The 288,358-nt window shown below is 37.4% G+C and overlaps 1 non-coding gene across 1 annotated transcript; it reads right to left on the bottom strand.

Annotated features, from left to right (window-relative positions):
• Positions 1 to 258,744: 258,744 nt before the first annotated feature.
• Positions 258,745 to 258,909, bottom strand: LOC132648192 (U1 spliceosomal RNA). The gene has a single exon (XR_009586567.1). It is a non-coding gene; the product is annotated as a U1 spliceosomal RNA (small nuclear RNA).
• Between the last annotated feature and the right edge of the window lie 29,449 nt (positions 258,910 to 288,358).

Here is a 288,358-nt window from a genome sequence, read left to right as displayed (position 1 = left end):
CACCTGCAAGCACATGCTCAATCACATGCTACCCCACATTTGCCCTTTTGCACCTGTGAACTTTCCTCCTACAGGTATAGCTGTATCACCAAGGCACACAGTGAAACCACTGGACCTCCCCCATTTTCCTGAAGAATTCTCCAGACACCAGAGAAAGACCAGTCTGACCTGCAGAATCCAGGAACAAAGAGTGAACACTACGGATAACCAAATGGCCAGGGGTCGGTGAAAGAAAACAACCAACGTAAATCAAGATATCATGGCTTCAACGCCAACCCAGAAAATTAATGGGTACTCCAACTCATCAGAAACACAAGAAAATTATTTTAAAGCTATGATTATCCAGTTATGTGAGGCACATAAAGAGGAAACCAACAAATCTCTCAGAGAAATAGCCATACAGATTCAAACAGTTAAAGAGGAAATAAAAAAAATCTCTCAAAGATTTGGCCTCCAAATGGAAACAAAGAAAAATGAAGTGAATGAAGCTTTTAAAGAAACACAGGCAAATATAGCCAAACAAATGGAGGCACAAGTAGTGGCATTAAGAGAGGAAACAAAAAATTAGAGACCATCTTTGAGACACAGGAATCCACATTCAAACAGATGAAGGAAATGTTGCAAGGCATGAAAACAGAATTAGAATCAATAAAGAAAACACAAACTGAGAAACCCCTGGAACTGGAACTGGAACTGAAATGCTCAGGAACCTCAAAGGTAAGCATCACTAATAGAATACAAGAGATGGAAGAGAGAATCTCGGGTGCTGAAGATACACTCGCAGAAATTGATACTCAAATTACACTTTCTCTCAAAGAAAAAGAAAAATTGGAAAAATCCCAAACACAAAACACCCAAGAAATCAAAGACGCCATGAAAAGGCAAAAATTTAAAAATAATAGGAATTGATGAAGAAGAGGAGTGCAGGTTCCAAGGTCCAGAAAATATTTTCAAGAAAATCATAGAAGAAAAATTTACCAACCTAAAGAAAGAGATGTCCACAACATACAAGAGGCCTACAGAACACCAAATAGACTAGACCAGAAAACAAACTCCTCATGCCACATCATAGTCAAAACAGTTAATCTAAAGAACAAAGAAAAGATACTAAAAGCAGCAAGGGAAAAAGGCCAAGTAACATAAAAAGGCAAACCTATCAGAATCACACTGGACTTCTCATCAGAAACTATGAAAGCCAGAAGGGCCTGGGGAGATGTCACGCAGGATCAATGGGACCTAGACTGCTATACCAACCTAGACTACTATACCCTGCAAAGCTTTCAATCAACATAGATGGAGAAAACAAAATATTCCACGACAAAACTAAATTTAAGCAATATTTGAACAGCAAACCAGCCCTACAGAAGGTACTAGAAGGAAAATTCCAATCCAACAAGAACAAAACTACACCCAAGAATACATAAGTTATAGATAATATCTCAACAAAAATTAAAAAAAAAAACAAGCAATGAATCACAGTAACACCACCAACTCCACAATAATAGGAAATAACATTCAATGGTCATTATTATCTATCAACATCAATGGAATCAACTCTCCAATAAAAAGACACAGACTAACAGAATGGGTACAGAAGCAGGATCCAACATTCTGCTGCATCCAAGAAACCCACCTCTGCAACAAAGATAAACACTACCTCAGAGTAAGAGGCTGAAAAACAGTTTTTCAAGTAAATGGACGCAAAACACAAGCAGGAGTGGCTATCCTAATATTTAATAAAATAGACTTTCAACTAAAACTAATCAAAAAGGACTTAGAGGGGCACTACATTCTCATCAAAGGAAAAATACATGAAGAAGACACCACAATTCTGAACATCTGCACCCCAAATATAAGAGTACCTACATGCGTAAATGAAACATTATTAAAGCTTAAAACACACATCGACCCCAACACCTTAATAGTGGGAAACTTCGACACGTCACTATCACCAAAGGACAGATCATCTAGTCAGAAGCCAAATAGGAAAATAAAGGCACTTTACAGAGACACTAATTCAAATGGACCTAATAGATGTCTACAGAACTTTTCACCCAAACTCAAAAGAGTATACATTCTTTTCAGCACCTCATGGAACCTTCTCCAAAATAAACCATATAGTTGGTCACAAAGCAAGGCTCAACAGATACAAGAAGATTGAAATAATCCTCTGTATTCTATCTGACCACCATGGACTAAAGCTGGACTTCAACAACAATGGAAATAGCAAAAAGCCTACACATACATGGAAACTGAACAAATTGCTGCTCAATGACAGCTGGGATAAGGAAGAAATAAAGAAAGAAATTAAAGACTTCCTAGAATTCAATGAAAATGAAGGTACAACATACCCTAATCTATGGGACACAATGAAAGCATTACTTAGAGGAAAACTCATAGCACTAAGTGTCTTTAAGAAGAAATTTGTAAAATCTCATACAAACAACTTAATGGCATAACTGAAAGCCCTAGAAAAAAAAAAGAAACAGACACACCCAAGAGGAGCAGAAGGCGGGAAATAATCAAACTAAGAGCTGAAATCAACGAATTAGAAACAAATAAAACAATTCAAAGAATCAATGAAGCAAAGAGCTGGTTCTTTGAGAAAATTAACAAGATAGACAAACCCTTAACCAAACTAATTAAAAGGCAGAGAGAAACTATCCAAATCAGCAAAATCAGAAATGAAAAGTGGGACATAACTACAGACACAGAGCAAATCCAAACAATCATTAGGTCGTACTACAAAAGCCTATATGCCACAAAGTTCAAAAATCTAAAAGACATGGACAATTTTCTTGATAGATTCCATCTACCAAAATTAAGTCAAGACCAGGTAGAAGGATTGAACAGCCCTATATCACCCAAGGAAATAGAAGCAGTCATCAATGGTCTCCCTTCCAAAAAAAGCCCAGGGCCAGATGGTTTCAGTTCAGAATTCTACCAGACCTTCAAAGAAGTGCTAACTCCAGTTCTCTCCAAATTATTCCACAAAATAGAAACAGAAGGAAGATTACCAAACTCATTCTATGAGAAGACAGTCACCTTATACCTAAATCACAAAAATATCCAACAAGAAAGAAATTCAGACCTATCTTTCTTATGAACATTGATGCAAAAATACTCAATAAGACACTTGCAAACCAAATCCAAGAACACATCAAAGATTTCATCCACCATGACCAAGTAGGCTTCATCCCAGGCATGCAAGGGTGGTTCAATATATGGAAATCCATCAATGTAATCCACCATATAAACAAACTGAAGGAGAAAAACCACATGGTCATCTCCATAGATCCCGAAAAAGCATTTGACAAAATCCAACACCCATTCATGTTTAAAGTCTTGGAGATATCAGGGATACAAGGAACATACCTAAACATAGTAAAGGCAATATACAGCAAGCCTATAGCCAACATCAAACTCAATGGAGAGAAAATGAAATCAATCCCACTGATATCATGGACAAGGCAAGGCTGCACATTGTCTCCATACTCTTCAACATAGTATTTGAAGTCCTAGCTAGAGCAATAAGAGAAGTACGGGAGATCAAGGCAATACAAATCAGAAAGGATGATAGTATACATGAGTGACCCCAAAATCTCAACTCGAGAACTCTTTCAGCTGATAAACACATTCAGCAAAATGGCTGGATGCAAAATTAACTCAAAAAAAAAATCAGAAGCCCTCCTGTATACCCAAGACAAAAGGGCTGAAAAATAAATCAAAGAAAGAACACCCTTCACAATAGCCACTAATAACATAAAGCACCTTGGGGTGACTCTAATCAAGCAGGTGAAAGACCTGTTTGAAAAAAAACTTCAAGTCTCTAAAGAAAGAAATCAAAGAGACATCAGAAGATGGAAAGATCTCCCGTGCTCATGGATCGGTAGGATTAACATAATGAAAATGGCCATTCTACCAAAATCAATCTACAGATTCAATGCAAGTCCCATCAAAATACTAACTCAATTCTTTAAAGACCTTGAAAAAAAATTCTCAGCTTCATGTGGAGAAACAAAAAACCCAGAATTTCCTAAACAAACCTGTACAACAACAGATCCTCTGGAGGTATCTCCATCCCTGATCTCAAGTTGTACTACAAAGCAATAATAATAAAAACTCCTTGGTACTGGCATAGAAACAGACAGGAGGATGAATGGAACCGAATAGAAGACCCAGAAATATACCCATGAACACCTATGAACACTTGATTTTTGACAAAGATGCCAAAACTGTTCAATGGAAAAAAGACAGCATCTTCAACAAATGGTGCTGGTCTAACTGGATGTCTACATGCAGAAAAATGAAACTAGATCCATATTTATCACCCTGCACAAAACTAAAGTTCAAGTGGATCAAAGACCTCATTTAAAACCAGATACTCTAAATTGATTAGAAGAAAAAGTTGGGAAGACCCTAGAACTCATTGGCACAGGAGACAACTTCCTGAACAGAAAAACACCAGCAGCACTGGCCCTAAGAATAACAATCAATAAATGGGACCTCATGAAACTGAAAAGCTTCTATAAAGCAAAAGACACTGTCTTTAGAACAAAAATACAGCCTACAGATTGGGAAAGGATCTTCACCAACCCAACATCTGACAGAAGGCTGATATCTGGAATATATAAAGAACTAAATAAGTTAAAATGTAATAATCCAAGTAACCCAATTATTAAATGGGGTATGGAGCTAAACAGAGAATTCTCTGTAGAAGAATATAGAATGACAGAGAAACACATAAGGAGATGTTCAACATCCCTAGCCATCAGAGATATGCAAATCAAAATGACCCTGAGATTTCACCTTACATCCATCAGAATGTCGAAGATCAAAAACTCAAGAGATAACTTATGCTGGAGAGGCTGTGGAGAAAGGGGAACCCTCCTCAATTGCTGGTGGGAATGTCAACTGGTACAACCACTATGGAAATCAATCTGGCACTTTCTCAGACCATTAGGAATAGTGCTATCTCAAGATCCAGCTATACCACTCCTAGGCATATATCCAAAAGATGTTCAAGTACACAACAAGGACATTTGCTCAACCATGTTTGTAGCAGTCTTATTCGTAATAGCCAGAAACAACCCAGATGTCCATCAACAGAGGAATGAACACAGAAATTGTGGTTCTTTTACACAATGGAATACTACTCAGCAATTAAAAACAAAGGAAATCATGAATTTTGCAGGCAAATGGTGGGATCTAGAAAAAAATCATCCTGAGTGAGGTATCCTAAAAGCAGAAAGACACACATGGTATATACTCACTTATATAGACCTATAAGACAGGATAAACATGCTAAAATATGTTCACCTAAGGAAGATAAACAAGAAAGAGTTTCAGGGGTAAGATGATCAATCCTCATCTAGAAAGACAAAGGGGATGGACATTGGAATTAGGATAAAACAAGTAACAGGACAGTAGCCTACCACAGAAGGCACCTGAAAGACTCTACCTAGCAGTGTATCAAAGCAGATGCTGAGACCCATAACCAAGCCTTCGGCATAGTATAGGGAATCATATGAAAGAAGGAGGAATTAGTATATGCTAGAGGGGACAGGGAGCCCCACAAGGTCCAAATATATCTGAGCACAGGGATCTTCTATGAGACTGTTTATCCAACCAAGGACCATGCATGGATATAACCTACAACCCCTGCTCAGACACAGCCCATGGTAGCTCAGTAACCAAGTGGTTTTTCCTAGTAAAGGGGACAGAAATTGTTTCTGACATGAACTCATGAGCTTCCCCTCCCCCCTGAGGGAGGAGCAGCCTCGCTAGGCCACAGATAAGGACATTGCAACCATCCTGAAGATACCTGATAAGCTAGGGTCAGATGGAAGGAGAGGTGGACACCCCTTCTCAATGGACTCAGAAGGGGGCAGGGAGAAGATAAGAAGGGAGGGGAGGATTGGGTGGGAAAGAGGAAGTGGGCTACAGCTGGGATACAAATGAATGTATAAAATTATTTAAAAATAAAAATATTAATATATATATAAAAGACCTCTAGCCCCAGGATGGCACCTCCGACAGAGGCTGAGTCTTTCCCCATCAATCACTAATTATGAAAATATGCTGCAGACTTGCTTGAAGCTGTTTTTATACAGTTTTTGTTGTTGTTTTAATAGAAGGTCCTTCCTCTCAGATGACTTTAGCTTGAATCAAATTGACATAAAACTGTTCAGCATATACTTTTCCCTTATATTGTGAATCTTTGGCAACATACAATGTATGTTCTCCCAGTGTTCATAATGACATTTTTCAACATTTTAAGAACAATTTCTGTGGTCTAAATCTTTGTTAAATGAATGTCTCAAGCTTTGGAAACATAATTCCAAATCAACTTTTTCTAACCTTTAAAAAAATAAGTTAAAGTTAGTGTTTACTAAAATCTCCTTAAATCAAAACATTCTGTGACTGAGAGTTCCTAATTGTTTCAAGAAAAGTCTTTTAAAATCATTTATTTTGTTTTTAATTACATAGATCATCTAACTACATACATGCATGTATTTTCCAAACGTATTACAGTATCAGGCTTTAATATTGCAATGCTGTTATTTCATATTCACAGACATCTTTCAGAAAATAACAACTAAGCTACTTCCTTTACTTTCTGACATTAATCAAGCACATAATGCTTCATAATTGCAGATCCATCCCTGTGAAAATATTCACTTCTAAAACATGTGCAGCAATCAGTGTGATACTTCTCCACAATCTGTTATAGTATTCAAAATTTTTAGTGTCTAAGCTCTCAGAGGTAACAATGAGGAAAATTAAGTGATGAGTATTCAAAAACCACATTAACAAGTTTAAAAATGGTAGACTCTATTAATCTTCAAGAATAATTTTGCTCAGTGTATTTCTTGTGTCCACCGAGGGGAAAAGGAACTTGAAATTGACATGGATGTGAGAGGCTTCCTCCAGCAGCAGAAGGGAACCAGTACAGTGACCCAGTCAGACATTATGCAGACAGAGTTGGAATTAGTGGTTTCCATCTAGCTTCTCCCCCTTCCTTGGAGCTCAGGGACCCTGCAGGATTGGGGAGGAAAGATTGTGGAAGTGAGAAGGGATAGAGTAGAGCATGGCCGGCCCACTGAATCACATGGGCTCACAGAGAATGAAGCAGCAATCCCAGGATCTCAAGGGTTTGCAATAGGTTCTCTGCATATGTGTTATGACTGTTAGCTTGGTGGTTTTGCAGAACTCTCAACAGAGGGAGCAAGCAGGTGTGTCTCTGCGCTTTAGCCTGCTTTGGGGACTCTTTCTCTTCTAATGGCTTGCCTTGTCCACCCTTGATATAAGGGCTTTTGTCTTCTCTTATTGTATCTTGTTTTGTCCTGTCTGGTTGTGGTATTTTGGGGGCCTGCTAAAACTGAAGAGAAAACCAAATGGGAGTGGATCGGGGGATGGGGCTTGTGGGCATGGGTATATGAGAGAAGTAAGGGAGGGCAGCTGTGGTGACATGTAGATTTTCATTTAAAATAATTTGAAAGAAAAAGTACAGAATATTATACCCAAACCAAAACAACAAAATCTGGGTTTCATCAACAGGAGCTATAAAGAAGAAAAGCAGATATAGCCTGTATACTAAGTGGGATTTTATAGAGTTAGAATCCCCTAATATTTGAGGAAAACAAAAGTTTGTGCCACAAGAAGCGTTTTGCCTCAAAAGTTCTTCCATGAAAGAAATTCACAGAAGGACAGCTGAAGAACAAACAAATGCTTTGTGTTAAAATTGTGTTTTACAAATATGTGTCTTAATGAATGATGACTAAATTCTTATTAAAATACACATTTATCACTCTCCAATAGGGTGTGTCTTTGGTTCAGCCAGACATTGGTTGGGCATTCCCTGAATCTCTGATCTATCTGTTCCATCTTTATCCCTGTACATCTCATAATCAGGGTAAATTTGGGGTGGAGGTAAATTTTTGTGGGTGGGTTGGTGTTCCCCTCGCTCTACTACGTGACTAGTCTAGTTAGAGTGTGTCCTCTTTAGTCTCTATGGCCTCTGCTACTAGGAGTCTCTGCTTGAATCCCCCTCATATCCTCCCAAGAGCCTACCTTGACTTAGGTCTCCAGCTTGTCGCAGAAATTGTCCTCATCCTAACTTTTTCTTCTCTTTATCGGCCTTCTGTCCTCATGCCCTTGCTCTCCTCAGGTCTGATCTCCAACCTCTTAACTCTCTGTGCTCCCTCTCCTACCTTGGTTCCTCCCTTCAGCCATTACCTCTGTCTATTCTATCTCCCCTTCCTAGTAATATTTGTGTGTCCTCACTTGGATCCTCCTTATTACTTTCCTTCTTTTGGTCTGTGTCTTGTAGTATGCTTATCTTGTACTATGTGGCTAAAATCCTCTTATAAGTGAATACATACCACATGTGCTTTTCTGGATCTGGGTTAACTTACTCAGGATGGTATTTTCTTGAAGAGTACCAAAGCCTGATATTATGAACTGTACTCTGCTAAGCTTGCAGACAGGAGCCTGTTAGAGTTGTCCTCAGAGAATATCTACAAGCAGCACTTCAAAACAGATGCTGAGACTCAGAGCCAAACATTGGTCTATGCATAGGGAGTCTTGTGGAAAAGTGGGAAGAAAGAGAGTAGGACCCAAAAGTGACAGGAGTTTCACAAGAAAAACAACAGAACCAACTAACCAGGGCCCTGATGACCCTGAGACAGAAGCATCAAGCAAGGACCATGCATGAACTGGAGCAGATGGGTAGCTTAGACTTTAAGTGTGTTCTCTAATAAGGAAGGTGGGGGACTGTATGGGACAGGGACTCACTTGCCAGGTTTTAGACCACTGTCCCCTGGCAGGACTGCCTTGACAAGCAAAGGAGAAGAGTATAAATTTAGTCCTGATGCAACTTGATTACCTAGGGTGGATGGGAAAGGGAGCTCCCTCTTCTGAGGAAGGGAGGGGGAAAGGAGAAGAGGGTGGGACTGGGAAGGGATGATGGAAGGGGCTACAAGGATATAAAGTTGAATGAAATAAATAAATGAGAAAAACGGAAACAAAACCACACATTTTTCAGTGTTCACTTTTAAAATTATGCTTAAGTATGCAATTTATAGTGCAAGCTTTATGTTAATAAATAGAAAACCATGCTTGAGCTCCCACTGAGAATACTGCCATAGATGGCGAGATACTCAGGAGATGTAGTCACCACCATTCACACATAGGTTTTCGATATAGCATAAAGATAAATAGCCACGAAGGTTATGGGAAAGGATTGCTTGAGTGTTGGGTTTAAAGAAATGTTCAGACTTTATGTTGGTGATTTATTGTTTTAATAACACTTGATGATTTGTCAAACCCTCTTGAACGGTCTTTGTCTTTTTTCTTAGGGTGTAGCTGACTGCAGCCTTGAAATTCTATGCCTCGAAAAGGCACAAAATGCCCCTGATAGCTGTGTTTCAGGGAAATTATTTTATTCCCTGTGTCCTGCATATGCATTCGCATAACTAAAGAGTAACATCACTCTTGGTTATTAGCTAAAAGTTCTCAGAACACCAATAAGAGGCAGGCTAAATTAAGCCTCCCAAGAAACGTAAATATGACGCCTTTGACATTTCCTGCCTCAGAGAAGAGCTGGGCTGGTGGCGAATTTAGCCTTCTTATTTAACCCAAGTTCTAATTAAAATTTTTGCATGATTCTTGTGTATTATATATAATTATAATCTCTGTTTCTACAGGATAAAAGAAAACATATTTAAATGTTTTGAATGTTTTGCTTTTTGCTTCACTCTTTACATTTCTCATTTTGCTCTAATAAAATCTGAAAGAAGGAACACAGCTGAGTAAAGGCAACAACGAGGAAAGTTTAAATGCTGCTCTGCCATCCTGTGCACCCTGGTGCTGTAATTATACCTCCTACATTTATAATAACTGCAAACAGAAATACACTGAAACTACTCCATATGATGAGAAGCTCTTATCCAAAATGCTTGTGATCAAATGTGATTCAGATTTCAGAAATAATCTTTCAGATTTGAATGTTTGCATACGAGTAATGAGTTATTTTAAAATGTGACCAAAGTCTAAATTAAAAATTCACTTATGTTGAATACATACATCGTATACGTACACTGAAAATAATTTTATATAGTTTGATTTCCATTATATCTACATTTTGACATGTAAATAGGTATAAAATTCTCTGTGTGTAGACTATTTTTTTTTTTGTAGCACTTGGGATTCCCTAGTTTCAGGTTTAAATGCATAACTTGATTCTACACATTCCATAATTGTGCTACAAGAATAAGCAAATTATGTATCTTTGTTTATTTAGAAGTACATATTTTAAAAATCACAATATAATTATTCACCATTTCACAAGTTGGTAAATTTTTGTTAAGGAATTGGAGTCCTTAATAATTCAGTTTGCTTTTGAAAAAATCTTATTCTAAGAAGTGTTAATTTTTGTACATTTTCATGATAGAAATATATACAAATAAAACAATTATTAAATTATCCAAGGAGGACCCTGGGTAAGGTGATCAGTCCTCACTCAGAAAGGCAAATGGGATGGACAGTGGAAGAAGGAGAAAACAGGGAACAGGACAGGAGCCTAGCACAGAGGGCCTCTGAAAGACTCTACCCAGCAGTGTATCAAAGCGGATGCTGAGGCTCATAGCCAAACTTTGGGCAGAGTGCAGGGAATCTTCTGAAGAGAGGGAGAGATAGAAAGGACTGGAGGGGACAGGAGCTCCACAAGGAGAGCAATAAAACCAAAAAATCTGGGCCATATGAGAATTTGACCTTTAGATTTGGATTATATCTCATAAAGAGTGTGTTTCCGAAGCTATTTAATTCTCTGTTTCTCTTTCTTTCTGTATCTCTGTCTCTATCTCTCTGTCATGCATATGTGTGCATGCACATGAGAAAGCCCACTCATGCATGTGTGGAAGAGGTACAGTGTGCTCCTTTATCACGTTTCTTATCTGCTTGGGACGAGGAGGTCTCTCATTGAAGCTGGGACTTACTGTATTCTGGTGAGCCTGGTTTGCACATCAGCCCCAGTGATTCTTCTGTCCGCTGCTGTTGCTCACATCTAGAATTTGGTTACAGGTGTGCATAGCTACCCCTGGCATTTTACATGGGCTACGGGTGTCTGATGTCGGGTCCTCCCCTTAAATGGTTAAACTATTCCACAGACGTCAGAATTTGAATGGACTTATTTGATCTTATATAGTTAATAATCAGGAGAATTAGGAACTTGCTTCTCCAATAGTTGTGTAAATTTCATTGTTCCTGCTCTTTCTATTGTTACCTTTTGGTTGTATTCTGAGACAGTGTTTCCATAATTTGCATAAGCTGGCCTAGTACTTAGGATCCATCTGCCCTAATCTCCTTAGTGAGGAACTGTAGTCATGCCTACCTCCACTCCATTCTCGTGCCAAAAGACTCCTGGAAAATATGCTGCATCTACTTCATGATCTGTTACACTTGAAAAAACTGTTTAAACATATGTTTCGATTTTCAGTTTTTGAAAATACTTTATTCCAGTTACAAAAAAAGGAAAGAAAAACTTTTATGATGACCCCAGTTCTGTCACCATCTCTATTAGTTACATGCATATTCCGCGCAGTGAAAGAGCTTTCTGGTCCAAAAGACACCCAAGGAGTGTCTTTTGGAAACATTCTCCCCTCCTTGTATTCCTTTTATAAATTACTTCCACTCTCTTGCTGCATGCCTTCCTAGTGAAAGCTGAGCCAGCAGCCAAATTCAAGCCTGGAAGTATGGAGAACAAATTCTTTAGATTTCTTACCTGCTGATGATAATCAAGCACATTGAGTTGAAGACACTTGTATAAACCATTCCAGAAAAGGCTGGAGCAGGATTTAGCACAGGTTAAATGAAACATATGACATATGGCCATTTCAGTCTGTTTCATTACATTTTGTGAGTCAGTAGTGATCAGGATCTATAGCTTGAGAACCCCACTGTGAAAGCAGAAAATAAACATATACAACTATGCCAATTTCACTTGGTGGACTGAGATTAAGTCACTTGTGCATCTCTGAAACTAACCTTCCTCACCAGAGAAATGATATGATTATGTAAGGAGAGACGGTCAACTTTTTTTAATAGAAAAGACGGTAAAAGAAGGACAGGTTGTTCTGCAGAGGGACTAGTAGTATCAGGTGATAATTTATGAGAGCACTAGAAAAGTTAGAAGACAGCTACCAAATTGACCATCAGTTATGAATAGATATACTTACCATTTACTGGAGCTAATATTCCTTAGGACATACTACTTTGCACATTGAAGTTGAATTGAGTACAGTCAGTACACTGGATTATTCTGATATATTGCTTTAGTTTTATAATATAGCTTAACTGAAAGTCAGTTTTATATTTACATAATCCCTAAATAAGGTCATCCTATGGTAAAACATGCATTTATTATTTATTTTTATTCTCTGAAATTTTCACACATGTAAAATATATGTTGGCCATATCAACCACTAGTACTTCATTTTGATCCTTGTGAGTCCCTGTAACACCCCCCCCTCCGCAATGTGTCTTTATGGATTCTATAAACTCTACAAAAAATATTTAACCTGTGTGTCCAATTACTGCTATTTATATGTATACCAGTGTCATCAACTGGAGCATGGGCAAACTACCAGAGGCCAATCCCCCCAAAAAAGTTACTCTTCTTCCCTCAGCAGCCATTAACTCTTAGCTATGCATGGCTTCTCCACACTCTTTGTTGGAGTTCTTAACTAGATTTATTTTGTGCAGTTCTTGTACAGGTAATCAAAGCTGCTGTGAGTTCATGTGTACAGGAGCTATGCCATGTCCATAGCCCAGCATCTCACAGCATTCCTCCTCATCTTCTGACCCTCAAATTCTCTCTGCCCCTCTTCCTTGATAATCACTGAGGTGGGGGAAGGGGTGCTGAATTACCATATGATCCAACTATGTCGTTCTTGGTCATATACCCAAAAGGTTTATATATTAATATAGAAGTACAAGGACTTCTTTGTTTATTGAACATCCATGTTAATTTACAATTGCTAAAAAATGGAATAACCTAGATGTCCATCAACTAATGAATGGATAATGAAAACTTGGTATATGTGAAATATGGAATATTATTCACCTACTAAGAGAGCATAAATCATAAAAATATGACAAGTATATGTATGGAACTGGAAAAATTCATGCTGAGTGAGGTCATCAGGGCATAAAAAGACAAATGCCACTTGTGATTTCTCATATGTGCATATGATGCTCAATTATTTTGTTTGTGTTTATCCTGAAGTATATGTAAAAGCCAGAGAAGTAAAAATAGGTCTGTGTCAAAAGAAAAATATCTAGGGAAGGTAGACAGTAGAGTGTTGGTGAAACCAGAGATGGGTAACACTACGGGAAGAGAGATTCAAGGGGGCAGAGAAATAAAGATGGAATAAAAGAGGACAGAGTCAGATTACTAAGACTTGTATTAAGAAGCAAAATGGGAATCTAAAATCTTGAAACTCAAGGAAAAGACATAATAAAAAGAATAATGAACAGGTTAATGCTGAAAGAATGGTGGAGGGGGAGATACTGGAGGCTAAGGTCTGAGGTGGAGTTGTGATCAGGGTTTGGGGAAAAGCAGAGGCAGTGGTTCGATTAACCCAAACTGAAGATGTTTGAGGAACCCTTATGAAATACCACTAGTTTTCTTCCTTTCTTTCTGTGCTTCTTTGGTGGGGGTCTGCAGAGTAGTGCCATGTGTACCTTGTGCACTGCAACCTTCTGACACCTTTAAAATTTCTTACAGCTGACAGAGACTGTCCCAATCCAGGCTATTCTTTTTTATTTATTTTTAATTAATTAATTAATTAATTTATTTATTTATTGCAATTTATTCACTTTGTATCTCAACTATAGAACCCTCCCTTATCCCCTCCCAATTCCTCTCTCCCTCCCTGTTCTCCTCCCATGCCCATCCCCCAGTCCACTGACAGGTGTGGTCCTCCTCTCCTTCCACCTGACCCTAACCTGTCAGCTGTCATCAGGATAGGTTGCCATGTCTTCCTTTGTGGCCTGGTAAGTCTGCTCCCCACTCAGCGGGAGGTAATCAAATTAGCAACACAATTCTTTACGGACCTTGAAAGAACAATTTTCAACTTCATACGGAATAACAAGAAACCCAGTATAGCTAAAACAATCCTCTACAATAAAAGGTCTTCTGGAGGTATCTCCATCCCTGGTCTCAAGCTATACTATAGAGCAACAGTAATAAAAACTTCAATGTACTGGAATAAAAACAGAATGGTGCATCAGTGGAATCTAATAGAAGATCCAGAAACAAACTAACACACCTACAGACACCTGATTTTTTGACAAAGAAGCCAATGCGGTACAATGGAAAAAAGATAGTACTTTCAACAAATGGTGCTGGTCCAACTGGATGTCTACATGTAGAAAAATGCAAGTAGAGCCATACTAATCACACTGCACAAAACTCAAGTCTGAGTGCATCAAAGACCTCAACATAAAACCAGACATACTAAACCTGTGAGAAGAAAATGTGGGGAAGAGCCTAGAACTCATTGGCACAGGAGACAGCTTCCTGAAAACAACACCAACAGCACAGGCTCTAAGATCAACGATCAATAAATGGGACCTCATGAAACTGAAAAGCTTCTGTAAAGCAAAGGACACCACCATCAGAACAAAATGACAGCCTACAGACTGGGAAAGGATCTTCACCAACCCTTTATATGACAGAGGGCTAATTTCCAGAAACGCCGCTAGTTTTTAAGCCAATTAAACAGAATTTGAACCAATTTATCTCACACGAGTAGACATTGCTTCTCTCAAACGACATTAGTTTTATTAAATGAATATCTCAGTATCAAACAGAAGTTAACTTCTTATGAGTTACTGCTCCAGAAGGTCCCAGAAGAACTCAAAACAATTTAGGTTATTGCCATTGATTTTATAGCCCACCATAACTTGATAGTAAAAACCTATTACTGAAGACTCCACGAACTTTGGTTGAAGGACATAGAGAAATGAATCTTGAAATAACCAAGATGTTGTGTCCTTGCTGGCTAGCTTTCACAGTGCTCCGTGGAGCTTTGCATTTGTCTGGAGGAGAAATTTCATTAGTGAACTAATGCAGCACTGGCTCCTGTAAGCTACAACACTAACTTCCAGGCAAGATGTTATGCCGTAGCGGCTAGAACACTTATGGGAACAACTAATTGTTCTCCTGATTGAATTAGAGGTCTGCTCCAAAGGAGGGTATTCATGCCTGCTCCTGTAAACATGACGAAAATCTTGTCAAGAAGAGTCATATGCCCAAGAAAGAACCTAATGATGATGTTTTCCTAAATGCTTATGCTTTGTCCATATTCACATCTATCACAGCTTTGTGATGCTCTCACCATTTGTCAGATAGCTTTGTTCCTTCTGTTCCTCCTCTTCCTCCTCCTCTTCCTAATTTTTTTTCTCTAATGGGTGATTGCTAATGCAGAGACTCATAACTGTTCAACATACTTGGAACAAATGACTGTGAGTGATCTAGTATTAATAAAACTCTTGCAGGCATTAAACATCCCCTTACCCCCAACACACACAAGGAATTTTAGGCAGATATTAAAGCGCAGCTTATAAAAATGCTCACAGGAATCAGCCAAGGGCCATGCATGGAGAGGACCTTGACTCCCTGCTCAGATATAGCACATAGACAGCTAAGTTTTCATGTGGGTGCCCTATTAAGGGGAGCAGGGTTAATCACTGGCATGAACTCAGTTTCCTGTTCTTTGATCACCTCCCCCTGTCGAGGTGGCCTTACTAGGCCACAGAGATAGAGATCCAGACAGTCCTGATGTGACCTGATAGACTAGGGTCAGATAGAAGGGAAGGAGGACCTCCCCTATGTCCAGGGGAAGGGCATAGGGGAAGAAGAAGGAGAGAGGGTGAGATAGTGAGGAGATGAGGGAGGGAGCCACAGTCAGGATACAAAGTAAATTAAATTTAATAAATAATAATAATATTAAGAAGAATAAGAAAAAAATTATACACAGAAAACAAAATTAACTGAAAATAAACAAACAAATTAATTAATAAAATAATGCCCAGAGAATGACTTGATGAAGACAACTGCTTGTTATGTTCCTTTATTACACAAAACAGTCTCACATGACTTTGTTGGTAGTAGGAGAATTCAAACATTTTTGTTTTCATTTTCTCTAGGTTATTTCAGGATAGAAAGTTACTTAGATTTCTGTCTCAAAAGAATAATGGTCACTTTCTTATAAGAACTTACAAACAACATGGATTGAAGAAATGTTTATAAAATTTCACTTATACTCAGAAATTGTTATCAACCAAAAAAGAATATATATTTATACAATACTTTAAAATATTGAATTTAATAATGTCAGTTGCACTCTTTCAGTATATAGCCATTCTAAGGAAGAAAATGACTATTCTTCAGTAGATTCTATTTCGTAATGATAGCTAATATAGAAATTTCCTAAGTTTTAGCCTGAAGACTGTAATATTACTTCCATCATCTACTATTTTTCAGTAAACAATATTTAGAGATCCTTAAGGCACTTTCAAGAATGATTTTTGAAACATGTTACATGGTTATATCAATAAATCTAAATCGGTAAATTCAGTAAATTTGTTATAAAAACTGATTCACCGATTCACCCCTGATAAAATAATTAAACTAATAAAAGTATTCAACTCTTCATGAGACAGGTGATGAGGAAGCTAGGAAGACTGCTTGGTTGGCAAGCACTTTCTCTAAAACAGTACTTATGAGAGTTTCCATAATCCAGTGAAATCTAGGCAGGACTAGTAGCTGATGTAATCCCAGGACATGGGAAGCAGAGGGAGGGGATTTTTACCTAGGCAAACAAAATAACTAGAACTAGATATCTCCAGCCAGAACTGGAGATATCCTGTTTCAGTGAAATCTTGCATCAATGAAGGTATGAGGAGTGATCAACTAGATTTTCATTTGCACTGGTTATCAATTGGAAATGGCTTTTGGTTAGATATGGGAACAGGTTTCCTTTTCTTCCAGCCCTAGGAACCCATATGGTACAAACATGTGCAGATGTTGTGCTCCTGTCTCCATCTCTGTGAGTTAACAATGCTGATCTTATTGACTTAGAGGGTCTTGATTCCTTCATGGTCTCCATCCCTTCTGGTTTTTAGTCTTTCTGCCTCATCTCCACATGGTCCACTGAGCCCTGAGGAGCGGGATTTGATGAAGACATCTCCTTTAGGACAGGGTGCTCCAAGGTCTCTCTGTGTTGTTCCCAACTGCTGCAGGAAGAAGCTTTTCTGATGATGGCTGAGCAGGGCACTGATAAATGAGTAGAGCAGAATGTCATTAGGTGTCATTCTATTGCTATATTTTTTTGGAGAATTTGGGTAATGTTGAAGTACACCTTTTGGAGGCCCATAGGGCATGGCACTTGAATTGTCCAGGACTCCTTCAACTCCTGGATTGGTCTTGATCCACTGCACACAATATTGATATATGAGGGACGCCTAGCACACCAGTGAAGCTTCAAAATAGATATGAGGCAAGGGCAGTGACTGCTTCCCCCTTCTTTATGGAAGTCTAAGGTGACATTGCCCCACACATCTCCCACACTTCCTTATAGTCATATGAACCTGGTGATTGTTCCTGGTGGTTGAGGCTAGTAAGGGATGTTGTGATTGGCCTTTCAATCATTTAAAGGCTGTTACAGCAGATAATCAAGTTAGGTCTACATCTTCGGGTGTGGTCTCCAAAGTCTGATTCCTGGGATTCTGCGTGGGCTCTGTTGCAACTCACTCCCTTTTCCCTTGGCTCCTGATCCCCACAGGAGAAGAGTAGTATTCAGTTTTCTCCTAGGCTCCAGAAAATCTAGTCTTGGATGCTTTGCATCCAAGCAGTGTCAGGAGTGGCTTCCATCTCCTGCGGTGGTCCTGAAGTCAAATCAGATATTGGTTGGTTATTTCAATAAACTTTGAGTGAGCATTGCACTAGCATATCTCTCAGTCAGGATGCTATTGTAAATCAAAGGGCTTTTCTATGCCGAAGATGCTTAAAGGTATGAGTGAAGGCTCTATATACGCACCAGCCTGACTTCTCTGTGTTTATTGAGTTCAGGAATTAGATAGTCTATCAATTTTTGAAGAGCAACCTATAGTTCTGGTACCAGCCTGGGTTGCTTGGGGATTTCCATGGGACCCCTGTGGCCAACAACTCAATTAAATGTAACCTAGTTACAGTACTGGAGCTTCATATGGTGGCCAGAGATACCTAGTTGTGGCTCAGTCTTCTCCTTATTTGACAATTTTATTTTTATTACATTCATATATATATATATATATATATGAATTACATATATATACATATATATATATGGAGGTATACACTGTATCCAGTTTCCATATAACTCTTCTAATTGTCCTTATTTATCTACCTGTTCCCTTCACTGTCCCCATCTTGCTTCCTCCTCTTCGTTTGATACTTCTGAACCATATTCTTCCATAAATATCTAATTCACTTTCCAGGGACTATCTAAATGTTTTACCTAGACCCTTACTCTGTACCTAGCCTCTGTGGTTCTGCAGATTTTATCTTATAATTTACTTAAAATCTAATATCAAAATATAAGTGAATACATTCACTATTTTTCTTTCCAGGTATGAGTAAATATACCATACTTTCTTTACCAAACAAACTTTTCTCTTTGCAAGTTAGATAGAAAGACCTGGAGGGGCAGGAACTCCACAAGGAGAACAACAAAGCCAAAAAACCTGGGCCTGGGAAGATCTGCAGATACCTATACTCCAAATAAGGACCATGCATGGAAAGGACCTAGATCCTCCTGTTCAAAGGAAGCCCATAGGCTACTCAGTTTCCAAGTGGGTTCCCTAGTAAGTGGTACAAGGGCTGTCCCTGACGTGAACCCAGTCGCCGGCTTTTTGATCACCTCCTACAGGGGGATGCAGCCTTGCCAGGCCACAGAGGAAGATGACACAGCTAGCCTTGATGAGACCTGACAGACTAGGGTCAGTTAGAAGGGGAGGAGGTCCTCCCCTATCAGGGAACTAGGGAAAGAGGAGAAGAGCGAGGGTGGGTGGGACTGGGAGGAGACCAGGGTGGGAGCTGCAGTAGGGCTACAAAGTGAATAAATTGTAATAAATAAATAAATAAAATTTAAAAAGTAACTTGTATATGTCTCAGTGCTACACTAATTCTGATAAGAACATGTTCATGTCTTTTAATTAATCATAGTTATATTGTTTTTGTGATTTGTGATAGTTAATATTGTTAACCTAATTGGATACAGAATGACACGAAACAATATTCCTGACCATGTCTGTGATTTGGGGAATGGAGGTGGAAAGTCCCATTCTAATTGTTGCCACAGCCTTCCATGGGCCAAGGTTGCGGACTAAAGAAAGAGGAGAAAATGCTGAGCATCAGCATTCATCTTTCTGTGCTTCCTGACTCACTGGATGTGATCAGTTATTTCAGGCACCTGCTAGCATTACTTCCCCAACATGATATGCTCTCAAACTATAATGGAAGATAAGGCCTTCCTTCTTCTACTGGCCTTTGCCAGATGTTTAGTCATAGCATCAGTACAGTAAGATAAAATACACCTAGCAATTTGTGCTCTTTAATTTTGATATTATAATTCCAAAAATTGCACTTTTTTTTATCCAGTAACTATTGGGGTTTTTCTAAATTGTCATTGCCATAGAAACCACACTGCATCTAAAAATTACCCATTCACTAATCTGAATTTAGGAAAATCAAAGACTAAAGTTTGTGTTATTATTCTTTTTGCTTTTTGTTTTGTTTTTGTTTGTTGTTTGTTGGTTGGTTGGTTGTTAATTCAAGGCAGGGTCTCTGTGTAGCCTTGTCTATTCTGGAATGCACTTCCTAGACTAGGCTGGCCTTATGCTCACAGATATCCAACTGCTTCTACCTCTGGAATGCCGGAATTAAAGGTGTGCCCCACAACACCTGGCTATAAAATTTGAGTTATTTTCAGTGATTGAAAGAATGAATTTACTGATCTGGAATTTTTCCACTTATTTCTACTGTACATTATCAGATTCCTACAGTTGTACCCTATGGGAACTCCATAGACCATAGACCATAGATTTTCTCCACAACCCTTACCAATGCTAATGTCCTATGTTTCCTCTCATGATAGCAAAATGTTTTCTAACATTATGTGATGACTGTTGTGTCACAGTCATCTCTTTTATCATTGGATATACCCTTTAAAAACACAAGAGAGCAAGAGAACCAAAATATCTGGACACAGGGGTATTTTCTGAGACTGATACTCCAACCAAGGACCATCCATGGATATAATCTAGAACCCCTGCTCAGATGTAGCTCATGGCAGCTCAATATCCAAAGGGATTCCCTAGTAAGGGGAACAGGGACTGTCTCTAACATGAACTCAGTGGCTGGCTCTTTGACCAACCCCTTGAGGGGGAAGCAGCTTTACCAGGCTACAGAGGAAGATGATGCAGCCAGGCCTGATGAGACCTGATAAGCTAGGATCAGGTGGAAGGGGAGGAGGACCTCACTATCAGTGGACATGGAGAGGGGCATGGGAGGAGATGAGGGAGGGTGGAATTGGGAGGGAATGAGGGAAGGGGCTATAAGTGGGATACAAAGTGAATAAACTGTAATTAATATAAAAAATAAAATAAAACACAAAGCAATATACCTTACTATATTATATTTTTTAAGAAGTTATTACCAGGCCACAGATGATTACAGTGCAGCCACTCCTGATGAGATCTGATAGACTAGGATCAGAAGGAAGGAGAGGAAGATCTCCCAGATCAGTGGACTTGGGGAGGGGCATGCGTGGAGAAGGGGGAGGGAAGGTGGGATTGGAAGGGGAGGAGGAAGGGAGGTACAGGGGGTATACAAAGTGAATAAAGTGTAATTAATAAAAATTAAAAAAGATGTTATTAAAGACTGAAAGTCATGTGCTCACTCATATCTCAAAAACACAAAAAAAAACTTCAGAATTACAAAATAATACAAACTTGTTTTTAAATACAGGATTTATGATTATATTAACTTACATAACCTTATTCATCAGGAGCATAACTCTAAACAAAGACCTTTCTAGTCTCTGTAAGTCAGGTGTAGTGTCTCATCTTAAGGAGTCAAAGTTTAAATTAATTTAGAAATATAATGCTATCTCTCAAATGTTTCCCTTTCTATGCCACCTAATTCAAATACACAAAAGCAGAATTTGAGGCAACATTAAAAAAAGTGATAAGGGATTAACAATTGAGATTGTGTCAAATGAGACACATCAGTTCAAAATATACTTTATATCTTGCATTATATATTGATCATGCTCTGTGTGAATGATAACATTCCCTACCATTGCTATTTATTCTAGTTGTTCAGCTACCATATCCTCAGTGCCTCAAAGAATGACTATATTTATATCTCATTGTATTTTCCACATCTGAAATTAGTTATCACTTAAAAATTTTTCTGTAACTAAAAGGCAAGATAAATTTCAGTAGCCTAATTTTTTTATTCCATTGGAAATAATGTGGATGTAATCTTTGTGTTGATGAAATAATTGGTAGTTACGTAATTAAAATATTCAAGCTTTTAAAGACAGTCACTGTCAGCTGTTCTGTTTTATTACCCTTTCATCTTTATCTTGGAAGTCATTTTTATTACTTTATCCCAGTGGCTAGTGACTCAAAACAAAGCAAAGCAAAACAAAACAAAACAAAAAACCGGAATTGCTATTGCCTGCATCTCTGGGGAAGGGGCTTAATCAAATTCATCTTGAGATTTCTAAAGATGTTCAAACAATGATTTCCTGAGTTCTAATAATTAATCATCAATCCTCACAGAATGATCTGGTTGACAGAACAGAGTTAGAATGTTCATGCAACTTACTTTGCCTTAGCTGGTACCAGAATTTCACATATATCCCATGTGATACAATACTCACTTGTGTTACATGAAATACTTCAGAAGAGTTGTGTCATAAAAATAGATATGGTGGAAGAAATTCCAGATAAAATATCCTTAACATTGTCAAAGAAAAATAAAAAGGAAATATGCTTTTAGAAAATTAGAGGCTAACCAGGTGTGGTGGTACATGTCTTTAGTCCCGGCACTCATGAGGTAGAGGCAGTCTGAACTCTTAAGTTCCAGGCCAGCCTGATCTACAAAGCTATCCAGGGCAGCCAGAGCTATACAGAGAAACCTTGTCTCAAAAACAACAACAAAACAAAACAAACATACAAACAAACAAAAAACCAAAACCAACCAAAAAAAAAAAAAAAAAAAAGGAGCCAAACAGAGCCAAAAAACTGGGCCAGTGGGCCTGCAGAGACTTAGACTCCAAACAAGGTCCATGCATGGAGAGGTATTAGACCCCCTGCTTAGAGGAAACCCATAGGCTGCTCAGTTTCCAAGTGGGTTCCCTCTTAAGGGGTTCAGGGACTGTCTCTGACATGAACTCAGTGACATACTCTTTGATCACCTGCCCCTGAGGGTGCAGTCTTTCCAGGCCACAGAGGAAGATGATGCAGCCAGTCCTGATGAGACTTGATAGGCTACAGTCAGATAGAAGGGGAGGAAGTCCCCTTATAGGGGACTATAAGGGACTAGGGAAGGGGCATAGAGGAAAAGAGGGAGGGTGGGTGGGACTAAGAGGAGAAGAGGGAGGAGACTGCAAATTGGGAGGGGATACAAAGTGAATAAATTTTAATAAATAAATAAATAAATTTAAAATAAAAATAACAAAAAAAAAAAAACAAAAGGATGTGTGTTGGGGAGGCACTGGAGACATAGCTTAGAGGTTATGAGCAGTGGCTGGTCTTCCAGAGATCCTGAGTTCAGTTCCCAGCAGCCACATGGTGGTTCACAACCATCTATAATGAGATCTGGTTCCCTTTTCTGGCATACAGGTATGTGCAGATAGAACACTGTATATAAAGTAAATAAATAAATCTTTAAAAAAAGAAAATTAGAGGAAAGAGGAACTTAACCCTGCTTAGTATTAATTTTTTCATGTCTGATGAACACAGTTGTACATCTTCATTATTTGAGAATATTTATGAACATCATTGATGATAGACAAAATAATATACTTCTTTATAAATGTTAGGAATAACTTGTTTTGTTTTAAATAGAGAAGTTTGTTTCAAGGATTATAGTTTGTGTCTATGTAATATTCTTTATAAAGTCAAATTCAAAAGTTAAGGGATCATGTAAATTCAGATGCTACTACAGGTAAATATCAATCCAAGGAACTTATAGACTTTTCAAGGTGGAGTATAGTTGAGTCATCAAAACATGAGCCTGTACAGTGCTAGCTGAATTTTAGTGTATACGCAGCTTGTTCTAAATAGCAAGTATATAATTTGCTGTTTGAAGCCATATTCTTCATTTTGTTAGTTTCGATTTCATGAAAATTAAAAATATTTATGGACTAATTTTATTGTAAATCATTCTAACTTTCAAGAAAATACAAGGAGTAATGGAAATGTGCTGGGAGGTAATGATGAAACATAGGATTTTGCATCCAGGATATTTCTTTGATATTAATGATAACCTGCTGGAGAATGGCGTATTTTATCACAGCTGTGACAACTTCAAACTTTTTCTACTGAGAAAGAACAATATTAAACAGTTTGCTGGGAGGAAGGTGTGTGGTGAGCTTCTAATATCTTAGTTGAAATGTGTTGAAGTAGTAAATCAATTACAGAAAATTCACTATTTCAATTGAATTTTATGTCATTCCACTTGTTTCCTGTAGAAATCAAACACAGAGTTCAGGTTGATTTTAAAATAACAAACACAAAACAAAACAAAACAAAACAAAACAACAGAAGTATTCCACAGTTTTACTGGAAACTGACAAGTCAGTTTGCAAGCCATTACCCAGTTTCCCGGATTGTTTTTCTTCTTTGGACTCTTCTGTCCAGCTCTATTTCGTCCTTCACTTATGCCACCACAAGGCAGAAATAGGAAATATGGAATGGGTAAAAATCTTGTAGTAGGCAATTTCTCCTTGACAACAGTTGTGGCAACTGAATTTATAATGAAGCTGTGTGAAGACCATATACCCATGGTCACCCCAGGGGTACAGGTGGTATTCATTCCTTTGTGGTATGCATTTGCATGTTCATGTGTGTCTACTATGAGATAGAGAAAAGTTAGTTTCATTCACTATTTTTATTGATGACTGGAAAACTTGCAGAATTTCATATTGAAGTCATGGTTTATGGTGTTTTATGCAAGTGTAGTCCAAACTACATATCTTTGCTTTATCAAGTTTTCTTAAGTATTGGATTGGTATTCTGGTCTTGTGACTCACAAATATCTACCCAATAAAGTTTAAAACCCTCACATGACTTTTAATCCTCTTCATATTCCTCTGCCACCTACCTTCTCCATTCTCATTTTAAGTAATCCCTTCCTAATACATTAGGATGTCAGACAGCAGGAGCTTTATCTTCTGACAACTCTAGCTATGTATTGGTGCTTTTACCCCGGGTAATTGATCCACAATGCACCAGGCTTTGATTGCTTTTCCCTTGACTCACTGCTCATCTCAAAACTACCTGTCATTGGGATCAATGTACACTCTGTTATTGGGAACTAGACTGGAGACTAAGTTCTATAAACATAAAGATTTGAAGGATTTCTAGAAGTCAGTTTCATGAAGAAATAAGTGAACTAGTATTAGGAAAAAAATTGACATAACAGCGATGGCTTCCTATGACCTGTGGAAAATATTGAAACTCGTGTGATCTTGAAGGGATTATTGGAATTGGGCAAGGGTATAACCACATAAACCATTGTATGAAAATGTATGGAGGGTTAACATGTTTACCTGCTGTGACAGTTTATAACAGGTGCACATATCCCAAAGGAGAGACGTGGCTTTGTCAAACTCTTGTGGTGTTTAAGCGAAACAAAGTCGTTTCTTGGAAATATAACTGGGTAGGGTAATGCTAACATACTATTCACTGGAACTGACATAGCTGTTAAAGATTTGATTAGCTCTTGAAAGTACAGTGTACATACTGGTCCTTTCTTTGTGTCATAATGTACATACTGATATACATTTGTGACACAATGTACATACTGATACTTTGTGATATTTTTAAGAATAGACTTTTGTCTTCCTTAGCCAACAGGGTCCTCCTTCACCATGTATGGTGCTGTTTGGTCTTGGAAAAGGCATAACATGTGTGTTGGAAATTGGCAGTTTTAGTAGTGATTAGTTTACAAAAATGAACTTATATTTTTTTAAAGAGAAAATATTTTTACCATATTATGTATTTCTGGCCTGCACCAAACTTATTGTATCTGACTGAAATATAACTTTACACTTGACGTAACTTTAGTAAAGTTGAGATACTTTAAAAAGTTATAATTTAACAATAATGTTAAAAAGATTTGCTTTGTTATATACTTTACTAAAATTTTATTAAGAGGATAAAACAAATGATTTTATTGAATTTGAAAAACACTGAGTAATGTTATTTAGTGGGATTTGTGACTTTTCCCTTCCTACAAATGAGTTTGAAAACAGTTGCAGTTTAATGTTGAATATTCAAAGAGCACTGCTGTTTCTGTATCATAGATAATACACCTATATTTAGTAATCAGATGAATGATCTGATTTGGCAAATATACAAATTGTTGTAGAAAATTAACGTACTGGTGAGAATTTTAGTCAAATGATAAATCAACTTTAAATTTAGAGTAACACTTAAAAATATGTAAAAAAGATTAGTTCAGCTAAATTAATTATTTTGTTATACAAACAGTTTAAAATCATTGAGTGCTCTTTGCCTCTATTTGTATTCTTTGAAATTATATTTTTATTATAACATTTCCCCCTACTCTGTCCCTCCCAAAACCTCCCAAATATCTCTCTCCACTACAAATTCATAGCCTCTTTTTTTTTCACCAATTGCTATAGCATGCATTTATATACATGTATGTGTGTCTGTCTGTGTATGTATGTTCAGTCAGTAGAGAATTACTTGTATGCATATTTTCAGGTCTGACTGTCAGGCACTAGATAACTAATTGGTATGTTCTTTCCTGAAGAAGGCTCTTTCTCCACTCCAAAAGCTTCCCTCACTTCTTTCTATATATAGTTCTTTGAGAAGACCTGAGGCCTCTTGGGTTTTTCCCTGACACAGCTCAATTTTACTTTTGTTTGATATAATTTAAAGAAAAAACTTTGTATTTAGTTCAATAAATCGCAGGGTCACAAGTTTCACCTCTGCTTCCTCTCTTCATATAAGCCACTGAAAAGAAAGAGTTTGTGTGGGGTCGCGGAGGTGTATACAAAAACCAGTGTTGCATCAAGGTTTGTTGAAATGAAAAGGCATGTCCATAGTTTCCTCTTAATGCAATATTAGAGACACTTTACTTTGTAACAGAAAATATGGATTTGCATGAAGAGATTTATCAAAAAATAGAAGTTCTAACCTTTCTCAAACTGTTTTTTTTTCAGAAACGCTTCTTTTATAGCCTTGTTTTTCTGTGGAGAAAAATGACTTGGTTTCAAATATTCTCTAAGATTTTGTTGGTCATTAAAACGTTCACCTCTTAACTAGACATTCATGGATTTGCTACCAATGTCTCAGTTATTTTCAATGAAAGCTCACTTATATGTCTTTACTTTTCCTTTTCTTTTCCTTTAATATACGCAAACTCAAGAAGAAAAGCTTATCTGTGATAGACAAAAGGTATTGATTTGGTTTCCCAAAGAACAGAGGATAATGAAAAATAAAAAGGAGTGACACAATGGAATATTACTCAGTAATAAAAAATAAGGAAATCATGAAATTTGCAGGTAAATGGTGGGATCTGGAAAAGATCATCCTGAGTGAGCCATCCCAGAAGCAGAAAGACGCACACGGTATATACTCACTCATATAGCCACATAATATCCTATAATCTGTACACCTAAAGAAACTAATCAAGAGGGAGGACTCTGGCTAAAAAAAGGAGTGAATAAAGAATGAATGACACTGCAGTAGTGATCTGTTTTCAAAGAATCTAGAAGTTAGATCCACTCCTGAATGACACCATGTCATATCATGTCTAGTGCTTCACCAGAGAGACAGTTTTTCTTTTTCCCAAAATTTATCATTTATATATTTCAAAAATCCCACTCACATGTGAGCTTCATTGCTGAAACTGTCTTTGAGTCCTTGAAGATTGTGGGGTCATTGAATTTGCTCATTGGACAAATCATAAGTGCGTTTAAAATTGTTAGGTTTCTGACATATGAGGGAAAGATTTTAGGCAAAATGCTGCTTCTGCAAAAGTAGCTAGTTAATTTACTTTTGTAGCTCAGTGAGAAGTCAGCTAAATTTAATCCTACTATCATTTCTCTTTACTAACAATCTTAACTTGTTTCAAGTTTCATCATCGTTTCAATAATGCAAGTAAACCGTAAGCTTAAGTTTTTTAAAAGTTTCCCAAAGAAGGTCTTCTGCAAAGACTACTTGGCTATTTACCTTATATTTCAATAGTGCATGATTTTTCCACAAATTTCATTAGCACATCATTGATTGCTCATTTTTCAGCTCTCAAAACAATTTAACATAGCCTCTTTCATGCAGAGGATAACATATTCATATTATTTGATTTTTGATGAAACCAAATGACCCTTTAAATTTGCAATAGAGTTCTTTAATTTTGTATGAGTTTCTTTACTGCTGTTCATTTAATTTTGTGTTTCCATTAACCATCTGCAAGCATTTGACTCTATGACAATTATTCAGCTGTGCTGCATCATGACTGACATATTTTATAAATGCAAAAAAAAAAAAAGGGGAGAGAAAGAAAATGGAGGAGGGTTAGAGATCAGGAGGAAAAGGAGGAGAAAGCAATCGAACACAAATGTCATGGTTTAGAATCGCGTATTTGACATTCAGCCGGAACATCTGAATGGTGATTATTGGTCTGACTGTAAATCTAGCCTAATTGCATTTTGTCTTCATTTTTGATAAGCACTTCAGGATGATGATGATTACTTTCACTAAATGCATTCGTTCCATGAATGTTTTCCCACACTGATGGCCAGGGGGCTGTACAGATAAAACAACTGCAGACAAAATGGCTCAATTCTGCTACAACTAAATCAGTATTGATTTTCTCTCTTTTCTTTTCTTTTTTTTTTTTTTTAAATTCAAATAAGAGAGCAGCCCACTGCATGTGTTCTTCTTTTTTTTTTTTTCCTTTCTACCTACCACATGGTGGGTTTGGTCAGTATATATTAGAATGGGTTTTAATTAGCTGACATAACTGAAAGGGCATTCTGGGCAATTAGCACTTATTAGCTGTGTCACTTTTCTGACAAATAAAGAACATTGCATCTTGCCCATTTTCTAAAAGGCCTGAATTGAAAAGAACCCTACTGCTAGATTTAATTTTTCTTTGTGCCACAAAAACCATTTGCCATGTTGACTTAAGTGTAATTTTTGCCTCTTTATTCTTATGCTTTTCTTCCTTCCTATTATCGTATACCCGGTGAGCTTTCTCAATGATGGCACGGGGACAGGCTGTTAGCGTCCTTTCATAAACCTCTGTATTTCATAGTAGGGCAATTAAGCTAAACATTTAGATTTCCTCTACAAATTTAAATGCACAAGTGGAAGCAAATGGCTTTGCAATTGAAGGCCATTATGTGGCTTCATCATGGCTGTTCAGTTTTTCAGACTCAGTGAATACCTTGACAAAGAAATTCTAGAAAAAAAAATGTAGTTCTGGAGCTTTTCTGTGAAAAAATAAATCTCCATAATGTAACACTAAGACACAAAGTAAATACACTGAAGAGATACTTCAATATCCATTCAACTGATTTAGATATTTAATCTAAGTTCTTGAAATATTTATGAGAGAAAAATTGAAGCCACGCTTGACAGCGGAGCAAGGTAGAGAGAGGCTGTCCCAGCTCCCGGGACACAGGCCACCCCTGAACAAGGCAGTGCTAACCCGGGGCTACGCTCCTGCAGATGGGACACAATAGACGAGAGCGTCCACATGGCTACTGAGAAAGGAAGTGTACCAAAGAAAGAGTAAGGATAACTCGTATGAAACGCTTCTTTAGAGCCTGCAACAGAGAGGAGGGTCACAAGAAGTAAAGGCGTTTTCATAGAATGAAATATTAAAAACAACAGCAAAGCCTTTCTCCATGACAGCTAGCCTTTCTTCAACCGGTGCTCCTTTTCCTCCCAACTCGGTATCTTTCCTTAGCTGGATGATTTTCCTTCCCCTATTTGCAGAGGCTGAGGCTCTCCTCAAAGACCAGGTGACTTTGCTACAGTATGTACTCCATGGCAAACTGTAGTTTTACAATAACATTTCTGTCCATTTGGATCATTTAGGGTGAATGAATAATGTAAACTGGTATGACCAAAGTAACTATCAAGTGCTTGTTTGCTTTGTTTTGTTTTGTTGACTTTTGTTGGTTGCAACACAAGCATAGACCTCCACTGGACTTGAACGAGTAGGTTTTTTTGGTGTCCATATATTGTTCCATTGTGCAGCCGTGGAGCAAAATCAACATAATGAGGCAAGGGGAAAGAAAGCAGTAGCCGGCACCATCACTTAGGGCTGTGCTTCCATGAGTCAATAAACTCCCTTGTTGCTTAAGCCAGTTTACATTGATTTTTCTGTTGAGAAAACAGTTAAATATAGAGGCTCATTCTGTTTGAGTAAGATTATGGAATAGCATGAAAAGAAAACAGATACAAGTAAGAAACTGCTCAACCTTTAGTTTAGAGAAAACAGAGTTTGCAGCTCCGTTGCCACTTGGATATGTGTCCACTTGTAACTGTTTCATCACAGATGAATATTTTGATAGCTTTAGGATTTAACCTTGCATTATATATTATATAGTGTCTTCACATCACTTTTAATTTCAAACACACCATGATTGGGATAAAAAGATTGTCAGTACCACAGAAGAATAAAAGTAATAAGTTGGCATTCAGGTTTCTTTGCAATATCTTCAAAATGTAAGCATACAAATGGAAAACATGATTCCATTTTTATCCATACTGTCTTTTATTTATAAAATTTTGCAGAAGAATAGGATGTGGGAGACATTAAGTACGACATTATTTCTTAAAATGTCAAGAAGTGGAAATCGATTTATGTAGGTACTACTAAGAAGTGAAACCACACACTTATGGACACCTGATCTTTCACAAAGATGCAAAAACCATACAACGGAAAAAAAGATAGCATCCTCAACAAAAGGTAATGGTCTAACTGGATGTCTACATGTAGAAAAATGCAAATAGATCCATACTTATCACCCTGCACAAAACTAAAGTCCAAGTGGATCAAAGACCTCAACATAAAACCAGACACATTAAATTGGTTAGAAGAAAAAGGGGGGAACCCTTAGAACTCATTGGTACAGGAGACAGCTTCCTGAACAGAACACCAACAGCACAGGCTCTAAGATCAACAATCAATAAATGGGTCCTCATGAAACTGAAAAGTTTCTGTAAAGCAAAGGACACTGTCAGCAAAACAAAACGAATGCCTACATATTGGGAAAGAATCTTCACCAATCCTTTATCTGACAGACGGCTAATATCCAGTATATATAAAGAACTAAAAAAGCTGAAAAGCAACAAACCAAGTAATCCAATTAAAAAATGGGGAACAGAGCTAAACAGTGAACTTTCTGTAGAGGAATATCCAATGGCAGAGAAACACTTAAAGAAATGCTCAACCTCATTAGCCATCAGGGAAATGCAAATCAAAACAACCCTGAGATATCACCTTACACCCATCAGAATGGCCAAGACGAAAAACTCAAGTGACAACACATGGTGGAGAGGTTGTGGAGAAAGGGGAACCCTCCTCCACTTCTGGTGGGAATGTAAACTTGTACAACCACTCTGGAAAGCAATCTGGCGCTTTCTCAGACAACTAAGAATAGCGCTTCCCCAAGATCCAGCCATACAACTCCTAGGCATATATCCAAAAGAGGCTCAAGTACACAACAAAGATATTTGCTCAACCATGTTTGTAGCAGCTTTATTTGTAATAGCCAGAAGCTGGAAATAACCCAGATGCCCCTCAACTGAAGAATGGATGCAGAAATTGTGGTACATCAATACAATGGAATATTACTCAGCAATGAAAAATAAGGAAATCCTGAAATTTGCAGGTAAATGGTAGGACCTGGAAAGGATCATCCTGAGTGAGTTGTCCCAGAAGCAAAATGACACATATGGTATATACTCACTCATATAAACATACAACATAGGATAAAACCACTAAAATCAGTACATCTAAACAAACTAAGCAAAAGAGAGGACCCTTAACTAAAATGTTCAATCCCCATCAGGAAAGGCAGAGAGGATGGACATCAGAAGAAGAAAACAGGAAACAAATTAGGAACCTGCCACAGAGGGCCTCTGAAAGGCTCTGCCCTGCAGACTATCAAAGCAGACGCTGAGACTTATGGCCAACTGTTGGGCAGAGTGCATGGAATCTTATGTAACAAGTGGGAAATAGTAAGATTTGGAGAGGACAGGAACCCCACAAGGAGAGCAACAGAACCAGAAAATTTGAACACAGGGGTCTTCCGAGAGACTCATACTCCAACCAAGGACCATGCATAGAGATAACCTAGAACCTCTGCACAGATGTAGCCCAGGGCAGTTTAGTGTCCAAGTGGATTACATAGTAATGGGAAGAGGGACTGCCTCTGACATAATCTGATTGGCCGGCTCTTTGATCACCTCCTCCTGAGAGGAGAGCAGCCCTACCAGGCCACAGAAGATGACAATGCAGCCACTCCTGATGTGATCTGATAGACTAAGATCAGAAGGAAGGAGAGGAGTACCTTCCTTATCAGTGGATTTTGGAGGGGCATGCGTGAAGAAGGGGGAGGGAGGGTGGGACTGGGAGGGGTGGAGGGAGGGGTTTATGGAGGATACAAAGTGAATAAAGTGTAATTAATAAAATAAAATTAAGACCACCTACAGATTGGGAAAGAATCTTCACCAACCCTTTATCTGACAGAGGACTCATATCCAGTATATATAAAGAACTAAAGAAGCTGAAAAGCAGCAAACCAAGTAATCCACTTAAAAAATGGGGAACAGAGCTAAAGAGAATTCTCTGGAGAGGAATACCGAATGGCAGAGAAGCACTTAAAGAAATGCTCAACCTCACTAGTCATTAGGGAAATGCAAATCAAAACAACCCTGAGATTTCACCTTACACCCATGAGAATGGCCAAGATCAAAAACTCAAGTGACAACACATGCTGGAGAGGTTGTGGAGAAAGGGGAACCCTTCTCCACTGCTGATGGGAATGTAAATTGGTACAACCACTCTGGAAATCAATCTGGCGCTTTCTCAGACAACTAGAAATAGCACTTCCTCAAGATCCAGCCATACCACTACTGGGCATATATCCAAAAGAGGCTCAAGTACACAAAAAGGACATTTGCTCAACCATGTTTGTAGCAGCTTTATTTGTAATAGCCAGAAGCTGGAAACAACCCAGATGCCCCTCAACTGAAGAATGGATGCAGAAATTGTGGTACATCTACACAATGGAATATTACTCAGCAATGAAAAATAAGGAAATCATGAAATTCGCAGGTAAATGGTGGGATCTGGAAAAGATCATCCTGAGTGAGTTGTCCCAGAAGCAAAAAGACACACATGGTATATACTCACTCATATAGACATACAACATAGGACAAACCCACTAAAAGCTGTGCATCTAAAGAAACTAAGCAAGAGAGAGGACCCTAACTAAAATGTCCAATCCCCATCCAGAAAGGCAAAGAGGATGGACATCAGAAGAAGAAAACAGGAAACAACCTAGGAACCTACCACAGAGGGCCTCTGAAAGCCTCTGCCCTTCAGACTATCAAAGCAGATGCTGAGCCTGATGGGCAACTGTTGGGCAGAGTGAATGGAATTTTAGGTAAGAACTGGGAAATAGTAAGAGCTGGAGAGGACAGGGTCTCCACAAGGAGAGCAACAGAACAAGAAAATTTGAACACAGGGAACTTCCCAGAGACTCATACTCCAACCAAGGACTATTCATGGAGATAACCCAGAACCCCTGCACAGATGTAGCCCAGGGCAGTTCAGAGTCCAATTGGGTTACATAGTAATCTGAAGAGGGACTGCCTCTGACATAATCTGACTGGCCTGCTCTTTGATCACCTCCCCCTGGGGGGGAGCAGCCTTACCAGGCCATAGTAGAGGACAATGCAGCCACTTTTGATGTGAACTGACAGACTAAGATCAGAAAGGAGAGGAGAACCTCCCCTATTAGTGGACTTGGGGAGTGGCATGCAAGCAGAGGGAGGAGGGAGGGTGGGACTGGGAGGGGAGGAGGGAGGGGCTTAGGGGGGATGCAGAATGAATAAAGTGTAATTGATGAAAATAAAATAAAATAAAATAAAATTTAAAAAAAGAATTGGGACACAATTATCATGGAGAGGTGTTTGAATAGAGAACAAAAGTGGCTTCATGTCAACAGAAATGAATTTTTTTCCTGCCCATCTTTTGCAGTGACTTCAAGGCATTGCTGGCCTTTAATCTTTCCACTTGAAGTTCTACCATCTGTCTATCTATCTATCTATCTATCTATCTATCTATCTATCTATCTATCTATCTATCTTTCATATTAATGTGCTTTGATATGCAAATCAAAGCACAACATGTCCACCACAAACTAAGTAAAACAGTTTCACTTATTTGAAAAGACACCAGAAAAAAAAAATCCACACATTTTTCTAGACACAGAGTGAGTGGTACCTATGGAGAACAGTTATTCCTTGAAGTGTAAGGATTACCCATAGTGTTAAAGAAATGTTTTGAAAGTGTTAAAAAAAAAGATCAAATCAACATTGTGTATTTTTGGTCAGGAACAATGTGACCTTACCAAGAAATGTGTGTATTCAGGAGTTAATTATTTCTAAATTATGTTGAAATTGTGAGACAATAAAAAAAAAACCTATATACCCAAAGAACACATTGGCAAATATTTTTTATATAGACAATAACAGTCTGGACAAACAATTATGAAAAATTGACCAAACTGATTTTAAAATAATATGTGATAAATGTCAAAGACAGTAATATATTTTTTTTATTTCTAAACTTATATATCATTTAAAGGCATACATTTTTTTCTAAAAAAGGAGAGTTTATTATCTCTATTCTTTTAAAAGCATTTATATTTGAATAGTATAAACCAACTATTAAAATGTCTTCTTTGGATTTTTAAATTTTTTTATTTATATTAATTACAGTTTATTCACTTTGTATCCCAGCTGTAGCCCCATCTCCCATCCCCTCCCAATGCACCCTCCCTCCCTCTTATTCTCCTATGCTCCTCACCCAGTCCAATGATAGGGGAGGTCCTTCTCCCCTTCCATCTGACCCTAGTCTAGCAGGTCTGGCTTCTTTGTCTTCCTCTGTGGACTGGTAAGCCTGCTCCCCCCTCAGGTAGAGTTGATCAAAGAGCCAGCCCAAGAGTTCATGCCAGAGACAGTCCCTGTTAAACAAGGACCATGCATGGAGATAACTTAGAACTCCTGCACAGAAGTAGCCCATGGCAGCTCAGTGTCCAAGAGGGTTCCCCAATAAAAGGCATACATTTTAAAGTTCATTGAAGTGATCATTTCACACTTCAATTATACAGTTATGTATTACTCCAACTTTTTAAAGTATTTCATTAATGTAGCTGCAAATTTATTTGCTGTATGTGCTATAAGTAATTTACATTTTCTTTGAATGTCAGTTTAAGTTTCTACAATTAAACATATCTTAATAAAACATCATTAGGTTGCACTTGTTTGAGACTAAATGGTGGGAACAGATTTATTCAAAGCATATATGTATCTAAATGAAGAGAATTCTACACCATTGGTGGAAATATATAGGGCTCTTTTGTGTGAAGTATATTTCTACAATAACTGATTTGATTATCACTCAGAATAAGTGAGTTCTGCCATGATGTGAATGAAGAAATGTAATAGAATGACAATTATAATAAAATATATTTTACCTAGGATGTTCTATTTTTAGGGTCTGCAGGTTTTCTTAAGACTGTAGTCTATAATCATTATCTAGGCATACATAAACTTTTTCACAATCTGAGGAAGGTACATAAAATTTTTATCCTGTCTCTAAAATTGTTGTGAATTAGGTATCTAGGCAAGAATTGGTAGAGCCATCCACTCTGAGTCTTAATTGATTCAAGCTAAAAAGCAGCCATACTGCATATTACCCTGGATGAGCCTAGGGTCCTCTTCAAAACTCTGCTAAGAAATTTTGTTGACAGAATTTTATTTCTTGTAAGATGTTTGTCCCATTTTCACTGTAGCTGTTACCTGCAGGCTAGACTAACTTCTTAGTCCTCAGCATTTCACTGATTTTTCTCTTTTCCACTTTCACATGTCATCCCAACCAATAAGAGGTTGTATCTGAACACCATTAGAACTTCACACTTTTTCAAGGGTTTCTTTGGTTCAAGTCCTCCTATCCTCTTAAACTAGTAACAATCATTAATTACATAAGCAAGGCTACTTCTTATATAAAACATTACAATCATTATTTCTCGTTTTTTCTTTTAAAGGAATAAATAAAATATCAGTTTACATGTGAGAATTTTTAAAATTTCTTCCCATTTATGGGTAAAGTTTTGAACATATTTAATGTAACATATTTAATGTACATATTTAATGTAACACCTATGTGTTGCAAATCTTTTCAAGCATTACTGGATTCAAGGCTGAATACCTGCCAAATGAAGCTATAGAAACACTGCTCTGTAGATTCAAATGCACTTTTAGGCTGCCAGTTACTATTTCCATATTGACAGAACATTCAACAGGAACAGTTTATGGGCAGAGGGATGAATATTATTATGAGATCAGGGTACACAGTCCATCATGGAAAGAAATCCATGATGGAGGATTGTCGCAGTTGACAGGCTTGTCGCTCTGTCAACTAGACAGAAAGGTGATGTTTGGGGGGGGTGCATTGGCTAGCAATCCAAAGAATTCAAGCAGGAATTCAGTGACTTCCCCCAGTGTGATTCTATCCTTAATGATCTAGAATTTCCAATGGTGCATGCCTGCAATCCCATCTGTAATCCTTGTCATCTGAAGTCAGGCAGACCTCCGTGAGTTCAAGGACAGCCTGGTCTACAAAGGGAGTCTGGGACAGCAAAGGCTATACAGGGAAACTCCATTTGAGAAACATTAACAACAACAACAACAAAACAAAAAGACAACTAGAACTTCCCCTCAAAGCATGGAGATGAGCTGGAGACCAAGGGTTCAAACACACGAGTGTGTATAACATGTTCTAGATTTAAACTTCCATAGCTACAGAGTTCACTTAGGGGGAGGTGACCTGAACTTTTTCCTGGGTTCAATACCCTAAAAATAAACTTTAGGTAGTAGAATTTAAAATGCAATTTTTGGGGTGGGTTAGAAAACTTCTTTCAGTGATTTTAAAATGAAATTACCACAAGACTCTTTGAAAGATAATTGTAAACTTCACCTGATATTACTTTTCAGGTTAGAAAAATATACAAAAATACTCCTTGATTTTAATAGAGATGTAATAGATAAACTTACTGTAATTTTTGATCTTTAATGGAATATTATTTAAGCTGTGCCTGGAATAAGAAATGTTAATTTTTCCTTTTTTTTTTTTTTTGCGAAAGCATTACTTTTCAAGATTAATTTAAAGAATTACTTTCTTTTTTTAAAAAAGTTATTTTTTATATTAATTACAGCTTTTTCACTTTGTATCCCAGCTGTAGCCCCCTACCTCATTCCCTCCCACTCCTGCTCTCCCTCCCTCATTTCCTCCCATGCCTCTTTCCAAGTCCACCGATAGGGGAGGTCTTCTTCCCCTTCCATCTGACCCTAGCTTATCAGGTCTCATGAGGACTGGTTGCATTGTCTTCCTCTGTGGCTTGGTAAGGCTGTTCCCCCATCAGGGGGAGGTAATCAAAGAGCCAGCCACTGAGTTCATGTCAGAGACTGTCTCTGTTCCCCTTACTAGGGATTCCACTTGGAGACTGAGCTGCCATGAGCTACATCTGTGCAGAGGTTCTAGGTTATCTCCATGCATTGAACTTGGTTGGAATATCAATTTCAGAAAAGACCCCTGTGTCTAGGTATTTTGGTTCTGTTGCTCTCCTTGTGGAGCTCCTGTCCCCTCCAGGTCTTACTATTTCCCCCTTCTTTCAAAATAGGATTCCCTGCACTCTGCCCAAAGTTTGGTTATAATTCTTCACTGTGAAAATATCAAACACATTGGGAGAGTTATTTTATACATTGGATAAAATATTTTATGCTAAAAAATCATGAAATATCTACAAAAGAATTTAATCATCTAAATTATATAATGGGTGGGAATTAAGTGCACAAATATTAGAGACACTATGGGTTCAATATTTCCCTTACTTTATTCTACATGTGATTCTGAGTAACTAACCCAACTTGACAAGTGAACTGTTGTAGAAGTGTTTGCTCAAGTCATTGTTTCCAGTAGAGTCTTTGGGTTGCCATGAGATCCTTACTATCAACGTTGTTGACCATCGTCACTATTAGCATATTTCTTATTACAACCAAATAACAATGTTTATGAGAAGTCTACTTCCTTGTTTTTGTATGACTTTTTTTTGTTGGTTTTATGAGACAGTTTCTCTGTGTAGCCTTGACTCTCCTAGAACTCATTCTATAGACCAGGCTGGCCTTGAACTCAGAGATTCACATTCTTCTCTCTGCTTCCTGAGTGCTGAGAATAAAGGCATTTGCCAGCACTGTCCTGCTTATTTGATTTATTTTTTTATTTTTTTATTAATTACAGTTTATTCACTTTGTATCCCCCCATAAGCCTCTCCCTCCTCCCCTCTCAGCCCCACTCTTCCTCCCCCTTCTTCTTGCTTGCCCCTCCCAAGTCTACTGATAGGAGAGGTCCTCCTCTTCTTCCTTCTGATCTTAGTCTATCAGATCCCATCTTGAATGGCTGCATTGTCGTCTTCTGTGGCCTGGTAGGGCTGCTCTCCCCTCAGGGGGAGGTGATCAAAGAACAGGCCTATCAGATTATGTCAGAGGCAGTCCCTCTTCCCATTACTATGGAACCCACTTGGATACTACGCTGTCATGGACTACATCTGTGCAGGGGTTCTAGGTTATCTCCATGCATATTCCTTGGTTGGAATATGAGTTCCTGGGGAGACCCCTGTGTTCAAATTTTCTGGTTCTGTTGCTCTCCTTGTGGGTTCCTGTCCTCTCCAGATCTTACTATTTCCCACTTCTTACTTAAGATTCCATGCATTTTGCCCATCAGTTGGCCTTAAGTCTCAGTGTCTGCTTTGATAGTCTGTAGGGCAGAGCCTTTCAGAGGCCCTCTGTGGTAGGTTCCTAGGTTGTTTCCTGCTTATTTGATTTTTATACTCAAATTTTTATCAAAATCTTGGAGGGAATTTTCACAAACTAAAAAATAAATGTAGAATAAAAAAGTTACATATTTTCTTAGAAGTTTTAATATATACTACAGATATTTCTTATTTATTGAAATTAGTGTAGGTTCATCATATACAAAGATTGATATTTGTTCCAGATGAAAGATAAACACTATTCTTTCATATTAAATTAATATCACAAGCAAAATTTTTCAGAGAATCATCTAAGGTTATAAAATGCAAGATTCTTTGACAAACAAACAATGTTGAATTAATTACACCAATGTCCTGCCCTTGGAATGCTGAGACCAATGTTTATACTTCAGAACAATACAGTATGTTCAAAACACATGAGACAAATACAAAAAAAAAACATATATTACAACAAAACTTGGTGCGTTTTTACCTTAATAAAAGAAGTTTTGTGTGAATATTCATCATACATCTTGTGTATATATGGTATGTGGTTTCAGTGTTTTACACCAGTAACTTGGGATAACATACTGAATAGTCAGATATGTTAAGTGTTTATGAATACATATGTGCATTTAAAATTCATACAATTACTTGTTATTTACTGGGTTGACCTCAAATGTTTTTTTTATATAATATTTTTTTTCATAGAATGCACCACTTTTGCTAGAAGCTTAATTGTGTGTTGGGAAAAACAACACTTAACATCTGTCACTCAAAATTATTGTCATTAGAACCTATTCTAACAGAAAATATACATGTATAAAATGAGCAGTGTTCTTTATTTATTTTAATTTTTCTGCAACAGGACCTAGATAAGTATTCCAGGATAAACTTAAATTCACCTTGTAGCCAAACTTATGATCCTCTTGCCATGACTGAGCATTGATGTTTTGGGGATGTATCATCAGGTTTGATAGCAGTGTCTTGCTGTATTACCTTTTCAGTAATTAATAAATAGTTTCATGGAATTTTCCATGCAGCGCTCATACACACATTTACTGATTACACTTTTTCTTTACAATTGATTGCAGCATATTTTCTCATAATAATTTCCCATGTTTTACCAATTCTAAGTATATATATTAAAATACAAATCTGATTCTAGTACATAAAACAAAATTTCCAGAACAACAAAATATTTAAAGTATTGTAATAAAGTGTTCAAGTTATCATGGACGTTGATGACTGAAACATGGAGACATTTGCAGTCAAACCTTTGGTAACAAATAAATGCAATGAGAGTCTCTCTGATTTTCATATTTGTCATTTCTTTTTTAATTGTAACAGCTAGTGCCTATATCCTCTGTGTCCTCCCCTTTACATTTTATTTTAACTGTATACCTTGTAATTATTTTCACATATTTGTTTTAACACTGCATGTTGGGATCTCTCCATGTTATTTCATATCTAAAATATTTTCATAGGACAAAAATTTTGGGAGAAGCACAGTAGCCATACTTCAATCTCTTCAACTCTCTTCATTACATATAAAATTTCTGGGAATAAAATGAAAGATATAGAGAGGAGGACTTACCAGTGTGGAGGGTTCCTGGATTTCAAGGAAAGATTTTTTTTTTTCTAGATTTTAGGTTGTTTAATTTGTCCCTCCCTTACAGTGTCTTAGAGGAGTTGTCAATCTGGAAATGTTAACTGACTTAAGGGGAAACAAAATCTTCAAAGTCTTCCTGTGTGTTGCTCTCCCTTGACTGCAAATGGGAATGGGAGACTTTCTCAGAAAAATAGTGTCTCAGACAGTTATTGCTCTAAACTGAAGAACACCATGGGATGGAAAAAATGAAAACACGAACAAATGAAGGGAATCTAACTAAATTGGTTCCCAAAACCCTGTAAACACAGGGGCATTTTCTGAGACTGATACTCCAACCAAGGACCATGCATGGAGATAACCTACAACCCCTGTATATATGTAGCCCATGGCAGATCAATGTCCAAGTGGGTTCCTAGTAAGGGGAACAGTGACTGTTTCTGACATGAACTCAATGACTGGCTCTTTGATCTCCTACCCCTGAGGTGGGAGCAGCCTTGCCAGGCCACAGAGGAAGACAACACAACCAGTTCTGATGAGACCTGATGGGCTAGGGACAGAGGGAAGGGGAGGAGGACCTCCCCTATCAGTGGACTTGGAAAGAGGCATAGGAGGAAATGAGGGAGGGAGGGTGAGGTTGGGAAGGGTTGAGGTAGGGAGCTACAGCTGGAATAAAAAAGTGAATAAACTGTAATTAATTAAAAAATTAAAATTAAAATAAAAAAGTTTAGAGAAAATACTATAAAATAATGATTAGATAAAATTATCTAAATAGAAATCAATTGATAAATGTGGCAACTCTGCAACATTAAGAAGAAATAACTAAAAACAGGATGTGTATGTGAGCAAAAAGATTTTTTTTCACTTCTGTTTATCAAACTTACATTTCATAGTCAAGTACTAGTTACAAGGTTCTTACAAGAAATAGCATAGTGTAATTGTATCCAAACCCAGAAGAAATACATTATTATGCTTTACGCACAGTATCAGAGACTGGATTAATATTAAGAAAATACATTTATTTTGGCTCGAAATTTTGGAGTTTGAAGTTCAAGCAGCCACATCTGGTTGATGGCTGTCTTGAGGGCAGATTTTCCTGAACTGTTACAGATGTCACATTAAGACATCTGGAAAACTTATTTGTATGTGGTACCTCCCTCTCTCTTTTTCTCTATCTGTCTTCTCATATAAAGCCATCAGGATTAAATTGTCATCGCTCTATCCTGATGATTTTACTTATCTCTAGTCACCTCACAATGGCTTCATACTGTTATTATAAAGTAACATTGGTGGATCATGTTTTACATGTATATTATGCATACAATAAAATATATGTATATAGTTAAACAAAAATATTAAAATTCTATACAAAGGGACTCTGAAAATTGAATATGTAAATAAAATTGGATTTTAAGCTTATCTGAATAGGCAGTTTGTAGACAAGAAATACGAACTAAAGGAACAAAATTAACCAAAATATTTGTAAATTTAAGGCTCATGTGTTAATGATTACATCAATTTAAATGACTTAAACAAAGTTTTAAAAAAGTGTCTAAAATGCTACAGTAATCTACTCCAAGCAACAAAGTAATTGCAAAACACTTAAAGGATTATATCACTAAAGGGAAATTACTGCCTTTAGCAGAAATGTATTTTCTCTTGTGTTTTAGATTTAGTTGTAGAAACACTCTACACTTGTTAATGGTGGAACAAAAGCTAAAAGAATATTATTGTTTATAACTCATAAAAACCAATTAAATTATAATTCCAGCATTCATAAATAAAATTTATTAAAATGTAATAATTCACTGATACATTATGAATAGTGGGGTTTGAACTACATTTGCAGAGTTGGATATTCATGAGAAAAACAAAACATTTTTCTCTGTCCTACAGAGTGTTTGCTGATCACGGTTACAGATGTTTTCAGGCCAATGTTCACTTACTCGTAAACTGTCTTCACATTTGCTATGCCATGGAAACAGGATTCCTGTGTTTCATGATGCAATCAAGTCTAATTATGTCATTTATACTTGTTTAATTTTATATTAAGCATGTCTTCATATTGAAATCTTTAGGAGATTCTGCCCATCACTCTACCTGGCTCAACTGATGACATGAAACGTCTATCTCTATTCAAATAGTGTTTAAAATTGTTTTTCTAAGGAAGATCATCCTGAGTGAGGTATCCAAAAGCAAAAAGACACGCATGGGATATACTCACTTATAAGTGGATATTAACCATATAATATAGGATAAACATACTAATATATACAGACCTAAAGCTGTTAAACAATAAGGAGAACTCTAGGAAAGATGCTTAATTCTCATTCAAAAGGGAAAACAGGATAGACACTGGAAATGGTAGAAGAGAGGGAACAGGACTGAAACCTACTACAGATGTCCTCTAAAAGACTCCAACCAGCAGGGGAACTAAGCAGATACAAGGCTCACAGCCAAACTGTGAATGGAGCTCAGGGAATCTTATGGAAGAAAGGGATTATAAAAGGACCTGGAGGTGGGGGAAGGACAGGAGGAACACCAGAGACCAACAAAGCCAAAAAAGCAGGGCCACCCCTGCTCTGATGTAGCCCATAGACAGCTCAGGCTTCATGCAGGTTCGCTAGTAAGAGGAGAAGAGACAGTCTCTGACATGAACTCGATTGCCTGCTCCTTGATCATTTTTTCCTTATGGGGTGACCTAGCCAGCCCATAGAGGAAGAGGATCCAGACAGTCTTCATGAGACCTGATCGGTTATGGTCATACAGTAGGAGAAGAGGACTTCCCTATCAATGAACTAGGGAAGAAAGATAGGGGAGAAAGAGGAAGAGAGGGTGGAAGAGTAGGAGATGAAAGAGTGGTCTACAACTGGGATACAAAATGAATAAGTTGTAAATAATAATAATAACAAAAGATTTAACAAAAAAAATATTATACCAATCCTGGGCATATACCCAAAAGATGCCCCACCATTCAACAAAGACATTTGCTCAACTATGTTCATAGCAGCTTTGTTTGTAATAGCCAGTATCTGGAAACAACCTAGTTGTCTCTCAACAGAGGAAAAGATACAGAAATTGTGGCACATTTACAAAATGGAATACTACTCACCTCTTCAAAACAAGGAGGTCATGAAATTTGCAAGCAAGTAGATGGAGCTAGAAGAGATCATCCTGAATGAGGTAACCCAAAAACAGAAAGACAGGCACCGTATACACTCACTCATAAGTGGTTATTAGCCATATAATATAGGATGGCCATACTATCATAGAGGGTTCTCTGCAAGCCTCCACCCAACAGAGGATCGAAGCAGATGCTGAGATTCACAGCCAAACTTTGGGCAGAGGGCAGGCAGAAGTCGGGGGAGGGGGAATAAAAGAGCATGGAGGGGATAGGAGCCCCACAAGGAGACCAACAAGCGTAAAAAATCTGAGGTTGTGGGGTCCTACAAAGACTGATGCATCAACCAAGGACCATGCATGGAGAGGAACGAGATTATCTCAGATGTAACCAATTGACAGTTTGGTCTCTGTGAGCGTGAGCATGTCAGAGGAAGGGGAGCAGAGGCTGCCTCTGTCATGAACTCGGTTGCCTGCTCTTTTATCACTTGCCCCTGGTGATGAGGCCTTACCAGGCCACAGAGGAAGAGGATCCAAGGCAGTCCTGAGGAGACTTGATAAGCTATGGGCAGATAGCAGGGGAGGAGAAGTCCCCCTTTCAGTGGATTAGGGGAACTGGAGAGAAAAGGGATGGGGAGTGGGACTGGGATGAGTGGATGGAGGGGTCTATAATCAGGATATACAATGAATAAACTGTAAAAAAAATTATAATTAAAATAAAAAAGAAACTGAAAAAATTAAATAATTCCTGAAAAATAAAAAGATTATTTTTCTAAATTCAAGCACAAAAGTAAAACCATTACACAAGCTATGAGGGAAAAAAAAGGAGATTTTCTACATCAGAAAATTATATCACATAAATGTAGAAGAAAACTGTGGGCATGCTCACGCTTTCAATGGTCTCAAAGGGATAATCTCATGACTTGCACAAGTTGTGAGAAAATTTAAATCTTTAGACTACACAGCCCACCTTTGGGAGCAAAGATCAATATTTTTAGTTTTAGACTTACTCATCTATTTTTAAATAAGATATTTTACTGGCAAACAACAGAGTCAGTTATTTTCTTAATGAAAGTACCGAAGATAAAGGAGAAACTATAAAACCCTTCCTAACATCCACAGAGGGATGAAAATATTCAGCAAATCCCTATAATCTTTGCAGAAAGAGCCCTGTCATTGCATTTGGTTCTAGTGTCCTTAACCTGCCAATTTTGTCAACTAGCTAGAAGAATAGACCATTTATATTTATCCTTTATTTTTCATAAAACATGGCAGCCAGTACATAATGGATGCTAAATGAATAAGTTTATCCATGAAGTGCAAGATAAAAATGATGGATACATGTCTATCAAATGATATCTTATTATGGATCTCACTTAAAAACTCTTTATCTGAGTTACATGAAGAAAATAATGTAGTCAACTGACCAGAGGCTCATGAATATGACTCAACATCTTTTCATCTTCTGAGTGGAGAACAGTGATTGTGTTTTAGAGTAAAGAAGATTCTTACTCTTTGTTTGGGATAAACCTCCTAAAACATTTTCATACCCTTTTCTTAAGTTTCCCTGTTATCACAAAAAGTAGGTTACTGTATATGTTACTGTGTTTCTGTCAATAAGAAAAGGGAAAAATCAGTTTTATAATTATTTATTGTTAAGAAAAAGTTTTGCTGACATTGGATACCATAAAAAATTTATATGTCAAACAACTATGCTTAGAATGTGTTTTTTCAAAGAAAATCTATTGTTTTATGTTCATAATTTATATAGAAAAAGTCATATAAGCAGCATGAAAAAATGATACAAGTTACAAAAGTAAAAATACAACAACAAGAAATTTTTCTTTGGCTATATCTAACAAAGAAAATTAAAATTATTTAATCAGCAGAATTTAGACTATATAGTTTCTAAGCTCTTTCTGCTTTATATTAATTTAATGTATATAATTTGAAATTGAAAATTAAACAATATTTTTTGTATTTTTAATTACACACACACCTGTGTGTGTTTGTGTAAGAGTGTGTGTGCCTGGGTGTGTGTGTTTGTGTTTGTGTTTGTGTGCATGTGTGTACAGGTGCTAATGGAAACCAGGGACATAGGATACCTGGAGCTAGAGTCACAGGAAATGGTTAGAGATCTGGTTGTTTTCTGGGAACCAAACTTGAGTCCTTTTCAAGAGCAGTAGGTGTTCTTAACCACTGAGCCATATCCCACACCCTGACTTTTTATAATTTAATTTAAAACTGTGCTTCATAATCTCTGCACTTCCTTTTATCTCATCCCACTCCTCTGTTTTACTAACTCCCTTTCAAATTCATGACCTCTTTTTTATTATTGTTCTACAAGTACACACACCACATACCACACACACACAACACACACACAAACACACCTTACTCTGTTTAGTGTTGTCCATATGTATGTATATTTAGGCCTGATAATTGAAGTGTGCAGCTCATTAGAGAACTGGATAAAGTGATTCGCCTTCTCTTAGAAACCATTAATGACTTGTAACTTTAAATCTTGGGGTGGAATCTTGTGAAAATGTCCTCATCCAAGTTGGAAGTCAACTGGTGTGCTCGTTATGCAGGTGATGTTTGGTAACCATATTGTTGCAAATTTTTTGGGAGCATCTTCCCTCTCATCTCAGAAGACATTATTTAACCACTTTGTGACCTGGCCATTCAATTCTTACAATCTTCACATCAACCCTGCAGTAATCTTTCCTGAGTTTTACATGTAGGTCTTACGCTGTAAATATAACAAAAGGATATGGACAATCTACTGTTGGTTGTTCTCTGTATTTCAAATATTTTCTAATCTCTATGAAATCTATCTGCTGGAGAATAAATCTGTGACTAGAGGTTGGAGCTACACTGATATAGGTGCTTACTTACATGAACACAGGTGAATCAATAGCAACCACACACCAGGGTCACCCTGGGCTTATGTTTGCCCTATGTGTTTCACCTGAGGTGACCGTATATGTAATATAACAATAGAAATGCTGTCCTGATGATATGTTGAAATCTTTGTAAACACAATAGAACTGTTGAAAGCTTATGTAACGAAATGTTATTAGGCCCAGTCTTGTGAAGGTCCCATTATTGTCATTTGCAGAGGCATGGATAAGGGTGTGATTCTATCTTAACCTCCATAATCCACAATCACTATTCATAGTTTCCTGACCTCTTACCTCACCACTCTTGGACAGCTTGTTATAGATAAATAATTCTGCACCTTTTAAGGTTTCCTACAGACCTATCTGCAAATAACTTCCTTTAAAGTCAGAGCCCTTCACAGTCATCTTCAGTTGTCGTATTCAACTTGTAGCCCAGCGGTACTTACGTCCCACTATGTCAGTATGTTTTCCTTCCTTCCTTCCTCCCTTCATTCTTTCCTTCTTTTCTTCCCTCCTTGTTTCCTTCTTTCCTTCCTTCCTTCCTTCCTTCCTTCCTTCCTTCCTTCCTTCCTTCCTTCTTTCTTTCTTTCTTTTGTCTTTCCTTCATTTCCTTCTTTACTTTTTGTTGTTGTTGTTTGTTTGCTTGTTTACTTGCTTGGGGGACACAGTTTTGGTATATAAACCTGGATGTGCTGAAACTCAATGCATAGACCAGGCTGGCCTCAAACTCAGCAGAAATATGCCTGCCTCTCTCTTGCTAGTGCAGAGATTAAGGGCACATGTCATAAAGCCCAGCCTAAGCATGTTTTCTTCCTGCCATTAATGCCCCTATTGGACTACTCAGGATTTAAAGATTTTCCTGCGGTTATTAAACCCATGTAGTTTACATCCGCATCCCACTCAAAGAGCTGTAGCTTAGAACAAACCTTGCTGCATTTGACGCTGAGTATTCTGTACAGTTCCATTGTTTGCGTTTCCTTCTCTGCATGCTATTTTGGTTACGACAGCATGTTGGTCTAAATCACTGAGATCTTTGATCAATTCTTTTGCTTTAGTCTCTCAGCCTTCACTATCTGATTCTTCCCAAGAACTCCACATTTTTAAATCTGAGAAAAGGTTCTGCCACATATATATATGTATGATATATATCACATATATACAATTTGTAATATATATATATTCTGTATATATAATATATAATCTGTAGCATATATAATCTGTAATACCTTTCCTTTTTGTTTTTCTGAGCCATAAGAAATCACAAACCAATTGTGTTATCTCGTCTTTTTGGATTCCCCACTCTATATCAAATTATCTTTGATCTTATTGATCACTTACGAGCACCAAATATTTCAAAACATTTATTGAGGAAACATGAGAAAAGCTACCAATATGACATAGAGAAAATGCCTATAGGCCCAAAACAAGTCATTCTATTCAAGCCCTAGCAGTTGAACTTGGATAAGGCTGCATAAAATGGCACAGACAAGTCAGAGTCAGCTGCATCAATGACAAATCCCATCTCTTAAATCATTGATGCATAAGCAAATGCACCATCAGAGGAGGCCTATCTGCAACAACTGTTTGCTTCCTGTATGATCATGAGCTGATAAGAAACCTCCTAAACTGCTTGTGAAAGAATTTGGAAGACAGTATGAGACATGAGTCTTTTTACTTTTTTCCATGAAAAAAAATAATAATAATTTCACTCTTGTGAAAATCTTGTGGGAGATATCAAAGTTATTCTTCGTAATGTTAATGATCATGTCCAGTAGATGACCAGAAGAAACAGTAATTATTACCCATATTTATTGACTCAATCATGGTGCTTTCTAAGGATAAAAATAATTTACTAACTTAAATCATAGCTCTAACAAGTGATTTAAACGACTGTCTATATGCCTAAAATTGCCTCGGTTTGTGATGGGTAAATTATTCCTCATCCTTCTACTAAATCAGAAATTAAGGATAGAAAATATAATAACTCAGGTGATTGATACCAAGGTTGCCAGTTTAAAGTGTTAATATTCATAAACTATTACTTGCCCATTACCTAAAGTACATGCTATACATCATATAATTATGTTTGTCATACAGTAAAATCAATATAAGAGTCACCTCATTATAAAAGAAAATAAAAGCATCTGAATGCATAAATCCAAATTTAGCTTATCATACATACATAAGGATGTTACAAAAATAATATTTGCAACATTAGTGTATATTCTAGGTATTTTGATTCATAAGTCAACAGATTACTTTTAATGAAATTAAAATCCAATTGAACTCATGTCAAAAAATATGCACTCATAAACATAAATGTAAATGGATATGAAATGTTATGGATAAGTCTTTGCATTCCTTTACCAGGTATATGAACAATAGCAACTTCAAAATTTGACATTAAAATATTCAGTAGATAGTCAATGTATATTATGATAATTTTTATTTAATATGAAAAACACCACAGTTAACAATGTATTTGGAATAGTTACATATTTCTGGATAATTTAATTAAATTGCTATAATCTCTAATCTAGTCTGTGTACACATATTGAACTCATGTACAGATTCTGATTTAATTCATCATGAAATATTTTTTTATTTTCATTTTAGTAGCCAGCACCACTAGAACGAAAGACTGATATACTTTCTCTCAAAAAAATTGTATGTCTTCAATGTAAAACATCAAACAAACAAAAAAAATCAACAACAATAACAATAAAACTTCTAATCATTCAGGCAACGTGTGTGAAAATTTCCTGCCTCTTAATTGCAAAGTTCTCCTTTTTATCTGATCTTTATTTATTTATTTATTATGATTTGTATTATTCAATTTGTATCCCAGCTGTAGCTCCCTCCTTCAAACCCTCTCCATCCTGCCCTCCCTCCTTCTCCTCCTCCAAAGCCCCTTCCAGAGTTCCCTGAAAAGAGAGGTCCTCTCCTTCCATCTGACCCCAGTCATCAGGTCTCAACAGGACTGGTTGCACTGTTTTCCTCTGTGGCTTAGTAAGGTTGCCTCCCAACCCTCCACTACAGGGGGAGGGTAATGGAAGAGCCAACCACTGAGTTCATTTCAGAGACAACCTCTGTTCCCCTTAATAGGAAACCAACGTAGAGACTGAGGTTCCATGGGCCACATTTGTGCAGGGGTTCTAGGGTTCTAGATTATCTCTGTGAATGGTCCATGGTTGGAGTATCAGTCTGAGAAAAGACCCCTGGGTCTGAGATACCAGAAGATTAAAAATCAGTGGCTATTATTTTAAAGTTTAAAGAAAAGGCCTTATCTAAGGCCAGCTGGGTGGAGACAAGTCCAGTAATGCCCTGAAGGGAGGAACTCCCCTTTTTGCATTATTTCCCCACCCACTAAAGATACAGTTGCTAGGAAACCAGCCCATCCCCCTAGGGAGGGACACCAGGTCATTAATCTTTGAAGACCTTTCTTTTTTTATTATTATTATTTTTATCAGTTATATTTTATTAACTCTGTACCCCAGTCGTGTCCCGATCCCTCATTCCCTCTCAGTCCCTCCCTCCCTCCCTCATCTCCACCGTGCCCCTTTCCAAGTCCACTGATAGGGGGGACCTCCTCCCCATTCATCTGATCCTGTTTTATCAGGTATCTTCAGGACTGGCTGCAAAGCCCTCCTCTGTGGCCTAACAGGACTGCTCCTCCCTTCGGGGGTGGGGAGACTAAAGAGCCAGTCATTGAGTTCCTCTTAGAAATAGTCCTTGTTCCCCTCACTTTGGGAAACCAATTGGTTGCTGAGCTACCACAGGCTACATCTGAGTGGAGGTTCTAGGTTATATCCATACATGGTCCTTGGTTGAATGTCAGTCTCAGAAAAGACCCTGTGCCCAGATATATTTGGTCCTTGTGGAGCTCCTATCCTTTCCCCATCAGACTAACTCCCCTTCTTTCTTATGATTCCCTGTACTCTGCCAAAGGTTTGGTCATGAGTCTTTGCTTTGAAAACACTGCTAGTAAGAGTCTTTCAGATGCGCTCAGTAGACTCCTGTCATACATTCTAATTCAAAATGCAGCGTTTCGACCAATAGATACTTGCCAGGCAGGAATCACCCTTGCTTTGGGCATGCTTGGAGAGACAAGAATCTTTAAGTCACCCAACTAACCTGAGCACCCGACTCTTGGTTCTCAACGTTGGCGGTGGGGGGTGTGAGCCCAAGCTGCAGCTTGTAGTGATTTGTAATAAAAAGATCCTCATAAGTTTTGCAACAGACTCTGCTCCTGGTGGTGGTCTTTTGGGGTATCACGATTTGGGCACAACGGGTCCAGATTTTCTGGTTCTGTTCCTCTCCTTGAGGAGCTCCAGTCCCTTCCAGGTACAAAGCTAAACAGAGAATTCTCAATAGAAGAATATTGAATGGCAGAGAAACAGTTAAAGAAACGTTCAACTTCCTTAGCAGGGAAATACAAATCAAAAGGACCCTAAAATTTCACCTGAAACCCATCAGAATGGCTAACATCAAAAACTCCAGTGACAACATATGCTAGAGGAGGTGAAAATGGGGAACCCTCCTTCATTGCTGGTGGGAATATAAACTTGTACAAACACTTTGGAAATCAATCTAGAGCTTTCTCAGACAATTAGGAATAGAGCTACCTCAAGACCCAGCTATACCACTCCTAGGCATATATCCAAAATAGGCTCAATTATACAACGAAGACATTTGCTCAACCATGTTTGTAGCAGCTTTGTTTGTAACCACCAGAATCTGGAAACACCCCAGATATCCCTCAAGGGAGGAATGGATGCAGAAATTGTGGCACATTTATACAAGGGAATACTACTCAGCAATTAAAAACAAGGAAATTTGCATGAAATTTGCAGGCAAATGGCGGGATCTAAAAAAGATCATCCTGAGTGAGGTATCCTAGAAGTAGAAAGACACACATGGTATATGCTCACTTATAAGTGGATATTAGACTTATAATATAGGATAAACATACTAAAATCTGCACACCTAAAGAAGCTAAGCAAGAAAGAGGACTCTGGGTAATGTGCTCAATCCTCATTCAGAAAGGCAAATGCTATAGATATCAGAAAATGGAGATAACCGGGAACAGGACAAAAGCCTACCACAGAGGGCCTCTGAAAGACTCTACACAGCAGGGTATTAAAGCAGATGCTGAGATTAGGCAGAATGCAGAGAATCTTATGAAAGAAGGGGGGAGTTGTTCTCCTTTTTATTTTGAGAACTCTCTAAATAACTCTGTTTTTCTCCCACAAAAATAGACTACAATGGCATTTGTAGGGATGGAAAAATATATGATTACCATTACTTATCTCTCTTCCTTTTCTTTTTTACCTTCTATCTAGGTGTACAGTTATTGAACAGGTTTTAGCTCAGGGTGGGTAATTACTGTTCTTCAAAGTTATAGTGACCTTATAAAACACTGCCTTCTTGATCTTGCTTGTCTTCATTTCAATGAGCTGACTTAAAAAGATATTTGTAGTATAAAAGCAATTATTTATGCTTCAGTTTTATGAAAAAAGTAGATAAAATTGTGGATTTGTGTGAAAGTAAATTTAAGGTAACTTAAGACATAGAATGCTGACACTCTTGATATAAGAATTCATGGTTACAAACTTTATTTTAAAAAAGTATTCTCAGCACTTGATAACCCATTTATTTTCAGGAGATAGGTTTATGCAATTTGAGGGAGGGGGACAGAAAGAATCATTAGATTTAAGACTTCAATTCAGCCTTCGAAATCCTGCTGACAGACAGTAGGCTATTAGAGCCAGTTCTCTATAATCACAGTTCTGAGTCAGATGAAAAATTTTGAATATGAAATGACAGCAGAAAATGACATTGATTTCACTGACTTTAAGAACCACTCTCCTATTGTCTATGTAAAACCTTTGGCTGGTAGTTATTGAATAACAATGTTTACTTGCGATTTTACACAGAAAAGACTGCATTTCATAGCAAAATAAGGATCCATCAATTTGAAAGAATTATTAACGTTCAAATAGCACATCCTAGGAATGGATCACCAAGCTAGAAAGCTATTTTCTGCATTTCATTTGAATAAAGGACTTTATTTTACAGTAAGTAGCAAAAAAAAAAAATCTTTTCTTGGCAAATATAAGAATCCTTAAGGATCCTTCCTATAATCTGAATATATTAAAATAAACATTCTGGCAGTTAAGTTGCTTATCTGAGAGGGATGGAAAAGATGTCAAACTATTCTATGAATTACTATCAAATTTGATCTTGTCATACCTATTTTTGATACCAACTGGCTGCCATTTTCAAATGACTTTTTTATGGTATGCTTTGAAAGCAGTCTCTAGTAGATAAGAACACATTTTTTTTAGTATTTTTAGAACAGAACAGAAAAAAAAAAACAGGGTTTAATCTGGATGAAGCTGAGAAAACTCAGACATCAAGGCAAATAGATCACTAATTGGCATTAACATTAACACATTTAGATTCATGGAATCATTTTCTTAGGAATTTTGGTGGCATTAGCCAGTAGACTCAGACTCAGCCTTTCTCTTTTTTAACATATATATAACACCATATTATAATATATATATATGTATATTATATTCTGATTATGGTTTTCCCTACCCAAACTCCTCCATGATCCTCCTCATCTTTTTTCTCATTCAAGTTTACATACTTTCTTTCTTACCTTAGAAAAAAGCAAACAAGCATCTAAAGAATAATACTAAAACAATAAAAAACCCAAATAAACAATCAGAAATAAGACAAAACAAGGAAACAAACAGAAGAAAAAAGCCACACAAAAAGCACATCTATAAACACAAATGGAAGTAGAGACATACATGTTTATACATACAATCCCAGAAGCAGAAACATACATGTTTATACATTCAATCCCACAAGCAGAGACATACATGTTTATAATTCATCCCCATAAAAACACAAAACCAGAAGCTATCATATGTATGCAAAGTACCTGTAAGGTTAAAAAAGAAAAGTTTAAAAAAAGGCCCCCAACAAAACACTAGGAGACCATGGGCATGGGGCCATTGTGGGACACTGAGACACAACTGGAAGTAACTGATTTTTTTTTTTTTTTTTTTTTTTTGCAAGTGCTTATCCATTGCAGATAGCACCTGTGTCAGGGATGGATCTTGTGGCCACTTTTCTCAGCCCTGGGAACCCATTTGTCACATATTAGTGCAGAGCCTCTCCATTCTGCCACTGTCTGAGCTCATGTGTGTGCTGGTTCATATGTGTGTGTTTCAAGGACCTTGTTTTCATGGTGTCCTCCATCCCCTCTTGTTCTTATAGTCCTTCCAGTTCCTTTTCTGGAGGGGTTCCTGACCCCTAAAGGAAGGGTTTGTATGGAGACATTCCATTTAGGACCTAGTGTTTCAAGACCTTTCACCCTCCTCTTGTTGTCCAGCTGTGGCTGTCTATATTTGACCCCATCTACTGAGGGAGAAAACTCGGACAATGAGCGAGCAAGACAGTGATTTACAGGTCTAGCAGAATGTTGTTAAGAGTCTTTATGGCTACATTCCTTTAGCAGAACAGTAGTATTTGGGGTTTCCCTAGATCTCTGGCCTATCATGTTTCTGGCCTATCTTGGGTTCTTAGCCACCTAAGCAGGGTCAGGTATGGGTTCCGCATGATGGAGTATAGCTTAAATCCAATAAGATGTTGGTTGGTTACTCCAACAAACTTTGTGGCACTATTGTGTTAATATGTCTTACAAGTTGGACATCATTTTAGCTCAGATTGTATTGGGTTCATGTTTACCTTTGTTGTTTGGTTGTGTGCAGAGAATGTTGAGGCTCAGTCTTTGCCTGGACATGTCTCCATGTCCAGCATCTTTTGTAATTTTAAGTATCAAAGAACACTTACACAAAAACATTATATACACACCCTTGGTCCCTGCAAACATCTATACATACTCAACCGGTACGTTAAAGTGAGGGAACTTGTTCAAAACTGTCTTGTTAGACAACCCATGTATATAATTCCCCAGATTCACTGATTAAAGAACCCTGCCCTCAAAACATTAAATAATTCAACAAGCATTTCTTAATAAATTAAATTTATATTAATAAAGGTTAGAAATTTCATAATACAGTTGGTAGTGGTTTTGTAAAGAGAAAAATTATTCATAATAACACAATTCTTAAAATAATATTCAATTTGCTGAAGCACATATTAAAATACAAACTGAACATTTATTTTGGCAAATATTATTAAAGTCTCTAATGATTTTAATGTTTTATAGTTTTATTACAATTTAATTATTACCACTAAGAGATTTTATAATTTTCACTTACAAACATTGGTTTCCAATATTTGTCATTTTAATAAATCTATGTAAATTTTGCCCTTAAATTGTCTGACTAACCAAAGGAATTCTACCAAGCATTTAGATAATTCACAAATATTAATTAATTAACTGTAAATGCAGAAAATTCTAATTTTTATTGCAAGTGTAGAGTGAAATGATCTTTGGCTTACAACTTAAACTCAAGGACTAATGCAGTTAATGACATGTTCCGAAGTGGAATCACAATTTTCTAGAACAAATTACATCAAACACTTCAATTCAAACATAATAAATATTCAAAACATGTTCATAAATTTAAACACACAAATGAATACAAAGAGCTTATGCATTTGATTAATTCCATCACTATATTTAATTATAAACCATTCTGAATCACAAAGGAGATAATTATACAACCAGAAAATGATGAGAAACCTCTAGCCAGTTTTTCTTTGATTAAGCTAGATATTAGCCAAAGATCTGAACTGAAATAATGCAAAATGGGGCACCGACTACTTGATGCTCCACCAAAATCTTTAAAATGGAGACCATACATTTTTAAACAAAAAGTATCTCCTAGCTAATATGTGTGTATGAGTTTATTTTGACATACTTGGTAGATGTAACTTTATTCTAAATCCTTCTCTGTCCTTAGTCAAAGTATTTAAAGCCTATTTAGTTACTGTTTAATGATTGGTACAAATTAACCGATTCTAAATATTTTTCTTATTCTTGATGTTGATGTGTCGCTTAGTTTATTTTCTGTTTCTGTTGTAGAGACCATGACATAAAACAAATTGATATAGAATGGGTTAATTTGACATATATGTTTAAATCATAGTACATCCCTGAAGGGATCCAGAGCAGGAACTCGTGTAAGGCAAAGACATGGAGGCAGGCACTCAGGCAGAGACTGGATAGGATCACTGTATGGGCTTGCTCTGCATGCTCACATTTGGTTAATTTTCTTCTATCTCCCAGGAACACCAGCCAAGGTGTACCTGTGTACCACACAGGTTAGGCTGGACATTCCCACATCAACCATCAATCAAGATGCCCCTAAAGACTTAGACAGCAGAACTGATGAAAGTATTTTAGCAATTTCTTCTGAATTTCCTCTTTTCAGATGAATCTGGTTTATATCAAATTGACAGAAGACTAAGCAGCACAATGGGATGAAATGTGTAACTGTTTAAGTGGACTATGTTGTATTTTAGAGAGCTCATTACTTTATTTTGTCCCAGATATTAGTGTTAATACTGCCTTAGGCTATTTTCTTGGTTCTGTGGCCAGAAAAGTAATAGATGCATTTAAAAATCTAAGTTACCATATGTTTCACATTGTATAAATTCGAGGAGAAAACATATACATTCAACGTTTTTGGAATATGATAAAAGCTATGGAGTGAAGTAGAGGAAAAGGATAAAAGTACTAGAATGTCAGGTGAGAATGAGGAAATAATTCCAAAAAATAACTGAGGGTGGCCAAAGAGGTTATATATGTTGAGATTTGAGTCAGAGTAAAATTGGCTGAGGCCAAAGAGGTCATATATATTGGGCTATGAGTCAGATTAAAATGAAATGTCCTTCACACAATGGAGATATACACATACTAACACACAAAAAGGCAAATACCTTGGATAGTAAATGAAGTTCAAAAATGTTTAAGTAATTCAACCAATACAATGATAATGATGGCATTTGAAGGAATCATTGATTAATAAGATGACTAGACTATTCTTCTAATTAGACATCATTAGTATATTTATTTTTTAATTAATTAATTTTTTATTAATTACAGTTTATTCACTTTGTATCCAAGCTGTAGCCTCCTCCCTGGTACCTTCCCAATCTCACACTCCCTCATCTCCTCCCAGGCCCCTCTCCATGTCCACTGATAGGGGAGGTCCTCTTCTCCTTTCATCTCACTCTAGCCTATCAGGTCTCATTAGAACTGGCTACATTGTCTTCCTCTGTGGCCTGGTAAGGCTGCTCCTCACTCAGGGGGAGGTGATCAAAGAGCCATCCACTGAGTTCATGTCAGAGACAATCCCTGTTCTCATTATTATGGAACCCACTTGGACACTGGGCTGCCATAGGCTACATCTGTGCAGGGGTTCTAGGTTATCTCCATGCATGATCCTTTGTTGGAGAATCAGTCTCAGAAAAGATCCCTGTGCCCAGATTTTTTGTTTCTGTTGCTCTCTTTGCGGAACTCCAGTCTCCTCCATGTCTTTCTTTCTCCCCCTATTTTCATAAGATTCCATACACTCTGCCCAAAGTTTGTCTATGAGTCTCAGCATCTGCTTCAACACCCTGCTGGGTAGAGTCTTTTTGAGGCCCTCTATGGTATGCTTTTGTCCTGTTCCCTATTTTCTTCCTCTTCTGATGTCTGTCCCATTTGCCTTTCTGAGTGAGGATTGATCATCTTACACAGGATCCTCCTTCATGCTTAGCTTCTTTAGGTGTACAGATTTTAGTGTGTTTATTCGCTATCATATGTCTAATATCCACTGGAAACAATGCAGATGATCTTCAGTAGAGGAATGGATATAGAAATTGTGGTACATTTACACAATGGAATACTACTCAGCAATTAAAAACAAAAAAAAAATCATGAAATTTGCAGGCAAGTGGTTGGAAATAGGAAAGATCATCCTGAATGAGGTATCCCAGGAGCAGAAAGACACATAGTATATACTCATACTCATAAGTGGATGTTAGACATATGGTATATTTAAAACAATATGGTTTTGTGCAAAGAAATCTCAGTAGAATTAAGAAAATGTTTTCCTTTAAACATCAGCAACCTGAGACATAAACACTCAAGGAACTTATTTAAATAATATATGAAGAAAACACATAAATTTATATATTATAAAGTGTTAGATTTTATAGTGCCTTCATAGAAGAAAAATGAGCAAAACCAATATGTGAGATACACATGGACGTAAATCCTAAGAAAATTTTTAAGAAGAGTGGAAAACGTTAAATTAAAAAGAAATGATATTGGAATAAAATATTTAGATATTTTTAAATCAAATACAGTAGAATATTTTAAAGTATTTTAAATCACTGTATAAATGTGTATGTTTGACTGTAGTTATGTGAAGGTGTCAATTCAAGTACATAGAGTTTAAAAATGGGACATTGGATCTTTTCAAATTTGAATTAAAACATGGGTCCTAGAGAGCAAATTTTATTATCCTTCAAGAGTAGTGCACATTCTTAACTGTTATGCCCTTTAATATATAATATAAAAAAAATAGAAAAAGTAGGCTAGACTTGCTAAAGATGGGCTTTACCAAATCTCAAAACACAAAATGATTAGAGAACTACCGAACAATTTTGTGGATAAAATTTTAGGAGTCAAATGAAATATATTGATTCCTAAGTGAATCAACACATTCAAATATCTAACCCTAATACATAAATAATAAAATCAGGAAATTGAGTATTTAATCAAGAAAATGTTTATAGAGGCTGAAATGAGGGATCAATAGATAACATGATTGTCATGAAAAGAATTGAGGCCCTTATTTTGGTCCCCTAGCACCTGTCTAAAAATATTGCTATCTTGATGTCCTCCTGTATGTGATCTCAGTGCTGGGGATGCTCATCACAAGGGCATTTGAGCCAGCTACTTTTAAAAAATGAATTCCAGAGTAAGTAAGAGAGCTTGTCCAGAAAAGCGAATTTGAGAGTATTATAAAAACATCATTGGTCTACCCATCCATATACTCATGTACATGTAGATGCACACACACACACACACACACACACACACACATACACACATCACACACATGCACACACATACACAGGCATGCACATAAAAACATAAAAATTACTTTAAAATTTTAATAAAAGAAAACCTTGAGAGAGGATCCAAGATGGCAGCACCTAACACACACTATGTCTAATCAGCAGAGCAGGAGTGACCACACAGAGACTAACACACTGAACTCTGGGCCCCAAAATACCAGGTACTGTGTTCTCCAGGAGACAAGAAACCCTATAGTGAGGGAAATAGTGGAGTCTGACCTCAGGTCACCCAGCTAACCCTCTGAAAAATTCCTGAGCTCTAGAGCCTCCAGCTTAGCCACATGCCTGTGTGTTGTCCTCACCTGCCAGTGAATAACTTCTGTGTAGTGGGGCACAGAGCTCCAACTTCAGACCTACAGACACCTGGGAGCCAAGGGAACAGCCCATAACACAAGTGAAACTCAAGAAAATGACCTTAAATCTACGCTTATGAAGATAACTGAGAAAACAAGTAAAATCCATAAAGAAATACAGAGAGACAAAGTCAAACAGATTGTGGTCATTAGAGAGGAAATAGTTAAATCACTGAAAGAAAGGAAAGAAACAGAAGAAAGTTCAAAAAACATGTTAAAAATTGAATGAAAGGCAGGAAAATAAAAACAAATAGGTAAAGAAAATCAATAAAATGGTTCAAGATCTGAAGATGGAAATGGAAACATTAAAGAAAATACAAATTGAAGAAATCCTGAAGAGGGAGAATTTAGGGAAGAAAAGTGGAACTCCAGAGGTTTGCATCTCCAACAGAATTCAAGAGATAAAAGAAAGAGTCTCAGGTATAGAAGTTAAAATGAAAGAAATTGATACATCCTTCAAAGAAAAGTTAAATCTAAAAACATCCTCACACAAAACATTCAAGAAATCAAGGAAGCCATGAAAAGATGAAATCTAAGAGTAATAGAAGAGGAAATCAAAGATTCCTGTCTCCAATGTCCAGAAAATATAGTCAACAAAATTGTAGAAGAAAATGTCCCCAATTTAAAAAAAAAAAAGATTCCTATAATCATACAAGAGGCCTACAGAAAACCTAATATATAGAACAGAAAAGAAAATCCCTTTGCCATATAATAATCAAAACACTAAATGTATAGAACAAAGAAAAATTACTAAAAGCTTCAGGGGAAAAAGGCCAAGTAGCATATTATGGTAAACTCATCAGAATCACACCAGAATTCTCAAAAGAGACTACGAAAGCCAGAAGGGAATGGATAGAAGTCATGCAAACTCTAATTAATGCTAGGAACTATCTGTATGACTTGAAGATTATAACTTCATTTCCTTTAGATATATACTAAAAATTTAGCTGGTTGAATCCCATGATAACTCAATGGACTGTATAAGATATTGTACAATGTGCATGAATGGCAAATGAACATATTGTACACTCTAAATAGCTGAACTTTTAAATAATTTAACTATTTATTAGAGACTACTTACTAAAAGTAAACTTTGCAAAGAGTAACTGCTAACCTAAAGAAACAACTGGTCTACCTCAAAGGTCATTTGACAGTACAAAAAGCACTAAGCTTAATGATCACACTTGACTGTACACTCTGCCAAATTTGAGTACATGACTCACATTCATTTAAAATATATATAAATTATCTCAGCTATTTGTATCTAATTCTTTTGGCTAGCCTTCAAATACTGATTTAGGAAGAGGAATTTCTGGAAAACTCTACCTAAATGATATGCTTCTTAAGTAATACCTTTCTCAATTCTTTTTATTTCCCACTTCTATAGACACTGAACATAACTAGATTTCCCCTACGTGCATTCTTGTGTGACTCGTGATTTTAGGTCCTGGCATTAGCTTCCAATTTTAGACCTCTGGCCTACAGTAGCTGATCTCATTCACTTTTTCAAATGTCAAAGTCTGCTGCTTTTGAGGGAATTAAACCAGAAATGTAGGAATTGTTCTCTGAGATCTTCATGGATTCACTGGCTTTTAATTGCTTCATATACTCTTTCTTCTGTTATTTATTCGCTCACTTATTCATTAATTTTAAAAAGAATATTATAGATATTTTCTGTTGTTTTTCTATTTAATATTTCTATTTATTATTATTATTATTATTATTATTATTATTTGCAATTTATTCACATTATATCTCAGTTGTAGTCCCCCTCCCTCATCTCTTCTCAGTCCTAACTTTCCTCTCTCTTTCTCCGCTATCCTTCTTCCCTTTTCCAGTGATATGGGAAGTTCTCCTCCCCTATTGTCTAACCCTAGTCTATCAGGTCTCATCAGGACTGTCTGGATCTTCTTTCTCTGTGGCCTAGTAAGGCCACCTTGCCAAGGGAGGTGATGAAAGAGCAGGCAACCAAATTTATGCCAGTGATTGACCTTGTTCCTCTTACTAGGGAACCCCCTGGAGACTGAGCTGTGCATGGGTTACATTTGAACAGAGGGTCTAGGTACTCTCCATTCATGGTCCTTGGTTGATTCATCAGTCTCTGCAGGGCCCCTGGGACCAGATATTTTGGCTCTGTGGGTCTCCGTTTGGATCTCTTGTACCCTCCAGGTCTTGCTATCTCCCCCTTCTTTCTTAATTCCCTGCACTCTGCCCAAAGTTTGGCTATAACTCTCAGCATATGCTTCAATACCCTGCTGTGATGAGTCCTTCAGATGTCCTCTGTGGAAGGTTCCTGTCCTGTTCCCTTTCTCCTACTTCCTATGTCTATCTTGTTTACCCTTCTAAATGAGGATTAAGCATCATCCCTAGGGTCTTCCTTTTCGTTTAGTTTCTTTAGTACTGTAAATTTTAGTTATGTTTGTCCTATGTTATGTGGCTAATAAGTGAGTATATCACATGTGTATCTGCTTCTGGGTTACCTCACTCAGGATGAATCCCTCCTGAAGACAAAAGACAAACAAGCTGAGAAAGAAATCAGGGAAACAATACCCTTCACAATAGCCATAATAAACATAAAGTACCTTGGTGTGACTCTAACCACGCAAGCAAAAGACATGTATGAAAAAAAAAGTTCAAATCTCTGAAGAAAGAAATTGAAGAAGAAATCATAAGACAGAAAGATCTTCATGCTTGTAGATCTGTAAGATTAACATAATAAAAATAAGCATTCTAATAAAAAGAAATCTACAAATTCAATGCAATTCCCATCAAATTACCAACACAATTCTTTACAGACCTTGAAAGAACAATTCCCAATTTCATATAGATAAAAAGATTCAGAATAACTAAAACAACCTTGTACTATAAAAGATCTTCTGGAGATCTTTCCATTTCTGACCTTAAGCTGTACTATAGAGCAACAGTAACAAAAACTGCATGTTACTGCCATAGAAACAGAATGGTGGATCAAAGGAAATAAATAGAAGACCCTGAAATAAACCCACACACCTACAGATACTTGATTTTTTTACAAAGAAGCCAAAATCTTACAATGGAAAAAAATAGCATCTTCTACAAATTGTGCTGGTCTAACTGGATGTCTACATGTAGAAAAATATGAATAGGTCCATATTTATCATCCTGCACAAAAGAAAAGTCCAAGTGGACCAAAGACCTCAACATAAAATCAGACACACCAAATCTGTTAGAAGAAGTGTGGAAGAGCCTTGAACTCATTGGAACAGGAAACAACTTACTGAACAGAACACCAACAGCACAGGTTCTAAGATCAACAATGATTAAATAGGACCTCCTGCAACTGAAAACTTCTGTGAAGCAAAGGACACTGTCAACAAAATAAAACTACAGCCTACAGACTGGGAAAAGATCTTCACCAATTATATATCTGACAGAGAGCTAATATCCAGAATATACAAAGAATTCAAGAAGTTAAACAGCAACAAACCAAGTAATCCAATTAAAAAACTGGGGTACAGATCTAAACAGAGAATTCTCAATAGAGGAATTACAAATGGCAGAAAAAGATGTAAAGAAATGCTCAACATCTTCAGTCATTAGGGAAATGCAAATCAAAATGACCCTTACATTCCACCTCACACCCATCAGAATGGCTAAAATAAAAAACAAAACAAAAACTCAAGGGATAATGCATTCTGAGAGGTAGTGGAAAAAGGGGAACCCTCTTTTATTGCTGGTTAGAATGTAAACTTGTACAACCACTTTGGAAATCAATCTGGGACTTTCTCAGAAAGTTAGGCATAGTGCTACCTCAAGATCCAGCTATATCACTGCTGGGCATATATCTGAAAAATGCTCAAGTACACAACAAGGACATGTTCAACCATGTTCGTAGGAGCTTTATTTCACCTTATTCAGAATCTGAAAACAATCTAGGTGTTCCTCAACTGAGGAATGCATACAATAATTGTGGTACATTTACAGAATGAACTACTACTCAGCAATTAAAAACAAAAAAAATCATGAAATTTACAGGCAAATGGGTAGAAAACAGGTGTCTTAAAGAGAGTGCATCCAAGGAGTTCTTTGTCCAAAAACATTCATCTGAGAAGAGTTTTCATTGGTTCACTGTATAGTGTCTTAGACAATTCAATCACACTACAGTAGTTTGCACTCAGTTTTCAATCAGAAATAGAACTTGCCAGCAACACTCATATAGTGTTGGATTTGCAGCCGTGCAGAGGGCAAGAATTAGAGTCAACAAGGCTTTCTTCAGAATTCTAGAAAACCACCGAGGCCAGGCAATGTGTAACGGTATGGTAGACCCTGTATTAACTTCCTGAGTGAGTTATTTGTGAAGCTGTGGTAATGAAGCCGATGTAGCAACAGAGACCGTAGAACACTGGAAATGGCAGGGATCTGGGTCATTCACATACGGAAAGTTGTAGTCACAGAAGTCTGCTTTAAGACAAATGTCACATGAGTTACTGACATTAGGCTGCCGGCATAATGTCACTTGAGCATTTTGAAAAGAAGATGTTGTCATCAAACCACACAGAGGTTGTATATGAAGCTCAAAATTTTTGTTATTTGCCTGACTGCATTTTAGTTTTGCTTTGATCCAGTCTTCATTTATATTAGCATATTCAAGGGATGGACACTCTCCTTCCTAAGCTGCTTCATCCCACCTGAAGATTTAATGTTTTGTTTAAGAATAAATGTATCTTGGTTTTGCTATGTCCAATTAATGGAAGCTATTTCTTCCTTGTCAAAATATAAAATAAAATCTCAGTTCCATCTCTAGACTTGGGTGGAAATACAACATCCTTGTTTCTCCAAACATTACATACTATTGCCCTTTTTAAAAGCATTCATACTACCTAGACCGTTATTTATGTGGCCAGGAGACCACCTCTTCTGAAAGCAGATTCTCCTAAAGACATGTTAAGGAGATGGCAGTAATAATAAATTACTGGAATGATATCAAGTATTTGTCCTCCCCGAAGCCCTTATGTCTGTATATATAGTTACCCATATATATTTGCTACTAAGCCAAGCCACATTTTTTGAGTTTGAACTTAAAAAAAAAGTATAACTTTTCCTTTTCTCAATTTTATTATCTCCCTTGGATATATACAGAAGTCGTCAGCATGCTTGCTTTGACATTGTAGGCTTTCTCAATGTTTCCTCCAAAGACCAGTCTTCATAGGCCACTGTTATTAGCTATGAATCAAAAGAGATGACTTCCTTCCTCTTCTTCATCTTCCTCCTCACAGCAGCAGCCAAGATTTTTAGTTTTTCTTCTTTGTTATTTTACTCTTACACTCTAATAAAATGGATCCCAAGCTTCCAAGTTTATTTTGAAATTCATTTTATCAATAAGACGTTAAGAACTCACAAACTATTATCCTTGTTCTCCAGTAAGGCATTTGACAATCAAAAATGACCTATTATTAAAGAATTTCCTTGGAGGATGAAACAGGTGTGCAACCATATTCTCTGAGCCATATAATCTGTACCAGCAGTTTCTGTTTGGCTAAGATTCATTTGGGCAGTTCAATCTCCATGTTTCACCTTTCTCTCTTGTCCTGGGACTAAAAACCACTTCTTTTTCACTCTTGAGTTCATGGGGAAAGAAGAGCCTGTTTTTATCGACTTCTCCATGCTTACTTTACTTGGGATAAATAATGGCCAGATATAGAGTGTATATATATAATGTCTCTGTGTCCTGGATTTCTTTCTTCGTGTGTCTGTGGCCAATTGCTACATGACAGTGTTAACGGTATTTGGTTTAACTCTACTTTTCTTCCCTCACTCCAGAATTCCTACTTTCCTTCACCACATCGTATTCTTGCCTAAGTTCTATCACGTGTCAGTCAATCTGTGTTCTAGTGGTCCTGCAACAATTTAACTCCATACATTTTGATATCTGTGCAAGGCCTGAAAGTTACCGAGTAGACACTTACAACACCTCCACACCTTGTAAATATGACTGTAAATTGTCATATAAATTCATGCCCATTTTCTAAATGATTTTAGGGTCTCACTTCTTAAAGAGGAATATCAGCTGACCAAATAGACATTAGCAGCTAACAAGCCATTGAAAGACGGCCTCTTCCTTTGGAATTAGCTTTGCCTTTCTTTAACATTTAAAGTGTCATATAAAAACAGGACTTTGTTGTGATCCAATAAGGAAGACATTCAAATTGTAAAATTTTGAGAGCATGGGTCACAGCTTTTGATCATAGGACCATTGGGCAGAGTTCTTTGGTTAATGTCTATGCATCCTCCATTCCATATCTTACATGAGCCCTCTCCTTACTAAACCCAGTTATTAAAACCAGTGTTACTAGCTGCTAATTGATGTAGTAGCAAAACATGGTCCAAAGAATAAGTTATGAGTTCTATCTTTTGCCTGGGTGGAAAAATAATATTCTAACTACCCCAAACATTACATGTTATTGACCTTTTCTTAAGAGTTAATTCAACAAAGTCAATCACTTGTCTAGGAGACCACCAGATTCACAAAAAGAATCTGGGAAAGCAGATTCAGCAGAAGAAATGAGAGGGGTGACTACCTTTTTAAAAAGATAATGTATTTATATTTCTCAGAAGCCATAGAATTGATTCAGTTACTTGTGGATCTTAATTTTGAAGTCTTTTCATGTTCCCTTTTTCCTTTTCCTCCGATCTACTTGTTCTTTGGATGCTAAATACAATTTTGTGCATGCCTGTTCTGAAACTTTGTACATTCTTACTCTTTCTCTTAATAGTCTTTGCCCAACGTTTATCTGATTTCATATCTCTTTTGTGAAATCTGCCTGTGGTCTTGGCAACTCAAAAGACATGTCTATTTTCCTTTCTCTTTTTAATCTCTCACCTTGAAGCAACTGTGACAATGTACATCTTGCTTCTCTCATGTTATTTTTCTCTCAAACTCTAAATATGGAGTCCTAGAACTTCCTTTAACTCTATTTGTAAATTATTTTACCAACAAGAATAAGAATGTACAAAAAAACCACTCAATACCCAGGTACTTCTATGACTCCAATCTTCTATTTGGAATAGAAATATTTACTCTATTCTGTTGTATATTGAAAGTGTGTAACTTGTTTGATTTTAAAGGAACTCATTGATAGCAGTTTGTTTTGAGTCTCAGAAGAGACTGGACTTTTAAATTATGTTGTAACTATAAGACTATAGGAATATTTGAAATTAAACTAAATGTATTATGTATATGAAGTGCCCATGAGCCTTTGGGCACCAGAGACAAAATGACATGACTTGTGAAATGTGAAATGTTCCTAACAGGTATTTGAATGGTTTGTTCCTCGTTAATAGAAATATTTCAATTGTAAAATTTTGAGAGCATAGGGCACAGCTTTTGATCATAGGGCTAGAGGGCAGGGTTCTTTGATTAATGTCTATGCACCATCCATCCCATATCTTGTCTGAGCCATCTCCGTACTTAAATCAAGTTACAGTGTTACAAGCTGCCACTTGATCTAGTAGCAAACTACGACCATTATTATAGCTTCTCAACCAGGACAGATGATTCACTCTCAGGTGAGGCATCAAACTGAAATTCAAAGCTGCTTTCTTGACTTGCTTCTAGTTATTTTATCATGGCAATGAGAAAAGGAATTAATGCTTCTAAACCTAGAGTTAGATAATCATATTTTTCAAAGAGGAAGTATAAAAGGACTGCCAATGTGATCCATTTCTAGAAATTCATAATAACCACATACAGATTTCTCTTCTGTGGTAGGTTAGTAGTGCTAAAGGTAACGATATTAAATTATGCTACACATTCATTGTTCAGGAAAAGAAAAGAAGTTTCATTATACAACGATATCATCAGTTATGTAATTCCTAATAGGCATCTTCTTCAAAAACTTGAAGTTAGTATACAAGAGTTAAACTGAACTAATATTTTTACAATTTAAATAAATATTGGATGTCTTCATAGATAAATATGTAATTTTTATTGTGAATCAGAGACTTTTTACAAAATATTTCCCTTTTATTGAAAATAGATTCTTTTCTCATATACTATATCTTGATTAGAGCTTCCCTCCTCCACCTCTCCTCCTGTCTTGAATCATTCTACTTTTGCCTCTTATTGAAAAAGAACAGACTTATAAGAGACAACAACCAAACATGACAAAATAAAATATAATAAGACAAAGTAAAAATTATCATATCGAAGTTGGACATAGCCACCCAGAAGGAAGAAACAAGTCCCTAAAACAAGAGTCGGAGATCTATTCTTTCTTGTAGTCTGGGGTCTGGTGGAGATTCTAAGCTAACAGCTATAGTATGTACACAGAGGACCTGTGCTTGCTGCTTCCGTCTCTGTGTGCTCATACACTCTTGACTTGATCTATTGCGAAGGCTTTGTTTTCCCAGTGTCCTCCATCCCCTCTGGATCTTACCATTATCGTGCCTCCTTTTCCTCAGGATTCCATGCCCTCTGAGGTAAGGGCTATCATGAAAATCTCCCAGTTAGACTCTTCACTGTAATGTCTACCTGGAAGTCTCTGCATCTCTTCCCATCTGACACAGGAGGAAGCCTCCTTGATGATGACTGGATATTGCACTGATGTATGAGGAGAGCAGAATAGCACTTAGAATAATGTCATCAATATTTATTTATTTATCTATTTATTTATTTTTGTTTTAGACCTTTTGTGTCTGGTTTTAGTCTACATTTCTGGGCTAATTTTTTGTTGTTGTTTCTTAGTTATGCAAGCAGGTTTGGGTATGAATTCCTTCTTGTCCAGTGGGTCTTAAGTCAAATCAGACGATTAGTTGAGTATTTCCACAAATTCTGTGCCACCATTGGTGTAGCATATTTTCTAGGTAGGACAGATTGTAGTGCAAAGGTTTTGAGGCTGGTTTGGTATTCACATTTAAGACATCATCAATTGAACAAAATGGCAACCAACAGAATGCAAAAATGCAAAAAGACTTTTGTCAACTCGACATCTTATAGAGTAATAATATCAAAAATATGTAGAGAATTAAAAAGTGAGATATCAAAAATCAAATAATCCAATTAAAAATGGTATACATATCTAAACATAATTTTTAATATAGGAAACTCAGATAGCTGAAAAACATTTAAAAGAAATGTTCAAAAGCCTTACTCATCAGGGAAATGCAAATCAAAGTTTCCATCCTACATCTGTCAGAATAACCATTCTGACAATAGCCCAAGCGACAGCTCAAGCTGAGGAGGACGTGGAGCAAGGGCAACACTTCTCCATAGCTGGTGGGTTGCAAACTTGTACGACCACTGTGGGAAACTACATGGCGGTATCTCCGAAAGCCGAGACTCAATCTAGCTCACGATCCAGTTGTACTACCCTTGGGCATAGACCCAAATATACCCCATCCTACAATGAGGACGCTTGCTCAACCATGTTCAAAGCAGCTTTATTCACAATAGCCAGAGCCTGGAAACAACCTAGATGCCCCTCAGCGGAAGAATGGATACAGTAAGTGGGATATTTACACAAGTTAGTATTATTTAGCTCCTTAAAAAATGACATCATGAAATTTGCAGGCTAATGGATGGAACTAGAAAAAAAAAATCATCCTGATTGAGATAACAAAAAATCCAAAAGAGAAGTATGGTATGACTTCTCTTACAAGTGGATATTAGCCATGTAAATGATGTTAAACATGTCTAACATCAAGGTTAGACATGCAGAAGTGCTCTAGCAGGATGCATGGACATCCCTGGGAAGGGGAAATAGGACAGATTTTACAGATGGACTAGGGGTGGCTAGGGATGGATGATGGGGAATCAGATGAAGAGGAAGATGGAGTGGAGGGGGAGAATGCAGGGAGAAATGGCTGAAATTGGGGCCATTTGGTGAGTGGTGTTGAAACCTAGTGCAGTGGAAACTTCCTGGAGTGAATGAAGGTGCTCCTAACGAGGACGCCTAATAATCAGAGATAAAAAGTCTAGTTGGCTATTTCTTGTTGCCACGACAGGTCCCCAGTGGCAGTGCTGGGCTGCCTTCAATTGAGCTGTTGGCTAAAAGAGCCCTATGGAAATTTCCAAAAAAAACCCAGGATGTTGTTAAGAGAAAGGGCTTGCTCTCACCAAACCTACAGTGGGGCCCAATTGCCAAGGAAATATCCAAAGAACTCACTGAACCCAGAGAATTCAAGCTGGTGCCTATCAAACCTTCATCCCTAGATGATGGTAATTTATTTATTTATTTATTTATTTATTTATTTATTTATTTATTGCAGGAAGATAAGTATATAAATATTTTACATACTGTCAGACTCTAGTCAGGTGTTCTGACAGATTAAATATTTTTAAATTCTTATTTATTTATTGTTTTATTAATTACAGTTTATTCACTTTGTATCCCAGCTGTATTTCTCTCCAATCACCTCCCTCATCTCCTCCCATGCCCTTCTTCAAGTCCACTGATAAGAGAGGTCTTCCTCCCATTTCCTCTGACCCTGGCCTACCAGGTCTCATCAGGTTAAATATTTTTAAGAAATAATAGAATGTAAATACTGGTAAGAATTCTAATGTAGTTATATTAAATTTACTAATAGTATTTATTTTATAGATTATAGTACTGATTTTATTTAATTCATATTTACTTGTGATGAACATTAGCATATTTTCTTCCTGTATTGAACTTCCTTGTTATACTGAGGGCAATGATATCTTACAATTATCATAATGTTTTCAACTTTGTTTTCCTCTAGGTGTTTCACAGCTATTATTATAATACATTTTGTGTATATTATGTTGCTTGTTTTATATATTTTCTTTCTTCCTTTTAATTGAGACATAGTTCTATAGTTTATGTATTCTAGTTGGCCTTAAGCTTCTTATATGCCTGAGAATGAACTTTTGATCTTTATACTTCTAGATCCAGAGTTTCGTGATTAATAGGACAGGTACCTGCCACCATGTCAGCTTTTATGTGGTGCTAGAGATTAAATACAGGGATTTATACATGGGGGTGAGTAGACACTCAGACAACTGAGCCACAACCTTATCCCTCTGTTTATATTTGCACATAAAGCCTTTGTAGGCAGTAAACAATGTCTCAGAAATTTCTACGCAACAAATTTCTTCTCTAGTGATTTGTGTTATAAACTTAATAACACTCATAGTTAGAACATACTTACATGTATAATATTATATATACACATTAAACACTGTAATATTATTTACTTGTTTATATGTGTGGTTTTACAATTACATATAGTTGGTATATATACTTTGGTAAGGTTTCTTAAATCTTGTTTCCATTATCGGGAAAGTGAGATGGTAAATATTTAGTGATATATTTGAGTATGCATGTTGTATTTATTTAACACTACCAGTAAAACATTTTTATGTAATTTGGTTAGTCATTGTTTGTTTCCTATATACTTTTAAATACAGAAAAAATATATTTCCACTATGTACTTTTTTCATATATACTTTTATAGGAATTTTAAGCAACACAGAAACAAAACTGTACTTCTTATGATCCATCTTAGCAAGGTAAAAAGCAAATCCACAAACCTGATACTCTTTCCATAACAGCCTATGAGTCAATCAATAAACCTATTAAAACCACCAAAAATAAATAAAAATCACTTTGGTCAGAGCAATTTAACTTTTGTTCACATAAGGCTGTGTGAGGATCACTGCAAAGCATATTTATATTTTTTGGTTGTGAGCCTAGCCTTTAATGACTGAGACATCTTTCTAGCTCCAAAATGTATCTCAACTGGTTGGCATTCTTACCTGTGGCTTGCTGCCTTATGGTAAGACTAAGTTAGACACTTAGAATGAGAAATCTACATCTGGATAATTAGCAACAATGACAACAGACAGCTATGGCCCATTGCCAAGCAGTAATTTTTTGATAATGGATGTTTCTAAAATATGCTTTTCTGTACCTATAGATTGCAAATATATTTGTTCAGAATCCCTTTGTAATCCACCTGTCTTTTTGGTTGCTCATGCCTCTGGTCTAGAGTTCATGCTTTCTTTCAAACAGTTAATATGAAAGGAGCTTTGAGGTCATGCTATAGCATTTCAGTATTTACAACAGCTAGGCCATATTTTCTCAATTAAAAAAAAATAAAGATTTAGTTATTATTTATACAACATTCTGCCTGCACACCAAATCTTACTATAGATGGTTATGAGCTGCCATGTGGTTTTCTGGGAATTGAACTCAGGACCTTTGGAAGAACAGCGAGTGTTCTTAACCTCTGAGCCATCTCAATGCAGCCATTCCTGATTTGATCTGATAGACTAAGATCAGAGGAAGGAGAGGAGGACCTCCTCTATCAGTGGACTTGGGGAAGGGCATGTGTGAAGAAGGGGGAGAGAGGGTGGGATCGGGAGGGGAGGAGGAAGGGAACCACAGGGGGGATACAAAGTGAATGAAGTGTAATTAATAAAGCATTAAAACAGCATTTACAAGACAAGATAAAGTTTGAGGAAAAAAAAACCTTCTATTTCATTCTATCTGAAATATTTGATTGTATCATATCAAAAATATTTGTGAGCAACAAACTTGGTTTCTGAACTTTATGGGTAAATGAAATGAAATAAAAATTGAAATCAAACTTCCATTCTTCCCATGTCAAACTTTGAGTGTTACTCAGTAAATAAAATTCAGATAACTGAAAAAAAAATTGTTTTCAGATTACATCCCATGCCACTACTTCATTGTATCAATGACTACGTTTGGTTAATAATGAAAACCAAATGTGGAGACCAGGGAGATCATTAGTGTAATGCAGCTATAATTCTAAAGGAGACTTCAATATTTTAGGTAAATTCTTCACTTTAGCTCTGTATAATAATCTAGGTGAATGAATGGCAAAGCAGCAAAGAAAATTGGTTCATAAAAGGAATGTGAAGCATCACTTTATCTCAGTTTAGCTGATATTATTTAACTATAAATGCACACAAAAAAATGAAAACTGCCAGTGAAAAAAATGTGCTGGCACACTGAGATCCTTGTTGTCACACACACACTCATCTATATACAGAATGTAGGAATATGTTTACTTAATACAAATATTTCTAGATAGCATTGCCAGTAAAAAAAAAAAAAAAAAAAAAAAGGCAGATTTAATTTCCCTTTGTGGGTAATTACCTGTTAGTATCTCAGCGCTCGCGGTGCACTAATTAACTTTTCTAATAAAATATGTGCTCATTGGTGTTAGCATTTCCATAGGCTTTGTCATCAAATCTACTTATTTACAACAAGTTATACATAGTAAAATGGTTTACTCACAAGGACTTGCAGCCGAATTGGAAGCAAACAGAAAGATTGTATTGTCTCTAACCCAAGGTTTCTTTTTCTTTCCTTCCTTCCTTCCTTCCTTCCTTCCTTCCTTCCTTCCTTCCTTCCTTCCTTCCTTCCTTCCTCCTCCTTCCTTCCTTCCTTCCTTCCTTCCTTCCTTCCTTCCTTCCTTCCTCCTCCTTCCTTCCTTCCTTCCTTCCTTCCTTCCTTTCTTTCTTTCTTTCTTTCTTTCTTTGTTTTGGAGAGGCAATGCATTTCTAAATTTTTATTTTCAATGTGCTTTCGAAAGTGCAATCAGCTATATAAAATTGGGATGAGAGTAGGCACTTCACTACTCAGCTCTACATTGTACCTCCAGGTCAACCTGAGCATCATTTTCATCAAAATGATTCAACTCAAGGCTGGCTCATTGACCATTCTGGGATTTGAACTTGGATTTATCTAGGCCACCTAAAAGTAGCTGTTTAGGCAGCTATGCTGTATAATTTAGTGGCATATAAATTTAAAAAGCTAATTGAATAGTTGACTGAACTTACAAATTTAATTTGTGAGAAACCATGATATTTAAACAGAAAATGGGTGCTTATTTCTGATCTCATTATGTAATAGCTTTTAATAGAAATGTTTCATTTTGAATGTTATAGTCTTGTTCATGAACTTAAAGAAATATGTATCACACTTTGACTTCTACATTTAATATGAGAAAAACTGTAAATACAGTAACAATTTTTAAATGAGTGCTTATTGAAAATGTTAATTCTATTGACATTGTACTTACTATATGTTTTTTATCTAAGAAAAATCATGTCTGTGCTAAACAAAAACGTGAGAAGGGACATGGCTTTTACAGCAACCCCAGTATGCAGTTTCCTGTTAAGTGATTAAACATTGTAAGGAACTTTAGCTAATTTCTAGGTATTGATTGTCAGGTACAAATACTAGAAAAGTATGTTTTAGTGAAAACCATTAGACCTAGAAATAATTTAATAGTTAACAGTGTCTACTAGTCTTGTAGATGATTTGAGTTTGGTTCCCAAATACCCTGTCAGGATGTTCAAAAATCTATACCTATAGATATGTATGTGTATCTATGTATGTGTGTATGTGTGTGGGTGTGTATGTGTGTGTGCAAAATATATTCATGAATGCATGTACATATATATATATGTATATATATATGTGATCTTAGAGTTAGAAAAATCAACTTTTTGAATGAAATTACAAGAAATTTATTGTAAATTACAATTAACAGTCTTATTTGTGAGGTTGCTAGAAAATACTAAGAAATTAATAAGGGGATGCTCAAGGTTGTATTTGCTCAGGATTTAAACAGATTGAGCTGTAGGCAAGCCTGTCATGCATTTTCTTTATTAGTGAGTGATAGGGGAGGGCCCAGCATGTTGTGGGTGGTAAAACCCCTGGGCTTGTGGTGCTGAGTTCTATTTAAAAAAAAAAAAAAAGCAGGCTGAGCAAGCTGTGGAGAGCAAGCCAGTCAGCAGCACTCCTCCATGGCCTCTGCATCGGTTTCTGCCTCCAGGTCTTGGCCATGTTTGAGTTTCTGTCCTGACTTCTTTCACTAATGAAAAGTGATGTGGAAATATAAGCTAAATAAATCTTTTCCTCCCTGAGATGTTTTTTACCCTGATGGGTCATCATGAAAACAGTACCACTATGACAGTGTATATAAGAAATATTATTTCTTTCTAGAGAAACGTTACAGAAGAAGAGCTAAGATTGATAGCTTAGGGTCTGTCTTTTCCAATCCCATGTCCACATAATTTCTCTATTTCTCTTTCATTTTTAAATTTATTTTTTCTTTTTTATAATTATTATTGTTATTTTATAGCCGAGATACAAAGGGAAAAATTGTAATTAACAACAATAACAATAATAATAAAGAAAAATTTGAAAGATAAGACGGGAGATCCAAGATGGCGAAGACCAGTACACACAGTTCTGAGAGGCAGAGGAGCTGAAACGCTGAAATTGGTGCGTGGAGGGACATATAAAGCCAGAAAACTGACAGTGAGGATGTCTGAGCAAGAGGGAACATCACATGAGTTGAGACCTTTAGTCTCAGGTCACCCTCAGACTACTTTGGGGAAGGAAAAAAAATAATATTTTGTTTTCCTTGCACTCCCCTTTTCCGGTCCTCCCTCCTCCTCCTAGGCAGAGCTGGCTCACAGAGATTCTCAGCACAGAACTCACAGTTTGGGGACTGGGACAGCAGAGGCAGGGCTCCCAGCTCCTCAGCCATGGCTGCCAGCTGTATCTGCTTTCTAATTCCCAGATCCGCAGTACCATCCTGCCCAGGTCCCAGGTCTTTGACAGCAGCCTTACTGACTCCACAGGGCCTCCCAGCCAGTGACTGTATGAGCTGCCCAACCCCTCAGTGGCAGATAGCCGGCTCTACAGACACCAAAGTCCAGCAGACCTCAGGTGTACCAGGCAACAGGACACCTAGGTCTGTGGACCACTGTTGTTGCTCCCTAGGACTTCCCAGAAGGCATCTGGACCAGCCTCCCAGTCTGCAGCTACAGCTGAACTCCCTAATTTGTCAGCTGCAGCACCACTGAGCTGGTGGAGCTCATCAGTTTTCCAACATATGACTCAGCAGGTCCAAACCTGAGAGTAGAGAGCCCAGATATCCCCTTCCTTGCCAATGTAACCTGCTTGAGAATGAGTGCCCCCTCAACTGCCTGCAGAGCCCCAGATCCAGGGTCCTTCTAAACTAGCAGCCAGACATCAGATCCCTAACACCCACACACACACTGTGGGAAACAGAGGGACTGTTGAGACATTGAAGCCCTTGCTCTGCCAGTCCAACAGTGGAGTTCGGGCAAAAAATGCCTGGAGCTTAGACAGAACCGAATATCAGTAGCCTGTAGGCCACTGAGGTAGTCAGGAAATCTGCATAAGGAAATTGTGTCCGCAATTATCACCAGCTCCTGCTATATCTCCAGTGCATGTTCAAGCAACACCTTAGATGCCTACAAGGCAGCACCCCTCCCACACACTCAAGGGTTCTACTTTCTCTAGCACCCTGTCCCTCAAGGCACATTTCCACATACAAGCTAGTCCATATTTGTTCTTCTGTGCCCCCAGACTTTCCCCCAAAGGTACAGCTGAAACACCAACTCACATGCTGAAACCACTGGACCTGTCTCAGCTTTCTGAAGAACTCTCCAGACACCAGAGAAAGACAGTACCAGTCTGAACTGCAGGATGCAGGAACAAACAGTGAAGGTTACAGATAAGCAAATAGCCAGGGGTCAGGTAAAGAACACATCCAACAAAAATCAGGACATCATGGCTTCACCAGCAACCCCCAAACATAATGGATACTCTAATGTATTAGAAACACAGGAAACAGAGCTATGCTTATCCGGTTATTTAAGGCACATAAAAAGGAAACAAACAAATTTCTCAGAGAAATAGCTATACAAATACAAAGAGTTAAAGAGGAAATGAACAAAACTCTCAAAGAATATTCCATGCAAGTGGAGGCAAAGAAAGAGGAAATGAACAAAGCTATCAAAGAAACAGGCAAATATAGCCAAACAAATGGAGGCACAAGTAGACGCACAACTAGTGGTCTATACAGAAGAAATGAACAACAACAGCAACAAAAAAAAAATAGCGACCATCATGGAGAGACAAGAATCCACAATCAAACAGATGAAGGAAATGGTGCAAGGCATAAAAACAGAATTAGAATCGATAAAGAAAACACAAACTGAGAAAACCCTGGAGCTGGAGTACTTGGAGAAAAGATCAGGAACCACAATGGTAAGCATCACCAACAGAATACAAGAGATGGAAGAGAGAATCTCGGGTGCTGAAGATACACTCGCAGAAATTGATACTTCTCTCAAAGAAAAAGTAAATCAGAAAAGTCCTAAACACAAAACAACCATGAAATCAGGGATGCCATGAAAAGGCAAAATTTTAGAATAATAGGAATTGATGAAAAAGAAGATCCAGGCTCCAAAGTCAAGAAAATACCTTCAAGAAAATCACAGAAGAAAATTTTACCAACCTAAACAAAGAGATGTCCAAAATACACAAGAGGCCTCCAGAACACCAAACAGACTAGACCAGAAAAGAAACTCATCATGTCACATCATAGTCAAAACACTAAATCTACAGAACAAAGAAATGATATTAAAAGCAGCAAGGGAAAAATGTCAAGTAACATATAAAGGTAGTCCTATTAGAATCACACTGGACAGAAACTATGAAAACCAGAAGGGCTTGGACAGAGGTCATGCAGGGTTTAAGAGATCACAGATGCCAGCCCAGACTACTATAACCAGAAAAGTTTTCAATCAGCATAGATGGAGAAAACAAAATATTAAATAACGAAACTAAATTTAAGCAATATGTACACAGCAAACCAGCCCTACAGAAGATAGTAGAAGAAAAACTCCAATCCAATGAAAACAATTATGCCCAAGAAAACATAGGATACAGATAACCTCACAATAAATATTAAAAGAAAACAAGCAATGAATCACAGTAAGACCACTAACTCCACAATCAAAGGAACTAATGTTCATTGGTCACTATTATCTATCAACATCAATGGACTCAACTATCCAATAAAAAGACACAGACAAACAGAATGGGTGCGGAAACAGGATCCAATATTCTGCTGCATTGAAGAAACCCATCTCTGCAACAAAGATAAACACTACCTCAGAGTAAAGGGCTGGAAAAATGTTTTTCAAGCAAATGGAACCAGAAGACAAGCTGGGGTAGCTATCCTAATATCTAATAAAATAGACTTTCAACCAAAATTAATCAGAAAGGATGAGGAGGAACACTACATTTTCATCAAAGGAAAAATCCACCAAGAGGACATCACAATTCTGAACATCTATGCCCCAAATACAAGAGCACCTACATTCGTAAATGAAACATTATTAAAGCTTAAATCACACATCAATCCCAACACCTTAATAGTGGAAGATTTCAACACTCCACTATCACCAAGGGACAAGTCATCTAGACAGAAGCCAAATAGGGAAATAGAGGCACTTACAGAGTCCCTAATTCAAATGGACCTAATAGATGTCTATAGAACTTTTCACCCAAACTCAAAAGAGTATACATTCTTTTCAGCACCACATGGAACCTTCCCTAAAATAGACCATATAGTTGGTCACAAAGCAAGCCTCAACAGATACATGAAGATTGAAATAATCCCCTGTATTCTATCTGAACACCATGGACTAAAGCTGGACTTCAACAACAATGGAAATAGCAAAAAACCTACACATACATGGAAACTGAACAACTTGCTGCTCAATGACAGCTGGGTAAAGGAAGAAATAAAGAAAGAAATTAAAGACTTCCTAGAATTCAATGAAAATGAAGGTACAACATACCCTAATTTATGGGACACAATGAAAGCAGTGCTCAGAGAAAATTTCATAACGCTAAGTGCCTTCAAAGAGAAATTTGTAACATCTCATACAAGCAAATTAATGGCTCAAGTGAAAACATTAGATAAAAAAAAGAAGAAGCAAATACACCCAAGTGGAGCAGATGGCTGGAAATAATCAAGGCTGAAATCAATTAATTAGAAAAAAATAAAAAATAAAACTATTCAAAACATCAATGAAACCAAGAACTCGTTCTGTGAGAAAATCAATAAGATATATAAAGTTTTAACCAAAATAACTAAAAGGGAGAGAGAAACTATCCAAATCAGCAAAATCAGAAATGAAAAGGGGAACACAATGACAGACACAGAGGAAATCCAAAAAATCATTAGGTCATACTACAAAAGCTTATATATTACAAAATTTGAAAATCTAAAAGAATTGGACAATTTTCTTTATAGATTCCATCTACCAAAATTAAGTCAAGATCAGGTAGAAAGATTGAATAGTCCTATATCCCCCAAGGAAATTGAAGCAGTCATCAACAAATTCCCTTTGAAATAAAGCCCTGGGCCAGATGGTTTCAGCTCAGAATTCTACTAGACCTTAAAAGAAGTACTAACTCTAATTCTCTCCAACCTATTCCACAAAATAGAAACAGATGAAACATTACCAAAGTCATTCTATGAAGCCACAGTCACCTTGATACCTAAACCACACAAAGACCCTCCCCCCAAAAAAACACCTCAGACCTATCTCTCATGAACACTGATGCAAGAATACTCAATAAAATACTTGCAAACTGAATCCCAGAACACATCAAAGATATCATCCACCATGACCTAGTAGGATTCTTCCCAGGCGTGGAAGGGTGGTTCAACATATGGAAATCCATCAATGTAATCCACCATACAAACAAACTGAAGGAAAAAAAAAAGAAACATGATCATCTCCTTAGATCCCCAAAAAGCATTTGACAAAATCCAAAACCCATTGATGTTTAAAGTATTGCTGAGATCAGGGATACAAGGCATGTAGCTAAACATAATAAAGGTAATATACAGCAAGCCTATAGCCAACATCAAACTCAATGGAGAGAAACTCAAATCAATCCCACTGAAATCAGGGACAAGGCTAAGCTGCCCACTTTCTCCATACATCTTCAAGATACTACTTGAAGTCCTAGCTAGAGCAATAAGACAAGTAAAGGAGATCAAGGGGATACAAATTGGAAAGGAAGAGGTCAAAGTGTCACTATTTGCAGATGATATGATAGTATACATGAACGACCCCAAAATTTCAACCAGAGACTCCTTCAGCTGATAATCACCTTCAGCATAGTGGCTGGGTACAAAAAAATCAACTAAAAAAAAAAAAAAATCAGAAGCCCTCGTGTATTCCAAGACAAAAAGGACTAGAAAGAAATCAGGGAAACAACTCCCTTCACAATAGCCCCTAATAACATAAAGTACCTTGGAGTAGCTCTAACCAAGCAAGTGAAAGACATGTTTGAAAAAAACTTTACCTCTCTGAAAAAAAAAATTGAAGAAGATATCAGAAGTTAGAAAGATCTCCCATGCTCATGGATTGATAGGATTAACATAGTGAAATTGGCCACCGTGCCAAAAGCTATCTACAGATTCAATGCAGTTCCCATCTAAATACCAACACAAGGCTTTACAGACCTTGTAAGAAAAATTCTCAACTTCATATGGAGAAACAAAAAACCCAGAATTTCAAAAACAATTCTGTACAACAGACAGTCTGGAGGTATCTCCATCCCTGATCTCAAGCTGTACTACAGAGCAATAGTAATAAAAACTCCATGGTATATCGGCATAGAAACAGAAAGGAGGATCAATGGAACCAAATAGAAGACCCAGAAATAAACCCACACACCTATGAATACTTGATTTTTGACAAAGAAGCCAAAACCATTCAATGAAAAAACAAACAAACAAACAAAAAAAAAAACAGCATCTTCACCAAATGGTTCTGGTCCAACTGGATGTGTACATACAAAAAAATGAAAATAGATCCATATTTATCACCCTGCACAAAGCTAAAGTCCAAGTGGATCAAAAACCTCAACATGAAACCAGATACTCTAAATCGGTTAGAAGAAAAAGTGGGGATCAGCCTAGAACTCATTGAAATAGGAGACAACTTCCTGAACAGAATACCAATAGCCCAGGCTCTAAGAACAACAATCAATAAATGGGACCTCATGAAACTGAAAAGCTTGTCTAAAGCAAAAGACACTGTCAAACAAACAAAATGACAGCCTACAGACTGGGAAAGGATCTTCAACAACCCTATATTTAACAGAGGGCTGATATCCAGAATATATAAAGAACTGAAGAAGTTAAAAAGCAATAAATAAAGCAATCCAATTAAAAAGGGGGTATGGAGCTAAACAGAAAATTCTTTGAAGGGGAATACAGAATGGCAGAAAAACACTTAAAGAGATGCTCAATGTCCTTAACCATCAGAGAGATGCAAATCAGAACGACCCTGAGATTTCACCTTACAACCATCAGAATGGCTAAGATCAAAAACTCAAGTGACACGTTGGAGAGGTTGTGGAGAAAGGGGAACCCTTCTCCATTGCTCATGGGAATGTAAACTTGTACAGCCACTTTAGAAATCAACCTGGCCCTTTCTCAGACAATTAGAAAAAGCACTTCCTCAAGATCCTGCTATTCCACTCCTAGGCCTATATTCAAAAGATGCTCAAGAATACAACAAGGACATTTGCTCAACCATGTTTGTAACAGCTTTATTTTTAATAGCCATTACCTGGAAACAACCTAGATGTCCCTCAACAGAAGAATGAGTACCAAAATTGTGGTACATTTGTTCAATGGATTACTTCTCAACAATGAAAAACAGGAAAACCATAACATTTGCTAAAAATGGTGGGAACTAGAAAAGATTATCTTGAGTGAGCTATCCCAGAAGGAGAAAGACTTACAGGGTATATACTCACTCATAAGTGGTATTAGACCTATAAAATAGGATAAACAGACTAAAATACGTAAACCTAAAGAAAATAAACCAAACAGAGGACCGGGGATAAGAGGATCAATCCTCACCTAGAAAGACAAATGGGATGGACATTGGACATAGGAGAAAACAAGTAACAGGACAGGAGCAGACCACAGAGAGCCTCTGAAAGACTCTACCTAGCAGTGTATCAAAGCAGATACTATAACCAAGAGTGTAGAGTGTAGGGAATCATATCCAAAAAGGGGGAGTTAGTATGACCTGGAGAGGACAGGAGCTCCACAAGGACCAAACATACTAGGGCACAGGAGTCTTTTATGAGACAGTATCTCCAACCAAGGTTGTATGGATATAACCTAGAACCCCTGCTCAGATGTAGCTCAGTATCAACTGGGTACCCTAGTAAGGGGAACAGGGACAGTTTCTGACATGAACTCAATGGCAGGCTCCTTGACCCCCCAACACACACACACACACACACACACACACACACACACACACATGAGGGAGGAGCAGCCTTGCTAAGCCACAGATGCAGATGTTGTAGTCAGTCCTGAAGATTACTGATAAGCTAGGGTCAGATGGAAGGGGAGGAGGATTTCCCCTATCCGTGGAATTGGAAGGGGTCAGGGAGGACATGAGGGAGGGAGGTGGAATTGGGAGGGAATAAGAGAGTGTGCTACAGCTAGGATGAAAAGTTAATAAACTGTAACTAATATTAAAAAATAAAAATTAAAAAAATTAAAAGAGGAAATCTATTTAAAAAAGAGAAGACTTGTATAAGCTGTCCTTCCTTACAGTAGGATGCCTCTTTCTTTTCTAAGTATTTCTAAATGCTTGTAGAACAATGTATTGTCTAAAATATTCCAGTCATTAACATATTTAACAAATGAAAATCATCAGGTATTTAGTATACATGAAGTTGATAATGTCATTAGTATTTAGATATAGGCCTAAGGAAATATAACCTGTTCTGGACAGAGGAAATAGCAAGTCTAAACACAGGCAAAATGAAAGTGAATTCTTTATGTACCAGGGTTAAACCAGAGTAATTATTTCAGAGCACTAGAAAAATTTAGTCTTTAGACTGTGTTAAGGGGCAACAACACAATGACAGCTTCGGTGTTCTCTAGTTTTAATAAATAAGGAAACGTAGCTTGTGATATCAGATGCAGCATTACTAAGATTTTTAAAAGGCAGGAACCCAAGTCTCGAGAAAGGACAGCCCCTCTCAGTTGAAGTCAATGGGCACAGAGCCCTGATATTAGTAAGGATACTGGCTTAGTTTCAAAAGGATGACCTGTGCAGTTAGACACTATTAGCTATTTCAAAATTGACTGATATTGTTATTATGGAAGAAAAAGGAGAAAAATGCTTACTCATTAATTTTTTTAAATTAGTGTATCTGTATATATTTGATATATATTTTAGAATTTTTCTTATATCTTTCAAATGGCAATCTTATTTTTTAGTTTTATTTATTTATTTTTAATTAAATTGTTTTTTATATTACTTACAGTTTATTTGCTTTGTATCCCAGCTGTAGTCCCCTCCATTCCACTCTCCCTCTTTCATCTCCTCCTATGCCCCTCTCAAAGTCCACTAATAGGGGTGGTGCTCTTTCCCTTCCAACTGACCCTAGCTCATCAGGACTGGCTGCAAAGTCGTCCTCTGTGGCCTGACAAGGCTCCTCCTCCTTCAGGGTTGGGGGTGATCAAAGAGCCAGCCACTGAGTTCATGTCAGAGACAGACCCTCTTCCCCTTACTAGGGAACCCAATTGGGTACTGAGCTGCCATGAACTACATCTGAGCAAGGGTTCTAGTATATATTCATGAATGTTCCTTGGTTGGAGTGTCAGTCTCAGAAAATACCCCTGAGCCTAGACATTTTGTTTCTGTTGCTGTCCTGTAGAGCTCCTGTACTCTCTGGGTCTTACTAACTACCTCTTCTTTCATAAGATTCCCTGTGCTCTGCCCAAAGTTTGGTTATGAGTCTCAGCATATGCTTTGATACACTGCTAGGAAGAGTCTTTCAGAGGCCCTTTCTTGTAGGCTCTTGTCTTGTTTCTTGTTTTCTCCTTCTTCCAATGTCCATCCCATTTATCTTTCTAAGTGTGGATTGATCATCTTATCCCAAGTCCTCTTTCTTGTTTATCTTTTTTAGGTGTACAGATTTTAGTATGTTTATCGTATATGTCTAGTATCCACTTGTAAGTGAGAATATACTATGTGTGTCTTTTTTAACTTCTGGGATACCTCACTCAGGATGATATTTTTTAGATCCCACCATTAGCCTGCAAATTTCATGTTTTCCTTGTTTTAATTGTTGAGTATTTTTCCATCGTGTAAAAGTATCACAATTTCTATATTCATTTTTCTGTTGAGGGACATCTAGGTTGTTTCCAGATTCTGGCTATTACAAATAAAGCTTCTATGAACATAGTTGAGCAAATGTCCTTGTTGTACCATTAAGGATCTTTCTGGTATTTGCCCAGGAATGGTAAGCTGGGTATTGAGGCAACTATTCCTAATTGTCTGAGAAAGCTCCAGATTGATTTCCAAAGTGGTTGTACAAGTTTACATTCCCACCAGCAGTGGAGGAGGGTTCCCCTTTCTCCACAACCTCTCCAGCATGTGTTGTCACTTGTGATTTTGATCTTGGCCATTCTGATGTATATGAGGTTGAATAACAGAGTTACTTTGATTTACATTTCCCTGATGACTACAGACATTGAGCATTTATTTAAGTGTTTCTCTGTCATTCAGTACCATACTTCTATCCATTATAGTTTCCCAAGTCAGAGGATTGAAATAGATATGTATATGGTAATAATGTAAAATGCTGCCTCAGGACTAGGAACTTCAAAATTAAACAATTTCATCAATCAGCTGCAAACTATATTTAGTATCTCCAACTACTAATTTTGTGTGCATCTAGAAAATTCAATAGCATTTTAATTTTAATATGCACACACATATTTATGTACATACATATATATGTGTATACATATTCATGCCCATGTACATATACACACATATATATGTGTGGGCATGTAATAATTAAATATATATATATATACACACACACACTCACAAATTTGTGTGTGTTTGTGTGCATGTAACAACAATGAAAAAAGAGACCATGAATTTGGAGAACAAAAAGGGAGAGAGGGTTATGGGAACACTGGGAAGGAAGAAAGAGAAGGAGAAAATGTAATTTTATTATAATCAAAAGGAATGCTGATACTCTCTCCAATTAATCTGGAGTAAGAGACTAGAAAAATGGGTGAGAAGAGTAAATATTATTTTCAGAAACTTTGAATTAATAAAACAGAAAAGGTTCTCTTGAGAAGTTTTATTTTTTTCATATTTCTTCTTTTTTTTTTTTGTCAGACACAATTACAAGAATGGGGACCTACACTCAAGAGCTTGGTGTGTAACGGTTTATGTGTCCCATTCAATGTAGAACCTAAATCTTAATATGGAAGTGTATCTAGGCAGCTCCCGACAATCTGTGTTGTATATATGGCACAGAGAATGATAATTTAAGACCAAATATTTTTGGATACAAGATAAGAATCCATATTTATAATTTTTCATGCTTATTTTCATAATCATTTTATATTTTTAAATGAGCTTATTTCTAATTTTCAAATAGTAGTATGCAATGAAACACATTAAACACAGTATTATCTGTGATCCTCACAAGGCAGTGTTACTGCATGAGGAAGTTTTATTTTATTGCTATACATTTTAAAACACAAGACATTAGTGTAGAATTACTTCCTTCTAAGGTTTGAATTTTCTCTTTTCTACCTATCTTGAAATTGAGAGTGAAAAATATATAATGTAATAAGAAATAAAATTTTAATAACTGCATCATTAAAAACATTTTATAAATATTTGGAAGACATTTCTAACATTCTAATTTTAATTATTCTTTCAAAATAACATTTAATATTTACATAAAATATTTGGAAGTCATTGTTTCTTTTAGTGTCTAAACACCTGTCTGAAATGTGTTGACATAACCTAGTTTTCATAGTTAGATTAAATAGAAATGTCTTGTTTTCATGTTAAAAAAGGAATATCTACAAGTTTGCCTAATAATTATTTTTATTATAGCAATAAATCACTGCATAGCTTCTACCATTCAGCAGGTCCTGCCTTTGTTTTATAAGTTGCTGATTTTCTGCAGTTAAAACTGCTAAGTCTCAGAGTTGTCTAGACTAACACAGGCTCCAGCCTTTGGGTCTGCACAATGGTGAAATCTCTGTCTGCAGCTACAGATGTAATGATATACACTGGAATTCTCCACTGTAGATTAGAGTGCCTGGTTGAAATATAAAAAGAATGAAAATCAGTAAGCCTCGTGACAGATCAGCTTAGCACATAATTTCCTTACCTGGCACACTCATGTATTTTCAGGCCAAAGTGCCTTTTCCACTCTTTACTTTTATTATGTGTCAGCACATAATTTAACAGCATAAAATAGCAAGTAAAGGTTTTATATGAACATGCCTATCTTACTGCTTCTGTGTTTATATTATGTTTCTTCTACTGAGATTTTATCAGCTTTCAGATGTAAATCTAAATACAATACTTTCTTAGTATTCAGACATTTAATGTGCAAGTTTAGATATTCATAATCAACTTTAAAGTTATGTGATATAGTAATCAGTAATTTTACTTAAGTGTAATTCAAATCACCATCTCATTGAGGTTTTATCCACAAAGAAGTTGATCAAGTTGTTAGTCTGCCTAGAAAATTTATTTCATTAGTATTTTATTGTTTTTTTAGTTGCCATGTATATATTTTCTGCTAATTTTTTAAATCATGGTTGAGTTACATATACATTAACATATACATTATATTTTATACAAACTGAGTTAATTAGAATATGTACATACATTGAAAGGATAGTGAAGAAAAAGTTTTACTAAGATTGAGAGCTCTTTGACCGCCTTCCCTGGATGGGGGAGCAGCCTTGCCAAGCCACAGAGGAGGACATTGTAGCCAGTTCAGATGAGACCAGGGTCAGATGGAAAGGGAGTAGAACCTCCCCTATCAGTGGACGTGGAGAGGGGCATAGGAGGTGATAAGGGAGGGTGGGTGGGATTGGGAGGGTAGGAGGGAGGGGGCTACAGCTGGGATACAAAGTGAATAAAGTATAATTAATATAAAAAATACAAATTTAATTAAAAAAAAGATTGAGAGGTATTCTCAGGACCTCAGGACTGATTCACAAAGGGAGTTCCCAACTTTTCTACCAATAGCAAGGTCAGAAATAAAGTGATACATCAATGAGCTGTGTGGTGGCAGCACATGCCTAGAACTCCAGCCTCAGGAGGCAGAGGCAAGCAGATCTCTGAAATTTCAAGGCCACTTGATCTACACTGTGAGTTCTAGGACATCCAGGTCTACTCAAACACAGACATAAACATGCATGCACACCAAAACAAAACAAAATTCCTCTATTTCAAAAATTAAAAAATAATGAGTTAGGAAGAACATAAAACTGTATTTAATTCAGTGGTGTGGTACCTATATTATGCCCTATAGCCTATACACCCAATTTGATACCAAAGTCTGTTATGGAAATCATTTCATGTGCCTATTAGTACCTACTACAAGTAAGAAAATGAGACAAATCATCAGTTAGCTAGCATCTGCCTTGTCTGTTGGCTTTGATTATTTTTCAATGCGTCTAATGGTTGAAATGTAACTTTTATGTAGCGGTCTAGTTGTAAATGATTCTGGGGAATAGCAGATTTTAGACATGGGAGTCAAGGAAAACTAAAAGAAATAATACAGATGCAAAAAGTCAATCAATAATCCCCCCAAATGCTAGTGTGATACCTACAAACTGGTGTAGTACTTTTTAGAGGGTGAAGCCCTGGGTTCAGAATGGCATGGATTCTCCACCAACATGCATACTCACAGGGAAAATACCAAACAAAGTAGAGGAAAATATATAAATAATAGTTATATGTGCTAAAGATTATTCATAGAAAAATCTAGTTACATGGCTCTGTGGCTAAAGCTTTGATGTTCAAGTTCAGTCTACAAAAGCAACATGGTAGAAGGTGAGAGCAGATTTCTGCAAGTCATCCCCTGACCTCATACATGCATTTTTAATGTACAAGTGTATACACTCACAAGCATATACAGCTACACTCATACATACAAACACACACATGCACGCACCAAATAACTGTAATTTAAAAAGCTGCTTAGACATCACTAGCTCAAAACCATTTTGTTAGGCTGTATTCAACACTAAAAGTGTCTTCATAAATCTTTTAAGCACTATCCATGTTCTGAAAATCTAATAATTTAAAATTTTAGCCGAGATTATTTTTGCCTTATACGATTGATTTATGTGTTTTATTTATCATGAGGTACTACCTTTTATTCTTTCCCTCCATCTCAATAGTAATCTTCAATAACATAAAGCACCCTACATTCCTGATGCCTGGATAATGGCAGAGAAAGAAAGGGGGAAGGGCAATGCTCTTCAGGGCTGTTTTATTTTCACACAAAAGTGTTGCTTTTTTTTTTTTTTTTAAGCCTCCACTAGCTGATTTCTCAAGCACACTTTTCAGCTCTCAATCAAACAAGCAGGAACTTAGCAGCCATTCAGAGTCCCCTATTCTTCGACAGATGCACACTTGTCCTTTGCTAGCGGGGCTGCACATATTGTCTGCAATACACAACTAGATACATAATGGTCTTTCTGCAACCTTGGATTGTTCTCTGGGCCCTGGCCACCTACACTGAGAAATAAGGGGACAAAATTGAAGAAGCTTTTTAGCTTTTATAGCTTATTGATTTTTATATTTTCTGATGTATTAGAGCAATTTTTCAAACGTATCCTCCTTACCTTGATATCTTGAGTGTGGAGAGAGGATTTCACATTTATTAGCTTTCCTTTTTTTTGGGGGGGGAGGGGACTGTATGTGTGTGTGCGCTTGCGTGTGTGTATGGCCTCAGTGCAATCTCAGAAATACAAATGGCTTGATGTAAAAAAATCAATTCTCAGAGTAAAAATTCAAAGACTGTGTGTAAGTATTACATAAAAAACAGACAACTAGGAATATACTGTTTCCAACCAGATAACAAAGATGATTTTGAAGAGTATAGTTTCTCGACTTCAGTTAAAATCACTGATGCTCAGTGCTTTTCAAATAGAAAAAGTTCGATCATAAGGGAGGGTATACAATGGTGTAAATACCATTTTATTAACTCAGATCAACCATGACAGCTTCTGAGAAAAAAGCATAGCAGTTATGTCTTTTCCAATGGTCACACTCTCCTCTTGGACCTCAGAGATAGACACAAATCTTTAGATCCTTTCTTCTTTATTCCTCTTATTGAAATATAATTTTTCTCACATATACATCCTGATTATCTTTCCTCCTCCCTCCACCACTGCCAGTCCTTTCCCACATCCTTGCCATATAGATATGCCTCCCTTAACTCTCTCATTAGAAAACAGACTTCCATGGCATAATAACAATATAACACATAAAAATGTAATAAGATAAAACAAAAACTAAAGCATTGGAACAGGACAAAACAGAAGAAAAAGAGCTCAAGAGACCCATTAATTCCTGTTCTCAGGAATCTTATAAAAGCACTAAAATGAAAGCCATAATAAATACACAAAAAGAATTGTTGGGTGAAAAGAGAATTAATGTATACTACATGTTAATACACATTAATGTATGTATTCATAAGATAAGGGAGATGAGGGAGGGAAGGCAGGGTTGAGAGAGAAGGAGAAAGGGGGCTACAGCTGGGATACAAAGTGAATAAACTCTAATTATTATAAACATAAATATATATATATATTCAAAAATATTTGAAAGGAAAATCCCTGACGTGACATTGTGAGACAAGAAATTTTCGAAGATTCTGTTGAGTTTGATTTCTATTGGTCTTCTACTGCTGGACATACATCTATTTTTCTTTTAAGACTTTTTTCTTTATTATTATTATTTACTACAAATTATTCACTTTGTATCCTTCCTCATCTTCTCCTGGTCCCACCTTCTTCCCTCTTCCTCTGCTATGTCCCTCCCCAAGTCCACTGATAAGGTCGGTCCTTCTCCCCTATTATCTGACTCTAGCCTATCATGTTTGTCTGTATCTTCTTTCTCTGTGGTCTAGGTAAGCCACTTCTCCAGGGGAAGGTGATCAAATAATTGGCCACTAAGTCCATGTCAGAAAAATGCCCTGCTCTCCTTACTAGAGTATCCACATGGAGACTGAGAGCCTATTTTTTTTTTAAAAAAAATTATTACAATTTATTCACTTTTTATCCCAGCTGTAGCCCCTTCCTTTATCCCCTTCCAATCCCACCCTCCCTCACCCTTCTCCTCCCATGTCCCATCCCCCAGTCCACTGATAGGGGAGGTCCTCCTCCCCTTCCATCTGACGCTAGCCTATTAGGTTTTATCAGAACTGGCTGCATTGTCCTCCTCTGTGGCCTGGCAAGGCTGCTCCCCACTCAGGAAGAGGTGATCAAAGAGCCAGCCACTGAGTTCATGTCACAGATAGTCCCTGTTCCCCATACTAGGGAACCCACTTGGATATTGAGCTGCCATGGACTACTTCTGTGCAGGGGTTCTAGGTTATATCCATGAATGGTCCTTGGTTGGAGATCAGTCTCAGAAAAGACCCCTGGGCCCAGATTTTTTAGTTCTGCTGCTGTCCTTGTAGAGCTCCTGTCCTCTCCAGGTCTCACTATCTCCCCCCTTTTTCATAAGATTCCCTGTGCTCTGCCCAAAGTTTGATTATGAGTCTCAGCATCTGCTTTCATACATTGCTAGGTAGAGTCTTTCAGAGGTCCTCTGTGTAAAGCTCCTGTCCCGTGTCTTGTTTTCTCCTTCTTCCAATGTCCATCCTGTTTGTCTTTCTGAATGAGGATTGAGCATCTTACCCAGGGTCCTTCTTCTTGCTTAGCTTATTTAAGTGTGCAGATTTTGGTATGTTTATCCTATATTACATGTCTATCCTTAAAAGAACTTTGTTTTCCCAGTGAGACTTCCTTGGAAGAAATGAAATTTTTATTTCAGTTGTTATTTACAAGTCCCTCATAATCAGAATTATTGACACAGATATGAAGGCAGAGGCACTGAGGCAGTATACGGAGGGCCTGCATGGGGCTGCACCAGTTGAGCTGGAAAGAGAAGTGGACACATACACACACCCTTAACTGGCCTTGTTTTCTTAGTGTCCTATATCCCCTCTGGTTCTAACATTCTTTTCACTTCCTCCTCCTTGTTTTTTCCTGATATCTGAGAGGAGGAATTTGATGGCGACATCCCTTTCTTGTTTCTCATTATCTACACCCAGTTCAGCCATTTTTCTCTATATTTGCTCCCATCAGCTGCAGGAGGAAGTTTCTCTGTTGTTGCCTGACCAAAGTAATGATCCATGAGTTTGTAGTATAGGTGTCATTTACTGGTACTTTATTATTATTGTTGTTATTTGTAATAGTATTAATAGCAGTAGTAGTAGAACAGTAGTATTTGGTTTCCCCCTAGATCCTGAGTTAAGTAGCCTCAGACATTTGGTCACCTGAGCATTGTCAAGTATGGGCTCCCTCTTGTTGAATAGGACTTAAGGCAAATCATATATTGGTTGATCATTCCCCTAAGATTTGTGCTGCCATTGCTTTAGCATATCTTGCAGTCAGGAAGCTGCTATATATCAAAGATTTTGTGGCTGTATTGGTGATTATGTTTCTCTTTTGGTAGTATAAAAAGTACCTTACCAAAGAGGCTAGAATGTAGGGTGAAGGTGCTATGTAGCTTGACTACATAGCTCAACATTTCGGGTACAATCAGTTGTCTAGGAGTTAATCTCAGCAAAAAGGCCTTGCTGTCGGTATGTAGAGAGCAATCTATAAACTTTTGTGTGGGTCGCTTGAGGATTCACTTGGGATCCGTTTGGCTAACAACTAAAACAGATGTAATCCAATGCTAGCACTGAAAACTCCATATGGTGACAAGAGATGGTCAGTTGGAATTCTATCTTCCCTATTATTTGGTGATTTAATATTGATCACTTTCATATATGTATGTTTTTAGGAAGTTCTTAATGTACTAGGTTCCTACACTACTCCACAAACTGGGCCTTCATTTTAGCCACCATTTTCAAGTTCTATATTTTGAAACAATAGATCTATCATTTAGATTCTGATACCTAAGCTCACTATTGCTTGTAACATTTTTTAACGATTCTGAAGGAGCTTACTGTATTTTACTTGCCTTTCATGTAAATATTTGCTACTTTTTAAAATTACATTAAGGCCCGAGAACTGGGTTTTCTGAATACTATGCAAACCCTCTACTACTGAGCTATACCCACGCCCAATATTCAGAACTTTTTTTTTATTTACAAATTTATGTTTATTTTCTCTCTTCCCAGCTACAGCCAAAGTCCTAGTTTTTTTTTTATTGTTTATTATTATTAGTTACATTTTATTAACTATGTATCCCAGCTGTATCCTGCTCCCTCATTCCCTCCCAATCTCACCCTCCCTCCCTCAGCTTCTCCCTGCCCCTTTCCAAGTCCACGGATTGGGGATATTAATTTTTTTAGATCAAACCACCTTATTTTTTTGTAAAAAAAAAAACAAACCTTTTCACCATGTTTAAAAATTTATAAATTACTCTAATCAGATACTCTTTATGAATAAAATAATAATGAGATTTTTAGGAATCCCATTGCATCCTCTAAGACATTCCCTATCATTTGGGTTTAATAACAAATAATTTTGTTTGCCTTAACTTCTAGAGTAAATAGCCCCCAAAGCAGAGAGCAAATCATATTAATTGCAGATCTATGATTTAAAATAATTATGTTTCAGATTTTTTATAAGATATGTCCATGAGAAATTTGAGACTTGAGACATTTTTTAATGAAAATAAATTCAAATAACAGTGTCAAGTAAAGTATTCCATGGCCTTCATAACTAATCATCCCTCTCTGAGATTCAGTTTACCCATAAATTTGGAACATTACTCTTAAAATGCAGGAAAGACTAGAAATGCAATAATATAATCAAAAAGATTTATTTCACATCGAATTTGGGAAAGAAAGTGTTGGAGGAATCATCATGGGGAACTTTCTTAATTATACCATCGCACTGTTTATGTATTCAGTAGATTCAAAGGGCACTGAATTTGGAGTACAGTGCTGACAGCTATATTAAATATGGTATAAATAGAAGTACATAAAATGTACATAAGGGCTCTAAACAAAGGAAACTAACTAAAGAAAACAGAAGTGGTAAAATAGATTCTGTAAGGAAAATGTGAGAAAATGGAGTTAGCAATTTTAACTATAATCTAATTTGTCTAGTACGTTCTGTGAAGTGTGCTTGTACATGTACAGATTTTTAATGGAGTATGTAAAACTTCAAGTTGCTGTAACAGTGGTGCATAGGTACACGTGTTTGTGTGTGTGTGTGTGTGTGTGTGTGTGTGTGTCTGAGAGAGAGAGAGAGAGAGAGAGAGAGAGAGAGAGAGAGAGTATTCGGATCAGAGAAGAAGGAATACAATAGTGTGAGCTACAGTTGAGCTGCATTCCTAAGCACTGTATTCCTTTTAATCCCAATGTGGTTTTTCTCCTCACAACGTCAGTATCAATGATTTACATTACTTTACATATTCTGAAGTAGTTGATAGTTGTTGCCTCTTTTATTGTATCTGAATGACTGGGGGAAAAACAATATAGCATATGGAATAGGCCTATTTGGTTCACTTCAGTGAATTAAGAAAGAGATTGTGTACATCATAGTAAAAAAAAACAAACAAGCAAACAAACAACAACAAAACCTGTCACTTGGTTCTCATGTCTGGTGAATGGGCAGCTCAGGCTCTTTATGATAGCAGAGGCATCTCACTATGACCTTAACTGCTTTTTCTATATCATGTCAACTTTTTTCAGTCTTGTAAAACAACAAATCATCACTATCCCTTCTATTTGGGAAGCAGATCGCAGATCATGTAGAATCCCTTTCTGAGAAAACTCAAGTGACAACACATGCTGGAGAGGTTGTGGAGAAAGGGGAACCCTCCTCCACTGCTGCTGGGAATGTAAACTTGTACAACCACTCTGGAAAGCAATCTGGTGCTTTCTCAGACAACTTGGAATAGCCCTTCCTCAAGATCCAGCCATACTACTCCTAGGCATATATCCAAAAGAGTCTCAAGTACACAACAAGGACATTTGCTCAACCATGTTTGTAGCAGCTTTATTTGTAAGAGCCAGAAGCTGGAAACAGCCCAGATGCCCCTCAACTGAAGAATGGATGCAGAAATTGTGGTACATCCTCACAATGGAGTATTACTCTGCAATGAAAAATAAGGAAATCATGAAATTTGCAGGTAAATGGTGGGGACTGGAAAGGATCATCCTGAGTGAGGTATTCCTGAAGCAGAAAGACACACACAGTATATACTCACTTATATAGACAAATAACATAAGATAAACCTACTAAAATCTGTACATCTAAAGAAACTAATCAAGAGAGAGGACCTTGACTAAAACACTCAATCCCCATCCCAAAAGGCAAAAAGGATGGACATCAGAAGAAGAAAAAAACAGGAAACAACCTAGGAACCTGCCACAGAGGGCCTCTGAAAGGCTCTACCCTACAGATTACCAAAGCAGATGCTGAGACTTATGGCCAACTGTTGGCAGAGTGTATGGAATCTTATGTAAGAAGTGGGAAAGAGTAAGATCTGGAGATGACAGGGACCCCACAATTAGAGCAACAGAACCAGAAAATTTTAACACAGAGAACTTCCCAGAGACTCATACTCCAACCAAGTACCAGGCGTGGAGATAACCTAGAACTCCTGCACCGATGTAGCCCATGACAGTTTAGTGTCCAAGTGGGTTACATAGTAATGGGAAGAGGAACTGCCTCTGACATAATCTGATAGGCCTGCTCTTTGATCACCTCCCCCTGAGGGGGGAGCAGCCTTACCAGGTCACAGAAGATGACAATGCAGCCACTCCTGATGTGATATGATAGACTAGGATCAGAAGGAAGGAGAGGAGGACCTCCCCTATTAGTAGACTTGGGGAGGGGCATGTGTGAAGAAGAGGGAAGGAGGGTGGGACCAGGAGGGGAGGAGAGAGGGGCTAATGGGAGGATACAAAGTGAATAAAGTGTAATTAATAAAATAAAATTAAACAAAAAAACACCCCCCCAAACACAAAAAGAAATCTCAGAGCATGTCTCTAGAGTCCCCCTCACACTCTTAATTTCTCCCAGAATTTCTGAATGTCCACAAAGTTTTTGGTCACCTAATTATGCTATCTTGGCTTTAATATCAGGAGGAGTAAGTTTATTTTAAATGCAGAAGTGAAAGAACACTTGAAGTTCACTGAACCTGCACTTCTAATACACTGATTGAGGGTAGCACAGACTTGAGTAAACATTGACCTATAATGCTGCTCCAATCAGGACTGGAATGGATTTGCTGCCAAATGCACACGGGCTGTGTAAAACTAAGCTGTTCATGAGTGATTAAAATATTACTTTCATGGAGAATCAGTTGTGGGCCATTATTCTTCAAAATACATGACGTACTCCTAGTCATCTTGCAGTACTTAATTTTACAAGCCCTCATTTTCATCTTCAGCTAGTATTCCCTGTAGAATATAGGGTGTCACAAAGACAGTGGGATAAATTAGAATGTTCTTAGGAAACAAGGAAGTAGTTGAACTGTTAACTTCTCAGGCAAACTGAGACAGAAAGACAACATAATTTATTAGCAATCTTCATTTCATCCATTAAGGTAGTTTAACTATCTGTGCAATACTTGGCTGGATAGACCATTTAATTATAACCATGTTTAAAAAAAAAAAAAAGAAACAGTTATCCTAACAAGTCGGATTAAAAACAATTAAGGGTAAAGAAGTGACTTATCATCCAGTTCTGGAACTTCTGTACAGGGACATAACACTTTTACTAATGCTGTACTTAACAGTTGTGGGATTAAAGAGCAGGCCAATCAGTTCATGTCAGAGACAGTCCCTGTTCTAATTACAATGGAACCCACTTAGATACTGAACTGCCATGGTCTACATCTGTGCAGGGGTCTTAGGTTATCTCCATGCATAGTCCTTGGTTGGAATATCAGTCTCAGGAAAGATGCCTGAGGGGGAAGCAGCATTACCAGTCCACAGAAGAGGACAACGCAGCCACTCCTGATGAGATTTGATTGACTAGGATCAGAAGGAAGGAAAAAAAAATCCTCCCCTATCAGTGGACTTGGGGAGGAGCATGCATGCAGAGGGTAGAGGAAGGGAGGGATTGGGACTGGAGGAGAGAGAAAACCACAGAGAGGATACAAAGTGAATAAAGTGTAATTAATAAAGAAAAAAATAAAAAAAGAGTTGTAGGATTTAAATAGATGGCGTATTTCAAAATTCTTAACAATTTCTGGGAATCACCTACAGCCACAACATTTAAGAATATGAATTATCGGAGCTGGAAAGATGGCTCAATGGCTCTGCTTTTCCAGAGGTCCCGAGTTCAATTCCCAAAAAACCATACTGTGACTCACAACCATCTATCGTGGGACCTGATACCATCTTCTGGCATGCAGGTGTACATGCAGATAGAGTAGTACTATACATGAAATAAATAAATTCTTTAAAAGAAGATTGCTTATCATTAATATGTGCGAAAGCAGAAAGTCGTGAGGGTGACTGACCACACTACCTGAGAATGCGTCTTTATTTTTGTCAGACTGTAGTAATTAAAAAGTATGACTTGACAAGCAGTGGAACTGGTGACCACAGGCAAAAGCTCTGATATTATGAATCAATGCAAATGTTTTCTGATGTATGAAAATGTAGCATGCTTTTCATGATTCATATAACAGAGCTATGTCACCCTTTTTTTTCCTTTAAGAGTAATCTGCTATGTTATTCATTAGCTCTCATGATCAACAACATTTATTCCTGTAAGTTCTTTGAAACTTGGTAAAAATGTATAAATACAACTTTTTAGCCTGTACTTTTAGAAAGAAATTTCCTAGATTAAAAGGTCCGTTTTACTGTGACATGATACTGCTTTTTTTCTCATATGGTGATGTCTCACATGGTTGACTATTGTTGGTAGGATTTAATTAGTTTACTTCCACTTAACTTAAATATGTTGGCTGTGTGCTTTAACCAGTGTATGTTTCTAGTAGCAGATGTCTGTATATATATGGACCCACATAATTTAATCACTTCTAAAATGTTTCTGCTTTTTAATTGAAAGAATAGCATCCAATACATTCAGTAGTTTAATTTGTCATAATACTTATAAATGTTAATTAAATGTTTAGAATTTTAGAAAATACATTATAATTTGAAAATAATATCTTTTGTAATATAGAACTTGGGTTATTAAGATACCTTAAAATATCATATGATTTTAAACAAAAGAGGTGATTATTTTATTGTACTTTTCTTTTGTACTCTCCTATGGTATTATTGTAAATTATATCGGTCAAATTGCAGAGAAGCCATTAAATCTGATCTAAAAAGTATTTAATTTTGTTATACAGTTGAAGCTGTAATGCCAGTTACATGCTTTTTAATATTTTTTGAGAATTTATATTAGAAATTGAAAGAATTTATATTGTCACAATGCTTAATAAACTCAGGGATGTTCAAGCTACTGAAAACTGTGAATGTGATACTGGAATAATAATAGAGAAGGAGAGATGCTACACTATGTAGTGTCCTATATAAAAAAAGTTTGTTGTTGTTATTTTATTTGCTTGTTTGTTTTATATAAAAACATATTAAAACAATGAGCTGTGTTTTTAACTTGTCATCATTTGAAAGTCACATGACTATGGTAAAGTGTAAAAGGAGCTTTGTAATATGTGTCAGAAGACTCATAAGACCTGAATTAACCTTGTGCGTGGAGAAGGCGGTCATTTTTCTGCATCACAGAGACCAGCAAATCACTGTCTTTTCATGCTATGATTTACAACATTACATCAGGATTTTAGTTTTAACTATATGTTTCTTTGTACTGTCTGAATATCACATACTTTTCATTAAATTGGAGACAAATTGTCTCTGCTGAAAACATTTATTTTCAGCAAAGTATGTAAATAAATGAATAAATATGTGTGTGTATGAGGGATGGACAAAATGATCTAGGGAGAAAAGGAACGAATGAAGAGGAGAGGGGTTTGGAAGGAATGTTATTAATAATATTAATTACATAAAATATATTCACTCCTATTAAATGAAAACTTGAATATTTCTATCTTTAGCATGTTCTATTTAGCTTTCTGTTTATTTTGCTGTTGTCACTGTTGTTCTGCATTGTTTTGGGAATATTTTCCTGCTCTTATCCTGTATTTAGAATTGTTTTCTTTCCAATGTTGGAAAGCAAGAGCTCATATGGAAAAAATAAATATAAAAAAAACTATTTATGGGGCCAGAGGGCTGGCTCAGAGGCCAAGGGTGCTTTTTCATCTTTCAGAGTTCATTTCACAGTGTGCATGCCTGATAGCTCACAACCACCTGTAACTCCAGCACCAGTGTATCATCCCATGTCTTCATCTGATCTCTGTTGGAACCTGCACACACTTGAGAGATGCATAGATGCATGCACACACAATATACACACAGAGAGATTTAAGAATATAATGTGAAAAAAACACAAAGGTATGTTACAGCAAAGTCTGATATGATTTGAATTTATGGTTAGTGAAGGAAATGGAAATGGAATTCTAGCTTAGCCTTAGAAAACTAAAGCAAGCTCATATCTGAAAAAAAAAGTGAAACAATGGTACTGAGTCACTTCAGTGTTTGTGGAATTAAGCAAAGAAAATGTAATAGGGAAGCAAGTCAGGAAATGCTGAAGATGAGAGCATATGTAGAAAGGTCGTTTCTCAGTACCTATGAGTGAGTCTACAACTCTGGGTTCATCACGTTTAAAGCAGTGAATGCTATGGAACTTGAAGATGGGAATCTGCTATCATTTAATCACCACAGGCCCATAACTGTAACCATCCTACAGTGCATGGGACCGTGCTTTCAATGAAGAGATGTCCAACTCACAACATCAATGGAACCACCATTACCTGCCCCCAATTAACAAAGGGCTTCTAATTGAATACAGCAAAATCTTAAGATTTGAACAAAAGAGCAATAAGACTATATTCAGAGAAAAAAAATGACATTATCTGAATTACATGTTTGAAATTTTGGTAGTTATATAAGAAGTAGATGACAAATACCATAAGGTTTCTTATTTTGGAAATTGGAGGAAAACAATAATATTTGTGAAAAAACAAACACTGTGTTTTTAGAAAACTAGACTACCACATTTTCCCCATGGCAACCAAAGCTAAAAATGGATCTTACTAAAAGAGAACAGGATATCTTAATTCTCAAGCACTATATTCTTTCCATTTCAATAATGCGTGTAATTTCCACATCAAAATGACAATGGACACAGACCAAATATTTCATTAGAGAAACTCAGATTAGGCCTTTCACAAACAACAACAAAGGGTAAGTAAGCTCGTAAAAATCTAAGGGGCTGAATTATCTTTTCTTAGCAAATTTGAAGCCAATATTAAATTTTCCATCAAGTAAACACATGACATTTCAACCCAAGATTCATTATCATTTCTGACAGATACTTGATGCATGTAGCTAAGGAGAAGGTACTTTTATTACAAAAGAATGGCCCTTCTGCCGAGGGAAGGAATTGATTTCTTTCTATTTTTAGGTACTATGTAACTATGGGATAAAAGGCAAATGTTGAGGTAAAAAAAAAAAAAAATCTGCCTCATTGTACTGACCAATTGGGATCTGCTTCTATTAATCTAAAGCTTTATATCAATTTCCATCCATTACCAGAGTAAAAATCTTCTTACATAATCATCACTAAACAAACACACACACACACACAGACTACCTTTCTCTTTTCATAAGGAAGTTCTCAGAAATGATGAAATAATTTCAACCAAATATATGAAATATATCAACTATATACTTTGCTAAAGAAAGTTGTTACTTCATAATTGCAAAAATAATGTGGCATAAAGTCATATTTTATAACAAGAATGAAGAGCATTATTTAGTCTATGTACTGAACCAGAAATATATAACATTCCTTTAATGGTCCCCAAAAGAACCCTGTTGTCGATCTCAGGAGTTTCCATAGATATTGTAACATTATTAGAACATTAATTTGTGGTGATGGCAATAAAATTTGGGTCCTTCTGGATGCTCTATAAGTCAAGTATCAACAAGTTAAATAAGACTCACAATTCTCATTCACGTGAATAAAAGAATTAGTGTGACTCACTTTGAGAATGAACAGAGTTGTCATATATGACAAGGAAAATAACATAAACTCAGAGTCTGTTGACAAGGTTATTCCAAACCAACTAGAAATTCAGAGTAATTAAAGACCACTTACTCTATTTAGAATAAAAGCAGTACAACTGTAATTGCCAGGATAAAATATTGGATTTTTTTATTTTAATTAAAATTTTATACATGTTTCTCAAGTTAAGAGCTTAAGGTACCACAATTTCTGTCATCTACACAATGGAATATTACTCAACAATAAAAAACAAGGAAATCATGAAATCTTCAGGCAAATGGTGGGAAATGGAAAAGATCATCCTGAGTGAGGTATCCCAGAAGCAGAAAGATACACAGGGTATATACTCACTCATAAGTGGATATTAGGTATATAATATAAAATAAACATACTAAAATCTGTGCACCTAAGGAAACTAATCAAGAAGGAGGACTCTGGTTAAGATGCTCAATTCCCATTCAGAAAGGCAAAGACAATGGATATCGGAGTAGGGAGAAAACAGGAAACAGAACAGGAGCCTTCAACAGAGGGCCTTTGAAAGGCTCTACCATGCAGGGTATCGAGGCTGATGCTGAGACTCATAGTCAAACTTTGGGCAGAGTGCAGGGAATCTTATTAAAGAAGTGGGAGATAGTAAGACCTGGAGAGGACAGGAGCTCCGCAAGAAGAGCAACAGATCCAAAAGTCTGAACACAGAGGGCTTTTCTAAGACTGATACTCTAGCCAAGGAATACTCATGGAGATAACCTAGAACCCCTGCACAGATGTAACCCATGGCAGTTCAGTGTCCAAATGGGTTTCATAGTGATGAAGAGAGGGACTGTCTTTTACAGGAACTGATTGACCTTCTCATTGATCACCTCCTCCTGGGGGCGGATGGGAGCAGCCTTACCAGGCCACAGAGGAAGACAATGCAGCCAGTCCTAATGAGACCTGATAGACTAGGATCAGAGGGAATGGGAGGAGGACCTCCCTTATCAGTGGACTGGGGTAGGGACATGGGTAGGAAAAAGGGATGGAGGGTAAGCTTGGGACGAGAGAGGGGAGCGAGGTACAGAGGGGATGCAAAGTGAATAAACTGTAATTAATAAAAACAAGAAAAGAACTTAAGGTATTGGTTCTATAGATAGAAACAACAACTTATCTTGATTTTATTCAATTTTCCATATAAATTAAACTTCTTCTCCTGGATCTCTGCTATAGTTGGTTAGCCAAGTCCCTGCACATCATAGAAACCTGATGTTAAGCTCCTAAGACATATACATATAGTCCATGCCATATGATGAACTGAACATCATTTCCTCACTCTATGAGTCTACACCAAGTAAGCAGCATTATACTGGCAGAAATTTGGTCTTTCAAAACAAAACAAAAGAATCACAAATATCCCTCTTCTTTTGGAGAATTATTTTTATATTCTGAACTCTGTGTTATGTGAAACTATTTTTTTAAACAAGAAATGAAAAAGCAGGATCATAAGTACATATAAAGTATTTGACAGATACAAATTAATATTGATCTGTGATATACAAAAAGCTTTAAAACCAGGGAGAGCCTTGGTAGAATTTCTGGGGTCACTTATGTATACTATCATATCATCTGCAAATAGTAATACTTTTTCTTTCTAATTTGTATTCCCTTGATCTCCTTTAGCTCATTATCTAGGACTTCAAGTACTATGTTAAAGAGATAAGGAGAGAGTGGGCAGCCTTGCCTTATCCCTGATCTCAGTGGAATTGATTTGAGTTTCTCTCAGTTTAGCTTGGTGTTGGCTATAAGCTTGCTGTATATTGCCTTTACTATCTTTAGGTATGTGCCTTGTATCCCTGATCTCTCTATGAGTTTATACATGAACAGATGTTGGATTTTGTCAAATGCTTTTGGCATATAAGGAGATGATCATGTAGGTTTTTTTTTTTCTTTTTTCAGTTTGCTTATATGGTGGATACACCCTGATGGATTTTCATATATTGTCCCACCCCTGCATGCCTGGAATGAAGCCTACTCGGTCATGGTGGATGATACCTTTGTGATGTGTTATACTTGGATTCACTTTTATGGAGTAGTGTTTTGTTAATGTTCATAAGGGAAATTGGTCTAAAATTATATTTCTTTGATGGGTCTTTGTGAGGTTTATGTATCAAAGTGACTGTGGCCTCATGGAATGAGTTCGGTTCCTCTACAGAGGAAGAGGATCCAGGCAGTCCTGATGAGACCTGATAGGCTAGGGTCAGATGGTAAGGGAGAAAGGCGCTCTTTTTCTTTGGACTAGGAAACTGAGAGGTGGGGAAGAGGGAGAGAGGATGGGACCAAGCAAGAGACAATGGATAGGACTACTATCAGGATATAAACTGAAAAAATTATAAAAGTAAAATAAAATAAAATTACAGAGTAGTTGAAACTGTGAGAGATGCTCTTTTAGTCACTTTAACATGTGTACAAACATTGGAACTATTATTAAATACCAATTCAGCATAAAATAATTTTCAAAGATGTGTTGAATAGCTGTAAATATTATTTCCATAATTGAGGTAATAAAATGAAATTGCCTTTTAAATATTATTTTTTTGTAGTTTCAAAAACCAAAGGAAATAAATGTATGTTTATTTTTGTTAGAAGTTTAGGCTTTATATTTATATTTTACTTTAACATATTTTGTTTTTCTTAAGAATTTGTTAACATGATGATATATAAGAAAGGCTAATATAAATATTACCCAATAGTTTACAATAAAGAAGATAGTTTATATGAAAAGAAGATATAGGCTTAGCTAAAAATAGTTTTGAAAAACAGGGTAACTTATATTTTAAACTTAGATAATCTGGAACCTTTGTACAGATGTAGCCTATGGCAGCTCAATCTCCAAGTAAGTTCCCTAGTAATGGGAACAAGGACTGTCTCTGACATGAACTGATTGGCCTGCTCTTTGATCACCTCCCCATGAGGAGAGAGCAGCCTTACCAAGCCATAGAGGAAGACAATGCAGCCTGTCAGGATGAGACCCAATAGGCGAGGGACAGATGTAATTACCCTATTAGTGGACTTGGGGAGGGGCATGGGAGATGAGGGATGGAGAGTGGGATTGAGAAGGTATGAGGGAGGGTGCTACCATTGGGATACAAGGTGAATAAACTGTAATTAATAAATAAATTTTAAAAAATTACTTGAGTGTCCTTCACTAAAACACATTTTAACCTAACATAATTCAGAAGTATTTATTTCTTTATTCATGCTAGTAGCTATTTATTAGTAATTATTGCTGCTACTTGTATGTTTTGTTACAATTGCTATAAGAACCTTTGGGAATATCACATGATACCAAGGAAATAGGGGTCCCCTTGTTTAGATGTTCTGGTTCAGTTAAAAAATATATTTAACAGATTCAAAAGAAAATCCAAGGGTATGGTGCTTTTTAATATATTTTAACAGAATAACAACCAGAAAACAAAATTGTGAATCTTGACAGCTGCAGAGGGTGGGCAGAAAAGGAAGAAAGAAAGGAAGCTATGCAGTTTGTAAGCAGTTCTATAGAATGATGTGTGTGTGCGTGTGTGTGTGTGTGTGTGAGAGAGAGAGAGAGAGAGAGAGAGAGAGAGAGAGAGAGATGAGGTATGCAGACTCATTGAAAAAAGTCTTTCTCCTTCTGGGATATTTCACTCAGAATGATCTTTTCTAGCCTTTTTGCTAGCCATATATAAACCAGAGGTTCAGGAAGCATAAATAATAGATTTATAACCACGCAAAAAGGGGCACTACCATAGACCATAGACTGGCCAGATTACAAGGCCTGTCTCAGTTCCATTTTTCATGCATCAAACTCCATACCTATTAAAACTCCTCAGATCTATTTCAGATAACCTATTTTCAAAACAGCTGTATTGGTGAAACAATTTATCATTTATGAAACATCATCTATTGTGGATTTGTTAAAGACAGATTATGTATTTTTAAATTTGCTGCTAGAATTAAAAACCTGATAATTGGTCCAGTTAAAAAAAAAAAGAAAAAAGTCTAGGAAAACACAGAGACGCATTAATCCTTATCCAAAACAAAAGACAAATAAGACAGAAATGCCAAAAACAAAGCAAAATGAGTCGAAAAGTTCAAAATTACACCATTGAGTATGCTTTGTGTTAGCCAACAACTTCTGGGCATGGGAAACCACCAAAATGTTTTCAGTTTACCCAGTGAAGCTCCTTTGCTGAAAACATATTTTCTTTTTTCCAGCAGATGTCAGTTGTAGGTAGCTTCTTGGTTAGGTTTGGGACCTTACATCCACTTTTTTTTTTCTTTCTCAGTTCTGGGATGTTGTCTGGCTTGAACATATGCAGGCTCTCTATGTGCTACCAGTCTCTGTGAGTTCATACATATATCTGTCCTGTTGTGCGTGAGAGACACTCTTTTCTTAGAGTAATCCATCACCTCTGGCTTTTACAGTCTCTCCACCTTCTGTGCCACATGGAGCTCTGAGCCTTGAGGGGAAGGGTTTGCTGAAGATACCCCAGTTAGGAGTCTCCCACTTTCTTCATATTGTCTAGGTATTTTTTCCCATATACTGCAAGACGAAACTTCCCTAATGGATGTTAAGTGAGACACTCATCTGTGGGTATTGACTATGTCACTAGAGGTCATTTTTATGCTCTGTTCATTTGGCAGAATAAAAATATTGTGTTTTTTTTTCCAAGACCCTTCCCAAGACTTATCTGGTATTGGATTCTTGCCATCTTTATCTGTGCCAGCTATGAGTCTCATTTCATGGAATGGAAATTGAATCTAATCAAAAGTGTTTGGTTATTCCATTAATATTTGTGCCACAATTACATCAGTGAACCTTGTAGGCAGTTTGCTGTTTAGGTAGCATGGTTTGTAGCTGAATGATACTAATTGTAACCTTCTTCTTCCAGCACTGTGAATGATGGTCAGTAGGAATTAAGCTTCTGGTTAGACATGAGCTCAGCTTCTCTGCGCTTGGTAACATGAGTAAATGTTTCATCCAGCAATACAATCCTACCATTAAGTTCTGGAGAACAATCATTGATCCACTGACTCATGAATTGCTGCTTACAAAGCCTACATGGGTCTGTAGCCCACATCTACAGTTATTCCCCTAAACCTGCCTCTGTAAATAACCCCTTGTCAATATAATATCACAAGATGGTAATTGCAATATATTTTTTTTGGTTTTCTAGTTTTAATGTGAAGAAAATAATAAACCAGAGTGTATTTTCAGGAAATTATAAGACAAATTAGACCAGTGTTTCTCAACCTATGGATCCGTGTCACAGGATCACCTAAGACCAGCAGAAAACATAGATAACTACATTACCATTCATAACAGTAGCAAATTACAGTTATGATGCAGCAAGAAAATAATTTCATGGATGGGGTCTCCCCAATCTAAGGAGGTCCATTAAACCATCACAGCATGAGGAAGGTTGAGAACCAGTAGATCAGAAAAAATATTTTCTCATGAAAATCAATGGATACGTCTCAACATCTGCCTTGATAACCTGCAGAGTAGAGCCATTCAGAGGCCCTCTGTGGTAGGCTCCTGTCCTGTTCCCTGTTTTCTCCTTCTTCTGATGTCCATCCTCTTTGCTTTTCTGAATGGGGATTGAGCATCTTAGCCAGAATCGTCCTTCTTGATTAGCTTCTTTATGTATACAGATTTTAGTATGTTTATACTATATTAGATATCTAATATCCACTTATGAGTGAGTATATACCACATGTGTCTTTCTGCTGCTGGGATACCTTACTCAGGATGATCTTTTCCAGATCCTACCCTTTGCCGGCAAATTTCATGATTTCCTTGTTTTTGTTTGTTTGTTTTTGTTTTTATTGCTGAGTAATATTCCATTGTGTAGATGTACCTCAATTTCTGTATCCATCCCTCAACTGGGGGGCAGCTGGGTTGTTTTCAGCTTCTGACTATTACAAATAAAGCTGCTACAGACATGGTTGAGCAAATGGCCTTGTATACTTGAACATCTCTTGTATATATGCTTAGGAGTGTATAGCCAAACTTTGGGTGGAGTTCAGGGAATCTTACGAAAGAAGGGGGAGATAGTAAGACATTGAGAGGACAAGAACTCCACAAGGAGAGCAACGGAAACAAAAAAAAAATTCTGAGCACAGGGACCTCTTCTGAGACTGATACTCCAACCAAGGACCATGCATGGGGATAACCTAGAACCCCTGCACAGATGTAACCAATAGCAGCTCAGTGTCCAAATGGGTTTCATAGTAATGGGAACAGGGACTATCTCTGACATGAACTGATTGGCCTGCTCTTTGATCACCTCCCCTGAGGGGGGAGCAGCCTTGCCAGGCCACAGAGGAAGACAATGCAGCCACTCTTGATGAGACCTGATAGACTAGGATCAGAAGGAAGGGGAGGAAGACCTCTCCCATCAGTGGGCTTGGAGAAGGACATGGGTGGAGAAAGAAGAGGGAAGAGTGTGATTGGGAGGGGAGGAGGGAGGGAGCTACAGGGGGGATACAAAATGAATAAACTGTAATTAATAAAAATAAAAAAAGAAAAATTCAATGGATAAAGTGCAATTCTGGTATTTCAAAAGAATATAGGCAACTTTGACAGACAATAGCAAAAGTAGAGCTCTGGCAGTTGGGAAGAGAGATAATAAGGAAGAGCAGAGCTCTTTTTGGTTGCTTCTGTTGTCTCAGTGAAGAGAAAACAAGACTATGGCGCTTAAAAAAAGACACTAAAAATCTCAGAAAAGGCTCAATGTCATAAATAAATAAATAAATAAGCAAAAGTTTGATAGGCAAACAAAACTATGAGATGAATCTAGGTACTTTGGCTGGTGTTCAGGAGCGGGAATGGCTGGTAATCAGGGTTCAATTGCTGGAAACTACATATTGAAAGGATAGAACTAACTCCTGCAAGTTGTCCTCTAAGTATGAGTGTGTTATTGTATGCATGAGTGAGCATCACCACACACACACACACACATAAACACACATACACACAAACACACACACACATACACACACAAATAAATAAAAATCTTTAAAGTAGTGTAAAAATATAATTAAAATAGAGGACCTCCCCTATCAGTGGACTTGGGGAGGGGCATGCATGCAGAAAGGAGGGGGGAGGGGGGACTGGGAGGGGAGGAGGGAGGGGCTTATGGGGGGATACAAAATGAATAAAGTGTAATTAATAAAAGTTAAAAAAAATAGAAGTCACCAGAACATGAAAATTCAAAAACTCTATAATTGCATTTTAGTTTAAATATGGAAATTATATTACATTTCATAAAGAATGCTTGGATTCTTCAGATAAATAAGCAGAGTTCTTGCAAAACTTTAGAGTCAAGAAAACAGATTAAAATTGAAAAAGCCATGTATGTTTGGCTTCCTGGTTGCAGGAATAGTGAAATAGATTTGATTTAATCAAAACTGAGATTAAGCAAATCAGTATAATGAAGATAGTGATGATTTGTAATTATAAATATACATATAGAAGAGACTACAGTTCTTGGCTCTGGAACTTGAGCTTCGGTTTTAGGGAAGTGAGGAGGATGAGCACAGTGTGAACCTAGGAATAGATTACTAGAACAGCTTTAAGTAAGTACTATTGATCTGAAGATATTTGTCTTTAGATCAGATGGAAAGAAATCTGTGAAATATCAGAGCATGTCATTATTACTGATATGGACAAAACCTAAATTGGACCCCAGGGACTAAATAGGCAATGTAAGATAAAAGAGAAGACTTCTGCAAAAGACAAAGGATGGCCTGTTGTTGATTATTTTAAGATTTATTATTTATTACATATACAATGTTGTGTTTGCATACACACCTGCATACCAGAAGAGGGCACTACATTTCATTATAGATGGTTGTGAGCCACCATGTGGTTGCTGGGAATTGAACTCATGACCTCTGGAAGAGCAGCCAGTGCTCTTAACCTCTGAACCATCTCTGCAGCCCAAAAGCAGAGAATGTTTTGTTTTGTTTTAAGACTTATTATTTATTAAGCTGTTGTTGATTATTAATACTTAATATTAATTTATCTTTTAGTTAAACAGCAGTTATTCCTAAACCAACTGTATACCCAAATCACCACACAGAGACTAGGATTTATTTAATTAACCTAGAGCACAATGCTGGGCAATAATTACTCCATCCTAAGTCTTCAACCCTGCATAGTTTCCTCCCATTCAGATTTCCCACATTATATTTACTTTTTTTTTTTTCCTTTATCACATCTAGGTCTGGTTCTCCTCTCTGGTGTTTCCAGGTCCTCTCCTCTTGGCTCTCTTTCAGACTTCCTCCCACTCACTTCTTTCTCCTCCCCTCTGGACCAGGATGTCCCACCCTATTCTCTCCATTGTTCAGCATTGGCTGGTTGTTTTACTGACAATACAGAGAACAAATGGTGGCATGTTTACACAAACTTGAGACAGGTGATGCTTGGAATAAACATCACAATGCAATGTCTGGATTTTCACCAGATAGTGGGGTAGAGAAATCAGCATGTGAATGAACAAGGGTAAATTATATACTTTCCACAAGAACATTATACCAAGAATGGCCTATGAGCAGGATCACATGACTATATTATTTATATGGAAGTATTTTGAAAACCCTATCAGAAAAGAAATAAATGTTCAAACTCTGTGGTGGAGTGATACTGGGCAGGAAACCCTCGCAGAATACAGGAACATAGAAGCTGACAGTGAACAGTTCTAATCTGGAAATAGCATCTGTTTACAAAATCAGTACAAAAGGAAAACGTACTCAATTTGCATAGATAATAGTTAAAAGAACATGGAAATAGAAGCATTATTTGGTTGGAAATGTAGAAAAGGAAACAGAGTTCTCAAAAGATTTCACAAGTTGGGCAACACACAAAAACAGGGATATTCAAAAGTCTGTTTGGTGGTAACATAAAGTATACTTTGAAGGAATGTGAATTCTAGAGACCAGAACCAAGGATGTGGGAGTCGATAAACCAGAAAGGGAACTCAGAACTCACATGGTCACTTGAGAACATGCTGGGGTCTGCATGCCCTCTTATGAAATCAGGAGTGGAACTACCAGATTTATTTCATCAGGTAGTTTATAACATCTCTGTACTAAAAGATGTACTTCCACCAAGTGATAGCAGATACAAGTCTTGTGTTGGGGCACACTGTTGATCATTCTTGTTCAGGCTTCTTCAAATGGATGACGTCTGTGTTGGTCTGGTTTTAGGGCTGGCCATATGAAGTAAGCCTTTTCATCACACACACACACACACACACACACACACACACACACACACACACACATGATTTGTCAAAAGACTTACCATTTTCATTTTGCTTATTGTAGTAGAATCTTTGAGACTATATTGAATAATCACATCCTTTCACTTTGTAACAATACTGTTGTTTTCTGAAAAGCTACTCATTCAATCTGTTCTTCCAAAGACCGTGATTCTGAGTACGGCCATAGGTGCTCAGAATATAGATTCAGGTATTTGAAAATATTAATCTTCGGTGTTCAAGTCTCTGGAATTTTTTGAGCTGATTTATTGAAGCCTGATTGCCCGGTGTTATTTATTTTTCACCCCATTTGTCCAAGGTATTATTGGTTAAATAAATATATAAAGATGAGAAAATTCATGGCAATTTGATTATGCAAACCAATATACATGTTTTGCCACAATACCACATACCAATGCTGTTTTATTTTAGTTTTGGCAACTCAAGAACTTAAATTTTACTACACACCCATATACCTGTGCTACTGTTCGTATTTGCTTGCACATATCGCGTGTGCTTGGTGCCCGCAGAGGTCAGAAGTATGTATCAGATCACCTGGAACTGGAATTACAGAGCTTTGTGGGTAGCCATGTGAGAGTTGGGGATCAAACTTGGTATTCTGAAATACCAACAAGTGCTCTGATTCATGGAGCTAAATCTCCAGCTTCTTATTTTAAAATGAAATAATTTTAATATCCTTCAGTTCCTATAATCACTTGTGCAATTTGCAAATATGTATTTCTTTCAATGAACATGAAAGCAAAACAATAGTAAAGTTTATAGCATTTTCACATAATTTGTCCTAGCTCACTTTTACATATATTTTCTTATGTTTTCGACCTATAGACTACAATATTTTATTCCTTCAATGTTCTGATATTTTTGATAATGTAGGAGGTTTAAATATATCCAAAATATTTTATGTGTGTTTGGAAGTATCATAGAAAACTCCTCACTACTTTATACAATTATTGTAAACTAATAAAAAAATACAGTGAAAATACAAGGAACAACAAGCCAACTTACCACTGATTTATGAATCTGACAAACATTTAAGTCAGTTGTAGGCATTACTGTTAATTAATTCTGCTCAAAGATCTGGCATCAATGTCTAAGTGGTATTTCTAAGTCTTTTGGCTCATTTCACTGTTTCTGGAAAAAAATAAGCAGATTTTCGTGAGTATTTCCCCAGGAGAAAAAAATAAATTATATAAATTTTTAGGAAAAGTAATCCAGGAAAGGAGTAATGTGTGCATTTGGAGAATGTTGTCACTGTTCTTCACAGGAGGACCATCTGATATCATTTTGTGGCACATAGGTTAATCCATATTCTGTGCCCTCTGGATAGGAGGAATGGAGTGCTGCCTGTGGAAGCATTGCCTACTGTCTTGGCAGGAGTGAAATCCACTTGGCCTGAATTATGGAGTTATTCCAGCCCCGAAGATATGAAATCATTCAGGTTTCTACAAAGGAATAAGAATAGCACTGCCCAAAGCCCTCATTTCATACACCATCACTCAAAATATCTTCAACTTTTACAACCTATTTTAAACCACATTTATCAGCACTCTCAATATTACATTCAGGACATGCTTGGATGTTGCTGCTGCTGCTGCTGCTGCTGCTGTTTTGTTTTAATTACCATGATTGTTATGATAGCACAATTAACATTTTTATTATTCTTTGAGTTTAGTAAGCTTCAAGAAAGGTAGAATATGAGTTACTGGCAGTTATTCTCCCTCTTAGTACATTGAAATTTGCTCATTTTGCATGCAGATTGATTGGCCATCTGTCCTAATTTTCCTTCTCCAAATATAAGTATTTTGACACCAAATGAATTTGAAAAATATAGTTTATTTCTTAATATGTATGAAGGCACATAATATATGAAAATTAGGCATGCAAATTATGGTAACATGTGAAACCAAATCTCACATATGCACATGCATATATTTATCTACATACATACCTTATTTTCCTATTTCAGTCTTTGCATTCATGGTGCTATTAGCTATCTGAATGTAAACATCAGCATGAAGAATGAGCATATGTTTGTTTGTTTAATACCAGCACCTGCTTCATTACCCATCATCAAAATTGCTACCTCCTTCTTTAAAAAGCGGGTGAGTTAAGCAATAACCCAGCCATGTGGCTACAGCTGGACTCCCTTTATACTCATTCAGTTGAGAAGTCAAAGGAGGACACCCATTGATGTTCATTCCTTTTTGGGTTATTGCACAGCAGCATTGGCTGCGAATCCCTACAGGATGCCTATTTAGGAAAACAAAGAATTGGTCATACGAGTAAATGAGTAACAAGAAAATTCCTAAACAGCTATGATTCTATTCAATATTAGATTATTGTAGTTTTAATTTTTCAAATGACATTTGTAGTGTGTGCTTGTTTCTGTGTACAAGAGAGGGAGGTTCAGAGGGAAGAAAGAAGGAAGGAAGAGAGAAACAGTATATACGTGTGTATTTTTGTGTGTGTATGTATGTGTTTGTGTGGGTGCGTGGGAGCGTGTGTGTGAGTGTGTGTGGTTTAGAAGATGATTAGCAAAATTCAGTTCTTCTACCATATTTCCCAGGAATGAAACTCAGGTTGTTTATAGGGTGGAGAGCAAGCTTCTTCACCAGCTGAGTCTCCTCAGCAACAGTGCAGTTTTGATATTTTTCTTGTTGTTTTGTTTTTTGAAACAAGCTTTTTCTTTGCAGCACTGGCTTTCCTGGAATTTGTTCTGTATACCAAGGTGGCCTTGAACACAGAGAGATCCTCCTGTCTCTGAGTCCTGAGTGCTGGGATTAAATGTGTGTACCACCATTGTCTAGGTCCGATTTTAATGCTGATTATAGGAAAACACAATCATCATTGTTATGTAGTATAATCCATTTCTAAGAAAGTCTAAGAAAAAGGGGGAAAAATTGGTGAGATCAATACTATAGATATAGAAAATTTCAAAGGACAGGAACTTGATTTTGTTTGCTAGAAATTTAAATGGGATCTAGTTCAACATGGGAAAATTAGATTTTCTTTATTAATATTCCAAGCACCAGAAAGCACATTTACATTATAAAGAAATAAATTTATACTAGATATTGCATACTTCTGGATTTGAATAGAACATAAAAGTTAACTGACAATTTTTTTAGACTTCTATCTAGGATATAAACAAATGTTTGATTCTTCATTATGATTCCTAAAATGGCATAAGCTGTCTGTTACATCTCTAATACATAAAAAATCTGGCCAAGTTAATTTAAACTATTCTAATTTAACCTCTCTAAACAGAAGTTTGATGGTCATGTTAGAAGAAAATGTATTTTATTTTACTGAACTCATCATCAACTAAACACCTAGCCTTCACATTTCCACAAAACTGTGAATATATTCTCATCTCTAAGCATGGCACACTGATTCATTCACTCCCTTAACAATATTCTAAGCAGTCTTTCGTTGTTTCAGATTGCTTATATAATCACTGCATAACTTGAATGAAACTAAAAAATTCAATTAAAAAGATAATCTAAACTTGTACATTAGACACAACGTAAAAACTATCACACAGCCATATGGTTTACTGGCAATTCTCACTATAGAACATAAGTTAACACAGACTCGTAATAAACTGTTCAATTTAGATCAGTTTGTATCAGCTTCAAATGGAGGCACACACTTTTATCTCAATATGGTTATTAAAAAAAATAGTCTTACTTTCAGGTCTATAGCTCAGTTTTCACCAACTTCATTAAATAGTGTTAAACATTTATGTTTATATTTGTTTTTTTCTAGTGTTAACTCTATAGAAAGCAGTATATTTTATAATTTCTTTAATAATTTTATTTTATAATTTATTTATTTCATAAAGAAATTATATTTTATAATTTATTTTATTTTATAATTTCTTTTTGGTTTTATGTATGCACAAGTGTGTGGTGTGTGTGTGTGTGTGTGTGTGTGTGTGTGTGTGTGCTGCACTTGAGCAAAGAACCATAGGTGTAGCCATACATGTGGAGGGCTGAGCAGAGAGTCCCAACGATTTCCTTTATCATTCCCTCAGTCACATCTTTGACACTTGTTCTCTCACTGAGCTGGAAGTTTAGCGCTTTGGCTAGGCTGTGTAACCACTGATCTCTCAATACCTGCCTATCTCCATTACCTCTCCATCAGAATGCTGGGGGTACAGGTATAACTAGCTATGCATAGTTTTTTTGTTTGTTTGTTTGTTTTTTAAGTCTTTTTAAATTTTTATTAATTACACTTTATTCACTTTGTATCTCCCTGTAGCTTCCTCCTCCCTCCCCTCCAAATAATCACATTACTACAAGTCTGTATTTTTCTCCTTTTACATTTTATGTGAATATATAAAAAAAGATGGTGGATGGTTCCACTGGTCAGTTGCTCACTGCTTACGGTACAATCACTTGTCTGCATTTAGAATCGCAGCACCCACGGATAAAGCAGAATGCAAGGGCATGTATCTGGAACCCCAACACCAGAAAAGCAGTGACAGACAGACCCTGAAGTTAGTTGACCATACAGGATAGCCAAATGGGTGAGTTTGCGGTGCAATGAAAAATCTTTGTCTCAAAGTCCAAGTTAGAAACTAATGGACAAATAACAACAAAATACACCTTTGGCTTGTACTTGTGCATACATGCAAACATACCTTCATGTACCAGAATGCATTCATTCCTGTATGCACATATTTAAACACAAAACATTCACAAAATAAGTATTTATTATAATAATGTATAATCATATGGGTTATAAATAGTATATAATCTATATGTCTTATGTGACATGTAAAACAAAAAGGAAAAAAGCACATATTTCCTATCCAGGAAGATTATATAAACTTATTTTTCTTCTCCTGGACCCACATACATAATTTGTGGCCTAAAATATGATGACAGATTTGCTAATTATTTCCGGTGAGTCTCTGTACCTAGAATACAGCAGGACATAGATATGAGTACTGGCTGTAATAAAATTTACATTTACATGAATTTTGCATGTGAGTACAGGAGAAAATGTAAATAAGTAAAACAAATACAATGAAATAAAGAAAAACGTATAATGGTGAGGAAATGCCCTATTTTGTGAACAAAATCAGAAGGGGAATAAGTGAAACCCACAGTCTGAACCGGGAACACTGACCTTCTGTGATGTCTGTGAGCTGAGCAGACATGAGCTGGCAGAAGGAAGACCCGCAAAGCCCACATCACCCAGGAGTCTACAGATCATGGGGGCATTAAATATCCTTATTTTATTATAAGTACAATATGAAACCAGATTTAGATTTTAGGCAGGAAATCATAGAGTTCTGATTATTTCTGTTTATATAATATTACCATTGTTCATAGCAAAAGTGATGACAGTATGACCTATTGATAAATAAGAAATAATTAGCAGGTCATGGGAATGCACATTCAAGAAAAGGGTGATAGAACACACTGGTATGAAGGGTTAAAGGTGAATAATGGAATTAGAAGGGTTAAATTGGGAAAGGGAGAGCCAAGTATGCAAGAGATTGGGAGGGGATAATACTAGCTACTTTTGGAAAAAGTCACATGAAATAAAGGTACTTTATAATAAGACAACGAGGCCATACTAGGCACTAGAGACTAACAAATAGACAAAATGCCAGGAAAAGGATTACTTCTTTTAGAGCTGATGGGAACTGTGGTCTCAAAGGCCCCCAAAAATTACAAGCTATTACTGGTGCTCTTGTTTACCATCCAGAACTTTATGGTAAGACCCTGTAACTCAAGAATCAACATACTTGAGTTATAAAACATGCAGAATTCATCTGGAAATGATCTAGATTATAGAAGCTTATCCCTACTGGCTGGCTTTTATAGTGCCAGGAGGTGCTATGCATGCTACCAGAGGGGATAAAGTAAGCATCAGTCTTACCCTGCTGTGAACACTGCGAGGTACAATAGCAACTGGGCTGTCATGACATGCCCACAAGTGTAACAGAGTCACAAACACCATGGGAGTGACCAGTCACTCTCTGCTTGGATTTAATTTTCACTGCACAAAAGAAACCCACACCTGACATTATTATGTAGGGAGGTCTTGAGCCTTAGGGGAAAACCTATCATTATTATTTTGCTAAATGACATAATATTTAACCATCTCCTAATGTCATATTAATATATCCATAGGTTAATATATCTCTCCATTCTCACCAGAGAAGCTTCTATTTGCAGTAAATGGTAATTACCATGGAAACTGACAACTACTCAAGATCCAGATACTAAAAGAATACAGACTGTCCAGCTCTGAAGCTAACGCTTGTATTATATACCTGTTTCAATGCTCAGAGATCATTGTAGGAGAAGAAATGGAAAAATTGTAACAACCAGACACAGTAGATGGATATAAAAAAAATAGTACTTCAGGACACCACAGGCCTTTGCATATATAAAACTCATAATAGTTTTGAGAACACATACACAAGACCTGGGCAAGCTGAAGGGAGACAAAAATCCCTGTGTGGAGAGCGGAGTCTGGCACAAAATCCACCTAGAGCTGTGGAGCTATTGACAATTGTTAGCTGCTTAGGGAGGGAGACTTCATTTTTTTTTCAAAGGGTACAGTTTCTGGTGAATTAAATCTACTCCATTGGATGACCATATATCCAAGATTGTTTGGGAAGTATAAGATGGTTGCGATGAAAATAAAATATGAACACAAAGTTGGGTGGATGGGAAAGGAGAATTGAGAGTGGATTTGAGAGGAGTTGTGGTAGGGATTGTGAATATGATAAAAACAAGTATGAAATTATCGAAGGACAAATACAAATTTTTGGAATTAAATAATTACCACATAAAAAAAATCCTGGATAAAAAGGCAGAGACTGAAAGAGAGACAGTAAAAGTGTAGTGGCCTATGTTTATAAAAAGTTGTGGCATCTTCAGTCTCTCCCACCCATCAGCACTTACTACCCTCAGTCCCACCCATCAGTCACTCCTACCCTCTGCCCTTTACTCAATTTTTTCTGTCTTACTTCTCATATTACCAACATATATTATCTAAAACATTCTCTAGGGTCTTGCAATGCATTCATAGGCTGGGTAAATATGAGTATTTGTTTATTTATCTACGTATTTATTTAGTTTTAGTATTATTTTCTCAGGATCAGCTCAGGGAAATTCTATTTTATTTTAAAACTATTGAAGCTTGAATAAAATAAAGATGTAATTAAGTTTAAAGTGTTCATTTGTACATGAACTTTAAACAGAAATTATAGCATTGAATCTAACAGCCCACACTCTTACTTTTCTCAGTGCTAGGGCATGTTGCTAATGAACATTCAACAAATATATTTGACAGGGGTCAGGATCACAGTATTAATGTTAGGACTGAAAATATAATTCTAATGATTCAGGAATAATGTTTTAAATATATATTTTAGTTTCCAAATTTAAGTCACTGAAATTCTTCAAATCTTCAATATCAAGTTCTGATGAGTTACTGATCCTTGCTATAAAAATCACCCAGATGACAGATTTTTTTTTTTTCTTTTGGGGGGCTAGGTGCTTCTATAGACTGCAATGGCCTGGAAAATGTTCTACAGCTGGGGATGACCTTGCAATTCTAACTCCCCTGCCTTTTTCTCACTAGTGCTGGGGTTAAAGGTTGGTGCCATCATATTGTGTGCAGTCCTGAGAACTGAGCCAGGACTAAGTGCATTCCAGGCAAGTATTCTACCAACTGATCTATTTCTGTAGCCTTTGAGATTTTTATTTAGAGGATTGCATTTAACATTTTAATCAGAGAATATTATCCTCATTTATCCTCCAAGTGTCCTAAAAAGGCCACTGCAGTATTTTCTTCATTGATGAGGACCAAGTGTTGGAAACATTGCACAAGGGTCTGAAGTAGTATAAACAGAAGCATCGTTGCCAAATTTAGCCTGAAGATTATCTGGCAGCCAACTTTATATGCCATCCTAGTTAGAGTTCCTATTGCTGAAACGAATTATAATTGCTGTAATGAAATACCAGGACCAAAAGCAAGTTGGGAAGGAAAGGGCTTGATTCACCCCTCCCTCGCATAGTCCATCATGGAAGGAAGTCAGTACAGGAACTCAAACAGGTCAGGAGCCAAAAGGCAGGAGCTGATGCAGAGGCCATGGAGATAGGATGGTTACTGACAAGCTTACCGTTTCAGAAGTTTAGTCTGTTATGGAAGGGGGGCTCAGCCTCACAGAGATGAACATGGCACTGAAGAAATGGCTGAGAACCGTGCCAAATCCGTGGGCAGCAGAAAGAGTGGCACACTCTGACTGGCTTGGTTTTTCACAATTTCAAAACCCCAACCAGGTGGCACACTTCCCCCAACAAAGCTGCACCTACTCTAACAAGGCCACGCCTCTTAATCCTTCTCAAGCAGTGCCATTCCCTGATGACCATCCTTCCTTCAACCTGTGTGTGTGTGCGTGTGTGTGTGCGTGCGTGCGTGCGTGTGTGTGTGTGTGTGTGTGTGTGTGTGTGGTGTTCTAAGAAAAACAAATAAAAGTCCCCAAGCAATTGATTGAAAAACCATTTAAAAACTAACATTTCAGTTTTATTTTTCACCTTTACATCTTGTTAGTAAGTTATATAAAACTACTTAATGCCAAAAGCTCTATCTGTAGCTTACTGACATAATTGTTTTTTTTTTCTTAGTTATTATATAAATGCTTTAAAAATAAATTTGAGTACTTTATAGATAAAATAGACTATAATGAGTGTTAAATTCAAGTTTATATACTACAAAATTTGTACCCCTCATATGACCACTTTCTCTGACTCCCTGCCTTGTTCCTGTGAATACAACTTGTTTACATGTCTTCCATAATCTGGTAATAATAATTCTTATTGGTTTTCCCGTGAATTTATAAGTGACATATTTTTATAAGATTTGTAATGAACAGATTTGAAACAAAACAGTTATAATAGGTGATTTAGATTGCTTTGCATATTATATGAAATATGTTGTCAAAACTGAATTTTGTATTAGTGAAGAGGGTTCATTGCTCTTCACTATGTATAGGAGAAAACCTCTATAATATTAAAATTATCCAGTATCTCTAAATGAATAACAAAGGTTATTTTCTTTATTTTTTGTTTGTTTTTGTCTTTTTTATTGTCTTAATAGGGAAGGGTACGTGGCTATAGCCAGAATTTTAATAGTTGACATCCAAATTAATGTAGATGAACGGATAGGATGAAATGTTTCTTGCTCTGGTGAATTGATACTCAGAAATAGCTATTAAAGGGGCAATACTATTCTTATTAGGATTCCACACCTTTGCAACTAAACTCAGGTCTACAGGGCCTTCAGGAAAAACGATCCTGATGAATGTTTAGAGAAGAGACATCTCAGTAAACACTTGTTCAGCCCCATGTTACTGACTTGTCAGTAAGCATTGGTAGAGTAGAATAAGGGTTATTCTAGTAATTAAATGCCTGAGACTTATGGGGAATATCACATTCAAACCACCACTTTTTACTTCCTGGAGCACATAGTTTCATGCCCATGCTATAATGCAAAATATATTTAGCCCAACTTCAAAATTCCACCATGTCTTTTACTTTTTTTTCTTATTTTTTATTTAATTATTATTATTTTTTTGTTAGTCATTTTTTTTAATTTTATTTTTCTTTTTAGTTACATTTTGTTAACTCTGTGTCCCAGCTGTATCCCGCTCCCTCATTCCCTCCCCAACCCCACACTCCCTCCCTGGTCTCTTCCCTGCCCCTTTCCAAGTCCACTGATAGGGAGGACCTCCTCCCCTTTCGTTTGACCCTGTTTTATCAGGTATCTTCAGGGTGGCTGCAAAGTCCTCCTCTGTAGCCTAGCAGGACTACTCCTCCCTTGGGGGGGTGGGGAGGTCAAAGAGCCTGCCCTTGAGATCCTGTTAGAAATAGTCCTTGTTCCCCTCACTTTGGAAAACTACTTGGTTACTGAGCTACCACGGGCCACATCCAAGCAGAAGTTCCAGGTTATATCCATAGATGGTCCTTGGTTGAGTGTCAGTCTCAGAAAAGATCCTGTGCCCGGATATATTTGGTCCTTGTAGAGCTCCTATCCTTTCCATATCATACTAACTCCCCTTCTTTCATATGATTCCCTGCACTCTGCTGAGGGTTTGGTTATGAGTCTTAGTGTCTGCTTTGAAACACTGCTAGGTAGAGTCTTTCAGATGCCTTTTGTGGTAGAATTCTGTCATACTTTCAATGCACATCCCATTTGTCTTTCTAAATGAGGATTGATCATCTTCGCCTGTGTCCACTTTCTTTATTTTTATTGTTATTAATTACAGTTTATTCATTTTGTAACCCCCTGTACCTCCCTCACTCCCCCACTCCCAATCTTACCCTCCCTCTTCCCAACCTTGTCCCTCTCCCAGTCCACTGATAAGGGAAGTCCTCCTCTCCTTTCCTCTGATCCTAGTCTATAAGGTATCATCAGAAATTACTGCATTGTCTTCTTCTGTGGTCTGGTAAGGCTGTTCCCCCCTCAGGGGGAGGTGGTCAAAGTGCAGGCCAATCAGAGCCAGACCGTGTCCCCATTACTATGGAGGCCATTTCGACATTGAACGGCCATAGGCTACCTCCGTGCAGTGGTTCCAGGCCATCTCCGTGAGTGGTCCTTGGCTGGAGTATCAGTCTCAGAAAAGACCCCTGTGTCCAGACTTTTTGTATCTCTTGCTGTCCTTGTGGAGCTCCTGTCCTCTCCAGGTCTTACTATCTCCCACTTCTTTCATAAGATTCCCTCTACTTTACCCAAAGTTTGACTATGAGTCTCAGCATCTGCCTTGATACCCTTCAGGGTAGAGCCTTTCAAAAGCCTTCTGTGGTGGGCTCCTGTCATGTTCCCTGTTTTCTCCTTCTTCTGATGTCCATCCTCTTAGCCTTTCTGAATGGGGATTGAGCATCTTAGTCAGAGTCCTTCTTCCTGATTAGTTTCCTGAGGTGTACAGATTTTAGTATGTTTATCCTATATTATATGTCTAATATCCACTTATGAGTGAGTACATACCCTGTGTGTCTTTCTGCTTCTGGGGTACTTCGCTCAGGATAATCTTTTCCAGTTCCCACCATTTAACTGCAAATTTCTGTTTGTACCAGCTTTATTTGTAACAGCCCAGATGTCCCTCAGTTGAGGAATGGATACAGAAATTGTGGTACATCTACACAATGGAATATTACTCAGCCATAAAAAACCAAGGAAATCATGAAATTTGCAGATAAATAGTTGGAACTGTCTTTTACTTTCAACGCTACTTAAAAAAATCAATACAAAGGGCTACCCTCCTCCATTGCTGGTGGGAATGTAACCTTGTACAACCACTTTGGAAATCAATCTGGTGCTTTCTCAGAAAATTAGGAATAGTGCTACCTCAAGATATAGCTATACCACTCGTAGACATATATCTGAAAGAATTTAAACCATACAACAAGGGCATTTGCTAAACTATGTTTGTAGCAGCTCTAGTCATAATAGCTAGAATCTGGAAACAACTTAGATGTCCCTCAATTGAAGAATGGATGCAGGAATTGTGGTACATTTACACAATGCAATACTACTCAGAAATTAAAAACAAGAAAATCATGAAATTTGTAGGTAATTGGTGAGAACTAGAAAAGATCATCCTAAATGAGGTAACCCAGAAACAAAGAAACACATATGGTATATACTTTTCTAAGTGGATATTAGTCATATAATATAGGACAAACATACTAAAATGTATAGTCCTAAAGAAGTTAAACAACAAAGAGAACCCAGGGAAGAGGATGAAACCTCACTCTGAATGGCAAACAAGATAGGTATCACAAGTAGGAGAAGACAAGGACAGGACAGGAGTCTTCCACAGGGGGCCTTTAAAAGATTCTACCCATCCTCTTATGGAAACAGACACTGAGACTCATAGCCAAACTTTGGGAAAAGTGCAGAAAACCTTATAGAGGAAAAGGAAGATCAAAATCTTGGAGGGGACCCTGGGCCAAAGGAGGCCTGCAGAAACTGATACTCCAACAAAGGACCATGCATGAAGAGGACCTAGACCCTCTGCTCAGAGGAAATCCATAGGATGCTCAATTTCCAAGTGGGTACCCTAGTAAGGGGAGCAGGGACAATCTCTGACATAAACTCAGTGGCTTGCTCTTTGATCACCTCCTTCTGGGGGATGCAGTCTTGCCAGGCCACAGAGAAAGATGTTGCTGCTAGCCCTGAAGAGACTTGATAGGATAGGGTCAGATAGAAGGGGAGGAGGTCCTCCCTAGAGTGGACTAGGGAAGGGTTATAGGGAGAGAAGATGAAGGGTGAGTGGGACTGGGAGGAGATGGAGGGGGCTATAGCCTGGGTACAAAGTGAATAAATTGTAATAAATAAACTAATAAACCAAAAAATTCAAAAAACGATTGGTGGGTAAATAAATTCAATACCACTTCTGAGATTCCCTAACTGTAAGTCCCTCTAAAATCGAAAAGCAAATTATATGCTTCCAAAATTCAATGGCATGGGCAACACATTATCATCCCAAGAGGAAAGAATGAGGATATAGTGAGGAAATCCTGGACTAAATTTCAAAGCCTGTAGTTCCATGTCTGAAATCAGTGATGTATAGTTGCACTTTCTCTGTGTAGCTCTCCTTGGCAGATGTGTCATGGCTCTGGCACCTCTGGCATCCTGGGGTCTCCAACCCAACTCTGGCTTCATTGTCAGCTGCATGCAATGGCTTCAAAGAGCCTCTTTTCCTCTCAGGGCCTTCACAAAAAGATTACTCTGGCACCCATTCATTGGTCTAGGTGGTTAGTCAAAATCATGGAGGAAGATTCTTTTACCTTTTATCTAAAGCTTACATGATTCGAAAGCCAGAACTGTGGGCATATAACTTTCATGTTTGGCTGCCTGCTCAGGCTGAATCCTGAGCCTCTGGGATCATGCTGGCAGCAGCCTTTGTTATTCCCTTAGGTCTTTTTCCTTTCACAAGTTACAGGTTTACATGGGCCAGGTCTTGACCTCCAGGTAAACTTCCCTTTATTCCTAAAGAGATTTGGCTTCTTGGTGGTACAATTCTAGCCTATCAGCCATCAAAAGTTTCAGTGCTCACATACAGCTTGCCAGTATACTTTTAAAAAATATTCACTTTGTATTCTTTCTGCCCCATTTTTCTCTTTGTCGTTGTATACCTTCATTAGGATGATTACTAGTAACCATTCACCATAGTCGATAGAAGAATAACTTGTCATCTTCTCCACTAAAGAGATTAGCCCGTTACTTGTAAAACTGGTCTCAGGAAAGTTCTTGAAACGTAAACAGAAAACACCCATATTGTTTGCCAAAATAACACACAAATGGTCTCTAGCACAGCTGAGGATTTTGCTTACTTCTGCACCCTCTCAAGCTGGACCACCACATTTTACAGTTTTCAGCACTATTCTCTTACTTTGCCAGAATGTTCCACTAAACTTTGCTTATAGCATCCAGCTGCTTTTCTTGTCCAAAGTCTCAAAGTCTTCCACATTTTTTCAAAACCCAACATTGCCAGTTTCTTCACAGCAGTAGCCAACTTTCTGGTGATAGCTCCTGCCCTAGTTACTTTTCTATTGCTGTGATAAATGGCCATGGCCACAAATACTTACATAAGGAAGGACTTATGGTTCCATAGGCATCAGAGTCCATCGTCATCACAACAGAGCGGTGTTTGAGTATGACAAAACTCAGGCAGGCATGCTCTTGGAGCAGCTGTTGAGAGATCACATCTTGATCCACAAACAAGAAGCAGAGAGAAATAAAAAATTTAAAAAAATCATTTAAAATGTCAAAGCCAGGCTCCAATGGACATACTTCTTCCATCAAGAAGACCACACCCATAATCTTTCTGAAATAACTCACTTGGCACTGAGTATTCAAATACCTGAGACTTAGCAGGGAGGTCTCTAACTCAGACCACCCTCTGCTTTCAATTTTTATTGGTTCTCTTGCTGTTGTAATAATATATTCATTTTTCTATACTGCAAGATAGCCATGTATTAGCTGCCCCAAACATTTATTCTGATTTGAAAGCCAAGTCCACGTGGCTGTTTTTCTCAAGAAATAATTGACCTAGCCAGCCCAAAGGGAAAGAGGATTCAGGCAGTCCTGATAGGATCTGATAGGCTAAGTTCAAACAGTAGGGAAGGAGGACTTTCCTTATCAGTGGACTAGGGGAGAGTCATAGAAGAGGGAGTAGGAGGGAAGGTAGGATGGAAGGAGATGATGGATGGGGCTACAACTGGGATACAAATTGAGTAAATAGTAAATAATAATAATAGTAAAGTTAAAGAACAGAAAAAGGAAAGTCACAAAGGGATTAACAAGTGCTTTAAACAGTGGAAACATTTACAGCCTACAGTTTGGAGAGTCTATGGTGGCACATCTAACCTGGAAAATTTCCGCTCAGATGTTGAGCTAGAAACTATTAACAAAGAAGACAAGGCTAGTGCTTGCCAAGAGCTTTCTGAAAGGTCAAGCAGGGAGGCTTGACTGAATGAGTGTAATACATCAAATAATTGTCTGGGTAGAGAAAGAAAGAAGGCTGGCAGAGTTCAGAAATTTGTGTTAGTGGCTGGTGAGGTGAACAGATTGCTGAAGAATTCAAAAACAAGTGAACCAAGAAACCAAGAAAATCTGAGATACCTCACTTAGGAGGGTGTGAGAAGCATGAAGTAATTCATCCAGGGTATGAACAAATTTTTAAATTGGTTTGTGGTTTTTAACTACATTTCTTCTGTGTGATTACTACTTGCAGACAAGGGGATGGAACTTGAAAATACAGAATAAAATTAAATTTCCAAGAGGCCTCTGATTCCCATTACATGTTTGAGATAAAATACACAATGCACATCCTCTTCTTCAAGAACAAATGAAAAAACAATGTGTTGAGACACCCTGAATCAATAGAAAACAATTGGGAGTATTTTTAGGACTTTCAACACTGGTACAGAAGACAACTCTAGCAGAAGACGTTCAAATGCCATCACCCCCTTATTCTTTCCATATAAAGATCATGCTGTTAAAGGCACGTTACTAACTCACATTCTGCAATGATTAGGTAGTCATGGAAAGCCCTAGAGCTATCATGTGATTCAGGACGGGAGCTGCTGAAAAGTTTCAATATCAATTTCTGAAACAGCATTTTTCCATTTTTTATTTCCTGCAGTGCAGAGGGTGAAGTAGGCAGCTTTCTATTGGTGGCGTGGTGAGGTGCCAATTCAATGAGGCTTTAATTCCCTCAGAAGTGATAATTCTAACACACAGGAACAGATGATTTAGACAGGAGTCAGGACTTATGGTTTCCTTTTGTATATAAAAGCCAGGTTTCCTGTGTTCCTTCTTTTCTGAAGACTACAGATTTCATTACATTTTTTAAGACTTTGGTGCACTTAACTGTAGTTACTAAGGCTTTAGGGTAATTTTCTTGAAGTTAAAGTAATTTCCCCTAACCCACAATTTTGTTTTTTCATGTTCCTGTCACTTACCATCAAATATGATCTGAAAATTTAAAACAGATAATTTCACAAATAAGTTATTCACGAATTCTAAGTTGTTCATCATTCTGAGAGGCACAAGAAAATCTCATATTATCCATACATAGCCTCCAAGGCGTTAGTGTGACCTAGCTTTTCTCAGAATGTCTGTGGTGCAAACACCACCTATATGTTGGTTAATTATTCTATCATCTTCATCATGGGTATCTGAACACTGAGAGTGCAGGATCAGTTTATAGTAACTATGAGAAACTAAGGAATAAGAAAAATTGCTAAAGTTTTGGGAAAGGGTGTTTAAATGTAAGGATTGTCAGAATGCCGATTCAGTAAGGGACATGGTTGGACAAAAAGAATGATAGGGAGAGGAGAGTAAATGGGTATTCCTTTTAGGTTGTAGCAGATAAAAAGTTATCAGTTGAGAAAGCAGTTGATCTAATAAGTTCAGGTGATAAATGCTAACTGTTGGGTTTCCTGATGAAGGTTAGACTGAAAAAAACTGGTTTTCAACTTCTTCATATCATGATAAATGAAGAAGTTGTTTTGAATCACTAGCATTCAACAGCTCCTCTGAGATATACCATATTTATAGTCTCGGTCCATCTGAAATATCTGGACATCCTGGCCACTCTCCAATTCTAAGGTATCAGTAGTTTCAGAGCATCCTATTCCTTCTCAAAATTCACAGTGTCTTGGCTTTTCTCCTTCCTGAGCCATACAGATCCATTCCTTCCATGGGCAATGCTTACCACCCTTCATTCTTGAAGTACCACAGGCCTAACCGGTTTTCAATTGTTCAGGTCAAGACCATCCAGCTTCCTCACAAGACCACCTGCTCTTCCTAAGCCAGTCTTTCATTCTGGCCCACATGCCTGTGAAGGGCATTCAGCTGCCTATTCATTTGTGAAACATTCCAGCCCTTCTCCAGAAAAATTGCATCCTTCTCATCTCCAGAACTAAGGTATTCTGGGTAAGTTCCTGAATCAGGCATCTAAGTCCATCTTCAAACTTGGAGAATCCAGGTGTCTATCCATTTCTGTGGCATTCTAAATTCTTTCCTTCTTCTCATTTATAATAGCTTTCTGGCATCTTTTCAAGTTTGTGGTACTCCATATCCTCTAATTTTGGGGGAATGTGGGATACACTTCCCTGACAGCTCCCCTTGTCTCCATTGCCTTAGTTTTCCCAAACAGACCCAAATCCATTCACTGGGCATTCCAACCCATCTCTATTTCTGAGCATCCCAGCCTTTCTCTGAGCCAGTGTTTCCCCAAAAGCTCCATTAATGGGAAATATGGCCACTTTTGTATAGCTGGACTTTGAGTCTTCTCTCTATTCCTAGCTCATCCTGGCCCAACTGGAAGTCCTAGAAATCCTGATCCCTCTCTATTTTCAGGGGATCCTGGTTCTTCTGTATTTTCCAGGTGTCATGACAATTCTACAAGTTCAGGAAATATATGCATCATTCAATTCAGAGCTTCTCTTCCCCGAACTGAAACAACTCTGTCTCTAAACAGATTTGGGGTATTTTAGCCCCTATCAAGCCTCAAAGTATCCCCCAGAATTCTCTCTCTCTCTTTCTCTCTCTCTCTCTCTCTCTCTCTCTCTCTCTCTCTCTCTCTCTCTCTCTCCACCTCCCTCCCCCCTCTCTCTCTTCATCATGGCTTCTATCAATCTGAGGATCATTATGACTTCTTTCATTAATTTCAGAGCATAAACAAATAAAAAATTTGGAAAACCCTACCTATTTCAAGACCCTGGAAATCGTAACTCCTCTCTAGTCACAGAACCGTGGCCTCTTTTCTTCCTGTATCATCTAGAACTGGCTTCTTCCTTAAAACATTTTAGCCTCTCTTGATTCCCTGGACACCCAAGCTAACATGAAACACCTAGGCATTTGGAAGCCCTCCTTCTCTGAATCTTCTTGCCTACTTCGATTACTGACAGCTTTCCATTACTGGAACATCTGGGTGTCTCTTTATTCATGGAGGACCCATCTCTTTATTCAAGAGGCTTTCTTCTTTTCTAAAACTCATGGGCATGGCATCCCTCTTCCTGGTTTTCCAGACCGTACTCTAGTATCACTACACTGCACCAAACATGGAATTTCTGGCACCTATCCATTTCAAGAGCATCCTGGCCCAGCTCCATTTCACAAACATTCCCATTCCTCTCTAAACCTACTATATCCAGTATCCTCTCCATTCATTAGTAACACAAACCCTCACCAGGCCAGGGTCATCAACATTCCACTTTAATATCAGGAGGTGTGTTATTGGTTGCACATTGAGGTTTCAAAAGCTCATGCCATGGACTCTGCCCCCTACTTGTGAATAATGACATAAGTTATCCGCTACAAGTTTAGCACCATACCTGCTTGCCTGCTGCCATGTTTGCCCCAATCTGGTCATAGACTCTAATATTCTACAACCACAGTCTCCAAATTAAATTGTTGTTCTTTTATCATAGCAATACAAAAAGTAACTAAGACAACAGCATCTCATTCCATTTTAGTCTACAAAACATCTTGATACCGTTCCATTTTCAGTATATCTCACCCCCTGTCCAGGCCCAGGGCATTTTAGTTCATTTGCACCCACTGGGTGTTAACCCTTCTATAGGTCATGAGAATCAGAGATTCCCTCCATTAGCTAGGTATTATGTCCTTTCATGGGAAACCTCGGGTGTCTCCATTTCTGGTATACTCAGCTTTTCTTTTTCTTTCTTTCTTTTTTTGGTGTTAATTTTTTGTTTTGTTTGTTATTTGAGACAGGGTTTCTCTATGTAGCCTTGTCTGTCTTGGACTTGCTTTGTAGACTAGACTGACCTGGAGCTCACAGAGATCTGCCTGCTTCTGCCTCCTGGACTACAGGCATGTGCCACTGCACCTGGCTTTTACTCTGCTTTTCTGGTCTGGACCAACTACCCGCATGTGACAGACAGGTGCCTATCTGTTCGTTAGTTATCTCTGCCACTTTCAATTTGTGATGTACCAAATCCCTTGTGTATTAAGGGAGGTTTCCTGCGCCGCTGAATTCATACTAGATCTGCCCTCATTACAGCCCAGGATACCCCTGGCATCCTGGCCCCTCTCCATTCACCATACATCCTTATAATTCTCCTTCACAGGAACATAGAGAGTGCTCTCTAGGCCAAGGTTATCCTAGGTCATCTCCATCTACAGCAGAACTCTGTGACTTTGTGCTGCCATCTAGGTGCAAGAAGCCTACAGAATACCAAACAGAGAGGAACAGAAAGAAACTGCTCATGACAAATTACAGTTAAAACATGAAAATACAGAATAAGGAAAGTACACTGAAAGTTTCTAGAGGAAAAAAAAAAAAACAATTGAGTCGCTGTAAAGGCAGACCCATCTTAAATTGTATCTCGGTATCTGACAGAAACTTTTAAAGCCAGAAGTCCTAAAAGAATAACTCCAATTTCTGAAAGACCACAATTGTCAAGGGAGAAAATTATACCCAACAAAACTATATATTAGAATTGAAGGAGAAATACAAATTTAAAGTGATCAAAAAATTTAAAACACAAGTATGACTACTAAGCTCTATAGGAAATACTTGGAATATTTTGGCTCAAAGTGAAGAATAAAAAACCAAGAAGATCACAAGGAACAAATAAAAATGACAGAATCAATCAAAAGATGTTTATGAAAACACTGTAAATTCAACAAGATGATAAGAATTAATATACATATCAAAGTGATTCATATTATTAATGGTTTCAATATCCAATAAAAATATAGACTATCCTAGCAGTTTTGTTTAAAAATTAAAATCCAACCTTTTATTATGCACAAGAAACTTGCCTTGAAGCATGGGCACAGCCTTAGAGCAAAAAGGTAAAAAAGGTTTGACAATAGGAAACAAGTTAGTGTATCTGACAAAACAGATTTCAAACAAAACTTGTCAGAACAGATATGGAAGGAAGGTCACTTTATAACTCACTACAGAAGCAATCTACCAAGAGGCTATGACAATTCAAAACATATACACTCTCAACACAGGTAGACTTAATTTCATAATAGATATAAATACTAAATATAAAGCCATGTATTTACTCCAACTCAATATTGGGAAAATTTAAATTTTGATTCCCACCGATAGAGAGGCAATCTATATGAAAATAAAACAAGATCAAAAACTCAAGCATCAGCACATGCTGGAGAAGATGTGGAGAAAGGGGAACCCTTCTCCACCGCTGGTGGGAGTGCAAACATGTACAACCACTATGGAGATCAATGTGGCACTTTCTCAGAAAACTGGGAATGCTCTGCCTCAAGACTCTGCTATACTTGAAACGTACCTTACAGGAGAGAGCCAAGCTCTGATCTGATTAATGATACTGTGCTGTGCTTTCAGACAGGAGCCTCTGAAAAGCTTCATGACTGTCCTCTGAGAAGCTTCATCTAACTTCAGACTGAAACAGATTCTGAGACCCCCACCCTAATATCAGGCAAAGCTCAGGGAGTTGGGATAAGGATAGTGGAACCCAGAAGGGAAAATAACTCTACAAGAAGACCAACAGAGTCAACCTACTTAGGCCCATGGGGGCTTACAGAGATGAAAGCACCAAGCAAAAAGAATGCATGTACTGGACCTAGGTCCCCTACATAGATGTAACTGATGGTCAGGTTGGTCTTCATGTGGGTTCTCTAGCAAGTGAGGCAGGGTACCGGCTCTGACCTGTACTCTGTTACCTTCTTCTGGATCATTGTCCCATAGCTGGGCTGCCTTGTCTGTCCTTAGTTGAAGAAGATTTGCTTAGTACTGATGTGAATTGATGTGTCTGGTAGTTTGGTGTGTGTGTGAGGGAGGATGGGGCCTCCTTTTCTGAGAGGATGAGAGGGAAATGAAGAAGGAGGGTGGGAGGGTGGGACCTGAAGGAGAGGAGGTAGGAGGCTTCCATGGGTATGCAAAATGAATAAATAAATAAACAAAAAAAGGGGACCCTAACCAGCAGGAAGCAGCTATGAGAACTGCCCCTTCCCACTAGCCCTCTCCCTCTCCTACCTGGTGTTAGGTGATGGAAAGGATTGAGGTGGGGTAGGAACCCCTACAATAGCTACATGGTACATTCTTATTTGAAGACACCTTACAATTTGGCTCCAGGACATGGAGAAAGAAATCCTAAACCGAACAGAAAACTTTCTCCCTTATAACTGGCTCTCATAATGTTAGAAGATGCTAGAACGACTGCTAGTTTCTTACACAGAGCTGGACCATGCATGATGCAATATTGACCTAACAGGCAGGGTATGCCTCCTGTTTCTAAAAGTGTGGTGCTACTGGCCAACTTATGAGTAGATGTGAGGCATAGTCGGCAGGAGAGAGTCTCATACCTGGTACTATAATCACAATCAAAAGCTTGTGGCTCGGAGGTGATAGGCCCTAGGGTAGAACCCACTATTGGTACTTGGTTATGTTGTCAACATGTCTCCTAACTGTTTTGTTTATACTCATAAACCTAAACCGCTAACGACATTGGTCAGAAGAACTTCTCAACTCAGCCTTCGATATTCTCAAAAAAAAACAGAAATAAAACCTCCACATGGCCCAGATATACCACGTCTGGACATATAGCCAATGGTCTTTTTGTCCTACCACCAAGAAACCTGAACATTCATGTTTATATTTATTGTGGCTCTAGGAAATAGAAACATCTTGGATATCTGTCATGTAACAAATGGATAATAAAATGATACAAATGCACAGTATGAATTTTATTCATCGGTAAAGAAAAAATACATTATTGGTTTTGAAGGTAAATGGGTAGATTTGGAAGAGAAATTATACTGAGTAAAATAACCAGGCCCCCAAAGATAAAAACCGCATGTTCGCTTTCATATGTAAATTCTGACTTTGAACCTTTAGTTTCCTTTATTTAATTTTGTGCATCAGTGGAAGCCAGGAAATTAGAAAGTCTCCATAAGAGGGGGATGCCTTAAGGGCAGGGGAACACTAGAATATAGGTAAAGGGGGAAATGGAGTGTATTATCAGGAAAACATTTAAGCAGGGGAAATTTTAGTGGCGGGGCTACATGGATTAGCAGGGAGGAGGTACTTAAGAAAATTGGAATATTAAGAAGCCATATAAAAACCTATCGTCCTTTAATAAAATGCAAAATGAATGCAAAACTCACCACAAAGAAGGACTGAAGAGAATTATCAATCATGGTCAGATAAAGTGAGTTTCTAAGCAAAATTTCCAGTGCAGGTGGGAGGTTCATTCCAGTGAGATGGCCAGGGAGGTCTCAGAGTCCTACACCACACAGTAAGTTTCTTAACAGTTCTCTTTCTTGCCCACCAGATGAGAAGACAAGACCTGATTGCTGAAGAAATGTACACCTCAGTTTTAAGATTTAGATGCAGAGATAACAAGCTAGAACTGAGTCAGAGGCTTCCTGAAGGTGTAACTCGCAATTCAGACTGCTGCTGGGAAAAAAAAAAGGCATCGTTGGTCTTACCCAGCTGTAAATAATACTGAACAACAACAAATCTTTCCCAGGAAGATATTCTCACCTGTGTCCTAGTCAAGCAATGTAACTGCTCTTGGGTTAGCAATGAGCAAGACATGTCTCTTTATGGTGAAGAGGGGTGAATGCTGAGACTCATTCCTTCAGAAGAGTTGAGAGAAAATGAGAGGTGAGGGCTCAGTTCTCTCTCTTTCTCTACCTATCTGTCTGTCTGTCTATATATCTCCAAACCAGTGACACTAAACAGAAGGGGTGAAAAATTATGAAAGATAGGGTTCGGGCTTCGGAATGAATACCATGCTCTGGGCTTAAGAGAGCCATTTCAGTTAGGAACTCACTGCAACTGTAGTTACCTACATTAAGACACAACAAGAGAACCTATTAAGGATCAGTCACAAAAGGTATTGCTATTGAAAGACTCTAGGACTGGAAAAATCATTCTCTCCAATTGTGTATGTACAGGTAAACACATAGGCTGCAATTGATAATGCCAAAACCTTAACCAATCATTCAGACTACCTTGGTTAAACTCAGTAGGTCATGAAATGAAAAGACAGAATCACATGGGAGAAATTTGTAGGGAAGACGAGCATAAAAGGTAATAATGACATGGGAGTATGGGTAGGGTAGTTTCCATTATATACCTGTGTGAAATGGACAAATAAATGTAATTAATGTTTTTTTTTAAGAAAAGAATTAAAAAAAATTGCCTGAACTATATTATTCATTTGGATGGAAATCTTAACAACAACATATACAACTAGTGCACAGTAATAAAAACATCTAAATAAAGAGAAATTTGGTGCTCAGTCCTTTTTCTACTGTAAAATATAAACCGCCATTTCGTACTTTTTCCATCCATACACAATTATCCCCTCCACAATTATCAGAATGAAATCCTACTCATATATTCTTCCTCAAGCAACGGTAGTGTGAGAATTTCAATTACCACCATCTGATCCTCTGCCTGTCATCCCCTCAGCAATGTCCCCTGGAAACAGACTCCATGACGGGTGAGCTGATAGTGAGGACGTCCATCGTATTTCTGTTGCTGATTGTTTGTTACCTACTCAGGACATCGTAACAATCTCTCTGCTTACTGTTTTCTCCCCATCGGGAACAAGCATGCTCTCATTTCTCACAGCGGTCAAATCACAGAAAAAAATCATGAATCTTTTCACTCTCCTATTTTATCCTGATTTTTTCTTTTCACTTTACAACACTGCTTGAAAATTTATTTTTATGTTTGCCATTGCCAGTTTCTCTCATCCACTCTCTGCTGGAGCCTGTTTGGAAAAGTGATATCTTGGCTCAACTATCACTGTTACATTTTAAAAGTTTCTTTTTCATAGGTCTCCTCTCCTCAAATTCATTAATCCATTTTCCTTAAATATTTTATCCTTTGATAGTGTCTTACTATGTAACCCAAGATGGCTTTGAACTCATGATCCCCCTGATGCAGCCTTCCAATTACTTCCAATTCCAACATATGTTTTCCTCTGCCTTCAAGCTCTCCACTATAGTGTTACCACTAGAAAACTTAGACATTTTTTTCTTTTAACCTGAACTGTCATTGCTGCAGCTCCTATGTTGGATTCAAGGTAATAAATACAATGAAAATCCCCTTGCTTCCTCGCATTCATAACTGTAACTAATATTCAATTGCTCATTAAATGACACGATCAGTGAAAAGATCCTATTTTCACACAGGAAATTAATATATTTGTTCTCTTTCACTTATTAGACTGATTATGTTAAGGACAAAGGTGTTGTATTATTCATTTTAACTTCTCACCAATGTACACAAATATCAGGTTCACATGTCTGTAACATATATCTGTCTTAAAACTAAGCCTATATAAGATGACGTATTTTCTAGTAACATATTCTTTTGCTTTACTTTATTTATATTTTCAATTTTTTATCATTGAGAAGTAATAGTATATGTATTTTTACTGTACAAGGTAAATGATAAAACTTAGTTTTTACAGTTAAAATGTAGAATCTATCATCAGTTTTTAAAGTATTCTGTAACATCTTCATTATTTGTGACATCTTAGGGAGAATGTGAGTCAGTGACACATAATTATTCCATGTATCTCTTGACGTGCATAGTAAATTAACACCCAGATCAACAGGGTGAGAGCAACATATCGCTGTGGAAAAGATCACACACTCACCATTAGTTCTTCAAATTGCTTGTCTGTCTACTATTTCAAAATCAAAGTTAACTTTGTGATCTAACTTTATCAAGAATATAAATTGACTTAGATAAGAATTTATTTGGTTTATAATTTTTAGCTACAGAAATGAAAGACTTTCACTGAAAAGCCCTTTTATTGCTTTAGCGACATATATGTGTATATGTTCAAGTTAAACACAGATATCAACATGCACACATATATCTGTATATGTATATTAAAATATATACCAACGTTTAAATAAATGTATATAGGGATGGATACTATCAAATAAATATGAAAATTCTTTTAAGAGTATTGCATAGCAAAAATTAAAATTTTATATAAAATTTACATTATTAACTTTTTCTCACACCTTTCCTTTGTTATCTTACATTCTTCCAGCACCTTAGGTGGAGTTTATTACATTTATTAAAAGTTTTTTTATTAGTTTTTTAGAGTACATTCCTTTGGTTTTTGGAGACCTGAAAGAGTAGAAATTATGACAAAACCAAAGCTTCAGAGAGCATAGTATTAATCAATAAAAGCAGAACTCTATATGATTATCAGGAAATAAAAAGGAATTAAGATGTTACCAGTTTTAAATACAAAACCCTTGGGCTCTGTAAGTTTTAATCTGTAATAAAATATGTCAGGTCAGGATACAAAGTGAATAAACTGTAATTAATATAAAAATGTAATTATATATATATATATATATATATATATATATATATATATATATATATATCCCAGGGCACCATGCAGAGCAAAGGGATGAACAGAACTTCTGAATGTATCTGTTTATAACTATAGCTTTTCTAATTTGTTATTATGCATTTCTGACATGACTGAATGCAAGGGTAGAGTCACTCTTTACTTGGTTTTACACCTCTGAAAAGAATATATTTCTAGATCAAAAGGTTTTGAAGTCAATATTTGCTGTTTTTACATTCCACCAAATATTAAATTTCTGCTTATCCTTATGGATTTTCAAGGTTGACTCTTTGCCCATGAAAAACACAGTCAGCAACCAAAAAGACAGTAACCTCTGTCAACTTGACAAGATTTTCATAATATGCTTCTGCTAAGTCTATGTCTCCACTTAAGCCACAGCTCGAATATCTTCTTTTCATGAATAAGACTTTGATCACTTAGGTGGTATTCCTGAGAAATTTTACATTTTTTTTCATTTTCATTTATTTATTTATTTCAATTTATTCACTTTGTATCCCAGCTGTAGCCCCCCTACCTCATACCCTTCCCAATCCTACCCTCCCTCCCTCTTCTCCTGTGCCTTTTTCTCAGTACACTAATAGGGGAGGTCCTCCTTCCCTTCCACCTGACCCTAGCCTATCAGATCTCATCAGGAATGGCTGATGTCTTCCTCTGTGGCCTGGTCTCCTTGCTCAGGGAGAGGTGATCAAAGAGCCAGCCACTGAGTTCCTGTCAGAGACAGCCTCTGTTCCCCTTATTAGGAAACCCACTTGGAGATTGATGGGCTACATCTCTGCAGGGGTTCTAGGTCATGTCCATTCATGATCCTTGGTTAGAGTATCAGTCTCAGAAAAGACTGCTTTGCCCAAATTTTTTGGTTCTGTTGGTCACCTTGTGGAGCTACTGTCCCCGCTAGGTCTTTCTATCTCCCCCTTCTTTCATAAGATTCCCTGCACTCTGCCCAAAGTTTGGCTCTGAGTCTCAGCATGTGCTTCCATACCTGCTGGGTAGATTGAGTCTTTCAATCTTTAATGGTCATGAGATTTGTCCTTAGATAAGGTTGAAATGCAAATTCTGAATCCCTAAAGCAATGTAGCCCGAGGCTCTTTATTCTTAGCACACTGCATCACACCAGTTCAACTGGCCTGAGCAGCAGTTTGCAAAGAAAATAGTCTGGTATATTCTCTTCTAAAAATATTCCATTTATCTCCAGATCTTACTGTTTCCCACTTCTTTCTAAGATTCCCTGCACTCTTCCTATAAGTCTCAGCATCTGCATTGATAGTCTGCAGGGCAGAGCCTTTCAGAGGTCCTCTGTGTCAGGCTTCTGACTTGTTCCTTCTTTTCTCCTTCTGATGGCCCTCTTCTTTGCCTTTCTGGATAGGAATTGAGCATTTTAGCAAGAGTCCTCCCTCTTGATTAGTTTCTTTAGGTGTACAGATTTTAGTAGGTTTATCCTATATTATATGTCTATATGAGTGAGTATATACCTTGTGCATCTTTCTGCTTCTGGGATAGCTCACTCAGGATGATCTTTTCCAGATCCCACCATTTACCTGCAAATTTCATGATTTCCTTGATTTTTATTGCTGAGTAATATTCCATTGGGTAGATATACCACAATTTGTGCATCCGTTCCTCCACTGAGGGGCATCTGGGCTGTTTCCAGCTTCTGGCTATTACAAATAAGGCTGCTACAACCATGGTTGAGCAAATGTCCTTATTGTGTACTTGAGATTCTTTTGCATATAAGCCTAGTAAGATCTGGAGAGGACAGGAACTCCACAAGGAGAGCAACAGAACCAAAAATTCTGAGCACAGGGGTCTTTCCTGATACTGATACTCCAACCAAGGACTATGTTTGGAGATTACCTAAGACCCTTGCACAGAAGTAGCCCATGGCAGTTCAGTATCCAAGTGGGTTCCATTGTAATAGGAACAGGGACTGTCTCTGACATGAACTTATTGTTCTGCTCTTTAATTACCTCACCCTGAGGGGGAAGCAGCATTACCAGGCCACAGAGTAAGACAATGCAGCCACTCTTGATGAGACCTAATTGACTAGGATCAGAAGGAAGGAAAAGAAGACCTCCCCTATCAGTGGACTTGGGGAAGAGCATGCATGCAGAGGGTGGAGGAAGGGAGGGATTGGAACAGGAGGAGGGAGAAAACCACAGGGGGAATACAAAGTGAATAAAGTGTAATTAATAAGGAATTAAAAAATATTTCATTTATTTTGATACTTTAATTATCCAACATGCTCACAAACTTCTTGAAGAAAGTGGCATGGCCATCTACTGGTGTCTGTGGATATATGCTTTCCCCTCTATATAAAGACATAAACAAATATTTTAATTGTAGTATAGTAGCAGCTCAGTAAATATAATTTTAATTAAGTAGATGTTTGAAAAGATGTGAAGGAAGCAATATAGCATTTCATATTTATAGGTTCCTTTTGTTTCTGTATGATAGTGAAAGTAGAGTGTTACTACAGAATGCCATAGAGGAACAGAAAGTGGATTAGGTCAGATGTATGTAGACACATTTATAGTTGGAACTGAGGCATTTGAAACAATATGGACATGGCAGGGAATAATCTAGACACTGGCTGTGACATTTCCAAACTCTTTCCAGGGTTAAGAATGTGTGTAATAGTTACCAGAAACAAGTTAGTCCTGCTCAAGAAGACATTCTGAAGAGCTCTACACAGAGGACCATTCTTAGAAAACAGTTTTTGTTTTTGTTTTTTTTTTAATCTTCCAAAGGAAATAAACAGCTACACCCACAGAGAGGGTGATTAAAAGTAAAAGAGGCAGGCATAATCAATTAATGATGTAGAATTTCACACCAATGTAAGAAACTTAAATGCACTAAAGAGCTTAATAGCTCATCTTCTGAAATATGGCTGAAATGGAATGACTTCTTAAAAATATGAAGGACCTTCTAAGATAAGTCATTTATATTTCATGGACTGTTGGTGCCAAAACATAAATACTGAGATCATCTGGACCTGCCCAGGGCCTTTGTACTCTATGCTTATGTATGAATTCCTATCAGAAGACTGGGGATTTGCCAAGCTTCATATAAAACTGCAATGACTTCTGAGGCCACTCAGGCCATTCCATCTACTCAAAAATGAAATTAGGCTCCTTTTTTATAGGTTTGAAGCCACAGAAATTTGACCTCTATCTAGCACATCTTTATCCATCAAAATTATCAATACTGTGAGTAAGGGGTAGAAAGTTTAGAGTCAGTCACCAGAACATATAATTTGTAAGGTCCTTTATCAAGGTTTCACAGATAAATTGGTTTTGCAAATGCATTTAGAGGGAAATAATTAACTTTGAGGGTCAAAATGGAAGAGAATATATGTAGGCAATATAAGATTTTCATTCCTTATCATGGACTTTTTCCTCCTTTACTTTTCTGTTCACTTATTATATATTGAAGAGGATCTTTCCTAAATCAAGTAAAGGGACATTGTTACACTAATTATGTCCTGAGAATTTGTGATATTAGCTTGTTAGGTACAAATATTTCCCAGCAGGTACTATATTTTGTATGTTCTAAAGTCATGTAAACCTCATTTTTCATGTGATAAAGAACTAAGGATAAAAATAATATCTCAAATGTAAATCCAGAGAGGAAAGGGGGTAGAAATAACAAGGTGACTATTCTAGAAAATGAAAAACTTGATCAATCAGAGATAAACATTAATTGGTGCAGAGCCAAGGTAGTGATTTTTAGGGGAAGTGGAGATATGCAATGCACAAGGACTACAATATTGATTTCTATCTCATGCTTCTCACATCATATGAGTATATTCAACTGTTTATAGAATTTGAAATTTTTTCTAAACGGACAATTCAGAATCAGAGGTGTCAGAACCCTTTTGAAAGTCATCTTTTTGCCTTTGGGGTTTCAAAGCAGTAACAGTGTTGCATTATTTTCTCCCAACGCTGTGGGTAAAATTCAGGGAGAAGCTTGGTGTAGCACAGGCAGTGAGGCTGTTCTCACAGACTCTCCTGAATGATCCTTTAGATACATTTTCACTGTCAAGGGAACTCAGTCAAGTCCGAGGCCAGACATCTCATAACCTCTGTGCGTAAAAAAGGTCCTCATTAACAAACCCAAATGTTCTGTTAGGTACCTAGATCAGCTCTCTTATAATGCTTTAAATTTTAATGAAATTTTATTGAATGGATGTGCATAATTTTAACAATGCTGAATCTGTATGAATAATGTAAATTTTGAATAAGAACACCTCAGCTTTTAGCTTGAGATTTGACTAACATGAAGTAAATCCCCAAATACAGTCTGCAGGGATGTGTTTACACATTAATTTTGCAAGAGCTTTCACATTTAAAGAGACACTGTAAGTTGGGGGAGCTGTGTGATCACTCAGGTTTGCAGAGAAACTTGGAGCTGTTCATGTTATGTACAACGCAGATGTTTTCCATTTTAAAAAAGTACATGCCATACATTCAACAAGCAGCTGACGAGGGAAGTGGGGGGAGGAGGCGCTGGGGGGAGTTGAGGGAGGGCACTACAATCAGGATATAAAATGAATAAATTGTAAAAAAAAAGTATAATAATAATAAAGAATCAAAAAAGAAAGAAACTAAAAAGTTGTCATTTTTAGAGACAAAAAAGTATTATGGCAAATCTTTATTATTTTCTCAAATATTTTTTGTATGCAAAATGAAAGAAAATTGTACTTTGGTTTCTAATAGTTTGCTTTTGCTCTACATTCAGATCATACTGACTTGATGCTTTTCAGCATTCTTTGTTATATAAAAGTATGAAATATTTGTACTCAATAATAATAAGATGCATTCTATTAATTGCATATTTAAATTAACTTTGCTTTTTGTTCATATCTACAGAATAAATGTAGTTTTAATTCATCAGTGCTAGAGCTTGCTGAGTTAGTGGGAAATGTATATGGCCACCTTCCCTAAGTGTTGTGTGTAGGGTGAGTACAAGTGGAGTTAAACATTTTTTCAATTATCTGAATCTTCTTTTTAATTGTAAGAAGTATTTTTCATAAATGCATAATCAACCCATGCCTCTTCTCTGTGCTTTTACAATTTTCTTTTCTTGGATTTTTATTGGTCCATTCTTCAGATTAATTCCCTCTCCTGCAAGCAAAGTCAAACTTTACAAAAGGAATCATCTACCATCTGTGATATCAAGTGATCTACTTATTTAAAGCTGTTTCTTCAATAACATTACAGCAAAAACCAAGGAAGTGTAATATATATGTGTGTGTGTGTGTGTGTGTGTGTGTGTGTGTGTGTGTGTGTAATATATCAGATTAAAATTGTTAGCAGCAAGATCTCAGGATGTGCTGAGCTTTGTTATTGTAATTATGAATGACAAATGACAATTTGCAAATATTTTAATTGGAAGAACATCTTAGAGTGTAACAACTATTGGAGAGTGTCCAGCTTTTCATGTCTATCAGAAAATGAGGGCAATTAATCATAATTAATGTTGCACTATAGCTGGATAGATACTTAGCTATTCTAACCCAACAATGCTGGCCTACTTCCCAGGTACACGACCCATTTTCTGCCATTCTAATCTCACCCTGGCACCCATGTCTTCATCTGTGTTCTGTTGGCAACCTCTTTCTCTCTCTGGTCCCAACCTGAGACCCTCTCCCTGGGCTCAGAAGTCCTACATTACTCTTTCCTGCCTAACTATTGGCTGATCAGCTCTTTATTTAACCAACCAGAATGTGATGGAGAACATTTCATAATAATTAAAATTTCAAAGTCTGGACTGCAACCAGATCCCTAGTTACAGAAATCAGCATTTAAATTCACAGTGCACAAAAACATCACTTCAACACAGATTGAAGGCTTAATCATCCATATACATTCATATCAAAGGTTTCCTATTACTATGGATTTCAAACTTGCTTTGCATGCAATTACTTAAGTGCTCGTGGACAAACATTTAAGGAAGTATTACATACTAGTGTCAGAAGAAAACTTCCAGAAATTGGTTTCCTTCTTCTAGCATCTGAATTCTGGGGCTCAAACTCAGGTCATCAGGTTTGTGAGGCAAGAGCCTGTACCTGCTAATTCATCTTATGTGTCTCCTTTTTACAATGTAACAAATAAAATTGATAGATGGAGAAAACTGCCAATAGTCACAGGACACCCAGTGATAGAAATATCTAACTTAGCACTGACTTTTTGAAAGCAAGGTAAGGGCGATATGAAAACCTTACCACGTTTGTAGCAGCTTTATTCATAATAACCAGATCTTGGAAACAACCCAGATGACCATCCACAGAGGAATGGATACAGAAATTCTGGTAATTTTACACAAGGGAATACTACTCAGCAATTAAAAACAAGGAAATCATGAAATTTGCAGATAAATGGTGGGAACTAGAAACGATCATCCTGAATGAGGTATCCCAGGAGCAGAAAGACCCACATGGTACTTACTCACTTATAAGTGGATATTAGACCTTTAAGATAGGATAAATGTACTAAAATCTATACACCTCAAGAAGATAAACAAGAAAGAGGACCCAGAGTAAGATGATCAATCCTCATTCAGAAAGACAAATGGGATGGGCATTGGAAGTAGGAGAAAACAAGTAACAGGAGAGGAGCCTACCATAGAGGGCTTCTGAAAGACTACCTAGCAAAGTATCAAAGCAGATGCTGAGACTCATAACCAAACCTTGGGCAGAGCACAGGGAATTATATGAAAGAAGGGGGAGTTAGTATGACCTGGAGAAGACAGGAGCTACACAAGGACCAAATATATCTGGGCACAAGAGTCTTTTATGAGACTGTTTCTCCAACCAAGAGGACCTTATATGGATATAACCTAGGACCCTTGCTTGGATGTAGCCCATGGTAGCTCAGTATCCAAGTGAATTCCCTAGTAAGGGAACAGAGACTATTTCTGACATGAACTTAATGGCTGGCTCTTACACACACACACACACACACACACACACACACACACACACACACCTCGAGGGAAGAGTAGCCTTGTTAGGCCACAGAGGAGGACATTGTAGCCAGTCCTGAAGAGACCTGATAAGCTAGTCGGATGGAAGGGGAGCAGGACTTTCCCTATCAGTGGACTTCAAAAGTGGCAGGGAGGAGATGAGGGAGGGAGGGTGGGATTTGGAGGGGGTGAGGGAGGGGGCTACAGCTGGCATACAAAGTAAATAACCTGTGATTAATATAAAAAGTAAGAATTACAAAAAAATAAAATAAAATAACCTTATTCATTATTTATAATAAGATGAAAGAAAGGAAATTTTTTTAACCAGAATTGATTTCAGTAATCAGAAGCAAAGAAAGCCAAGTATACATGTACAACCTTGGGGAAGGTGTGGGAAGTTATGATTGTGTGCTAAGTAATTCCCAAAAGATGTTTGCTATGTGAGTAGAGTATTGAATTTCAAGTATTTGTATCAACTTTATAGGAAACCTGAATTGTAATTATAAGAGGGTTGAATTCCAACTAACGAATTTAAAATCTGAAGGGACCTAATTCAAAGAAATTTAGAGAAATAATATGATATTTAAGAAAGCAGACTTTTAAAAAAATGGTATAAATCAGTTCTAAAACAAAATGAGACTCATAGCTTTGTCAGACAAAATAATGTTTTATTCATAGCTCCAAGGTGAGTCATGGCAGTAGATATATGCTGGTGTGGTTTATGTGTTAACAAAAAAGGATTATATTCACCTGTGAGTTTCTTGTTTCCTACAGTTCAAGTGGGCTCTTTTGACCAAATTGTAGCAGAGCATCTGTGTGCCACGAAGTGCAAGCTGAGGTCTTACTACAATGTCAAGAAGAAGAAACAATTTTCACAAATATTAAGCTGGGGGCAGAGTTTAGAAAGGGGTAACATTGTTCAGCATCCCTAAGTGACTTTGAAGTTGGTGCTTCTGAATATGAGAAGCTCTTCAGGTAATGCAAATCTTCATGGTGATGCAGACATTCTGCAAAAGCTTACACAAAACTCTGCTCGTCTTGACTAAGAACTTGGGTTTCCTGAAGGGCTTTGGAATAAAGAAAGGACCCTTATAGGATTCAGATAATGATGTCATTTTAACAAAAATAACATGTAAAGCCTTTGGGAGCTTCATTATATGACATTTTGGAACCCCTTCAATATAGTTTCCTCACTGTTTCCAAATTTACTGAGGTAGAATATCTACTGCTCATAACCAAATTCCTTTGACAATCTATGTTTTCACATTAACTTGTGCATACTAAGTCTCTAAAATAATTTAATTTTGGTAACTAGAAACAACAAAATAGTATAGATTTTTAACACTTATGTTCCTCAGAATCATTTAAAAATACTTTTTCAGAATGAAACTCAAAATTTTCTAGATAAAATATAGATATTCATATAAAATAAAATGAAAAGAATGAAAATTTCTGAATTTTTTTATGTTGCTTTATACATTAAATTTATTATAAAATCATATGCACAATTTGTTCAAATCAAGTAAGAAGGAAATATCTTGGTTAAATCATAATGCATACACAAAACTGAATGAAAATGAGAAAATACTTCATTCAATGATCAATGCAAGATTTCCTTTTTAACAACTTTAAAATAGATGTATAACAAATATGAACCCCCAGTTTTCCTACGTTTTAATAAAAGACAGATTTAAGAACATAATTATGAATATAATAATGACTGATGTTTTCTTAAGTTTATTTTATTGTTGTTTTCTCCATTTCTCTGTGGTTTTAATCATTTTCTGAAGATTAGTATGATTTTAAATCACAAATGCATCCATTCTTTGTCCATTTTTGGATTTTTCAGGAAGTGAAGAATAAGCATGTAAAGCCTGGAGAATAAAATTTAATGAGAAATAAGATAATTTCATACAGAAAATAATTGTTTTGGCCAACCCTACCTTCACTGCCCCCCCCCTTTACTCCTTTTGTAATCTTCCAATAGACACTCTTTCAGGAAAACATTTTATCTTATTTTATACATATGCGTGTTTTGCCTTCATAGTTTCACCTTGTACGTGTCTGATGCCTCCATGGTCCAAAAGAACACAGATTCCCAGGAACTCATGCTTCAGACATTTGGCTCCATGTATGTTCCAGGAATCAAATTTACATAGTCATCAGGTTTCAGTTGTTGATTGAAGAGGAATAGTAAAGAGTGGTAAGCAAAAAATAAAAAAAGAAAAGAAAAAAGAAACTGGGATCTTAGTTTGGATACCTGATAGTCAGTGATGCCAAAAAAAAAAGAAAGAAAGAAAGAAAGAAAGAAAGAAAGAAAGAAAGAAAGAAAGAAAGAAAGAAACATTGCATGTTCATAAATGTTTACAGACCTCAGAGTATACTTTATTGTGGTGGAATTTTCTTTACTGGAAGCATTATGCTTTTGTACTCATGGTAATCATGTCTACACAGAAAGTGGGATAATATTTCTTAAATTCGGGTCCATTCTACTTTTCTCCAAAGTGAAATCTGATGAGTCTGTTCCTTTAGTGAAGAAATGGTTAAACACTTATAAATTCTTTCCGCCATCACTGAGTCCTTTCCCTTTTAGATGGGCCCATTGCTTCAAGTCCTGGAACTTAACAAGAAATAGTGCAATATTATGTACTAATTGCCATCAACCTTCTGGTTTTCTTATTAAATATTACTATTTCATGGCTGTAGATGTAAATGGTTAATAGATATATATTTTTTGGCTGTCACCACGAAACATAGTTTATGAACCAGCTAGAAAGTCCCTGTCGGTCACGTTCCATTAGCTGTCTCTCCAACTTTGCAGATCATTATGTTAACTGAAGAGTACTAATTTCTGACTGTTGAAATCTATTACTTAGTGATATGGAGATCCATATGGATATTAATGAGCCATTTCTATGACCATGCCTTTTACATCAACCCAAGCTGGCATAAGAAAGTACTCATTCAGATTCCAGGTGAGTCCAACGCTTCTCTCCTCTATATATCCCACATTCTTTTGCTGTTTTTGTATGAGACAGAGTCTTATATATACCAGGTTGGCAACAAATGTGATACATAGCCAACACTCGTCCTGAACTGCTGATTCTACATCATCTAGCTTTCATATACTGGGGGGGTAACAGACTTGAGCCACCATCATCAACATTGTCTGTACAATCTTATTATATACATATTTTTAACTTATTCTTTGAAACTATCATATAACATAGTTTGAACATATTTACTACTTTCCTACAAAATCTTTAACAGCCACGCTCTCTGTTCTTCTACCCTTCACACTCAACTTTATGAAGCTGAGAATCTTTCTTTCAAGGTCTGAAAAGAATTGTGTTGGTATTTTGATGGGAATTGCATTGAATCTGTAGATTGCTTTGGCAAGATGGCCATTTTCGCTATGTTAATCCTACCAATCCATGAGCAGGGGAGATCTTTCCATCTTCTGATATCTTCTTCAATTTCTCTCTTCAAAGACTTGAAGTTTTTTCAAATAGGTCTTTAACTTGCTTGGTTAGAATCACCACATATACTTTATGTTATTAATGGCTATTGTGAAGGGTGTTGTCGACCCTTTTGTCTTTGGTATACAGGAGGGCTTCTGATATTTTTGAGTTGATTTTGTATCCGGCCACTTTGCTGAAGGTGTTTATCAGCTGAAGGAGTTCTCTGGCTGAATTTTTGGGGTTGCTCATGTATACTATCATATCATCTGCGAATAGTGACACTTTGACCTCTTCCTTTCCAAATTGTATCCCCTTGATCTCCTTTAATTGTCTTAATGCTTTAGCTAGGACTTCAAGTAATATGTTGAAGAGATATGGAGAGAGTGGGCAGCCTTTCCTTGTCCCTGATTTCAGTGGGATTGATTTAAGTTTCTCTCCATTGAGTTTGATGTTGGCTATAAGCTTGCTGTATATTACCTTTACTGTGTTTAGGTATGTGTATTGTATCCCTGATCTCTCCAAGACTTTAAACATGAATGGGTGTTGGACTTTGTCAAATGCTTTTTCAGCATCTAAGAAGATGATCATGTGGTTTTTCTCCTTCAGTTTATTTATGTGGTGGATTACATTGATGGATTCCTGTACGTTGAACCACCCTTGCATGCCTAGGATGAAGCCTACTAGGTCATGGTGAATGATATCTTTGATGTGTTCTTGGATTCAGTTTGCAAGTATTTTTTGTTGTAAATAAGATTAATATTTACTAATAATTATCTTTTAGTGATACTGCTGTTAATCCTAAGCAGCTGTATAACCAAATCACCACACAGACACTGAGTTTATTTAGTTAACCTAGAACACAATGCTGGGCAATAGTTACTCCATCCTAAACCTCCAAGCCCTCATGCTTTCCTATTATTTAGATTTCCCACATTACACTTGCTTTTAGTGATATCTTAGGTCCAGTCCATCTCTCCACTTAGTTCCAAGATCTCTCCTCCAGCTCTCTCTTCTAGCTCTCCTCTCGCCCTTTTTCCTCCCACTCATTTCCTATCCTTTGGCTCCTCCCAGCTCAACATTGTGTCTAGTTGCTTTATTTGGAAGTTTACACCAAGTTGAGACAGGATGCTTAGAGTGAGTATCACAATGCAATATCCGGATTGAAACCAGAGAGTGGGGGGTAGAAACCAGCATTTGAATGAACAAGGGTAAGGTGTATACATTTTAAAAGAACATTATACCAACATATTTTATTGAGTATTTTTGCATCAATATTCATAAGAGAGATAGGTCTGAAGTTCTCTTTTGTTTGTTGGGTCTTTGTATGATTTAGGTATCAAGGTGACTGTGGCTTCATAGAATGAGTTTGGTAATGTTCCTTCTGTTTCTATTTCATGGATTAATTTGGAGAGAATTGGAGTTAGCACTTCTTTGAAGGTCTGGTAGAATTCTTCACTTAATCTGTTTGGCCCAGGGTTTTTTTTTTTTGGAAGGGAAACTATTGATGACTGCTTCTACTTCCTTGGGGGATATAGGACGATTCAATCTTTCTACCTGATCTTGACTTAATTTTGGTAAATGGAATCTATCAAGAAAATTGTCCATTTCTTTTATATTTTCAAGTTTCCTGGCATATAGACTTTTGTAGTACAACCTAATGATTGTTTGGATTTCCTCAGTGTCTGTAGTTATGTCCCCATTTTCATTTCTGATTTTTCTGATTTGGATAGTTTCTCTCTGCCTTTTAGTTAGTTTGGCTAAAGTTTTGTCTATCTTGTTGATTTTCTCAAAGAACCAGCTCTTGGTTTCATTGATTCTTTGAATAGTTTTATTTGTTTCTAGTTGATTGATTTCTACTCTGAGTTTGATTACTTCCAGCCGCCTGCTCCTCTTGGGTGCATTTGCTTTTTTTTTTTTCTCCCTAGGGCTTTCAGTTGGGCCATTAAGTTGCTTGTGTAAGATGTCACAAATTTATTCTTGAAGGCCCTTGTTGCTATGAATTTTTCTCTGAGCACTGCTTTCATTGCATCCCATAAATTATGGTATGTTGTACCTTCATTTTCATTGAATTCTAAGAAGTCTTTAATTTTTTTCTTTATTTTTAACTTGACCCAGCTGTCATTGAGTAGCAAGGTGTTCAGTTTCCATGTGCTTGTATGCTCTTCCTAATTCCATTGGTGTTGAAGTCCAGCTTTAGTCCATGGTGTTCAGATAGAATACAGGGGATTATTTCAATCTTCTTGTATCTGTTGAGGCTTGCTTTGTGACCAACTATATGGTCTATTTTGGAAAAGGTTCTATGAGGTGCTGAAAAGAATGTAGACTCTTTTGAGTTTGGGTGTAAAGTTCTGTAGACGTCTATTTGGTTCATTTGATTTAGGGACTCTGTAAGTACCTTTATTTCCCTATTTGGCTTCTATCTAGCTGACCTGTCCCTTGGTGAAAGTGGTGTGTTGAAGTCTCCCACTATTAAGGTGTTGGGATCGGTGTGTGATTTAAGTTTTAATAATGTTTTATTTATGAATGTAGGCGCTCTTGTATTTGGGGCATAGATGTTCAGAATTGTGATGTCCTCTTGGTGGATTTTTCCTTTGATGATAGTGTAGTGTCCCTCCTCATCCTTTTTGATTAATTTTTGTTGAAAACCTATTTTATTAGATATTAGGATAGCTACCCCAGCTTGTTTTCTGGGTCCATTTGCTTGAAAAACAATTTTCCAGCCCTTTACTCTGAGGTAATGTTTATCTTTGTTGCAAAGGTGCATTTCTTGGATGCAGCAGAATGTTGGATCCTGTTTCTGCACCCATTCTGTTAGTCTGTGTTTTTTTATTGGATCATTGAGTCCACTGATATTGATAGCTAATAACAATGAACTTTATTTCCTTTTATTGTGGAGTTGGTGGTCTTACTGTAATTCATTGCTTGTTTTCTTTTAATTTTTGTTGTGATATTATCTGTATGTTATGTTTTCTTGGGTGGAGTTATTTTCATCGGGTTGGAGTTTTCCTTCTAGTATCTTCTGTAGGGCAGGTTTGCTGTGTATATATTGTATAAATTTAGTTTTGTTTTGGAATGTTTTGTTTTTTCCATCTATGTTGATTGAAAGCTTTGCTGGGTATAGTAGTCTGGGTTGGTATCTGTGCTCTCTTAGAGTCTGCATGACACTTGCCCAGGCCCTTTTGGCTTTCATAGTTTCTGATGAAAAGTCTGGTGTGATTCCAATAGGTCTACTTTTATAAGTTACTTGGCCTTTTCTCCCTTGTTGCTTTTAATATCTTTTCTTTGTTCTGTAGATTTAGTATTTTGACTATGATGTGACGTGATGTGTTTCTTTTCTGGTCTAGTCTATTTGGTGTTCTGTAGGCCTCTTGTATATTTATAGACATCCCTTTCTTTAAGTTGGGAAAATTTTCTTCTATAATTATCTTGAAAATATTTTCTGGACTTTGGAGCCTGGAGTCTTCTTTTTCATCGATTCCTATTATTCTTAGATTTTGTCTTTTCATGGCGTCCTTGATTTCTTGGATATTTTGTGTTTGGAATTTTCCTAATTTCACTTTTTATTTGAGAGAAGTATCAATTTCTGCAAGCGTATCTTCAGCACCAGAGATTCTGTCTTCCATCTCTTGTATTCTGTTGGTGATGTTTACCTTTGTGGATCCTTATCTTTTCTCTAAGTTCTCCAGCTCCAGGGTTTTCTCTCTTTGTGTTTTCTTTATTGATTCTAATTCTGTTTTCATGCCTTGCACCATTTCCTTCATTTGTTTGAAGTGGATTGCTGTCTCTCTATGATGGTCTCTATTTTTTGTTGTTGTTGTTGTTCATTTCTTTTCTATATGCCACTAATTGTATCTCTACTTGTGCCTCTGTTTGTTTGGCTACATTTGCCTGTGTTTCTTTAAGAATTTTGTTCATTTCTTCTTTCTTTGTCTCCAATTGACTGGCCAAATCTTTGATAGATTTGTTAATTTCCTCTTTAACTCTGAATTTGCATTGCTATTGCTCTGAGAGATTTATTTGTTTCCTCTATTAGCCTCAAATAATTGAAGTCATTTTCCTCTGCTTCTGATGAATTGGAGTATCCATCAATTTTGGGGGTTGCTGGTCAAGCCATGATGTCCTGATTTATGTTGGATATGTTCTTTTACCTACCCCTGGCCATTGGCTTATCTGAAACCTTCCCTGTTTGTTTCTGGATTCTGCAGTTCAGACTGGTACTGTCTCTCTCTGGTGTCTGGAGAGTTCTTCAGGAAGCTGAGAGAGGTCCCGTGGCCTCACTGTGTGCGTTGTTGCACTAGCTGTACCTGTGGGAGCAAAGTACATGGGCGCAAAAGGGCAAATGCAGGGGCGTGGGTGTGGAAGTGCGCATGGAAGTGTGCTTCGAGGGACAGTGATAGAGAATGTTGAATCCTTAAATGTGTGGGAGGAGCTCTGCCTTGCAGGCTTCTAGGGAGTTACTCTTGCATGCACTATATATGTAACAGGCGCTGGTGATGGTTGCGGCACACCTTTTGATGTTATCTGCCTTAACTCCTCTGTTGGACCTGCAGAGCAGGGGCTTTAATGTCCCAAGGAACCCTCTGTTTCCCACAGTGGGTATGTGGGTGGGAGGGGTCTGATCCCTGGCTTCTATTTTAGAAGGACCCAGGATTTGGAGCTCTGACACTCAAGGGCTCACCCACTCTCAAACAGCTCACATCAGCAGGGATTGGGGTATCCTGGCTCTCTGCTCTCTGGTTTGGCCCTGCTTGGTCTTATGCAGGAGGATTGATGTGTTCCGCCAACTCAGTGCTGCTGCAGTCTCCAAGTTAGGAAGTCCAACTGCAGCTGGAGACTGGGTTGCCAATCCAGATGCCTTCTGGGAAGTCCTGGGGACCCTCCACTGTGCTCTCCAGGCCTGGGAGGCCCAGAGCCTGGTGTGTCTAGCTTGTATGGCATGTTGGCTGGGCTTTGTGGGTATATAGTGTATTATCAGTCACCGAGGGTTTGGGCGGGCCTTACAGTCAGTGGCTGAGAGACCCTGCAGAGTCAATATGGTGGACAGCAGACCTCGAACCCTGGGATAATCGTGTGGCAGATCTGGGACTCCGAGACAGGTACAGCTGGCAGTTGTGTTGAAGGGCTAAGATCCCTGCCTCAGCAGCTGCTGTCCAGGCAGTGAGCTCTGAGATGAGAATCTCAGTGAGCCAGCTCTGCAGAGGAAAAGGGAGGTCCAAGAAATGGGAGTGCCAGGAGATCAAAGGATCTTTTCTCTCCTTCCGCAAACAAGTCCACGGATGACCCGAGACCAAAGTTCTCACCTAGTTCCATGTTCCCTGTTGTTGAGAAAGCCTTACCGTTGTTTTCCTGGCTTCAGAAGTCCTTCCACCCACCAATTCAGGTGTTCAGCTCTTCTGCAGCTAAGAAACTCCTTGCTACTCACCATCTTGCCCCATTTGTCTTTCTAAGTGAGGACTGATCATCTTACCCCAGGTCCTCCTTCTTTAGGTGTACAGATTTTAGTATGTTTGTCTTATCTTATAGGTCTAGTATCCACTTATAAGTGAGTATATACTATATGTGTCTTTCTGCTTCTGGGATACCTCACTCAGGATTCTCTACAGCAAATATACAGCTGAGATTCGGAACTCAGGTAGTTCAGTCTGGATTAGAGTGAGATTAAATTTAGTCTAATAGTTTAAAGTAGAAAAAGGTATCTTTTTGAATTATGTGTTACTAAACTGTGCATCAAAATCAAACACTTTAGAAAGAGACAATAAAATCAAGCAAACGCATGTAAAATCTACAGTGTTCAGCATTTAGTGAAAAACATGACAGTGCTTTTCCATAAACAGAAAACAGAACTGAATCAGAAGAATAATTAATAGAAAAATAACAAAAAATAACAGAAAAGCAAAGATTAGCAAAGATTTTAAGCAGCTGTTATATGTATGATACATACATTTAATATGTAAATAAAAGGTAAGTATTAAGATAAAAGATCTAAAAAAAGGATCTAAAAGTTAGAAAATACCAATGTATTACCTAAAATTAATATAATAATTAAAAGAAAAATGTACTACATTTCCTCTTATGTAAGACTGAAAATATCACACATACTATAAATATATATATGTATATATACATATACATTAAAAAGAGAAAAATGACAAGAACAATTAAAAACACTTTAAGAGCATTATTAACATACATGCAAACATTGTCAAAGAAATTTTAGCAAACTGAATCTATCAGTAAGATAAATAATATTAATAATTCATTCAAAATTTATTCAAGGGCTTAAGCAATGACTGTGTCTTGAGACATAAAACTGAGACTTAATTTTAGTTTGTCAAATATGAAACAAAAGATATTTTTTTCAGTAATAAACAAGATGCACACAAATACAGGTCATTACATGTCAGAAAGTTAATTTCATGGCTGGCAACTCAATATATTAGAAGAAAGGATGTATTTTTAATTATTTACATTATATTTTTGAAAAATGATTTATCTATTCAAAAAGAGAAACATTCTCTTCTTTTGGTTTTACTTTTTTTTTTCCTTAGTGTATCAAAGCAGACTAAGACTCAAAGCCAAACTTTGGGTAGAATGCATGGAATTTTATGATTTTTTTTTAACATTTAAATTGGTTTTACATCCTGGCTGTAGCCCCCATCCTTTCTTGCTTCCCAGCCCCATCTTCTTTCCCTCGTTCCCTCCGTCTTCCCCTAGTCTTCAGAAAAAAAAACAGAGTCCCCTTTTCCCATCCACCCCAGCTCATCAAGAGGACTGACCCTGTCCTCTTTCCCTGTTGCCTGGCAGGGCTGCCCCGATAGGGGGGAGTGTGCAAAAAGCTGGCAAGAGAGTCCTTTTAAAATGCAACCCCTGCTTCCCTTACTAAAGGACCATATGAAGCTTGAGCTGCCCATAGGCTACATCTTTGTCGGGGGTTTTTGCAAATCAGAACATAGGTCCTTACAGTTGTGGGAAAACATTTTATACACTTTTTATATACTCTCCCCAGCCTTTCTGTTCACTTTAATCCTGAGTGTGACTGCTGTGTGTGCATGTACATAAGTCTGTTGATTTAAAACAAAACAAAACAAAACAAAACAAAAAAAACAAAAACAAAAACAAAAAACAGATTCAGGCCTTTATGATGATTCACACCTTCATACATAAGTGTGGTACTTCATAACATGGTTGTAATGATTGTGAGGTTGAGCAAGAAAAAGGTGGTATTAGGTAGAAAGGATAAATTTAAAAGGAAGGAAGTATTTTTGTTTTGTTTTGTTTTGTTTTTAACAGAACAAAGCACCGGTAGTAATTACATGTATATGGTAAAATGGCATTTCCTTCCTTCTTTGTTGAAACTGGAAGGGCATCTACAGTTAAGAAACAACATCTACCAGGGGCTTATCAATGTCTTCTTTTCTTTAATTTTAAGTATATGATTTTAATTCACAGTTTTCTTCAAAATGTATTTTCAGGAACACACATTTTATTTAATGAGTGATATCAAATACTTACAACAGGAAAATTCCTGATCCACACTTTTTCTTTCAGAACATAACCAAAAAATTCTTTAAAGTTTTTTTTGAGATAATATCTAAAGCTTGAAGCTAATAAGAGAATAAATAGATTAAAATCAGAAAACATTAATGTTTTATATGAAGACGGATATAAAAATAGCTGTTATTAAAATGTATCCAATAAGGTAGACAGTTAGTCATAGTATTTTTTTCTTAAGAGACATGAGCAAAATATTACTAAGAAAAGATTTTTAAAAAGTCAATGACAGAAAAAATTATTATACCACAGTTTAGCTTGGTTAACCAATGGATTTACGGATTTTACTTAGGGACATAAGTGACTCCGTGGCAGCTGCACTATGAAAAGGCCACCCATAACATGAGCAGTAACTTATGAGAACTGCATAATTGGAACCCTTTCTTACAGTACATCTTCAAGAGTCTTCTCAGCGAGATTATTTACTGCTGAAAAAAGTTATCACTTTCATTGCTGGCAGAAAAATGAAGAAATTTTACTTTGAGGTACCCTACGAGAGAAGTTCTGCAATCATGTTCCTTAAATAATATAAGTTTACCTGAAAGGGGATAGTAATAGGACAAAAAACTATGTTAGAGATCAGAAGGAGAAAGTAATCATAAAATTTAACATGTAGCTTCACTAATGTGTGCAGATTTCTAGAATACTTGTAAGATATGCCAAAAAGAATAAAAATGATTTAGGAATATAAGTTAAATGCAATGTTTCAGATTAAACTTAAACAAATAGAATACAAATAAAATCTATGTTTATTCCAGGAAACCCAGGAATAACACTTGCTCCATATTGGCACTGACCATGGAATATATCATTGTTATATGACATCATCCAAAGAAGTACAGATTATTGGATTATCATTTCTTAACATGGTACAAGCTACTTATTTATTTTAATTTTTCAGGTCAGACCTACCTTCCTTTTCCTTGATGGAAAGTATAGAAAATAACAGATCTCTTAAATTAGAAAATAGACTCATTCTCCAAGGGGGTTCCCTAGCAAGTGGAACAAGGGTTGTTTCTGACATGAACTCAGTGGCAGTTTTTCTGATCACCTCCCCCTTGCCAGGCCACAGAGGAAGACAATGCAGCCAGTCCTGATGAGACCTCATAGGCTAGGCTCAGATGGAAGGGGAGGAGGTCCTCTACTATTAGTGGAGTAGGGGAGGGACATAGGGAGAAGAGGGAGGGAGCACAGGCTTGGGAGGAGATGAGGGAGGAGGCCACAGCAGGGATACAACATGAATAAATTGTAAAAAGCAAAAACAAACCAATACCATTGCATGAATTTAAATTTTACTCATCACTGACACAATTGTATCAGTTTATATTGCCTATGATACAATTTGAATAGGTTTAGTTTCTGACTTATAGTACATTTGTTAAAATCAGAAAAAACTTAAGAAATTCTCATTAATAACATTTAAAAATTTAAATTATAATTGTTAGTTAAGGGTCTGTGCTAGGATTCTCTGAACAGAACTGGTAAAATTATATATATATATATATATATATATACACATATACATATATATACAATTTACACAAAGTTCAGGAGAACAAAGAGACAAAGAGTTCAGTTTTGACATGGGCTATCTACAGCAGCTCTTCAAGGAATATGACATTCACAGAAACTAGTTTACAAACGAGATAGAGAGATAGATGATTTTTCCTTTTTCTTTTTTTTTTCTCCATAGCCAAACCCAATAAGTTGACTGTCAACCTTGCTGTTTTAAATATTTCTATAACCATAACATCTTGTACATAAAACATAAACATTATTTTGGAATGCCAGATTTTTATAATGTTTCAAATATATCTTAATAAAGCATGAGAAAAAAATTGTCATTGTTAGATTTAGTTGTCTACCTGACACACCTGGGAAGAGGGATCCTCAGCTGACGAACTGTCTCCATTGGGTTGTCCAGCATGAATATTTTTGGTATATGTTTTAGGTTAATGAAGAGAGGAGGCCCCAGCATACTGTGTGGGGTGTTATGTCTGAGTTTTATGAGGAAGATAAATGAGCAGCCTTCTAAACAACATTTCGTCAATGTCTTTGCTACAATTCATGACTCTATATTGCTGCGTTGAGTTCTTGCCTAGGCCTCCTTAAATGAACATGGTTTATGACTTATGAACTAAAAACCAAATTTACAAAGATATGACATATATCTGTGTAAAAGAAGTGTTTAGAATTACCACATTCTTTGTTTAATCACTTTCTTTCTAGTTAGAGTGACATATTTGTGAGCAATCATATTGAAAAAAGTATTACTGAAAAACTCACTGTTGGCTAGTTTTAAAAGTTGGAGGCACAAATTTTCTATTTACTATATTTCTGTTTTTAAAAAATGAAGTGGGGTATGTCTATTTTGAGAGATCCCAGGGAAGAGGAAGAGAGAGAGAGAGAGAGAGAGAGAGAGAGAGAGAGAGAGAGAGAGAAATATTTTCTTCTAGACTTTAGGTACTAGTTAGGGCATTTATTTGCTTCTGTCCAAGAATGCCAATGTGATAGGAGGTAGAAGCCACCATCTCATAATAATGTAATCTTAACTTTCGACAATAATTTTTTGAAAAATGGAAATAAAACTTTGTGAAGCCAGGATCTTCACAACCTTCTTTATGAACGAGGAGATAATTTTGAAGACAAAATTATTCCTCTCTAGTAGATTCCCTAGATCATAAATGTTTACTCCTGACACCCTCATTTGGTTGGAAATTGTAGGTTTCACTGAATGGTACATGTATAAGGATGTATAGGGAGATATGCAGGCGTATCCAATGGAAAAATAAGAAGCAAGACAGTGACAGAGGAAAAATGTGTTTAAAGGTGTAATCAAAAAGCACAGGGAGTAAGCTGTGGAAGTTGAAGTGAAATAAACTTTCAGACTGACAGCTAGAGTGACAGCTAGAGCATTTCTTTCCTAAATATTCCTGATCCTGGCAAAAAACTCAAACTCAAACTATAAAGAGATAAATACAGATCCTTTGTACTGAACTTGGGATTGTTACCTTGAAACTGAAAAATGATAACAACTTACAGCATTTCCACTACCTATACTGGAGTGACAGTCAGGCCGTATGTCCATGACAAAAAAGAAATAGACTATTGATTTCATTTTGCGAGCCCTCTAAACAAGAGGATTAGATCACCACAGAGATGATTTTGAAGATGGCTTGCCTGGAGATCCATCCTGTAGTGTACTGGAACAGTAAGATGAAGAGAATGATGACTGTTGGCAGCGAATAAAAGGGAGATAAAGGATGCATAATGTTCAGGACAGCCTATTAATGTGAAGCCTAAGGTTTGTTCTCTGTTAAATGAAGTATAAAAACATTCACATTGAGAACTTATTTATTTATTTTTGCTTCAAGGTACAAACTGTTGTATCAGCTTTTTGTGCCTAGCTCATACATATGATTTTCCACAGAGGAGAAGATTAATTTCTGGGGTACAATTCAGAATGAATGAATTTCTTGGCAGAAAATGAACCCTAACACAGAAAGTACCAGAAACCTGATACCGGTGTCTGTTTTGAGTTAATCCATAGAGCTGGCATTGTAAAATGTGAATTTTCAGCTGAAGGCTTCTTTATTTCCACCTCAAGTATTCTGTTCTCAGTTCGGTTTCTGTACAAACCCTCTGTGTTAGGAAAGTCTTCATACTGTGAGTCATCAGTCATTTTGATTACTGACAATTATACCCATTACCCTAAAGTGAGAAAAATAATACATCACACATGACAAATTCAAATCCAAACTAGCTGAAAGAAATATAACAATAGTTCAATTAACTTGTGGAGGCTTATGGCAGGTATGTGCTTTTCTTAGGTGAGGCATATAAACCACAGTATTTCAGGAAAAGAGTAATTTAAAACAGATCAATGTAAAGCAGCTTTGCTGAGAGGCATTGATTGTTTTCTTTTACTGCTGAATTGCCACAATATTTCCCCCATTAATTTTAAGCACCTCTGTATCATATGTTATTTTCAGGAAAAGAATATTTTTTAATTGTTTAATTAAAGACCCAAGGGGATGAATTCACTCTCCTGAAAATTAAGTGTTTACAGTAAGATATTAATTCTATGAAGTACATCGAATTTCGCCAATTTCTCTATTAAGGTTTAGCGTGCTGCATATGTAAAGGCATCGTCAGTTCATCCTGAGCTGATGTAGTTCTTGGAATCCTGGACTGTGTTCACAAAGTCTTATGTAAAATCAACAATAGAAAACTGAAATGTAAATTTATACAAAAACACTATTGCAGACATCTCAGAGTACATATACTATATTATTTTCTTTATCAGGACATTGTCTTTAAAATCTCCTTAAAAAATCACTTCTCGTTTCTCTCATGATGAATGTGTTATCAGCTAAGTGCTCTACCATGCATATCAACAAATTAAAATGACTTCAGCTCTCATCCTTCTCCAAAGGAATATGCTTACCATGAACAGAAGATGTGTGTGTACACATGTGTGTGTTTATTAGTATAATAAATACTCTTTAAAAGTCTTTTGTCCTGTTACTTGTTTTCTCCTACTTCCAATGTCCATCCCATTTCTCTTTCTAACTGAGGATTGATCATCTTACCCCAGGTCCTCTTTCTTGTTTATCTTCTTCAGGTGTACAGATTTTTGTTTGTTTATCCTATCTTATAGGTCTAGTTGTCCACTTACAAGTGAGTATATACTTGAGTGTGTCTTTCTCCAACCAAGGACCATGCATGGATATACCCTAAAACCCCTGCTCGGATGTACCCCATGGCAGCTCAGTATCCAAATGTGTTTTCTAGCAAGGGGAACAGAGACTGTTTCTGACATGAGCTCAATGGCTGGCTCATTGAATTGACACCCCACCCAAGGGAGGAGCAGCCTTGCCGGGCCACAGAGGAGCACATGGCAGCCAGTCCTGCTGAGACCTGATAAACAGGGTCAGATGGAAGGGGAGGAGGACCTACCTATCAGTGGACTTAGAGAAGGGCAGGAAGGAGATGAGGGAGGGAGGGTGGGATTGGGAGAGAATGAGGGAGTGGGCTTCAGCTGGGATACAAAGTAAATAAACTGTAATTAACATAAAAAATAAAAATTAAATTAAAAATAAAATAACAAAGGAAAAATGTTTTGGACAATAGTCAAGTTCCAGCTATTAACTGAGAGGTGAACATGTGAAACCCCGGCGCTGCGCTCAGGCAAAGGCGGTTGTTCCCAGTGCTCGCTGACTAGCCACTACAGGCGAATCCACAAGCTTAAAGTGCAGACATCGTTGCAGTCAAGTACACAACACAAATACAACTTAAAATAACACAACTGTTAAAGTTGTTAAAACACCATGTGAAGGTTTGGATTTTATAATACCTAGGAAAAGGTTCTGAATCCACTGTTTGGTAACTCCATCACACATACACATTACCAAGTTGGTTATCCAATGGGCATTTGTGGGTAAATACTAACACACTAATATTATACATTACTATCTAAACACTGCATATAATTTGTTAATTATTTGAGATAACAATTTCCAAAATGTCTCTTTTCCTTCACTTTGTTTTAAATAATTATTCATTAGGCTTCAAGCCAATTTCCTTTAATTATGTTCTTTATAGACTCAATGATCACAGTGAGACTGACCATCAACTTTGAGACTAAAATATAAATTGGAAGATAATTTCATAATCGATTAGAAATTTACAAGTGTTATAAAAATCAAGTTACAGTTCTGATAATAGCTAATGAAGGTTGGAAATTTCAACTTTTCTATTATTAATGTCCATATGACCAAAATCTATTCTTATAGTCCTTTCAAGTACAAAATTTATATTCCATAAAATAAATTTCTAATAAAGTCCATGATATAGCTCCTTTAGCAAAAATCTATGTACCATGAACTATGTTCTTAAACACTGTTTCTATACCTATTATCTCAATAAATTGGATTTCAATGCATTCTGAAATGAATATCTTAATCATTTTGGTTATGAATTTCTCTCCAAATTCTTAATAATAATAGATAAAAAATTACTGATTTTTTTATGGAGATGAGGTGATATGCTTAGGAAAGTTTCTAATCTACAAAACTCTACATTTCTACTGGTATTAGAATGGAACTCTGGTATAATATTCTCTTTATCCAAAAGGGGTGGGCAACTAACTGATACCATTAGGTTAGGATCCTAACTTTGGATAAGCCACTTTATTCATAAACTGAATTAGGCTGATAATTTTCCAAACTCAAATTTTCTTTTACAGCCCTCATAATTTTCAAGAATCACATAAATTACTCATCATTTTATATACTTGATATTTAATTAACTTATTTAATTATATGCCTTTAAAATAGAATCATAATGGCCTACCACAAGTAGAATGTCAATTCAAACTGTTATTACTAAAGAGCAACTGAAAATGTTATTTATAATAGACCTGGATAATTTCATATAGCAAGACAGATTCTTCTGTTTGATCTCTCTTTGTTGTAAGGGGATTATGGGTTCTTGTTACAATAGTGTCAAAGTCAATTTGAATCAAGTCATACATTTCTTTAACATAGTCCAAATATTTGTTCAAAGGGCTGATAAAAGAATATCCTCCTTCCTGATATTGATTCAAGACAGTGTCAGAGGCAGGCTTCTGATCAGCTCTGCAGAGTTAGTGCTCCCAAGGATTTGAATCACAGAGAAATTTAAGTAAATTAATTACAATTGTGTTATTAGACATATTAAATATATTCAACTTATCACACAGTGAATTATTACTGACAGGAAATTGCCAGTTTGCAGTTGTTTATTTTTTTCTGTTTAATCCTCAGAAAGTCTCTGAGACTGAAGCTACAGATATACTCTTTAATAAAAAAGTAAGAAACATACAGGGAAGTAAAGATACAAGTGGAGAGATGGAGGCAGACAGAACAATAGGAAGAAAAGAAAGAAATTTATAATTAAGAGTATAGATAATACCAGTTAAAAATGAAAAGTAAATAAATACCTTAATAGAAATAGTTCACCATGCTATACTCATATAAATAGGAAGAATCTTAAATTTTGATTTGAAAATATTTCAGTATGTTAATAAGTAAGATTTTGAAAGCAAAAAGTAAATTTCATAAATACGTTTCTGAGACATTCACATGACCCTTTAAGATTTTGTACTACGAATGGTTTTCAAATATCATAATTTCTCCCATTTCTAGTTAACTTTTTAATCCAGGCTAATAATATGTGGAAAGGATGAATGAAATAAGATCAGAAGACAACCAGAAGAAGTGTAGAACACAGACAATCAGAAGAAGTGTAGAACACAACCTAGAGGATTGACTAAGAGGCTCATAGGGGCTCACAGAGACTGAGAGGCGATTATGGAGGCTGCCTACTTCGCTCTTTGCTCTAGGTCCTCTGCTTGATGTTTTGGGGGCTCCTAACAGTGGGAGAGGTGATTGTCTCTGAGTCTTTTTCATGTTCTTGGGACTCTTGTCTTCCTACTGTGTAGCTTTGATATGAGGCCTTTGCCTAAACTTACTGAAATTTATTATGGTGTGTTAGGTTGATGTCCACGGACGTGCTGCTCATTTCTCAAGGAAAATGCAGGAATAAATCTGAGGGAGAAGGAGAGTGTGAGAGGAGTGGAGGAGGGGAAACTGGTCTGGAGGCATTGTGTGAGAGAATAATTTTTAATTATTTTTTTTTATTTTTTATATTAGTTACAGTTTATTTATTTGTATCCCAACTGTAGCCTCTCCTTCATTCCCTCCCAATGCCACCATCCCTCCCTCATCTCCTCCTGTTCCTCTCTAAGTCCATTGATGGAGAGGTCCTCCTCCCCTTCCATCTCACCCTAGCTCATCACGTCTCATCAGGACTGGCTGCAATGTCCTCCTCTGTAGCCTAACAAGGCTGCTCCTCTCTCGGGAGAGGGGAGGTCAAAGTGCCAACCATTGAGTTCCAGTCTTAGACAGCTCCTGTCCCCCTTGCTAGGAAACCCACTTGGATACTGAGCTGCCAAGGGCTATGTCTGAACAGGGGTTCTAGGTTATATCCATGTATGGTCCTTGGTTGGAGAATCAGTCTCAGAAGAAAGAAAATAAAGGCATAAGAAAAATTATTTTAACAATATACATATAAAGGTAGACTTCATAGAACCCAAAGCTAGAACCCTTTGAAAGGTCTGTTAGATGCTAAGATTTTTTAGTTGCTAAGACCCTTTAAATGTTATTCAAACTATCAAGTCAGCTTAGCCAGGGGAAGCTTTTTTACTCATAATGGACACTGAATAGCACTGGATAGTGTGTTCCCATCAGCAACCTACAAGAATATTTTATTCACAAATAAATATCTACTGTCATCTCTTCACTGGAATAAATTGTGATTTGGATTTATATCTTTGTGTGTGAATTGTGAACATGAGCTTTAGATGAGTTGAATTTAATTTGCCTGGAATATGAATGTTATAACAACAATGGAAATAGGGCTACTGGACCTTGGCCAAACAATAAAACAACCTGATTGAAATTTATTTTTCATTATGTTTTAGTTCATTTATATTGACATGGCCATTGATATAGATCTCCATGAATAGACTAACCACAAGTCAGCACAAGGCTATTTGATCCAAGAACAAAAATTAAAATATAGATGAGTTTTGTCATTGTAACATAGATTTTTATCTTAAGCCCAGAGAACTCTTTTTCAGTTGTATTGACAGTGTAATGCCATGTTACTCACGGAATTTTACAATATTCCATAAAAACAGAAGACTGACAGTTCTTCACCTTTACATCATAAGTCACCCAGCTCATGATAAAATAAAATACACTCCCAACATTTTAATTATATGGATTTATTGCTAAGCTTTATTAATTAATATTACATTAAAATTAGAAAGACACATTTTCTAAATGTATCATTATATGTAGGTATACAAACATAAGGCACCCTTTTTCAGATGAACATATCTTGTGTAAAGTTGATAAAGAATCTACAGAACACATGCATAAATAGAATGATATTTATTTTATATCACCAACAGCAAAAATTCACTAGAGTGAGATAACAATAAAAGTATTTGCTGTTAATAGTTGCAACAACAACAACAACAAAATAGCAGCTAAAAAATTTAAAGTGAAATCAGAGGAATGCTGTCCAAGTTTTATAGCCTGGGCTAGTTATTGAATTCTATGTCTCATACCTTGCGCATGTAAAGAAAGCTGGTATGTTTCAATTGATAACATTAGATATTTTAGCACAGTGGGACTCAGAATGTATATTTCTATGTAGGTTTACTCTCTAGTCTCAGTGATAAGAACACTGAAATCCATTTCAGGAATATGAGCATCTCTAGACCATTAATCTTAAGGGTGACAAATTTAGGACATTTTTCTAATGAAAAATACCATTCAAAGACATTGAAGCCTTATTTATGCAGAATAAAAAACAAAAACAAAAATATCCATATGGGAGGAGCCAAGATGGCGGCGCCGGGAGAACACTGTGTCTGAGAAGCAGGACAACACTCTCCGTGCAGTGACCAGGAGACTGAACTCTGGGCCCTAAAACTACAGTGATCATATTTCCCAGGTGAGGGGAGGCTCCCACGGCATGGGAATCAGTCGGATCCACTCTCAGGCCGCCCAGCCAGAACCTGGAAGAAATCCCAGGTAACGCAGGCATTGGGTCTCCCTGCTGGAGCTGCAAGCCTGCATGTCCCTATCACTTTCCCAGGCTGATCGGTGGGAACAAGGGTGCCAGAGACTGGGAGTCCCAGTCACAAGAAAACCCCACAGGGAAGGAAAGTTGTGAGACTGATCACTGGTCACCCAGTCTTTCCCTGGAAGGTCTCACTGACCGTGGGTACCCACCACCATCACAACTGAGCTCCCGCCATGCAGAGAGCAACTGCCAGCGTAGCTCACCAGTACAGATGAGCTGCGCACCCCAGTGCAACAGAGACTGGGAATCCCTGTCCGTAGAGGGCCCCACAGGGAAGGAAGAAACCGTGCTGCTGGGGTCACCTAGGCTTTGCCTGGGGAAAGTCTAGCAGTCTGCGAGTATGCCCAGCCATCACGGATCCGGGCCCAAGCAGAGAGCACAGAGTTATTGGGAACCCAGCTCCCTCAGTCTAGCAGGCGGGTGCATGCTCCGCCAGCCCAGAGACCTGCTTTGTACCAACTACTACTTACAGACAGAACTGTGTGCCCCAAGACACCAGAGTCTTGGAGTCACTGTCTGCAGAAACCCTTACAAGGAACAAGGAACGAAGCAAAGGGGACGGACTTAGGCAACCCAGTATATCCCCGGAAAAGGTCCCACAGACTGGCCGAATGCAGGGAACTGATGTGCCCCAGATAGCCTGCTGTTACCAGGAGAGCAGTACTCATCCGCCACAGATTACTTCTTGGGTTCTGGGGCACAGAGCCCCAACCTCAGACCTACAAAAGTCTGGGAACCCTGAGATCAACCCCCAGATACTGCTCCAAGGGGCAACCAGTTATCCCTAACAAAACCAACCAAACCACTGGACACACAGGTTACAGCAGCTGATCACTAAATTTAGAGCAAGAAAGCCAGAAGCAGGGCAGATGTCTCCAGGGCTTCTCCCGGTAAGAGGAGAGCCCTCTCGACTAACAAGGACCACAGTTACCACCCAGGTCTCTATGCCTAAGGTGAACTGTAGCAATTCCTGAAAAACACAGGCCATCCAGTGACTATACCCAAAAAGCTGAGAAGGCTTCCTTCAGGTAAAAAAGATCTTCGTGCCAAAGGGATTCTCTCCAACACAGGAGTCCAGGAACAACAAGAAACTAACCTCAAACACCTAAGATAGCCCAATGGGTAGAGGACAGTGTAAAAGTTCAACCAACAAAAGCCAGAGCAATATGGCATCTCCAGAACCCAGTTATCCAGGGGCAAATAGCTTTAGACACCCCAGCATAATTGAAATTCAAGAAGATGACCTAACTTCTATGCTCATGAGGAAGATAACAGAGGAAACAAATAAAATATAAAAAGAAATAGAGGAAGCTGCAGCCAAACAGTTTGTGGGTTTTAGAGAGGAAATGCTTAAATCACTGAATGAAATAAAAGAAACAGAGGATTATTCAAAGAAACAGTTGAAGGAATTTATGTAAAAACATGAAAACTCAGTCAGACAGGTGAAGGAAACCAACAAAATGGCTCAAGACCTGAAGATAGAATTGGAAAAATTAAAAAAAAAAAACACAAATGGAAGAAATTGTGGAGAGAAAGAACTTAGGGAAGAAAGCAGGAACTACAGAGGCTACCATAACCAATAGGCTACAAGAGATGGAAGAAAGAATCTCAGGTTTGGAAGATACAATGGAAGAAATAGATGTATCTGTCAAAGAAAATGTTAAATCTAAAAAATTGCTGACACAGACCGTCCAAGAAATTCAAGACAACATAAAAAGACAAAACCTAAGAAAAATAAGAATAGAGGAAAAAGAAGATTCCCTTCACCAAGGCCCAGAAAATATTTTCAACAAAATCATTGAAGAAAATTTCCCCAACTTAAAGGAGAAGCCAATAAGAATACAAGACGCCTACAGAACAACCAATAAATTAGACCAGAAAAGAAAATCCTCCCACCACATAATAATCAAAACCATATGTATACAGAACAAAGAAAAAATACTAAAAGCTGCAAGAGAAAAAGGCCAAGTAATATATAATGGCAAACCCATTAGAATCACACCTGACTTTTCAACAGAGACTATGAAAGCCAGAAGGGCCTGGATGGATATCATGCAGACCCTAAGAGAACACAGATGTCAGCCCAGGCTACTATACCCAGCAAAACTCTCAGTCCTCATAGATGGAGAAAACAAGATATTCAATGACAAAAGCAAATTTCAACAATACCTACAAACAAATCCAGCATTACAGAAGACTTTCAAGAAAACACAGGAAATAAATAACCTCATTACAGTAAAACAAAAAGCAACCAAGCACACAACCGTATTACCACAGCCAACATCAAATTCAAAGGATCTAACAGCCATCGGTCATTAATCTCTCTCAACATCAATGGACTCAATTCTCCCATAAAAGACACAGACTAAGAGAATGTATGCATAAACAAAACCCAGCAATCTGTTGTATACAAGAAACACACCTAAGTCACAAAGATAGACATTACCTGAGGGTAAAGGGATAGAAGACAGCTTTCCAAGCAAATGGATACAAGAAGCAAGCGGGAGTAGCCATTCTAATATCTGATAAAATAGACTTTCAACCAAAATTAGTAAAAAGAGATGGGGAAGGACACTTCATACTCATCAAGGGAAAATTCCACCAGGAAGACATCACAATCCTGAACATCTATGCCCCAAACACAAGGGCGCCCACATTTGTGAAAGAAACATTGATAAAATTTAAACCACATACAGATCCAAACACACTAATAATGGGAGACTTCAACACCCCACTCTCAACAAAGGACAGGTCAACAAAACAGAAATTAAACAAAGAAACAATATCTCTAACAGAGGTCATGAATCAAATGGACCTAATAGACAGTTACAGAACCTTACACCCATATACAAAAGAATTTACCTTCTTCTCAGCACCTCACAGAACATTCTCCAAAATAGACCATATAGTTGGTCACAAAGCGAACCTCAACAGATACAAGAAGACTGAAATAATCCCTTGTATCCTGTTTGATCACCATGGATTAAGCTGGACCTCAACAACAACAGAAATAACAAAAAAACCTACACACATATGGAATCTGAACAATTTGCTACTAAATGACAGCTGGATCAGGGAAGAAATAAAGAAAGAAATTAAAGTCTTCCTAGAACTCAATGAAAAAGAAGACACAACATACCTAAACCTGTGAGACACAATGAAAGCAGTTCTAAGAGGAAAGTTCATGGCACTAAGTGCCTTCAAGAAGAAATTCGAGACAGCTCATTCAAGCAACTTAATAGCTCACTTAAAAACCCTAGAAAAAGGAGAAGCAGACCCACCAAAAAGGAGTAGATGGCTACAAATAATCAAACTCAGGGCTGAAATCAATGAATTAGAAACAAATAAAACAATTCAAAGAATCAATGAAACCAAGAGCTGGTTCTTTGAGAAGATCAACAAGATAGACAAACCCTTAGCCAAGCTAACTAAAAGGCAGAGAGATACCATCCAAATAAACAAAATCAGAAATGAAAAGGGGGACATAACTACAGACACTGAGGAAATCCAAAAAATAATTCGGACTTATTTCAAAAGTCTATATGCCACAAAATTTGAAAATTTAACTGAAATGGACAATTTTCTTGATTGATTCCACTTACCAAAGCTAAATCAGGACCAGGTAAATCAATTAAATAGTCCTATATCCCCCAAGGAAATAGAAGCAGTCATTGAAAGTCTCCCATCCAAAAAAAGCCCAGGACCTGATGGTTTTGGTACAGAATTCGACCAGATATTCAAAAAAGAGCTAACCCCAGTTCTTTTAAAACTATTCCACAAAATAGAAATGGAAGGAACATTACCAAACTCATTCTATGAAGCCACAGTCACCTTGGTACCTAAACCTCACAAAGACCGAACCAAAAAAGAGAACTTCAGGCCAATCTCCCTTATGAACATTGATGCAAAAATACTCCACAAAGTTCTCACAAACCGAATACAAGAACACGTCAAAGATATCATCCACTATGACCAAGTAGGCTTCATCCCAGGTATGCAGGGGTGGTTCAATATATGGAAATACATCAATGTGATCCACCATATTAACAAACTGAAAGAAAAAAAACCCACATGATAATCTCCCTAGATGCTGAAAAAGCATTTGACAAAATACAACATCCATTCATGTTTAAAGTATTGAAGAGATCAGGGATACAAGGCACATATCTAAACATAGTAAAGGCGATATACAGCAAGCCTATAGTCAACATCAAACTGAATGGAGAGAAACTTAAAGCAATCCCACTGAAATCAGGGACAAGGCAAGGCTGCCCACTCTCTCAATATCTCTTCAACATAGTTCTGGAAGTCCTTGCTGGAGCAATAAGACAGTTGAAGGAGATCAAGGGGATACAAATTGGAAAGGAAGAGGTCAAATTATCACTATTTGCAGATGTATACGTGAGTGACCCCAAAATCTGTCAGGGAACTCCTACAGCTGATAAACACCTTCAGCAAAGTGGCCAGATACAAAATTAACTCAAAAAAATCAGTAGCCCTCCTGTATACAAAAGACGAAAGGGCTGAGAAAGATATTAGGGAAACAACAATAGCCACAAATGACATAAAGTACCTTGGAGTAACCCTAACCAAGAAAGTCAAAGACTTGTATGAAAAAAAATTTCAAGTCTCTGAAGAAAGAATTAGAAGAAGATATGAGAAAATGGAAAGATCTCCCATGCTCATGGCTTGGCAGGTTTAACATAGTAAAAATGGCCATCTTACCAAAAGCAATCTACAGATTCAATGCAATGCCCATCAAATTACCAACACAATTCTTTACAGACCTGGAAAGAAAAATTCTCAACTTCATATGGAATAACAAGAAACCCAGAATTGCTAAAACAATCCTCTTCTGGAGGTATCTCCATCCCTGATCTTAAGTTGTACTATAGAGCAACAGTTGTAAAAGCTGCATGGTACTGGCATAGAGACAGAATGGTGGAACAATGGAACCGAACAGAGGACCCAGGAATAAACCCACACACTTATGGACACCTGATCTTTGACAAAATTGCCAAAACCATACAATGGAAAAAAGATAGCATCATCAACAAATGTGCTGTTCCAACTGGATATGTACATGTAGAAAAATGAAAATAGATCTATACTTATCACCCTGCACAAAACTAAAGTCCAAGTGGATCAAAGACCTCAACATAAACCAGACACATTAAATGGACTAGAAAAAAAAGTGGGGAATACCCTAGAACTCATTGGTACAGGAGAAAACTTCCTGAACAGAACACCAACAGCACAGGCTCTAAGAGCAACAATCAATAAATGGGACTTCATGAAACTGAAAAGCTTCTGCAAAGCAAAGGACACAGTCATCAAAACAAAGCGATTGCCTACAGATTGGGAACGAATCTTCACCAACCCTTTATCTGACAGAGGACTCATATTCAGTATATATAAAGAACTAGAGAAGCTGAAAAGCAGCAAACCAAGTAATCCACTTAAAAAATGGTGAACAGAGCTAAACAGTGAATTCTCCATAGAGGAATATCGAATGGCAGAGAAACACTTAAAGAAATGTTCAATCTCATTAGCCATTAGGGAAATGCAAATCAAAACAACCCTGAGATTTCACCTTACACCCATCAGAATGGCCAAGATCAAAAACTCAAGTGACAACACATGCTGGAGAGGTTGTGGAGAAAGGGGAACCCTTCTGCACTGCTGGTGGGAATGTAAACTTGTACAACCACTCTGGAAATCAATCTGGCACTTTCTCAGACAGATAGGAATAGTGCTTCCTCAAGATCCAGCCATACCACTCCTAGGCATATATCCAAAAGAGGCTCAAGTATACAAAAAGGACATTTGCTCAACCATGTTTGTATCAGCTTTATTTGTAATAGCCAAATTTGGAAACAGCCCAGATGCCCCTCAACTGAAGAATGGATGCAGAAATTGTGGTACATCTATACAATAGAGTATTACTCAGCAATGAAAAATAAGGAAATCATGAAATTTGCAGGTAAATGGCAGGATCTGGAAAGGTTCATCCTGAGTGAGTTTTCCCAGAAGCAAAAAGACACACATGGTATATACTCACTCATATAGACATACAACATAGGACAAACCCACTAAAATCTGTGCATCTAAAGAAACTAATCAAGAGAGAAGACCCTAACTAAAATGCTCAATCCCCATCCTGAAAGGCAAAGAGGATGGACATCAGAAGAATTAGAAAACAGAAAAGAACCTAGGAACCTGCTAGAGGGGGCCTCTGAAAGCCTCTGCCCTGCAGACTATCAAAGCAGATGCCGAGCCTGTTGGCCAACTGTTGGGCAGAGTGAATGGAAATTTATGTAAGAAGTGGGAAATAGTAAGAGCTGGAGAGGATAGGAACTCCACAAGGAGAGCAACAGAACAAGAAAATTTGAACACAGGGAACTTCCCAGAGACTCATACTCCAACCAAGGACTATTCAAGGAGATAACCTAGAACAGATGTAGCCCATGGCAGTTCAGTGTCCAAGTGGGTTACATAGTAATGGGAAGAGGGACTGCCTCTGACATAATCTGATTGTCCTGCTCTTTGATCGTCTCCCTCTGAAGGGACAGCAGCCTTACCAGGCCACAGAAGAGGATAATGCAGCCACTTTTGATTAGAACTGATAGACTAAGATCAGAAAGAAGGAGAGTAGAACTTCCCCTATCAGTGGACTTGGGGAGGGGCATGCATGCAGAAAGGGGAGGGAGGGTGGGATTGGGAGAGGAGGAGGGATGGGCTTATGGGGGGATACAAAATGAATATAGTGTAATTAATAAAAATAAAATTAAAAAAGCACAAAAACCCATATGGGTTTCATATATGACATTTCTTATTGCATGCTTAAATTTGAGAAAATACTGTAGAAAATTTAGGGAGGAGAATACTAGAGTTGAGTTATTGATAAATCTTCACAGTTCCAAGGGTTGGAAGCAAATGCTACATGTGTACAGATGTGTGCATTACTTAATAATGACTTTGGATTTTTAAGTAGGGAGGCTGAGGCTTTGTTTTCTGTTCGTAGCCAGTGTGACTCGCAGGCCATGTTGACATACAGTGACATACAGTTTGACCTTTTCTCAAAGTCAAACAAAAACAGTACAGCTAACCAACCGATATTTTCTCAGTACAAAAATAGTTCATGGAATTTTTAAATATTTTTTGTTTTGTATTTATTTTTATTATTAGTTACATTTTGTTAACTTTGTATCCCAGCTGTATCCCACTCTGTCATTTCCTCCCAATCCACCCTCCCTCCCTCATCTCCTCCCTGACTCTTTTCAAGTCCATGGATTTTTGAATCTACATTTTTGTCTATTGATATAATGATATAACTATCATGAAATGCTTTGCAAAAAATACTATTAAATTATCAACTCATATATATATGTATAATTCAACTTTTATAGCTTACATATAATTTCAATGAGAGTCCTTAGTGCTTGCCTTTCGGGTGATTCTGTATTAGATCCTCAGAAATTAAGCAAGATTATTAGACACACAACCTGATTATGTCTTTTCTTCCAATGTGCTGAAGATGCAGTTTTTCCTTCTCTTGAGAGGAGTAAGGTTATTCACCAAAAAGTAACTTGGAAGTTAATACAAAAGTAAAGTATTCTTTTCCTATTATCTTAGAAAACATTTTTGTTATCTATCCCAGAGTTTTAACATGCAAGTGCACAAAATGAGCATCTGATGTGCAAAGATTAGAGAAGATAGGAGGCATACACTAGTTCTATAATCAGCAAGTGTTATAGTATATAAACATTATGTAACTTTATATAAAACATTATCTGAATTACATAAATAATATATTATAAATAATATTTTACCACACTATATTTTAATATATTTAAAGTTGCACCGTAAACACCAGCATACAGGAATCATGTCTAATATACTATATAGTCTTTTAAAATTTCAAGCTTCAAGTTTCCATTTAGATATCTTCTCTGCAATTATGTTCCACGAATGGTTAAATAGTAATTATTAAATTGCACTTCTCATTAAGAGTGCACTAATTTCCATTGAGATGTAGTTTAGATTTGGTCTCACTTGATAAGATTTAATTCAAAAACACTGATTGGTAATTAAGGACATTGCTCTCTATGTGCAGCAGAACACTGTGACTGAAGACTTTCTGAGCTCTTTCAATTTCCAATAAACTTTTCCTGTCCATACAGGGAACTGTGTTGTTTTTGTCTCCTATAGATCACATTAAAATGTTTACAGACTTCAGTGAAAATATGGCTGCCCTGCACAGGAAAATGAATGTACTGGATAACATTTGTATTCATCCAAAACTCAACTGAGGCCACATTTTCTACTAAATTAATATTTGCTCTTTTCTTTATAGCACCATTGTGATTCTGAGTATGAAGTGCCCAAGTGTTTGAAAAACATTATTGAAAGAATAGGTAGCATTAAGAAGTCTATGCCAATGCTGACTGATTTTTAACTTTATAACCTTTACATTCTTGTAATTCATAGTTGAGTAAAGAACTTTCAAGAGAGTAGGTATCTATGACTAAAGTGCTTTATCCTGGTGTTAAACCATCCACTGAATCATATTTTACAGTTATCAGGAGTGCACTTAAAATACTAAAATGCCTTATGACAAGAGCAGTCTACAGAATACACCAAGATAAGAAGTGATGGTCTTTCATAGAGCCAGTAAATAACTTTTGGTCATTGAAACACATAGAAAATTTAAAAAATGTAAATCGTACACTAAAAAGTGTTTTCACCAATTATAGGGAACTAACATGTTTAAGAAACTTAATTACAGAAAAACCAAACTGGGGGAGCATACTCTACATTTCACTCACATATCTCACAGAATTCACCACCTTCTACAGGCATTTACTCAAACTTCTCTTGAAGGCTGTCTCACTTCTAGATTGCTAGAGAGGCAATATCAACCTTCCTTAGCCTTGTCTTTAAAACGTCTTTGTTTCATTCATGAGTGTATATGTGTGATTTTCATGTTTCCCATCACTAGGATGTAGATGTATATGTCAATTGTTGACTGCTATGATGCTACTGCTAAAGAAAAGTGTATATAATTTATTAAATGATCAAAAATAGTAGTTGCATACACAAATATAACAGCTCTTGCAAGGTTTGACCTGGTTGGTTCTGTTTCTTCTAACAACATGCATTGTTATTTGGATACTGATGGTCATAAAACTACTTCTTAAAGACATCTCATTACAAAATGCCAAGCAGGTGAGTAAGAAGAATAAAATTATCCTATTGATATTAATAGAACATAAATCATATGGTAAGAGCTATACCTTTGAGTTACATAAAAAAGTAAAAATAAATAGACTACAAATGGTACATGAAATGAAGATTTTTCTCATTTACATAATCAAACTTTGAATACAAAATAAATTTGTGTGTGAGGTAAGTGACAATAGCAAACTTTCACCCTTCATTATTTAGACACAATTTGGAAAACTTATTCAATTTCACTATGAAGAAAACTATAGAAAATATCCTCAGTAGGTACAAAATCGAAAGATTTGTCTGTGCATTTTCAAAAATCTAGACAATTTCAGAGTATGTTTTGTAAAGCATTTCTTACACATAGTCCAGACTTTCCATGAATGAACTTGCTTTGAACAGTAAATTTTGTTACATAATTTTTGCTGGAACCACTTATAGAAAATTAATATGAAGAGTTAATAGGTTTCTGGCTGCATATATACCACTTTCTCTATATAAGATCATGATGCCTATATACAAGGAAAATAAGAACCCTTTCTTTTCACAGTTTGGTAACACTTTAGCTCACTCTCTAAAGGCTTAGGCTAAGACTCTATTAATATGTGAAAATAAATAGTGAATTCGAGTAACTTTAAAAATTAAGTTTTCTCACTTTATATGATATCTCTGCATTTGTTGTACATGAGCTTCAATGTATTAGGATATCTTTTTTTTTTTTCATTGAGTCATGATCATTCATCCCTTTAATTTCATTACATGGGAGATGCTATTACTAAGAGATTGTCACAAGAATGATGGTTTTCAAGTCTACACAGTGAGGCCATGAAAAAAAAAAAATGAGCTTAAGGTGAAGAAAAGAAAGAAGGAAGGAAGAAAGGGAGGAAAAAAGTTAAGTAACATAACAAGTGAGTATTACGTCTATATATAATTTGTGAACTTTTTTATCATAAAGAAATAACAAAAAATTAGGAAGTTTTTTATATCATGCATGTGACATTGAAATCATATGAAAGCTTAAAAATAAATTATACAAATAAAGCTGCTAAAAACTTGGTTGAGCAAATGTCCTTATTGTGTACTTAAGCCTCTTTTGAATATATGCCTAGGAGTGGTATGGCTGGATCTTGAGGAAACACTATTCCTAACTGTCTGAGAAAGTGCCAGGTTGATTTCCAGAGTGGTTGTACCAGTTTACATTCCCACCAACAGTGGAGGAGGGTTCCCCTTTCTCCACAACCTCTCCAGCATGTGTTGTCACTTGAGTTTTTGATCTTGGCCATTCTGATGGGTGTAAGGTGAAATCTCAGGGTAGTTTTGATGTGCAATTCCATGATGGCTAATGAGGTTGATCATTTCTTTAAGTGCTTCTCTGCCATTAGATATTCCTTTGTGGAGAATTCTCTGTTTAGCTCTGTTCCTCTGCCCCCCCCCCATTTTTATCTTTTTATTAGTTACATTTTGTTAACTCTGTATCTCAGCTGTATACCACTCCCTCATTCCCTCACTTCCAATCCCAGCCTCCCTCCCTCCTCTCCACCGTGCCCCTTACCATGTCCACTGATAAGGGGGGACCTCCTCCCCTTTCATCTGACCCTGTTTTATCAGGTATCTTCAGGACTGGCTGCAAAGTCCTCCTTTGTGGCCTAACAGGACTGCTCCTCCCTTGGGGGGGTGGGGAGGTCAAGGAGCCTGCTATTGAGTTCCTGTTAGAAATAGTCCTTGTTCCCTTTACTATGGGAAACCAATTAGTTATTGAGCTACCACAGGCTACATCCAAGCAGATATTCTAGGTTATATCCATAGATGGTCCTTGGTTGAGTGTCAGTCTCAGAAAAGACCCTGTGCCCAGATATATTTGGTCCTTGTGGAGCTCCTATTCTTTCCATGTCATAATAACTCCCCTTCTTTCATATGATTCCCTGTACTCTGCAAAAGGTTTGGTTATGAGTCTTAGTAATTGGATTACTTGGTTTGTAGCTTTTCAGCTTCTTTAGTTCTTTATAGATACTGGATATTAGCCCTCTGTCAGAAAAAGGGTTAGTGAAGATTCTTTCCCAAACTGTAGGCATTTGTTTTGTTTTTATGACAGTGTTCTTTGCTTTACAGAAGATTTTCAGTTTCATGAGGTCCCATTTATTGATTGTTGCTCTTAGAACCTGTGCTGTTAGTGTTCTGTTCAGGAAGTTGTCTCCTGTACCAATGAATTCAAGGTTCTTCCCCACTTTTTTTTTCTAACCGATTTAATGTGTCTGGTTTTATGTTGAGGTCTTTGATCCACTTGGACTTCAGTTTTGTGCAGGGTGATAAGTATGGATCTATTTGCATTTTTCTACATGTAGATATACAGTTAAACCAGCACCATTTGTTGATGATGCTATCTTTTTTTTCTATTGTATGGCCTCTTTGTCAAAGATCAAGTGTCCATAATTGTGTGGGTTTTTTTTTTCTGGGTCTTCTGTTCCGTTCCATTGATCCACCATTCTGTTTCTATGCCAGTACCATACAGTTTTTATTACTGTTGCTCTATAGTACATCTTAAGATCAGGGATGGAGATCCCTCCTGAAGATCTTGTATTGTAGAGGACTGTTTTAGCAATTCTGGGTTTCTTGTTATTCCATATGAAGTTGAGAATTCTTTTCCAGGTCTGTAAAGAATTGTGTTCGTAATTTGATGGGAATTGCATTGAATCTGTAGATTGCTTTTGGTAAGATGGCCATTTTTACTATGTTAATCCTGCCAAGCCATGAGCATGGGAGATCTTTCCATCTTCTGATATCTTCTAATTCTTTCTTCAGAGACAACCCAGATGCCCCTCAACTGAAGAATGGATACAGAAATTTTGGTACATCTACACAATGGATTATTACTCAGTAATTAAAAACAAGGAAATTATAAAATTTGCAGGTAAATGGTGGGAACTGGAAAGGATCATCCTGAGTGAGCTGTCTGAGAAGCAAAAAGACACACATGGTATATACTCACTCATGTAGACATATAATATAGGATAAACCTACTAAAATCTGTACATCTAAAGAAACTAATTAAGAGAGAGGACCCTGACTAAAATTCTCAATCCACATCTTGAAAGGCAAAGAGGATGGACATCAGAATCAGAAGAAAACAGGAAACAAATTAGGAACCTGCCACAGAGGGCTTCTGAAAGGCTCTTCTCTGGAGAGTATAAAAGCAGATGCTAAGACTTATGGCCAATTGTTGGGCAGAGTGCACAGAATCTTATGAAAGAAGTAGGAAATACTAAGATCTGGAGAGGAAAGAAACTCTGTAAGGAGGACAACAGAACCAGAAAATTTGAACACAGGGGTCTTTCCAGAGACTCATACTCCAAACATGTACCATACATGGAGATAACCCAGAACCCCTGCACAGATGTAGCCCATGACAGTTTAGTGTCCAAGTGGGTTACATAGTAATGGGAAGAGGGACTGCCTCTGACATAATCTGATTGGCCTGTTCTTTGATCACCTCCCCCTGAGGGGGGAGGAGCCTTACCAGGCCACAGAAGATGACAATGCAGCCACTCCTGATGTGATCTGATAGACTAAGATCAGAAGGAAGGAGAGGAGGACCTCATCTAACAGTAGACTTGGGGAGGGGCATGCATGAAGAAGGGGGAGGGGAAGGTGGGATTAGGAGGGGAGGAGGGAGGGATTTATGGGGGGATACAAAGTGAATAAAGTATAATTAACAAAAGTTAAAAAAATAAAAATTAAAAATTAAAAATAAATCAATTATAATTGAGGAACTTTCAAAAGACATTTCTCAAAAGAAAACATCCCAGTCTGTAGGCTGTTTTTTTGTTCTGATGATGGTATCCTTTGGTTTACAGAAGATTTTCAATTTCATGAGATCCCATTTATTGATTGTTGATCTTAGAACCTGTGCTGTTGGTGTTCTCTTCAGGAAGTTGTCTCCTATGCCAATGAGTTCAAGGCTCTTCTCCACTTTTTCTTCTAACAGGTTTAGTGTGTCTGGTTTTATTTTGAGGTCTTTGGTCCACTTGGACTTTACTTTGGTGCAGAGTGATAAGTATGTATCTATGTGCATCTTTCTACATGTAGATATCCAGTTAGACCAGCCCCATTTGTAAAGATCATCCTGAGTGAGGTGACCCAGAAGCAGAAAGACACACACATGGTAGAAACTCACATTTAAGTGGTTATTTAAGCGGTTATAATATAGGATAAACATACTAAAACCTATACACCTAAAGAAGCCAAACAAGAAGCAGGACCCTAAGGAAGTTGCCCAATCCTCACTCAGAAACAAATGGGTTGACATATGAAGAGGGGGAAAACAAGGAACAGCAGCCTATCACAGAGACCCTTCACAAGACTATACACAGAAGGGTATCTAAGCAGATGCTCTGACTCAGCCAACTGTGGGCAGAGTGCAGTGAATAATATGAAAAAAGGGAAAGAGAGAAAGATCTGGAGGGGACAGGAGCTCCCCAAGGAGACCCAAAAAAATATGGGCTCAGGGGTCTTTGTATAGATCAATACTCCAACCAAGGACCACACATGGAGATAAACTAGTACTCCAGCTCAGATGTGGCCCATGGCAGCTCAGCCTCCAAGTGGGTTCCCTAGTAAGGGAAGCAGGGGCTGGCTCTGACATCAGCTCAGTTCTGGTTCTTTAATCACCTCCCCCTGGCTGGAGTGCAGGTTTACCAGGCCTCAGAAGTCAATGCAGCCAGTCCTGATGACACAGGGTAGGCTAGGGTCACATAGAAGGGTCAGAGGACCTCCCCTATCAGTGGAGTTGGAAAAGGGCATGGGAGGAGAAGAGAGAGGAAGGGTGGGATTGGGAGAAGATGAGGGAGGGAGCTACAGCTGGGATACAGAGTGAATAAATTGTAATAATAAAAAAAATTAAAAATATCCAAATAGACAACATGTAATTGAAATAAATATTCAGCATTACAAATCACCAGTAAAATGAAAATAAAATGGGTAATATAATATTATCTCACCTCTGTCAGATGTCCAGTAATGATAAGCTGGAGTACAGTGGACAAATCACAAATATTTATGACATTGTGAGAAAAGGAACACTAATATACACTTGTCAGAGTCATTCTGGGAAAGAGTAGGGACAATTCCTAAGACAATTTCAAAGTAAACTACAATATGACCCAGCAATTGCAACACCAGCTTTATTCACAAAAGAAATTTGTATGTCGAGGAAGCACTTCCACTCTTTGGCATTGCATCACAATTCATTGTACTCAAGAAACAACCAGCAAATGATACATGGGACTAAATGTGGTATGTATCCTTAAAGAAATTAAATTCTACCAAAAACAACTAAACATTTGACAATGAAGATGAGTATGAACAAAAATAGAAGAAAGAAGGCAGGCACAGAAAGACAAACACCATGAAATCTCACATATATGTAGAACCTAAAAAGGTTGGCAATTTAGAGCAGAGAGTATGAGAGTGGCTAGCAGGATCTGGAGAAGTGAAAGGCTATGGGAAGCTTGCTGAATTTGTAATTTACAGTAATATTAAAAAGTATTTTGTCTTTCTCCTTCTGGGATACTTCATTCAGAATGATCTTTTCTAGATCCCACCATTTGCCTGCAAATTTCATGATCTCCTCCTTTTTGATTGCTGAGTAGTATTCCATTGTGTAAAAATACCACAATTTCTGTATCCATTCCTCCCTTGATGGACATCTGGGTTGTTTCCAGGTTCTGGCTATTACAAATAAAGCTGCTACAAACATGGTTGAACAAATGTTCTTGTTGTGTACTTGAGCAAATTTTGGGTATATACGTAGGAGTGGTATAGCTGGGTCTTGAGGTAGCACTACTCTTAATTGTCTGAGAAAGTGCCAGATTGACTTCCAAAGTGGTTGTACCAGTTTACATTCCCACCAGCAATGGAGGAGGGTTCCCCTTTCTCCACAACCTCTCCAGCATGTGTTGTCACTTGAGTTTTTGATCTTGGCCATTTTGATGGGTGTAAGGTGAAATCTCAGGGTCATTTTGATTTGCATTTCCCTAATGGCTAATGAGATTGAACATTTCTTTAAGTGTTTCTCTGGTATATACTCGCTTATGTAGACCTATAAGATATGATAAACATAACAAAATCTATACACCTAAAGAAGATAATCAAGAAAGCTAATACGGGTGAAGATGATCAATACCCATTTTGAAAGACAAATGGGATGTGCATTGAAGGTATGACAGGAGTCTACCACAGAAGGTGTCTGAAAAACTCTACCTACCAGTGTTTCAAAGCAGACACTAAGACTCATAACCAAACCTTGGCAGAGTGCAGGGAATCATATGAAAGAAGGGGAGTTAGTATGATATGAAAAGGATAGGAGCTCTACAAGGACCAAATATATCCGGGCACAGGGTCTTTTCTGAGACTGACACTCAAACAAGGACCATCTATGGATATAACCTAGAACTTCTGCTCAGATGTGGCTCGTGGTAGCTCAGTAACCAAGTAGTTTCCAAAAGCAAGGGGAACAAGGACTATTTCTAACAGGATCTCAAGGGCAGGCTCTTTGACCTCCCCACTCCCCCCCAGGGGAGGAGCAGTCCTGCTAGGCCACAGAGGAGGACTTTGCAGCCAGTCCTGAAGATACCTGATAAAACAGGTCAGATGAAAGGGGAGGAGGTCTTCCCCTATCAGTGGACTTGGATAGGGGCAGGGAGGAGACCAGGAAGGGAGTGTGGGGTTGGGCAGGGAATGAGGGAGCAGGATACAGCTGAGACAGAGTAAACAAAATGTAACTAATATGAAAAATAAAATTTAAAAAAAATTTAAAAAAAAGTATTTTGTACTGAATATTTAACAGAACGGTGACAGGAATTCGTTCTGTATTTCAAAACAGCTATAAGAAGAGATTCAAGTATTCTCAGGACAAAGAAAAGCTAAATACTGGAAGTCCTGGTTATGTAAATTGCCTTTAGCTAGTCTTTGTATAATAAATGTATTAATTAAAATACCAAACAATATCTGATAAGTCATAAAATAATGATGTCAATGAAAGTGAAAACAAAATATAAACTTCAAGGATGCCAAAAACACATAATTTACAAACTTTTGTTGGAAAATAGTTTCGCTTGTGAACTTCTTCCAAACCCAAATATGTATCATAAATATAGAAAAACAATCACTATATAAGTACTAAGAATAGTTGAACGCACTGTTTAAATAAATATAAAAGTTCCAACACAATAAAATTATAAATTGCCATTAGAGATGACACAAGTAGCCAGGTATGATGGAGCACACTTATAATGCAAGCACTCAGGGAGACAGGGACAGGTGAATTTAGCTGAGTTTGAGGTCAGCCTTGTCCACAAAGCGGGTCCAGGACAGCCAGAGCTACACAGAAAAGAAAAGAAAAAATACATATAACATATACATATTACACATATGTATACTTAACATATACATATATTATTACACATATTGTATACATAACATATACATATATTATTATACATATGTATACATAACATATACATATAACATACATATTATTTAAGCAATCTGATTAAAGCAGTTTTTAGAAGTGGACAAGTAGCCAAAAGATAGAAAATGTTCAAAGTTACTAATCTTAAATGAACACTTATCAGAAAATCTTGATGAATGAACAGTTAATAAATTTAGATGTAAATAACAGAAATAGAATTGTCTCCTTAAAATTACTGATATAAGTATCCTAAAAATTAAAACAAACTGTGACCTCTATCATTAGCCTTTTCAATTGTTTACAGTACACCAGCTCTGATGTGCAATGGCAAAATGTAATTTTGTGAACATTAATCATAGCTGTCTCCCCCAGACTGTTTCATTGAAAATAGTATGTTTTTGCTCAAGTGTTATGTCACTGATCAATGGCCATAACATGGCTGATTAGGACTGAGAAAATAACATAGAAAATACAAATTTATTAACTATAAGAAATAAGCATTCAAATACGTAATTACATGATCCACAGGGCTCTGTCAAACACTGTGTATCACATCAAATTTAAATGAACGCTGACATTTAAGGCATTATTATTAAAAATGTATATAAACATAATGTGGACAGATTTCTATGGTTAATCATTAAATTAAAAGACAAATAAAGCAAGGTAAAACAGGCAAAGACAAATGTAGGAGAAAGAAAAGCAAGTAAATAAAATAAAAAACAATGAAAAAAAATTTTAAAAAAGCTGTCACTAATGTACATTTCTAAGTTGTGAAAATTGAGGCAAATATTTTCCTCCCTTTCTCATGGCCTTTCATCTTTTCTCTATTATTTCTTTTTCTTTGTCATGTATGCTCCCACCTTTAATATTGATGGAAAAAAAAAGTCCTTTCTCATTGATGGTGAATCAATTAATATGCATTAATTTCTAAGCTGCAACAGTAAACAGATTAATTAAAAGTACAGATAATTATAAAATAGATCAAAATAAATTTTAGATGATCATCATCATAACCAAATAATGTTTTGTTTTTAAACACCAAATTATTTGTACTAGTTTGAATACTAATATTTTTGAAATTCATAAAAGAGACATTGAAATACTGTTTAATACTTTAGTAGAAATCAGAGATATACATATTTTAACATAGTTTATTTATTTATTTATTTATTACAATTTATTCACTTTGTATTCCAACTGTAACCTCCTCTCCCCCCATCTCCTTCCAGTCCCACCCTCTTTTCCCCCATGCTCCTTCCTTAGTCCACTGATAAGGGAGTTCCTCCTCCCCTTCTATCTGACCCTAGCTTATCATGTCTCATCAGGACTATCTGCATTGTCTTCCTCTGTGGACCAACAAGGCTGTACTCCTCAGAAGGAGAATATCAAAGAGCCAGTCACTGAGTTCATGTCAGAGAAGGTCCCTGTATCCCTTTATAGGGAACCCACTGACTGAGATGCCTATGGGCTTCCTCTGAGCAGGGAGTCTAGGTCTTCTCCATGCATGGTCCTTGGTTGATTCATCAGTCTCTGCAGAACCCCGTGAGCACAGATTTTTTTTCTCTGTTGAGACTGAAAAAATAAAAATTAGCTTGTTGCTCTCCTTGTGGAGCTCCTGTTCCATCCATGTCTTTCTATCTCCTCCTTTTTTTTTTTTTTCATAAATTTCCCTTTACTCTGCTGAGTTGCAGCCTCTGCTTTAATACTTCAATCAGTAGAGTCTTTCAGAGGCTCTCTGTAGTAGGCTCTTATCCTGTTCCCTGTCTTCTCCCTCTTCCTATGTTTGTGCCCTTCTGAATGAGGATTGAGCATCTTAGCTAGGGTATTCCTTCTTGTTTAGCTTCTTTAGGAGTAGCTAAAGTATTTCTTTAGTATGTTTATCCTATCTAATAACTATTGATGAATGAACACTGCAGTGACTGACAACCCAACCAAAGAGCATGAATGGAGAGGAACTAAAAACCCTGCACAAATGTAGCCCATGGCAGTTCAGTGTCTGAGTGGGTTCACTAGTAAGGGGTGCAAGGGCTCTCTCTGGCATGAACTCAGTGGCTGACTCTCTGAACATCTCCTTTTTGGAAGCGCAGCTTTACCAGGCCACAGAAGAAGACAATGCAGCCCGTCCTGATGAAACCTTACAGGTTAGGTTCAAATGGAAGGGGAGGAGGACCACTCCTATCAGTGGAATGGGGGACTGGCATGGGAGAAGAAGAGTGAGGGATTGTAGGATTGGGAGGAGAAGAGGGATGAGACCACAGTCAGGATATAAAGTGAATAAATAATAACTAAACAGAAATAAAAAAAATTAAACTCTCTTTCCATTTATATAGCCATGTTATCACTGAGATGTTTTTCTTCTCATCTCTTATTTACTCACTGGAAAGACTTTCCTTCCTTTTCCTTTTACAAATAATTTTATTGTTACTTTAAGAGTGGATAGTTGTTATATGTAAATTCTCTTTCTCTGTGTCTTTCTTTCCCTCTTTCTCTCTGTCTCTGTCTTTCCGTCTCTCTTCTTCTCCCCTTCTTTTATTCTCTCTCTCCCTGTCCCTCTGAATCTCTCCTTGCGTGTTTGGTAGGGGTTACTGGAGAGACAGCTCAGTACCTAATACATATTAACAATCTACTTAGGAACTTTACAATTTTACAAGCTCAGGGATTACATGAATTTTTTTTCCACTTAATTATGTGCAGGTGTTGGCTGTAAAATATTGAAACTCCAGCAACACATTTATTGTTATTGCATGAAGTGGCTTCTTTCTTATCATTTATAGATCTAGAAATGTGTATTTTCCATTATTTTAGCTTTTGGTGCTTTAGTAATAGTTATAAAATATTTTGTAAACATTTAATGTATCATAAATTAAACCCATTTTCTCTTGAATTATTTAGATTTTTAATAGCAACATGTTTGATGCCTTTATTAATTGGTCCATACCTAATATAGCAAAATAGTTTGCATAAAGAAGGTGCTAAAATTACCTCACTTACTTTTAAAATTGACTATAAAAGCTTTTAAAAATGTGTGTATGTGTGTACCTGTATGCCAGTTTGTGCATGGGTGAGTGCAGTTGTCCTGGAGTTCAGAAGAAGGCATTCCATGCCCTTGATGCTGAAGTTATGGAATACCTGATGTAGCTTCTGGAAACTGAACTCAGGTCTTCTTCAAGAGAAATATGTGGTCTTAACCACTGAAACATCTTTGTGGCTCTCCAATGATACTCTATCATTTATCACTACCACAGTGTGGCTAAGGAAACAAATATTTAAGTTCCAATTCTTGGGGTGGAAATAAAAATTAAACTGTTGTATGCAGTCTTAGGATTGGCACATTTGAGAATGAAAAAATAGTAACAACTATATTTAAAGTATTATGAAAGAACTGCATGGGCGAAAATAGTATAGGAGGAGAAATTTTAAAATCCAGTAGCAGGGCCTAAAATTGATAAATTCATCAAGATAAAAAATGAGGATGTCAGGAAGGTCCCTTTATATGGAAAGTAAGCAGTATGGAAACATTAGCCAAAGGGGATTGGAAATAAATTTGTCTAACTGTTTCAGGTGAAGTGAAGGAAAACAGCATATCACTGGTATAAGCAAGCAGAGAGAAAGAAGAGATGGAGCCAACATGCCTGAAGCTTGATGACTTGTTTCCTTTTCTGCAGGAATACCATATGTTCCAGTAAGGGAATGCTGACATAGCAAGTCTGCTTATAAACACATACCTTAAGAAAGATTTGAAAATTTCCAGTCTAGGTCATCATGATCTGTAGAGTTATCTAGGACAAACCTTGGGCAGAGTGCAGGGAATCATATAAAAGAAGAGGAAGTTAGTAAGACCTGGAGAGGACAGGAGCTCCAAAAGGACCAAATATTTCTGGGCACAAGGGTCTTTTCTGAGACTGATCCCCCAAACAAGGACCGTACATGGAGATAACCTAGAACCCCTGCACAGATGTAGCCCATGGCAGTTCAGTCTCCAAGTGGGTAGCCTAGTAAGGGGAACCGGGACTGTCTCTGACATGAACTCAGTGGTTGGCTCTTTGACCAACCAGTGGTTGGCTCCTTGCTAGGCCACAGAGGAGGATATTGCAGCCAAGCCTGATGAGACATGATAAGTTAGGATCAGATGGAAGGGAGAAGGTCCTCCCTTATCAGTGGACTTAGAGAGGGGCATAGGAGGAGATGAGGGAAGGAAGGGGGGATTGGGACGGAATGTGGGAGGGGGCTACAGCTGGGATGCAAACATAAAAAATAAAAATTTAATTTAAAAAAGACAGAAAAGATATTTATATTTTGAAAATTGGTTCCAGCATTCTTAACAGAATGCAACTTATCCTCAGTGGTAATGAAAGATGTAGATTAAAGGTATACACTGAGAGACCATTTTCAGCCATCAGTCTTCCAAAGTAGGAGCAACAGTCTCCGTATGGCTAATGTCACCTAGAATTTTTTATAAGACTAAGATATGAAAAAAAAAACACCCATGAAGATAATTTGGGAAATGTTCATTAAAGTAACAACTGTATATAATCTTCAGTCCCTTCTTTTACTTCTGGAAATGTATTGATAAACATAATTGCATTTTCTAAAGAAAAAAAAAAAACAGTGCAGAGACTTATCACCTGAGTGTAAGCTATCAGCAGAGATAAACCAAATGCAGCAAACCTGGGATAATGTAGTTTCCTTTCCAAGCTCTCCAAATAAACTCAGGAATTCCAACACTGTCCTAAATTTACATGCCACCTTAGTGACTTTAGCAGATGAGAATAGAGAAGCTGTCCAAGAAAGTCATACAAAGGAGACGAAACCAACATAGTCAGAAAGTGGAGACATTAACGGACAAATAATTAAACTGAAAACAAGCAATTTTAGCTCTGAAGAATCAAGAAACTTTTTTTTTTTTAGTTACAAAAAAGGACCTCAGGAAACTAGTTGGCTATCTGTATAGATGTAGGACAGTCACATTTCTGTCTCCATTATTCCTCCTAAGGTTCAGTTCAATGAGGAAACAGTCCATAGACATGGAAAGCTGAATATCACATAGGAAATGTTAGCTTCAGGAAAATAACGTATCTCACATTTCTATTCTTTCCTTTTCTATAACTATCCATAAGACTACAAGGAGTACAGTATTGATTTCTGATATGCTACCAATATAATGAGGAGCTAACAATTATTTAAATTTCATTATGCTTAGATTAATTTTTAAAGATAATAATGGGAATGGTATTTTGAATCTGTCATGCCAGCACAGCATAGTAACACATTATTATAATCCTCATACTTGGGAGATTGGGACAGGAACAGTTGTGAATTTGAAGTTAAGACCCTCTTCTATCTTCCTCTACTGAAAAAAGAAATCAACCTTTTCAGTTAAAATATGATGTACAACCTTTCAACTAACATATGGTGACTTTTTCATGTTTCAACAATCTTGTAGGATAATTGGATAAAAATATTCAAGGTAAAGTAATTCTTCTGAGACAGCAGATCTCTTAAATGTTATTTTAAATCTTTGGAAAGTACAACTCATTTATATTATTTTTTTCTTTCCTTATGATTGATCCCAATAGAAGAACTTTAAGACTTTCATAATTTCAACTAAGGAGCTATTAATGCTTCAGAATAATTTAATCATTAATCAAATCAACACCTCCTGAAACACATAAAACAATTCGAGTTTTACCAGTGGGATTTCTGAGTTAAAGGAAGGGCCAAGTCTTTGCAGGAATTTTTACTCCATTATTATTAATCTTGAAAATGTTCTTGTTAGCAGATGAACTGCGTAAAAGACTTTCTAATTGCCCTAAGTTCCATTAACGTATTTTAATGCTTCATTAAAGCTGACGGATGGTACACACCTTTGATTATTCAGGTGCTGATTAGTTGTAAAAAACACTTACACCATGGAAGTGTCAGCTAAATAGAGTTCACATCTTATGATATGTTAAGTCTGTGCCTGCAAAGAATAGATAAAGACATTCTGAGAGCTCTCTAGGGCATTATTTAAGAACCATTTTTATTATCATATTTTGTTTTAGTATTTCCTTTAATGTGTGGAAATTTAAACTAGTAAAACTATGAAAGGCCTGTCTTTTACTGAAAAAAAAAAAACTAAAATGTATGAATAATAAAAGACAATAAAATAAAATAAAATAAAATATTGTATGGCAATATTTATACTTTTATAAGCATTCTAAAACACGTATTTGAAGTCAGTTCTGAAAATCTGCTTCATAATTAGGAAGGAAAAAACTTTCTCCTTTTTATGGTAATTTGCCTCATGGCTAAAAATAAATAGGAACAGGGCCAAAAAAAATCATGGTTATGAAACACCTTTTACAATATCATTGTTTTCTCGTGAGTCAGATAATTTTGGATGCCTTAGCAACCATAAATCAATAAATAACATTCGATTAATAATGAGAATGAGTATTAGAGACCGCCCTTGAAATAGCTAGATCCAGAGTACGGTTTTATTGTCAGCTACTTTGTTTATTGTTGTTGTTGTTTTATTGTTTCTTGAAAAATATGTGTGGCTATTTTACCTCATATGTTTTTGTATTGTCAACTGAAGTACTAATAATTATTGGCTTATGTTTATTAGAACAATATATATTAGATTAAAATTAGGACTATTTGTTTTAAATATATTGCACAGTAAGCAAAGTCTAGATTAGACAAGGGTTCGAGTTAGGAATGGCTGAAACATTCCTCCTGTTGTCCAGGAAGGCTAATAATTCATTCTGTCTTGATTTGAGCCTACTGGTATTTTGGCATCTTTGCAGTATTTATGAAGTCTGCTTCACCACAGGGGCCTGTAAAATTAGTTCACTATGAGGAGCTTAGTGGACACTGGTACATTGAGAGTAGATTCAGCTAAGTTTACATGATTGCTCAAGTGAACTAAGTTGAAGAGCAAATTGTTCTCCCATGGAATTTGAGGGTAAAATGTATGTCCATATATTATCTATTTCTTCAATGTTTAGGATTTAACTAATTCCCATAAATTATTCTACAAGCAATACATACTACAGAACCATTAAAATTATATTGATGATATAATTTCTAATAATGATCAGTAATTAAAATTGTAGGTTTGGAATACAAGATCTCTGTAGGATTGAAATTTGTTCCAATCCAAATAGCACTGCAAATTTCTTAACTTATAATTTTGTAAGACCACAGAGGAGGACAATGCAGCCAGTTCTGATGAGACTGGATAAGCTAGGGTCAGATGGAAGGGGAGGAGGACCTCCCCTAACTGTGGACTTGGAAAGGGGCATAGCAGGAGATGAGGGAGGGAGGGTGGGATTGGGGACTGTTGGGGAGGGCTCTACAGCTGGGATACAAAGTGAATACACTGTCATTAATATAAAAAAATAAAACTTTAATTAAAAATAAGGACATAATACATATTGATAGATGAATATAGGTTAAATGAAAGTAAATTGGAAATAATGGTAGCAGAAGAATTAAAACAGCTTATGAAATGATGGGATGAAGAAATAAAGAGACAATGGATGGTTTATGAAAAATGAAGTATGCATTAAGAAGCTACTTGGGGACATTTCATTTTTCAGTCTGAGTAAAATCTATTAGATAATAGCACACACCCATACACATGTAATATGAAAGAAAAGAATTACACTGGGAACTGAAGTGTTAAACAAAGATGAGGACAAGATTGTTGGGTAAGTTAAGAAAAAGTGTGATGAATGCAGAAGTTTGATGAAAGCCGGTTTGTCTATAAACTAAGTAAATACACAGATGTACATGTATGTATATAGATGTGCATACACACATGTATGTATATACAAACATATATATATATAGAGAGAGAGAGAGAGAGACAGACAAACTGATGGAAAGATAGGCATAATAGAGAACTAGAGAGAGAGAGAGTTTGAATAGTTTGAATAGATGGATCCACACTAGTGAGCAATGCTGCTCTGAGAATATGTGAACCATTAAGTGAAAATATCAGGGCCAAGCATAAATACTCTAGGGGAACCCCCAAAGTGAAGGCTACTGACTTGTTCTTGGTAGCCACCAAAGCTAAGTGATAAGATCTTTCTTTTGAATATTCCACAAACTTTAGTTGCAGAACATAGAGACTTGTGTATTTAAGTAATCAAGAAGTTCTTTCCCTGACAGCTAGCTTTTAGAGTTCTGGAAGCTGCTATTTCGATGGCTAGGTGTAAAGAAATCAATTGTTTTAGCAAGCACTTGGCTTGGAATATAGCAATGATGACCTGCCAAGAAAATTGTGTTTCCTAGTACAATGACGGCAAGACTGCTTCTGGGGATCTACCCTCTGTCCTCTCGACTAGACTTGAGGCCTAGACAAGAGGAAATTAACTCATGCTTACTATTGTAAATATAGTCAATACCAATGACTAGGGAATTCATAGGTCCTAGGAGAAGATCCAGTGACGCTGTTTATTAAATGGTCATCTTGTCAAACTATCTTCTAAGTATTTAGGCTTATGTATGTACATTTGTGCTGCTCCCAGCCTTGATCAGATATATTTCAGTTTGTAGCAAGTATTGAATAATACAGAGATAGTTCAAAGTATAAGGATAAAAAACATACAGCTCAGATATAAGTGGGATAGAACATACATATCAAGTTTAGCCATTGGCAGATTGCAAATGCCCCAGATAATGAATACCCTATACAGATGCACATATAGGTAGCTGTAGTTACATATGTAGTTACATATGTATGTACATACATACATCCATCCATCATTGGCATGGAGGTGTAATGAGGAATTTTATGGGCACTTATAGGGGAATTGAGGGGTATATATTCAAAGTAAATTATATACATTTATGAGATTTTTCAAAGACTAAATATAAAAGTAAAATAAAGAAAAATATAATGCTTAAATAGCAACTTGTGATAATCATATAATTAATATAACATATATAGCAAACTATCAGATCTTTAGTAATTGGTCAAAAATATTAATTAGTGTTATTGATATAATTCTTACTGTTCTGTAGTGTTTACCTCAAGGAAAATGTAAGAAAATACATTGTTGTGTCTAAATCAGGGTAAACGATTTTAGAAATATGGATGAAGGACACAGTTAATCCTTTAATAAGTTTATCACTGTGATTGGTTATACACTTTTTTTGGAAGATAAATGAACAGTACGCAAGAATACATGCAAGTGGGCATTCTCCTATATCTTGGGAAAAAAATGACATGAAACATAATTAGAAAAAAAATAGCATTTCTATAACTTCATTATCTAAAATAGCCTATTATTTTATAATGGTTATATAACATATATTTATCCTGCAATTTTATGATTAAAATTTCTAATGTCAAATGCAATGGCAGTATATTCATTAAAACATAATGAGTTATCTTTAATTTTATATTAAAATTATATATTTAATTAGACTGCAATCTAACCTTTGTTCTTTGACTTTTTACTTAATCATTTTATTTTTCTCTTCTGATGAACAAAAAATATATGCGTAAGCCAAGTTCAATCATTATAAAGTAGCAGCCTTTGGAACTCATAAATATGTTTGAGAACACTAACAACTACTTCTGAATTCTCTCTGCTACAATACTTTTGGTCAGCTTGTTGGGAACAGAGGAGACGTTTTTATTACATCTAACTTTGTCCCGTTTTTGAAGGCTGGTCTTTCCTTTCTTATACTTTCATGGCTCTTTTACATTGCAGGAACTGAAAGGTAGAAACATTTCCCAGAATGCTTCCTATCCAGGTTAGATTTCATGAAAGGAGGGTATTGCTTGAAATTCTATAGGAAGCAAGGATAAACAGGAACTACATTTTGACAATGGTTGCCTGCAACTTCCATCTTAGTAGATCACCATGAGACATGGAACAATGTGTAGCCTGTCCTCTGACTTGTTTTCCACCTACGTGTTCCAGAAAGGTAAGTGCTGGATCCAGTGAGGCTGGACTCTCATTTCTTCAACACTTACTTGTAGATATACATACGCGTGTACTTCCAATCTTGCTAACATCTTCTGAGGTTTTATTTATCTCTAAAAAACAAAACAAAACCCTTACATCTTGGAAGTATTCAAATTGGCTTTTTATTTCTCTTCCAAATCTAGACGTGAAAGTCACAATTATACAATGCTAGGGACATGACAAGATACATAAACCTCTTAGAAGACAAAACAGGAAAAAGCCTTGAACTCAATGGCACAGTAGACAACTTCCTGAACAGAACACCAAAAGCACAGGCTCAAAGATCAACAATCAATAAATGGGATCTCATGAAACTGAGAAGTTTCTGTAAAACAGAGGACACTGTCTTCAGAACAAAACGAAAGCCTACAGATGAGGAAAGGATCTTCGCCAACCCTATATCTGACAAAGGGATAATATGCAGAAATATTAATAAATATAATATAAATAAAGAACTCAAGAAATTAAACAGCAACAAATCAAGCAATCCAATTAAAAATGGGGTACAGGGCTAAACAGAGAATTCTCAAAAGATGAATAGCCAATGGCAGAGAAACACTTAAAAAATGTTCAACATTCTTAGTCATCAGGGAAATGCAAATGAAAACAACACTGAGATTTCACCTTACACCCATCAGAATGGTTAAGATCAAAAACTCATGTGACAATACATGCTGGAGAGGTTGTGGAGAAAACGGAATCCTCCTCCATTGTTGGTGGGAATGTAAACTTCTACAACCATTTTGGAAATCAATCTGGCGCTTTCTCAGACAAATAAGAATAGCACTTCCTCAAGATCCAGCTATACCACTCCTAGGCATATATCCAAAAGATGCTCAAGTACAAAAAAAGGACATTTGTTCAACCATGTTCATAGCAGATTTAGTTGTAGTAGCCAGAATCTGGAAACAACCCAGATGTCCCTCAACTGAGGAATGGATACAGAAATTGTGTTATATTTACACAGTGGAATATTACTCAGCAATAAAAAACAAGGAAATCATGAAATTTGCAGGCAAAAGGTGGGTTCTAGAAAAGATCATCCTGAGTGAGGTATCCCAGAAGCAGAAAGACACACATGGTATATACTCACTTATAAGTGGACTATTAGATATATAATATAGAATAATCGTACTAAAATCTGCACACCTAAGGAAGCTAATCAAGAAGGAGGACCCTTGGTGAGATAGACATGGGAAGAGGGAGAAAACTGTCAATAGGACTGGAGCTTACCACAGAGGGCCTCTGAAAGAATACCCAGGTAGGTATCAAAGTAGATGCTAAGACCCACAGCCAAACTTTGGGCAGAGTGCAGGGAATCTTATAAAAGAAGGGGGAGATAGGAAGACATGGAGGTGACAGGAGATCCACAAGGAGAACAACAGATCCAAAAAATCTGGGCACAGGTGTATTTTCTGAGATTGATATTCCAAGCAAGGACCATGCATGGAAATAACCTAGAACCCCTGCACAGATATCACTCATGGAAGCTCAGTCTCCAAGTGGGTTTCCTAGTAATGGGAACAGGGACTGTCTCTGACATGAAATCCTCAGTGGCTGGCTCTTCGATCAGATAAGGGGGAGCAATCTTACCAGGCCACAGAGGAAGACAATGCAGCCAGTCCTGATGAGACCTGATAGGCTAGGGTCGGAAGGAAGGGGAGAACGACTTCCCCTATCAATGGACTTGGGGAGAGTCCTGGGAGAAGATGAGGGAAAGAGGGTATGATTGGGAGGAGCTAAAAGAGGGGGCTACAGTGGGGATAAAAAGTGAATTAACTGTAATTTTAAATAATTAAGTAAATTTTAAAAAGAATGTTATGAAGAGTTGGAGACAGTTGAACTCTGCCTGACAAAACAGATGTTTCTTTTTAAAGTAAGTTTATATTCATTAAAAATGACAAAGACTGAAGCTTCATTCAGTCTATATAAAAAGTAAGACAGAACTCTGGCTGAGCAGTTAAGAGTAAAGTTATTTTTACATTTGACTGAAGTTCAGTTCCCAGCATGCACATAGCAAGCACCTCACAGCCATCAATATCTCCATTTTAAAGGACCAGATGCTTTAAGACCTGCTATGCAAGATGGAGACCATGAATCATATTGAAAACATAGATAACTGTTCAGTTTTCGTAAACATGGGTATTGTAGAAAGTCCTACAAATTCTGATTTACAAAACCATCAAAATCCCTAAAATCTGTGTACAATTATTTGCCTTTATAACCTACAGATAATGTCCTCATCTTTCACCAGGATCATTTTCCTTTGCAGCACAGAGATGATTATTGCAGAAATCACAACCAATTCTAGTCTTCTTTCTTGGTTTCTATAGTTACTACAGATAGTATATCGATGTCTAAGTATTTGGAAGTAGGAGCATGCAATGAACAAGAACATAAGGCATTTTGTCTTTCTGCCTACTCATTCAATATGATCTCTCTTTCTACCTATTTGACTGAAACATTTATGATATCATATTTTTTCTTTACCATGGAATGGTATTCTATAGAATATGGAACACAGTTTCATCATCTATTCATTGCTTATAGGAAATACTATTTCATAGCTAGTGTAAATAGAGCAGCAATGAACATGGCTGAGCAAGTGTCTGAAGAGTATAATGTCAGACCCTTTGGTCATATGTCAAGGAGTATTATAGCTGATGGCTGCGCCAGTCTGCTAGCTCAACAAATACAATAAAAAATTAAAGAGATTATTTTACTTAAGAGATGGAGTAGAGAATCATAGAGGAGTGTCAGTAAATTTTGCATATTCATAAATTCTGAGAGAAGACAGTTATATTTTTAGTGATTATGAATACACAGTTCCACTTGAAGTATACTTTCTCAATCTCTTCTAATATTTAATTAGGTATATGATTATATACCTTGTTCACATTGGTAATAAACATTGTATGAGTTATTTATGTATTTCAGAACATTTTAGAAATTGATGTGATTATGTTATAATCTCTAAAATTATAAAAGCAAGGTTAAAAACTGGGAGAAAGCCAATTACTTATGAAAGTTTAACATAAAATATTTCTATATATTGTATTTGAGAAACATCTTTATAGATGACTCAGGGTAATACATTCCTACCTATGTGATAATAGAATGATTTTAAGGAAAAAAATATCTGTGGTAAAGAATACTGAAGCTCATGACTAATGTTAGTATTACCATGGAATAGCTATGGTTTTATTTTAAAAATTTATTTCTGATGAAAGAAATATATTGACGAGGACAAGCCAACATTAAAATCTGAATTTTCAGGGTCTGTAGCCTAGATACTCTGCGGATACCTGTAATCAATGAAAATAATAAACATGTAATAAAAGTTTCCTGAATGTGTTAAGCGTCATAATGACGTATAATGTTCAAGAGATAATGCTTCTGACCTCTTCCTAAAAGTAAAAGTAGAAAATATTGAGGAAAAAAATGATTCTTACATTAGACTGGGATTGTCAGAATAGACAACTGTCAGCGACATGGCTTGTCTACTTGTCTATTGCAGTGATTTCATCATCAGCTAGTCCAAGAAAATGACTGAAGTTTGTGGTATTCTGCCTGGAGACATATGGTGAAAAAGCAGGTTAGAGTGTATTCAAAGGCCAATGCCATTTCTGTGGTGCTAGTTTGAATTTCTTGCTGGTTCTAATTCAAAAGTTACACTGAGTCATGATTTTAAAACATAGTTTACTTTTTTTGGGGGCCATGTGTTTTTATTGTATTTGTCTCTATGATTCTATAAATATTAGATTTAATTCTATTTTACCCTTTTCAAGTACATGAAGATCTCATTCTTTATATTTCAAAAAGAAAGAATTTATATGTGTATGTATGCGTTTTGTACTTATTAATTGACAAAAATTTCAACCCCCATAGATATAGCAGCATTAGTGAAAGGCAGAGAAAATAATCCTTTAGCAAACATTACCACATGGTAATTGGATAACATAGAGCTAAATATTGATATCCTGAACCCCTATAAATGGAGATATTTGGACTATTGATATAATAAATTTTTGTCTAGGAGGACAGATACTTGAGAATTGCTTCAAAATATATTTTCTACCACCATGGGATATAATATTCTTAGGATGAATTTTGTGTAAAATATCCTTAGCAATAAACCACTGTTTCTTCAATTATCTTAAAGAACATTTGAGGCCTTCTTAGCATAGTTACACAAACAACAGGCATTACTCAACTTGAAGTATTGCCAATGTATTACAATGATTTTAAGGAATGTGTTACCACAAGAAAACAACTCTGAGATTCCATCTCATGTCATTCAGAATGACTATGATCAAAATCTCAAGCAACAGCACATGATGGCGAGAGTTTAGAAAAAGAGAAACACTCCTCCATTGCTGCTGGGACTGTACAGTTTGGAAATCATTCTAGCACTTCTTAGAAAATTGGGAATAACTTTACCTCAGGACACAGCTATACCATTTTTAGCCATATACTAAAAAGATGCTCACTAAACAACAAGGACACTTGCTCAACTATGTTCATAGAAGCTTTATCCATAATAGCCAGAATCTGGAAACAACCTAGATGTCCCTCCACTGAAGAATGGATACAGAAATTGTGGTACATTTACACGATAGAATACTACTCAGCTATTAAAAACAAAGAAATCATGAAATTTGCAGGCAAATGGATGGAACTAGAAAAGATCATCCTGAGTGAGGTAACCAAGACCCTGAAAGATGCCCATGGTATGTAGTCACTTCTAAGTGGATTTAGCCATATAGTAAAAAAATAAGCATACTATAAGGCACAGACCCAAAGAAGGTAAGTAATAAGGAAGACCCAAGTAAGGATGCATAAATCTCACTTGAAAGGGGAGATAGACTAGACAGAGATAATACATGGAGAGAGCAAGGTAGGAGAAAGGGCACAGAGAGTTAAAAGGTTGCAGATCACACCTGAGGAGAACAAGGGCTTAAGGACAGACCGCCTGTAGAGAAAAGAGAATTTGAGTGTGGGGACATCTCTGTGAAAAGCTGGAGATCTAAGTCAGGGTAGTCTCCTCGGAGAATATGAGGGGGATTCAAGCAGAGACTCCTAGTAGCAGAGACGGAAGAGGGCATCCTCTAACTAGACTAGTCTTCTAGTAAAGGGCAGGGAACACCAATCAACCCACAAAAGCATTGACCCAAAATTTACCTTGCCCACGAGATGTACTATAAAGATGCACTATAAAGATGTAAAGCGAATAAAATAAATAAATAAGAAAACAAAGTTTGATAGACCTCACAGTACTCAAGGATAGAGCAAACACTGAGGGAATACTCAACTGATGCCCTGCCCATCCAAATACCCAGTCTATCAGAGACTGCCAACTACTGATACTATGAACTATACTCTGCTAAGCTTGTAGACAGGAGCCTGTCAGAGTTGTCCTCTAAGAGGATTTGCCCTACAATGACTCAAAACAGGTGATGAGACTCACAGCTCTATGCTTAGGGAGTCTTGGGGAATTGTAGGAGGAAAGAGAAAAAGACCTGGAAATGACAGGAGCTACACACACACACACAAAAAAAAAAAAAAAAAAAAAAAAAACCATGAGTGCCAACCTGGGCCCAGAGGAGTTTGCTGAGACTGGCACAACAACCAAGGACCATGCATGAACTGGACCTAAGGACTCTACAAATATGTAGCAAATGGGCAGCTTAGGCTTCATATGCGGACTCTTGTAAGGGAAGTAGGGACTGCATTAGACACAGATCCACTTGCTACCTTTTAGCAGGAATGCCTTGCCTGGTCACAGGGGAAGAGGAGATATTCAGTGATACAACTTGATGATCTGGGGTGAATGGGAAAGGAAGCTCCCCTTTCCTGAAGAAAATGTGAGGGGGAGGGAGACAGAGTAGGGCTGGGATGGAAGGAAGGCACTATAAAGATGTAAAGAGAATAAAATAAATAAATAAGAAAACAAAGTTTGATAGACCTCACAGTACTCAACCCCAAAAGGGATGTCTCCATCGAATTCCCCCTTTCAGGACTCAGAGAACCCCACAGAACAGTCAGCATAGAGTATAAGAGCAAGAAGGGGTGAAAGAGGTCAAGAAAGCAAAGTCCCCTAAGTCATATGATCATTGCAGCATATAACATTGCAGAGAAACTTAGTCAGTGTACACAAAGCCAGCACCAGTCTGTCATAGTTAGGGTCCTATAGATATAAGCAGAAGTGGGCACATTATCCCACACATAAGCTAAAAACTACCTCCAATTGATAACCACTTGCAAATGAAAAGTTGTTTTTTTCCAATGGAGACTCACTGGGGAAACAGCTAATCTTTTTTTTCTAATTTATTTATTTTATTCACTTTACATCCTTGTAGCCCCTTCCTTCCTCCCTTCCATGTCCCACCCTCTCTCCCATTGCCCTCCCACACCACTTTTCATCAGAAAAAGGAAGGTCCTTTCCCATCCACCCCAGCTCATCAAGTTGCATCAGAACTAAGCCTGTCAAGGCAATCCCACCAGAGGAAAGTGATCCAAAAGCTAACTGAGTCCATGTCCAATACAGTGTCTACTTCCATTAGTAGAGTACACACTTGAATCCTAAGTTGCCCGTCTGCTACATCTTTGTAGGGGGCCCAGGTCCAGTTCCTAGGTTCAGGACCCTTAGTTGATGCTTCAGTCTCAGCAAACCCCTCTGGACCCTGGTTAGTTGGCCCTGCTTGTTTTCTTGTGGAGCTCCAGTCACTTCTGGGTCCTTTTCTCTTTCCTCCCACTTTTCCACAAGACTCCCTTCTCTTAAGCTTAGGTTTCATACCCAGAAGTAGATGGCCAAGAGAAAATGAACTCAAGGATATATTTAGAGTTTCATTGACTTACACTGTAGTGTCCAGTCTCTTCTTTCTTTTTTAACTTTATCTCATTACTTTTTATTTTTATTTTATTTATGGATATGTTTTTTTCTCTTCTTACCCTACATGTCTATTGAGTATACATTATTGCTTCCAATTTAGTATTTTGTTATTCCTAAATGTGTTAAAGAGTAGGCATCTGTTTCCTCTGCTTCTATTTTGCTCTTTTTCTTATGTTTGTTTTGTCGAATACTGAAGTGTTAGTTTTTGTTTTATCTTATTTCATTAAAAAAAGAGATTAGTAGGGGGAATAGGGACTATTTCTGACAAGAACTCAATGGCAGGCTCTTTGACTCCCCACCCTCCAAGGGAGGAGCAGTCCTGCTAGGCCACAGAGGAGGACTTCCCAGCCAGCCCTGAAGATACCTGATAAAACAGGGCCAGACGAAAGGGGAGGACGTCCTCCCCAGTCCATGGACTTGGAAAGGGGCAGGGAGAAGCTGAGGGAGGGAGTGTGGGATTGGGAGGGAATGGGGGAACGGGATGCAGCTGGGATGCAGAGTTGATAAAATGTAAATAATAATAACAAACAATAAAAAAAAAGAAACTGAAAAAAAAAGAGAGAGAAATGAACATTGGAAGAAAGAGAAAACAGGAAACAGGACAGGAGCCTACCACCGAGGGCCTCTGAAAGACTACCACCCAGGAGTGTAATAAAACAGATGCTGAGACTCATAAACAAAATTTGGGCAGAGTGCAAGGAATCTTATGAAGGAAGGAAGGGGGAGACTTGAAGGAGACAAAAGCTCCACAAGGAGAGCAACAGAACCAAAAAATCTGGGCCCAGGGGTCTTTTCTGAGACTGATACTCCAACCAGGGACCATTTATGGATATAACCTGGAACCCCTGCTCAGATGTAGCCCATGGCAGTTCAGTATTCAAGTGGGTTCCCTAGGGAGGAGAACATGAACTCAGTGGTTGGCTCTTTGATCACCTCCTCCTGAGAGGGGAACAGCCTTGCCAGGCCATTCCTGATGAGACCTGTTGGGCTAGGTCAGATGAAAGGGGAGGAGGACCTCCTCTATCAGTGGACTTGGGGAGGGGTATGGGAGAGAGACAAGGGAGAAAGGGTGGGATTGAGAGGGAATTATGAGGGGGCTACAGCTGAGATACAAAGTGAATAAACTGTAATTAATATAAAGAATTAAAAAATTAATTAAAAATGTGGCAGTAAAAAAACAAAAACAAACCCAAATAAAGCTGTACTAAACATAGTTGAGCAAATGTCCTTGTCATGACTCTTTTGCCTGATACAGAAACTCTTTATTATTTTTCTTTCTGCTGTATTGCCTTATCTACTTCAATATGTGAATGTTTGCCTTGTCTTACTTTTTTTCTTTTGATGTTTTGGTTGTTTATTGAAGGACACCTCCTGTCTAAAGGGAAATAGAGGTATAGTGGATACGAGGAAGGGAGGAGGTGGGAGAGACTGGGAGAAATAGACACAGGAAAATTTTGGTCCATATGTACTAGAGAAGAATTGATTTTCAATAAAAAATAAAATTTATTTATATTCCTAAGAAAACTTAGAAGTAATAAAGGAATACAAATTCTACTAAGTGCTTAACCCATTCTTGTTTCTCCTTATAAGACAAAATGAGATAGCGAAGTTTTCTACAGAACTGAATACTATTCAGTTAGGAAAAATAGTTGTTAATATATTTTTGGACTGAAGATGGGTAAATGTATGGGCTATATATTAACTGGAAGTTTGAGTGCATAAGTCAGTTTGTTGCTAAAGGTTATTGTGCACGAGTTTGAAAGAATATGAAAATCAGTTCATAAAGCCAGAAAAATTCTCCATTGATGACATGTGAAGGTACAGAGGAGTTGACCAGTTGCCACTTAAGCAATTGTACAAAATGGTACATTCTTATTTGAACCAAATCCTACAAATTCCATAAATATGGCAAAATGTCTCTCATACCACCAATATCTAATTGGAGAGAGTGGAATAAAACTAATTTATTTTACAAATAAGTAAAGAAACCTTCCATTCAACTTCAAAGAGCATCAAATATCAACCAATTCTGAGGAAGGGCAAAGAGTTCCATTGCATTTGCAGGAATGAATTAAATAATGTTTTGAATCCAAGATCCACTAAAAGAACTCAATGTTGCATAGCACAGGCAGAGGTAGACTAGGCTTTGTTGTCCAAAATCCATAATAAATATATGTTTGTTTTCCATGCGAAAGAGTAGAAACTAAAAGAATGGCCAAACTCCTCTTCAGAAGTACAGACTGAGAGGCCCTGATTGTGCAGTGTCCAAACAAAGTCTGGTGGAAGCTGACACAAAGGCAGATGCAAATGCCAACGAAGGCAATGCAAATGACAGTTCTAACAAAGAATGCTTCCTATTAATGGTATCACTACAGTTTTATGCTGCATATCAGATGAATAACTTAAAAAGCGCTACTTAGAGCAACACAGCACACACTTATGTTAATGTTTCTGTGAGTCAGAATCTTTGAAATGAGTTACTTGGGTGTTCTAACAGGACAAAATGAAAGGCCCTGACAATGCTGGATGGTCATTTTGAGGCCGAGATAATAAAGTTATGCGAATAAGAATCTCATTCTTAGATCTATGCATATGGATAAATAGAACATATGTCATCTGTTGACATGTATGAATATACACAGCAACTTCAATCACTTAGCGAATTGAGGAAATATCCAGAAACATTCTTTTTTATACTCAATAAAAAGACAACTTACCAAGAAATAGAAGAGATTATTGGCAATTTTAACATCCTGATCATTTATTTTATTTTTTATTAATTACACTTTATTCACTTTTTATCCTCCCCTCTCGATCCCACCCTCTCTCCCCCTTCTTCACGATGCCCCTCCCCAAGTCTACTGATAGAAGAGGTCGTCTTCTCCTTCCTTCTGATCTTAGTCTATCAGATCACACATCCTGATCATTTTTAAGCTTTGTATGGACCAATAGATGACAAATACAAATGCCTACACTCCTGTATGAGCATATATAGTATCCTAAAATAGGATTAAATCTTATCAGTAGGAATCAGATGAATAAGTAACCTTATAGAAGAGACATGAGGGGTAATGGGAATATCTAATCCTCACTTATGTCTGGCTCTACAACTATTGTTCACATCAGAAGCCACTGATTTATAACACTAAATGGGGCTGAACTTTATTGTAATTACTTGCTACTTTGATAAACTTGAGTTGAGTTAAATGAAAGAAAATTATGGTATTTTAATATATGTACTGCCCTCAGAGAGTCCAGATTGCTCTAAGAGGAACAAGTTAGTGATGGAGAAATAGAAGAAAATGAGAAACAGAAGGATGTGAACACAATAGAGAAAGAGCCAGATTTGGGGGAAAAAAAAAAGAAACCTAATGTAAGTAGCCATTGACTTCACCTGGGACCATGGCATGGTCCTGGACTGTGCTGCCCCTGGGGTCATGTCTGGGTCCCTGAAGCAGTTAGGATCTGCTACCAAGAAAGATCAGGTAGACATTTCTTGTCTAGGCTGCTACCTGGGGACATGTTGATGTCTGAGGGCTGTGAAGGAATAGCCCCACCCCTAGAGCTGGTACTGGTGGCATGAGAGCAGGAGAGCTGGTCACCAACAGCCCCAGCTGCAGTACTCTGGAAAGTGAGCCCAAATATTATAGGAGTTGTGGGTGAGCTAGTCATGAATTAGGGCCTGAGAGATTTGTGCCTCATAGTATGCTTATCCTGTGCTATATGCTAAAATACACTTATAAGTGAGTACATACCATATGTATGTACCGGGTCAGGGCTACCTCACTCAGAATGATCTTTTCTAGTTCCATCCATTTACCTGCAGATTACATGATTTCTTTGTTTTGAATAGCTGAGAAGTATTCCCTTGTGCCACAGTTTCTTTATTAGGCTGAGGGATATCTAGGTTGTTTCCAGGTTCTGACTATTGTGAATAAAGTTGCTTTGAATATAGCTTTGCAAGTGTCCTTGTTGTGTGGTGGAGTGTCTTTCCCATATATACCCAGTAGATCTATAGCTAGGTATTGAGGTAAGCTAGCATACTATGAGGCACAGACCCAAAGAAGAAGAGTAACATAGAGGATCGAAGGGAAGATGCATAAATCTCACTTGGAAGGAGAGACAGAATTGACAGAGGTAGTGGCTGAATAGATGGAACAAGGTAGGAGAGGGGGCACAGAGTTAAGAGGGTGGAGATCAGACCTGGGGAGAGCAAGAGCAAGAAGACAGAAAGACAGAGAAACTAAGGGTGGGAGTATCTGAATGACAGGCTGGAGACCTACGTCAGGGCAGGCCCCTGGGAGGATATGAGGGGGATTCAAGCAGAAACTCCAAGTAGCAGAGGTCATAGAGACAGAAGAGGACACCCTCTAAATAGACTAGTCTCGTACCAGCAGGAGAGGAACACCAACCCACCCACAAAACCTTTCACCCAAAATTTACCCTATCTACAAGTGTACATGGATAAAGAAAGATCAGATATTGAGGAAATGTCCAGACAATGCCCGGCCCTACCAAAGACATACCCTATATGAGAGTTCCAACCCCTGACATTATGAGCTGCATTCTGCTAAGCTTGCAGACAGGAGCCTGACAGAGTTGTCCTCTGAGAGGCTCTATCCAGCAGCGCTTCCAGACAGATGCTGAGATCACAGGCAAACATTTGGTGATATACAGGGAGTCTTGTGGAAAGTGAGAGAAAAAAGAAAAGGACATGGAGGTGACAGAAGCTCCAGAAGAATACTAACAGAGCCAACTAACCAGGGGCCAGAGGAGTTCGCTGAGATTGAAGCATCAACCAAGGACCATACATGAGCAGGACCTAGGCCCCCACAAAGATGTAACAGATGTGAGCTTAGGTTTCATACAGTTTCTCTAATAGAAGTGGGGATTGTATTGGACATAGACTCACTTGCCAGATTTTTTATCTCTTCTGCCTGGTGGGACTGCCTTTCCAGGCCAGAGGGGAAGAGGACATGCTTAGTCCTGATGCAACTTGATGAGCTTGTGGGAGCTCTCTTTTGCTGAGGAAAGGGGGTGGGAGGAAAGGGAAAGAGAAAAGGAGGGAGGGTGAGACTGGGAGGGGAGGAGGGATGGGGCTGCAACAAGAACATAAAGCAAACATAAAAAGTGGAAAGCATAAACAAAAACAAAAGAAAATGGGAGAGCCAGCCTTACCACTCATCTGTGCAGAGGTATGGACAAGGGAGTGATACCCTTCCCTCCCATTTGCTCTCACCAACTACAGCAGGACTGAGAGCTGGCCCTGATGAGGTCAAGAGAGCTGGCCCTGTCCCTCACCTGCTGCAGCACTTGGGAGCACAGGCCCTGCAACTCACCTGGACAGCACAACAGTGCTGACCCTGATGACAAGGGCATGGGTAGGCCACCATGAGCATGAGAAAGCTGGTCCCTCAGTCTGATGAGCAGTGACATGGACAGGGGAGAAATGACCCCACACACAATTCTTGCTCTTTGCCATCTACAGAAGGCAGGAGAGCTGGCAGAGCTGGCCTGCCCCTCCCCTGCTGCAGCACCCAGGAGATCAGACCTTGCACCTCACATGGGCAGCACAATTGTGCTGGTTCTGGATGTTGAGGGTGCAGGGGAGCAGGTCCCAAGGGAGGGCAAGAGTATAGGAGAGCTGTCCATGCCAATTTTCTGCTGGGGAGTAGTGAGGATGAGGGACAGATACCTTCCTCCCCTCCCTCATTCCTTGCCATCTATGGCAGACAGGAGATCTGGGCCAGGAATCAGGACAGTGGAGAACTACCCGTATTCCCGTATTTCCCGCTGGCTGCAGCACTCATGAGAGTGTGTCCTGCACCTTGTCTGGGCAGGGTGTTGCTGGTGAGATAGACCCGAGGGCCTAAGAGAGGAGAATCTGTAAGCTGACCAGCTCAGATAGTTCTCAGTCCCAGATCCCATGGATGAACTGCTGGAGGGCATCAAGTGGCCAGCCGTACAGATCCAAAACTACAGGATATCCTTGACACAAGCAGCAAAGGTATATCAGACAGGGGTCCCAGTTAGGTTCCATTATCAATAGTGTAACAGAAGCCAGAGGCCTCATGACAGACCAACAATTCATTTCAATAAACATCTGCAAGCAAAGAATTATGGGGGAAAACTGTATACTATGAAACACACTGAGATACACTTCGGCTTCAACAAGGAGATTTTTTTTTTCTCTCTCTGTTGAGTGGGGAGGTTGCAAGGATGGAGGGAAGGTGTGAGAGAAGGCGAGATGAGTGGGATTGAGGCGCATGATGTGAAATTTACAAAAAAAATAAAAAAATTAAACAGTTTTTTTACTGACTGCTATATTATTTTAATAATCAGGAAATTCATGGATTTATTATTGGTATTTCACTACAGCTAATTAATTGTAATAACAGTTCATGGAAACATTTTCTGTATTTTGGAATTACAAACTGTGATCAGTTTAGAAACAGGATTAAACAATGGATTTTTAAAGTTTCTGTATTTCAGTTTTTCTCTGGGCAAAATTAAACTGAGGCCCCTGATATGGGGTCTCTTGCAGGAATGTGAAAAGAATTAAGAGCTGACTGCCCAGCTGAGAGAAGGTGAAGTTCCATGTTTCTGTCCTTAATGTCAGGGCTGATAGATTGGGATCTGAGTTTCTAACTGGCTTCTGGGGGCAACACCTGGTTCCTTCCCAGTTTTTTCTTTTCCATGATGGTGGACGGCCTTATAAAAAGTAATAATAGCATGCATTCATCCTAATATTTGCAGTGCTGTACTGGGCCAGCAATGGATACATTCCAGGAACTTGAGTGAGAAGTGTTTCTTTTTTACAACAATCATTTGTTTATTTTATATTAATTACAGTTTATTCACTTTGTATCCCAACTGTAGCCACCTCCCTCATCCCCTCCCAATCCCATGCCTCCTCTCTCGAAGTCCACTGATAGGGAAGGTGTTTCTCTTGGGTACCATTATCCAGAGATACAGGCCAGTTGAAGTTGTCATTTATGTAAAATGACACAGCAGTAGATATGGTAAATGCTTTGAATACATTTGTATATATGATATTTAGAGTCAGTGATCAAACTGTAGGCAACTTACTATATTAGAATGCACCAAATCAAAGCTACTTCATACAATTAATAGTATTATGATTTTCAGAAACCAAAGCTTAGAAATCAATTGTTTACCCATGCATCTCATTACATCCTGTGTAATACAGATTTTCTTTAAATAAATATCCCCATTTTTTGCAGATTTGCTTCTTGATATTTAGGATAATCCTGCTCTGGCTCAGGCCCACCATATGCTTAATTGGTCTCAGCATCCCCTATAATTTTGTACCATATTAAACAACCTACTTCACATCTTCACTATATTTTTAAAGTCAACGGTATCAGCCATTAAATTTGTATGTTGGCTTTTGGTAAAAATTTTTCATACAATGTTAATTATTATGTAGCCCTTATAAGAGGCAGGAATGTCATTAGATAATTTTATTAGCTTATATAAATATGTATGACAAATTATATCTTTAAAGTCTAATCAGGTATTAAAAAGATCATAGGCAATATTACTTATTTTATTTACTTTTAATAAATACCTATTTCCGATATGTTTTATTAACATATTCCGAAATTTGTTAAAATTTTAGTTTAGAACATACAATTTGATACTTCATTTATTATTTTTTTTATTAATTACACATTATTCACTTTGTATCCACCCAAAATTTCCTCCCTCCTCCCCTCCCAATCCTACCCTCCCTCTCCCTTCTTCACACATGCCCCTCCCCAAGTCCACGGATAGGGGAGGTTCTCTTCTTCTTCCCTCTGATCTTAGTCTATCAGATCACATCAGGAGTGGCTGCATTGATATTTTCTGTAGCCTGGTAAGGCTGCTCCTCCCTCAGGGGGAGGTGGTCAAAGAGCAGGCCAATCAGATTATGTCAGAGGCAGTCCCTCTTCCCATTACTATGTAACCCACTTGGACACTGAACCGTCATGTGCTATATTTGTGCAGGGGTTCTAGGTTATCTCCATGAATAGTCCTTGGTTGGAGTATGAGTCTCTGGAAAGTTCCCTGTGTTCAAATTTTCTGATTCTGTTGCTCTCCTTGTGGGGTACCCCTCCTCTCTGGTTCTTAATATTTCCAACTTCTTTCATAGATTCCAATAACTCTGCCCAGTAGTTGGCCATAAGTCGCAGCATCTGCTTTGATAGTCTGCAGGGCAGAGCCTTTCAGAAGCCCTCTATGGCAGGTTCCTAACGTGTTTCCTGTTTTCTTCTTCTTCTGATACCCATCCTCTTTGCCTTTCAAGATGGAAATTTAGCATAGTAGTCAGGTCCTCCCTCATGATTAGTTTCTTTAGATGTACAGATTTTAATAGGTTTATCCTATATTATATGTCTATATGAGTGAGTATATACATGTGTGTCTTTCTACTTCTCGGGCAGCTCACTCAGGATGATCCTTTCCAGGTCCCACCATTTACCTGCAAATTTCATGATTTCCTTATTTTCATTGCTGAGTAATACTCCATTGTATAGATGTACCACAATTTCTGCATCCATTCTTCAGTTGAGGGACATCTGGGCTGTTTTCAGCTTCTGGCTATTACAAATAAAGCTGATACAAACATGGTTGAACAAATGTCCTTATTGTGTACTTGAGCATCTTTTGGATATATGCCTAGGAGTGGTATGGCTTGACCTTGAGGAAGTGCTATTCCTAGGTGTCTGACAAAGCACCAGATTGATTTCCAGAGTGGTTGTACAAGTTTACATTCCCACCAACAGTGGAGGTGTGTTCCCCTTTCTCCACAACCTCTACAGCATGTGTTATCACTTGAGTTTTTCATCTTGGCCATTCTGATGGGTGTAAGGTGAAATCTCAGGGTCATTTTGATTTGCATTTTCCTGATGGCGAATGAGGTTGAGCATTTCTTTAAGTGTTTCTCTGCCATTCCATATTCCTCTACAGAGATTTCTCTGTTTAGCTCTGTTCCGCATTTTTTAATTGGATTACTTGGTTTGCTGCTTTTAAGCTTCTTTAGTTCTTATATATACTGGATATTAGCCCTCTGTCAGATAAACGATTGGTGAAGATTCTTTCCCAATCTGTAGGCAGTCGATTTGTTTTGATGGCAGTGTCCTTTGCTTTGCAGAAGCTTTTCAGTTTCATGAAGTACCATTTATTGATGTTGCTCTTAGAGCCTGTGCTGTTGGTGTTCTGTTCAGGAAGTTGACTCCTGTGCCAAGGAGATCAAGGGTATTTCCAATTTTTTTTCTAACCTATTTAATGTGTCTGGTTTTACGTTGAGGTCTTTGATCCACTTGGACTTTAGTTTTGTGCAGGGTGATAAGTATGAATCTATTTGCATTTTTCTACATGTAGACATCCAGTTAGACCAGCACCATATATTAAACATGCTATCTTTTCTCCATTGTATGGTTTTGGCATCTTTGTCAAAGATCAGGTGTCCATAAGTGTGTGAGTTTATTTCTGGGTCCTCTGTTCGGTTCCATTGATCCACCATTCTGTTTCTATGCCAATATCCATGCAGTCTTTATAACTTTTGCTGTATAATACAGCTTAAGATCAGGGATGGAGATACCTCCAGAAGATCTTTTATTGTAGAGGATTGTTTTAGCAATTCTGGGTTTCTTGTTATTCCATACGAAGTTGAGAATTTTTCTTTCCAGGTGTGTAAAGAATTGTGTTGGTAATTTGATGGGAATTGCATTGAATCTGTAGATTGCTTTTGGTAAAATGGCCATTTTTACTATGTTAATCCTGCGAAGCCATGAGCATGGGAGATCTTTCCATCTTCTGATATTTTCTTCTAATTCTTTCTTCAGAGACTTGAAATTTTTTTCATACAAGTCTTTGACTTACTTGGTTAGTGTTACACCAATGTACTTAATGTTATTTGTGCCTATTGTGAAAGGTGTTGTTTCCCTAATTTCTTTCTCAGCCCTTTTGTCTTTTGTATATAGGAGGGCTACTGAGTTTTTTGAGTTAATTTTCTATACACCCACTTCGTTGAAAGTGTTTATCAGCTGTAGGAGCTCCATAGTAGAGTATGGGGTCACTCACATATACTATCATATCATCTGCAAATAGTGATAATTTGAATTCTTCCTTTCCAATTTGTATCCCCTTGATCTCCTTCATCTGTTTTATTGCTCTAGCAAGGACTTCCAGAACTATGTTGAAGAGATATGGAGAGAGTAGACAGCCTTGTCTTGTCCCTGATTTCAGTGGGATTGCTTTAAGTTTCTCTCCATTCAGTTTGATGCTGACTATAAGCTTGCTTTATATCGCCTTTACTATGTTTAGATATGTGCCTTGTATCCCTGATCTCTTCAATACTTTAAACATGAATGGGTGTTGTATTTTGTCAAATGCTTTTTCAGCATCTAAGCAGATTACCATGTGTTTTTTTTTTTTTCCTTTCAGGTTGTTAATATGGTTTAGCACACTGATGGATTTCCATATATTGAACCTCCCCTGCATGCCTGGGATGAAGACTACTTGGTCATAGTGGATGATATTTTTGATGTGTTCTTGTATTTGGTTTTCAAGTATTTTGTTGAATATTTTTGCATCAATGTTCGTAACAGAGATTGGCCTGAAATTCTCTTTGTTGGTTCTTTGTGAGGTTTAGGTACCAAGGTGACTGTGGCTTCATAGAGTTTGGTAATGTTCCTTCTGTTTCTATTTTGTGGAATACTTTGAAGAGAACTGGACTTAGCCCGTCTTTGAAGGTCTGGTAGAATTCTGGTTGAAACCATCTGGTCCTGGGCTTTTTTGGGATGGGAGACTTTCAATGACCACTTCTATTTCCTTGGGTGATATAAGACTATTTAATTGATTTACCTGGTCCTGATTCAGCTTAGGTAAGTTGAATTGATCAAGAAAATTGTCCATTTCATTTAGATTTTCAAATTTTGTTGCATATAGACTTTTGAAGTAAGTCCTAATGATTGTTTGGATTTCCTCAGTGTCTGTAGTTATGTATCCCTTTTCATTTCTGACTTTGTTTATTTGGATGGTATCTCTCTGCCTTTTAGTTAGCTTGGCTAAGGGTTTGTCTATCTTGTTGATTTTCTCAAAGAACCAGCTCTTGGTTTCATTGATTCTTTAAATTGTTTTATTTCTTTCTAATTAATTCATTTCAGCCATGAGTTTTATTATTTCTAGCCATCTACTCCTCTTTGGTGTGTCTGCTTCTTTTTTTTCTAGCATTTTTACATGAGCCATTAAGTTGCTTATATGAGCTGTCTTGAATTTCTTCTTGAAGGCACTTAGTGCTATGAATTTTCCTCTTAGCACTGCATTCACTGTGTCCCGCATGTTTGGGTATGTTGTGTCTTCATTTTTCATTGAGTTTTAGGAAGACTTTAACTCATTTCTTTATTTCTCCCCTGACCCAGCTGTCATTTAATAGCAGGTTGTTCAGTTTCCAAGTTGTTCCAAAAAAGTAGGCTTTTTGCTATTTCTGTTGTTGTTAAGTCCAGCTTTAGTCCATGGTGTTCAGACAGGAAACAAGAAATTTTTTCAATCTTCTTGTATCTGTTGAGGCTCACTTTGTGACCAACTCTGTGGTCTATTTTGCAGAAGGTTCCATGAGATGCTGAGAAGAAGGTAAATTCTTTTGTGTTTGGGTGTAAGATTCTGTAAATGTCTGTTAAGTTCTTTTGATTCATGACCTCTGTTAGAGACATTGTTTCTTTATTTAATTTCTGTTTTGTTCACCTGTCATTTGTTGAGAGTGGGGTGTTGAAGTTTCCCACTATTAATATGTAGGGATCTATGTGTGGTTTAAGTTTTATCAATGTTTCTTTTACAAATGTGGGTGCCCTTGTATTTGGGGCATAGATGTTCAGGATTGTGATGTCTTCCTGGTGGAATTTTCCCTTGATGAGTATGAAGTGTCCTTTCCCATCTGTTTTGATTAATTTTGATTGAAAGTCTATTTTATCAGGTATTAGAATGGCTACTCCTGATTGCTTCTTGGGTCCATTTGCTTAGAAAGCTGTCTTCCAACCCTTTACCCTCAGGTAATGTCTATCTTTGTGACTTAGGTGTGTTTCTTGTATGCAACAGATTGCTGGCTCTTGTTTATGCATCCATCCATTTTATTGGAGAGTTGAGTCCATTGATGTTGAGAGAGATTAATGACCAGTGGCTGTTAGATCCTTTGATTTTGATGTTGGCTGCGGTCATAAGGTTGTGTGCTTGGTTGCTTTTTGTTTTACTGTAGTGAGGTTATTTCCTATGTTTTCTTGAAAGTAACTAGTTTTCTTGGGTTGTATTTTCCCTTCTAGTGTTTTCTGTAATGCTGGATTTGTGTGTAGGTATTGTTGAAATTTGTTTTTGAATATATTGTTTTCTCTGTCTATGAGGACTGAGAGTTTTGCTGGGTATAGTAGCCTGGGCTGACATCTGTGTTCTCTTAGGTTCTGCATGATATCCGTCCAGGCCCTCTCCCTTTCATAGTCTCTGTTGAAAAGTCAGGTGTGATTCTAATGGGTTTGCAACTATATGTTACTTGGTCTTTTTCCCTTGCAGCTTTTAGTATTTTTTCTTTGTTCTGTATACTTACTGTTTTGATTATTATGTGGCGGGAGGATTTTCTTTTCTGGTCTAATTTATTGGGTGTTTTGTAGGCCTCTTGTATTCTTATTGGCCACTCCTTTAATTTGGGGAAATTTTCTCCAATGATTTTGTTGAAAATATTTTCTGGGCCTTGGAGCAGGGAATCTTCTTTTTCCTCTATTCCCATTATTCTTAGGTTTTGTCTTTTTATGTTGTCTTGAATTTCTTGGACTGTCTGTGTCAAGAATTTTTTTTACATTTAACATTTTTTTTTACATATACATCAATTTCTTCCATTGTATCTTCCATACCTGAGATTCTTTCTTCCATCTCTTATAGTCTATTGGTTATGCTAATTTCTGTAGTTTCTGTTTTCTTCCCTACATTCTTTCTTTCCACAATTTCCTCCATTTGTGTTTTCTTAAATGTTTCCAGTTCTATCTTCAGATCTTGAGCCGTTTTGTTGATTTCCTTCACCTATCTGACTGTATTTTCCTGTTTTTCCATCAATTCTTTCAGCTGCTTGTTTGAACAATCCTCTTTTACTTTTATTTCATTCAGTTATTTAAGCATTTCATCTCTAAAGGCCACAAACTGTTTGCCTGTAACTTCCTCTATTTCTTTATGGTTGGCCATAATCTGTTTGAGTTTTTCTTCCTCTAGGTCTTTATGTATTTTATTTGTTTCCTCTGTTATCCTCTTCATCTTCATCTTAGGTCATCTTCTTGCATTTCAATTATGCTGGGGTGTCCAGGTCTATTTGCCCCTGGATAACTGGGTTCTGGAGATGCCATATTGCTCTGGCTTTTGTTGGTTGAACTTTTATGCTGACCTCTACACATTGGGATATCTTAGGTGTTTGAACCTAGTTTCTGGTGGTTCCTGGAATCCTGTGGTAGAGAGAATCCCTTTGGCAGGAAGATGGTTTTTCATGAAGAAAGCCTTCTTGGCTTTTTGGGTATAGTCACTGGATGGCCAGTGTTTTTCAGAAGTTGCCACGGCTTACCTCAGGCATAGAGACCTGAATGGTAACTGTGGTCCTTGTTAGTCAAGAGGGCTCTCCTCTCACCGGGAGAAGTCCTGAAGACAGCTGCCCTGTTTCTTGCTATGAATTTAGTGATCTGCTGCTCTAACTTGTGTGTCCTGTGGTTTGGTCGGTTTTGTTAGGGATAACTTGTTGCCCCTTGGATCAGTATCTGGGGGTCTTGGGGATCCCAGTCTTTTGTAGGTCTGAGGTTGGGGCCCTGTGCCCCAGTACCCAAGCAATAATCTGTGGCAGGGTATCCCGGTAACAGCAAGCTATCTTGTGCACAGCAGGTCCCTGGGTTGGGCCAGTCTGTAGGACCTTTTCTGGGGATATACTGGGTGGCCTAATTTTGTCCCCTTTGCTTCGTTCTTTGTGAGGGACTTTGACAGTTTCTCCAGACAGTGACTCCAAGTCTCTGGTGTCCTGGGGTGCACAGTTCTGTCTCTGAGGAATAGTTGGTACAAAGCAGGTATCTGGGCTGGCGGCATGCGAGCCTGCTAGTCTGAGGGAGCTGGGTGCCCAACAACTCTCTGTGCTCCTGGCTTGGGTCCAGATCAGTGATGGCAGCTCATACCCACCTAGACCATCTCCAGGCAAAGCTTGGGTGGCCCAAGTCAGCACTGTTTTCTTCCTTCCTTGTTTTGGCCTCTCCTGACAGGTACTCCCAGTCTTTGTTCCACTGGGGCACACAGCTCCATCTGTGCCAGAGAGCTGGGCACACAACTCTCTGTGCTTGCGGCTTGAGCTCAGTTCAGTGATGGCGGCTCGTACTAGCTGGTCTGCGAGACTTTTTCCAGGGAAGGACTGGATGACATGTGGCCAGTCTCACTGCTTTCCTTCCCCGTGGGTTTTTTGCGCGACTGGTACCCCCAGTCTCTGGTGTTTTTGTGCCCATCGTTCAGCCTGGGAAGGTGATCAGGACACACAGGCGTGTGACTCTGGTCCAGAGACCTAGTGCCTGCAGGACCCAGGATCTCTTCAGGGTTCTGGCTAGGTGCTCTGAGCATGTACCTTACTGATTCCCACGTGAGAGGGGGTTTCCTCTCACCTGGGAAAGATGATCACTGTTGTTTTAGGGCCCAGAGTTCAGTCTCTTGGTCTTGTACAGAAAATGTTGTCCTGCTCCTCAGATGCAGTGTTCTCCTGGCCCCACCATCTTGACCCCCCTAATTTGATACTTTATATTTAAAGTTTTCAACCTAACTTTTACATCAGATGTTTAATTTTATATTCTTTCTCACTTATTCAGTTTGACTGTATTACTTTTAAGACTTTAATGTCACACAACTGCTATATTATAGTTTATAATGTACATGACAATAAATGTCAGATTTTAAGATTATATGAATCAAAAAAATTATGTGAGTCCTCCACAAATGAAAGTTTGGGGCTATATAGTGGTGACACAAACTTATAAACTTAGTACTTTGCTGGAAGTGGTGGGCAGATAGTTCCAATTTAAAAACCATACTGTTCATCTCAAGGTGAAAGCCAGTCAAGAGAAAATAACGATTCGAAAAGGCAGTAAGTTTTTTTTCTTTTTCTTATGTGACAACTCAGAGACTAAAACACATGACCACAAACCTCACTGTGTAAGTTCTGAGTGCATTTACTCAATCCCAGAAACACATATGGTGGAAAGAGAGAACACACCTAGGCAAGCTGTCCTCTGACCACCAAACAGGCATGGCAGCATGTGCATCCTTACACATGTGCACTGCACACACATACACATGCACAATTACATAGTGAAAGATATTTTAAAATTGGAAACTAATGTCTACAGAATTATTCTTTTAAAATATGGCTTAGTTATCAGGTCATACATTTCCAAATGCTGTAACACTTTACATTACTCATTTTTCTCTCCATAGTTATACCTGACACCAACTACCAGGCTTTTTATTCCCTATGTTTGTCCCATTCTTACATAGGGGTGATTTAATTGTGCCTTCAGGGTGATTTAATGACTGGAATCACATTCCTAAATATTCTATATTTATCATATATACTCATATTATGGCTTTAGAACATTGATGGCCATAGCCTACATATTAATATTCACATGTATATATTTGTGTGTGCCAACATTCAATTGCTTAGCCTAGAAGTATGACTGACACTTGAATCCCATTTGATTTCCTAATGAAAGCACTTTATTAGGGACTTGTTTATAGTTCTAAAGTTCTAGTCCATTATCATCATGGCAGGTAGCATGGTGGCCACCTTGCTCCAATTGCTTTTCTTAAAGAAATACCTTGTGAGCCAAGAATGTTAAAGGAATGGTAGTGAAAATGAAATAATACAGACATGTACCTTAGTTGTAGTTCTTTCAGTATTTTCAACTTGGCTCTCTAATAAGTACATATTTACACTCCTGAGATATTCTCAGTAAAGTAGGGGAAGGTTGAAATCAGCACCTTATTTTAGATTTTTTTTAAGGTATCAAATGTGTGTGTGATTTTTAGATCTCTGTAGGCTTTAAGCACATAGGAAACTACCACGAAGCTTCAAATTTACATTGCCATATTTGAGTACAAACTGGTTCTTCCATTCATCAAGGGGAAAACCCTTCAGGGTTATGTAACAATGTGATTAGCCAACTGGAAGCTTTTTATTGTGTACTCAGTAGCCACCTGCAGTCAATAAAAAATTCTACTAGTTGGACTAAATCTGTAGAAGTACACTGGTCACTTGTGTTTTGGAAGAGATTTGGTTTTATGCCTCTTGCTTGCACCTGTGTATCCATGCCCGAACAAGGTCATATGGGCTGAGGAAGGCAGTAAATGAAATGCACATTACACCTGCAAATAAACACATTTGTATTTTAGTCTCCACTTGATTTCAGATGACTATCCCCTCTAGTCAAAGAAGGCATGCCAATAAGTGTACACCTACAGGCTCAACTTGGGTTACAAAATGAGAAGTATCAAAAAATGCCTCCACATACCTTTATTTCATGAAAATATAAGTTTAAATTATGGTTTCAAAACAACTTCATAAATTGTTTTAGGGATTACAGTGATTCAATACAAATGAGATCACAGCTGGCATGACACAGACTGCTGTGGGGAACCAGTTTGCCCAAGGGTACTGCTATCACTTGGTCAAGGGTTGTTTAAAACAAACTCACAGAGGGCTAGTGAAAAACATAATGAATATCAAAAATGAACAAAATCGAGAGAAAACTATTGCTACAGCTTGAAAAAATACAAAATCCATTTGAGTAATGACAGTCCAATTTCCAAATATCAGCTGGTATCTTACAAACTAGCTCGGCATGAAGTCTCCTATTCTCACCTCGGTTTCTATGTGTAACTGGGCTTAGGATTTGTGGCTTCTCTGGAGATGTGAAGAGGAACATCAGCTCATTGTCAGAAGCCAGGAAGAGCCACTGCTTGTATGATTTGAAGAAATGTTTCGTCTCCATTATTACAAAAAATGTTTAATTAAAATATGCATAAATAAACAAATGTGAAAATGAAACACTGAAACTAAATACCTGCTTTTTATCGCGGAAGGACTCAGTTCAGAAACAAACTAATTATCTCATGTCATCAACTGAATAATCAGAAGGGAGACTCAAATCACTTTTTTTTTTTCTTATTGTATTTAGGGACTTTTAGGGCTTTGTTCTTCAAGTGTAGGCCCTAAAGGGTCAATAACATCACTGGACAGCTTGGTAAGCTACGGATAAAAGCTATCTCAACCCCAGGAGCACCAAAACACAATCTTCATTTTAATCACCTCCCCTAAATGATTTTTTTTCTCATTATACTGGAAGATAGTTGGAACAAATTCGTAAAATAAGAACTGAAAAACAGTAAAAAAAATGCATACAATGATTATATGAAAAAAATTTGGTTAAGTACATCTCCAAAAGTGTGTTAAATTTGAATTGTGGAAAAAGTAACACCAAATCCAGCATAGATATAACATTGAATTCAGCTTAGGGATAACATCAAAGGCAGCTTTGTGTATGGTGCTAAACACACTGCCAGGAACAAGAAATGAGGAGCAGCTTTAATGTAAAATAAGTTTATAAATGCTGGATTTTATAGTCAGACCAATAAATGAAAATCTATAAACACGCTATAAAACAAGGATTTTAACTGACTTTTATTCTACTGTGTAGTAAATAGAGCAGTCTTCCCAAAGATTTCTACTCACAAGTCCTTCCAGCCTATGAATTTTATTTAACCAAATGAAGGAATTTTCTGATAGCATTCAAAATCTAATTCTCAAAATGAAGAGTACATTGTAGGTTTGAGAAGTAGTGAGCCACGTGTCAAGAACAGGGATTGGCACACAGAGCAGTAGAGGCAACTGGCCACAGAGCAGCCAGAAAATAGGGATATCAGGCATATAATTGCAAGAATGTAATTTCTGACACAATGCACGTGTTTGAATCTAGAATCTACCCTCATTCTTTTCCAGTAAAACTAATAGTCTTAGCACTCTTCTGTTTTAGTCTTTTGAGATGTAAACAACAGAATATGCCTAGCCATGCTTTATCCAGTATGCATATGTGTTTCAGGTATGTTTCTATCCTTTACCATGCCATCACCATAGAGTAATATATATGTGAATGTTGATATCAGGACTCCAGCACAAAAGCACTTGTGGTTTTAATTCACAGCTAGTTTTGAAAAATAAATTCAACCAAGGCAAAAACAATGATGCACGAAAAGATGGTATGTAGGAGAGGGCATATCAATAATGCATCAGAGATTAACTGCAGTTCACAACTGGAGCCTTTGAATAAAGTTGACTTTATTGGTTCCTGATTTTTTTCTGAATATTATGTCTATACTTCTCACATACTTTAAAATTCATGTAGTTTCTTTTATGCAGTTTTTTTTAAAGTAAAGGAAACCTGTTCATCATGAGCAACATGCCAAAACTTTACAGCTCTGACCAGTTCTTAAATTTGCATTTTCACCTTTTTATTTTAAATTTGTTATATGATATTGTTCATGTTCTTTATCTAGTGTAATGAAACTGAAAAAAAAAAAAAAACCACGAAGATTCTGGAAGGTCTTGGTGTCTGCATAGCTGTAGTATACACATCCTTCAAAGAACTTATCCTTATCCAAGGTGATTTTGGTAGCTGTTGTTTGTCTTTCAGGTTCTGTGTCCTCCATAATACAGACAGTAACGTTTTTCCTACGAAAGATTTTCTCCCTGGGATTTATAATTTGTCATGGACCTTGATAGAGGAATTTTTTATGACTTGTTTTTTTTTTATTAATTTTTTATTTTTTATATTAATTACAGTTTATTTACTTTGTATCCCAGCTGTTGCCTCCTCCTTCATTCTCTCCTAATCCCACCCTTCCTCCATCATCTCCTCCCTGCCCCTCTCTAAGTCCACTGATAGGAGAGGTCCTCCTCCTCTTTAATCTGACCCTAGCTTATCAGGACTCACCAGGACCGGCTGCAATGGCATCCTCTGTGGCCTAGCTAGGCTGCTCCTCCCCCACGGGGTGGGGGGCGTCAAAGAGCTAGCCAGAGTTCATGCCAGAAACAGTCCCTGTTCCCCTTACTAGGGAAGCCACTTGGAGACTGAGCTGCCATGGGTTACATCCGAGCAGAGGTTCCAGGTTATATCCATGCATGGTCCTTAGTTGGAGAATCAGTCTCAGACAAGCCCCTGTACCCAGATATATCTAGTCCTTGTGGAGCTCCTGTTCTCTCCAGGTCTTACTAACTCTCTCTTCTTTCATATGATTCCCTGCACTTTGCTGAAGGTTTGGTTTTGAGTCTTAGTATCTACTTTGATACACTGCTAGGTAGAGTCTTTCAGAGGCCCTCTGTGGTAGGGTTCTATCCTGCTTCTTTTTTTTCTCCTACTTCCAATCTCCATCCCATTTGTCTTTCTAAGTAAGGATTGATCTTTTTTTCCCGGGTTCTCTTTCTTGTTTATCTTCTTTAGGTGTACAGATTTTAGTATGTTTATCCTATCTTATAGGTCTAGTATCCACTTATAAGTGAGTATATATCATATGTGTCTTTCTGCTTCTGGGATAACTCACTCAGGATGATCTTTTCTAGATCCCACCATTTCCCTGAAAATTTCATTATTTCCTTATTTTTAATTGCTGAGTAGTATTCCATTGTGTAAATCTAGCAACATGTTTGCATTTTCAAGGGCTCACATCCACAGACCTTGTAGGTCTATGTGATCTGTCTAGAATGCAGACATACTCTGTATTATATTATGATCTGGCTGGAATACAAATACAGCCTTAGTACATACCTTCAATCCCAAAGAATGAAGGTAAGGTTTGTTTATAGTACCCATGTTTGAAAGTGACATCTAACTGAGGACTGGACAAAGTGACAAATGAGAGAAAAGATCTATGGAATGTGTCAGAGATAGAATATGCCCAACTCACAAAAACAGAACAGGAAAGGGAGGCTACTTAAGATCAGTGCAGGGAGATAAAGGAGAGTTTTTAACAGGTTTTACAGAGACATGTTGCAAAGAGAACAAGCTAGAGAATGAGAAGGAGCAATAAGATTAAAATATATTAGTTTGAGGCCAAGTGGAGCAACTCAGTCAGAAGCCAAGGGAGTTGAGGCCAGAACAGCTTTAGCTGAGTTGAACCAGCCAGGTGGAGTTCAGAAAGAGCTAGAAAAGCTTGGTAAGGGCTTTTATCTCATCCTCTCATCTGAAGAAATGAAGCAGTATTTACAGGGTTCATAATAGCTAATATTTTTTGGATATGTGATCTGTCTAGAATGTAGACATACTCTGTATTATAGTATGATCTGACTGGAATACAAATACAGCCTTAGTACATACCTTCAATCCCAAAGAATGAAGGTAATGATGGTTACCAAATATTCTGAATCTAGCTGGACAGAGCATATTTGCTTCCATAAACATTTCTTGTTTTGATCAATAAGATTTTATTTAGTTTTTTACCACTTAACAAATAGGCAATGGAGTAAATTAAAAAGAGACTATTATTAAATATACATACTCATAAGTATGTTAATTTTAAATATATTAATTAGCACATACAAATATTGTCTTACCTGGCTTCTTACTTAAACACTGTTTGGAGTATCTACTGTATGTTCAACATCATACTGAACTTCCAAATTATTCCAAGTAGTCTTAAAACAGTTATGAAAGTTATGTCATTAGTAATTTCATAGAGAGCATATACTGATGATGTTCTGTCATTCTGTCTGACACACAAGTTTAAGGTTCCCTTAGTATCAAAGTCCTGCAACAGTGAACAAATGTCTAACTTACAGGACCATTTAACGGAGACTTTTGTATCAAAATATTAAGAAATTTTAGACATAAAATACATAAAAATATTATCAGGTATTCCTATAATTTAAGTGAGACATTATTAACTTTTTTAAAAAATGAATAATTTAAATAGAAATATAAGGTCAAATAAAATCAACTAACCACTTAAATTTCTTTAAAATGTTGTATTTTCTTCACATCTGTTTTTATTTATCTCAGACAAAAGAGGAAATAGACCAATAAGACCCCCCTTAGTATAGCTTGGTGAGCCAATTACTCTATCGGAGTTATTTATAATAATATAGGTGACTTAAGTTATTACAGTCTCCAAAAGTTCTTCCAGAATTCCCACAAAATCTGTACTGCTAGAATCTCATACACAAAGTTCTGGCAGAAGCTTTGATGAAAAGTCTCCTTTCTTCAACAATGCCTGTGTTTTTTTGTTTGTTTGTTTTAATTTTATTTTTCTTTTTAGTTACATTTTGTTAACTCTGTGTCCCTGCTGTATCCTGCTCCCTCATTCCCTCCCCAACCCCACACTCCCTCCCTGGTCTCTTCCCTGCCCCTTTCCAAGTCCACTGATAGGGAAGGACCTCCTCCCCTTTCATTTGACCCTGTTTTATCAGGTATCTTCAGGGCTGGCTGTAGAGTCCTCCTCTGTGACCTAGCAGGACTGCTCCTCCCCGGGGGGGGGGAGTCAAGGAGCCTGGCCTTGAGATCCTGTTAGAAATAGTCCTTGCTCCCCTTACTTTGGAAAACTATTTGGTTACTGAGCTACCACGGGCCACATCCGAGCAGAAGTTCTAGGTTATATCCATAGATGGTCCTTGGTTGAGTGTCAGTCTCAGAAAAGACCCTGTGCCTGGATATGTTTGGTCCTTGTAGAGCTCCTATCCTTTCCATATCATACTAACTCCCCTTTTTTCATATGATTCCCTGCACTCTGCCAAGGGTTTGGTTATGAGTCTTAGTGTCTGCTTTGAAACACTGCTAGGTAGAGTCTTTCAGATGCCTATTGCGGTAGACTCCTGTCATACGTACAATACACATCCCATTTGTCTTTCTAAATGAGGATTGATCATCTTCGCCCCTGTCCGCTTTCTTGATTATCTTCTTTAGGTGTGTAGATTTCATTATGTTTATCATATCTTGTAGGTCTATATAAGCGAGTATATACCGTGTTTGTCTTTCTCCTTCTGGGATACTTCACTCAGAATGATCTTTTCTAGATCCCACCACCTGCCTGCAAATTTCATGATCGCTTCCTTTTTGATTGCTGAGTAGTACTCCATTGTGTAAAAATACCACAGTTTCTATATCCATTCCTCCGTTGATGGACATCTGGGTTGTTTCCAAGTTCTGGCTATTACAAATAAAGCTGCTACAAACATGGTCGAACAAATGTCCTTGTTGTGTACTTGAGCAAATTTTGGGTATATACCTAGGAGTGGTATAGCTGGGTCTTGAGGTAGCACTACTCCTAATTGCATGAGAAAGTGCCAGATTGACTTCCGAAGTGGTTGTACCAGTTTACATTCCCACCAGCAATGGAGGAGGGTTCCCCTTTCTCCACAACCTCTCCAGCATGTGTTATCACTTGAGTTTTTCATCTTGGCCATTCTGATGGGTGTAAGGTGAAATCTCAGGGTTGTTTTGATTTGCATTTCCCTAATGGCTAATGAGGTTGAGCATTTCTTTAAGTGTTTCTCTGCCATTCGATGTTCCTCTTTCGAGAATTCTCTGTTTAGCTCCGTTCCCCATTTTTTAATGGGATTACTTGGTTTGTTGCTTTTTTGCTTCTTTAGTTCTTTATATATACTGGATATTAGCCCTCTGTCAGTTAAAGGATTGGTGAAGATTCTTTCCCAGTCTGTAGGCAGTCGTTTTGTTTTGATGATGGTGTCCTTTACTTTACAGAAGCTTTTCAGTTTCATGAGGTCCCATTTATTGATCGTTGCTCTTAGAGCCTGAGCTGTTGGTGTTCTATTCAGGAAATTGTGTACTGTACCAATGAGTTCAAGGTTCTTCCCCACTTCTTCTTCTAACCTATTTAATGTATCTGGTTTTAGGTTGAGGTCTTTGATCCACTTGGACTTTAGTTTTGTTCAGGGTGATAAGTATGGATCTATTTGCATTTTTCTACATGTAGACATCCAGTTAGACCAGCGCCATTTCTTGAAGATGTTATCGTTTTTCCATTATATGGTTTTGGCATCTTCGTCTAAGATCAGGTATCCATAAGTGTGTGGGTTAATTTCTGGGTGTTCTGTTCAGTTCCATTGATCCACCACTCTGTTTCTATGCCAGTACCATGCAGTTTTTATTACTGTTGCTCTATAGTACAGCTTGAGATCAGGGATGGAGATACCTCCAGAAGATTTTTTATTGTAGAGGATATTTTTTCACAATTTTAGGTTTCTTGTTATTCCATATGAATTTGAGAATTTTTTTTGAGACCTGTAAAAGATTGTGTTGGTAATTTCATGGGAATTGCATTGAATCTGTAGATTGATTTTGGTAAGATGGCCATTTTTACTATGTTCATCTAGCCAAACCATGAGCATCAGAGGTCTTTCCATCCCTGATACCTTCTTCTACTTCTTTCTCCAGAGACTTGAAATTTTTTTCATACAAGTCTTTGAATTGCTTCTTTAGGGTCACACCAAGGTACTTTATGTTATTTGTGGCTATTGTTTCCCTAATTTCTTCCCCAGCCCAGGAAGGCTACTGATTTTTTTTTTGAGTTAATTTTGTATCTGGCCACTTTGCTCAAAGTGTTTATCAGCTGTAGGAGTTCCATGGTAGAATTTTTGTGGTCACTCAGGTATACTATCATATCATCTGCAAATAGTGATACTTTGACTTCTTCCTTTCTGATTTGTATCCCCCTGATCTCCTTCAATTGTCTTATTTCTGTTTTGTTGACCTGTCCTTTGTTTACCACTATTAATGTGTGGGGATCTATGTGTGGTTTAATTTTTTTCAATCTTTCTTTTACAAATGTTGGTGTCTTTGCATTTGGGACATAGATGTTCAGGATTGTGATGTCTTCCTGGTGGAATTTTTCCTTGATGAGTATGAAGTGTCCTTCCCCATCTCTTTTGATTAATTTTGGTTGAAAGTCTATTTTATCAGATATTAGAATGGCTACTCCTGCTCGTTTCTTGGGTCCATTTGCTTGGAAAGCTGTCTTCCAGCCCTTTATCCTCAGGTAATGTCTATCTTTGTGACTTAGGTGTGTTTCTTGTATAAAACAGATTGCTGGCTCTTGTTTATGTATCCATTCTGTTAGTCTGTGTTTTTTAATTGAAGAATTGAGTCCATTGATGCTGAGAGAGATTAATGACCAGTGGCTGTTAGATCCTTTGATTTTGATGTTGGCCATGGTCGTAAGCTTGTGTGCTTGGTTACTTTTTGTTTTACTGTAGTGAGGTTAATTATTTCCTGTGTTTTCTTGAAAGTAATTTTCTTGGGTTGTATTTTTCTTTCTAGTGTCTTCTGTAACACTGGATTTGTGTGTAGGTATTGTTACAATTTGTTTTTATTGTTGAATATATGAGGACTGAGAGTTTTTCTGGGTATAGTAGCCTGGGCTGACATCTGTGTTCTCTTAGGGTCTGTATGACATCTGTCCAGGCCCTTCTTGCTTTCATAGTCTCTGTTGAGAAGTCAGGTGTGATTCTGATGGGTTTGCCATTATAGGTTACTTGGCCTTTTTCCTTTTCAGGTTTTGGTAATTTTTTTTTCTTTCTTTTGTATCCTGACTGTTTTGATTATTATGTGGCAGGAAGATTTTCTTTTCTGGTCTAATTTATTGGGTGTCCTGTAGGACTCTTGTATTCTTATTGGACTCTTTTTTAAGTTGGGGAAATTTTCTTCAATGATTTTGTTGAAAATATTTTCTGGGCCTTGGAGGAGGGAATCTTCTTTTTCCTCTATTCCTATTATTCTTAGGTTTTCTTTTCATGCTGTCTTGAATTTCTTGGATGGTCTATGTCAGGAATTTTTTAGATTTAGCATTTTCTTTGGCAGATCCATCAATTTCTTTCATTGTATCTTCCACACCTGAGATTTTTTTTCTTCCATCTCTTGTAGTCTATTGGTTATGCTTACCTCTGTAGTTCCTGTTTTCTTCCCTAAGTTTTTTCTTTCCACAATTTCCTCCATTTGTGTTTTCTTTAATTTTTCCGATTCTATCTTCAGATCTTGGGCTGTTTTGTTGATTTCCTTTACCTGTCTGACTGTATTTTCTTTTTTTTTCCTTCAATTCCTTCAGCTGTTTGTTTGATAAATCCTCTGTTTATTTTACTTCTTTCAGTGATTTAAGCATTTCCTCTCTAAAGGCCACAACCTGTTTGGCTGCAACTTCCTGTTGTTTCTTTATGGATGGCCATAATCTGTTTCTCTTTATCCTTCTCTATTTCTTTATGAATATCCATAATCTGTTTGACTTTATCCATTTTATTTGTTCCCCCTATTATCTTCTTCATAAGCATAGATGTTAGGTCATCTTCTTGAATTTCAGTTATGCTGGGGTGTTCAGGGCTGCTTGTCCCTGGATAACGGGGTTCTGGAGATGTCATATTGCTCTGTCTTTTGGTTGAGATTTCATGCTGGCCTCTACCCATTGGGCTTTCTTACGTGTTGGGTGTTAGTTTCTGGTGGTTCCTGGAATCCTGTTGTGGAGAGAATCCCCTTAGCAGAGAAATAGATTTTCTTGAAGGAAGCTTCCTCTGTTTTTTGGGTATGGTCACTGAATGGCCAGTGTTTTTCAGGGATTGCCACAGCTCACCTCAGGCATAGAGACCTGAGTGTGGTCCTTGTTTGAGAAGAGGGCTCTGCTCTTACTCAGAGAAGTCCTGGAGACAGCTGCCCTGCTTCTGGGTTTCTCACTGTAAATTTAGTGAGCTGCTGCTGTAACCTGGGTGCCCCGTGGTTTGGTCAGCTTAGTTAGGGATAACTTGTTGCCCCCTGGAGTAATTCTGTGAGTTATCTCGGGGATCCCGGGCTTTTGTAGGTCTGAGGTTGGGGCTCTGTGCCCCAGTACCCAAGTGGTAGTCAGTGGCAGGTGAGCTATGCTCTTATGTGTGCAGCTGGAAGCTAGAGTCAGGAGCCTGTGGATAACCGGAAACTTTTCTGGAGCTAGGTGTCCTGAGGTAGGGTCCCCTACATTGGGTTTTCTGCCAACAGGAAGGCCTAGTCTGTGGCATTTGGGTTGGTGCTTAGAGTGTGCAGGTGCTGGTGGGTGGTGGCTCCAAGCTGGTGACTGGGCGGGAGGGGGGGTGGTTTGGCTGAGTGCTCTAAGCTATCTCCCTCCCTGTGTGGTTTTCTCCTGACAGGGACTCCCATTCTCTGGTGGCCTGGTGTGCACAGTTCTGTCTGTGATGGAGAGTTGGGTGGGCACCCAGCAATTCTCTGTGTTTTTGGCTGAAGCCCAGTTCAGGGGTGGCGGTGTGAGCCTACCATTCTGAGGGACCTTTTCCAAGGAAAGACTGGGTGAACTGAGGTCAGTCCCATTTCCTTCCTTCCCTGTGGGTTTTTCTCACAACTGGGACTCCCAGCTTCTGGTGTTTTTGTGCCCACCGTTCAACCTGGGAAGGTGATCAGGACATGCAGGCATCATGCATGTGCCTGCATGATCCGGGATCTCTTCCGGGTTCTGGCTGGGTGACCTGTGAGTAGACCCTACTGATTGACTGATTCCCACACCCTGAAGTTTCCTCTCACCTAGGAAACATGATTGCTGTTGTTTTAGGATTCAGAGTTCAGTCTCTTGGATGCTGTACCAACAATGCTGTCCTGTTCCTCAGAGGCAGTGTTCTCCTGGTGCCGCCATCTTGTCCGGTCTCAATATTTCAACATTTTAAAGAGGTGTTATGAATAAATCTATAATGGGTCTAATAATAATTGTGAGTATCTGAACAAAACTGACAGCTTTCTTTAAGTAAAATTGATAATTGGCCTTTTCTCTTAATACTTAATTGGTCTTTCGTTAAACAAGGCACTCATTTTCAAGGGTGGAAATTGATCTTAGAGTCTCATAAATTCTAAGCAAATGTTCTGAGCTTAAAATGCAATCTCAACCTCTATGGGATTCTCTAGTAAGGGGAACAGGGGCAGCCTTTGGCATGAACTTGATTGCCTGCTCTTTGATCTCCTCCCCCATGGCTTTACTATGCCACAGAGAAAGAGGATCCACAAAGTCCTGATGAGACCTGATAGGCTAAGGTCAGATAGTAGGGAAGGAGGACGTCCCCTATTAGTGGACTAGGGGAGGGACATAGTGGGCAGAGGATGAAGGGAGAGTGGGACTGGGAAGAGATGAGGGAGGAGGCTGCATCTGTGATACAAGGTGAATAAATTGTAATAAATATTAATAATAAATAAAATTCTTTTTTAAAAAGCAATCTGATCCCTACACTTCTTTTAGGCAGGGTAATTTTTGATTCACGGGTTTTGTCAGTAGGTTGTTGATTCCCTTCTTTCACTAGTCCTGCCTGGGTAGGTGGTGGTCACTTCAGTCTTCAGTTTTCATTCCTCTCATCCACCTCACCCCTTTCCCGGGGTAGGAGTCTCAGCTAGAATCACACCCATATCCCCCCAGGAGCCTACTTTATAGCAGGCTTAAAATTACCTTGCCTACAAGAAGTGTAGGCATAAGGAGGGAACAAAGATAGAAGGAAAGTCCAAACAATAATTGGCCCTACCTGAGACCCACCCCATGGGAGAGAGCCAGCCCCTGACACTAATAATGATACTCTGATATGCTTTCAGACAGAAGCCCAGCTTGAGTATATTCTGGGAGGCTCTGGCTAACAGCAGATTGACAAAGATGTTGAGACTTGCAGTGAAGCAAGGGGCAGGGGTGGCTCTGGGGTTCCTGAGGAAATGTTGGTGGAAAGATGGAAGGACCTGGAGGGGACTGGAACCTCACAAGAAGCCCAACAAAGACAACTAACCTAGTCATATGGGAGCTTTCAGAGACTGAGATATCAACTGAGGAGCATGCATGATCTGGACCTCGGCCCCCTGCACATATGTAGCTGACCGGCTGCTGGGTCTTCAAATGGGGCACCCGGCAATGGAGGGGAGTGTTTCTAACATGGACTCTGTTGCCTGCTTTTGGATCACTTTCCCCTGGAAGGGTTGCCTTGCCTGGCTGCAGGGAATTAAGATAAGAGCATTCCTTATGTGACTTGATGTGCTGGAAAGGGTGGTTATGGGAGAAGGGGCTCACCTTTTCTGGGGAGAATGAGAGATAGGAAGAGGGAAAGAGGGAAAGTGGGAGATAGTGGGAAGAGCAGAGGGAGGAGACAGCCTCGGGATGTGAAGTAAATAAACTAATATAAAATTTATAAAAGAAATCTGATGAATTAAATTTATTTTCAAATTGACATTGTGATATTACTTTAATTACACAAGCTTTATCGGCTTTTTGTGACATTGCTCTAGTCTAGTACTAAGGGCTCCATCATTTCACTGATATGCTGAAATAAAGGTCTCTAATAAGCATTCACTCATACCTATAGAAGGCAAGTTCATGTGAAATATCGCTGCAACAGAAGAGGAATACCTCACAGTACAGTCTTCACAGGCACTGTTGGCGGCTTTGGAAGAAGTGTTTACCACTGGATGATTGTGGTGAAAGTCTCCACTCTCTATAACACCCTATAAGGAATGGGAAACGAATAATTTATTATATGTGTACTGCATGGAACTTTAGGATGTTCATAAAGTCACAGGCCAGTTCAGGGAGGGAGACTTGCTACTTTCTAGTGCAGGTAGAAGTCTGGCACTGGCCTGAAAAAACTTTGTGTGCTTCCGTGTACTTTATATTTCATTAAAGTTTTGGTGGTTCTGTCTCAGCTATTACTGCCATGACTCAGGATAGAGTTTAAATACATTGTTTTGTTGGGTTACCATATAGTGACATTTTATATTTTTCTAGGCCATTTTTACCCTTTGTCTGAAGAAAACACACACACACAGAGAGAGAGAGACAGAGAGAGAGAGAGAGAGAGATTTTATTTTTGTGTTTTACAACCATTTATTTATTTATTTATTTATTTATTTATTTGGCTATCAGTAAAAGTAGATCTACATTACCAGTTTCTTCAAGATTGCCTTAGCTATAAATGCCAAAATATACACAGGTCACCATCATGTTTTTGTTTTTGATTTCTTGAGGTGGTATTTAAAAAGTAACAATTAGCCGGCTACAATTGTATGCATGAACTCTGTGGACAAAGATTAAGAATGGTCATTCATTAAACAGCAAAATTGATAAGTATTTGTCACTTTATTTTTCAATCCATACCACAAGGACAATTTGGACGGGCCTTGATTGATGCCTGTCCTTGAAGTGGCTAGCATAACTGGAGAGGACATTTTATAATTGTCAATGACTTTTCTCCTAAAGAGAAACGTTCTATGTAATGCAAGATCATTCAGTACAAAAGTATCACTGAAAAACTGTTGATCAGAGGGCAGCCACAGCTGTGGCAGGCTTATCTGCAGATGCATGTTTTGTTGTCCCCTTTATTTTTTCTCTTACTCCAACAGTTATGCGTTTGTAGTTCTGGTACCAAAGTACAAAGCAAGTTATTTTGGTTTCCTTCCTTCCCTTCCTTCCTTCCTTCCTTCCTTCCTTCCTTCCTTCCTTCCTTTCCTTCCTTCCTTCCTGTCTTAATCCCTTCTTTTTATCTCCCTTCATCCTCCTCCTTTCCTTATCCTTCTCATTGTAATCAGATATTTTACTCTATATGATTGTTGGAATATTAAATTTGCAGTCACAATCCTATATTTGCTCAGTGAGTCATCATGAGGGATATACTGGCTTGTTTTGTGTCAGTTTGATATGTGGTAGAGCCACCAGAATGGAACTGAGAAAATGCCTCCATGAGATCCTGCTGTAAGGCATTTTCTCAATTAGTGATCAGTGAAGGAAGGCCCAGGTGGTACCATTCCTGGGCTAATGGTCCTGGGTTCTATAAGAAAGCAGGCTGAGTAAAGCAGGAGAAGAAGACAGTAAGCAGCACCCCTCCTTGGCCTCTGTGTCAGCTCCTGCCCTGTTTGATTTCCTGTACTTATTGATGAACAGCAATGTGGAAGTGTAAGCCAAAAATTTTAAAAAAGGCCTTTTCTTTCCAACTTGCTTTTTGATTCTGATATTATATTGCAGCAATAGAAACCCTAAATTAAAAATGATACTTTTTCCTTTACTTTATTTAGTTTTTAATTTTAGCCTATCTGCTTATTTCCTTGACTGGTATTCACAGGGTCGTCATCTATCATCTGTGATAATATTGTCTCCTTAACCCGGAATTATCAAACTGAACATCAGTATCCCATGACTGTTCATTATCAGGGTAAACAAAATGTCTTTAGTTTGAGAATCATATCACTTTCTGTTGTCTCTGATCCGACAAATTTATTTTGTTTTTCAGTATGTATGACATTTTTATTGTCATAAATTATAACTTGCATGTATTTTCTATATTTTAGGATTGGAGCACAATTTCTGTACATGGTTAAAAGTGCTATTTTGAATACAATGCTGTTTTAATGTGTTAATCAAGAACAAAATGCAGACACTTCACATTTTTTTGGAAAAATCTGAAATCATCATTTCATTAGGCATAATAATACAATCATTGTAAATTGAGCATAAAGACATATTTAAATAAACATGCTGAGTAATTCCTTGTTACAAGAGGCTGCTAAATGCACAATTCAATGGGATCCTTTCAAATGTTAAATGTTACTCTAAGGTTTCTTTACTGTTTATGAATTTATTCTTACCATTTCTCTTTAAAATGCTACTGATTTATGATCATATTCAAATGTAAATACCTAAGGTAAAATGTGCTGGCTAATTTTCATATAACCACCAAGGTAATAAACGTAATGGGCAGTATTTGAGTGGCATTTACACAAGCATGCTAAAACGCATCTTACACAGACACACACAAGATGAAAGAAAGAGAAAAAAAAAAAAGGATCCTATTCCCACACAGTCTTATGTATCTATTTTAAATTTTTTTGATATTATAAAATAATCACATTAGGAATATCACAAGTGATGGTATAGCACTTTTTAGTATGTCAATGAGCTGATTATCTTATTTTATAATATCTTCCAGGCTATAAACATAATAAAACAAGACTAAACATATATGTATCACTGAACCTATGACAGCAAGGCATACCCAGGGCAGCAAAAGTCCTTTACTATTTTACTAAACAAAATAACATACTATAGCATTCCTGCCTTTGGAACTTTGATCTCTAGATTGTTCATGGATTTCTTTTCCTTTTTTAAAACATTAATTTGTTTTTTTTTATTAATTAAAATTTATTCATTTTTTTATCCCAGCTATAGAACCCTCCCTCTTCTCCTCCCAATCCCATCTTTCCTCCTTCTTCTCCTCTCATGTCCTTTCCCCCAGTCTACTGATGAAGGCAGTCCTCCATCCCTTCCATCTGACCATAAGCCTATCAGGTCTCATCAGGACTGGCTGCATTGTCTTAATCTGTAGTCTTGTAAGGCTGTTCTCCCTTCAGCGAGAGGTGATCAAAGAGCAGGCTAATCAGTTCATGTCAGAGACAATCCCTGTTCCCTTTACTAGGGAACCCACTTGGAGAATGAGCTGCCATGGGCTACATCTGTGCAGGAGTTCTAGCTTATCTCCACTTACGGTCCTTGGTTGGAGTATCAGTCTCAGAAAAGACCCATGAGCCCTGATTTTTGGTTCTGTTGTTCTTGTGAAGCTCCTGTCCTGTCCAGGTCTTTCATCTCCCTCTTCTTTCATAAGGTTCCCTGCACTCTGCCCAAAGTTTGGCTATGCATCTCAGCATCTGCTTTGATACCCTACTGGGTAGAGTCTTTCAGAGACCCTCTGTGGTAAGCTCCTGTCCTGTTCCCTGTTTTCTCCCTCTTATGATGTCCATACAATTTGCCTTTCTGAGTGAGGATTGATCATCTTACCCAGTGTCCTCCTTCTTGCTTAGCTTCTTTGGGTGTACAGATTTTAGTATGGATTTCTTTATTCTTACCAAATTCATCAAATGTGCTTCATGTTAGCACTTTTACCACAAAAGCTCCATAAAAATAAATGTAATTATTGGGACAAAAAGCTGCTCTGGTAGATGCAAAATTTATTTCAAACTTTTTGTTTCTGTTTCAACATTTTGCAGCAGCATATGTTAATGTCAAATTTGAATATTATGAATTTAAAAGTAGTGTCTTTTTTGCACTGAAACTTACAAGTAAATATCGGATACATGCTTTGGTGACCATATCATCTGGTGGCCATGGTTTCTCTTATTATGTAATATATATATATATATATATATATATAATCTGTGTACACACTTGTGACCATATACATACATACATACATACATACATATATATGTGACCAATATATATATGCAGCACACATACATATGTGTGTATATGTGCATATATGGGATCAGTGAGAAACTATCACCAATATAACTTCTCAGGATGTTCATTTTTCTTTCTTAATGTCTGCTCACAAGAAATTTTGTGAAAGAGAGAATAATATGTCTCTGAATAATGAGGAATGATTTACAAAATAGGTTAAACTTTTACATGAGTACAGACATCATGAAATATGATATCAAGTCACACATCATAATCTGTCTGCAAGCATTATACCTGAAAGTCTGAAACTGTCCTCCATTTATGTATAATTTTCGGAGTCAAACAAAATTGAGGTCCTTAAGGGAAAAAGAAGGACATAAAATGTTTAGATGAGATTGGCATCACTTTTCCCTAAAATGATTTGATTGCATATGCTTGTACTTTCTGACAGGGCCTACCTTCAGGGATATCAATATCTTTTGACAGCATATTTTAAAACAACAACAGAAACCGAGAAAAGCTGTTTTTGTGCAATACATATGTATTCAGATCTGGCTCAAAAATGATTTTGGGACCTGAAATAATGTAGACACTATTCTATTATCTTATTTCTTTGTAAAAATTTATATAATTCAAAATTATGTAAAACAGCATTATCTATATAATCTATGCATAGTTTAATAAATGTATTCCTTCTAGTCTATGTGAAACTATTCAGCTTCATTTCTTATGGAAATAAATACTACAATTGTTGCTTTCCATAAATAAAAAACACTGTTTACTATTACATGGATACCAATTAAAATGTCTTCATTATTTAAGTGTGATTTTTTTTGTATGCTTTAGATGTTCAAATTTGGTAAATAAATGTGAGTGGTATTTAAAAGCATCCGCTAATATGCAATCCATACATACATACAAAATAAATCATTAGTAAATTAAATACAATGATGATAAATAAAACTTCTTTGTCTACTTTACATAATTATGCAAACAGAATGCAGATAAATTAGTAAGTAAAATTTCAGACTCTAAACATTAATTAAAAAAAAATGTTTCACATCTTTTTCATATGTGCTCTTTGTACCGTAACAACAGCTTGGGTAAATGAAGTAGGTAGAAGATACTAAGCCAGTTAGAGCAGACAATAGGGCCCTACAGCCTGGAGCTTGTCAGTGCATATTCACATGGATAGTAACAAACATGAGTATGTGACAAGGATATTCAAGGCAATCAATTCAGTAGAGATTTAGAGTCTAATTTGAATTAAAGTCCAATTCTAGACACCATAAAACAGTATTTAAAGTATAAGAGAAGCTATTTGTCAAGATTAATGCCAAGTAACTTGGATGAAACTGAGTGAACAGATATATGGTCAAAGACTATTCTGGATGCTTTTATGAAGAAACATTATAGAAGAATTTTAAATCTATGAATCAAATAAAACAAATATTCTTCAGAGTAAGGGTCTATCTCATTTAATCAGTTGAATTTAGTGGACTAAACACTGACTTTTTTCAAGCTAGAAGTCATTGTGTTATAAACTGCATTTAGACTTAAACATCAGACTTTTCCTATGTACAAGCCTATGATGCCTTACTTTCCAGTTTGGAGTTACTGAGATTTTACATCTGTAATATCTCTCCCTTCATCCCCACTCTCCCTTTTCCTTCTCCATCTTATTATTTGTTTTGTCCATGCAGAAAATATTTATTTATTTATTTTTGACTATGTATTTTTATGAATCCCTGGCTGGTCTTGAAATCATAATCCTCTGCTTCAGTTTTCTATTTACTTGGATTAGTGGTATGTACTACTACACATCGCTACTTGTAAGGAATATTGAAGACAACATATTTTGTTAATATAAAATGATTTTGTATTAACTGAAAATTTTGCTTAAAATGATTTGTTATAATAAATATTTAAATATAAGTGAGTTTTTCACAGGATCACTGTACAAGGAATCTCTTGTGTCTATATAAAAGAACCACCTATCAAAAAAAGCTATAGCCAAAAGGAAAGGGTAGAGTAGAAGGCAGGACATCCAGCAAGCAGGAAGGATTCAGTGTAGAACCAGGCACAAAGATGTGAAGAGAACAGATGGATAATACCTGAGCACAGATAACCAGCCACATGCCAGAATGTAGATTAGTATAAATGAGCTAGTTAGAGAAGAGCCTATCTACATGGCCTAGGTATTTGGAAATACTTTTTTACTCTCATGAGTCATTTTATTCTGAGAACTTAGGGCAGAGAGGGAAAACCTGAAAAACAGATCATGAATAAAATCTAGAAGAATATTGAAGACCATTTAAAAAGAGTCTAGATTATCTCAAGAAGCCTAATGTTATATTCTCAGGTTTCTAGGAGTTAACAATTTTAGAAATAAAAGTGATATTTATTTGTAGAGGTTTTATGTAGAGTCTTAAGGTATATGTGATGGTTTGAGTGGAAGTGACCTCCATAGGCACATATTTGGACACATGGACCAATTGGTTACACTATGTGGGAAGAATTGATAGTTGTATCCATGTTGTAGAGTTTTTGTATTCAGGGACAGAATGTGAAGTTTCAAAAGATGTGTACCACTTTTCATGTTCTTTCTCTAACCTTCTGAAACTAAAAGTTCAATTACATGCTTTCTTTCATAAGTTTTCTTGATCACAATGCTTTGTCACAACAATTTAAAACTAAGACAGAAGTTGGTACCAGGGAATGGACTACAACTGTGATAGATCTGACCATATAGGCCTTTTTATTTTGGGTTTTTTGTTTGTTTGTTATGTTTTTGTTGTTGTTATTATTGGTGGGTTTTTTGGGGGGTTTTTGGTATTTTTTAATTTTTATTTTTTTACAGAGGAATGTGGAATACTTTGGGATATGAACTAAAAACTTCATCAGATACTGTGAGCAAAGTTTAATGGGCCATCATTAAGACTGAAAAATATAATCATTCAATAAATGAAGATGAATTCATTTTCATGAGGGAATACATATTCATGACTTATTTTGGATGGAAAATATAGGATTTTTTGAAGACTACTTGGAAAATAAAAATGGGGCATATTTGCAGGTCTTTGGTTTTACATACCATTTGAAAAGAGACTTGTGAGGCATATGGGTACGACATCATTAACCTTGCAGAAATATCTGAAACAGACTTGTGCTGCTTGTTTTTCTTTAACTTGGCACAAACCTAGACACATCTTGGAGGATGGAATCTTAACAGGAAAAAATGCTTCCATAAGATTGGTATAGGCTTTTCTGTTGGGTATGTCTGTCTTTTCTTTTCTTTCTTTCTTTCTTTCTTTCTTTCTTTCTTTCTTTTCTTTCTTTTCTTTCTTTCCTTCCTTCCTTCCTTCCTTCCTTCCTTCCTTCCTTCCTTCTTTCTTTCCCTTTCTTTCCTTTATATCCCAAGGGTGCCCCCTCCTCCTCTCCTCCCAGTCCTCTCCTTTCCCTCTTTTCCCTTCCCCTCCCCCCTTTCCCCCAGGAAAAGGAAGCATCCCCCCCATCCACCCTCCCCAGCACATCCACATCAGGATTGACCATATCCTCATCCCCTGAGGCCAGGCCAGGCCAGGCAGCCCTGGCAGGGAGAAGTAATAAAAAAGCAGGCAATAGAGTCTATGTTAGAAATACCTCCCCCCACTCTCTAGGGCCCCCAAATGAAGACAAGGCACTCGTTGGCCACATATGTGCAGGGGACCAAGGTCCAGACCATGAATGTCCCTTAGTTGTTTCAGTCTCTTAAAGTCCCCAGAGTTGTCTCTGTTGGTCTTCTTGTGAGGTTCCTGTCCCATCCATGTTTTTCCATCTCTGTCCCCATCACTCCCACAGGACCCCTGTAGCTCTGCCCATTGCTTGGTTGCAAGTCATAACATTTGTCTAGATCGTCTGTTTGGTGGAGCCTCCCAGATGACACTCAAAATAATCTCCTGTCTGCAAGCATAGCAAAGCATCATTGACTGTGGCTCACTACCATGGGGTGGGCTTTTAATTGGGCCAGTTTTTGGTTGGAAATTCCCTCAATTTTTGTTCCCTCTTTGTTCCTGTACTTTTTATTGGCAGGGCAACTTTTGGAGTAAATGTTTGTCTGTGATTGTTGCTCCCCTCCTTCCACTAGTCCTGCCTGGCAAGAAGATAGTCACTTCGGTCTTCATGGTCCCTTCTGTCAGAAGTCTGAGCTACAGTCACACCCATATCCTCCCAAGAGCTTACCCTGTCTCAGGTCTCCATCTTAACAAAGAGATGTTCCTCCTCAGTTCCCCTTTTTGTTCCCAGTGTTCTGACCTCCCTCCCCTGTTCTCTCCACATCTGTTCCCGACCCTTATTTCCATCTCCATTCCATATCCTGCCCAGCTCCATCTCCTCATCCACTTTTGCTGTCTCTTTTATTTCCCCTTCTGAGTGACTATTTGAAACCCTCCATTAGGCCCTCATTGTTACTTAGCTTCTTTGGGTTTCTGGATCATAGTATGGTTATGCTGTTCTGTATGTCTTAAACCTGCTTATAAGTGAGTAAATAGCATGTGTGTCTTTCTGGATCTTGGTTACCTCACTCAGCATGATCTTTTCTAGTTCCATCCATTTCCATGCAAATTTCAGGATTTTTTGTTTGTTTGTTTTTAATATTCCATTGTGTAAATATACCACAATTTCTTTATTTGTTCTTTGGTTAAGGGACATCCTAATTGTTTCCAGTTTCTGGCTATTACAAATAAAACCTCTATGAACATAGTTGAGAAAATGTCCTTGTTGTATAGCAGAGCATATTTTGGGTATATGCCCAGGAGTGGTATAGTTGTGTCTTGAGGTATAAACTATTAGCAAATTTTTTTCTGAGAAAATGTCCAATTCATTTCCAGAGAGATTGTGCAATTTTGCCAAAATGGTACAATGGAAAAAAAGCATCTTTAACAAATGCTGCTGATCTAACTGGATGCCTGCATGTAGAAAAATACAAATAAACCTGTATTAATCACCCTGCACAAAACTCAAATCCAAGTGGATCACAGACCTTGGCGTGGATGACACCTAAATGAACATCGGTACAAAGTCCCAATTTATTTCTAATATCAGAGATCAGACCTCTACTCTTGTCTGATGCGTCTAAAACAAAAAGGGGGAACTGTAGAGAGCTGCGGAATGCTATGCCTTAAAGATGGAGCTGGTTTCCGCCTTCCACCTTCCCGATGGTGAGTGCTCTCTGTCACAAACAATTCCACATTTGGCTAAGGCTGAGGATCTGGCTTGCTTCCGTGTATGTGGACCTATCTGCATTACCCACGTGGCACGCTGGGGTTGGCTACCCAGAGGCTATTTAAGCTGTGGGCTGGCTTTCCCCAGGGTCAGATGATTGTTCAAGGTTCCTGAATAAACTGCATTGAAAAAAAAAAAAACTAAAGACTAAATCTATTAGAAGGCAAAGTGGAGAAAAGTCTCAAAATCATTGGCAGAGGAGACAACTTATTGAAGAGAACACCAACAGCAGAGGCTCTGAGATAAAAAATTAATAAATGGGACTTCATGAAAATGAGAAGCTTCTGTAAGTCAAAAGACACTATCAATAGAACAAAATAGCAGTCTATAGTTTGAGAAAATATCTTCACCAACCCTAAATTAGACAGAGAGCTAATATCTAAAATATATGAAGAACTTAAGAAATTAAACATCAACAAATCTAATAATCCAATTGAAAAAGGGGATACAGAGCTAAACTGAGAATTCACAACAGAGAAATATCGAACGGCTGAGAAGCACTCAAAGAAATGCTCAAACGTCCTTAGGTATCACAGAAATGCAAATCAAAATGATTCTAAAAATCCATCTTACACCAGTCAGAATGGCTAAGATCGAAAACTCAAGTGCCAAAACATGCTAGCAAAGATATAGAGAAAGGGAACACTCCTTCATTGCTCTTGGGAGTGCAGACTTGTACAACCTCTCTGGTTATGTCTTGATTAATGACTGATGTGCCATAGTCAAGCTCACACTGAGTAGTATCACATCTGTGCTGGTGTTCTTGGTGCTATGAGAAGGGTGGTTGTGGAATCCATGGGATGCAAGCAGGTAAGCAGCACTCCTCTATAGACTCTGAATCATTTCATCTGCTCCTTCCTCATTCTTCCATGGATGGTAGACAACAGACTTTTAAAGATGGAACATGCTTTTTATTCCCCAGATTGCCTTTGGACACAATATTTTATCATAGGACTGCTGTGACAGACCTGATCATGTGTTAGGGAGGGGAGTGGTGGCATTTGAACTTTGGGCTGGAAAAGCTGTTGAAATGTCTGGACTTAAAGGACTCTTCTTGTGCGAGCTTGGAAGGTAAAAGTGCCAAGAGAAATGCAGACAATGGCTTGTGAAACTCCAGAGGGAAGTTTGAGAGTTTCTTACAGATTCTGGTGGGTTTGTTCAATATTGTGAATTAAGAATCTATGGCTCTGGTCATCTGGGGTGAAGAATTGGCTTTGATTATTAAGAAGTCAGAACCAGTAAAGTAAAACTCCTCTTTTACTTGGACAATTGATGCTGATAAGCTGCAAAAGAGAAACTACTGCCTAGCACTATTGTGGTGAAATCTTTTGGGAAGTGTTTCATGGGAAAAGAAACAGATGCTGTAGGTGAGGAAAATCTAAGACTAAATCCTATCCTTGTATCTGAACTTGTTAATGTGTAAGAGTTTCTGAGGTGGTACTGGTTTTGAAGGCATGGAGTATTCGTGGACAGAACCTGAGGCTTGGAGCTGTGAGAAACCAGAGAGACAATTAGTGAAAGTGCAGCATGAGTTGTAGTAGAATCCCTGGTATTGAAGGGGTCTTTGAGAGAAGTAGAGGCTTGGAAGCAAGTGGCAGGGTCACATTTTCTGAACAGAGGCCAGCAGAGGTTATTGATGAGGATGTATCCCAGTTGCTTCAGAGATACCATCATTTTGGAAATGCTAGTATCACTGGAAGACCACCAAGTAAAGCAGCAGCTATGGAGTAAAGTCAACTTGAGTTTTGAGATATACTATATATACTTTCTATGTCAAAGCCTGACATATAGAACTGTTCAAGGTCTGTGTAGCTGGGGGGACTGTGAGTTCTAGACATTGGACACAGAGTTATTTATCCTGTTAGAGTAAGGTTTTGCTGTGTTTGGATTGTGACTATACCCTGTATCTTCTCTCTTTGAATAAGAATGTATGTGACTTATTGATATTTTAGAAAAAAATGGATATTTTAAAGATATTTATTTTATATAGGTTAAAACTTTGCATGAGGTTTGCATGAGGGTGTTTTAAAGAGGCTGATCTTTTAAAATGTTTGAATATTTTAAAAGTTTTAGATGTGGGTCATTTAAATAATGCTTAAAGACTTTTAGACTCCTAGTGTGGGACTTTTAGAAGTTGGAATATTTTATATTGTGGTATTAATAACAGAAGGTCTTGACCATAAAGTAGAAAATAAAATTTATGACTTAATAAAGGATATATTTAAATGTATGGTTGAGAAGGGCTCAATTGTGCTGGTTATTTTCTGTCACCTTGACACAAATCTCGATTTATTTGAGAAGATGGAATATTAATTGAAAAAAATACCTCTTTCAGATTGTCCTGTAGCAAGTCTGTTGAGTATTGTCTTCATTAATGATTAATGTCTCATGTTCATTTGGAAATTCCATCCCTGAACATGAATGCAGGAAAGCAGGCTCAGCCAGGCATGACTAGGAAGCCAGTAAACTACATTCATCTATCCCTGTCCTTTAATCCTGATTGTACATTACTGCCTCTGTCCCCGCCTGACTTCTTTGGGTGATGGAATAGAAGCTGTAACATGAAAGAAAATATTTCTTGCCAAAGTTGTTTATGGTCAAGATGTTTCATCAGAGCATTAGAAACACACACTGAAGCAAGACTTAACAAGCTTACTTACATACAAAGAGAGAATGAGCTATTTGTATTTAATAATAAACACTAGAAAATCTGAAGGAGGAAATTAAAACAGAGTCATTGATTTCTATGGAGGCATATCCATGAAAAGGACACTGAAAGTAAATTTAAAAAGGCACATTTCAGAAGCCAAATGAAGAATCATTATAAAGTGTGTTCAGTAAACTCAAGAACTACAAAATTTTTTAAAAGAACAAATGAAAAAAAGAAACAGCAACTGTACTTAATAATTAAGATGGAAAAGACAGGGGTCTATGTTTTCTCTATGTATGGTCTTTGGTTGATGCATCAGATGGTCTCTTTGTGTGACTCCTGTCCCCTCTCCCTGTCCTTTTATATCCACCTTCTTCCCAAAGACTCCCTGTGCTCTGTCCAAAGTTTGGCTGTGCATCTCTGCATCTGCTTCCATCTCCTAATGGTTGGGGTATTTTAGAGGACATCTGTGGAAGGCTCCAGTCCTTTTCCCTCTCTTCTACTGCTTCCCTAGTAAGGGGTACAAGAGCTGTCTCTGACATGGACTCAGAGGCAGGATCTTTGATCACCTCCCCTTTGGGTGGTGCAGCCTTTCCAAGCCACAGAGGAAGATGATGTAGCCAGCCTTGATGAGATCTGATAAGTAGGGTCAGATAGAAGGGGAGGAGGTCCTCCTCTATCAGGGGACTAGGGAAAGGGCATAAGAGGAGAAGAGGGAGGGTGAGTGAGACTGGGAGTAGACAAAGGAGGGAGCTGCAGTGGGGATACAAATTGAACAAATTTCAATAAATAAATTAATCAATTAAATTAAAAATATAAAAGAACACAATGTTGAATAACCAACATATCAGACCACTCTGTTCAAAGTAAAAATTTCACATTTACTTCCTATAAGAAATGACTTACCTGAGACTGTAAATATAGCTCAGAGCACTTGGGGCACCTACAGAGGACCTATGTTACAGCACTACAGTTTTTCATGAGCACCATGATTCCAGTGCCAAGTGATGCAATGCCCTTTTCTGATTTCATCAGCCCTTCACACACACATGGTACACAAGGAAACAGTGAGGCATAAACACTCATACAGTATGACAGGAGTCTACTGCAGAAGGCATCTGAAATACTCTACCTAGAAGTGTTTCAAAGCAGACACTAAGACTCATAACCAAACCCTCAGTAGAGTGCAGGGAATCATATGAAAGAAGGGGAGTTAGTATGATGGGGAAAGGACAGGAGCTCCACAAGGACCAAATACATCGGACACAGGGTCTTTTGTGAGACTGATACTCAACCAAGGACCATCTATGGATATAACCTAGAACTTCTGCTCGGATGTGGCCCGTGGTAGCTCAGTAACCAAGTAGTTTCCCAAAGTAAGGGGAACAAGGACTATTTCTAACAGGATCTCAAGGGCAGGCTCTTTGACCTCCCCATTCCCCAAGGGGAGGAGCAGTCCTGTTAGGCCACAGAGGAGGACTTGGCAGCCAGCCCTGAAGATATCTGCTAAAACAAGATCAAATGAAAGACGAGGAGGTCCTCCCCTATCAGTGGACTTGGAAAGGGGCAGGGAGGAGACCAGGGAGGGAGTGTGGGGTTAGGGAGGGAATGAGGGAGCGGGATACAGCTGGACACAGAGTTAACAAAATGTAACTAAGAAAAATAAAATTAAAAAAAAAAAACACTCATACACATAAAATAAACTAAATAAAAACTTAAAAAGAACTCATTTTCAGTTATTATGTTCTAGCTTCTGATAACTCAATTTTAATTGTATCAGCTTCTCAAGTAATCAAATTAAATAGCTCCACATCAAGTGTCAAATACTGACAAAATTAAGAATATGAATACATATATAGCTATATTCTAATGTTATGACGGTATGAATATTTAAATATATATTTGATTGCTCCTAGTTATGTGAGTGAACTGCTATTTGTGACTGCATGTTTGTAGGAATAATGCATTAGTCAATATTTGCCCAGATTAAGAAAGCTGTCAATGTACATATCCACAGACACAAATACAAATGTGTATATGTGTATATATATGTATATACATATGCAAATACACATAAAGAATCATGTATGACATAATGTTTAGTCAATGCCATGTTACATGTATAATGTATTATTATGGGGAAATATTGTTCGATGATACATCTATCTAAATTTGCCTTTGTATGCTCTATTATATTCATATTCTCATGGCTTTATGTAAGCACATGTTACCCAGAACATATCTCCACTGCTATAGGACATGTGAACCAAGTAGGAATTGCTTTCTTAATTATTTTAATTGTAAAAGCAAATGGTATCCCATGGTAGCTCAGTACCCAGGTAGGGTCCCTAGTAAGGGGAACAAGGATTATTTCTGATATGAACTCAATGACTGGCTCTTTGAACTTGCCCCTTCCCACCCGAGGGAGGAGCAGCCTTGCTAGGCAACAGTCTTTGCAGCCAGTCTTGAAGATAACTGATAAGCTAGGGTCAGATGGAAGGGGAGGTCCCTTATCAGTGGAGTTGGAAGGGGGCAGGGAGGAGATGAGGGATGGAGAGTGGGATTGGGAGGGAAGGTGGGAGGGGGCTACAGCTGGAATACAAAGTGAATGACCTGTGATAAATATAAAAATAAAAGAAAGCAAATGGTAGACAGTGTGATGATTGGATATGTGTCTGTGGTTGTAAAGTTAAAAGCAGGGTAGTTACCCTTTCTATCTCCTTATTCATTTAAATTAAATAGCAATTTTACAAAATTATGGGTAGATTTTGATATTTTACTTCATGTATACAATGTATATAATTAGTGCTCATTGATGAAAGCAGAATAATCACCATTTTCACAATACTCTCATATATAGAATTTATTCTTGCACTAGCCTGTGGGTGTGACTTCATAGTATATAGTACAGGGCAGTAGCCTGGAGCTCTAGCAAGAAAAGCTGATGGTGCTTCTTGACTTAAAACAGGATCTTTTTTTCCACAGGGGAAATGAGTTTGCTCTATTGATACCTTTAAGTAGTCAGATAAAATTTACACACATCATGAAGAATAATGTTCTTTTCTGCTGATTTGAATATTATATCCAGATAGCATCTACTCTAGGAATATTTAGCTGTTTGATGGGAAACTTGTGTACTATCGACTATTCACCTCTTCATAGAAACACATTTTCAAATAGACTGGTCATGTTTCTAGCTTTATATTTTCAAATGCAAAGTCAGAAATGAAAACCATTTTGACCCATAATTATCTTTGACATTGCATTAATACATTCACTTAGAAAAAAAATGATTTATTTGTGATAATAGTTGCATGCAATATATGGAAGCAAACCTTGAAATATACATTATTTCCCTCAATAAATTTAATTCTGACCATTCAATACTGTATTTATAGTAGAAATATATTACTGAAATTTCACATTTATAGACTACGTTTTCTTGGCAGTATAAGATGATGCCTATCAGATAGTACTAGAATACATACTGGACTTTCATTGTGACACAAGTGAAAGATTTTTAATTTGGTTTAAAGAAATAAGCTAGTCTAACTCAAGCCTGCAGTATCTTTATGAAGCATAACATGTCGTGTCACTAACAAATCACAGCTTCTCTGGCGAAACTCTCGCTTACGTGTTCATGTATACTGTCCATTGTAATGGTGCCCAGTACTAACAGAACACCCTACATGATGGATTTACTCCAAATACTGAGTCTTTTCACAGTATTCTCAAGCACAAATGAAACTTGCTTTCTGGTACTTTTTAAGTAAAATCTACTACCACTGATTTCTGAAATGCACATCATAAAGAATGGAAACAAATGGAACAGTTTGTCCAAAAGAAAAAAAAAAAACTAAAACAGAATTCATCTTTAAGTATGATGTGGATATTTTAAGAGCTTTCAAATAATCAATTACTGCGTGGTTAACTGTGAATTGTGTCTAGAGAGAAAAGAAATGGGCATAAACATCTCATGGGCTGAGAGCTATTTCAATTCATTAAGAAAAATCTTTGAAGTGTTTTTACTGAAAACCAGTATACTTCTGACAGTAGAGCTAACAAATTCTATATTCTTCACCATTTATTTCTATGAACTTAATTGACCATTTTAGGAAAGAAATGGCCCTTTATGATAACAACAAGATAAAAGCTGGTGATTGACTGAAATGCTTGAGTACAGCTAGCTAAAACCACTTTCCACTAATGGAGACCCAAATGAAAGGCACAAAAGTTTCAGCCAATTGTAGAGAAGGTCATGCAAGTTTTTTTTCTTTTCTTTTCTCTTTTTGAAACTCATAAGAAAACAAAATGTTTTGATGATGCATCAATTTTTAAAAGGTATGAAAGGAAACAGAAATGGTAACATCAAAAATTGATTTTGTAGTGAACCTTATTATCATGCACTATGCATGGTGGATTATGGAAAATTGATATTATTTTAAAAGCCTTTCTTCACTATTATTATGCTGTCAGCACAAGGTTATTCCATGCACATGAGACCAAGCATATTCATTAATATTTTTAAAAAGTGGACAACAAAACATTTTCTGAACTAAATATTTGAGAATATAAATAAGAGGATTACAAAAGTTTTTAAATTAAATTTTCCCATGAATAATTGAATAGCTTATGTTTCATGATTAAAGAGTGGTATGGAAGATGATTTGCATGTATTTTAGAGTTTTATACATATATATTACAACAAATTATGTTATATATATATATATAGGTTGTAAGGATGATTTTTATATATGCATATATATATACTTAAATATTATTGTAAATAGTATACTGTTTGACAAATATAATCAATATATAATAGTTTGTAACTGAATTATTTTGCTTTTGCTAAAGCCATTTAACAAGGTTTTATTTAGTTACTTTGAATTGGTTTCTTAATGAATTGGCAAAAAAGCCACAGCAACAGTATGTTGCTAGAAAATCTTTCAAGAGTTCACATTTACACAAATTCCAAAGGGAAAAGACAAGGAGTAGGAAAATGATATCTAAAGTTCCTCATGAATTTCTGTGTTCTTCACTTTGTATTTTGTACTTAAGAAGATAGAAAGACCTGGAGGGGACAGGAGCTCCACAAGGAGAGCAACAGAAACAAAAATTCTGGAGACAGGTGTTGTTTCTTAGACTGACACTCCAACCAAGGAACATTCATGGAGATAACCTAGAACTCCTACACAGATGTAGCTCATGGCAGCTCAGAGTCCCAGTGGTTTCACTAGTAATGGAAACAGGGACTGTCTCTGACATGAATTCTATGGCTGGCTCTTTTATCACACCCCTCTAGGGAGTGCAATCTTACCAGGCCACAGAGAAAGATGATGCAGCTAGTCCTGTTGAGACCTGATAGGCTAGGGCCAGAGAGAAAGGGAAGGGAACTTCCCCTATCAGAAGAGAGGCATAGGGGGAGAAGAAGGAGGGAGCTACAGCAGGGATTCAAAGTGAATAAATTGCAATAAATAAAAATAAAGATATATGCAAATTCTAAGAAAAAAAAAAAAGAAAATTAGTCTATGTCTAATAACATCTTCCCTTTACTGATTCTCAAAACAGGTCATAGGGGAGAAGCAGCATTTCTGTTGCATTGAGACTTGTCTTTTCCATCTTTTTTAAAATGTTTATTATTATTATTATCACTGTTGTTTATGTTTTTCACTTTGTATCACTGTTGTAGCCCTCTCCTTAATCTCCTCCTGGTCCTACCCTCCCTCCCTCTTCTCCCCCTATCTAACACCCCTAGTCAACTGATAGGGGAAATCCTCCTCCCCTACTGTCTGACCCTAGCCTATGGGGTTCCTGAATCCTCCTCTTCTGTAGGCTGGCTAAGTCACCCCACCAGGGAGAAGTCATCAAGGAGCAGGCAACCGAGTTCATGTCAGAGACTGCTTCTTCTCCTCTTACTAGGGAACCCACATGGAGACTGAGCTGTCTATATGCTATATCTGAGCAGGGGGTCTACGTCCTCTCTATGTCACAATGGAATACTATCCAGCTATTAAAAACAAGGAAATCAGGAAATTTCCCCTTAAATGGATGGAACTAGTAAAGATCATCCTGGGTGAGGTATCACAGAATCAGAGAGAAACGCATGTTATATATTCATAAAAGTACATAATAAAAGTACAAAAATCAGTAGACCTAAAGAAGCTAAACGACAAGGAGGATGCTAGGGAAAATGCTTAATTCTGATTCAGAAGGGAAAACAAGATAGATAGGATAGAAACCACACTTTCTTATTCATTCCTCCATTGAGGAACATCTGTGTTGTTTCCAGATTCTGGATATTACAAATAAAGCTGCTATGAACATAGTTGAACAAATGTCCTTAATGAATGGTGGGGCATCTTTTGGGAATATGCCTAGGAGTGGTGTAGCTGGGTCTTGAGGTAGAACAATTCCTAATTTTCTGAGAAAGCACCAGATTAATTTCCAAATTGGTTGTACAAGGTTACATTCCTAGCAGCAATGGGAAGGGGTCCCCATTCTCCACATCCTTTCCAGCATGCTTCATTCCTTGAGTTTTTTATCTTAGCCATTCTAGGAAATAGCAACCAATTACTTGACACAGAATTCTTTGAGTGAGAATAGGCATCAGAATTGCATGTATTTGAATGCTTAATCACCACTTAGTTTTAATGTCTGGGAAGGGTTAGAAGGTGTGGCCTTGTTGGTGGGAAGTATCATACTTAGTCTAGTTTCTCTCTCCCTCTCTCTCTCTCTCTCTCTGCCTGCAGATCAAAATGTAGCACTCTCAAACACTGCTCCAGGACTATACCTAGCTTCATCCTGTCATGATGGTGGACCAAACTTCTAAAACTTTCAGCAAGTCCCCAATTAAATGCATTTCCTTATAAGAAGTTGCTTGGCCATGGTGTCTCCTTATAAAAATAGAATAGAAAATAATGCAATGATAGATATTTCAAGAATTGTTCCTATTACTGCAAAGTAGGTAGCATGTGTTCTTTTGGAAGAATGAGCTTTGTTAATGCTCACTCATAAATGTTAAATATGATTTCAATGAAATTACTGTGTTGACATATATACTGTGATAAGTGCTGCAGATGTGATAACAAGGTGATGAGTTTGCAAAACTAAATATAGACTGTCTTTCTGAGTTAACGTTGAGAAGTGATACAATTATAGAACAAGTATGAGATGGGGGAAGTGACAGAAGAATGTAAATTTTAAGAGATATTTCACAGCTTGTATTTAGAAATATAAGAGGAAAACTCCCAAAGTGAAAAGATATATAATGTATGTTTTCCCTCTGAAAGAGAAACAGAGCATGTGTGAAATATACATAATCATTGCAAAAGAATAAATATAGGGCACAGCACAAGTTATGAAAGTAAACTCATGAGAGTTCGAGATTTAAGCATGAGGTATGTAGTGGTTAAAATGGTAGGAAGTAATAAGTGTAATGGTAAAACTTCCGTGTTTAAAGAATGTTTTACAACTTCCAATTAAAAACGCTACTTTTGGACATACTATCCTTCTAAATTATTGTTTCATATCATTCCAAGTGTTTAACCTTGTAACTCTCATCCATTTTCAAGTGCCAAAACTTTCCAGTAACCTACTTCAGCTACATGCTCTACTTTAATGTATTTATGAACATATTTATATTTTATATGTTGTTAATTGTTCTGGCAATTTCTTATGTAGGTACCTCATTTATCTTAGTTCTAAGACCTTAATGAAATATTAGGTAGCCTCTAAAGATCTAGAAAGGCAAATTAAGAAAGAAGAAATACATTAAAACTTACTTGGTTGGAAAATCAAAAGGAAAAAATGAAACAGCCATAAATATGATAACTATTGTTACAAATTTTTATTCATTTTGTGCACAAGACATATTTCTAATAAAAGTTAGAAACTTTATATCATTTGTAATTTAATATTGTTAAAATGTTTTTGAATAATGCCTAAATGAATTAATTATTACTAATTACTGATGAGAGAGAAGAAATGAATCATTTGTATTTCTACTGACTTGAAATAAGATTTCTACTTGGAAAATAAGTTATCAAAGGCAGTGGAGGGCAGCAAACTTGGAAGAGAAAGGTTGTAAAAGTTTGGACAAGCATACCCATTGTACTTATTTTAAAACATTTGCACAAGAAACATAAATAAACACAGCATAATCTTTAAAAGACCATTATTTTTTTGAAATCCTGTGTAAATATACCCATGAAATAAAAATACAGCAGGTTTCTGAGTGAAATTGACTTGCTTTGTTTTATGTAGCCTTTTCAATCTAATTACCTAAATGTTTGTAATTAAGACATTTTGAAATAAAAATCTAAATTTAATGTACCAGGTTGCTTTTCTTTATTTGCAATTGATGTTGAAAATTACTGGAAACATTGGGGAATTGAAAATATGGTAGTGAAATGTTTAGAAATATGGAATTTTATGAACTTATATTTTCAAGTTGAATCTCCATGGGTTCAGGCCATCTGCTTCTAGCATAATTAGAAGACAAAACCATAGCTTAATCTTTCATTTTTCCAGGCATTCAAACATCCCAAGGAAAATGCAATAAATACCTTCAGTGGTTAGCTATTGGACTGGTACAAGTGCTAACCCATATAGAGATTTGTATGATAGACTTTTTATATCATTTGTAGTTAAAATTTTAATAGATTAAGAAATAAATAACTTTGTGTTATATTAAACAAATTAACATAGAATTTGAATTCAAGGCATATAGGTTATTAGTTTATAAAATTCTTTGCTAGCCATTTTTTTTTTTAAATCTCATTAGAAAAGGAAAGGATAAAATGAATGGGCCCAAATGTAGGAACGTGAGGAAAATAGACCGACTCTGGAGAGTAGCAATAAAGGCTCACGAACCTTGCACTGTCTTTTAATTTTAATTATATTAATTCCATAACTATTACACTGAGGAAAATAATTAGGTTTCAAAAAAATAAAACAATGACCAAGATGTAAAATGAATAAAAAAACAAATAAAGCAAAAAATTCTACTGAAAATAATAATCAATGAGTTTATCCATTCGAGGTCAGAGGGGTGCTTTGGAATTCGATACCTGATTATATAGATAATTAGGGAATTGCAAGCTAGCAGAAAGATTAGATTGTATCAGTTTTTTAAAAAAATTTTCAGACTTCTGCAAAATGAATACATGAATTTTCTTAGAATGTGTTAAGTTAAAAACATGAGACATAGCTTGATCTTGAGGTTGCACTATTGCTAAATTTCTGAGAAAGCACCGGATTAATTCCAAAGTGGTTGTACAAGGTAATATTCCTACAAGCAATGCAGGAGGGTTCCCCTTCCTCCAAATACTCTCCAGCATGAGTGTTTTTTTGTTTTGTTGTTGTTGTATCTTTTTAATTTTTATTAATTACCGTTTATTCATGTTGTATCCCCATCTGTACCTCCCTCACTCCTCCCTTCCCATTCCCAACCTCCCTCTTCCCCACCTGTGTTCCTCTCCCATTTCACTGATAACGGAGGTCCTCCTCCCCTTCCCTCTGTTCCTAGTCTATCAGGTCTCATCAGGAGTGGTTGCATTGTCTTCTTCTGTGGTCTGGTAAGGCTGCTTCCTGCGCAGCAGGGGTGATCAAAGAGCAGACCAAACAGTTCAGGTCAGAAACAGTCTCTGTCCCCATCACTATGGAGGCCCCTTGGATACTGAACTGCCATAGGCTACCTCTGTTTAGGGGTTCCAGGCCATCTCCATGAGTGGTCCTTGGCTGGAGTATCAGTTTCAGAGAAGACCCCTGTGCCCAGACTTTCAGGATCTGTCACTGTTCTTGTGGAGTTCCTATCTTCTCCAGGTCTTACTAGCTCCCACTTCTTTCATAAGATTCCCTGTACTCTGCCCAAAGTTTGGTTATGAGTCTCAACATTTGCCTTGATGCCCTGTAGGGTAGAGCCTTTCAGAGGCACTTTGTGGTAGGCTCCTGTCCTGTTCCCTGTTTTCCCTCTCTTCTGATGTCCATCCTCTTTGCCTTTCTGAATGAGGATTGAGCATCTTAGCTGGTGTCCTCCTTCCTGTTTAGTTTCCTTGGGTGTACAGATTTTAGTATATTTATCCTATATTATATGTCTAGTATCCATTTACAAGTGAGTATATACCCTGTTTGTCTTTCTGCTTCTGGGATACCTCACTCAGGATGATCTCTTCCTATTCCTACCATTTACCTGCAAATTTCATGATTTCCTTTTTTTTATTGCTGAGTAATATTCCACTGTGTAGATGTACAATTTCTGTATCCATTCCTCAACTGTGGGGCATTTGGGCTGTTTTCAGCTTCTGGCTATTACAAATAAAGCTACTACAAACATGGTTCAGCAGATGACCTTGTTGTATAGTTGAGTGTCTTTTGGATCTATGCCTAGCAGTGGTATAGCTGGATCTTGAGGAAGCCCTATTCCTAATTGTCTGAGAAAGCTCCAGATTAATTTCCCAGCATGAGTTCTTTATCGTAGCCACTCTTATGAGAGTGAAATGAAATCTCAGGATCATTTTGATTTGCATTTCCCAAATGTCTAAGGATGTTGAGAATTTCTGTAGGTGTATCTCTGCCATTCGGTATTCCTCAGTTGAGAATTCGCTGTTTAGCTGTCTACCCATTTTTTTCAGCTTTCTTTTTTAATTTTATTTTTTTTCTTATCAGTTACATTTTATTAACTCTGTATCCCAGCTGTATCCCGCTCCCTTATTCCCTCCCAATCCCACCCGCCCTCCCTCCCTCATCTCCACGGTGCCCCTTTCCAAGTCCACTGATAGGGGGGACCTCCTCCTCATTCATCCGATCCTGTTTTATCAGGTATCTTCAGGACTGGCTGCAAAGTCCTCCTCTGTGGCCTAACAGGACTGCTCCTCCTTTGGGGGGTGGGGAGACCAAAGAGCCAGTCATTGAGTTCATGTCAGAAATAGTCCTTTGGATTACTTGGTTTGTTGGTGTTTAACTTCTTCAGTTCCTCATATATTTTGAATATTAGCCCTGTGTCAGATGTAGGGTTGGTGAAGATCTTTTCCCAGTCTGTAGTACTAAGAAGAATAAAGACACGTATGATACATATTCACTTATAAGTGGATATTAGCCATGTAATATAAGGTAAATATACTAACATCTGTAATCCTAAAGAAGTTAAACATCTGGGAGAACCTTAGGGAAAATGCTTAATCCTCATTGAGAAAGGCAAACAGGTTAAACATCAGAAGTAGGTGAAGACAAGGATCAGGATAGGAGCCTTCCACAGAGGACCTCTGACAGATTCTACCCACCAGGGTATCGGAGATACTGAGACTCACAGCCAAAATTTGGGCAAAACGCAGGAATCCTTAGGGACAAAGAGGAAGATAGAAAGACCTGGAGATGGCAGGACCTCCACAAGGAGAACAACAGAGCCAAAAACTTCGGCCCATGGGTTCTGCAGAGATTGACACTCCAACTAAGGACCATGCATGGAGAGGACTTAGATCTTCTGTTCAAAGAAAGCCCTTTGGCTGCTCAGTTTCCAAGTGGGTAATCAGTACTGAGGCTGTCTCTGACATGAACTCAGTGGCTGCCTATTTGATCACCTCCCCTTAGGCGGTGCAGCCTTTCCAGGCAACAGAGAAAGATGATGCAGCCAGCCTTGAGAAGACATGATAGGCAAGGGTCAGATAGAAGGGGAGGAGGTCCTCCCCTATAAGGCCACTAGGAAAAGAGCAAAGGGGGAGAACAGGAAAGGTGGGTGAGACTGGGAGGAGACAAGGGCAGGGACTGCAGTAGGGATACAAAGTGAAAAAATCATAATAAATAAATATATAAATAGAATTTTAAAAAACAAAATAAAACATGAGACATATTCAGGATATTTGCTTATGTTGTTTATGATGAAACAAGGTAAGTATTCAAAAACTAGTATATTAAAATGATATTTAAAATTATTTCCAGTAGAATAAAAATTTAAATAAAAATTTAAATAATTGAATAGCTTTTGTACCAAAGTTTCAGAAAACTTACCAACAATGGGACACATTAATGAACATTAATGCATTATTCTCACTGAACCTCCCTTTGTTGTAAGAATTGCCTCCAATGTATATTATCTTTATACAGAATTATCTAGAATTCAATATCCAGTTTTTGAAGCTTTGCATTTTTTTATAATTTATTTATTTTTTGTTAATTACAAATTATTCACTTTGTGTCCCAGCTGTAGCCTCCTCTCTTGCCCCCTTCCAATCCCACCCACCTCCTCTCTTCTTCTCCTATGCCCCTCCCTCAGTCCACTGATAGGGGAGGTCCTCTTCCTCTTCCATCTGACCCTAGCCTATCAGGTCTCATCAGGACTGGAGCATTGTTTTTCTCTGTGGCCTGGTAAGGCTGTTTCCCCCTTAGGGGGAAGTGATCGAAAAGCCAGCCACTGAGTCTCTGTTTCCACTACTAGGGAACTACTAGGAGACTATGCTGCCGTGGGCTACATTTGTATAGGGGGTTCTAGGTTATATCTATGAATGGTCCTTGGTTGGAGCATCAGTCTCAGAAAAGATCCCTGTGTCCAGGGTTTTTATTCTGTTCCTCTCCTTGTGGAGCTCCTGTCCTCTGCAGGTCTTTCTATCTCCCCCTTCTTTCATTGGATTTCTTGTTCTCTGCCCAAAGTTTGGGTATGAGTCTCAGCATCTGCTTTGATACCCTGAGTGGTAGAGTCTTTCAGGGGTTCTCTGTGGTAGGTTCCTGTCCTGTTCCCCGTTTTCTCCCTCTTCTGATGTCTATCCCCTTTGCCTTTCTGAATGAGGATTGAGATCTTACCCAGGGTCCACCTTCTTGATTAGCTTCTTTAGATGTACCGAATTTAGTATGCTTATCCTATATTATATGTCTAATATCCAATTATAAGTGAGTATATACCATGTGTGTCTTTCTCCTTCTGGGACACCTTACTTAGGGTGATCTTTCTATTTCTCACCATTTGCCTGAAAATTTCATGATTTCCTTGTTTTTAATAGGTGAGTAGTATTCCATTGTGTAAACATACTGAAGACTAACTTTGTAACCTGTATTTCTTCTAAAACCTCTATTTTTGAGTTTGAGGCCCAGGTTAAGCTAAAGCTTCTTAGTACTCCTCCAGAGAACAGAGGAATGTGACCCTGGCCACCTGTGAAGACAGAGATAAAAATGCCAGGAAGCAATGACCTTCGCCCAGCAAAAAGAATGACCAGACTTTTGTCTGCGAGATACCGTTTCTTAGCAACCAACCCAGATGGCCTCAAGCTTTCTTCTGAGTAGCCCCTGCCCTCAAACACCTGCAGCCCCAATCTTCAAGGATGAGCTAATCACCCCTCACCCACACCTTTAATTGCAGCCACATTCACACTTAGCTGGACTGAAACTTGAGCACCTCCTAGTAACCAATTATCTTAGAAGTCGGTTACCTTATAGCTTCATCCTGAGTTGAATCCAATCCTGAGTTGCCAAGACTAAAATCCATGAGTTTCCCTGCATTTTTTTCCTATAAAAACCCAAGGCTTTTGTTTCTTGGGGCCACTCTTTGCTGATTTATAGGGTAGCCCCATTGCATGATGGCTGGAAAATAAACCTCTTACTGTTGCAACGATCCGTCTCTGGGTTTTCTTCAACTGCATCTCCAGTATCAGGACCATGATTTGAGCCTAAGAGTACCACGATTTCCGTATCCATTCCTCAGTTGAGGGATATCTTCGTTGTTTCCAGCTTCTGGCTAGTACAAATAAAGCTGCTATGAACATGGTTGAGCAAATATCTTTGTTGTATTCTTGAGGATATTTTGGATATATGCCTAGGAGTGGCAGAGCTGGATCTTGAGGAAGTATTATTCCTTATTGTCTTTGAAAGCAACAAATTGATTTCCAAAGTGGTTGTACAAATTTACATTCCCAACAGCACAGTAAGCATATAGCCAACATCAAACTAAATGGAGGAAAACTTATATAGTCCCACTAAAATCAGGGATAAGGCAAGGCTGTCCACTCTCTATAACTCTTCAACAGAGTTCTTGAAGTACTTGATAGAGCAATAAGACAATTAAAGGAGATCAAGGGAATACAAATCAGAAAGGAAGAAATCAAAGTATCACTATTTGAAAATGATATGATATGATATTTTACATGAGTGACCCCAATAATTCTACCAAGGAACTGCTACTAATGCTAAACACCTTCAGCAAAGTGGATAGAAAAAAAAATAACTCAAAGCAAAACCTCAAACAAACAAACAAAAAAACAGGAGCCCTCCTGTATACAAAAGACAAATGAGCTAAGAAATTAGGAAAACGATAAGTTAGGGTCAGATGGAAGGAGAGGAGGACGTCCCCTATCAGAAGACTTCGAGAGGGGCAGGGAGGAGAATAGGCAGGGAGGGTAGGATTGGAGGGAATGTAGGAGTGGGCTACAGCTGGATACAAAGTTAATAAATTGTAATTAATATAAAAAATAAAGGTTTAATAAAAAAAAAGAAATTAGGGAAACAACACCCTTCACAATAGCCACAAAGGACATAAAGTAGCTTGGTGCCACTCTAAGTAAGTAAGTCAAAGACTTGTATGAAAAAAATATCAAGTCTCTGAAGAAAGAGAAGAAGATATGAGAAGATGGAAAGATCTCCCATGCTCATTGGCAGGACTGACATAGTAAAAATGGCCACCTTATCAGAAGCTTTGTATTTCACATCTCTCACATTATTTCCTATTTTATTTTCAAGATACACTGATGTTTTAAATACTCACATCTCTTAAGTGAATAAAGTTTCTGTTTAATTTATTAACAACATCTCTACAAAAACTTTCCTAGGCTTCTTTTGTTTCATATTTCTCTAAAACATAATTAGGGAGCCATATTCATTTTTCTACATTTAGACATCTGGTTAGACCAGCACCATTTGTTGAAGATGCTGTCTTTTTTCCATTGTATGGTTTTGGCATCTTTGTCAAAGATCAGGTGTCCATAAGTGTGTGGATTTATTTCTGGGTCTTCTGTTCAGTTCCACTGATCCACCATTCTGTTTCTATGCCAGTACCATGTAGTTTTTATAACTGTTGCTCTACAGTACAGCTTAAGATCAGGGATGGAGATACCTCCAGAAGATCTTTTATTGTAGAGGATTGTTTTAGCATTTCTGGGTTTCTTGTTATTCCATATGAAGTTGAGAATTTTTCTTTCCAGGTCTGTAAAGAATTGTGTTGGTAATTTGATGGGAATTGCATTGAATCTGTAGATTGATTTTGGTAAAATGGCCCTTTTTATTATGTTAATAATCCTGCCAAGCCATGAGCATGGGGGATCTTTCCATCTTCTGAAATCTTCTTCTAATTCTTTTTTTAGAGACTGGAAATTTTTTCATACAAATCTACTTATCACTCTGCACAAAACTGAAGTCCAACTGGATCAAAGACCTCAACATAAAAACAGACACATTAAATCAATTAGAAAAAAAGTGGAGAATAACCTAAAACTCATTGGCACAGGAGACAACTTTCTGAACAGAACACCAACAGCACAGGCTCTAAGAGCAACAATCAATAAATGAGACCTCATGAAACTGAAAAGCTTCTGTAAAGCAAAGGACACCATCATCAAAACAAAACGACTGCCTACAGATTGGGAAAGAATCTTCACCAACCCTTTATCTGACAGAGGGCTAATATCCAGTATATATAAAGAACTAAATGAAAAGCAGCAAACCAAGTAATCCAATTAAAAATGGGGAACAGAGCTAAGCAGAGAACTCTCTGTAGAGGAATATTGAATGGCAGAGAAACACTTAAAGAAATGCTCAACCTCATTAGCCATTAGAGAAATGCAAATCAAAACAACCCTGAGATTTCACCTTACACCCATCAAAATGGCTAAGATGAAAAACTCCAGGAAAAGAGATAAAGAGAGACATTCCTGCCCTGCTCTTTTTCTTTTTGTATGCACTCTAGGACCCAAGCCCAGGAAGCATTCCTCCTTTAGGGTTTTTTTCCCAACCTCATCCTAATCAAGAAAGTACTTTACTGACAAGGCCACTGGAAGATTGTCTCTTGGTGATCTCAGATGATATCACATCATCCATCAACAGCTATCTTAAAAAACAGAAAATCTGTACAACCTAAAGAAACTAATCAAGAGGGAGGACTTGCTAAAATGCTCAATCACTATCCAGAAAGGCAAAGAGGATGGACATCAGAAGAAAGCAAAAGAGGGAACAAGTCAGGAGCCTGACACAGAAGACCTCTGAAAGGCTCTGCCCTGCAGACTATCAATACAGATGCTGAGATTTATGGGCAACCTTTGGGCAGAGTGCAGGGAATCTTAGGAAAGAAGTGAGAAACAGTAAGATCTGGAGAGGACAGGAACTCCATAAGGAGAGCAACAGAACCAAAAAATCTGAGCACAGGGGTCTTTCCTGAGACTGATACTGCAACCTAGGACCATGCATGGAGATAACCTAAGACCCCTGCACAGATGTAGTCCATGGCAGTTCAGTACCCAAGTGTGTTCCATAGTAATGGGAACAGGGACTGTCTCTGACATGAACTGATTGGCCTGCTCTTTAATTACTTCCCCCTGAGGGGGAAGCAGTATTACCAGGCCACAGAAGATGACAATGCAGCCACTCCTGATGAGAACTAATTGACTAGGATCAGAAGGAAGGAAAAGAAGACCTCCCCTATTTGGGGAGGGGCATGCATGCAAAGGGTGAAGGAAGGGAGAGATTGGGACTGGGGGAGGGAGGGAACCACAGGGGAGGATACAAAGTGAATAAAGTATAATTAATAAAGAATTTTAAAAAAAAAAGAAAAACTCAAGGGACAAACACGTGTTGTGGAGAAAGGAGTACCCTCCTCCACTGCTGGTGAGAATGTCAATTTGTACACCCACTCTGGAAATCAATCTGGCGCTTTCTCAGACAACTAAGAATAGCACTTCCTCAAGATCCAGCCATACCACTCCTAGGCATATATCCAAAAGGGGCTCAAGTACACAATAAGGACATTTGGTCAACCATGTTTGTAGCAGCTTTATCTGTAATAGCCAGAAGCTGGAAACAGCCCAGATGCCCCTCAACTGAAGAATGGATGCAGAAATTGTGGTACATCTACACAATGGAGTATTACTCTGCAATGAAAAAGAAGGAAATCATGAAATTTGCAGGTAAATGGTGGGACCTGGAAAGGATCATCCTGAGTGAGCTATCCCAGAAGCAGAAAGACACACATGGCATATACTCACTCATATAGACATATAACATAGGATATACCTACTAAAAACCTGTACATCTGAAGAAACTAATCAAGAAAGAGGACTCTGACTAAAATTCTCAATCCACATCACTAACGGCAAAGAAGATGGACAGCAGCAGAAGAAGAAAACAGGAAACAGCCTAGGAACCTGCCACAGAGGGCCTCTGAAAGCCTCTGCCCTGCAGACTATCAAAGCAGATGCTGAGACTTATGGCCAAAGGTTGGGTAATGTGAAGGGAATCTTATGTAAGAAGTAGGAAATAGTAAGATCTGGAGAGGACAGGAACCCCACAAGGAGAGCAACAGAACCTGAAAATTTGAACATGGGGGTCTTCCCAGAGACTCATACTCCAACCAAGTACCATGCATGGACATAACCTAGAACCCCTGCACAGATGTAGTCCATGGCAGCTTAGTGTACAAGTGGGTTACCTAGGAATGGGAAGAGGGACTGCCTCTGACATAATCTGATTGACCTGCTCTTTGAACACCTTCCCCTGAGGGGAGAGCAGCCTTACCAATCTACAGAAGATGACAATGCAGCCATTACTGATGTGATCTGATAGACTAAGATCAGAAGGAAGGAGAGGAGGGCCTCCCCTATCAGTGGACTTGGGGAGGGGCATGCATGAAGAAGGGGGAGGGTGGATGGGACAAGAAGGAGAGAAGGGAGGGCCTATGGGGGGATACAAAGTGAATAAACTGTAATTAATAAAAATAAAAATAAATAAATAAATAAATCAAAAAGAAAAAATAGAGAGAATATCCATATTAGTGTTTGAATTCTTTTTTATTTCTATTTTTTAATTTTTATTTTTTTAATATTAGTTACAGTTTGTTAACTTTGTATCACTGCTGTATCCCACTCCCTCTTTCCCTCCCAATCTCACCCTCCTACCCTCCTCTCTTCCCTGCCCCTTTCCAACTCCACTGAGAAGGGAGAACCTTCTCCCATTACATCTGATACTGGTTTATCAGGTGTCTTCAGGACTGGCTGCAAAGTCCTCCTCTATGTCTAGCAGGGCTGCTCCTCCCTTGCAGGGTGGGAATGTCAAAGAGCCCACCATCGAGTTCATGTCAGAAACAGTCCCGGTTCCCCTTACTGGGGTACCCACTTGGATACTGAGCTACCAAGGGCTACATCTGAGCAGGGGTTCTAGGTTGCATTGATACATGGTCCTTGTTTGGAGAAACAGTCTCATAAAAGACCCCTGTGCCCAGATAAATTTGGTCCTTGTGGAGCTCCTGTCCTCTCAAGGTCAGGAGAGGACCTCCACCCCCCCACACCGTTTTTTCGTTTGTTTGTTTGTTTTGTTTTGTTTTTGATTCCCTGCATTCTTCTGGAGGTTTGGTTATGAGTCTTAATATCTGCTTTGATACACTGCTAGGTAGAGGCTTTCAGAGGCCCTCTGTGGTAGGCTCTATAAGATAGGATAAATATACTGAAATCTATCCACCTAAAGAAGGGAAACAAGAAAGAGGACCCAGGGTCAGATGATCAATCATCACTTAGAAAGACAAATGGGATGGACATTGGATGTAGGAGCAAACAAATGTTTGAACTCTTGCCTAGGATGTATGTGGGCATGGTTTAATCACCAGTGCGTGCACATGTGCGCACACACATACACACACACTCACACACACAAATCATTATAAAAATAAAATAGAATAAATGTCTTCTTTTAAACACTAGCTCAGTAAACTGATAGCAAAATTAGGAGTTAATGATTGGTGCTTTCTATCTATACAATGAGAGTGAAAATATTAAATTTTGCATATTGTATTTATATCTGATTTTCTTTTCATGTAAACTGTGATGATATGTTGTCATTAGTAAAGAAATCAACCTCTACAAGCTTCTGACATGGTCATTTCACATTTCACATTGAAAAATGTCCACATACTCCTATTTTATCCATTTGGAAGTGAATTTTTCTCAGTATTTTAATTAAATTTGAATTCCATGTGTTTCATTTCTGCAATCAGATTTAGATATTTGAGGATTTTTGTATGAAATTGAAAAATCTATTAATGTTTATATCATAATCAATTAAAATATTTGAAACATTTAGAATTGCAAGTATACTATATTCAATAATCAATTTTTCAAATTTGACATGCAAATAATAATTTTATGTGTTAAACTAAGTTTCATTATTGAATTACCTGCGATAAACAATTTCCATGGTAGAAATTCTTAGCTTGGACACTTTTGGGGGTTTTAGCACTACATTGGCTATATTGCTTTAAGGGCGGTGGCAGAAAGTATACCATGGCAAGGAGCACAGTAAGTGCGTATGTCTGTGGTGAGTTAATTATTGCAGATAGTGTACTTACAATTCTAACTGCTCCAAATACGTTAACTGATTGCTTCCCTGAAAACGGAAGTCCCTCTCCTCAGAAATGTCAATTGTCTCATTACTAGACAGGTCACCATGACACTAATGAAGTGTTACATTATTACGAGCACACTTTGTTAGTCTACAATGTGTAAAGAGTAATTTTCTTGAATATTCTAATACGATAAGAAGAATATGATAAAAGTAAAATGTAATATAACCCTCAGTTTCTGAAATGAGTTTAGATATGAATTTGATAATGATGTTAGAAAAATTATTGAAATGACTGAGTGAGTCTGTGATGAAGTTAACACGAAAATGAGAATATATTTATGAAAAATGTGATTATTTAAAATTAGGAGTGAGTTTTTCACTTATAAACGATAGCACATTTTCTCTTATCAATTGGACTTTTCTTTTATGACAGTAGACTTTGCATTTAGGATATTTGTGAAACTAAGCTACTTTATATGAAAGAAACAAACATTTTAACCATTAAATCACAAAATACCTGCTTCACGAAACACATATTAATCAAAGTTGGTTAAAATGTTCAGTATAATTAATTTAACGTACCTTTAAAATATTTTAAAGTATCTACGTTTTCAGATTTATTTCATTTAAAAAACATATCCCCATCTGTAAATATATTTAACTAATTATGAGAGTTGGAAACTCAGCAATCATTATTTTAAATGATGAAATCATTTCTAATTGAATAAATATATTAAGTATTTTATTAATGGTAGGCAGGGGGCAAGAATTACTTAAATACACGTTTAAACAGAGTTTAAACACTAATATCTAGTGGAGATATTATTTGTGTTCTTATTTTCTATACTATACTTAAGTGAATAAAAACTAAAGATTTGACTCTCACAAGTGAAAAAGAAGAATTAATAAGCAGGACCTGAAGCGTTGGCCTGTGCCATAAGCAATGTTCAATACTTTAATTTTTATTGCAGTGTCTAACAAGTCCCCAAGTGCCTAGTACTTCATTTAAAAAAAAATTGTCAATTTCCCAAAGTTTGAAATTTTTCAATTCAAATAGCATTTTAGCATTTTATCTTATTACTTGTTTAATTTTTATGCTTTTTCTAACTTTGTATTTTGTTTTGTTTTGTTTTCTTAAAGGAATTTCTGCAAGTACATGTAATCGTATGTACTTGTCCAGGATTTAAAAACTACTACAACATCATTTACATAGTCTACTCTTTGCTAGGTAGTGAGAGAAAGAAAAGCAAAGAATTTTTTAAGCAGTCCTGTTAGTCCACAGAGGAGGACTTTGCAGCCAGCCCTGAAGATACCTGATAAAACAGGGTCAAATGAAAGGGGAGGAGGTCCCCCCCATCAGTGGACTTGGAAAAGGGCAGGGAGGAGACCAGGGAGGGATTGTGGGGTTGGGGAGGGAATGAGGGAGCGGGATACAGCTGGGACACAGAGTTAACAAAATGTAACTAATAAGAAAAATAAAATAAAAAAATACTGTAAAAAAAAAAGAAAATGTAAAGGCTGTAAACAAAATTTGAAATTCATTATAACTGGGAATATAGGAGAACCAATCTCACTGAATGTGGACAAAGAATTCATGGCTAATACAAAGTAGAAACAATGTAGATGACTCAATAGTTCAATAAATATTTAAACTTAGTGGGAAAATTCACTGTATAGATTTTGGAATTATTAGTTGCAAAGTATAGTGCTGTAGAATGTATGGGACACATTAGGCAACAACAAAACAAGTTGTCACATGAATGTGGTCTACATAAGAAAAATAATGAGGAAAAATTTTAAAAAAGCAGTCAAAAGGCATATAAGCCCCTGTTGTCCTAGAAATCCCATTTTAGCAAATAGATAATGAGAAACTTTAAAAGCATTTTTTCTTTTATTTTTATTTATTACAGTTTATTCCCTTTATATCCCACCTGTAGCTCCCTCTCTCTTGCCCTCCCAAACCCACTCTGTCTACCTCTTCTCCACCCATGCCCTTCCCCCAGTCCACTGGTACGGGAGGTCCTCCTCCCCTTCCATCTGATCCTAGTCTACCAGGTCTCATCAGGAGTAGCTGCTCCCCCCTGAAGGGGAGGTGATCAAAGAGCAGGCCAATCAGTTTATGTCAGAGACAGTCCCTGTTCCCATTACCAGTGAACTCACTTGGGCACTTAGCTGCCATGGGCTACATCTGTACAGGGGTTATAGGTTATATCTATGAATGGTCCTTGGTTGGGGTATCAGTCTCAGTAACACCCCTGTGTCCAGATTTTTTGGTTCTGTTGCTCTCCTTGTGGAGCTCCTGTCCTCTCCAGGTCTTTCTATTTCCCCCTTCTTTCATAGGATTCCCTGCACTCTGCCCAAAGTTTGGGTATGAGTCTCAGCATTTCTTTTGTTTCCCTACAGGGTAGAGTCCTTCAGAGGCTCTCTGTCATAGGCTCCTGTACTGTTCCCTGTTTTCTCCCTCTTCTGATGTCCATCCTCTTTGTCTTTCTGAATGGGGATTGAGTATCTGAGCCAGAGTCCTACTTCTTGTTTAGCTTCTTTAGGTGTACAGATATTAGTATGCTTATCCTATACTATATGTCTAATATCCACTTATGAGTGAGTATATATCCTGTGTCTTTTTTGCTACTTGGATACCCCACTCAGGATGATCTTTTCCAATTCCTACCATTTGCCTGCAAATTTTGTGATTTCCTTGCTTTTAATTGCTGAGAATTATTCCATTGTGTAAATGTACCACAATTTCTGAGGGGTTGAGGGGTAATCTGGGTTCTTTCCAGGTTCTGGCTATTACGAATAAAGTTGCTACAAACATGGTTGAGCAAATGTTCTTATTGTATACTTGAGTATATTTTGGATATATGCCCAAGACTGGTATAGCTGGATCTTGAGGTAGCACAATTCCTAGATTTCTGAGAAAGCACCAGATTGATTTCCAAAGTGGTTGTACAAGTTTACATTTCCACCAGCAATGGAGGAGGGTTCCCCTTTCTCCACAACCTCTCCAGTATGTCTATTCACTTGAGATTTTGATCCTAGCCATTCTGATGAGTGTAAGGTGAAAGCTCAGGGTTGTTTTGATTTGAATTTCTCTGATGACTAAGGACGTTGTGCATTTCTTTAAGTGTTTCTCTGCCGTTCGATATTCCTTTTTTGAAAATTCTCTGTTTAGCTCTGTACCCAATTTTTTAATTGGATTACTTCTTTAGTTCTTTATATATTCTGGATATTAGCTCTCTATCATATATAGGGTTGGTGAAGTTCATTTCCCAGTCTATAAAGAGGAATGGCAAAAGCTACTAAAATAAGTATACAAAGAAAACTTCAAGAGCCTGAATCTGCAAACAACCTAGATGTCCCTCAGTGAATAATGGATACAGAAATTGTGGTACATTTACACAATGGATTACTCAGCTATTAAAATAAAGGAAATCATAAAATTTGCAGACAATTGAGTGGAACAAGAAAAAATCATTCTGAGTTAGGTAACCCAGAAGCAGAAAGACACACATGGTATATGCTAACTTATAAGTTATATTTGCTATATTATATAGGATAAATATACTAAAATCTACAGACCTAAAGAAGCTAAACTACAAGGAAGACGGTACAGAAAATGCTTAATTCTCATTCAGATGGGAAAACCGAATAGACACTGGAAGCAGTAGAAGAGAGGTAACGGGATGGGAGCCTACCACAGATCTCCTCTAAAAGATTTCACCCAATGGGGGATCAAAGCAGATGCAGAGATGCACAGCTGAACTTTGGAGAGCCCTCAGGGAGTCTTATGGATGAAGGGGGATATAGAAGGACCCTGAGGGGACAGAAGCCCCACAAGGTGACCAACAAAGCAAAAAAAAAAAAAAAATTGGCCCAGGGGGGAGTTCAGAGACTGAAGCATCAACCAAAAACCATGAAGAGAGTAGGCCTAGACCTCCTGTTCAAATGTAGCCCACAAATAGCCCAGGCTCCATGTGGGTTCCCTAGTAAGGAAAGAAGAGACAGTCTCTGACATGAACTTGGTTGCCTGCTCCTTGGTCACTTCTCTTTTTGGGGGTGACCTAGCCAGCACAAAGAAGAAGAGGATCCAGACAGTCCTGATGGGACCTGATAGGCTAGGGTCAGACAGTATGGGAATAGGACTTCTCCTATGAGTGGACTAGGGGAGAGGGATAAGGGAGGAAGAGTGAGGGAGGGAGAGACTGGGAGGAGATGAGGGAGGGGTCTACAACTGGGACACAAAGTGAATAAATTGTAAATAATAAGGATGATGAGGAGGATGAGGAGGAGGAGGATTTCAATTTATTGGGTAGACGTATTCCAGGATATATTTGAGGTTATGATAAACTGAATTTGTTTTCAATTTTATTTCTTGTTATGTTTGTCATTGGCATATAGAAGCACAATTAATTTTCAATTTAAGTGTATTGTATTTTAGTATTATTTTGCATTAACTACACGGGTATGTTGCCTGAATGCAGGTCTGGCATTGGGGGCGGGAAGGCATTATATCTCCTAGAAATAGAGAGACCAGGTTGTGAGAACCATGTGGATTCTGGGAATCAAACCTAAATCCTTTGCAAGATCAGCAAATAATCATAACCACGGAGCCGTTTCTCCAGCCCCAAGGTTACTCAGTTTTGCATGTTAACTTTTTTATCCTGCTACTTTGCTGCATGGAATTATTAGCTGTACGAATTTTCTGGTGAAGTATTTAGATTATATGTAGAATCATTATCATCTGCAAATAAAGATACTTTGGCTCCTTCCTTTCCTGTTTATACACTTTATGTTCTCTACAGTCTTGCAAAAAAAACTTACTGTGGTTTTTCAAATTGTGAATACAATAGGAAATAAGATTAGATTTATAACAGCCTTTCTTGAGTTATGGCAGTAATATTTACCTGGCATAATTGTGGTGTTATAAATTTGTTTTATTTTGTCTTTTCTTTAGGGAAAACTGCAAAATCAGTCCCCTACTGCAATAAATTACACAGCCGATTTTTCCACATTTGGGGAAATTTTAAGGGTCAGCACAGCCCAAGTGCAATGGATGAGCCTCGCCCTGGAAAATCCATCTTCCTGATCATGATGTCACCATTCCAAGGTAAATATATATATATATTTATTTACTTTTAAAATAGTAACTTTCTATCTCTCCCTTCTTTCATAACATTCCCTGCATTCTCTTCAAACTTTGGCTATGATTCTCAGCATCTGCATTGATACCCTGCATGGTAGATCTGTGATAGGCTCCTGTCCTATTCCCTGTTTTCTCCCTCCTCTGGTGTCCATCCTCTTTGCCTTTCTGAGTGAGGACTGATCATCTTAGACAGAGTCCTCCTTCTTATTTAGCTTCTCTACGTGTACATGTTTTAGTATGTTTATCCTCTAATATATGTCTAATATCCACTTATAAGTGAGAATATACAGTGTGTGTCTTTCTGATTCTGGGATACTTCACTCAGGATGACATGTTTTCTAGTTCTTACCATTTCCCTGCAATTTTCATGATTTCTCTGTTTTTAATTACTGATTAGTATTCCATTGTGTAATTATACCACAATTTCTGTATCCATTCTTCTGTTGATGGACATCTGGGTTGTTTTCAGGTTCTGGCTATTATGAATAAAGCTGCTATGACCATGATTGAGCAAACGTCCTTGCTGAATACTTGAGCATTTTTGGATATATGCCTAGGAGTTGTATAGTTGGATCCTGAGGAAGTGCTATTCCCAATTGTCTGAGAAAGCATCAGATTGATTTTCTAGTTTATATTCCCACAAGCAATGGAGGAGGGTTCCCCTTTCTCCACATCCTCTCCAGCATGGGTTGTCACTTGATATTTTGATCTTAGCCATTCTGATGGGTGTGAGGTGAAATCTTAGGGTCATTTTGATTTACATTTCCCTGATGACTAAAGATGTTGAACATTTCTTTAAGTGTTTCTCTGTCATTCAACATTCCTCTGTTGAAAACTCTTTGTTTAGCTCTATACCCCATTTTTTTATTTGAATTACTTGATTTTTTGCTGTTTAATTTCTTGAGTTCTTTATATATTCTTGATATTAGCCCTCAGTCATGAATAGGGTTAGTGAATATCCTTTCCCAATCGGTAGGAAGTCATTTTGTTCTGACAACAGTGTCCTTTGCTTTACAGAAGCTTTTCAGTTTCATGAGGTCCCATTTGTTGATTGTTGTTCTTAGAACCTGTGCTGTTGGTGTTCTGTTCAGGAAGTTGTATCCTGTACCAATGAGTTCCAGCTCTTCCCCACTTTTTCTTCTAACAGCTTTAGTGTGTCTGTTTTTATGTTGAGGTCTTTGATCCACTTGGACTTCAGTTATGCGCAGGGTGATAAATATGGCTCTCTTTGCATTTTTCTACATGTAGACATCCTGTTACACCAAGACCATCATTTGAAGATGCTGTCTTTTTTCCATTGTATGGTTTTGGCTTCGATGTCAAAAATCAAGTATCCGTAGGCATGTCTGTTTAATTTCTGGGTCTTCTATTCGATTCCATTCATCCACCATCTGTTTCTATGCTAGCACCATGCAGTTTTTATTACCATTGCACTTTAGTACAGCTTGAGATTAGGGACAGAGATACCTCCAGGTAATCTGTTGTTGTACAGGAATGTTCTGACATATTGGGGGTTTTTGTTTTTCCATATGAATTTGAGAATTGTTCTTTCAAGATCTGTTAAGAATTTTGTTGGTATTCTGATGGGAATTGCGTAGAATGTTTTTGGCAGGATGGGACGGGAACTCTATAAGGAGAGCAACAGAACCAAGAAATCTAGACCCAGCGGTCTTTTCTGAGACTGATATTCCAACCAAGGACCATTCATGGATATAACCTTGAACCCCTGTACTGATGTAGCCCATAGCAACTCAGTATCCAAGTGGGTTCCTTAGTAAGTGGAAGAGGGACTCTCTCTGACATGACTTCAGTGGCTGGCTCTTTAATCACCTTCATTTGACCTGATGGTAGTGCAGCCTTACCAGGCTACAGAGGAAGACAATGCAGCTAGTCTTGATGAGACCTGATAGGCTAGGGTCAGATGGAAGGGTAGGAAGACCTCTCTTATCAGTGGACTTGGAGAGTTTTGTGAGAGGAGATGAGGGCGAGTGTGATAGGGAAGGAATGAGGGAGGGGCCTACAGCTGGAATACAAAGTGAATATACTGTAATTCACGCAAAAAATGAAAAAAAAATCTCTTTACAGCTAATGGAGAACATCTCATGAAACCATAAATGGACACAATGCAGAGAGCACTGGACTGTGCAGCATCCTTCCCCAACAGATATATCACATCACAGTGTCACTACCTGGGGTTCAAGGAACATGGAGGGGCAGAGATAGTATAAGAGCCATAGTTCCAGGAAGTCTGCTGTGAGTGTCTCTCCTGGAAATGAGTGCATAAACAAGAGTACAACAGTCACAATATCAATGGACATGTTAATGTGGAGTGGGGAAGCTTTCCCACTGTTCCAGTCCTAGGCAAAGAACTAGTGTCAACTAAAGGAGAATTAGCCTCTCCCAAGGATCAGCTCACTTACTGGCTGTTCAGTGCAGAGTGGTCAACCTTGAAACCACATACACATCACTAACAAAATTGATTCAGCAGATTTATATGTGTTTGTGTACATACCCAATCACATCCACACACTCATGTAACAGTAATATAGAAAGTGAGGCTATCAACTTGAGAGTATGGGGGAATGGGAAGGATTCAAAGAATGCTAGTTGAGAGGAGCTGGAGGGAGCAAAGGGAGCAGGGCAGTGATGCAATTCTATTTCACTAAAAGCTGACTTTAAAGTTTTTAAAAATAAAATAGTAACTCATTCATTATAATATATAAAGTCATAACTAGACCTTAATTTTAAACCAGAACATAACATTCAAAGAATGTAATTTTTGAGCAAAAATCATTAAAGTTTCTGTTTATATTTGTGTTTTAAGCATTGCCTTTCTTCCTCCTGTCGGACACATACACATACCCTCATCTAAGTTGGCAAAATATTGTAACTGTAAAAATTTTATTTGTATGAAGTGAAGGTAATGTCTTACACATGAGAGTTATAAGTATATGACTGAGAACATTTAAACTAAATGAACTATATTGGTTCTTCATATCAATCATCACCTATGGGATTCTTGTTTATATTTTGAACTTAATATTTGCAATATTATTGAATAAAGAGATAGGGGCTGGATGTGCTGTCACTTTGCCTTGAATCTACAGACTGTGAATGTAATAAACATAATTTATTTTTCAAATTCAAGGAAAATAAATGCAAAGCAAATATTTAAATTTTATGCAGAAAAGTGTATAACAGTTAATGTGAATAGTTTGTTATTGAAATGTAAGACACACATTTGCTCAGCTATGTTCATAGCAGTTTTATTTGTAACAGCCAGAATCTGGTAACAACCTAGATGTTCCTCAACAGAGGAATGGATACAGAAAATGTGGTGCATTTACACAGTGGAATACTACACAATTAAAAACAAGGCAGTCATGAAATTTACAGGCAAATGGATAGAACTAGAAAAGACCATCCTCAGTGAGGTAAACCAGAAGCAGAAAGACACAGTATATACTCACTTATAAGTAGATATTAGCCACATAATATAGGATAAACATTCTAAACTCTGTAGTCCTTAAAAAGCTAAACAATAAGGAGGATCCTAGAGAAGATGCTTAATCCTCATTCAGAAGGGCAAACAGGTTAGACATCGGAAGTAGGAGAAGACAAGGAACAGGACAGGAGCCTTCCACAGAGGACAACTGACAGACTCTACGCACCAGGCTATCAAAGAGATACTGAGACTCGTAGCCAAACTTTGGGCAGAACGCAGGAATCCTTATGGACGAAGATGGAGATAGAAACAGATGGAGGGGACATAAATTCCACAAGAACAACAGAGACAAATTACCTGGGCATAGTGGGTTCTGCAGAGACTGATACTCCAACAAAGGACCATGCATGGAGAGGACCTAGAACCCTATTCAAAGGAAGCCCATCAGCTGCTCAGTTTCCATGTGAGTTCCCTAGTAAGGGGTATAGAGGCTGTCTCTGACACTAACTCAGTGGCTTACTCTTTGATCACCTCCTCTTCAGGGTTCAGATATGCCAGGCCACAGAGGAAGATGATGCAGCCAGCCTTGATGAGGCCTGATAAGCTAAGATCAGATAGAAGAGGAGGAGGTCTTCCCCTATCAGGAGAGTAGAGAAAAGGCATAGGAGAAGAAGGAAGGTGGGTAAGACTGGGAAGAGATGAGGAAGGGGCTTCAGCAGAGATACAAAGTGAATAAATTGTAACAAATAAATATATAAATAGAATAAAATTTAAAAATATTTTATAGTAATTCAAGCCCCTATATATTATTTTTTTAATTAAACCAAAAAGAATTAAAAAAAAACAAGAAAGAAAAAAATTCTTCCTAGAGGAAATAATAATACAACACTATACAGAAATACTTTTTTAATCAGAGTGTCAAAAGGCTTTACTTTTAGTGGTTGATAGATATTTTTCCAAGGCAGAAGATTTTCTGAAGGAGTTGAATGAATAAATATAGTCAATGAATTAAAAGAATGGATGAATGTGGTGAATTCAATAGCTATACAGAGGCTAATAAAGTTTAGGAAGCTCAAAAGTTTCAAAAAGTACAAGATTCACAAGGCATGTACACAAGATCAATAATCAATAATAACAATCAACTCTAGAAAAACAACAGTTTTTCCCCCCAGTGGACTGTAAGGAAAGTAGGGATTTCTAGGCATGCAATTTATGTGAGCCTTATGTGGGCTGAGTGATGCAGCTGCTCCTGACACTCCTAAAATACTCATAACTAATTAACTTTGTTAAAATATAGAAGGGATAATTTCTTTGCTCAGTTCTCAGCATCCTATCTGTAGTAGATTGATGTTCATTCATGATTCCCCTTGCAAAGTCAGGCAATACAACTGGTGACCAAACAAGACTTAAAAACAAACTTTGGGTGAAAAAAAAAGTCAGTTTTAGAGCCTCTGTGATTGATAAGACTTGAAACTGAAGCTTAGCTGTCTTCCTAGAAAGAATTTTCATGTAATGTAGGAAATCCAATGGGTGGGACATGCAGACTATAACTTCTACACAAGGTTTTTATTTGTACAAATAAGTACAAGAGGATGTTGTGGAAGTGTTGGCTTATCATTTTCTTACAGCTGTCAGGATGACAGAATATGCTAATTTAACCTGTGCCAAAAAGCTCATCCTGTAATCCTAAGACTTGGAACCAATGAGTAGAATCACGCAGAGAGAAAGGAGGGAGAAGTGAAAATGATAAAAGATACACCTCAGGTCTGACCTTTAATGCTAAAAACAAAGAGGAAAGTCCATAATTGAGTATGAAGAAAGGGGCTTTCATAATAGTGCAGTTCAGAGAACTGTTTTAATTACTACATTGCCCATCTTTGACCTTCTGGCTTTAAGAAAAAGTTTCAAAGATGCAAAGATCTTTTCCCAGTCTATAGGCTGTTGTTTTGTTCTGTTGATGGTATCCTTTGCTTTACAGAAGCTTTACATTTTCAGGAGGTTCCATTTATCGATTGTTGATCTTAGAGCCCGAGCTGTTGTGTTCTGTTCAGGAAGTTGTCTCCTGTGCCAATGAGTTCAAGGCACTTCCCCATTTTTTCTTCTAACAGACTTAGTGTGTTTGGTTTTATGTTGAGGTCTTTGAACCACTTGGATTTTACTTTGGACAAAGTACAGGGAGTCTTATGGAAGAAGGGAGATATAAAAGGACCTCGAGGGGCCAGAAGCCAAACAAGGAGATCAACAAAGCCAAAGAAATCAAAAAATAAACAGCCTTCCAGTGAGTTCATGTCAGAGGCATCCACCATACCCCTTACTAGGAAACCAATTTGGAAACTGAGCTGCCAATGAACTCATGGACAGGCTCCCTTTGATCATCTCCCCTGGGCACTGTAGCCTTGCTAGGCCACGGAGGAAGATGATGCCACCAGCCTTGATGAGACCTGATAAGCTATGGTCAGATAGAAAGGGAGGAGGTCCTCCCCTATCAAGGGACTAGGAAAAGGACATATGGGAAGAATAGGGAGGATGGGTGGGACTGGGAGAAGACGTGGAAAGGGGCTGCAGTGGGTTTACAAAGTGAATAAATTATAATAAATAAATATGTACATACAATTACATTTAAAAATTAAAAATTAAATAAGCAGGGTCAACGGAGTACTGCAGAGACAGATTCATCAACCAAATACTATACAAAAAGAAGACCTAGATCCCGTGCTCAGATGTAGCCCACAGACAGCTCAGTCTCCATGTGGATTCCCTAGTAAGTGGAGAAGAGAGAGGCTCTTTCATGAATTTGGTTGCCTACTTCTTGATCACTTCTTCCTGATGGAAGCCAGCTCAAAGAGGAAGAGGATCCAGGCAGTCCTGAAGGGACCTGATAGGCTAGGGTCAGACAGTAGTGGAAGAGGACTTTCCTATCAGTAGACTAGGGAAGAGGGATAAGGAAGAGAGAGGGAGGGAGGGTTGGAACAGAAGGAGATGAGGGAAGGGGTACAACTGGATACAAAATAAATATATTGTAAATAATAATAATAATAAATAAAAAGGAGACTATGTCAAAACAAAAATACTAAAGCTGTGAGGCATCTGGATTGATGTGATCAGAAAGAGTGTCATGGAAATAGAGAAAATGAGTTGTCTATCTATTATTTCTCCTTGACCAAAAATCTGCATAATCTGAGGTAATGTCTTGCCTCACGGTCAATCATAGCAGCCATTAGAGAAGCTTGGTTATCTCTGACTGAGTTTCAAACAATATCAGAGATGGGAAGAATATGAAGGAATTATAAGCACTACTGTGGGAACTGGGAAAAAGAGGCCATACTTCCGCTCAGCTCTCCTTTTGGATGTGAAAGTTCAGCAGAGAGCTAACTCCACAGTGACATGAGAAGGTACGGAGCATCTAGTGAAAGGATGCTCTGCCTTTGAGTGCTGCACAAATGAACTTTCCTGAGCTCCAGTGTTGCATGAACTCTTTGTCAGAGAAGATATCCTCAGGCAGAACAGAATGATGAGAATGCATAAAGAAAGTTCACTGAGGTCAAAGGAATGAAGAGATGATGAAGGAAAGTCAAATGATTGCTATAATTTTTAGAAAGCAGATATGGCACGATTTGTGATAATTCAGAATTACTAGGGGTGGGGACAACAAAACAAAACAGCTCAGCTGGCTGCTGAGCTCCTGTGAGGCCTCAAAAGCTCAGTAGTAAATTCACATTACAAGAGGTCCAACCTAAACCATAACACACGTAACAACCACTGGAGGAACAACTGCCCAGTAACTGACCATAAGTCCCAAGGAGGCTCCAATACTGTGAGTCCTAATCCATTCTCAAGTGAACAGCTAGTCTTGAATAACCCATCATTCTGTAATTAAACTGGGAAACTCAGAGATTCACCAAACTGGACATGTAGAATCATCTATTTGCTCTGTCATCAGTACTCTGTTCGGTAAAAATGAATTTTCCTATTTTCTATTTTAAGAAATTGATTTTTTTTCCTTCACTTCTACTTAGAAAAAGCAGCATAGCATGCAATAAAAACACAGTGATCACTCTTTCTTCATTAGGAAAGTAATCATTTTAACTTCCATTTTCTGACAATAAATTTATTCCTGTGGAAATAATAGTATTTCCAATATTTTCTTCAAGATGTTTGCTTTGAAGCGTCCTATGGAATCCTAAAAAAGCAAATAAGCAACCCTGCCTCTGAGTACAGCTCTAGTTTTCTTCTGGCGTAGAAGCAGGAAGAGTTTTTGAGTGCTTCCCTGTCTTGACCCCACAGTCCCCACCCTAGACCTAGCATGCTCATGTCAGCCAAAGCTAATGATACATTCCCAGCCCTGCAATGTAGTAACTAGGCTTCTTATTCATGCTATCACTTTTAGGTAATGTATTAGGCACATATCCTCTTATCAATCTTCTGTTCTTTACTGAAATTATTTACTTTTTGTTTTCTTCACTTATTCTTTATGATGTACTGTTTCAAGTACTGTAATTTTGAATGGACTTTTGTCAAATGGATATACACATGTTAAGAATAAATTATGATAAATAGTGAGAAAATGAATCCATTCATAAATTAATTGATATAAACCTTGATCAACTGTGAGAAATTTAATTGATTTCTAACACAATCCATTTGCTTAATTATCATTTCTATCCCTCCCAAACTTCCTTTGTGCTGTTTCTGAGCCATTCCTTACACAAACTCAGTATTTTGCTCTGGTTGATATAGGTTAAGTGTTTCTTGCAGAGTTTCATTTAAATAGCTGAACAGTATAAACTATTTGCACCTAACTCCATTTTACTCATGGTATATATGTTTTTCCATTTATACACTTAATTCCACCAGTACACAAAGTTTTACATACCTTGCTTCTAATTATATATAGTAAACAACATGCAAATCTAATATAGTATAAATATTTCCAATATATACAATTATTAATGGTCATGTGTAAATTTCAAGTTCGCTGTTATTCTATGTAAAAGTACTACTAAATTGCACAGCTTCATCCTTTAATACTGTGGGTTTTGATCTTCCTAATGCTACCACCCTTTAATAAGTTCCTCTTGTTGTGGTGATCCCAAACTACTTCAGAACTGTAATTTTGTTACTGTGTTATGAATCTTAATGAAACTATCTCGTATATGACTCTAAAAGGGTTAACAAATTGAGAATGATTGCTTTAAAATATATAAGGGTGGAATGGTTAAGCCTCTTGATAGGTGATTGGATTTTAATATATTAATATTAATTTTCAGAATTAATAATTATATAGTAGTTCTAAAGAAGAATGTGCTTTTTGGAATTGCAAATAATAGTATTGGAGAAATATATGTACAAAAATTTTGCAACATCTAACTTTCAAGTGTCTTCTGTAAAGCAAAGGAAATTTGAAATCTATCATCATGGATTCTTTTTTTAAATGTATTTAAGATTTAGTTATGCATAGGATCACACTTTCTTCCCACTATGATGATGTGATTGGTCTGTGTTATTCAAGCAAATTTTCACTGTAAAAATCAAATTTTTATAGTACAGCTTGAGATCAGAGATCTCAAGTAACTTGGATACCTTCAGAAGTTCTTTTATTGTACAGGATATTGTACAGGATTGTTTTAGCTATTGTTTTTCATATGAAGTTGAGGATTGTTCTTTCAAGTTCTGTAAAGAATTGTGTTGGTATTTTCATGAGAATTGCATTGAATCTGTACGTTGCTTTTGGTAGGACAGCCATTTTCACTATGTTAATCCTACAGAGCCATGAACATGGGAGATCTTTCCATCTTCTGATATCTTCTTCAATTTCTTTCTTCAGACTTGAAGGTTTTTGTTTTTTCATATAAGTCTTTCACTTGCTTGGTTAGAGTTACACCAAAGTACTTTGTGTTATTTGAGGCTATTATGAAGGGTGTGGTTTCCCTAATTTCTTTCTCAGCCCTTTTGTCTTTTGTATACAAGAGGTCTACTGATTTATTTATTTATTTGAGTAACATGCTGGAAAGAATAGGGAGAAATGGGAACCCTCCTGCAGTGCTGGTGAGAATGTAAACTTATACAACTACAATGGAAACCAATCTAGCACTTTCTTTTTAAATTTATTTTAATTCTTTTATTCCAGACATTTTAATTTATTTTTGTATTTATTGCAGTTTATTAATTTTTAAATCCCAGCTGTAGCTCCTTCCTTCATTCCATCCCAATTTCACTCTCCCTTCCTCATATCCTCCCATGCCCCTCTCCACGTCCACTGATAGGAGAGGTCCTCCTCCCTTTCTATCTGAAACTAGCTAATCAGGTCTCATCAGGCCTAGCTTCATTGTCCTCCTCTGTGGCCTGGCAAGGCTGCTCCCCACCTCAGTGGGGAGATGATCAGAGAGACAGCCACTGAGTTTATGTCAGTCACAGACCCTGTTCCCCTTAATAGAGAACCCAGAACTTAGAACTTGGGTTCTAAGCTGCCATGGGCTATATCTGAGCAAGGGTTCTAGGTTATCTCCATGCATAGTCCTTGGTTAGAGAATCAGTCTCAGAAAAGACCCCTGTCCCCAGAATTTTTGTTTCTGATCCTCACCTTGTGGAGCTCCTGTCCTTTCCAGGTCTTACTATCTCCCCCTTCTTTCCAAAGATTCCTTGCGCTTTGCCCAAAGTTTGGTTATGAGTCTCAGCATCTGCTTTGATACACTTCTGGGTAGAGTCTTTCAGGGGCCCTCTAATCTGGCACTTTGTAAGAATGTTAGGAAGAGCTCTACCTCAAAACCCAGCTATACTACTCCTGGGCATAGGTCTGAAAGTTGTTCAGCCATATAGCAAGGACATTTGCTCAACTATGTTCATAGCAGCTTTATTAGTAATAGCCAAAATCTGGATACAACATATATGTCCCTCAACTATGGGTGAGGGACATATAAGGATGGGTAAAGAAATTGTGGTATTTACACAATGGAATACTATTCCAGGAAATTTTCAGGCAAATGTATAGAACTAGAAAAGATTACCCTGAGTGATATACCCGGAAGCAAAAAGACTGGCATGGTATATACTCACATATAAGTGGATATTAGCCATATAATATAGGATAAACATACTAAAATCTACAGACCTAAAGAAGCTAAACAATAAATAGAAACCCTAGAGAAGATGCTTAATTCTCATTCAGAAGGGAAAACAGGATAGACACCAGAAGCAGTGGAAGAGAACGAACAAGAAGGGAGCCTAGCACAGAAGTCCTCTAGAAGACTCCACCCAGAAGGGGATGGAAGCAAATACAGAGACTCACAGTATTTCATTTTTTTAATACCAAATATTTATCATTACATGAGATCTGGTTAGTAGTATCCTGCTTTGCAAGGTCATCTATATGTCTATATGCTTTCTCTTTGATTCTGTTTTACTTCCAATCTGATTACCTTTGACTTTTTCTTTGTCACTTATTAAGAGTTCCTTGGTAATCTTCATTAATTTTCATTGTCTTTTAATGTTACATTGGTTACTTACCTTTACATGTTATCCCAGTAATGATCAAAAGCATAATTTATTTACTATAGTCTATTTTATATTTGCTCTTTTCTCATGTCAAAGAATAATGTAATCTAATTAATGTTTAATTACCTTTAACTTTCTTGTCTTTTGTAACATTTCTGACATAATTTTCTTATGCTTGTATATAAACTAAACAAATGTTGTTCTATGGATAGTCACTATATATCACATATAAAAATAATACATACCCTTTCTAATACACTCCATTATTTTCTTTCTCATACCATCATATGAAATTGGTTTTATTCCAAAATGAAATAATTCATTTAGTCTTACAGTTATAATTAATTATGAAAAAAAATTTGTTTTGTTGTCTAAAATTTCAGTGTATTAAATAAATACCTTGATCTTTTCTGATAAATTTAGTCATAAAATATATATCAAAAACAGAAACACTTTTATTTGGTTGCCTCTATGTTTTCAGTGTTTAATCATAGTAATCAAAATACTTAATGCTCTGACTTCAACTATTCTAGAAATCCACTTAATCTTATTTACAATGTAATTTAGTCATGTAGAATTTAGTATTTCATGTTTGATTTCTTTTACTCTGTAAATGTACAATAATTATGAGCATATTATATGATTATGTATCTCAGGAATTCATTGATAGTGAGTATATATTTGTTTATATATAATCACATATATTTGATTTATCAAAATATTTACTCAGAAATACTATGATCATGGAATGGTTTGTTTTCAATCTCAGTAAAACCTATCAAATATCTCTTTGGTGTTTCTTTATGTCCTCATGAAAATTGCAATTTTGTTTTCATATTTTTGCTATTATTTGTTTAGTCCCCCTTTCTTTGCTCTTTGATTTGAAATCTACATGAAAGTATAACAAAAAATACCACTTCAAAGAAATTAATTGGTATATTAGTAACTGTACAATACATGCTAAATAAAAATAGGATTTTATTATAAATTAAAGTGTTCTAAAATTGCAATGATATATTTAGAGAAAAAGTAATAATGTCTTATAAAAAGGGGAAATTTAAACTTTATTAAAATTAATGTTTTAAAAAATGTTAAAATCCTCACTCAGAAAGGCAAACAGGATGGACGTTGGAAGGAGAAAGAGGAAACAGGACAGGAGCTTACCATAGAGGGCCTCTGAAAGATTCTACCCAACAGTGTATCAAAGCAGATACTGAGACTTATAAACAAACTTTGGGCAGAGTGCAGGGAATCTTAAGAAAGAAGTGGGAGAGAGTAAGACCTGGAGAGGACAGGAGCTCCATAAGGCTAGCAACAGAACCAAATGATCTGGGCACAGGGGTCATTTCTGAGAATGATATTCCAACCAAAGACCATGCATGGATATCACCTAGAAACCCTGCTCAGATGTAGCCCATGGCAGCTCATTATCCAAGTGGGTGTCCTAGTAAGGGGAACAGGCACTGTTGCTGACATGAACTCAGTGACTAACTCCTTGACTGCCTCCCCCGATGGGGGAGCAGCCTTGCCAGGTCACAGAGGAGGACAATGCAGCCAGTTCTGATGAGACCTGACCTGAGAAGCTAGAGTCAAATGGAAGCGGAGGAGTACCTCCTTTATCTCTGGACTTGGAAAGGGGCATAGAAGGAGAGGAGGAAGAGAGAGTGGGATTGGGAGGGGAGGTGGGAAGGAACTACAGCTGGGAATACAAAGTGCATAAACTGTAATTAATATAAAAAATAAAAATTTAATTTAAAAAGTTAAAATTTAATAATTTATTATGAAATGTAAAGTCAAGTTGAAATATCACACATCTTTGTGATATTTTTACTGGGCAATTCCAAATTACTAATTTTACTAAAATTTTTACATACCATTGAGGGTGATAAGTGATAAGATATAAACACATTGTGGTGTTAGTGTAAACATTTTGCTATCCCCAGATGGGAAAGCTGTTTCTTATTCATTATGGTTGTAATGAAGGTTTAGATCACTTTCAGTATGATCTGTCAATTCACCTACACATCTGTCTCAGTTAGGGCTCTATTGCTTTGAAGAAATGCCATGACACAGACAACTCTTATCAGGAAACATTTCACTGGGGCTAGCTTAGAGTTCAGAGGTTTATTCCATTATCATCCTATCAGAAAGCATAGCACATTGCAGGTAGACATGGTGATAGAGAGGCAGCTGAGAGTTCTACACCCAGATCTCAGGCAGCTCTAAGAGAGAGCAACACCAGCCTATCTTGAGAATTTTCTTTTTTAAATATTTTTTTAATTTTAAATTTAATTTTTTACATTAATTACAGTTTATTCACTTTATATCTTATCTAAAGCCCTCTCCCAATCCTGTCCTCCTTCCCTCATCTCCTCCTATGCTCCTTTCCAAGTACACAGATAGGGGAGGTCCTCCTCCCAGTACATCTGACTTATCAGGTCTCATCAGGACTGGCTGCATTGTCTTCCTCTGAGGCCTGGTAAGGCTGTTCCCCCTTAGGGGAAGATGATCAAACAGCCAGCCACTGAGTTCATATCTGACAGTCCCTGTTCCCCTTACTAGGACACCCACTTGAATACTGAGCTGCCATGGGCTACATCTGTGCAGGGCTTCTAGGATATCTCCATCAATGGTCCTTGGTTGGAGTATCAGTCTCAGAAAAGACTCCTGTGCCCAGATCATTTGGTTCTGTTGCTCTCCTTGTGAAGCTTCTGTCCCCTCCAGTTCTTTCTATTTCCCCCTTCTTTCCAAAGATTCCCTGCACTCTGCCCAAAGTTTGGCTATGAGTCTCAGCATCTGCTTTGATATCCTGCTGGCAGTCTTTTAGTGGCCCTCTGTGGTAGGCTCCTGTTCTGTTCCCTGTTTTACATTTTAAACTTCAAAACCCACACTCAGTGACATACTTTCTCTAAAAAGCCTGCACCTACTTCCATCAAGATATTCCTTCTGAGTCTATTAGGATAATGTTCATTCAAAGCAGCACAACATCTCAAATAGAGCTGGCTATTTATGTATATAAATTCTTCAGAAGCTAAATGCTAGAATATAGGATACTTACTTACAATAGCCCCATGCTCTAGAACATTTAAGACCATATGAAGGGTATGTATGTAACAACAATTAATAGAAAAGGAGGTTGTTATACTTAAAAGTGAAAGGAGGGTCATATGGAAGGACTTAAAGAAAGGAAATGGTATTATTATAATCTCAATAATAAAATAAAAAATAAAAAAGTACACCAACTTGTCAGGTATTATGGTACATACATTTAATCACAGCACTCATGAAAGAGAGGCAAGTAGGACTATATAACAAGATCCTCTTTCCAAAATACAAATATTTCAAGCTACTTACAATGATGCACCCCTGTAGTTCTGACACCCAGGATGCTAAAGGAAAAGGATTGTTTTAGACTAAGTACTAGTTTGGACTACATGGTGAAGCCCAGATTAGACAGAAATGCGTAGTAATAACCTCTCTCAAAAATAAAGAGAGAAAAAACATGATGACAGATAAATAATTTTGTAATGTCAAATTAAAAGCAATAAATCAAGTAATCCAATTAAAAATGGGGTGCGGAGCTAAACAGAATTCTCTGTAGAAGAATATAGAATGGCAGAGAAACACTTAAAGAGATGCTCAACATCCTTAGTCATCAGGGAGATGCATATCAAAACGACCCTGAGATTTCACCTTACACCCATCAGAATGGCTGAGATGAATAACTTAAGTGACAACACATGCTGGAGAGGTTGTGGAGAAAGAAGAACCCTTCTCCACTGCTGGTGGAAATGTAAACTTGTACAACCACTCTGGAAATCAATCTGGCACTTTCTCAGACAATTAGGAATAGTGCTTCCTCAAGATTTAGCTATACCACTCCTAGGCATATACCCAAAAGTTGCTCAAGTACACAATAAGGACATTTGCTTAAACATGTTTGTAGCAGCTTTATTTGTAATAGCCAGAACCTGGAAACAACTCAAGATGTCCCTCAACGCAGGAATGGATACAGAAATTGTGGTATTTTTACACAATGGAATACTACTCAGCAATCAAAAACGAGGAAATCATGAAATTTGCAGGCAAATGGTTGGATCTAGAAAAGATCATTCTGAGTGAGGTATCCCAGAAGGAGAAAGACACACATGGTATATACTCACTCATATAGTCCTATAAGATATGATAAACATAATGAAATCTATACACATAAAGAAGATAGACAAGAAAGAGGACCCATAGTAAGATGATCAATCCTCACTTAGAAAGACAAATGGGAAGTGCATTGGATGTAGGAGAAAACAAGTAACAGGACAGGAGCCTACAGCAGAGGGCCCCTGAAAGACTGTACCTAGCAGTGTATCAAAGCAGAAACTAAGACTCATAACCAAACCTTCGGCAGAGTGCAGGGAACCATATGAAAGAAGGGAGAGCTCCTATGACCTGGAAAGGATAGGAGCTCCACAAGGACCAAATATATCTGGGCTCAGGGGTCTTTTCTGAGACTGACACTCCACCAAGGACCATGTATGGATATAACCTAGAACCTCTGCTCAAATGTAGCCTGGGGTAGCTCAGTAACCAATTGGTTTCCCATAGTAAGGTAAACAGGGACTATTTCTGACATGGACCCAATGGTGGGCTCTTTGACCTCCCCACCCCCAAAAGGAGGAGCAATCCTGCTAAGCCACAGAGGAGGACTTTGCAGCCAGTCCTGAAGATACCTGATAACACAGGGTCAGATGAAAGGGGAAGAGATCCTCCCCAGTCAGTGGACTTGGAAAGGGGCAGGGAGGAGATGAGGGAGGTTTTGGGAAGGAATGAGGGAGCAGGATACAGCTGGGAAACAGAGTTAATAAAATGTAACAATACCACAATTTCTGTACCCATTCCTCTGTTGATGGACATCTGGGTTGTTTCCAGGTTCTAGCTATTACAAATAAAGCTGCTATAAACATGGTTGAGCAAGTATTCCTTTTGTGTACTTGAACGAACTTTGGGTATATACCTAGCAGTGGTATAGCTGGGTCTTGAGGAAGCACTATTCCTAATTGTCTTAGAAAGCGCCAGATAGCTTTCCAGAGTGGTTGTACCAGTTTACATTCCCACCAGCAGTGGAGGAGGGTTCCCCTTCCTCCACAACCTCTCCAGCATGTGTTGTCGCTTGAGTTTTTGATCTTGGCCATTCTGATAGGTGTAAGGTGATATCTCAGGGTCGTTTTGATTTGCATTTCCCTGAGGATGAGCATTTCTTTAAGTGTTTTTCTGCCATTCGATATTCCTCTGTCGAGAATTCTGTTTACCTAGAAACTCCACTCAGATGTAGCCTGTGGTAGCTCAGTAACCAATTGGTTTCCCAAAGTGAGGGGAACAAGGACTATTTCTAACAGGAACTCAATGACTGGCTCTTTGGTCTCCCCACCCCCGAAGGGAGGAGCAGTCCTGTTAGGCCATAGAGGAGGGCTTTGCAGCCAGTCCTGAAGATACCTGATAAAACAGGATCAGATGAATGGGGAGGAGGTCCCCCCTATCAGTGGACTTGGAAAAGGGCACGGTGGAGATGAGGGAGGGAGGGAGGGACTGGGAGGGAATGAGGGATCGGGACATGGCTGGGATACAGAGTTAATAAAATGTAACTGATAAAAAGTAATAATAATAAAAAATAAAATATAAAAATATAAAATGTAACAAGGAAAGAAAGAAGGAAGGAAGGAAGGAAGGAAGGAAGGAAGGAAGGAAGGAAGGAAGGAAAGATTATTTTGAAATATAAATCAAAACCAGTTGCTTCACTTAAAATGTATGAATAAGATTGTAGGAGGTATGATTGTATTTATATAATTTTTTAACAGTCAATCTATAGTATAGCAATACAAGTCAAGATGGATGTGACTACCTTTGCTAGGAAGAGTTACTGGTTGTGATAGTACATTTGTGTGTGTGTGTGCGTGTGTGTGTGTGTGTGTGTCTATAAGCACAAGGAAACACCAAATATTTAATCATACCTTACACTAGATCTTCCTGGAAGGATGGTTTTGAATGAGACTAACATTCTTGTTCGTAGACTAGAGAAGGTATGCTCCATTTGGAATACGTGTTTTTTCTCAACTGACCAGGTGAAGAGCTAAATAGAACAAATCTAACACTTCTTGCCTAGTGTCCTGAAAGACTGACTATCAACACTGTCTTGGGTGTCAGCCTGAACGGAAGCATTGTCTTCACTGGATATTGATTCTGCCAGCCTCAACACTGAATTAAGCCATCAATGCTCTTGGGTCTCCAGATGACCAAGCTTTCCTGCAGATCTGGGAATCTGCCAGCTTCTCTAAAGGCACTAGCCAAATCGCTGTTTCCTGCATTCTCTTCACCCCCACCTTCTCTCTCCCAGTCATCTCCTATCTGCACACACAGGCTTGCCCTTCTCCACACTAATCCTTTGTTTATGTCTGCCTGGAAAACCTTAACAAAAGTTTTGTTGATCTTTGATCTTTTTCTTGAGCTGTGGCTTCAAGCTGTGGGTTTGTATGTTCTGAAAGTGCAACAAGTTGTGGATTTGTTTATAATTTAATAAATTTACAGAAATTTTGAGTAAAGCTATTCAAAGCTGACCATTTGAAGAATATGACAGCAACATGGAGGAAACAACCATATGCTTCCCAACACTGAATCTAGGCTAAATGTTCTTGCTTCTGTTGGACATTCATATCACGCTCAATTCAAAGCACTATCCAAATCACTTATAATGTCTGTGGATGCATATTCCCTCTAAAACGTGGATTAGCTACATTTTTGCATTTTTGTTTACATCCATGTTTCTATGTGAATAGCTCACTTTTTCTCAGTGTCTTCAAGCAAAGTAATCAAGTGAACTTTTAAAATGTTCTCCTATGTTTTTTTTTATTTTGCATATGTTTGTTTATATGCACATAAATGCTCACATTTCAAGGTTCAAGTGTGGTGGTCAGAGGATAACTGGAAGAATTCAGTTCTTCCCTTCTGCCTCATGAGTCCAGGGGCCAGAACTAATGATATTGTTTGTGGCCAAAAATCTAGTTACAGACATATCCCCACCTGTATAAACTCAGATAATTGCGGAAAGAAATATATCTTGCATGAATGTAATGAAGTCATTGCTGAGGAGTTATGAACAGGCCATTACTTATAATGAAAACGATGACAAAGGGAACCTATAAGACCTTTAGAAAGATTCATGGCACTGCCCTTATAATAGGAGAAATGTCATCAAAATGTATTTACCTGAACATGGTCAGATTACATCCACAGAGAGTCTGTGTAAAGCAAATATCTTTCTTATTATAAGAAATTCCTCTTCAAAATCACTAATCCCATATGCTGCTATCCTAACATTCCTCCTACTATTTTTATACACATTTAAACCACAATAAAGTTGAACATTTGGAGAAATGAGATCTTCTTTCTGCATAAACAGTATTTCTACCTGCACCCTAGATCACTTCACTGCTGTCTATTGTGTTTTCAGATTATTTTTTAATCTGTTTTTATTTTTGCATTAATTACAGCTTATTCACTTTGTATCCCCCTGTAGCTACCTCCCTATTCCCCTCCTGGCCCCACCCTCCCTCCCAGTTCTCTGCTCATGCCCCTCTCCCAGTCCACTGATAGGGGAGGTCCTCTTCCCCTTCCTTCTGATTATTTTTTTTTAATTTTATTTTTTTCTTATCAGTTACATTGTAGTAACTCTGTATCCCACCTGTATCCTGCTCCCTCATTCCTTCCCAATCCTACCCTCCTTCCCTCATCTCCACCGTGCCCCTTTCCAAGTCCACTGATAGGAGAGGACCTCCTCCCCATTCATCTGATCCTGTTTTATCAGGTATCTTCAGGACTGGCTGCAAAGTCCTCCTCTGTGGCCTAACAGGACCGCTCCTCCCTTGGGGAGTGGGGAGGTCAAAGAGCCAGCCATTGAGTTCCTGTTAGAAATAGTCCTTGTTCCCCTTACTATGGGAAACCAATTGGTTACTGAGCTACCACAGGCTACATCCGAGCAGAAGTTCTAGGTTATATCCATACATGGTCCTTTGTTGAATGTCAGTCTCAGAAAAGACCCTGTGCCCAGATATATTTGGTCCTTGTGGAGCTCCCACCTGATTATTATTTAGGTTTCTTTCCCCTTCTTTTAGCTGTCAATATAGTGACTGATAGACATTGCTACTTCCAGAGATTTTCTCAGGTGGAGAAAATTAGGGAGCTGCTCACTAAGCTGTTATTTATTGCCTTTAAAACCAAGCTTATTTATTTATGCTTATGTGTGGATGCCTGCTTGCGTTTATGTCCCCCAGCTATGTGCTGGAACTACACAGTATGGAAATCAACAGGTGATTGTGAGCAGCTATGTCAGTCTTAGGTATTAGCAGAAATAATTCTTTTCTTTTCTTTTATTAATTACACTTTATTCACTTTGTATCCCCCCATAGGCCCCTCCCTCCTCCCCTCCTGATCCCACCCTCCCTCCCCCTTCTTTACGCATGCCCCTCCCCAAGTCCACTGATAGGGGAGGTCCTCCTCTTCTTCCTTCTGATCTTAGTCTATCAGACCACATCAGGAAGTGGCTGCATTGTCATCTTCTGTGGCCTGGTAAGGCTGCTCCCCCCTCAGGGGGAGGTGATCATCTTAATTGCGTAAACTATCTGTCTAGCATGCAAACTAGTATTTCTATTTCATTCATTCAATTTTCTTTTCAGTGGACTATGATTATTGTATACAATGGTTTTATAGACACTCATTATTCTCCTTCTGTTCTTTCATTGTAACAAAACATGCTGATCAAAAAGCGACTGAAGAGATGAAATGTTTTCTTGACTGTTGTTCCAGGTTACAATCCTGCATTTCAGTGAAGTCAGAGTGGGAAGTCAAGCAGTTCCTCACCTCACAGGTACCAAAAGAAATGTCCTCATGCTGCCTGCTCACTGGTAGGTTGCTATGCTCACTGTCTTTATTCCCCCTCCTCCTCATCGTTTTTTATGTTTTTCCATGAAAGCGTGCCACCCACATTCTGAAGGGGTATCGTCACTTCAATTATGAATCAAGTTAATCCTCCATAGACATGCCCACAAGCCAACCTGATAGAAATAATTTCTTAATTATTACTGGCTTCCCAAGTGATTCTACATTATGTCACACTGAAAATTAAAACTAACCAGTACTAGGCATTTTGTTGATACATATTCCAATCACTCTGGTACAGTAGTGCACAGCTAAAATCTAAACACTCAGAGCCTGAGGCAGGAAGATCATACATTCAATACTTACCTGGGCTACTGAGACCCTACCTAAAAACTTACAAATTGTTTATAGATTTTTTATATCAGTGCACAGTAATAACAATATGACCCTGTTATGCATTTGATTAAAGAGTATCTATGTTTGAGAACAAACAAAACATTCTGGTGTTATGATTAGCAGCTTGAGAATATAGTCTTTTTTTAAGAAGCATAAGAAGCAAAGCTCAATCTAAGAGTAATAAGAAAGAGTCTTGAGGGACCTAGTTAGTTTCTAGAGGATCTTCCAATGCCAAGGGCAGTTTTATTGAAAGAAGCCTCTTCTTTACTTTTAATAACATATTTACTGTGGCCTACAGTTTAATAAAAGTTTTTCAAGCCTCAAATCCTTTAAGCATGCTTAGCAGTGACTCAAGAACAAGGTGCAATGATGGCTAAGATAAGTTTTGATATAAAAATAAGACTCTATAAAGATTGTTATTTAGTTATTGACCTACTGTAACCCTGCGGTTTCCATTGTCACAAGGTGAAAGGGCCAAATATTACATGAGCACACACACACACACACAAACACACACATATATATATATCACAAATACACATATGTATGCATGTGTAATATATGTGAGTGTGTCTATGTGTGTATATCTGTGTTTGTAATGATGTGTGAGATTTTGCCCCTAGTGCAAAAAATGTGTACAAAGAAATACAATCTTAACATATATTTCATAAGTTGATTCCCTTGAAAATTTTCTCTAAACTCGTGTAATTTTGCATTATTTGATATGGTGAATAAGATTTCACAATAAGACGTAAAGTCAAGGTATAAAATGCTCAGGACAAGTTTTAATGCTTATAACTCGTACTTTGTATGTGTAAAAGATCCTACTTTATATTGTAAAGGTAATACATTTCCCCCAAAATGTTTCAGTTAAGCTACATGTTTTATTGCTAATTTTCACCCAGAGATGAGTTCAAAACTGGGATCCTACAGCAGCAATATGTTAAGAGCTGACACTATAAAGATCCAGTAGCGAGATTAACAGTGAATTACTGCACAGACTCCACATTAAACCACCCTCTTGTGCAACAAATGTTACCGACAATCTGCAACCTGAAATATTAATATCTTATTACCATGGAGATCACATTAATTACAGTCACTTTAAGAAGGCAATAATTGCACAGTTTTATGGTGGCCACGAAGGTCAGTTTATGTAAGTGATTACTCACCTGCTACACAGCTCCACAAGCGCATTAAGGTATAGCAGGACACGCATTTTATTCTTCAAGGGCAATTTGTGGTTATGTGAATGTGTGTACACACAGACACAATCACACTGTTCGGGTACTGCGGCGTGAAGTCATTCTGTTGCAAACAAAAAAATCACTTTTTGAAATGAGTTTTGTCCTCATAATTATTAAAGATGATATATATGTGTGTATGTGTATATATATATGATATATATATGGACGCCATAGACTTGAATGTCAATAATCTGGTGAGAGATGACTAAGTGTGAGTGTGTGTGTGTGTGTAGTTTGTATGTGTACCCATATACATCCATGCATGTGGGCACGTGACTGTGCCTACGCCACCAGTGCACATGTAGATCTGAGAACAACCATATGTGTTTATCTCCACCTTACACTTAACGTCACGTTTTAAACGACTGAGTTGAAATATTTTTCTTCAAATATTACTGAAACAGTTATTACACTTTTATGAAAAAAAGTGAAGATGCTAAACTGTTTATCCCAAAAATTTTAACCAATTCATTCTATCGAAAAATACCTGTGCAATTTGGATGAGTTAGTTAATATAAATTACATTTCCAATGTCATACAGACTTAAATAATGAGCACACGAGTGTTGTGATGGCTAATCAGGCCTGTCAGCACACCCAAGACAAAGCAACCTCAAAAATTAAGGAGTTGTTCCATTAGATTGACCTAAGGCATGCCCGCTTTTTGGTTGATCGACATGGAAGTGCCCAGACCGCTGTAGATGGTGCCATCCCTGGGCATGTGATCCTGGTTTGTGAAGGACTCTGGCTGACAGTGAGCAGGGAAGCACTTCAGAAAAGGGTGTTCCTTCGGCGGTTCCCGGTTCAACCTCCTGCTGCGAGCTCCTGCTTCGGCTTCATCTTATGGAATACCTGCATGTCAAACAGACCCTCTCTTCCACCACTTAGTGTTGGTCAGTGTCTGATCTTAGCAACGGAAGTCAAAGTAGGCAGGACATTGGTATCAGAAATGTGGGGTCTTTCTGTGTCGAACCTGATGGTCTCACTGTGTCTTATAATTTGAGCTGTGTTGTTGGAGAAGGATGGAGGAATTGAGGGCTATGACCTGGAAAAGCCATTGAGGGCTCAGACTTAATCAGCTGTCTGGGAACATGGATGATAGTGCTGAGGGACATACAGATGGTGGAAGATAGGCTTGTAAAGTCTCTGAGGGAAGAAGAGACTATCAGGGCTGTTTGGATGACAATTTTAATTATGATCGTGGTAGTGAAATCCTTTGTGCTTTACCCAGATGCTAGTTCCTGGGGTTGAAAAATCAACTTTGACTGAATTAGTGTAGTCAAATCTTTGGGGAAGTAATTCTTCAAGGTAGCACACCGAATTTGTAGTCCAGATGGAGCAAAGTTTGTATCTCAAGCTTCAAGCTAAACTTGACAGTGTGTAGGAGGCACCCACGTAATATTGGCCTTTAAGTCACAGAATGGTCAGTCAAAAATAAATAAATAAAAACCTCTAAGCCTCAGAACAGGGCAATGCCACTCGTGTAGGTGTACCTTAGTTTTAACAGAAACCCAATAGTATTGCAGGTATAAAGGAGGCCCAGGGATCACAACAAACGAAAGCCAGTAGCAGGTATAAAGAGAGTCTGATCTAAGCGTATGATATAAGCTACATGTTGAATAGCAGAGCCAAGAACTAGGACCGCAACATTCCTTTAGAACCTCAAAGGTCGTGAGTGTTTCCATGAGGCTGGACTCTGAGCAGCAGATTGGGATTTCAGTGCTCAATTTCAGATTTCACTTTAATCTTATTGTAAATGTGCCCTATTTCTTACCTTTGGAAATAGGAAAATATTCACTTTGATTTTTTTTTTACAGACCCTCCCCCTCCACAGTTTAGAGACTTCTGACTTTTCAAAGGACCTAATATTTTTTAACTTTAATTTTTATTAATTACACTTTGTTCACTTTGTATCCCCCCATAAACCCTTCCCTCCTCCCTCCCCAAGTCCACTGATAGGGGAGGTCTTCCTCTCCTTCCTTCTGATCTTAGTCTATCAGGTCTCATCAGGAGTGGCTGCATTGTCTTCCTCTGTGGCCTGGTAAGGCTGCTCTCCCCTCAGGGGGAGGTGAACAAAGTGCAGGCCAATCAGTTCATGTCAGAGACAGTCCCTGTTCCCATTACTATGGAACCCACTTGGACATTGAACTGGCATGGGCTACATCTGTTCAGGGTTTCTAGGATATCTCAATCAATGGTCCTTGGTTGGAGTATCAGTCTCAGGAACAACCCCTGAGCCCAGATTATTTAGTTCTGTTGCTCTCCTTGTGGAGCTCCTGTCCTCTCCAGTATTTACTATTTCCCACTTCTTTCATAAGATTCCCTGCACTAGGCGTAAAGGTTGGCCATAAGTCTCAGCATCTGCTTTGATACCCTGCAGGATAGAGCCTTTCAGAGGTCCTCTATAGCAGGCTCTTGTGCTGTTCCCTGTTTTGTCCTTCTTCTGATGTCCATCCTCTTTGCCTTTCTGAATGGGGATTGAGCATTTTAGCCAGCGTCCTCCATCTTGATTAGTTTCTTTAGGTGTACAGATTTTAGCAGGTTTATCTTCTATTATATGTCTAATATACACTTATGAGTGAGTATATACCCTGTGTATCTTTCTGCTTCTCGGATACCTCACTCAGGATGATCTTTTCCAGTTCCCACCATTTACCTGCAAATTTCATGATTTCCTTGTTTTTTATTGCTGAGTAATATTCCAGCTTTCAGAGTTGTACCATGTTTCATATTGTGGTGTTTGAATGAGACATTGAGGATGAGGAATGGTTTTGACTTAGCTTTCTGTGTCAGGTTAGCAAGAGTGGACTTACATTGCCTAATATGTTGTAATAACTCGATGCAGCTGGAAGGAGGGAACTTCAACTGAGGAATAACTTTCATCTTATTGATTTGTGGCCATGCTGGTGAGGCAGGAATTGGCTTAACTGATGACCAACATAAGGGATCTGCCTACTGTGTGCAGGACTACCCCTGAGCAGGTGTTCCTGGGTGGCATGGGAAAGCTGGATGAAGACATGATGAAAAACAAGCTGGTACAAGTAGACAGTATTATTTCAAATATTTCTGTATCGAGTCCCTGACTTAAATTCCTCCTTTGACAACATACTGCAGGCAGCAAACCAAATGAACCCTACAAGCACTTGCCATCCCATCTTGGTTTTCGTCAGTGTTTCATCAAAGAAATATAAGGTAAAGTAGAACAATAAATGAAAAAAAAAACTATGCTAATAACTATAGTAAGTTAATATAATACATTTTATTAGCATATACAAAATATTTCTACCAGCAAGATTTCAAAGATCATTGCAAAGCTTAAACTACTTCATAGAAAAATTCGGTAGTCACTTCACTGTCTTAATTCTCAAAATACATGTTTCCTAATTTTTATTCTATATTTTATGTAACTTAACTATAGATAACAAAGAACTAGTATTTTTTAAAGTTTGAATGTCATATCAGGCTTTCCAAAGATATTTTCAAACAAATAAATAATAAATAACTATATAAGATGTATTTTTCTGTCTGGATATCCTCTGTCCCCTCTAACCTTACCCATTCTCTGTTAGTTTCTTTCCCATTATTTAAATTTTACTCATTTAGTGGTATGTTCTTGTATTTATAGTCATATTTGCTTTTAGATATAAAAGTGTTTTGACTGAAAGTATGCATGTGTACCATCTATGATCAGTGACTATGAAGGCCTGAAAAGGGCATTGGATCCTAGGTTTGTGGAAGAAACCAATCTCAGTGCTCTTCAAGAGAAGAAAGTCCTCTTAATCTCTAAACCATCTCTCCACTCCACTATTGTTTCATTCCACATTTTTATAATGTATTCTGTAACATTACACATATTATCATTTTGATCCACACACTTTGCTTTTAGATGTCCAGTCTAATCACATAGAAAAAAAAAATAATACCATATTTGATGCAACTGAAGAGTTTGTAAGTTTAGTACAACATATTATCCCTTGTAGAGGGAAAAGAATTACCAAAGTATAGAAATACTTTGTATAAACTCACATAATCCCATTTAAAGTTCTCATTTGTGTCTTCCTTCACTCTCATTGTGAACACTAAAATGTTTGTTGATGTATTTTTTTACTATAAAATTATTTAGTTCATATGGTTTTCTATTTTATCAGCACTACTGAATGCCAGTAACATATTTGTCTTAAGAACATGAAGACAAAAGTGTTTTGGAAAAATTAAAAGACAATGAGTTTACTGTTTGAGTTTTCATTAAAATGCTGAGGTAGTGAGAGTTGAAATAACCAGAAATATTAAAAAAATAACTGTCATCATTTTATTGGACAAATTAGACAAATCAAACCATTTCTCCTACACTGTCCAATGTGATAACACCTAGATCCAAAATTAAACAAAATAAATTAAACTATTGGCTTTATTGCTAAATGATTGACGGAGGTGAAACTAAGGCACTTTCTCCCTACCTTGACTGAAGTTCTGAGTGTGGAGGTTAACATAACTATTGTGTGGACAGAGAATAAAAAGAGATGTCAGAAAAATATTGTGGCCTGGGCTGATTAAAGACCTGTTTTAACTAGGATACCAAAATGATTATGTAAAAATCAGAAATATGTATTTGCCAATTAACATTAATAAGTTGCGTACTATATTTTACTACTTAGAAACTGGTTTTCTAAGTTTAACCAAGTTATTTTATTATTTTTTTTGTAAACAAATGCCTGGATAAATCAATCATCACTTTTCCAAACTGTTTAGTCAGTCCTTACAGAACTGTTCAAGGGGTTTCTGGAGTAAGTGATGCTCATCATTTCAGATTTTTAATTTACTGAGTCAAAAATTTTCACTAAACTCCATTTAAGTTTGCAACCACGTGATTATATACTTGTTTACAAAAAGAGTGTTAAGGACATACTGTCTATTACAGATCTTGCTCTTCCCCCAAAATTTTAATAAACTACCAAACATACATGGAACACATATGATTTTAGAACAGCAATATGTTATGACTTAAGCTTTAATCAATGATTAATTGGAGTTCACTCTCTAGCCCATTGGAGTCCTTCTGAAGATTCAGTTGCCATGTTTCTTACCAGTTTTAAGTTTGGTAGATTAGAGTGGTGTTAGACATGATCAAGACAGTGGTGATTTTATAAGTAATATATATATTTATTATTTTATATATAATATATAATTTATATAAAATATAATTTATATATAATATATATTAGATTTGAAGTCATTGACACAGGCAGCAACAATTGCTCCCTTCTCTTTGTCAGGTGTGGGTAGTGACTGTAATCCCCTAAATCCCCAAATGCTATAGCTTTAAAATCATGCCAACTTTGGGACTTGATGATTTGGTATATTCCAAGGTGAAATCAGTCCTTAGGGAGCACCTCCAGTAATAGATGTGTGAGCGATGAAAACTATAAGGGTTGGCCATTTATCATTATTTAAGTACCAACTAAAGAGAATTATAACCTAAGCAGGCCAGTATTAAGTCAAGATAAGTGAGGAAGCTGTCTCCATGGTGTTAGGAGGATATCCTGCATCAAAACAAGTCTGGCTGGGCATGTTGGCTCAGGCTGATTTATTATATTGGGGCTTGAATATTTTGCTTCATAAGCTTGGCATCCTTCCTAATCACTCTGTTAGTAATTAGAAGCAATGATTCATTCTGTAAAGGGCATCGTCTAATATTTAAGCAGGTCTGCAAATGTTTACTTCGTTCCTAGTGATTAGAGTTGGAAAGTTAAATGTTGTGTAGAGGCTTAGATTTATGGTTCTTAAACACCTTTACTTCCCTCTCCTCCTCACCTGTCCCCTGGCACCTTAGGTAGGGGACTAGTAGGGAAAAGGGATATGGTCTTTTTCATCTATTTCCTGCTGATTAGGGTTGATGGCTTGTTAAGGAATTACCAAACTCAGACATCAGGATGCCAGCCGTCCAGTCAAAAGGCCAACAAGAACCAACAACACAAAGTCAGTGAAAGTCCCAACACTCAGTTGGATTGCCCTGAGAAGCACTCTGGAATGTTTCTCTCTATGAAGTTAAGTGTCAAATCATGAAGATCAGCACAGCAGTGCCAATCCAAAAAGTGATATCTCACTCTGCTTGGGTGTCTAGATGTGTCCTCTTCTCAAAGTCCACCCACAGATGTTCTCAGCTGGCCAAAGTCATGTTTTTCCTAAGTGAAAGGGCCACAGCCAAACATCATATGCCCTATAGGCAAACTGGGCAAAACATCACACACCCAGCTTGCAGCCAAATATCACGTGACAAAATTCAATCTTCAATGAAACAAAAAAATTCCCCTTCAGATGTGTACTCTCCTTAGAGAAGAAGACCAGGCAAACCTCTTTCACTCTACTCACTATAATGCTGAGGTCTGTATTTCCAGAAGTTGTATCTCCTTGTATTTAATAAAATGGGGAATATGCTCCTGACTAGTATATGAGCTTAGACCAGAAGTAGGAAGACAGCACACTACAATCATCATTTATCCCAGAGATTTATCTGTGAAATGTGAGTTTTACATATCTTCAAGTTTGGGTTAAAATGAATTACAGTTGTCAATAATAGGGAATACATTTATTGAAAAACATTGTAGGGATCTCAGTAAGCTTTGTTAGAAAGATATAACTCTGGAAATTTGTTTGCCCTCAAACCAGAAAACTATAACCTACCATAAATAAAAATCAAGTGTAGATACTGTGATCATGAATATTGCTGAACTTGGTTATTATGAGTCACTGGTTGTGATCAGAGAAGTATCATTGTATTCATTAGATTCAGAGATATGGATAATAATACTACTACTTTATCTAATATTAACTTTCATTGAATTTACTTGATATAAAACAGCTTACATTAAATAATTACAAAGAACCATTGAAATTATATGTCAGTTCTCCACATCTATTTATGATATGTAAGTAAATTACATACACTCAGGTGCAATAACAGAATGTTCTCAGTAGCAATGGCTTAAACAATAGTTATCTGTATATTATAACAAAATTCCAGAGTTGGGGACTTATACAGTAGTTTTAACATCTGCAGAATAACATTTAACAATATATCTATTGATTATTTTAATCATTTTCGCCTTGATAATCAGTATTTACCCATTTTAGCTTTATATTATTTAGTCCTGATTATCAAAACCTTCTAGAGCTAATTAAGGAAATAGCAGAGAAGAAGAATATGAATAAAAATAAATCATGATGCTTTATCATTACATCATGATAGATATTATGATTTCTCTGTTAATCATAATGCATAAATGGCATATATCCATCATTCTGAAATAATCCCAAATTGAAATTGAGTATATGAGAGCTCTTCTCTTTGAGTTATAACAGCCAAAGTATATATCTCTGTAGTACTTTGAATATGGATGGCCACAATTTAAAAACAAAATTTTGCTCTTATGCATTCTGTTATAAGCATGAACTTAGAGATCAAAATTTGTGGTACTAATGAAAACATCAAGAGTTTGCAATGTAAATCTTAAATGTAATAAAGTTGACAAATAACATGTTCATGGAAGAAAACTAACTAAAGAATGGTTCAGTTAATTTTCCTTTTGTTTACAAATAGATTGTCAATTAGATAGTTTTATTATCTCAACATAATGAAAGTAGCACATGGTTTTATGTTATGCATAATAAATGCTATTAGATCTTTTAAGATGAGATTACAGATATATCTGTAATTTATGCAGAACAAATATGAAAAGAAACCTATAATGAATGTTTATGTTATCTTATTTGATTTATTTAATATACACTTAAAGTAAAGCTTCTTAATTGCTGTTTCTTCAAGCAGATTAGCTCTTCAAACAAATTAATGGAGGAAGTCTTGCAATTTCACTCATATGTACATTTTAGAAAAAGATACTCCTGCTATAAATATCTTCATGTA

This window comes from Meriones unguiculatus, chromosome 15, assembly GCF_030254825.1.
Source record: "Meriones unguiculatus strain TT.TT164.6M chromosome 15, Bangor_MerUng_6.1, whole genome shotgun sequence".
Classification (NCBI taxonomy): Eukaryota; Metazoa; Chordata; class Mammalia; order Rodentia; family Muridae; genus Meriones; species Meriones unguiculatus.
The sequence above is the reverse complement of the archived record's forward strand: the minus strand, read 5'-3'. Positions and strand labels throughout refer to the sequence as shown.